The sequence below is a fragment of the Morchella importuna genome, assembly GCF_003444635.1.
Source record: "Morchella importuna strain M04M26 chromosome Unknown Morimp01GS012, whole genome shotgun sequence".
NCBI classification, from domain to species: domain Eukaryota; kingdom Fungi; phylum Ascomycota; class Pezizomycetes; order Pezizales; family Morchellaceae; genus Morchella; species Morchella importuna.
Window position 1 is genome coordinate 392,637 of NW_025763409.1, and position 280,513 is coordinate 673,149.

Sequence of the window (280,513 nt, forward strand, 5' to 3'; positions counted from 1 at the left end):
GCAGGGAGGCTCTCTACAATCCAAGCCGTAGGTGCGTGTGCGTGGATCTCGGCTTCATCAATTGGATTCCCAAACCGTGCCTGATATTCCAAAACCAGTATGGCCCCGATGCTGCGCACATTTTTGGACCTCATATCGTTGGGTACCCTGGTGGTTCATCGATGATATTGTGGTTGTTATACACCTGGTAGGGTATCTCCCTCGGACTCTGCTCCAATTGCTTACTGTAGCTACCTCAAATATGCTCAAACCAGTGCACACTCAAGTAAATATCCTGGTAACAACTGCCAAGCTCGAGGCACTTTTCAACATCACAATCAATGACTTCATCTCTGGACTTGTCGAGAACCTTAAAAGAAAAAATGAATCATGATCATATTTTATCAAAGATTCCGGTGCGGTGTGGAATGAAAGGCGTCGTGTATAGTTCCTGTCTGGTGGTTGATCATTGCCTCTTACGTCCCCTTGCCAAGACCAAGCAAGTACGGTAGCGCTACTGGTACTACCGTAGTTGGGATAAACATAAAGAAAGTCCTCCAAACAAAATCTTTCCCTAGAAAGATCAGATCGTGCCTGCACAAAATGAAATCTACGATCAAACACGTCCTGGTAATCCAGATGGTCGCCGGCCGTTGGACTAAATAGAAGGAAGGGAGAAAAAAAAAGACAACAGAGCGTCAGAGGTACCATCAAGGTGTCTACATGTACCCCGCCATACAATACTAGCTACCAAGGTACTCATGACGGTTGAAGAATTCTCGGACCAAACCAATTATCTCGCTAGAGAGAGCGATCCCTCAGATTATCATATCTTAGTCCTTAAGCGATAGGCGCCACACCCTCTGATCAATGTCCGGGCCAATTGGGTATTGCTAATTTAAAGCCCGTGGTACCATTATGCTGTCGTGCTGGTCTTGTACTCAGATCCGTCCCGGGGATCTTGGTTTTGGTATGATGGCGCTCAAGTAGATTGACAGCTTTCAGGTTATTGGGCTTACTCCTCACGGGAAGAGACTTAATGCATGGCAAACAAAGCACGACGACAGGTACCGTATCGTGGATCACAAAAGACACATAGCATCCGCGTCGACTATCGGGGCCTGAATTTCGGGCAACAGGCAGGTGTTGAATTCTCACCGATCGTCCCTTGCTTCCAAGTACAACCATCGAACTGCCGACTATCAAAGATTTCGAAAAAGTTGAATTATAGAGCTAGAATGAGGCACTTGGCACCACAAACGGACAGACAGGCCCTTGTATAACCCGCATGACCTAGGTACTCGTATTTTCGTGACGTTTATAAAAGGAACCGCTATTGCATACCATATTAAATTGTAGACTTGGCGCGTATTTGTATAGTATGCACTACTATGCAATAGTGATTCCTTTTACAAACGTCACGAAAGTACGAGTACAGATTCTGTCACCCATCCAGGATTCGGACGTCAAACTTAATGTATGTTCACCGCGTCGAATCGATTATCTCCAAACTGTCGCTATCTCCACACTAGCGTGCTTTTTTCCCTTAAACTTGGGTAGTCAAAGGCTTTCTATCGGAGTTGAAGGTCGACGTACCTACCGCAGTATCTGCAAAATCCTGAAACCTCCCCCCATCTTCAAGCCGGCCTAAATGAATTGAAAGGGGGCATGCAGATTTCAATCCCAGAAGCCCTTCCTTTATAAGGCTGCTTCTCCCCCTCGTCCAGTTCATCATCATTTCACTCACCTTCACTCACCCTCACATCCCTCACCAGCACAACAATTACACATTCTACCCACAAAATCCCAACTTCTACTATCATTTACAATGCCATCTATTGAATCCCATGATCTCTTCCCCGCGGGTATGCAAGCTGGGAACAGGTTCTACCAACCCCCTACTCCCCCTCTTGGCCCTCTTGAAGAGGACATTGTAGAAAAGTACATCAGTATCATCCTAAGTCTCTACGCCGAGCTGGCTAGTTTCAGAGATCTCGACCCCGCTCCTCAGGTCAATGCTGCTTTTGGAAAGTTGGTTGGACTGTGCGCCGAGATGCTAAAAGAGGAGGTCGCGGAAAAGGTATGGTATACCCGTTCACCCCCGGCTAGCCTTTCAGAATCAGTAATCGGAGACTAACTAGAATTGTGTTAATAACTAGATTGTCAATGATCACCGTATCGTTAAGATAACTGCCCACCTACGAGAAATCTGTTCTCAGGGAGAATGTAAACTCGAGGCATACTGGGCCACAAAGCTTAGTTCTGAGAAAGATGGTTTGAATAAACCCCCCTTCCCTCTCCCCCATGCGCAGCGTTTGCATGAAAGCAGAAAACTAACATCACGGAAACCTGCAGTGAATGCTGAGCTCCTCAAATTCCCTTACTACACCAACTATGTGGACCTCACCCGCATGGAGATTTACGCAATGATTTCCATGCTCCCCACTATGCCACGAAAGTTCGCCTTCATTGGCTCCGGACCCTTGCCCCTCACCTCACTCTGTCTCGCAGATATCCTCGAGAAGGAACTACACAGTGACTCAAAAGTCCCTCTTCTGGTCCACAACATCGATCGCGACGCCAGCGCAATTGAGCTCTCCTCATCCCTATGCCAAAAACTCGGAAAGCGCGCTCGATCAATGACCTTCCAGTGCACAGAGGCGATGGAGGACCAGAAAAAGCAGGACCTGACCCAATTCGACGTTGTCTACCTCGCCGCTCTCGTCGGCGCTAACAAGTCGCAGAAAACAGAAATCATTGCGGATGTGGCTGGAAGAATGAGGGCGGGCGCGCTGTTGGTTATGAGGAGTGCACACTCGCTCAGAAGCTTGTTGTATCCGGTATGGCTCCCTACTTTTTCCCTTCCCTGCTTTTCTTTTTTCCCGTTAGGGAGGGGGGAAAAAATAGAGTGGCTTTTACTAACGATATTCGACTTAGGTGGTTGATCCGGGTACCGACCTCGAGAAGGGCCTCCTCGAGACTTTGCTGGTATCACATCCGTACAACCATATCGTCAATTCCCTTGTCATCTCGCGTGTCAAGGCACCTATTGATGGAACGATCTGATTGAATACCATACAATACGGACGGGTTTTCTTTTTATTTCGAGCGGTTTCCCTTTTATTGGTTTTTATGACGATTTTTTGTGGTTCTGCTTGCGGTTTTGATGTTTTTTTGTTTTTGTTTTTTAATTTTTGTTATTCAAAAAAGGAGTTTTTTTTCTTTGAAGTGCAGTTGGTAGTTATGCTTGGCGAGTCCCTAGTTTTGAAAACGAATAAAAAGACTTTGATCGTACTACCGCCATAACTCGAAAAATTGGCTAGATTAGAATTACTTGTATGGGATACTTCTGATGTAGATCGATGCCATCCAACCAATTATTCAAGCGGTAGTCCCTGGACGGAGATAGCCAATTTTTCGAGTTTTGGCGGTACATACTTGCTACACCTGGTAACTATTATTTCGGATATAACCCTAGCCCTGGGAAATGTTCAGCCCCGATGCAGTGTCAACTTTTGAGGATCATCCAATACAACAGATTTTATGGGAGTTGTTAAACATCTTCACCACCGATTACTTTTGAGCTTAACGCAGGGAAATTGTCCACTGCGATAGGAAACGAGAAATCAGCTCAGGAACTACGTAGGAAGTATAAGAAGAGAGCCGACATAATACTATCCTACTCACATAATTCCTTCTTCAACCCAAGTCGGTGACGTTCAAGTCCAAGGCTCCAAGTTTGTCTTCTCCATAAGTAAAAGCTCGAGTCCTTTCGCAATAGTATTCGGCGCCGAAGTTCTCCATATCCCTTTTATTGGTGGTCCGCCCCTGGTAAGATGAACATTTCGGTAGACAGCGTCTAGAAATATGCGGCGTTGAGCGTACAATATACCTTGCTCGGTGTCGTTGCAAGGTGATCCAAGAAGATTGTTGACCTGGGGTCCGCTAGCTCGGAGCTCCTCAAGGTTAGAGGGTTAGGATTGGGAGGCTTAGTCCAGTACTCACGCCCGCGGTAAGATAAGCTGATAAGCAAACCAAAGAACTGATAAATCAAGCATTGGGTTGGATGTCCTAGCGGTATTTGGCCGAGCTAATGTCTGAATATCTACTGTGTCTTAAATATGCGTGCTCGATCAACACATGCTGCCCCCACCACACCTGCAGGTGGTTTCAACGAAAATGAATAGCTCTCACCGGCCCTGGCTACAAGAGATTGATGGGAGACGCACCTCCTACCTACAAACTTAAAACGGCACTTTATATCACTTCCCGGCCGAGTTTAGTAAGTACGAGTGTTTACTAATAGTCACACAACACAAATTTATCAAACGAGCTGGTCAGAAATAACCAGTCATATTTCAATCCACTAACTGGCTTGTCGGAACGTTTATGGGTTTCTTGTTTCGGCGGCTCGAGTACGATGATTGGAGGCTTGGGGATGGTGATGTGTACGAGAATGCCGAAATAAATCCGCGTATCTACAACCGGCTCGTGTCTTGTTGGTGTAGAAAACAGTATCAATACATCACTCGTGCAACTCAGCAATATACTGTTTAATGCGTACCGTTACAACAACTTCGTCATATGCAGATACCCTTTTCTTATATATATCCGCAGGCGCCATCGGACCAGTGCTTGAGGCTCCCATACTCTACTTGTGCTCTTTCAATCTCAGCGACCTATATATGGTCCAGACCAGAGTGTTTTTCAAATAGCTATAGCTAAACAAGAATCTCTCTGTTTCTATGTGTACGATATTGTAAGTGCTTCGGGATTTCATGGACTCCTTTCGAGCTAATATACTCAGCATACTCTCCAGATAAAACCAGATTAATGCCAAAAGACATTTGAAATATGTAAGTTTTCGAGACGTTTATTGGTCGCGGGCTTGTCCGCCGAACCGCCATACTCCCCACGCATCACTAATTCGAGTGATATTCTATGATTACGTTGCTCTTAAACAACCACTAGCCAACCACTATTAAAATATTAAAAACCCAACTACTATACTATTATGCCGGGTTAAATCATAAGTAGTAAAATATGAGATATTAAAAGGTTGCATTGATAGTTCGCCGCCATATCTACAACCCCCACTCCTAGGTTGAACTATAGACCTTCGATAGGTACAACTTGGCACAATTAACCCCTCGGTGTATCCGGAAGGCGAGCGTTAACCGGTTGGCCACTCGCCCATGTGTGTTATGGGTAGGAAGTGATATTTGAACGCAACGGCTGATTGCAGGTAACTAATACTATTCCTATTAGGTGAGCTGTGATGCCGGCCATTGGGTTTAGACCTTTTCTCTACGGGTTGGAAAATGGCAAGACGATATCAGCTATCCTTAATCCGCGCGCGCCATTCATGGGCACAGTCAATGCTAGTGGGATGTAATATCACTTACAATTTACCTAGACAAAGACAACCTATGAGGGTTAATAACAAATATATCTTAACACTACTCTAGTTCTATATATTCCAGCTTTTAGCAACCGAGCGCCTTTCTTTGCCCTTTATCGTACGATGTACGAAGCGAACCAAGAGAATTAGAAATGGGGTAGGCAAAGCGGCGGGAAGGATAGACAACAAATTGCACATGGAAAGGATGGGAGGGGCCGGAGGAAGGAATCGGCTGTTACAAATTTCTTTGTAATTTCATTGTTATTATTGTTATTTGTTTTGTTTTATTTTTATTTTGAAATTTCTGTCAGTTATCATCATAACTTCTGGGTCAGAGGGTTGCATACAATTAAATGAAGTAATCAATAAATCAATTTGCCCTTTATCGCACTTGGACTCGAGCAGTAGCGGGGCACGTGTCTAGGGTTAGGGTTATAAGTTATAGACTGCATTCTTCAATTCTTCCATAGCAAAGATGGCTATTTCCTGATGTTTTGAAAACCTTTTTTTTTTGCCTCGGTAGGCTTGGGTGGCTGGATAGTTCAAGAAGCGGTCCAGACAGGCCGTTAAATAGTTCACCGCGTCGATATAGGCTTTTCCTTTTTTTACTAGTGCGAGGAAATATGAAAGATCATTTTCCGACTGAGAACTATTTCGGGAGAAACGGGATGGGGGAATTTAATGTATATCTAAGGTTTTCGGAATGGCCATTACTATCAATTGGCTTTGGGATTTGAATAATACAGGTACTAGGTTTGAGAAAGTTTTCTTCCTATATATGGTGTCCCCAATCATCCAGAGCCCGATAGCATTCAGGCAAACTAACCCGCAGAGGGACGGCAGCCACAGTCAGATCTCTGTCACCTGCCTAATAGATACTACCATTGGGTCTCCGAAATGGTCTATGGACGTAATGAAGGAAAATAAAGGGAAATAAAGAAATGAGTGCACATCTAGGCGGGCAATTATAGGAAAGGTGCTACGCCTAAAGGCCTTGAAATAGCGAGTGATAACCCTATATGTATACACCATGAAATTCCGCCGTCCAGTACGCCAGTACCTCATTGTCATCAATGCAGTACTCACAAGGTCATGTGAAACCTCAGTAGAAACTTGGCAAGATCTGAGTCGTTGTAATCACCAATACTCGATTCATGACGCTGAAGTCTTGTCAGAGCGACCTTTTTCCCACGAGTCAAATCCTCTCAAAAGGTACATGTTACTGAGGGGAACGGATCCTGTGAAGAACCAGTCTCCCCCAAACGCACATTTTCCCAACTTACTAGATGATGCTTTGCGCACCAAATATTTGCAGACGAAATACCGTTCTATTTCTTTGCGTTATTGGGGAAGAACTTGTGGTGCATGTATGTACTTAGCCTGACATAACCGCCTTCGGGAGCGCGGTGGGGTCCGGGAGACTCGAGGTCCTGAGCTTTATGCCATAGACCGAAGTTTGAAACAGAAATTTTGATATGTTTTATAGAGTCGGAAGATCTTTATGGGGTATCGTAGCCCTGTAATTGTGCTGCAGGCGTCGGCCGGTGGTATATTTTGGGTGTAGAATGTATGTCCAGCAGAGCGAGAAGGGTTATAGAACCGTCTCTCGATCTCCACAGTGTAAGCAAAAGATGGATTTATTAAAGAGAAGTGACCTGTTGTCGATTTTGCTGTCACACGAGTCAGACTATTCTTGCTGTGGGCGATGGGACCGAGAGCATAGAGGAAGGGAGTTCTTAATTACCTATATAGCAGACTCTATATCCCTATATCATTTTGATCCTTCCAGACTCGAACGGAATGAATGAACGTCTTCGCACGCAATTAATGAATTAAACAAAAAAAAAAAAAAAAAAAAAAAGAAATGAACGTCTTCGCCCAGATATCCGAGTGATACCTTATGATTAAATTACGGTTAACAGGCTTAATTGGAGTACTACAGCGGTTAAGGGATTTTCCGGCCTCACGAGAGAAACTTCCTGGTGTTCGTGGCCACTTGTTGGCGGTGGTCGTTGCAGTGGTGATTTTGGTGTGTTCGTCTATTGGTGTGTTGGTGACGTTGTGGTGCTGGCAGGTTTGCTCTCATAGCGTTATTCTACCTCTCTCGTTACCAGAACTAACTGGGAGTAAACCACGCCAAGGCACCTGTACACCCGCCTATTACTTCAGCTTCAACATCATCCTCATTTTCATCCCCTCACACGCCATCATCGTCCATTATCTTCATCAGATACGCTTTCATTACATTTCTGTCCCCTGGTACGCGCCCATTGATACATACCTCTCCCCCAGAAAACTATAGCTAATGTTTTTGTGCAGGTGTTCAGTTATCAACAAAGTTAAAGCGGGCTGCAGGAGGAATAGTCATTTAAGCCATCAGATGGCAAGAGCTTCTACCCGGGAGCCTTACAAGCATCCTAGGAACGTAAGTCTAAAATCCTTCCGTTCCTCTACCCCCTGTTCACCGTTGTTGTAAGAAAAGACCGCACAGTAAAATATTCATTTGACCGCGCGCTTCTCTAACTACCGCGGTGACATGGTCGATTCCGCTGTAAAACATTTAAGGGTTAGCAGCTTGATCTTATGCATCTTATGCTAACAATTGATGTAGAATTTGTATCACGCTCCTCCCCTCTACTCCACATGGGATGATTCCTGCAAGGTAGAAGAAGACATGTCCACTCGTTTTCGTCCTGCATCCAGTCAGGTTGAACCGGTCCCGTTGCTGGAAACAATGTCTCAATCTACCTCGAACCCACCAGCCCACCCTCCAATTCCCACTCAAAATCCAACACAAACATCGGACGCACGCCCAATACCGCCTCATCTTCGTGTTCTAGCTGTAAAGTCTGCGAGTATTGTGAGCAAAGAAGAAATTGCGAGAAAAGAAGAAATTGTGAGGACGAAAGACACCTCTTCAGAAAAGCCAGGCGATAAAGCCCAGATCGAGCAGACACCTGCTAAAGAGGAGGAACAAATATTGGAAAATCGGCCAGCAATTTACATTCATCCACATCTACGGCCTATTATTCCACAAGCTGCCAACGAGACTGAAAATAAACCTAAAACGTGGGTCCCTCCCCATTTACGAAAACCGGAGGTAGCAAAGACTGTTGAACCTCATTCAAAAGGCTCCAACTCTATAGGGCCATTAGCACGACCGATTAATGTACCTTTCGTTGCCTCGCTAAGAAATGACCCTGTGGTCTTGAAGCCCACACACCAAACATCTGGCCAAGGTCATCATGGTGGGGTTGATTTTGAGGGGCCGGACAAACAGTCAATCAAGCCTGTATCACAACAGGCTGGAGCCGTGCGAGAAGAAAGTGAAAATCAGATCGAAATACGATCAACGGAGGTTGGGTCTCAAAGACCATTCCTGCCAGTCAGCCCCGAGGAGGATAGGTCTGTGTCGCCGACACCTAAAACCGGTCCTGCTAACGAACGGTCCCCGCCAAACTCCCTTCCTCCATTTCCTCTATCACAAATTCCGAAGTATAGTTGTCAAGGGGGGATTAAGTTCACGGATCAAACGAATAATCACCCACACGGTCAACCTCGAACTCAATCGTATAGCCGGCCCCGAACCCTGGTACACGGTCAACCTCGAACCCCACCTTGTGGTCAGCCTCGAACCCTATCACATGGCCAACTACAGAGTCCACAAAATTCTCGCCGTGACGAGATTTCTACCTTCAATTGCTCAGATAGCTCCCAAAAAAACAGTCGACCACTTATGAGCCACGAGTCGGGACAATTCATGCTGAACCACCAAGAGATTCGTAAGAGGAAATCTTACACAAAGTACCTGACGAAATCTAGACATACGCCCCCAAAACCTCATTTGCCATTTGTGCCTGTCCACAGATTTTATCAGGGCGATACTGAAATATATGGGAAATTTTCTTCCATAAAATCCGTTGAGCTCGATGAAGATTACAAAAATGTAGCAGCACTAATGGCTATTGGGGATCTTGAACGTAAACGCACTGTGTTCGCGATACCGTCCCATGAAGAGATCCAGAGGCATATGGAGCTAGTAACTCTTCAGTCTCGCCAGGATCGATCAAATAGCGATGAAGGAAGTGAGGAGGGTCATGAGGAACATGAAAAATATGAAGAGGAAGAGGCACGGCATAAACAAGATCTGAACGAGAAAGAGGATGCCCCAAAATCGAACATCACGCCCGTGAAATCCGTAGAGCAGCCCTTGGAGATAGTTGCCGATGAGTCAGAACAGAATCTAAGAAGCATTTTCTTAATCGGTCTCCCTCACAACATGACTTTGAAACAAATTTCCAAAATCTGCTCAGGTTCGGGAGTTATTGAAAGCATTCAGATATGCAGAGAGAATGGGATAGCGTTAGTAAATTTTGTTGTGGCTCTTGTAGCCAAACAATTCTATGAAGTCACCAAAGCCAAAGGCGTCACACTCGTTTTCCTCGATGAAAATAAAAATACGGTCAAGAAACAAATTATTGTGAAGATGGATATCCAGGGCACGCTTGTGCCGCAGGAAGTTCTTGATGCTATTGAAACACTCAACGCCAGTCGCGTCCTAGATATTCTGGGCTGGGACCGGAAGAGCCTTGAGAATTCGGTAGGATTGAATCGAGAACGCGAGGCAGACCTTACAGATTTACTCTTAAGACTTACATCACAATATGTCTCGCGTTATCTTGACACTCATCATGGTGAGCCAAAAGTGCAAGATGTGTCATGGGAGGTAAATAAGTATGGGTATCTACAGGCCACTTTGATATTCGCGGGAATCCAGGATGCGATGATTGTACGTCGTTATATGGAAGAAGATCATAGACTGGACGGATGCTTTATAAGCTTTGGGAAAGATCCGTGAGTCGATTGTCCACTTTTACCAATAGTTTTTCATCGAATGCTGACAGATATCTAGTTGCGCTTCTTGAAATAGACTTTTCAAATCTGCTATGATATAGACGGCTGTATATCAAATTCGGCGGACTTCCTTGTGTGCTATAAGAGTCGATTCATGAAGTACTAGTTTCCTATAGTCTTCTTGTGATCATTTGTAGACTATTATCTAAATCCTTGATATTCTAATACTCTTCAAATACAACAAATAAAAATTTCCAAATCATGCAATCTTTCCTATGGGAAAGAATACTGTTCCCATAAACGATAAGCGCCAGCCGAAGTTCTGGTAAAATAACCGCGACATTGCTTCGGATCAAGCATCTTCTGTCACCGCTATGTGCTCCACAAAACCCTCAAAAACCAGTATATCCTCTATCAAACCATATTTCTCCAATCATCCCGGACATCCGATTCTGTGCCTTAATTGATTACTATCACACCCATGACCACATCAATACATACGCACATTTCAGCCTACCAAAACAGTGCTACAGTACGTGCCACTCGTTAGAGTTAAAAATCCCCCACCCTTCTTCCGCCCCCAAGCTCTTCAAACTGCTTGGCATTCCACGTGCCTCCTCTGAGCCTCCTCCAGTGAGCCTCCTAATTCTTGTTTCTGCTGGCGAAATTCCCCGATTTCAATGCTCACACCCCCACCCCCACTCCCCACTCCCCACTAGCGGAATAGCCGTTGGGATACATGCGTATACTGCTCCGGGATGTTTCCCGAATATTCCACCCCCCCCTATTTCTGTTTTTGTTTTCTTTGTTAGCACGTTATATGGGCTTGTGATGGTGGCGTTTTGAGAGATGGCTGGCATCGGCAACATCATCGTGCTACACAAAATGTGGAGATGCGATGAGCCTGAAGATAATTTTGAGGTATTTGTTTTTGTTATTTTGGGGGGGGATGCCACGGTGGGGCGTGGGGAGAGGATTGCTAGTGTCAAGGGAAATTTCGAGTAGGTCCGGGATGGAGTCTCACGTATTTACATGGTGGTGTTCGACTCAATATGATCATTGGATTCTAGGAGATAACGTGACTGTATGTACATGTGGGTAGCTACTGACTGCTTCAGATCCAAAACATACGACAATGGCCCTACATGAAAGTGAAGACGATCAGGGAAAAAAATACACACCTCACCTCGCTTCGCTTCTACTCAGCTATGTAGAGTACCAATTCCTGCAAAGCTCAAGAAGTGCCTACATTACTACATACTTCATGTCCCTTACTCTACCTCCTCGACTACGGAGTGCATGTATCATGAGTTATTAGACAAGACACGTCGTTACTACGGATAAACTGCCCATTAAATGAAATCGAGATCCTATCCTAGCTTCCTGACTCATCCCTAAATCATCCCCCATCACATCGCATCCCGCCTAATAGCTCTGGGTAGGTACTCTATGTACATAGTTATAGTACTTTGGTTTACCGTTCCCCTGGATCGACTCGTCGGAACTCTCGCCGTTATGGGGATTGTGGGCCGTTGGGACATGGGGATTGTGGGCCGTTGGGACGCGGGGGCCGTTTGGGAATTTCCCATGAACCTGAGTTCGCAGCCCAGAAAAGTGTGCTTTTGGTTTTACAGCTGTGTATGTGTTTATGTGGTCCTTAAAGTTAGTACTCTACATCGCTACATGATCGCTCATAGTTAGAGTGATAGAATACCAGTAGCATTCACATCTAGAAAAACCTTAATTGTAGTTGCCTAGAGTACCATACCTATAAGATACCTCCTACTGGGATACGGGTTCAATTCAAAATTCTCAGATGATGCGAATTAGGGTACATACAGGACTCCATCCCCCTTTCCCGTATTGTACGATTGTATGTATTTTGCTACTTTATTCGCCTGCCCCCATGCCGGAGATGGAGGAACGACCAATGAATTTCTTGATATTATCTCGCTTAAGATGGGGCTCTTATTAACGTTGCGGAGGTCGGGCCTTATCATCCTCCGCCTTTTTCGTTCATATTGTTTATTTTAGCTGTCACTTTCTTTGCCTAAGGCTATTTATTATCTTTGTTTGTTATTGTTGTTGTGTGCTATGATTGATCCATACCAAGAGACCGGATGAACATGTAGACCAAGCTTTTGACAAGGGTGTCAACTTCAAGCAAGATTCCTCAGAAACCTTCAGGAAGCATCGGCCGACGTGGCCGATGAGGATCTACGGGGCTACATTCAAATAGTCTCCAATGAGAAGAGGGTGAATGCGCTATGGCCTGCGGAAGATGCCGAGTGATTAACCGTGTTTCCGTGTGAGGTTCGGAGTATGGCCGCTACTTAGGTTTCCTTCTTGGTCATAGTACCTAGGGCAACTACCTGAGGAATTAAGTCCTTACTATCTTTGTGGATGTTGGCATGTGCAGTCAAAATACTCGGGTTGAAAATCTCCCCAAGTTAAGAAAGTGGTACGACACAAACCACATCACTGAGTTCCCCTTCCATCCTATCCTGCCCCCCCTTCTGTGTTGGTTCTTTGGGCCATTCCTTTTTCCGGCCGACTCCTGCTTGTGTAAAGACACCGAATTTCAAAGTTTCGGGCGAACCTCTCCACCGGTATATTGCATTATGTAGCCATGCCACAACACCAAAGACTGCAATAACCAGCACTGAGGTAGCTGGGCCGTTCCGAGATCCGCTCTCCGGTTGACTCCAAGATCCCAACCCCATGCCCGGGCCGGGTTATCACGCCAGTCTTCCTCGCTTCATTGTGTAACGAACAAGCTCCCACTTCTGGATTAAAGGGTTTAGATTCTTACGTAGCCCTACGGTTTATGAGTTTATGTGTAGAGTAGAAAATCTTGCAGTAGTAAAATTCCCAACGTTTCGAATTAATAGAAACATACAAGTAGAGGAAGCGCATGTACCGAATAAGACGAACCATGGATATCCCGTCCTTTGGAGTATGCTGGCTGGCAATTCTAATCTATTATTCGGACCCTGCCTGGGGACAGTCTGACGCCTCACATTGCATGGGCGGGTATCGCTCCTCCTTCCTCTCGCCAAATCCTGCAGAGCTCTCTCCGGATGATTACGTAACAGCGACCACGACCCCACCATACTTCGTGCCAAGCTAGTCTATCAATAATAAATAGAGTTAGCGCGGATGTAGCCGCCTACGCGCCGAAGGACTCCGCACTTGTGCAAAAAAGAACGCAAGTCGGTTAAACGCAATCCTCGATACCTCGCGCACGAGGCATAAGAAAGGGTGGCTTATACATGAAATGGAAAGAAAGAAAGAAAGAAATGGGACGGCCTTCGAACCCAGCAGAACCCGCAGTATCAGAATCAATCGCGCGGATGGATATGAACCAACCTCCGTCTCCAACATGGGACTGACATCATGTCCTGCAGCTAGCTACCCTGCCTCGTTGCCTCAATTCATGCGTTAAATGCCCGTTGACGCCCCCACTCCCGCTTTCCCCCCACAAGCATTCGGGTTGGCCGATTCGGATGCCCTAGATCGCTACTTTCGTTGGAAAGAATTCTCCGGGAATGTATGGAAGGCCTAACGAAGGGAATTCGCCGTTGAGGCTGAGATCGATATAGATGAGATATGCCCTGTCATTTCAGCCTCATCGTAGGTAAGTAGGCAGAGCTTTCAAGTTCATGCGAGATGGCTTGGTTTAGTTTAGTTCACGGATGTTTAATCAGAGTACGCAAAGTGCATGTACTTAGCTGTGCCTTTGCAATCAACTGCAGTAAACTACATCCAGTCTCCCTATAGATGCTACTGCCAAATTATTCCACTATTCCATTGGATTAGGAGCAGGATTGAATCATTGAGTTTCCTATAACGTCAGTCTGCGTTCAGTACGTTACAGTGCGGTGTTTTTGCTCCCATTATCAATGGTTGGGATGGTGATTGCCGTTGTGTAGTTGTGGTAAAACAATTGGCTACACATCTGGGCGTAGAAACACCGTAAATATGATAGAGACAGTCATCTGTCTGTTTCAGAGACCACGAGACAAAATCTGGAATATTCACTGATGCCTTCGATTCATTTGCCCCCTATCCCCTCAGCTCAAATTTAGGAATATACCGAAAGGTAGGAACCAGTGTTACCTGGATGCTCTACTGACACGAGTGAGAACACATGAATGTCTACATCTATCCATCCATGCAGGGGCAATATCAAGCCCCCTTCGGCCGTTTCAACTTCACGTGGCGGGGTAAGTCCGAAGATTCTAATATGAATCCCGTGAGAGAGAGTGCCTTGCGTAGGGCCGCCCGCTAAGCATCGAAGGTTATCCCTGGTTTCTAGAACAGAGCTATCGAGGGGCTGAGTACCGCCGGTAGCTGAGTGTGAATGAGGGAGGTAAGGCGGGGGACGAGTAGGTTCCGCGGGCGCTTAATTTAGAGAATTTGTCAATTCCGATATCTGCTGTCCCTTGGTCATTGCATATTTTAGGGATTGGCTGATAGCTTGGTTAGTGACCTGTAAGCACCTGTTATGATTAGCTAGCTAGATTACCAAATTTTCTTAGTGCAATTCGCTTGCTTTGATGAGACTTGCCTTACGCCTCCCGGCGGTGATCACCGAGAAACGATGAGTTTGAGAATGACTGAGATGAAGCCTTGATTTCGAGAGCCCGGGAATTGGAGCCTTGGGCTTGAGGGATTTGTTCTAATCCCCCGGCCTTTCAACAACGCCCCTAGCTTGTGATTGAGGACCAATCTCCCCATTGGGGAGGTAGTCTGTAATCAATTGATGGTCAAGCTTTCGTGTGAATTGTGTAAATTGTGGGAAACGTTTCTAAAGAGTCTTGGATGCCTTGGGAGCTTGGCATGTTTAATTGCTTGAATGAAACCAGCCGTATACCAGGCCGGTGGTACTTTGAATGCTTGAGCTATCATATCGTGTTCTCTGAAAAACATCGTTGCGCTGTAGTAGGGGTGTTCTAATCTTGTGCAGTTGAAATTGGCGTTCAAAGGCCGCCTCTTGTTGAAGTAAGACCTGTCGAGGCGTAATAAACTTTGAGTATATGTGTCGATATTTCAGTATTTGTGGAGTGATATACCGCCAAAACTCGAAAAATTGGCTATCTCCGGCCAGGGATTATCACTCGAGTGATTGGTTGAATGGCATCGATCTGCATCAGAAGTTTCCCATACAAATAATTTTGATCTCTGGAAGCTAGCCAATTTTTCGAGTTATGGCGGTATATGCCAAGACTTAAAGGACAAAGTTACTGGAAGAGGCGTCACAAAGAAAGTTTGTGATGCGGCCTGGACAACGGAGGACACAGTCTCGATAACGTGTGACCCATCTATAAATTAGAATTATTCACGACTTTTAAAAAATAATTAATTCAGACTTAACCCAATCTGTGATGATTATTCGTTACCAGGGTTAGGGGCGATCTTGGTTTCCTTCTTGCACAAGACAACCAAATCGAATTAGGTAATTATTGACGAGCTCTTAAAGAGGTGTTCCCCACCAAATTCCACCCCACTCAATCTCAAAGAAAGAAAGGAAGCACTAAAGGACTGCTTGAACTCGGTTTCGTCAACCAATCACCACCTCCTGAAGTGAGTGGGTGGATGGAGGATCCTCAGCTCAAAACCAATGGCTTGTTCTAACTCTGGATACATTACACGCGGGTACTCAATGCTACGCATGATGGTTTGTCATGTGAGATTGTCAGCATATTGAACCCTTAATGCATGGTGCTACGTATTTGATATACTGCGGGCGTATCACATAACCCAATATTCCCCGCAGAGGAAAATATTCCTCTCGGTTCCCTTTCTGAAGAAAAGAAATATGGAGACCAATAAAGAGATCAGGGCTAGGGTAAGTAATCAGGTGTGCACCACACAACAGAAATCCCATGTCCCTCCAACCGGCATCAAAACAAAAGCAAAAACAGGCAAACACGACCGGCGACCGTCAAGAGAGGACTAGAACTGAAAGGAGTAAATATGTCTGCAAAGCCTGGTTGAACAATGTGTGATCTGACTCTGCGTCAGTGCCTTTCCCGTACGTACTCGCAAAAGTCAAACCACAGGTAGTAGTACAACTTTTCCTGTTGATAAGAAGATAGGCGGTACCTTTCTTAATTATGCATCATCAGCACCATCATCACTTTCCTCTTTATTAAGCGGGCCACGTACTTGATGGTAATACATCTATGGATCGACAGCCATTATTGCTTTTTTGTTCTTTGGATCTAGCTGACTAGAGGGTACTCTACATATTCCGCCGCGTTTAATACTGTCGACAGTCAATCAAAATATAAGCGCAAGCAGGGCCAAGTAGCTGATGCTGGGGAATAGGGCAGACGCCATGATCGGGATGTGGCACTAGTTCGAGCATTTAGTTGTAGTGTGTATCTATCTCTTGATGCTATGCGAAATATCATATTTGAGAAGAGTTTCGGAGCTAGCCCCTGTCCTCGTATTTACTCACGGTTCCATAGCTCAAGGGCAAGCCATTGGTAGCGACCTTCGGATACCTCGGGCCAGGAAAGTCTCCCGTAGATGATTGGAAGAAAAATGGGATACTGGATGAACACCGAATCAGTGCGTAGGCCGGGTTCCTCTATATTGCTCCACTGTCTGAGCACATAGACCCCAATCGAGGGAGCTAGGCCTACACAGTTAGACATCGCCTACAAAGATTCCCCGCATGGCTGTGTAGGTATTTAAGTCATTCAATAACATGTGGTTCCATGGCTATGAGATTATAATAAGGTCACAATGTCTGAGATAACCTTAGCCTGAGGTAAGGGGGTTGGTGTATGATATCGAGGGAAATCCCTTTATGCAGAAAAAGGCGTTTGTGCAGAGCTAGCTTCAATTGTTAGGATGATCTTGATGATCGTCAAAAATAGAAGACGTGGGACACCTGTCAACGAATGAATCTCGGGGGGAACACACAGTTTGCAATATCTGGTTTGAACGTCTGTGCAGTTGGAAGGGTGGAGTGGGGTTACATACATACTCTAGGTATGTGAATTTGATTTACCACAACACCACCCCACCACACCTATATCACGATCACGATTCCTTGACCTATGTACATGCATCAACATGCATGCGTGCTAGAAGAGCCGAGGAAACGGTTTCTTTGGTGAAGCGAGAATTGGTAAACCCTGGGAATACCCTGAAATGAAGGCGGGCGAAGATGAAGATGAGTAGACTTTTTTGATTGGGATACAATACAGGAAGATTATGCAGTATGCGGTTGGACGGCGAAGGCGCAACCAAGAGTCGAAAGCTCGTTCAGGAAAGAGCCGACGGGGCCCCTGTCTGGCAGAAGCGCGGAAGCGCCCCAGTCTCTCGGTCAGTGTTCTACTGCTGACTGGCCCGGTATGGTGAGTTCTTTGTCTCGACGAAGTTGAATTTCTTCTAATAATGAGAATAATCTCATGTGCACAAAGAGAGAACAGTGTGCTTGCACACCACCAAGAATCTCTACCGCCAAGTGCGTAAATAGCTAAATATTATAAGCCGCGGTTTAATCGCTTTGATTTTTCGAGATCCATACCCAATTGAAGAATCGCAGTGGACGTCAGACAAGTCGGTCCTCGATTGTCAATTCGAGCGCTCGCAGCTACCTAAAACGTATCTAGACAAATGGCAGCCTATTTACCGATTTCACTTTATTAGTGCTCTTTCTTTGCAGTGAGGAGATTCATGTCGCCAGGACTAATTGATGGTCATGATCATGGAGGTGGAAACTATGTTCAGCTGGCTGAAACCACTTCTTTGCATTTACTCTACTGCCCCCTGCCGCGCCGTTGCGTGGGCCGGCTATCACAAATGGTCAAGTACCCCGATATTAGTGGCATCACCGCGGTCAGCCCTTCCCGCAAGGTTAAATATCTTTTTTTTCCGGGGGTGGTGGAGGAGGAGGAGAAGACTTCATTTCTCAGGCAGGTACAAGGTAGAAGTCATAATAGGAACAAACATTCTCTGACTGTCATTGCGCATTGCGCGAGGAGGCGATGCAACGGAGAAGAAGCGGAAAAGAACTTGCAATGCGGACGGGGGTAATCAACTGGCGTCAATCTTTCCAATGGCGATGTGCGGCACTGGGGGTTCGGAATACACGAGATCAACCGCATTTGCCCCAAATTAGCCGCGTCGAGGTGGATGTACGGTGTTCTTTGAACTCTTTCCCACCGAACAGAACAAAGCAGCACCCCCGATATTTTCAGCACTCGAAAACTCGAGTGCTTGGATAGTTCCTGAAATATTGGGACTTGAAAAAAATCACAATTATATGGATATATATATTTCTACAAAAGGTGATAAGTCAGTGAACTTCATACTCAATCAAAATCTCCAAATACCTAGTCAGTCCACATTTCCTCGAGCTCCATACAGAAGTGTATCTACATAGAATTTCTCTATCAATTATCCGGTCGACAGGACTTAAGGTTGACACAGAGATTGTTGACTGAAGCTTCCCCGGACCCTAACTCGAGTTCATCGCCCATCACACAAGTGGCAGTGGTGGCCAGACGCGCGCTACCGCCGCAGATTATTGAGAGCACCCCTACCTACCAGCAAAATCAATTTTTTGTTCCCCCCGGTCCACCATCCCATCCATCACTTTAAGACTAGGCCCTACCGCAGCTGGGCTGTCACGACAGACAACTTGAGCCAAGGGATAAATAGCTACCTATCCCCATCGCGTCGAACACAGCTGCTCACTTGATCTGAAGCCCATTACTACTAGCCGGTAGGTCACCATACCACATTCGTTCGTTCAACCTTTGGTTTTATTCATCTTGAATACCCACAACATCATCCACAATCCACCTTCACCTCCCACAGTCTTCCACCACCTCCGAAACAGACAACACACACACAAAAAAAGACTATAAGACAAAGACTTCATTCCACCCTTCATGCTCTCCATAAATGGTATGCTGGGTCCTTCATCCCCAACATCTCAATCAAGACGGGAGGACCGCAACTTCAGTACTACTTCTTCAGCAACTGTCAGAATGTCCCAGCAGCAGGACCGCACAGGACTGCAATCCCTGTTAAACACACCATCTTCCCCAGAGCCAATTTCGCCAGAGGGCTCTTATTCACAAGGAAGATCTTTCAGCGAAGAGGTATGTATGCCCTACTCTTCAGCTTCGAAGGTAGCTGCCATCCTGACTTCAGCTCCCCTGCAGATCACATCAATACCTCCACATAAACGAAAACACTCACACGATGACCATAACCACTCACCCTCTCCCCATAATTCTAGCCCCAAAAAGAAGCGGGCGCCCCGTCCCCAGTACACCAAGGAGCAAGAAGACTTTATCTGGTTCTGCCGAGATGACTTGGCAATGTCCTGGCGTAAGGTAGTTCAGCTCTACAACAACCACTGGCACCCATTTGAATCTGAACCACACATCCGTTCCGAGAGTGGCCTCCAATCACGCTACTACAGAATTCTCGACTTTCCCGTCAAGATTCGCAAGAAGAAGGAGCCTTCAAGACCCGATTTGGGACTTATTCCATCAACGAATCGACGCTATGAGTGGATGGGTGTCATCAAAGCCAGCATCGAGGAGAAGAAAAATTCCGAGAGAAATAAACGCTACGCTACTAATGTTTCTCCTCAACTAAGGCAAGAGGATGACGACGAGAGGGAGGATGGATCAGAGAGCGATATTGGGGGATTCGACTCTAGGGAAAGAGGAAGGGCACGGGGAAGATGGGCCAACAGCAGGCACAATACAACAACTTCACCAGAGCTTCGAGCAAACAGCGGTGCAAGAATGAGTTTGCACGTAGAGGGCGGAGAACACGAGTGGGAGAGCTCAAGGCGGTCACCTGTTGGTACTGGCGGCCTGTGCTACGACCGGGGCGACTCAAAGGTACCTTGACTTTGACCAAATCCCTACATTAGGCGGAAATGTAGATGAAACAAATTGGATCAAGCTGTGCTAACGACGGTCCATGATACTTCAGTCTGTGATTAGTAGCAGTAGCTGCGATTCCTCTAGCCCTACTCTAGATCCAATCAAAACACGATTTCAGGATTTTGGATTTACTGCTACGAGCATTAGCGAAGGACCAATTCACTTACCACCCCTAAGAAGCTTCCCACAGAGCGGGATTCATTATCCGGATGAATTCAGGAAGCAGACGTATGAGATGGCAGCGTCAAATCACATCTCGAAAATATCAGTCTTCAACCTCTGCATCTAGCTGATTCTTACTCTTTCCTTATCTGTTTCTGATGCTTTTTTCTGTCTTTGATACAATTAATCTTTCTGCCAGATATTACTGGAATAACGACTGGGAGACCTAGCTATAGAAATATTGTATATTTTCTTTTTTACCATTTTTTTCTTTCAACAAATCCCTCCAGTACAATCTTTTCTTCATACCAACCCTTTTCTTATTATTTTCTCTATGTAAATTCACGACCCCCCATGTTTTCTCGCTTCCTTTTTCCCCCTTTTGTGTATCGAGCGTTCCGGAGTTTTGTACTTTTATTTCTTTTGTGTGTGCTGGTGGCGTCCTACTAGAAGTTGTGTCAACATGAGTGATTTCTCCTTGGTTAGATGTGGTATGAGTTTATGGCATTATTATTGTTTTCTGTGGACTTTGGACTAAGACAGTTCAGAGTAGGGTATCGGCCTATGTGGGCCGGTTTACTTAAGCTTGCATTTAGGTAGTTTTAGTTAGGAATCGATATCTAATACATGCTGATTCAAATCCAAATCAACCTTTAAATCACGGAATCAAAAAGCAAATAAAAATGTGTTTTTTTACTCCTTACACTTCGTTCCTGAAACAGACCACTTTCGGGTCCAGAATGGATGGATGCCTGACCAGATCAATCACATTCAAGCAAGGGCAATAGCTTTTACGCGCGTCCCCGATCCCCATACTTCTAAATAATCATCCCTCCCATCGTGCAAATCAAATCGTACAAGCGATTGCACACGATCGTGCTTCCCACCTTTCTTTCTCCACCGCTATTTAGCGTCGCGTTTTTGCGTGTATCTTCGTCTACCGCCCGTATGGACATCGCTTAATCCTCCTATTCTTCCTCCCTACCCTAAGATCTCCTCCTACGCGCGTGAAAGTAATTTTAGTACACATGATCAAGTGTCGAATATTATGCGGAGAAAATGCAGGAGAGAGGCGAGGATTCGATGTATGTGTGTGATATATTATTAGGTATAGCGGCTGGCCGTGAAGAATTTATTCCGTTTGGTGCGGCTTACGGGCAGAACAGGAACTGACAGTGTCCGTACACGCCTTAACGCCTGACCTATTAATTCGCGCTTCTAGACTGGTGGTACGGATATGACCGACCCTAGAATTTTTTTAGCAAAAAAAAGGGTCATAAAACCTCAAAGTTCAAACCCAACCTGCCTGGCCTGTGAAATTCTTTTTAGATGATTGTGGTGGGTCCCAAAGAAGCAAGGTCCCATAGCAACCGAGCATGATCATGAGCAAGCACTCGGTTTTCCGCCCGCAAACGCATGTATGCTTTGCAGTTGCATTTACCGCAAGTGCCAACATTTAATCCAAATTTTTCCCTAGGAAGAAATTATTTGACTTACAAAAGGATTATGGGATTCGCGTTGTGATTACCTGTTGACTAAACGTAAGATTATGATGCCTGCTTTCCTCGGTTGCATATTATACTGTGGTGCATAGAATTCAAAGAGATCCTTCCTTCAGTGTGGCCGCGATCGGTCAGCGCATTTTTTCAATTATGCGACTTTGGTTTAGCCGTGCGAAAAAGCACAAGATGTTCGCCAAGGTAATTGGAATGGCGGTTCTATTCTGCCAGTCAGCCAATAATACATGCAGAACAATTTAAAACGCAATTCGTACTGCACCACTAATCATATGTGTGTGCGAGTAAAGAGTAAGCACTCTAGCCTGCTCTACTGGTTACCAAAGACTCGGGTTAATACAGTAAAGTGGACTCTGATTACATACTCTTCTTTAGAGTTGGGTTGGGCACGGAGCTTCACTTCCGAATCGTAAAAAATCCTCCGTCTTACTGCTTGCCAGTCAAGCCGATCAGCCCCCAAATCTCAAACTCAGATTCTAATCCAAATCTCCAGCTCAAAGGGCACCTTTACCTGTCTTCTTTGCCAACGCACACCGCACACCAAGTGCTCTTCTATCATTACCCACTACAACCTTTTTTGACAAGATGCCGCATATCAAACAGATCACTTGACTTGTGTCAAGTATAAAAGGACGGGACAAATTACTTTATCAGTCTATGAAGGAGAATATAGGCATAGACAGCCTCAAGCGTATTGAAATCTAACCTGATCGATGGCTTTAAGGTCCTACCGAGGCTATATGATTGGTACATTGAAAGGTGTAATTCTAACCTTTGCCTCCTCCGGTGGTGCCGCCCTTGGGCTTTGGGCAGGTAGGGATTGGTATACTCATGCCAGCGGGGTGTCCAGAGCGCTCTCGCCGGTGGATTGATTGAAGTTTGCTACTTCCTGATCCCGCGTTACCGGGCGCAAGTAATAGAAATAAGTATTTTTGAAAGCAGAATTCTGCTTCTATAACACAATATTAAGGATTCTAGCTCATTCAGGGGGTTAAGGAAGTACCTATTAGCATCGCACATTATTATTATTAGGTTTTGTCGCCACCCTGTATGACTATGGCTCCACTTAGATGTGGATGTATGTACGGCGGCGGCGGTGGTGGTGGTGGTGGTGGTTATTGAACGCGGCAAAGAGATCCGGCGAGACGGGTAAACTGGGAATATATATGTTCAAACCTATAAGTATAGTTAGCTACTGTTAACTTTAAACGCGTGTACACTATGGCACAGGCTGCGCTTCCAACCTGGATAGTTGAATTGATTGTATTTAATCATTAGTGGTCTGACTGTCCCAGCGGGACGTTTCGCTAAACATGAGTTCCGCTCGCTTGTGCCGGTAAGACAGGTAAAGTACCGGGGGTTATGGGTTAGTCTTTTTTGGCGTATGATTGGTTGAAGCTGCAGAAAATGATACTTGGCACCAGAAAAAGTACTTGAATAGGCTGCCCCCATCTTTTGCACTGCTGTTTGCACCCAGCTTCATCAGAAAATACTCCCCACAAGGGCTTATGAGCTCAAAATACTATCTAGGGGAAGCTGGGAGCCAGCGCTATTCTGCAGTTTTTTTTTTTTTTTGTATTTTTAGCAAAATATTTTGATTTTTGAGTGAAGATATATGAAAGTTCTTCAGACTTTTTTCCCCTATACAAATTTAGTGCGCTAAGACTAGACCTGGCCGGTGTGATCGATGATAATTGGTTGCGAATTTGTGGCTCCTATATAAAACCCCTGCATTTTCAACCAATGAAGTAGAGTTCTTCAGACTAAGGGTGAACACCCGGTATATGGGTGAAGGATGTAGGTACTTAGACATAGTAAATCGCCAGAGAGGGAAGTCAGGGTCGGACACAAGGCCAGTGGGTGCGCAGAATCAAATAAATACCCCGCCAAGGCCTTTATACGGAGAGTTGACACTCTTTTCTGTGTCGTCAACGAAACTGTTTGAATGCAATCTATTGACTAGTCAGAAGTGCGGAAATCAATGGAGGTAAAACGCCTGGATTACAACCACTTCCCCTTGATCATGACCAGCAAATGCCCGTTCGTTATCGAACCTCTTTCATCAACAACCCAGAAATGATTTAGTTATTAATGATTCAATTCATCGCTAGAGAAATTAGTCATTCTGTTAATCTATTGGAATACCATCCGACCTATCACATTGCATACCGAGTAACAGTCTGGACTACAACCGTTAAGTGATTCCAAATATTCAGACAGGGTGGTTTGGGCCAATAAAAAGAGCCTGGCTTGTCCTTTCCATAAAGATACCCCTGTCTAATCGCCAACAACAGGGTATGTAATTATTCTAGCCAGTTGTCGGCAGAACCTACATCAAGAAGAAAGCTGATGGATGATCTATTTGAAGAACGACCTTAAGCTGAACGGAATGATATAGAAGGATGAGAAACAAAGTAAGAAGATGAAGAAAGTTAGGCTTCTTGTCGTACAAAGATCAAGATTAGTTGGCTTCGGTAGACCATTTTCATAAGCCAACCCCGCGAAATAGAGAGGGACCTGGGGAAAGATAATTTGAGACACTATCAATATGTAACTAGCAAATAAGAAGGCTTTATATGGCGGCTCTGTAGTTTCTGTGATATTACCCTGGCGGGAGGGCAAGTGCAGTACGGCATGTTGTTTGGGTTTCAGCTACGCGCATGTAGCCTTCGTTCCTTTGTCCTCAAACGTTTGGAAGTTAGGTTGATTTGGTAAGAGTAACAAATCTTCTTCTCTGACGTTCTTGAAACGGGCCTGGTCTGCCATACAACGATTTCTTGGCGAAACAACATAAGTGATTTTCTGTTGGTCCATACGAAGAATGAGATACTAGAGTACAGTCGCAACTCGATATGCTGGATCTCAATACACCGGATCCCTTGCTATCCCGTATGAAATCCTCTGGGATTTTAATTTTCTTACTGCAAAATTAATTTGCTATCCCAGATTTTTTGCTATCCCGTACGAAATCCGAATCTTGGCAATCCGGCATATCGAGTTGCAACTGTCTCTATCGATCGTGCGCTGAATGAAGAGAGTAAAAATGCTTGTGCCTGCCTGATTTCCTTGGCGCCAAGTTTCGTATACCTCATGCATCTTCTTTATCGAGTTCCTACCAATCAGAGGAAGGCTGGGCAAGTGACATGGATGCGGACCAACAAGTTATCATCCACCGATTGGGTACTCCATGGCCAACCAACAACAATCACAACCAAAACCTAACCCAAAATGAGATACCAATATTCACAGAACCAAATTATGATACTGCATCCTCAGTTTTTGGTCCATCCACATAACGACACCTCATTGTGATGAAGTATAAATCAGCATCGCTCCAGTGATGTGGTACTTTGAGTGTGAGCCAAAAGCCACTGATTGCCGGTCTAGAGACATTTTGCTATCAGGGTCAATGGAAATAACGGACATGACCTTGATATGGGTACAACTAGCATACATATTCCGGAATGAGAAGGCAATACCATTCATTCATGCGATCCCCCCCCCCCCCCCCAATTTTTTGGATTGGGACTGGGCCACGGCTTCTACAACTATCAAGGTCAATACTACCATGCTTTCCTGAAAACTGGATTGCAATCCTCCAAGACAAGTTTGTTTGGGGGGGGGGGGTGTCGTGTCAGGTTCCAGGCGAAATCGTCGGTTGGACAATATGCAGATCGCGTTTAAGTCTTAACGCGCTGCTGCGCTTAACACCACCCCAGAACCTCTGTCATTCGACCATCGCCGGCTCTGATTCGTCGGCTCTGATTCGTCTCGCCTGAGGCGGGTTTCCCGGCCGCCTAAATTTCAATGCATATAGTTGAGGGGTTAAACGAGACAGAAAGGAAAATACGTACGATGGGCTCGCAGAGAGGGGAGATGCTTGGTAAGTACTTGCTAGCACGGAATTTCCACCAGTGAGTGCCTTGTTTATAAGATGCATGAGAATCCGGGGTCCTAGGAATTGAGGCTAAACGCTGTATGGAAAAATATCCCATTCCCCAGGTTGCTATCGATATCGTGTTAGAGGCACAAGTAATCAATCGATCCAGGATACCCAGCGCAAGAAATCAAAATTCGCCTGCAGGTGTCCAATCAATTTCTTCTGCCATTCTCACCAATCATCAAATATGGAACACTGTAGGCGGCATGAACTAGCTTACCAAGGCGCTGGAACTGGGCGCCCTCAATACAATTGCTTCGAAAAGCATGATTTCCTCCGCAGGTATTTTTAAGCTGAATTCTTCTCAATAGTTGCGGGGTCAGCTGAGAACAGTGAAGTATGCACATTACAGCCACTGCATCTCGAGCTTGGGCGAAGGAAGAAATTTTCTTATTGGTACTGCGTACACATGACTTTTATGCTGGCGCATGGTCAGTGCTCCTCTTGACTATAATATACGAGCCATGAAATTCTACGGTGGTCCAGTTATTGCTGCTATTAGCTATTGATATTCGAATATTCGGGGCCTATTTCTTTCTCTATGAAACAGGAGGCTGCGAAGCAAGGAGTATATCGAACTGGAGTTATGAATCATACCTGAAGATAGTACTACTGAGTACATAAATTTCTCAGATTTCTTTTGTCCTGAGAAATTACTTCCACGCCGAAAACGCCAAACTCCAGCTCATGTAACCAGTACCAGAGGCGCGTGCATGTGGGGGTACACCGAAGATCAAAAAAATCTAGTAAATAGAATAAGTATGATTCGGACCAGAATCGCCACGACGCGACCTTAACATGCATACACGATCCAGCATCGTGTATGTGGGCATGCCAAATCAAACCTGTATCCCCCCAAAAGACCCACAGTCTAACGGCGCGTTGCCAAATACTCGGGCCCGGTAGGCAAGAACCTGGATATGCAAGTAACAAGAAAGAACTTAATTCGCAGTATTTATTAAGTGCAAAATCAGAGGCCTTCTGTTATCAATAAAAATGTTATGTCACAAAAGACTTGCGGGTTAGAGTACCATTGTTTTCCCCCGCGGGTCCCTTCGTACATGCATTCGCCTCATTAATTTCCGGGAGAGGATACCGGTCGCTATGCGGATGCAAGTAAAGTTATTTTGTTAGCAATATTATGCGAGCGGTGAAAAGAAGCGGGGGATACTACATGTATCCCCCCAGCCCTATCTATCCTATCTGCCCGTTCCAATCGCCAACCTGTGCATGTGGCGGGGAAGGTATGACGAATACCACATCCAAGTCGTCCAATCTCTTCATTGAAGTACTCCAGAGCTGGTGAGCATAACCATAAGGTAAGCAAGCACTGCATGTAGAAAGCAAGACATGCTTTGGTGGTAGGTATGGTGATGCTGTGTACATAATGTAGGTATCTTATCGATAAGCTCACTCGCTTGGTCGCTTGCTCGCTTGCTCGCTGGCCCGATCTGATCTGATCTCGGCTGAGTTGCTGGCCTGATTTGTATTTTTTTTAGGTACATGTATTTACATGTTGGTATGTAAGTACATGAATTCTTCTCTATTGATTAGAAGTGGTATCATACTTACATGTGCTCAAAGGATCCCATCTACAATTAACTTGCGAGTGCTCTCTGTCTAAAGTACATACTCATGCGTTCATTAAATGGTCGGAATTCTTAGTAGGGATTTGGTTGCAACGATATCCGACCATTTAATGAACGCCCGAGTACATGTAGTAGGATTGAGTTTGTGATACCAGCAATCCTGTTGGTACAACCTTCCCTACCAGTCTAATTCCTGTACTACCAAACATACCAGTACAACCTACCAGTGCAATGCTCCAGTCGTAATAACCATAATATCATCGCTCTATATCGAAACTCATATCAGTATCACCGCCAGCTAAAGAATCACCTAGAAACCCCCCCTTTTCACAACTTTATTCATTGGCGTTTAGAGTTAATATCCTGCTACACGCTCGCCTTCACCAATGGTTGCACATGCAAGCCCAGCGTCTCCATACCCCTGTCCCCCTGTCTCGATCCTATTTATAGTGACACGCCTGCTTGCAAAAGCACCACACAGGGCGATTCTGCAACCGCCGTGGATGCAAATTGTCCTATTTTGGGGTGTTAAGTGGATTTGACGAGGGTCACTTTATCCAGGAGTGGTATAATTGGTGTTTCCAAATCGAAACCTCGTTAGAGCAGGGGAATTGGATAAGGTTGGAGGGGAAATAAAGTTGTCGTAATTCCCAGGTCCTTGGAGGAGAGATCGACTTCTGATAATCATTCACATTCCTTTCTGTGTGCCTAGTTCAGTTCATTTCAGTCCAGGTGGCCGAATCCAGTTATTGCAACTGATATCTTCATTTTTAATACGCTCTTTCATCCAAACTTTGGCCTCAGGCTTCTATTAAATTTACTATTACGACTTTTAATCACTTATTATTCGCCATGTTTTCATCAAAACTGCATTTGATCATCACTGTATACGTACTGGCACTCGTTGCTCCCAACTTCGTCGATTCTCTTGCCATTTCAAGCAACCCTACTATAATTCCAGCAACTCTTCCCCTCACCAGCCCAGTCCATGCTCTGGCACCACGTACAACAACCTGCGGAACCGGTTACTGCCCACAGGGCTCGACTTGTTGCAGCAACAACACCTGTTGTCCCTCCACTACGCTATGTACTCGTACTCCCTCCAATGTAGTCGGCTGCTGTCCCGTCGGCACCGTCTGTGACGGCACCCCAGCGGGCTATGGCGAAGCAGTAGATGGGGGGAGCATGTTAAGCAGCGACCAACCGGAAAGTCAGGATGAGGGCAATGTTACCTCACCGGGGGACGAGAACGGGAATACAAACCAGACAACGGCCAGTAACACTGTTGACAATGTGAACTCTGATGCAGCGGACAATGGTAATGGCACAACTATCAGCGAGGCCAGCATCAACGCTGCTGATAGCACTGCCACCGCTGTTGCTACCGAGACTGCTGCTACCGCTGCTGCCGAACCGGATGTAGGGGCAACCACGATAATTGGCGCTGTCGCTGGCGGGATTGTGGGGTGGATGGCGCTGTGCGCGGGGCTGTTTTGGCTTCATAAGAGATATAGGGCTAGTCACCCAAAGACCGAAAAGAGAGCATTGCCACCACCTCCGGCGGCGGGGGTGGGAAGAATGGCGTTCCCCCAAGGATTTGTTAGGATTGAGGATGCTGCTAGCGAAGTCGGAGTAGGCGGGAAAGCGCCGAGGCCATACACAACGGTTTATGGACCGGGGGCTAGGGTCTAGTAAGGGGATGGGTGGGGAGGCATGAATGAGGAATATTAATGGGGCAAGCCCAATGTGGTCGATGAGATATGGAAGTCTAGCAATTGATTTCGTGTCAGCTGAACGCTTTTTCTTATGTTTAGAGGTATTCGTAGGTAGTAAAAAGCAAATTGATATCCTCATTTTAATGTTAAGTTGTTAAGTAGTACTAGTATTATCAGTAGAGTTCGTGTATTCTCTGAGCCGTTCGATGAGGAGTATTGTACCACTTTTAGTCATGTATTATAATAATTTAAGGTAGAGGGAGGGATTGGAATTTACCAGGCATGGGATATAATAGATCTAGAGGCTCTGGTATACCGTATGTGTATCAGGCGTTACTCCAATGCAATTAATGAATTAAACAAAAACAAAAAAAGGCGTTACTCCATGTACACTAGAAGTTCTCATCTGATTTATTTTGTGAGATCTTGACTGCCAGTCATTAGAGAGTTCCTTAGCGGGCTCGCGGTTGGGATAATACTTAGGTGGTGTTGATGGTGCAAGTAATACATGTACATGTGATTTTGCCAAGTAATGAATTATGTAAACTTCCATGGGGTGGTCTTGAGCGAAGGGTTTGAATACTCTACCTACTCGCTCTACGTTGAGATTGATGGCTGCACCCCGCTCATCATAACAGGGCCGAATAAGTGGTCAGATGCACGTCCAGCAGCAAAGGTCAAATTTCCTCGGAATGCAGTTCATGGTGTAAATTCTCTTTGATGTGTACTTGTATCTTCCAGCACATAGTACTGGCGGTAAAACTCAGTATTGCCGCCATTACAATAATCACTGGCCAATCCCAGAGACAACCACAACTGGAACAGATGCATATATCGGAGAAGGGGTCAGAGTGTGGAAGTGGTAAACAGGCTCATCCCAGAAGCGATTATTCCGCCGGTACCGAGTTTCTTATCGACCTCAGTTCGTCGCAAGCTAATACATGTGTCACACATATGCACAGAATTGAAGTGCTGTATGTAAAGCAATCACCACCGAGTACCGAACGTCTCCATAGGCAGCCAACGCAAGGAGGATCGTCAAGGGCCTAACCATGTGAATAACAACCACGGCCCAGTTTAATCTTTCTACCGGCAAATCTCGCAATTGCACTTCGTGAAAATCACTGATATTGGTGCTGATAGTTGATAGATTTGTCTTATTTCTCGATTCTATAAGGCTCCCATATAGGTACTACATGTAGGTATGTACATGCAGTAGAGACAGACACTGTGGCAAATTACTACATGTTACGCGCAGTGGATTCTTGACTTGCAGCTGCGTTGTTGCTGATAAGACTAGGACGTATGGAAAACCTGGAATAAGATTTCGGTTGCAAAAATCGCACGTAGTTCCTTCCATATAAGCACTAGCTACTGGAGTTTGACCTAAAGACAGCAAGTTAGGATAAAAATAGTTCCAACAGCATACATGCCAAAAGTGCAGGCATCTACTTTGGTTAGTGTAAGGCCTCGACACCTCTTCGCAGTTATGCTCATGAATAAGATTTCGAAAAGCAAATCTTCGGGTTGTGGTCGGGCCTGCCTGATCCAGGTTAAAGATTTAACCGCACCTGAAGATAGCACCCCCGCATAACTGAGATTTGGTGATATGTGGATATGTTGTCCCTTCGGGGAAGAACGAAAAGGCCAGGACAGGAGACGTTTAAGCAAAGTCATTTTCAAAGAGGACGTACGTTGATAGCTAACTTGAGTATTAGTACTGCTTCGGGTGGGTGCGTCGGGATAGAACCTATTCCAAACGCTATCAAGAATTAATTCTGAGCTTAGAGTCTATCGGTTAACCGGAAGGTAGTAACCCAGGGGTTTGCTTTTGCTGCCCCGCATGGTATCTATGACTTTCGAATTTGAAATCCTTTACACAGTGCGGGTTTTTACTCACACCTACGGTATAAATGCAAAAGAATGTTGTCTAGCAGTACCTGCGAGCGTTTAATTAAACGCAAGTAAGATGTAGAGGGACATGGTGTGTTGCATGAGATATCGGCGGTGGTTCCGTCGTGCACAGATAAAAAGCGATATTTGGGTCAGGGCGTAGGAGAGTGTAATGTTGATATTTACTGCCTTAAAAAAAAGGATTGAGAAAGAGGAGATAGGCGGCCATGAAGTGCACAACTAAAGCCCGAGAGGGTCCTCTGGGTGTGGATATATGAGAATGTACCGGACCGGAAGACAGGTAAAGCTTTTAATCGCCGAGGTTTCGAATTCTTCCTAACCATTTTTTTCGACCGGCCTCGTTTCACATGCGGCAGATAATATCTAGTATATGAGATATTAACTAATGGAGAAATAGAAATGCAGTACTGGAGTCATCCAGTGAGAGGAGTAGAGCAGCTCAGCCCCGGGTAGTCGGATATTTCCCTGAGCCCGGCCAACAAACTCTCCGGGTTCTGGGTTCTGATCCATTCCTGGTTTCAATGTTATACCTGCTCTATTCAACCATGTCTCGTGTTAACTTGCCCTCGAGACCGCCTTATTAGGCCTTTTCTCTCTACTGAGATCGGATTGCATCTCAGGCTGATCGTACGGAAAAATTCCCAGTGCCCAAGTCTTGGCTGCATCCATTTTTTACATACGGCTTGACTCCAAAGATATGTATACCCCCTGTCATATTCATATAATATATAAATAACACCTTTCAGGATAAGACATCCATTAGATATTTCGTAATGGTTATCTCTCCAAAAACGCTTATTCATCGATTCTGCAGCCCATTTTCCTTTCATGAACTGAAACGTTCATAAATAGTAAAAAGGGAAATCGGCATTGCTAAGTTTTAGTCATTTAGGTTAGGTAGTTGTCTATTCCTGTGGCTTGAGTTTTTGGGGTATCCTCGAGGGGAAGGTATGAAAATTATTGCAGCCGAGCTCCTCGGAAACCAGGCACCCCCCCTCCGTTTTGTCTCCACCCATTCACTTCATAACTGAACACCTCTTTTGAAGTTGAATCTGAAGGTGGGAAAATGGCCCCGCCCATGAGATAAGATACAGCCAATTGGAGAACATAGCCAAACAGGGGCTAATAATGGTATCTGCGACAGCTTAAGCCTAATTTATGGATCTCTGGTTGGTTGAAAACTGCCTTTTGGTTATGCGATCCGTTTATATATCGGCTATTGACGGCCAGTCTTTCCTAGGTCGCTGGAACACGTGTTCAACCGGCTCCTGCAGGCAAGGGAATAGAATGGATATGATCTGCTCTCTCTTATGTTGGAATCGGGATCGCCGCCTGGAGTAGGTGAGGAGTCATACCCACGGGGTAACGGCGTTCAATTCATATCTGATAACGGACAGAGGTAATAGTCGAAGTAAAAGTGGTGTGTGGAGTAAGTAGATTTCAGAATGTGACCATGGGTCAACCTTGTTCCCAAACGTGTCAAGCCACAGCCTCGAGGGTATATGACAAGAACTTATAGGGCTTGCCTTAATTTCATATTTACATACGAATAGTTTTGATTGGAATTCTTATTTTTTGTAAAAAGTCTCTTGCAGTTTCTTCTATTTTTAACACAGCCTTGGGGACGAATGGTAGCTGTGAATCTGAGAGCAGCAAAATGGATACGCCACAATCCATTGGCGGAGGTAAGAGAAGCAAGGTTTTTCATGGCATGAGAAAGTAAGCTCTCCCGCTCCAAATTATTGGTTTATAAGTCCCACTATCAATGGTTTCATCTAGGATAGTCTTCCTGGATGAGAAAGACGGCTCGGAAAATCAATCACGAAAGATCACTCGAAAGATTGTAGAATCATAGAATATCACCCGGTGACGTCATTCCTAGTGAGACTTAGTTTCACACTCCGCGGTCCCAGAAGAGACTTACCCGAAGATTTATAGACTTAACAGTTAGATTAATATATCCAGCTCTACCATCCTTCAAACAGTATGTTTCTGTCACCTGTCGCTAGTATCCACGGTATTTGTTTGTTACTGTAAGGTTTGGGCTGGTCTCGCACAGTCAGTCGTTTTGGGGTAACGGGACTGAGACTCGAAACTAAGTTAAATCAAACCTAGTCCTGGGTCTCTTGGGATTATAAGTTTTTGTATTATTTATATTAGTCAGGGGGTTTCCCTAGTCCAGTTTGCCCCGGTTATCTCTAATAATAATGATCGTGAGAGAGTAAACCAAATTTTGAATATCTGAAGGAAGGAGCTGCCCCATTATGGCGTTTCCCCTATCCCTAAAGTCCACCCCGCTGTTTCTGATGGCTTCCCCCCCGTTTATTCGCTATTTATCGCACGTCTTCGTAATACTTTTATTGATTTCAATCCATGATGTGACGCTTCGGCTCTTCGGCTAAATTTACACGTCTATAGGCTACGGAATAATACGCTACCATATATTATGATAAATTAGCAGGTAACTCGGTGTTGGGCTTCGTCGATCGGGTTCCGGGGGCCTATACTTGGAAGTTATATAGTGTTTTACGTCTTTGTAAGTGTGCAACCGAGTGATGGTCCGTGATTGAGTCACGTTACTTGCCTATTTTTCTTGTTTTTTGTTTAATTCATTAATTGCATTATTTTTCTTGTCGAGATTTTAACAATAGATGCGGAACTCCATCCAGTGCCTCATTTAGCTAAAGCTCTAGTATGACTTGCCTCACTGTATTAACCTTCAAGCCGTTTCATCTTTTTTTCAGTTTTTAGGGCATGTTCACACACTTTCTGGTTTCTTGGATAGAGCCTCTCAACAGATTGAGAATCCGGGCGGTCGCCTACACAAGTTAAGTGTCATGCTTTTTTCTGTAGCTTCAAGTTTGCCTAAGATTGGGTTTCTAGGATGGCTTGGTAAGCTTGGTGGACAACGATATGCAGTTCGACAGTGGAACCACACCCAATGCAATCATAAAGCTAGATGCTCTCGTTAATAGCCAAGTATATGGATTTAAAGAGGTGTATAGATGAAAAAGACTCAACGGACCTAACTGGACGAAACGATATTTGAGAAAGAGTATTTATCTGTGATGAATTAAATATCAAAGGTGTTGGAAATTATTAACGATCGCTTTTGTAGGGTGTCTAGTTTGTCTACTAGGTAGTGTGGGTTGGACCCGCGTACATTAGAGAAACCTTCAACCCTTATATTTACTACTGCTATCATCTTAATATTTAGGTCAACGATGTGAGGACTTATCTCAATTTCTGTATTACTAGGTCATGGAGGGCGCGGGATCTAACTTACTTGGGCAGGGTATACCTCATGATTTCAACGTCTCCTCCCGTATCCGTATAGTTCTGCATACACAACCGTCTACAAATATACTCCGTATAGAACAATATTCGACAACTTTGGATCAATGCCATGATAAAATTGGGGGAGGGGGGAAAGAGTTGGGTGCAAATATTGTTCTGTAACTAATATTTGCTTCAAACCATTCAATCGTCAAACTTGAATAACCTTTCTATTAACTTGCCGTGCGAAGGAGATGCTGGATAGAGGGTGGCCTGACCTACTTACTCGTGATTAGATGCCTGAGTTACCAATTAGCTTAGGTTTGGAGTGATAGAAGTTTGTAGATGTGCAAACCTTGCTCCTATATGTGATTGGTTGAATTTTGGAATTTAATATTGATCATAATATGTTGAGGATTCAAATTATATATCAAGGATAAGCCAAAGTACCTGATCATGATGATAGGCCCAATGTTTGCAGCGAGAATTAGCCAATGAAAGCCCTTAGCTACATTTCTATGAAGAGGAAGAGGAGGATGAGTCATTGCTTTGAACCTTTGCTAACGAAATAGCAGTATTTTTTTTGATATTGTAGATAAACCAATGATATCTCCTTGTTACGGGGAATTGCATTGTTATATGTGATGCGGAAAGGATATAGTACTGCTCTGTGACTTATCGTTGGTACACATAATGGCCATGTTACTGTGCGCCTTCTTGTAAGTTCAAACCTTGCTGATAGAGCTATAGGCTCAATCGGTAAGACTGGTCCCGTCTCATGCCCAGTTGACATGAACTCACTCATAAAATATCCCTAAAGGTGGCACCTTTATCTCGATTTTATGCGGCAATATACCTTCCGGGTCAATGTTGCGCCAGAGCATGAAAGGTAGAATACTTTTGTATAAGGAAAGGGGTTTTGGGAGGGGGTGTAAAATAAATTGGTAGCAAGATTGATAAAGATTAAACTTGCACGAATCGTTGCTGTGATGACGACGGATCAAGATTAGATACGACGTTAACGGCCTGATTTGGGGAGTGGAGCAAGTCCTGAGAGGCGATAGGGGGGCACTAAAACGTTTGGGTGATCTCTCTTACATACACTTCCGTCAGTACCTCTCGCAACCGACTCCACCGTCATCTATTCTGCTAGGAACCCGTTATCTCAGGGAAATCTGCTGTATCCCCTGTTAATATTACTTCACACACACTTATTCTTCACTTCAACCCCACAACTTTCTTTAAGGATCTTGCATTTGTTACCTGTAATAGATCAGCGTCTATTACGATCTGAGGTGTTTGACCTTCCCCCATTCAGTACCCTGAAAAGAACACTTAAAACCACAGGAGGCAGACGATCTTGACTCGCTGTTGCTATCCTAATGGCCTATACGAGAACACCTTACTGTTATCAGCCAAACTATGCATCCAGTGCATACTCTGGCCCCTCAACCTCTCTACGTCCATCCTTCGAGACGAACGGAGAATCCAACCCTCCGTCTCATTGTGATACAAATGAATACTTCTCTAGATCCCAGTCTCGTTCCACCAATATCTCTTCCGTTTCGCTGCCCCACTTGACGGTCGAAGATACTACTAGCCCAACTAGGCCGGCCAATCTGGAGAGACTGATCAGAGAACATCTGAAAACAGATGAGGGAAGAAGTGATCTTCAGGCTTGGTTGGATGAAGGCCAGGAGGTGGCTAGCGAGTTTACTCCTGAACCGTATGTGATGACATTGATAGATGCATGCTATGAATACTGGCTGACATTGTATCTACAGACCCAAGAATGTCAATGACTACATTCAGTCTTTTATCACCAAAGCCACCACCGTAATCCATAACGGCTGTAAGAAGTCCAAAGATGGCGTCAGAAACCTCGGGATCCTCCGCAATAGATCTATGGTCAATCTTAATGACCATAACCTCAGAAATGATACTCGCAAGCAAGATGCAATCTACTTCTTTGCCCGCATCGACAAGAAGTTGTATGATGCTGCCAAATCGACCAAAAAGGCAGTTGTAAGGTCGGGAAACATGATTATGGGGAAGGAGAACAAGACGAAGAGTGAGCGTTGGCAAGACGAGTTGAATAAGAGCTATAGAGCTATGATGCACAAAGAGTCCCCTGCAAAATAAGGATTTACATTTCAGGTATCTCATGGTGATTGTTGTGAGTATCCCATGCTTAGTCTTTGTTCTTCAATCTCATTCAAAGTTGCTAACGTAGAATTGTGGTGTAGATGGGAAATTTCAAAACTTGAGGTGGAGATTTGCGTGGATTTACCCACAAAAGAGGTGGTTGAATCTCAACCTTTACGTTCGCGAAGAGAATATTCTAAAGTAAATTGCCTTGCTCGCTGGTCAAAACCTCAGCTAATTAAGTTTTTAAAGTAATATCATTCGCAAAGCTAGAATTTCATCGGTTTGCTACTATTATAAATGCATTGATTGGGAAGAATTGTTGATAAGAAGAAATACGTACACTCGCAATTTTTGTCTTGTAACCTCTTGTATCGTGTACAGCTGAGGCTTTCTGCATCATTTTGTGTAGCATTATACCGTGTACCTTTCAAAAAACACCAACTTAAATTAACACGCGGGGGATTTTTGATCACATTTTCTGCCGTGATATAAAACACAATAGCAAGAGTGTATTTGAATTTTAGTGTTAGCTTTCTCGGGTGGTATTAAGTAACGACAAACACTATAGGAGGGTTTCAGAACTAGAGCCCGTTGGAAAAGAATTCTGGAATTCTGTTTGCTCCTGTAACCATTGAATATAAATTTAAAAGGAAGCTGAGTAAAGTAGAAAGCTTAGTACCACATTGCTCGTGGTGTTCCGAAAATTAGTATCCAAATCCCGAAGCTTATATCAAAAATGAATACTATGGGGCTTTGTAAAACAGTTCATAAACGATGATGTTATATTCTATATACTACAAAACTACCATATGGAACGTGATACCTAGTATGAATAGTATTTTAAAAAGTGTCTTAGGTACAGCATATATATTCATGACCCTGCGTAACACTTGTGCGTCCACAGATTACATACTTCCCACCTCTTAGCCGATATTTCTTATACCCAGTTATTTCATCTCTCAAATTAATTAAATATCGGCCCATCGCTCGAGTTGTACATAAGCTCTTCAATCTCTTACAAGTTTATTCCTCAGCATATGTCCATATCAAACTCCCAAGCTCTTCCTAGGCCTATGCTCGGATATATCAATACCGAGCTTAACAACCCAAACAGACGTCCCACTCCTACGACCTTGAACCCCCGTGAGCTCCGAAATTCTCTTGAAACTTCAACTGATTACCTCCTGCGCTCCCAGAAACTCTTCCGGAAGATGAGCTCCCGATACCATACGGATCTCTGCCCTTTCTACCTTCGAGAGTCTCCCCAGCTACCAAGACACTGTAGAGGTATCACACGTCAGCACCATGAATTCCTGGCAGCAAGTGCGCAGTACCTGATGCGGTATTCAATATCGATGGCGGTTACCCTGTTGGTGGCGTTGGAGAGGAGGGCGACAGAAAAGGATATGAAGATGCGGGGGTTTCTGATCAAGGTTCTGGAGGATGAGAGTGTTGAAGATAGAATTGCGGCATTGGCGCTCACGGCGTACTGGATACTGCACCCATAAGGACGTGAGGTTAGTGGGAGAGCGCTTGGAATGAATGGTAGGTCTAGTTCTGATAAATTTCGAGAGCCATGTGGGAATGCTAATTACTTTGTTCGGTATATAGGACGGTTTTTCGTCGGACCTTTAGATTTTGGATGATATTATTGGATAAGATGTTTCCTAGTTGATGTACTCTGCAGTTTGTGGTTTTGAATAGACTTTTATATCCTTGGTTATATTATATCTCTGGCGTTATTTTCTTATAAACTGGGTGGAAAGGCTGTTCTATCTATAATGATAGGCGTTAGTCACGACTGTTGTCTTGTAGAAGCAGTCATATAAAGTAAATGTTTCCATGGCCAGTGACTTGAGTTGTAGGAGGACAAAAAATAAAAATAAAAACAGACCTAAAACTGACTCTACCATCCAAGTACTAGATTTAGGTCTTTAGTTTCGTTGATAGAATTATCTAAAGAGGAAGCATGCCTAACGCGCACGTGAAGAGAGGCGCAGAGATAGATATCCCAAGCTGAATAAACCATTATTCGCCTGCTGGACTAACTAGCTCTTCCAAAGCCCTTCACAGCGACTATTGCTATTATCTGCATGGCCCAGAGCCCCCGATACGCTGATGAGAGGAGAGGGCAAACGGGTCGTGATAATTAGACATTTGGTTTCTGTTCCGTTAATTTTTGGAGGACGAATGTAGTCCGGAGGGAATGTAAGATATTTATGTATCGAATCGTGTTGCCATGTTGCATGCTGGTCTGACTACATAAATAATGCAAGGAGGACGGTACCGGTAGGTTGAGTATAGGGTAATTCCCGGTTCCGAGACCACCTCCCCCCACCCTCGAATTGGCTATTCTTGGTATCTCAGATTTTTTTATCTCTACAGTTCAAGACTATATTTTCTACATAAATGTTCGATATCTGAGCAGTCCACAGTCTCATAAGACTTACACCTCCGGAAACACGGCTCAGCTTCGAAAAATCTAAGGTTCCTGAAGAATATGGCGAAAAGAATCAACTGATCGCTTTATAGCTGCCTCAAAGATTCTGATTGGTTTGAGTGCTTACTACGTACAGGAAGAAAAGGCCAGACACAGGATAAAGAATACGGGAGATAATAACCCTGTAAGCTCTCTCGAGTTATATTGTCGACCCATATTTGACAGGGATTCTCCACAGCCTCACTAATAGATACACAGCCAACTTCCCCCTCTAAATCTTTACAAGACGAGGAATCTATTGGGGTGGATTTAGAAGCGAAAATTCATCGCTCCTGCCATCCTCCCCGACCATCCTTTCCCACTCACCATACTGCGTTATATTCTTCGTGACTGGGCAGCTCGACTTCAATGACCATACGAAATCTACCATGGCAAAGTCTCCCATATTGGGTCTATTCACCTCCTCATCGAGGGAGAATCTGTTCTCAGCGGGTTTCGTGAAAGCCGGTTTTGTAGAAGAATCGCTGCCTCTCTTCCACAGGCCACTTACATTCCTCTTCTTAGGCTGCTCGGCGGACACTGAGCCCTTTCTTGACCTTGTCTTGGGCTTCTCGGCGGACATTGAGACCTTTCTCGACCTTGCAAACGTACCAAGGGTAGGAGAAGTGTCTTTGCCCTTCCCTTTGCCCTTCTCTGGAGCGACCGAGGAAGGAAGGTCTTTGAGGATAGAGGGGCGCTGACGAGCTAACTTTGAATTAAATGTCCAGCGGGAAATCGTTCCTTTACCAGTGTCCTCGGCACATATGCTCAGCTTTTTTATTTCATCAAACATGCCTTCCAAGTTCTTGAAGTGCGCCACCCCGTCAGGGTCAGTGTTCTCCTTCGACTCCTCCAAACTACTGTTATGGAGACGATGTTCTGCTTCTTGGATGGCGGCGGCAAAGGCGGTTGCGGCCTGTGGGAACTCGCGGGGGACTCGGGAGGGGGATTCTTGTAGCCCTTTCCGCAACTGTAAGCTGCTAGAGGAAGTAGTAGCGGAATTTTCAGGAGAGGAGTTTCTCGCAAAGGAAGCGCTGGGAGATGTGAGCTTATGATATTGATGTCTAGGAGATGATGGTTCCGGTGATGGGTGCCTGTGAGATGAGCGCCTCATTAATGGATCCTGGGGTGATGAGGTTTTTTGAGGTGCGTTCCACGGGGACTCCTGCTCTACGAATGAATTTTGAGGGGACGGGAGTTCCACTGGACTTGGAGAGGATGATAGCGTTGGCCATGGGTGTTCGTGAGATGAGGGCTCTGTAAATTGATAGCGTGGTGATGAAGGTCCTGCCAATAGGTGTCGAGGGGATGAAGGTACTGGGACTGAGCTGCCATAAACTTGATACTTCGGAGAAGACGGATGCCTTGGGTGAGGTGTGTACGAGGATATAGACGGATATTCGAACAAGGATTGGTTGCTGCCAGACGCTGTGTGTGTCCGCGATGACACTCTCGACGGTACGAACATAGGAACGCTGGCATTATCCAGAATTGTAGCGGAGATAGGATCGTCATCGGACGAGTCGTCAAATTCGGCATCAGCACTCGCTTGAGCAGCTGCAGTATCTATCGGCTGGCCATAAAACATTAAGCTTCTGTTCCATTCATATCGGCCACTAGCAAAGGGCCCGCTCGCATTTCGTCGTGAAGAAGGGGGCTGGGGAGGAACTACTCCAGTAGTAGCTCTGCGAGGCATGGCCCTCCTATCATGAGTTCTGTCGCCCCACATTGTCAGAATGAGTTCACGACCGCCGGCACGATAAGAAGAGGTACACATACCGCGATTGGGAATACTGCTGGCCAGCATGGACGGGCGGCGGCATCTGAGCGCCCGAGTCTCCACGCTGTGGCATAGGAGGATAGGGCGAGTCGAAAATCATGGTTCCGCGCAATACTGGATAGGTTTGTGGGCGTACAGAAGATGCGGAGGCGAAGATGGGTGGTTTATCGCTTCTGGTCATTGTATATGAATGCGCTATAGTAGCGGCGTTCTGCCCTTCTATGGGGTCGAATGCTTCTGGCTGTTATTGGGTAAGATAGAAGTTGTCGTCCTCGGGAGTGGGTGGCGGAGGATGGAGGGTAGAAGTGGTGGTTGAGTTGGTTACTGATGATAACGAGTAAGGAAGATATAGAGCCCCCATCTCTAGCTCTGAAGGTCTAAGGGGAGATATATCTGGGTCTGCTTTGGTATCCCTTTTTATACGTGCGTGCCTAATGTCACCTTTTCTCGATCGTAATTTCGGCTTAGACGACAGTAGGAACGCTCACTGGAGAATATTCATGTTCTCATGCTCACTTATGTTGGTATGGAGTAGGTTCTCAATGTGGGTGGGCTTGTTCTTGGCGCGAGTGATAACCCATGATGCATTCTCGATGTTGTTACCCGCTGAATCATCCGTGGCCACCACCCTATAACACAACTTTCTCTCCAAGACAACAAAATCACAAATCCTAAATCACTCTCCAATATTACTCCCTCTTTCCTCTCTCTATAACTCGGCAAATAAACCAAGTGAAACCGACGAGATGGCTGGGGAAAAAGAATATCTACGACTCACCTCACCTCACCTCACCTCGACCTCGTCCCGCAGCGCGTGCGCATGCGCATCCGAGCATATTTGGGTTGGTCGGCGATTCTGGCGCTGACGAGGTGTGCTGGCAGGAGTTGGGGGGGGCAGCGGTGGTGACTTACTGTCATCGCCCGATGCGTGCGGAAGTGTAGAAGCCGAACTTGGGCACTGAAAGCACGGACAATTGGATATCATGATAGTGGTTGAATGAACTGCCAGGACCAGCTTGAATAATTAGGACTTGGATACTATTTTCAACATAGAAGGCCGGTAAAGCAATAAAAACAGCGTACAACCTTCGTTGAGGGCGTGGGTGATGGTCTTCTTATCCATGTGCTCTGCTAATCTTTGTTTTAGGGATAGCTCAGTTACTCTGTGAGGGCGCGCTACTCGGTGGGTCATTGACACTGGACATACGAGTTTTCTCCCCAGAAAATAAAAGGTGCATGATCTTTGCGGATGAGTTTATGTCGTCGTCGGAGGGAAGTGTAGTGTGCCCCACGAGGCATTGACGCTCGAGGCCTCGCCTCGAGGAAGTTCAAGGAATGGGGTCAATGAGACGAGAATACTCGATGCAAACTCTCTTACTCACCTCGAGCTGCCCAAGGTTTAGGTAATCATGTATCAGTGGCATATGGTTTAGGGGGTTTGATGTTTCCGATAGGGACATTGGAAGTATTCCCTACATTTTTATACCAGTATTGCAATAAATATGACATTGACGAATTCAAATATAGCAATTATCTGCCTCGAGCTAGTTCGAATACCTCGAGGCATCACCTGTTTTGGACGGGCAAGCAAAGGCATGGACTACACGAGATAGAGATACCTCGAGGCACTTTTCTCTATTCGCCTCGGGTAGCCTCATGGACCACACTAGCCCGGAATTAAGTGGTGTAGCTTTGTGATCTCCTTCCTCCTTTTCTCTTTTTCCTATCTAGCGCAGAGGAGAGGCGCAAACGAAGAGGGTACTCTGGCAAAAGAAAGAATCATACGCGCCTGGACCATTGGCCCCGCTACCCCGCGAAACGAACAAAACAAATCAATAACCACGCCAGCACCGATCCTGCCGGCTATCTTCCTCGCCTGAATTGATACGAGATACCACTGGTGCATACACATACATATTATGCTCGCATTACCGGAACGCATAGCATCAAAATAGGCAGCGGGAGCTCTACTAACTATATCCTATGCTATCTCCTGTACACATTCTACTAGTTGGATGATGAGGTACGCGGTGGACAGTAAGTCCTGTGTCGGTGGAGGGCCTATGAGGTATAAGGAGAGGATGGGGAGGCTTCGTGGGGATATGAAGAGCCTCATACTCCCCTTCCTTCTACATACAGCAATGCAAACCCGGAATCAGAGCAAAGAGGGGAGCAATATCAAGACACAGACATCAACCTGCAGCCTTTTTCTCCACCGTCCCGCAAATAAAAATATTGAAATATTGAAGAGTACTACATGTGACTAAATGTAAATACTTTACCCATTGGTAACGAAGTAATGGGACTCAGGAGAAGCTCAGACAAGACGAAAATAAAATATTTTCTGTTGCCGGCCTGCTTGCATCTCGCCCTTCTCTGCCTGCGCCTTGGCTCATAGCGTGTCACTCGCGCCAAGTTTCATTGGGACTAGCGCCATGGACGACAACCACACTCGACAACATATCTCTCTCTCCCTCGAAAGAAAAAAAAAAGACAGAGAATTTCAATGACAACTCAATGAAAGAGCTTCAAAATAGTCAGGACGGCACAATCACGCTAACTACATCAAATGTCGTTTTATTACGGCATGACCTTATTCTCTTTATCCTCTCTAGGCGTAGGTACATGCATTATTCCTCCCCATGCCAGTCTATCTGTTTTAGTTTTCCTCATTTAAGCACTATATGTAGGCTTTCAATTCTGAATTAGCGCTGACACCTATTCCATGCCTCAGAACTTGCTATTTACCCCGCTACAGCCCGATCACCTGGAGAGCCATTCAAAATCCGTTCGCTTTTTACCGCTGATATTTGCGAATCCCAGGACTATACCAGCTCCAATAGCTTAGGATGCCGCTCCCCTCGGCTGCTTCCCCACTATACTCTTCCATGTGAGGTGCAACGTTCCGCGAACTCGGAGTGCTGTGTGTAGCCAGAACGCGGTTGGTACTTTGCAGATCGAGACTGGAACAGACTAAATATACTCAACCTCACCGCCGTGTCTTCCCCCAGAAAGCCACCCAGAGATACAGCAGCTCAAGACTCCATTCACGTGGCATATATCTCCGAATTATCATGGGATTGATCTAATACTTGAGGAGCTCATGAGTTCGGGTGTAGAAAGCAGGTAAGAACTACATACATAATATGAGAAAATGTTTGACAGCCGTCTACGTGTTACTTGAACTAGCTAGCTGATAATATGGGCCAGCTTCCGTGTATGGTTAAGAATGTACACTTCCCCAAGATATCTTTACTATCTACTGCTCACTTTTCGAGGCCGGCCTTCTCTGATTTGTAAAGACCTGCATCTACCCGCGATATCCCGGGGTCTCGAAGTAAAAATAGGGTGAGATTGTTAGCAAGTACACTTCAGATAGAGCCTTCCGTGAAACTAAAGAAGAGTGGGAAAGGGTATTCAGAAGTAACCATTTTTCCAAAAATCACTCTGGTATCACCCCCCCCCCCCCCCTGTGATGGGCACAAACCAAGCGGGCTGGAAAATTGAGCTCCACGTCTAGCTCTTAGGCCAACTCGAGCCCATATTTAAGTTGCTCGAGCCTGGTAAATTATCACTAATGATTGGAGATTGAACGTTATGGCTGGGCTATCTATCTACGTAAAAACGCTTAATCAATCACTCTGATGAATATATTCCATACCGACTTATTAGGTGAGAGGTAAATTTACGTAAAATCATGAGAGCTCCAGGACTCGAAAGGTCAAGCAGCCTCTACTCCCACAATCCGAGCAAGCTCGAGCTCCAAAATTGAGAGAGCCAACACGAACAAGAGAAAGCCAACGAGGATCAAGAAAAGAGCCAACAGGAACTAAAGAGCGATGCAACTCGAATGAAGATGAGTCAAAGAACCCCCGGTAAACACATAAGAGAACAAACAACAAGAAACCGAAACCCCCGCATCTCAGTATCCCCAAAAGCCAAAAGGCTAGAAAAACCAAAAAGAACCCAAATGTTTTCTTTCTCTTCTTTTTTTCACCATCGCCTCGCAGCCAGGCAGACAACAAAAAATTGAAGAACAAAACGAGAGGAAGCAAAAATCCCAAAATTCAAAGAAGAAAAAAAAACCCAAAACCCAAAAATCCAAAAAAAAAATCCAAAAAGCCGAGGGGGGAAGACAAAAAAAGAAAAGCCGAAGAAATCCCAAAAAGCCAAACTCCTAAAATCCCAAAAATCCCGAAATGCCAAAATGCCAAAATGCCAAAAATCAAAAATCAAAAAAAAAAACCAAAAGCCAAAAAAGAACCCCAAAGAAACCCAAATTATTTTTTTCATCATTTCCTCGCAGCAGCCAGGAAGACAATGAAAAAAAGAAAGTGCAAGCACTTCTGAAAAAAAGTCCCGGTAAACCGGCTTTTATTTCAAGAGCACACGCCTATTTCAAGACCTTTTTTTGGCACCGACTAGAGGAGAACCCCCACACCTCCTGAAGGCGGGATGAGGCCACACTCCTCCCGAAGGAGAAATGAAGCCCCACCCCTCCCGAAGGAGAGATGGGAGCCCTCAACTAGCAAGGCTAGGCAGGGTGGTTAGGTGTGCTGAAGAAGAAAGAAAGGGAGGTGAGGGGAGACGAAGCCTTATAAAGGAATCTCTTTTGGCCGCCGCTAAGATGGGCTAAGAATTGAGAGAAGGAGAGGGAGAGGGCTTAGGGTATGGACGTAGGCGTACGCATACGTCCATCTCTGCTGCAGTATGTAGCGTAGAGGGAGATACATTTATGCATGTTATACCCATTTCATATTTGTATTCAATGCTCCTGTCCCTCCTCATTCTATGTGCAATTTGGGACTACCATTACATGGGGGTTGCAATGTCCTGTAGTTTCGTTCCCAAGCCCAACCCGGTAGCTTTCTGGTAGTGGCGGTGGTTTTTCTTTTCTTTTCTTTTTTTAAATCATGAAAAAAAAAGAAGAAAAAAAGAAAAAAAGAAATCAAAACATGACGATCCGATAGACAACTACGGAGAAGAACACCCTAGGCAGATGACTGCCCCCTCCTCTGTTGACCCGCCGTGTTTCCTTATACTGACAGCGAACCACTGCATAAGATCTCATACGCACCCTGAGAGGTATTCTCCATATCCTTACCTATCTACCACAAAACCAACTACCGTGACGGAACGACATGAAGTATCAGAGGAAGGCGTTGATCGTATCATCCCTCCCCCCCTCTCATCTCTGGCTCCCAACTCTTGTATGCCCGAATTCTGTGGGCTTGGGATAACCGCGTAGTCATGGTTTGATGCGCTGTTGGGCGACAATTTTTCGTCGATGACGAGGTTTTATTGAGGTTGACGGGTGTTAGGCACGAAACCAGTGGTCTCGAGTAAGTCCCAAGACTGCCGAAATCTCTGGTAACACAATACGACCTTGAGTCTGACGAGAGGAGACGAGGCAAGACTTATGAAGTCTTTAATATCATGCCCATCACCACATGCAGTTGGTATTTATCGGAATGCAGTAACTGGTCCGCGGTTGAGATATGGAGACGCGATTGAGACTAGAATTAAAGTAACTGGATATAGAGATAGAAGCTTTTATCTCCTTGCGTTGAAGATGCTGTCCCTGCTTGCTACGTTGTGCGTTTTGGTGTACAATGAAGCTTCGGAGTTAGTGCACCTCATTCTGTCACGCCGAAACCCCCCGACCCACCGAAAAATACACAAATTACTACTCTTCTTGCTAGATACTACATGTACTTGATAATTAATTTGATACATACTCATAAGAATGATTATTGATTAATTGACAGGAGGTAATTAGACAGGAGGTTTAGTAATTAGAAACGCATATGTGTTTGAATAAAAGATAAAGAAACTCAGACATGCAGTATGTACTCCCCAAACGAGATGTAGTATCACGCATAGCTCTATAGGCCAATGTCAGAAAGAAAGAGAAAACACCCCCCAAATCTATCAGATATGAAACAGATAAACGGAACCTTCCATATATCACAATTCCTCACTTCCTTAAAAAGAAAATCGAAAGACCCCCTCTTTTTATTCCACCTAAACGATAACAGTGCTCTCCCCCGCCTTGACATCCCCCCAAATCTCGAGCATGCGCTCCCCCCTCGGATCGATCCTACTAGTTCGATCTCCAACGATGTATGACATGCTGTCAGTGACCGACAGCTCTCTATTCATCCTTCCTCCTCTGCCGCTGCGACCATAGCGATCGACAGACTCATCCAAGAACTCTTTGTAGTTTCCCTGAAACCCTTCCTGGCGTACACTCTTTTTTTCTGAGAGGTTACCGACAGAACCTTCCTTCTCAGTTGGATGGATAGAGCCCTCAAACTCAACTCCGCTAATGGTAATATCAGGAGCGTCGTCACGGGTGGTATTAGAAGGCGTAGTACCAACCTTGCTCTCCGGTGTCGTCTTCGCATCCTCTACATGCTCGCCGCCAGAATGAATACTTGATACCCAGCTTAGAGTTCGAATATGAGCTTTTGTAGGGCCTTTCCCCTTCGAAATAAGGCTAATTGCAGAGCACTCGTGGGATGAGATAATGTGAAGATTTTTGCAGGCTGGTGAACGGATAAGGCGTTGGCCACTGCTCGGGGTAACCGGGAGCTCGACAGCTACCGATGGAGTAGCAAGATTTTTATTTCGCGCCCCATTACCCGTCGGAGTTGATGGACGAGAACTAGCAACAGTAGCAGCAGCAAGCAACAAATCACCGAACTCAGTTGAATCTAAGACCGGGAGAATTGGTGGGCGATCCGAGACCACACTGGCCGCTGGAGCGCGGGCCCAATTCAATGACTTCCATGTACCCAACGCCCCGGCACTACCGCCACCCCCAACAGACTCCTTCAAACTCTCAACCGAACGTCCGGCCGATTGTCTAACGTCGAGAAGACTCTGAGAGACACCTGTATTGAGGTTTGCCCTGCTCTTCTGGGGATTGAGGACGGAGGAAAGACGTCTTCGCCATGGCAGGGATGGAGGCATCGGCAAGGGTTTGTTAAGGTCAACCTTGTTACTGTTTATAGTAATCCCTGTCGTTGTGGTATTGGTGCGAACGCTATCCATACCTTGATCGGGAAGGTTTGCCAAGGTTTTCAGAACCCTTGACTGGGACGCACCCATGGATGTAGACGGGGCAGAAATTGAAGGAGAAACCATGGATGGAGCAGTAACAGACGGAGCGGCTATAGACCGGCCAGCTCTAACTGAGTTCCCGCCAACCGTTGTGAGGCCTGGACGAGTCCGCCCGGCCATTGTGATCTCAGACCTCCTTGTCAGGCTAGCGTTGGGGTCAAGGTGAGAGTTGTAAGAGTGATGACGATAGCTCATACTTTCGTCTTTGTCTCCCTTCTTGATTTCTTCTTCTCCTACCTCGCTACTTTCGTTTTCTCTTGTAGCGCGTTTATGGTCGGGGGTAAAAAAAGCGTCAAAGCCCTCAAAGCTTGATGCGAACGAGGGTTGCGCACGAAGGGGAAGGTGATAAGTGGGTAAAGTTGGTAGTGAATAACGGCGACTGTAGACTTGTGTAGAGTGCTCTTCGTGATAGTTCGCCTCAGGACTATGATTACGGAAATCGGGGATTGCAGAGTGACGTCGCGTGTCTGGTAGGATGATGCTTATGCTATTTTCGTCGATAATTGGTAGAGACCCGAGAGTTGGGATGCGTGCGTTTGCAGAGCGTTCAACTTCGGAGTCTGACTCTGGCTCAGTTATTTCTGTGACCGTAGTCAATGCAGAATTTAGGCCTGTCACACCACCTTGCGTTAGCCAAAACCCCACGCAATAATCGCGTGAAAAGAAAATTAAAAAAAAAAAAAAAAAAAAAAAAAGGAATTCATACGGAAGTTGATGGACTCTTCTGTGGGATCGGTTAATTTGCTCTTATGGCTGGCCCCTCCTGCAGAGTGGATTACTCCCGAAGGGGTCTTGGAAACTAGAGCGGTGACTCCTGAGTTGACGATGACAGCGCGGGTGTTGAGTGGGGGAGGTTTACTGTAGGTGTGGGTGAAGTCGTGTTCTTCGGTCTTTTTCAGCTTTTCCTTGCCTTTGGCTTTGCTACCACAGGAGAGGCACTTGCTGAAACCGGTATTCAGAGTAGAGTTGGGTCGGACTTTGGAAAGTTTGGTAGTGATACCCATCTTTTCAGTCACGGAAGATTATAGGGGTTCTAGAGGGATGAAAATGGTTTTGATGAGATGGAGTGATGCTTTGGTGGGATTAAAGGTTTGTTTTGATGAGGTTGTGGGAGCGGGTGAAAGTGTGGAGTGAAAGATTTCCTATTGGCGTCGAGTTGGGTAGGAAGAAAGTGGTCTGATTCAACAACAATAGATGCGGGATCTCCCACGCTGAGTATACCCAGGCCGTGAAAATTTATGGCTAGCGAGTAGCCTGTTGACATCTTCTGATGTATCCGGGTGGGTTTTATCCCCATTTTGACGGAAAAATGTATCTAAGGTTTTCGACGAAGGTGCTGAGGTGAATGGGGACGAAGGGATGAGCGAGAGTGATAGGTATATGAAGAGGATCTATTTCTTTTAATCAGTAAATGTGTTTTCCTCCACCTTTTCCATGCAGAATCCTGAAAGATCAACCTGCCACGCACACACCGTAGCTGTCCCGTACACCTACATGTATGTCTATCCGTCCATTAGGAATAGTCGCGGTCTTGTTTTAAGCGCATACTGGATATCCCGGCCCGTGGCACAACGTACACGACGCTCTCCTGGAGCGGATTTGTCTGATGCCAACACGAGTAATGGCTTCGTGCTTTTGTTTCAATCTAACCACCTCCGCTCTATAGCGAAAGGTTTCCATCAATAATTCATCTTTGGTACCATCTCAATCACTACATGTTAAATTTAAGTAGAGATCTACATCATAACCGGGGAAGAAACAGACTCAAGGACAATACGTTCTGCTGCAGGGAGTAGATCGGTGTATCCATAAATTCAGGTTCGGCTCACCTCCGTCCGACCTTGTCTGTACTTCTCCTTTGCTCCTTGCTTGTGCCTATATGCATGAACCCCGTGCTGACTGTTCAGACATCGACATGTGCGCTTAATTAGGAATTCATGACCCAAGGTCATCTTTTGCCTGGCCCACATAGCTCTAAATTTGGGTAATGGTTAGCTGGTAAGGATACAATTGTATAATCCCATCATCTCTTAACGAAGAAGTGCAATACTTACTCTAACTCATAGTCAGGACCCTTCTTATACACTGCTCTGTAGCCTCTTCTTCGACGTATTTAGCGAATAAATTGGCAGCCAATTGCCAGAGTGGCATTACCTACGCTTTTTGGTTAGTCCACGTTAATATCTATAGCATTCTGCGTTCTTTCTCGCTCAAATATATTATGGCTTCCTAATATTCACTGCTGTCATCAGTTTTGGCGGGCTTTTGTTTTCAAGGACCATCTCTCACTCACCAGAGACAAGTGGCCACAGGGACCTATTACTCATTCGCCTTGTACACTCTGTTACACTGCACAAAAGCCATCGTAATGGCTATATCTCGCTCGGAGCCTCTGTCTCATTGAGTTCTCACTATAGTGTCCATTAGAAAGTATTGGACATGGGTTGTTATCTCTGAATTGAAACGAACTAGATTCTCCTTATCTACTTATTGGTAGAGGAGTAGCCGTGCGGCTGCCTGCTTCATCATCTCTGCTCATCTTCACAAAAAAACGGGATACAGATATTGAGATTGGAGTACTCACACGACATAAAACTCTATACACTGGATTCGATTCATTGATATCCGGTGATCTCTTCATTGACGATGGTAGTCCTTACTGCTTTTCTACTTGCTATCGAGTCCCTCTCTTTATATAAACAAAAGGCATGTTCTTCTGTGCGATGGGTGTTCTCGTTGGTACGGTCTGATATCAAGGAGTGGGTAGGGAAATTGCGAAAGTGAGTAACCAGTGTGGCCTAGAGGTCTTGAATAAAATCTGACTGCATAGCCATAACGTTAGGTCAGCTCAATCAATTTTCATCATTTTTCTTCGGGAAAAAGACCATGTCTCACTACCACTCGATTTCTCGAATCGTCTATGAAGGGACAGAAATGGAAATACCAACTTACGTTAACATGCTTGTGACGCTATATTAGATGACGGCGACTACACATCCAAGAGACCTTTTATTCAAGAAATAGGTTACTTCCCGGGAGATCAGGATAGAATGAATGCCATGGAGCAGGGCGACGTAAAAAAGAACCCACTTTCTCTCCATGAGGGGTACGGGCAGAGCTGTGCAGCTGGCGGTTACCTCAGGTTGATAGTGCTCCTCTGGTTAGGATCAGATACTTTGGGGGAGGCACGCAGAATAAATGTGGCAGACATCTTGAAAAATTGCAAATACTGCTCGGGAAAAAGAGGAAGTAAAGAAAGAAAAATAAAGATAAAAGAGCAAGCAATCTTTTAAGTAGTCTTATTACAAAAAGAAACTCTTCTCCATCGAAACAAACGAGTAGGGAGCAGAAATTATGCGGATCCACCGGAGAGAAATAAAAAGAATACTACCTCCTTCCTCATCCGAAAGAAAAGAATATATTACTTCAAGTTGGGTACCTGGGGGACTAAATGGAAGAAGGGTAATAGGATACAGCAAGAAAAGGGCCGGAGGTCACGAGGTATAGAAACATAAACGTGTGAAGAAAAAATATGAAAAAATATGAAAATTTCCGTATGAAGAATAAGAAGAAAGAGGAATAAGCAGAATAAGAGAACGAAGCACCTCCGGACTCCCCATAATAAACATGAGGTCATTCCAGAATAGGACGAAATATGGAAATAGAAAGGAAATAGAGAAAATCAAGTAGGAGAACCATTGGTACAAACAGCACAAAAAAAGAAAGAAACACCCCTCAAGCGGGACCATTTCCAGATGACAACCGAACAACAAAAATAGGGGACAAGGTCCTCTCTAGGTGATTCCTTGTGGAAAACATCCTCACATAAAAGCCCCCAGAGTCGCACATAGAAGCCCTCAAAACCCACACCTAAAAAGTCACAAACGGAGGCACGCTCAGAGTGTAGTTTTCTGTTAAAATTGGCCACACATCCCACCACTACGCCCCCTCTACCACTACAGTTTCGGGGGCGTGTCTGTGTGTGTATAAGGGATCGGCTTCGCTACATACTCATCACCGCGTGCCGGTTAGCAGACTTTAAAAAAGTTTAAAAAATAAAAACACAGCCCAAAAATCAGGAGGGGGTAAACTTCTCTGACCCACACATTCTTGTGTGACTGTTGATGGCCACGACGGTTGCGGAAATCGTCGTTTTGGCGGGTTTATTCTGGCCTTGCATCGCGCTGTTGATGGGTGAGTAGGAGTTTTAAAAAGGGTTGTGTGGAGGGCCTTTTGAATATAAAGAAGGGGAAAACGGAGCACATACAATTTTCCCGCGGTGCGGGGGCTGGCCGTTTCTTTCTATGGTGGCGGTGATGGGTTTGTGCGGGCGTCGGTGATTGTCGCTGGGGTTGCAGAATGAAGGAAGAGTGAAGACGAAAGAAAGGAAGGAAGGATAAAAAAAGGGATCGAGCGAGAGAGCCCTGGATAGCGGCAGCACGTCCCTTTACAAGTTCTTATTTTCCCATCTAATTTCATACTTCTTGCTCCTTACCCCAGTAACCCCATTCTATGACTAACCCCTGTTATGATAGTAGGCTCTTATACTTAACTTAGCTGTAGCTGTTAGTGTCTCCCGCAATCCCATGCATCTGCACCGTGGGCATTCATTCCAACATTACGGATAATACGTGAATCAGTGTAATTTTTACTATTTATATCTGAGGTGATAAGACCGTACATTATCGAGTGATGGCTCGTGATGCAATGATAATTTTACATCTTTTAGGATTCGAAGATGAAATTGCCTACTGGTAATAGATGGACTTCTATAGACGTGTATTATCTTCCGGAGAGTTGGTAGATGCTCATTGTGAAGCGTAGCCACCTGTAACTCCAAGTGCAAATTTGGATTCAGAGGCCCCTTAACCGTTAGGTACAAATGTGATTTTTTCTTTCTTACCTTTGTCTACACACAAGAACCAACCTGCACATTCCGCCTACATCCCGTACACTACACCACCTTCCACCATAATCTCTCTCCACAACAAACAACCAAAATGTCCGACTCCCGCCCTCCCAATCTCATGGTGCCCGCCTCCCTTGACGCTGCCTCGCCAGTGTCAACGCATGCTCATGGCTCTCCCAGCCGCCTTTCCAGCGATGCTGCAACCCGTCTGCACCAAACTGTAGAGGCCGACACCGACACACCCTCGCAGCCGCTGCGCCAGAAGACCTCCTCACTCCGTCTTGCGACTGCTGCTGCGCGGGGAATGGTCAAAGGACTGTTCAACATCGGCGGGAAGCTGTCTGCCGCAGGCTCAAGTGAACGTAAGTTCTTCTTCACCAGTAAATGAGAAGAAAGGGAAGCTGATAAGTAGACAAAGATGCATCGCCCCCAAAGTCGCCGTCAACGACAAGTTTGGTCAGTGCCAATCTCAGTGTAGCTGAGTCCGAGGAGGAGGAAGAGTATATCTACAACATCAATGATGCAACTGGCCCGCAGCAGCTACCACCGTTGGAGGGTGGCCGCGGACGCAGGTTTAGGCCGGTGTTGAAGAGGAAGGTTTTACCAGTGGAGTATACGGATTTCCCGCCGTTTGATCCCCCGGAAGGGAGTGAGAGGATGGTTGCGCCGGCAGACACAGAGACTCCATCGTCGAGTCGTAGCAGTAGTCGGGAGACTATCTTGAATGTGGGACCGTTGGAAAGAAAGGGGAGTTGGAGGGGGAAGTACAACTACCGCAGGGTCAGGCAGATGAGGAGCGACACGTCCGATTCAGGGAGGGACAATATAAATACTCCTGGTATGTCCAGTCCCTACCTTCAGTCCTAGAGCCGTACTGATGTTCTCTTTCTTTAGTAAAAGTAGAACCAAAAATAGACAAGCAGGAACAGAAACCACCAAAATCCCCCGCGTCACAAAAGCTCCCCCAGAAACTTCGCTCAAGAAACCTTAATACTACGGAGGTTGCCAGCTCCAGCCCCTCCCCAGGCCGTAAAAGGAATATCTCCAGTCGCACCCCATCAGCTCCCCGCGCAGTGGCGGACCCGCGCCAACGGCCCTCCTCCCCCGCTAGCATTCTCATGCACGCACCTCCACCCTCACGCTGTACCTCAACCTCTTCCCTCCCAACTCTCATCTACGAGTACGCCCCTTTAATGGATAACTCGTCATCCACATCCATAAATAGCAATGGGCAGATCACCTCCCTCTCCCCCGTGACCTATAAGCTCCCCGTCACCGATGGTTATGTTAGCTTCCCGCCCTTTATTTCAAGAAATTGTTTTTCCCGCGGCGCCTCGCGACTTGGAAGAATCTTGGGTGGAAACCGCAATGCGAGTACATCGAGTCTGCCTGAGACCTTAGAGGATAATCAGAGCGGCTTCAGGAGGACACTCAGGTACTTGGAGCCATTGAAGAGACGCTCTGGAAGTATTTCGACGTTTGGAACCAACTTTGAGAACGCGTCGATTGCGGAGTCGATTGATGGGGTGTCCGTTGCTGAGTTGAATGGGACATTGGCGTTGGGGCGGTAAAGATTGGGGTGGAGTGGTATTGTTTGATTGGCTCCTCATGGTTTTAGATAAGATGTGGGGAGCCGAATATGTCTAAATTTAAAGAGAAAAAATTCAAGTAACATTTGGAATACTTACATAGTTTAGGTACCACCTCTTGTAGTGAATATTAGTTTAGCCATTCAAAGAGTATCTACTGAGGCCGAGAGTGATCTGTTTCTTTAACACGTTAAAAGATGAGAGCCTGTCGATAGCTCAAGCAGTATATAAAACCTTGTGATGATGTGATAATGTAATGATGATAGAGAAAGGAGAGGGACAAGAAAGGAAATCCAAGTGTCGTGCCCGCAGTCGATACGTGTCCCTATTCACTTGCCTTAAGTTTCCTCGAGCCAGCTTGCTCCATACCAACATGTGCATTGTAGTCTACATAGCACTTGCGCATATCTGGTTATAAATGTACACGTCACACACCACGGGCCTGTAGGAATTCATATAATATGATTATATTACTCTCAAGTTCTCAGGAAGCTATCATGCGAAAGGTAATGGGAGTTATTTACCATGCCCACACTATGAGCAACATATGGCTCTTTATATTATCTCATTTCCACAGGTTTCACTATAACCGAAAGTACTAAGGACCTTCTTCGCCCCTTCAGCTTCGCGATAGAGCATAATCTCGACTGTATAATCTCCCGAGTAATAGTCCATGATTAAGCGAGTGATATATGATGATCAAGCTCTCGGTGAAGGCTCGAGAAGAGGCTCCAAACAAAAGCTCTGTTGTTCAACTATACTGATACACCGTGATATCATTGTGGTGGTAATGGTTTCGAACAAGATTCCACCCTGGGAGATGTCATGAAAACCACTTTTTTTATCTTTTAATTTTCAAGATCTCAAAACACATAATAACGGTGCTTCCGTCTATGAGCAACGCTTAGAAAGTCAATTTCAACACACCACAGAATACGACTACTGAGACTATGAGAGAGCCACTATCAACCTGATACTTGAAACTTTCTTCACTATAAGAAGAACCCCCATATCTTATACCAGTCCAAATACATCACCTACATCCACCCCCTCATACTCAATGGCAGACACCAACACCCCCGCAGAGGTCACAGACGAACTGATCTATCTTATTCAGTCCCTCCGGAACCTCCAAAGTTCCGAGCTATCCCTCTTTCAATACCTTCGCATCATTAAACCCGCCATACGTCTATTATCAGGACGCTGCTTCAGTGCACGCCGAAGGCATTGCAGAACGATGTGTTGATGGAGCTAATTATAGCATCACGGGCGAAACATGAGAAGGAGGTGGGAGTAACGACACGCCTATTGGAGAGGTGTAGAGAGGATATGGGAACTACATGTGGTATGATTCGAGAGTTGGATAATAAAAGGATCGCGTTATTGTTATAGCGCGATGTTAGGGTCAGTCTAGAGAGAGAAGCTGAAGAGTTAATGATAGACGTGTAGACTTTTTTCGTGGAGCCAGTGGAATATTTCTTTTTTTGGCTTACTGATACTGTTCCAATTATAACGCCGGTGTGCTTGGGATGGCAGCACATGTATAAAGGAGTTGGCTATCGAGTTTTAAATATAAGAGCTACCGTAGCCAATATGCATGTTCAGAAATCTAAATGAATGATCAATACATTAATTCTTAAACTAGAAGAAGGGTAGATCTAGCTATGAGTTAGGTTCATGAGCATTTCCCGTTAACGTCATAGTTAACAACTGACCCTACACCCAGGATTTGAGACTCAGATACAGTGCTCCATCAACTTAAGATTCTTCTCCCCATCTTTCTTTAATAGCAAAGGTACTGGTGCTACGTTAATTTCCAATTGACCAAGTCCTGGGGTCATCACAACATTTATTTGGTCTTTCTTATACCGTATTTAAAAGCCAACATAACGCCAGATCCTTTTTTTTAAACTAACTTCATGGCAACTCTGCTGATTACAGAGGATCCCCTAATATGGCTCACCCTAGTATACTCTGCTTCAGGGCTTGGGTTTCCGAAGTTGTAGGCTCCACAAAGAGACCAAAACCATCAACCAAAATATGCATTCATCGGGGGCCATTCCCATATCCGCCTCAATGGATGGTCCTGCACGAAGTACAGATATAGAACAAAGCCTACACATACGCTCACCAAATTAGCAACTACACTCTCAATATCCTTTTTCCTTCCTCTCATGAGAAGTCAATGGAACTCGCCATAGTAGTTCCACTATCTTTATCATGTCTCTGGAAAAGTACAGCCTGGTCCTCGCCACAGTGAGTGCAAAGCTTCTCCGTCCTAGGCATCTATCACATCTCTCATCAGCGCTCTTCGCTACGGTACTATAAAACATCTCCCGTGATAAATACGAACAGTAGGGTCCTCAACAATATCGGAATTGAACTCTGCCGCTATAGGCTTGTTGTAGGTCTGTCTAAAGATACAATTACCCTTCGCGGGCTCGCTGACATTACACGAGCGACACTTGTACTGAAGGGTAAGGGTGATTTTACACTGATAAGGTGTTAGTGAGGCAGGAGGGCGGTTGATAAAGGAAGGATGGAAATTGAGGTAAAAGATGCAGTGTAGAAGGCGAAGGATGATAAATACGTGATATGGATATTGTAAGTTGCTACTTTAAAGATATTAGCATACGTTTACTTTGGCGGGCAAATCTTCGTTCATGAAAGGACGTACCATTCTCTGCAGAAACTGAAGCTTATAGCAGGCTGCTTCTTTTGCACTACCTCTGCACGGCTAGACGGTGGGGGAGATGGGGACGGAGTCCAATTGAAGTTCATGGGGGAGCCCATAATGTTTGAGGCTATAGTGAGTGTGATTGGAATTGGGTGATCTTTCACAGTTTGAGAAGTGGCGAGGGATTGAGGTGTGGAGGGGTTGGAGGTGTTGATGAGATGTCGAGCTAAAGGTGGGGCGTTGGCGGTGTTTGTGAGCGGGTACTTACTCCCACTTGCATAATATATGATAAATTTTCGTCCTTTCAAAGAAAAAAAAGAAAAAACGGCATATAATACATTTTAGTTTATTATTTATTTACATGTACTTTACTAGAAGTTGTATTATGTCACTATTCCTCGCACAGAATCTCTCTCCTATTCACTAACTACTTGTATGTACCTACAATTGACTCCGTGATATCCTTCTCAGACTTTCATTGGTAGATAGTGAGATAAATCATGGAAAAGCAAACAACTCTCTTCAGCTATGAATATACAGGGAATATTTTCATGTGAACGTCTTTATCGCCCTGTACTTTATATTATACCAGGTCAACGGGACTTCATGATCTTAAGTTACAATGCTAAAAATAAGACGAAAATTCTTTTAAAAGATGTAATGGTTCATTTTTTAAAAAAAAGAAAAAGAAATTAGGCTATACAGGAGGGTCTAAATAGCATAGCAAAATCATAGTGAACTTTATACAAGGAGTTCATCCATTGAACGCAAACACGAATCAATAGACACCTCTACGCATTACCAACGTTTACAAGAATTGGGTGAAGCATTACCCAGCAACGCAAAACTCATAGCCATTTTCTTTCCTTCAAATTAACGTCTTAAACCGGGCAAAACTCATCCTCCTCGAAATCCATCCACCTCTCCATCTTGGCCTCGTAGGGGGTAGAATCAAGAAGCGCAAACTCCTGCTCGACCTTCGCCTTGATTCTCTCCCTCTTTTGTTCCTGTTCATCCTCATAATCCATGCGATTTCCATGCTGGTCGGCTTCTGAGTATGAGCTCTGTTCATTACCATCCACGCTATTTCTTCGATGAAAGAAGGGGAGGTGAGCTTGCAAAGTCCGGTAATCGGCGGTACGTTGCTGCTGACGCCTAGCCCGCGCCTTTCCACCGGACCCTGGCATGGGGGCTGGCGAAGCTGGAACACTGCCGTTGACGTTATTGCTCTGGGACTCATTTGTTTTGGTGGCCGAGTACTTCGAACGCTGTTGCTGTTTTTGACCACGAGGATCGATATTCTCGTTCGGCGGCTGAAATCAGGCGTTAGTTTAACTATTATAGATTATAGAGAAGTTGGGTGGGGAGCCAATCCAATCAACGATCAGATCCACAGAGGGGGCAAGGCGGAGAGCGTCATAGTGAGCATGAAGGCAGTACTTACTGTATTATAAACTGCCTGCGGATGCTGAAGATGATAACCACCCCCTCTGTTTACTATCTGGGCCTGGCCCATGACAGAACTTCGGGATGGGGTGTAGGGAACCTCGTAGCCATGAGCTGACGGATTCATCCTCGTGATGTAACTTCCAGGCAGTGGGTGGACAGCGGATGGGTGATTGACTTGTTGATGAGAGTAGGAGAATGGAGCAGCTCCATAGTAAGGTCTTTCCTGTCCATGAAGACTGAATTGTCTCCCAGCGGAAACCATTCCAGGTTGCTGATGGGGCCAGAGTGAGATACCAGCTTGGTTCACATTGGTGTGAGAAATATTTCCATGATGGACACCACCGTGAGGTATACCCCCATGAGCCAAACTTCCTTGAGGAATACCTCCATGAGGTATACCCCCATGGGCCATGCTACCATTAGAAATGCTTCCGTGAGACATACCGTGAACAATGCTTGTGTGAGACATTCCTCCGTAAGGTATACCCCCGTGATGGCTCTGATCAACTGGAAGCCATTGACCGCTCTGTACCGAATTCTCACCAGCTGATGGGTTTCCCTGAGCTTGCTGGGCGGACTGAACAGGCTGACCGGCGTATGGAGCACCGGGGTGGAATTCAAGGCTTGGTCTAAACTCCATCTTGTTTGGGTCGTAAAGGTCTTTGTTTCGAGTACGCTGGATTTTTTGCGAAGCTTGGTAATGAGGGGTGGATACCTGACAGAGAGGGTTATCAGTTCTGCTGGTTGCAAAATTAAGCAGAGGTGTTTGGAGAGATCTTGTGGTAGGTGATGTCGGAAGGTTCGGGGTGTATTTTAGCCTTTTTTCTTTTCTTTTTTTTGCATTTATTCTATACAGAACCAGGTACATTCGGCTTTTTTACTCTTAGCAGACTCTTGCTAAATAGATAGGTTCTCTTTATCAATACATAGCACTTTCGTTTACAATTTCCGTTTTTCCTAATCCGTTTAACTCTTTCGATAGAGATAGGGCTCTAACCATGGCCGAGGACGAAGGTTTGATATCCTCATTCGCGGCGGTTATCATTCTACCGAAGCCCTGATAACGCCATCCCCAGCGTCATTCCCCACCATAATATTTCGAGAATGTGTCACCGAGACGAGGGTTTACAGCGTAATTTATCCAAGAGATGGTATATACATGTTTACTCAGAACTTCGTAATAGAACCAATCATTAAGAAGGAAACCTTTTTGTTTCTCGCCGGCCTCTTGATTTATCCTTGTAGCTTCTCTAAACCTAAATTTCTATAAAGAAATGTTATGATTACTTGCATAAAAGTCACATACAGTATTGCATTTAGCAATGTGGTTCATGAAGTCAAGCCGGGCAAGAACCACTCACTCCACTCCTATCTGCCTTGCTTTTGTATGACTCTATGTCTACGAAGAGCAACTTAAGTCGAGAGTAACAAAATCTTTAGATTCTAGGCGAATGTTTCGTTTCTTGAAGTTGATGGGTTGAGTATTAGTAGTTTCATGTGGCTGTACTAGTTCGATTTCATCGTCAACGCCCTATTCGTCAAAAAAATAAAATATTTGAAGAGGACATCTGCTAATTTTAAACCGTATACATACAAAGATCTACGTAGGTAGCCTCACCGGGAAGTAACAGAACAGCTCAGAAAGTCTTCTCTAAACGACTGTACTTAGTGTACTAAGAACATACAAGTAACAAGATAGAGGACCGATGGTGATCCTATGAAGATCAAATGTGTAAGATACGATGTCACAAGAGCGTGAGAAAATCTTCAATAACGGCTTTTCTATTCCTTAAGGCATTTCCTACTGTCACAAGACTAAATGTGTGTTACTCTTATTTAGAGGAAACCTTCCATGCACCCCCATACCGCATACACACACCCTCGCTTCCATTCCAAAATCGACCATCTTATTCGACAAACTTGATAAACCCCAGCCATACTCTTACTCGTACTGTTGGTGAATTTCTTTGCCTAAATATTTAAGTGTCGACAGATTTAAGAGGCTTGGGCCACACGTGGGGGTTCGCATCTATCCAAAATAACAACATAATTAGCATTTAATTGACCTTATTTTTGGAATTAAAGAAACTCACGGATCAGCTCCGTACCAGATGGTACACTTCTTAAACTCGGCTTCAGATTTCAAAACGTCGACTGCATGAATCGCCACGAGGATATCGGTGTAAATGATCGTGATTTCCCAACAGCCACCAACATATCCAATTTGGACGCTTTCAATGTCCCCAACAACGTCAGTTCCCATGAGATACTTTGCGAAATCCCACATTTCCACTCTAATGTGACGCTTCTCATCCTCCGCAATATTAAGAAGTTTCTGTATTTCCTTGCCAATGGGCCCCCTGATAATAATACAACGAGTAGCGTCGTCCACCCTGATACATTCCAAGACCCGGGGCTCGAGATTTTCAATTGGCCAATTGTACTTCACATCGATGAGCGTAGACCTAGCACGCTTGTAGTTGCTATCGGCGACTGGGTAAGTGATTTGCGATTGGGCGAGTTCCATAAGACGGGCCGCCCCCTCCTCCTCGAGGAACCGAACCTTTGCGTAATTGTTGGTTTTGCAAATCTCGACCTTTTCCAGCTTTCCGGTATTCTTACAGACTCTAGAGAGTTCGGAAAAGGTTGGCTCGTGCTTAAGATCAATAATTACCGCACGCTTGGTCTTCATGCATTGGCGGTAAAGCCAGAGATTTGCTTCAACAGGAATCACTCGATTCCCATATATATCAAGATTTTCATAATCTTCCACCACAGCACGTTGATCGCCATCCCGCACGCGGTCATGGCCAGCGATATCACTCCCGAGCTCCACGACAGCGGGCACCACAACCCTAACGACGGATTTGGCTGGAGAAGTGTTTTTGGTCTTGGGGAAACCACGAGAGAAGATTGACTTGAGTCTCTCGGTCTTTGATATTTTGGTAACGGTTTCAGACTTTTTGGCGTCACATAAATCAGTATATGTGTAAATACATGCAGTTAGCTAGGAAGTACACACAAAAGGCACCTTAGAAGCGTCGAAAAAGCGGCCATCCGCGAGATCATGGTCTTCTGTCGGGTAATTGACATTGAGAGAGATATGTCTCGGTGCGTTGCTGGATGAGGCGTAGGCCGTTGTAGGAGCTACATATGGAGAGTTGTAGGGACCTGGAGGAAAGTAACCTTGTTCATCTTCATCGAAATCATTGGGCAAGCTCATTTTCCCTTGAGGTGAAACTAGATCCATGACGGTTTTCAGATGACGATGGAGAAAGGATGATGGCAGTGGTGGTGGTCGTTCGTGGTTGTCAGGTCTGGGTCTTTTTGCGTTGAGCTGTGAGTAACTACACAGTACCCCTCTTACGGGAATTTTGTTTCAAACGGACAATATTTTGGCTGACACTATTTACCAGTTGAGGGCCTATTTTTAGAAAACTATATGCCATTTACTATATATATGAGGTTCTTAAACACCTAATAAACATTTCAGTGAGTAATAAATTGTTTCGAGATTAATTTTGCTATCTGTATGTATGTACATGTAAAGAGCCCAAAGTTGGCCTTGAACCCCTTGGTGACATGACACTTACCACGCTCCATTTCTTTTCCTAGATGGTTAGAGGAAGCGATATGTGGAATCTATAGCTAAAATACATTATCAGCGCAATTTCCCTCCACTGCTTAAGGAAAAACGAACCAGTGGGAAGTCTATTCAAATCTCACTACTCTTAGCAGTATTTGTTTTAGCTGCATGTGCGAGAACTGCACCAACCCTCCACTTTTCCCAAAATCTTTTCTTTTTCTTTGGTGCCTCTTTCTTTTCCGGGAGCTCTCTTTGCGGCATGTTGTCTTCGCTTGAAGAGGAATTCCTTCTTCTCACGGGCCTTCTCCCATTGACAAGAAGAGAGCGGTAATGGGTGTAAGGTCTCGGCGGCAACCTCTCACCTTGTGGCTTTTTAACCTTTTTCCTACGACTCCCACCAAGAAACGAGTCTATTTCGCTCCCCGACTCGTGTTCACTCCAATCCAGTCCGTCTGAGGAGGACTCATACGGACCGTCATAAAGGATACCATCCTCTATGATATCACCGAAAGGATCTGGGCCCTCAAACCAAGGTCCGTGCTTCCCTTCGTGATCGGATGGATCACGGAACTGAGCATTGTCTGTCTGGGAACTATGGGAATTGGGGTGCATCTCTCCTCCATGTGGATCTTTCTCTGGTGGATTAAAACCTTCGTCAAACCGGTTACTTTCAGAGTGAAAACCACCCTCGGAGGGATAGGAATTGTTTCCTCCACTGTCTTTTGCCCCGCTAATCATTCTCTTCTCGAGTTCTCCCGAAGACCCATCGCGCGCGCCACCTGGCCCGGCGAGCCATGTTCCATGGTTGTTGTTCTCTGTAATGCAGAAACTCATTTCGGAGTCGTCACTGCTGTCGCCCTCCCCATCGTCTGAACCAACCAACATTTCTTTGCTCCCAATATCCCCCTCCTCATACATTGCTTCTTCTTTTCCCCTCATATTCTTGCTACAAACAATTAGTAGGGAATGATCGAGATGCAGGTTTTGAGGTGGCATGAGAGCAGGGACCACCAACACTTGGAGCTTAGCTTACTTTGATAGATCCGGATACATAAAGTTATACGTATATGGTTTTCTACTTTATTTTTTTTTTCTACTCGCTCACCTCTCCCAGATTATTTCTCTAATCTTTGTCAGCACACTCATGCATAGACCTAATTAAAGCTGGCAAAGAAAACCCACCTCGAGGTCTTCAAAAATTGGGAGTTATGACCTGGGGCTCTACGAGTCTCTAGTCTTCCGACCAACTTCCGTTTCTAAACGTAAAAGATGCCTCGAACCCCTGGGGATAATAATTATCACCGTTTGGAATGAAATCCCCTTCGAATCCTGGATAGTGAATTGGACTTCCTGGAGGGCCGCCGATGATAGTTGGTCTTTGAAAGTTGCCCCTTAGAGTCCGACGACTAGGAGGGATTGGGGATGGGCTCGGTGATTGTGGCGGACTGGGTGGAGGAGTCGGAGCTGGTGAATTAACGGGACTTGGAGTGCGAGCAATGATGAGAACCACACGAGCAGGACGACGCGAAGAAGACGGAACAGGGCCCGAACTAGAAGGGACAAGTCGAGGCAGAGAACGCCCAGGTGTCTGAGTACGGCTGAACGTCTGAGTAGGGCCAGACCCACGATCAGGGCTGGGTCTACGGGAAGGACTGGTCCCAGGCCTACCTGAAAAGCTAGTCGGAAGAGTAATTACGGTGGAGGTGAAGAGATCGAAGAGTCCAGCAGGAATGAACCAGCATAAGACACTTTTGATAAACTTGGGCCGGTTCAATAGCCTTGCTGGTGCTTTGAAGTACCACTGCAGGAAATCACGTTAGAATGAGTTAGGAGCAATTGAGATTATGAGCCGGGATCGCATCAACAGATATGAGCTAAATCATGAGAAAAGCGAAGAAGAGTATAAAAGTCAACTAGAAACATACCCAGATGCTTTTGAATACTGGTCTAAGATGCATCAACTGCTGAGCTGAATTTTCCACTTCGAATAGCACCCTTGACTATCAGAAGGAGATGCTATTCTATACTAATATCAGCATCGAAATCGGTACTACATGTACGGATGCGCACACACAAAACGCATGCGAGAACTCACATTCAAGTGAGAGCTCAACAAAGGTTACTTTCGGAAACGCTCAATCAGCGGTGATGATCAATTACCAAGACACTAGACTCGAAGACTTTCCGATGAGCTACCATAAGGTTAAATAATAAAAAAACTGTCAGACGCGAGCGAGAACTTACATTGTACAAACAAAACAAGTAACTCACAGAAACGAGTGAGTTCGACGATTGACCTAGGCTGTTTTGTTCTAATTGAAGGCTAGAGACTTTTCAAAATAGGATGATTAGATTTAACACGGCATCAAAAGAAGGGTTCAATAACTTACGATAACTAGTGCGATTTGTGAAAGCACGGGCGTATCTGTCTCCGACAAAATATATCTATCCATTTATTAAAATCATCCAAAACAATAAAGCTGAGGTTGTACGAGATCGTACGTATAAACAGCCAACGTCAAAATCCCCTCGATCGTATAAAACTCGATGAAACGCCTAAGAAAAGGGTGTAGAAAGAGAAGGTTATCCATGCGGTGGTGATAGCGATGGAGGAGCCTGGAGATGAAGAGATTTTGAGATAGAGAGATGTAGGATGTAGGGAGGGATGGTAGTAGGAGACGGATGGTGGTAGGAGAGGTAGGAGAGGAACGGTGGGAGGGAGGGGCTTAGTCGAAAAGAGGAAACAGACTTGATCAAGGTGAAAATTGTGTCGTCGAATTTACCTACTAAGAAATTCAAAACTCTGACCTGCTGGTACCATCAAAATCTTTCCGTTGGGTTCCGCAGGTGTGGGCTCAGATTTCCGGATACAACGATCATTGCGATTTTCACGTGACCTGTCATCTTTGCCTCGAAGAGGACCATCACGAAGTTCACTTACTAACAACAACTAAATACAAAAGAAGTTAAATATATTCATGCAAGCTATTATTCGTGGTTTATTCGAATTCCCATAATTCTATCTCACGATCTTAATAGTTCCCGTGAGGGGCATTTCTCGAGCAGGCACTCCCATATATATTAATGGCCTTAAACAATTCAACGAAGGGGGTCATGGCTTTACAAACAATTCAGTCAAAATATAATCCACCCTTATTTACCTTTAAATTTTACATCCTTCCCCAGCGTGTCGTCATTTATCCAATAATCTCCATGAAATCCCCAATCAGGATCAGGAGTACGCAAATCTCAGCATGTTTGTATTGCCCTCCTAAGTTATAAGAATAATAACACAAATAGCTGTCGACATATTTCGACAATTCTACTATCGAAAACTTGAACTCTTTATCTTTTTACATAGATAAAACATAGGCCCATTCATTTGAATACATCGTATGATGTGAATGGAGCGACACAGATAGTTACTCGCCGCCCAGGGTGAGACCCACCCTAATGTTTTAACGCCTTAGACGACGGGACCGGGAAGCTGCACCGGGATCTCTCGGCCAATGGTGCAGCTGGCTTAATGGTGAAGCGGCATAATATTCTCCTATCTCCGGTGCCGTGTGCTTAGCCCTATTCGTGCAAATAGAGCCCTCGATATATACGTGAATCTTCAACGAAAAAGCATTATATGATCGGAGCTTGGTTTGAGGCTGCATAAAGCTTTGAAACTTCCATTTACAGATGAGATATAATTGAATCTACTCTCTTTGTATACAAGTTGCCCGACTTCGTACTGTACATACATGTATACACGTATGTATCCTTCGTTCTCGTGACGTCTGCCACAATAGGCAATACTTAGGGCTAGATCTGGCCCCACCCCCTCAACCTATAAGTACCAGAATCTCGTTCAAAGCTACATGTACCTTCCTTTTCTATCCTCCACCCTCAAATAGCGACGGACAAAAATTTAAAACTTACATCATAATGAAATCAAAGAGAATCAACCCTATGTTTGGAGCCGGAATCACCTGTGAGTCTCAAGAAATTCCAACTAATAAACACTATCAATGAGATACAGCTACACTAATGACTCATACCTAACTATTCAGTTAACGATGGACTTGCTCATTTACGCACAAGACTACAGGAAGATCAGGAACGCATTGCGTGAGTTTCTCTAAACTTGTCCCCTCTCACTCATGTGTATGTATACTAACATCCCTCTCATATTTACAGCGCGTTAGAAGTTATCCTGGCCCGTCTTACTGCCGATGTTCAAGCGGCGAAGAGGAAGAAGGAGGAGCTCGAGGAGGAGCTCGAGGAGGAGCTCAAGGAGGAGCCCAAGGAGGGTACTGCTAAGAAGATTTAAGCAACCCGAATTGTGAGGCTGGGTCCCCAGTTGAGCTGATAAAATGGGATGAGGCATGAGCATTAAGGAATGGCAGAGATCTTTTTTTTTTCTTTCTATCTATGGGTGAGCTGAACATCAAATTTGTGTTCACTCAACAAGCTATTTCTCATCGTGAATTAAAACCAGTGATCATGAACGTGAATACACCTGATTATGAAGTCTACATGTAGTTTCTTCCCTATTTTTGTGCTCATCGGCTATGAGCAGCTTTCTGGTGATTATAGAGCTTTTGCCCATTCCAAAACAAGTTCCCGCTTCAAATAAATTTCCATAACTCTTCCTATTACTTTCAAAATCCATCTACTTATAACTTCCATGATGTTTGTAATGCATCTCTTGAGCACCTATCACACGCAAGACCGAAGCTTTTTGAGAGTTCTCGCAGCGTGTTAAACTATCCCGGGATGTGGGCCTATAGGCAGCTCAAACATCACTCTCCATAACCTGTCCTCCACCGTCAACTCTTCTTTTAACCCCATCGCAATCTCTCACCGATATCATTCTCATGCTGAGTAACCACGATATTCTTGAAGTCTAAAATTAGTTAGCATGACAGGGGACTAGGCATTTCAACACATATCTCCTTCAATGCAGCAGGAAAAGAGAGCGTCAAACTCGAGCTATGCATTTCCGCGTCTTCCATACGTATACCATAAACTGCATAGCCGTATTGTCACTCAAAACTCACGTACATCTCATAGGCCAGATTTCAGTAAATAACCAAGTAGCAACTACGTACTACACATAAATGTACGGCTCAAGCTGACGACGGTATATATGCTTCTTCTTCACAACTCGACATAGCACCGGCATCACCATTCGCATACGTTCGTCATATTGAGATTAAACCTAGATGATTCCCATGATATTCTGACGGTAATCTCCTTATATGCTCATCATCCAGCCATCCAAACCTGACTGTTAACTGTTTTAGGTGTTGTTCAGAAGGCTCAATATCAGTTTGAACTTCCAAGGTGCAAGAACTCGGGGCCTTTTCAATGAAGAGCGAATACACCCTGCACGGGGCAGATATAAAGTCATCTGGTGGCGTTCAATCCAACCCTCACTGCCCAGGTAGAAATCTCTGTTGATGTCTCCCCAAGCACATATGTGTCGAGAGCGTTAAATCAGAAGATGAAGATCATATTATGTTTACCTTCCGACCGATTTATATAAAGGGGTATAAAAACATTAACAGATTGTATTTTTAATAGGAAGATTTGCCATTGTCCTAATAGGTAAAGTTAAGGTTCCATATCCTATCCAGCGCCGATTTACCAGTACTGCTAAATTTACATACATATCAGCAACAGCAAGGAGAGAAAGCGAGCATTACTTTCACGGGCCCATTAGCTATGCAAATTACACTAATGATGACTACGGCGGTCTCACCATAACCTCTAAATCAAGAAGTTGTGCTACCGAGGTTGATCGTTCCGACCGCCGGAATGATGCATGCGTCCAGGCCTAAGCAAGCAAGGCAGAATTGATGATATAATTGGATCCAGACGGGGTTCACAAGCTTTAGTAGGTGAAAATATACACATTAAATCCCAGATTCTTCTTCCATGCCCTTAACTCAAAAACGAGTTAAAGAGTTATGATAAAATTGAATTCAACTGGCCAGCATGTCTGAGTAACTGCCAAATGCTTATTTATCAGCTGCAGTCGATCTTTTCTCACTAATTCTTTTATTATTCTAAACCAATCCTTCATCAATATGTACAGTTTTGAGTTGTCATGTGACAATAAGGATTTGAGATGCAAAGGTTTCTGTTTTTGAGGTTTGAGCAAATTACACCTTTCAAGTGCCAATAAAAACGCATACTAACTGAGGCTAGGCGCTATATAGGAACTCATAACCTCATTATCATTGATAAAGAAATGTTTTAAGCTCAAGTACTACCTCCCCGCTATAAACTTCATAAATTTATGCAACCTCATAGCCACGCCTGATCTAAACCTCCAAAATATAAATGGATTTCCTAAACGCCACCTTATTCCTTCAGAAATTTATAATTTGTTTCTTCGACGGTGTGATGCATGATACTGCCACCATGTCCATAAATAAAATTAGTTACGACTTGAAGCTTCACCGGTAGTTAACTTATAGCTCCGACTTTACCACTGCTGTATTTTTACTTGCGCAGCTACTCTGCCTATGTAAGTAATCATAGTGTTATAGTAATGTAATTTCTTGGGGTCAAGGAACTTCTCTTGATACATGTAGTTTATCATTTAGTGCCTATACGGGACGGTAGTGCCTCGACATATTGCAGCCTCGGGCCTTGCCTCGATGGGTTTCAAGTATAACTCCATGTCAAAAATCCTGGGACAAGCCCCCGTAGCAACTCGCGGTTGCGTTGTCCCATGATTTTTGAACGAGAACTATACATACATGCATTCACAACAGTTCCTTGACTGAGTTTAATATCAAGACATGTGATCGGATAGAGGCTCTTTCAACTTCTGGCTACATGTACGGCTCGCGAAAAAAAAAAAAAAAAAGAAAATAGCTGTCAAGAACATGCCCCCCAAACTCCATCAACTACCGGGCAGAAGGTTCTGTATATAGTAGGTACATGTAGCCAATGGGCATAAGTTCCTAATAAAATTTATGATTCTTTCTTCATTTCAGTATGATTATTTTGCTTGTGCAAAAAAAGAACAAAAGGTACTGCAGATCTGGCATCTACTACCCCCACCCCTGGATCGAACCATGGACCTTCTATAGACGTTCAAAGGTCAGGCACAACCACTCGGTGTTCCGGAAGGCGAGTTAACCGTTAAGCCACTCGCCCATGTGTGTTTCTCGCCCTGAGTCCTACTTGAATGCCAAGATTCCTTAGCTACTAAGACTAACCTAACTAGGCGCGCTAGCCAGACGTACAAGTACCACACGCTGCAAACATTCCGGAAGTCAGAACGAAAAGCTGAGTACTGTGGGCTCCTTCCCCCTTGCAGAAATCCCTTTAAGGGCCAATGGGACTATCGGGTCACAGAAAACTCACTTACGCATTAATTCTACCAGAATGTGTAGCTATGTATTTCATCGTTACAAATATCCAGTCTTTCTACTTCAATAGAGCGTATTTGACAACCGTCAATTTCAACTATTGACACTTCAAACTTGACAATTTCGGGAGGCAAAATTAACAGTTCCTCTCAGTGGCCAAAATCGATCTGGTTAACGGTATGACAGAATAAACCCCGAAAATGAGGCAATTCATCACGCTACCTGTGAAATACGCTGTTGGAACTGAAAATTCATACCCATGATACTAGCTTCGGTCATAACAAAACTGGGTACTTGTGATCCTCCTGGTATATCTCACAGCATGCCGCCCCACCGGAATTCAAAGTTAACAGCCCCGGTTGCCATTTCGGAGCCCCACAATTTGTAAATTCTTGAAATTGACAGTTGGCAAATACGCTCTAATGAGCCTCGGACAAATATTATATATACATACACAGTTATCTTTCACAACTCTTGCGATTGCCATTCACAGTCAAGACCTCTAGTATACGTATGTACATGTTATGTATTTCTACTACATTTTATGTTCCAAGGGCATGCCAAAGTGTGTCCAACAGTGACTACAAACCCGAAAAAGCGCCTAGCCTCGTGCTAAAAATAACCATACTGATCATAATCCCCAGATTTAACTATTGATAACTAGGAATCCAGATTATTCTCAAGGCTAAATCTGATCTATGCTATAACGTCTCCAACCCCCCACAATCACCAAGATCTCGCAATCTAAGAATATAGCCGCAAGCCCAGCTAGATAAGAATTTAAGCTTTCCCTTTCTGCCGGCTACACTCATCTCATCGACGACAAGCCCCATTCCATTACCCGGTAACAGATTCAACTAACATAGCTCCATCTTCACAGTTTAGGTTGGGGCCTAATTCGAGTTTAACCGGATCATGAAACCTCACTCGCTCCGGTTAAATCCAGAAAGGGACGTTGCTCTCGGGTTTATACACAACGAGAGAGATGGGGGTTGGATAAACGAGCATCGTGAGAATGATGAGGTCTCGTGAACATTTTTGCTCCGCTTTGGCCTTTATCCAGACGAGACTTGGTGATGAAAGTGGAGAGCAGGGGAGGCAGAATCTCGATCGTGGAGCTCGTCGGTAGTTTTTCTGTCGGTCGGAATCACATGGCAAACGATATAGAGTAAATTGGTATTCTACTTATGCTAGGAACAGTGCAATAAAGTCACGGGTCATCACTCGCGTCTCATGTCTCATGTCGATGTGGTTTTGTGAAACCCACAGGTCTCACTCACAGTCGATCACTCGACCCCCGCTTAGCCTAGGTATTCGTTGACCAGATCCAACAGATCTGCCTTCCTAGCCCTCTCTTCAGTGCATAACATTACCTTTGGTAACCCCACGTTTTCCTCGTCCTCTCCGTTAATCATTCTCCCTACTGCCACCCCACTCAACCAAGCATTAACCATCCCCTCCCCGCAATACCCCGCAGACACCCATTCTTTGCCGCCTTCGGGCCTCTCCCGTCCTCCCGTCATAGACACCGGAACAGGCCCAACCCAAGCCATCAAATCCGGCGTAAAACCCATAACACCAGTCCAAGCACCCTCCGTCATTGTCGCCCCATGCTTCCCAGTGACAGTACCAACAATACCAGCGAGATGGGCAGACGCGAAGATGTTCATATCCTCATCTGTGGCCCCGACCTCGCCAAAGCCGAAATTTCCGGTCTGGAACAGAGCTCCTCCGATCAATACCATGGTGTCACCCTCTCCGTCAGGAGGCGGGACCTGTGTCGCGTAATCGAACCCCTCGTTGTAGGTAAAGCTGAAGGAGCGGTCTTTATGCTCACCAAATGCACAGCCGCCCTGGGTTGGACGCTGTGCCGTCATGTGCCCGCGAACGGGGAAGACGAGGCCTCGGAGACCGGGGAGTAGATGGGCTGCGTGGGCGTTTGTAGCGTGGACGACATGTTTGGCGAGGATGTTTCCGCGGGGAGTAGAGACGAGGTAGTGGGAAGGGTGAGATTCGGAGGTGGTAACGGAAAGGACCGGTGTAGAGGTATCAAGAGAAAAGTGGGGGTGGCTTTTAAGGAGACGGTTGAGGATAGAGGTTACGAAGCGGTAGGGCCAGAGGGCGCCGGCGGGGGAGGATATTGCACCACTGGCCGAAGGAAATGGATATAACTTATGAGGGTCAGCTAGTCCACCAGGCCTTAATTTCTTTCAGGATAAAAGGTTTTTTGAGACGATGATGCATGTATGGGCGGTATAAGAAGGTAATTAATTAACGCTTGATGACAACAAGAGAAATATAATAATATAGGATATAGTGTGGGTAAAGAATAATTCCTCCCTACCCCAATATAGAGAAGTCAACGGCATATAACCCAGCAAAGAAACAAAACTTTTGTAACTAGTTGGAAATGATAATTATGGTATCGCGTGTCGTGTTGAAATAAACCAGGGTTCGGAACGTGAAACAGAATTGGAGAATAGTACCTGACAGGGAAGATGTTCTAGAACGCACCTTTCTTGTTTCGTATTTCTCGTGCAGCAACCATAACCCTCGCTGATCTTCAAAATCCCGAAGAAACAACCTCAGCTGATACTTCATACCCTCCCAGGATTCCTCCTCAAAACATATATCTAGCGTATCACACTTCCTGATTTGACTATGTCTGAGCATTTCTTCGCCTTCTGCCTCAGCGACGGCGATCAATGCGTCTAGATGTGCAAGACGGAAACGGATGATCTCCATGGCCATTTTCTTTCCGTGCTTATTCTTCAAAGACTCGTATTCACTATATGCACTCTCCTTAATGTGGCCACCATTACGACCTGTCGCTCCAGAACAAGCCTCGCGAGCGTCCAACATTGCAACACTGAGAGGTTTTTCGGTTTTCTTCCCGTTGGGGGGTTCTAGCAGCGTCTTCGCGATAGCTGTACCTGTAATTCCTGATCCGATGATGACTACATCAACTTCAGACGGTAATTCATCAGACTGGTGCTGTGATACCACCGGATGTGGTTCCTGGAGCCAGAACGACTCTGTTGGATTTTCACATGGCTTTCCCGGGTCGGATTGGATTCGTTTCACAACAGGAGCAATGGCTGAGCGAAGGGACCAGGAGAAGGCGATGAGGAGTTTGATAGTTGATACGACGCCTCCCATACTGGCGATAGGAGCGGAACGGAGGAATCTCAGGGTTACTCACTCGTATTTCATTATCGAACGTAGCTGTTTCCTAGCTGTAGAGAGAGACTTGAAATTTAAGTCAAAGCTGTCCTGTCGTGTGCCGTACATACATGAGGTTCGTCATTGCCTTACTTTAACAGGCAGGATAAGCGGGACGTATCCGGGTAACAATCCAACAACTGACATAAACCGGACGGAAGCCCGGCGGTTGTTTAGACTCCGGCATGTTTACATACTCTAAAACGCACTTTAGCCGGTAAATGACTAGCCCGCAAGGGACCTCTTTGTCACTTATCCGCCCACAGCTGCAATGCCCCTCCTTTTCCCTTTAGATATCAAGATCGTCGGACACTAGGAAATCAATACGTACATCGTCACCACAGACAGGAACAGAATAGAGAAGAAGATATGAGTTTCAAGCTGCTAAACCGTTTTGGTCGCCCAAGCTTCAATTCCTGGGAAAATCAATCCCGAATTGCTCGCAGCGCTACTGGTAAATACCTCGCCGGCGGCCAGCTGGCCAGAAACCTATATCTACCTTCGAGGAGTCCCTCTTCTGCTCCTCTTCTCTCCTGTGCTCATCACCCGTACTCCATTAATCCATCTACCCAAAAATCTCACCAATTCTCTACCTCTTATCATTTACAATCAGCTACAATGGTTGAGAAATACGTTCCCAAGGATGGAGACGCAGTCCTCCCTCTCTTCTCTTTGAAGGGCAAAACAGCTATCGTTACCGGCGCTGGTGCTGGAATTGGATTGGCCGTTGCTGATGCTCTTGCGGAGGCTGGTGCCAACGTGGCTATTTGGTACAACAGCAACAAGAAGGCCATTGAGAGAGCGCAGCAGATTGCTGACAAGTGGGGAGTTACCTGTACGTGGACCATTATTTCCTCTTCCCTCCATTACCAGCATTTTGTTTTGTCCTATACCTCCATGCCTTTAATCCATTCTCCATCCATGGATCCAAGCAGCCAAAGCTCCGGCCTGGTGCGCTTTTATCTACCTCTCTTTCACTGCCATCACCCGTGGAAGCTTCTCTCCTCGCGATTGAGACTCCCCCACGACGGAACCCTACCGGAACATCATTCCGCATTCCCTGCTTCCCTATCCCCCACCCAGCTCTTCATTAGCGCTACCGCACAATCGTTTATCCGCTATCGCTCTACCCCGCCATTGCTCTAACCCCCATTTAGGTAAGGCCTACCAGGTGAACGTCACCGACCAAGCCGAAGTTGCGAAATACACCGACTTGATTGCTGAGGAGTTCAATGGCCGCCTTGATATCTTTGTTGCCAATGCCGGTATTCCATGGATCAAGGGTGCCATTCTCGATAACGGTGCGGAGGGGGTAAGTAGTATTCAGTGGATTTGAGACTAGCAATATACTTACGGAAGAATAGCACGAACACTACCACAAGGTCATTGCCACTGATCTTGACAGCGTCTACTATTCCGCTTGGGCAGCCGGAAAGTGGTTCAAGAAGCAGGGCTCAGGATCATTTATCGCTACTGCTTCCATGAGTGGACACATCGTCAACATTCCTCAACTGCAAACTACTTACAACGCAGCCAAGGCCGCGGTCATTCACTTTTGTAAGATTTCATAGTTCCCCTTGGATTGAGGAAGTAAAAAAAAAAAAAAAAAAAAAAACTAATTTCCAAAAGGCAAGGGTCTTGCTGTTGAATGGGCCGGCTTTGCCAGAGTCAACACAATCTCCCCCGGTTATATTGCGACTGAGATTTCCGATTTCGTCCCCCAAGAGACCAAGGAGATCTGGAAAGAGAAGATTCCATTCCAGTAAGCTTCACCCTGTTTTTATTTTTCGCGCCCTTGGACATGCGCTAACATAGCCTAGCCGTGAGGGTCTCGCCAATGAGCTCAAGGGAGCTTACTTGTATCTCGCCTCTGATGCTGCGACATATACTACTGGTACCGATATCATCGTAGATGGGTATGTTTACTCCGCATTCTCCTACACTTGCGTGAACTGGGCTAATATATTTGGTGATGTTAGTGGATACGTTCTCCCGTAAATTCATAAGCTGGACTTATATATGGATGTACTATTCAAACTTTATGTTATTAGAATTGAAAAGTCATAAGTAGAACTGAAATGGAATTACCCCGCTATCGGGGATTTTCACGTGCGTGTATGATTAATGCAAAATGGTGAAAAATGATGAGACTTGAAGAAGGCAGAAGGTATCCCTGAATGGTAGTTTGATACTAGGCATGCTCTCTTCTGAGAACCTTGTTGGCTCCCGGAAAAACTGTGTGTGGGGGGTCCCTGTAGTCGGGCGACAATCAAAGTGCAGATCGAGTATTTGTAAGAAAAGCCCCGTGGCCAACAGATCATCCCCTGCAGGCGCGGAGGTCAAGAAGTAAGACTTTCAGATGACGTGAGCGTTGGAACCGCGGCCTGTCGGTTCTCTTACATGCCAAGAATGGTGTCTTAATTTGCTTAGTGAGATATTTAACTTAGTACGAGTGATTGGATATGATTGAGGGTTTTTCTCTTGACAATACTGACTGCAACTGACGTGCTCCTCCTATTCCCTAGCTAGATCTCGCTAGATTCAATCGTATTCAACTCTTTTGCCATACTCTTGGAGAAGAATCCTCAAATCCTCCTAACACTCGAAGGAAAGCTTCCTTATATCCAAGAGCAACAACATCCGTGGGGGGTTGGTGGAGGGAAACGTAGGTGAGATATGGTTGTAGAGGAAAATTCTTTTGTGGAAAGTCGGGCCTGTATTGGGGAGACAGAAGCAGTCTAATTAATCTCGTGCCCGTCCTGTGGCGTGAAGTTTGCAGAACGAGGAACGAGTTGGCAAAAGTCTGGGCACGAGACACTAGCGGCTGCTGTACTCTATATCTTGGCATTTCCTCTATAGGCCCGCACCTCAGAATGTCAAGCAGTTTGTCACAAGCCAACAATTACATCACAACTATCTAGTTGGCAAGAATATATCGCAGTACTGCGCATCTACTGCATAAATCTTTATAAAATCACCACCCTTGCGAGAAAATTTTCTGTCCATGGTTTATTCGCACTCCGACTAGCTGCCAGAGGTGATCGCCAGATCTACAAAAAAAATGGACTTGCCAGACAAAATGATAGAATCAGAGGAAAGCTACAAAATCTCCTCTCGTTAATCCCAATGCTTATTTATACCAGCTTTAACCATACTATAGCCACAATTCGTTTCCTTCGATAATCTACACCCTTTGGTTAAGATTAAGCAATACACGGTTTCGGGAGAGCAGAAACTTACGGATCGATTCGCAATAACGAAGTCTAGCCGTCTTTTAACTTGCAACCCTCCTTTAAAGCCCTAGGTTCTCGTATCTTGACACACGAAGGGCTTTCCTGGTGTTCCTATCGTTGAAATGCCTGGGGTTGGCCGGTGAGCGTTCACGGTTTCGGGAGGCAGTTAATAGCCGTTCATGTCTACGTTCATGTCTATGCGAGGCAGATGACACGGCCCTCCATACGTTAGGAAGCTCTGAACGAGATCGCCTTTGATAGTCTCCATCCCGGCTTCCATGAGGAATTATATTTGTCTTTTGCTCGGGGGTCCAGAGAGTCGGTCTATCCATTCTTCTTTGGGATTCGTTGAGTTTTAATGCATCCTCATTCTTGGTGGACATTCCTTGCGCACCCACAGTTTTCTGTGCAGAAGGTACGCTGCCGTCTTCCATGTCAAAATCATGTGAACCCTCGGATACAATAACTCCTGGAAGAGAGTCCACCGGTTGGTTTGATTTTCCATCCTTATCATCCAAATGCCCTAACATAAAGCGGTGACGATTCATTTCAACGTGGCCGAAGAGGTCGCGATCGTTATCATTGGCGTACCTTATATCATCGCTGTCGTTTGCAGAATTGTTCATAACCACATCACCATCGGTCCCGTCACATTCCATTTCATCTGTGAGACAGATTGGGTTTTCCTGTGCTCCCTCTCGATTAATATCCGGTTCAGCCTTTTTTAAATACTCCTCGATAGCTTCCTCTGGATTTCTCTCGCCCGCAATCCTCCGAATGGTGTTCTTGTCGGCGTTTGAGAACCCGGAACTTGACAGAATCACCTCGATATCTACCATCATCTGAGGGAAATTCCCCGCGCTTTGCCCGATGCCGATGATTATTGGTTGCGGTGGTGTGGGGTGTAAATTGCTACTTCTGCGGACGTCGTCCCGGGTTTGTTGCATTCTCTTCAAGATAACTTTGGTACCTTTTCTTTTCCGGCCTCTTGATTGAGTATGATGGTGTTGGAACTCCCCTCCTTCCCCTCCCTCCCCTCCCTCTAATGTTTATACTTGGCCCGGTTTGCGGGGAGGCTAGCACCTTCAACAACGGTCTGAGGAGTTGAAGTGTGGTTGTCTTGCTCAAAGAACTGATTCCTATCACTAACCAACCTACCATAATCTAGGTCGGTGATCGTAGCGGAACTGCCACCGTCACGGAGTAATAAACCTTGTTGCGATGGCGTGAAAGGAAACTTCTCGGCTATTAGTATTCTGAAGAGTTAGGATATATCGATAATAACTCACCCATACTTTAGGATCCCGGCTCAACGGCACAACATTCTGAGGGTTTTGGTCCATGCGCTAGGAGTGCGTTAGTTGACTACATACTTTCCATGCATGGCTAGTCACCTCATGAAGGCCTTATCGAACAAACATCACGAGGCGAAAAGAAATGCAGTAGCTCAGAAGGATAAGTACACACCCTAGAGTGGATGGATTCGACGCATTCCGGCGCATTCAGCATGACGTCTTCTCTCTCTTTAGTTGGTACATTTTGGGTCACCTCCTTGCTTCTCCGGCCACGACGACTACGACGTTTACCGTCTCTTGTCATCTTCACATTTTGATACGAAATGGAAGCTGAGGTATAGAAAGTGATCTCTCTATTTCGGGGGGATGTGATTGTTGTTGGCAGAGATGTGTGGGTCGACAGCGCCACGAGGATGGAAGTTTTCTTTAAATTACCCCTCCATCGAGGCTCCGCTGGTAATGAGCTTTGAAAACTTTCGAAATTCACTCCACAGCTTGTCACTCGGGATTTCGGATTAACCTTTTTCCGGTTACACTGGGGAGTTTTGTTGCTATGTATTATGCGGGCTTTTTTTTTATCTGGTCTATTCAGAATTTAGGGTACTACGATGGAATGTATAACATGGGAATGTTTTTAGTGTTTGATATTTTTTTGTCTTTTTCGTTGGCCGGGTGCGTGCGTTTCGATGTCGGAGGCAGCATGGCACTCGAGACCGGCTACCGCTTGATGCATGGCGTCACGGTGCATGTGTGTTAAACGCGAGGGAGGGGTTGTGTAGACAGGTCGAGGGCAAACTTTGGATAGTGGCAATGGCTCCTATGTGTAAGATAATTCTTCTTTTTCCATCTCGGTCTGTTTTCCCAACCCCTTCCTCTATCAACAATGACGCTTAAGTGTGACCATTTCCAAAGCTATACATTCTGTACAACATTACGGAAGCACTATGCGGAGGAGATAGTGTACTCTGTTGTTGTTTGTGCTGTCCACTCGATGACCTTACTACGATCCCTCTTCCTCGAAAAGCATGCGGGGTGTAATCCAGTATGTTCCTAGTTCGTTCATCCATTTCAAACTAACACTAACACCACGGTGGTGATATTCTTTATGTCCTTATCTAGAGGGTAGGATCACTATATGTATCCCGAGATATCCTGTGGGCTCGTGAAGGTAAATAGCTATATTAGTGCTGCAGCGGGCTGAGTTGATTGGTGGAATCGCGCGGTGCTAATCCCTTCCTATACATACGGGAACTTTGATGTCTATCTTACTCGCTCGTTACTCTATATTCGCCGTCTCCTCCACTCACTTTATAGCTTTCCTCTCGCTATCTTCTCAACCCACCATCCCGTTCTCCCCGCCCATCCACTATACATTCCACTTACATCTCTCCGCTCATTCTCCTTGATTATTAGCTCATTGATCTTTCTTTGCAGTTTGTTCACTTACGGATTCAGGCCCTCTCTAGGCCCATTCTTATACTTCGGTATTAGTAATAAGCACGATACCTGCTATCTTGAGACTTGGAGCATGATCTGGATAAACAAGGCGAGACAATTCATGGCCATATCTAATGATGATGAAGCAAGTCTTGAGAGTTCTAGTGTATCGAAAACCCCCACTGATCCCTTGGCTAAACGAAGATGTGTTTTAACTACAGATTTCCTCATCACTTCTCCGCATTAGAGTCTATGCCGCGCCCTCATTAACATTAATGGCAGTCTCGAAGTCTTGACAAACCAGTTCTTGGCCCCTAGTTTTCAATTTTCTGATCGAATTCGCAAGACCAGATAAGATTTACTCAGACCTCATCCCTATTCATAAACACCGAGAAACCGAAATACCGCCTTCGTTTCTTTTTAGCCGTCTGCGAGGGGTAATTGATCTGTCTTTGGCTTTCAACGCTTCATTGTCCGTTCACACTCAGATCTCGCTACAACCTTCTCTCCCTCTCTTAGAACACGCAAAATTTCTTCGCGCCTCATAAATGAGCTTTCCTTATGTATATACTAGATCTACTTGGCTTCTAAGTGTCTACACCAGCATGCATAACAAGGTTAGTTATTCCCAAGCCCGAAGTAAGATTCTAATCTTATTCATCGTTGGAAGATCTTCCTTGGCTACAGACTCGGCGCACAACTCGGGAATAGTTCCAATCCAGCTTGGTTAATAACGAGCTCACAGACCAGCTTGAGAATCGTATTAACTAATAGATTACTAAACTACATAATAACCTGGCGAGTGATACCATATGACTAGATTAACAGAGTAAATGCATTAACTACGCTTTCAATACTCTTATCAAAAACAGACCTTACACTCCTCCACAACCGCCAACGGCGTTGTACCCAAGCCCATCAAGCCAGTTCCTATTCCGTGCGTTTACTATCTTTTTCCTTTGTGCCTCTACCAACAGCATTATTGAAGCCACAGCTAACTCTCTTGCGCCCTTTCCGCCCGCGCCCAGCACCTCAAATGTTGGCTCATGCACGTCCAATTTTGCCGTATGTCCATCTTTATATTTCGGTGCAGTTGTGCTATACGTATACACCGCGTTATCACTCGGCTGGAGCTCCCTGTACGTCGCAATCTTGGTGGTGGTAGCCGTTTTAGCATCGTATGCCGTCAACTCCCACGTCTTTGTATCACGCAGTGAGAGGTACTTGGGATGTGCTGGCTTCACGGACTTGCGCTTCATCTTCGAGAAGAAGCCCGTGGACTTTGACTTGTCTTCTTCCTCTTCTTCCGGAGGTGGGGTGGGGGGGCGCTCTCCGAGACCGGTCTCATTCCACTCAAAGTCATAGCCAAAAGAAGTGAATGTGTACTTCTTCCCGTCATTCTTTTCCTTCAGGGTGACACTGGGGATCTCCTTAGATGCCGATGAGGAGGATTCACCGGGTTGGCTAGTACTAACTCGTGGGAAAAATCGTAGCTCACCGAGCGATTTCTTAAGAGGGGAGGTGTGAAGAATGCCGGTTGCGACTACAGGGCCAGAGTCACCTTCGCCGATATAGATAGTAAAGTCGGGCTGGCTACCAAGAAGGGCCTCGATGGGTGAGGGCTGGCCGTGGCTTTTTAAGGTATAGATGGGCGCCGGCGCCGCAGTATAGGTGGGAGGCGAGACGGCATCGAAGACTGGTTGAGGCGGTGGAACAGCGACAGCGTCGGCGGAGAGGACGTAACGGCGGCGGTAGGTGAACCCGCTGACATCAGAGTCTTGTATCCAGACACTCTGGGGTGCGGGCTTGGTATCGGTTGGTGGGGGAAGGAAGGGGGAGTCGACGTAGGCGGGCAGGCTTTGGGTATTTTCTGAGTATGCAGGGCTTTCCATGCTTACAGATGCTGCTATTAGAGACAACAGACGAAAATAACGTTTATACCCAGTCAAAGGAAACAGTCGGTCTTTATATCTATCTAAAAGAGGCGCAGCAGATTACCACATCTCCCCGCATTTAATTTGACGAGGCAGATTCCCATAGTGTTACGGAGGATTTCCCGCCAATCTTTATCGCGAGACATGTTTGTGTATGACCACAAGCATTTCGCCTATCTAAATGCTTGACGAGAACGAACGCATCCACCAGCATAATCTGCTGCGTGCCACAACGTTGTTGATAAGCATCGTGTGATGGTGGTGTTGTGTAACACTGTGCTGCACACATACGTTGTGAGACAGACAATCATGCACCGGTCGGGTAGAATCCGGCGAACATCGAAAACCACCAGCGTTTGGAACATTCGAAGGAGGCTTTGGTGGTCATGGGTAATCACTCGGGTGTAGCCTCGACGCAGACTACGATAAAGCGTCGTATACCCAATAGCCCACCACATATACGTGTGATTTATGGTCGATTCTCGCAGTCACATATATTTCTGTGTATGTGGACGGAGACCCCCCGCTGGTGGCAGGACAGGCTTGCCTTGTCTACAGATGAAAGGTCAGAATAATTTGCCGGCAGCAGGGAAAGGCTCATTGCCAAGCCGAGCCTCTTAGTACAACCGAAATAGGTCCATGTATATATATATTTATTTACTGTGGAGAGACTTTAGTGGTCCTGAAGCCAGTACATCGAAGGAGCACGACGAACAACAATGGGATATTGTAGGCTGTTTTCCCACGTTTCGTCTTGGAGTTATGTGCGTGCCGTAGGGTGGTGAAACCATACCACGTGGGTGTGGCGGAGCAAGGAGGTATATTGGCTTGGTCGCAATCGAGTGACAGAGAATGATCGATATGATCTTTGCCCAGCTCTGGAAACGGGGAGGTGATGAAGCCGGATAAATAACCACTGTTGTTGGATCTGGATATATGTAATGATATGTATCTGACATGCTTATCCGTTTTCTGGCTTCATATACACAGCCACGCTCGGTCTTGGCCACGAGGGCTTCGAAGTTCGTGTTGTGAAGCCGAACGGGGAATGAAGAGCATATTGCATGTATGTTCAACATAAAGAAATCGAAGTAAGGACTTAAGAAAAAGATGCATACGGGGGAGTACATACCTACCATGGGTCTAGGTCTTCCCAGAACCATCTGTCTAACCTTATATCAGTCATCGATACCCCTTTCTTGGTAGGTCTAGCGGTCTGGTATCCGGTGAAATGATTATCAATAATTTATCTACTCGACGAAAACCCACCCGCCTTAGATTGTGGGGACTGCTAAAGCTGCTCAATGTTGGGGATAATATAGGAGATATGGTATTAACAGTGTAGCTGTCTAGTCTCCGGGTTATCTTACACTCGCAACATCTTGGCCAGTGAAACCTGACTTGTGCCAATCTTTGAATGTTACCGCGTGGCTCTAAGTTCGGTATCAGACTCTCTGGGGTTTCGCAGGTATGGAAAAATCTACGGTGATGGGACTATTCTGGGAGGTATTCAGGTAGTGACTTGAGGATTGAGGTGTAGGTACAGTATGGGGTGGTGCGATACGTTTTTGCTAGGTGCGGTGAGTTGCGGCCCGTTACGGTTCTTCGGGTTGGATCATGGTGTGTCACTCGATTATTGGGATTCACTCGTGTCCGACACCCGGCTTCCCAGATGATGTCGAACTCGGAGGGGATAAGATCTCTGAGTCCACACCGATGAAGTTCCTGAATCTGTCATGCTGATACTTTTCACTAAATTTGACGTCGATACCTGTCACTGTCATTTTAATAGCTGTCATTATCATGTCGACACTTGTCCGATTCATGACTACCATATCAGGGTACGTAGGAACCGAATTTGGTACCCTTATAAGGAGAATACCTTTATAACCCCGACCCTTATAAGGAAATTATACTATATATATATAGCTAGTCAGACTCTTTTCCGAGACAGGAATCAAGTCACTTATCTTCCTATAACCTCCGAGTTGAATATACTTAATGAATCAATCAATTAATCAACCAATCAACCAACCAACCAACCAACCAACCAGTGGCCAATCGCATCCTACTATTTCACCAATGAATAGAAAGCCATATCACTGCGACTCTACCTCTGAAGAACTGGCTGGCACGGAAGAGTTGGGTCTTTGAGGCACGGCAACGCAGAGGGTGCGGGGACAGCTGCAAAGCGTATTTGTGGTATGTGCTGTTTATTAGGTACCGCTACTCTATTTCTGCCGACTAAACCCGTGGGCTTGAGGCAAAGTAATGATAGAAAAGAGTTTGTGGATTGGAGAAGTATATTACATATACCACCATTTTTCTTTGGACCTTCCTCCGGATGGGCTTGATGTTCGCTGGAAATAACGGTGTATTTGAATTGTTGATGGCGGCACAGGCTTGGGTTCGGGTTCCGGTTCGGACTCGGGCTGAAGGGCTTAAAGGTTTACCCGCTCTGATACCGACCGGACTTATGGGGGATTTACGCTAGCGGATTGGTCGGTTGGTTGTTCATGGGGTTCCTTCAACACGATGGGCTGAATAGGCGTTTTCAGCTTTGGTGCGGTCCAACCACAAAATGAGCACATAAAACACTAGAGGTTTTTTTACAGCGGGGGACGTTTATGAAATAAAACCAACCCCCGACTCATGATCGAAGTCAAAGCTGCTGCTTCATCTTTCCATTTGTGTGCTAGGTATGTAGGGAGGGATCACTTAATCACTGACAAGTTCCAGAGTCATCACGAAATCTCACTCGCCCACAGTTAAACGCCGCGCGCCGGGGGTGTGTTGCTGAACCGATTAATATTCGCTCACTCACTCACTCTCGCTCGCTGGAGCTGAACTCCGAGTAATTAACCAACCAGTCAGTCCAAAACCCCCCAACCAAATCCTAGCCCGACCCAAACCCCCCAACCGTATGTATCGGGTGTCTGCTATTAACCTCTGTACACCCCCCCCCCCCCTCTCTGGTCTGATCCCGACAGCTTCTCGACGGCGGGTGCTTTTAAAGACCCTGCCCGGCCCGTCATCTCCTCTGCGCTCCCCTCTCCCCCCCCCCCCCCCCCAAACCCTCCTTTCCTCAATGCACCAAACACCATACACTACCGTCAATCACTACATACGAACCAAAAAGTAAAAAATAAAGACGCGCCCTAACAGAAAAAACAACAACCAGATACAGACAAAACCAACAACCAAGCCCAGCTCCAGTGGAAAAAAAGAGAAAAGAAAAAAGAAAATTGAAAAAAAAGAAAAAGAAAGGATGATGGAAAGAAAACGAAAAAAAAAAAAAAAAAAAAAAATGCAAACCTAACAAAAAACCCTCCAAGGGTCCCTCTCACTCTCTTTTTCCTCCCCGCCTTTTCCAATTTTTCAATAAGTATAGCTAAAGGGTGTAAGAATGTGACAAGAAATAAACAAAAAAACACAAAAAACTCCTTTCGCCCCCTTCCCCTTTCCCCTCTCTCTTTCCCTTTCCCGCTCTACCTCCCACTATCCTGCATCCTAACATCCCCATCGCCCTCATTCTCCTCCCTCACCGCCCGGCGCTCCTCCAGCCCCTCGAATCTCTCCTTCCAGCTGACGGACCGCTTCTGCTCCTCGCTCGGCTGCTCCTCCACATCCTCCTTCTTCCGCTTCCCTAGCCGCTCGCACCACTCCTCGGCGCGCGTGATGGTCCCCTCGACTACCTCGCTCACCTGCTGCATCATGTCCAACCCCTCCTTGGCAAGCACCATGACGCGGTTCGCGGTCGAGCGCGGCGAGTTGTGGTCCTCTTCGGCGGGCGCGGCGCCGGGGACGAGCTGGTTGGAGTTGGAGGCGGGGGCGCTGGCGCTGGCGGCGGCGAAGCGTTGTGGGAGGGAGAAAATGTGGCCTGGTAAGGGTCGTTTGGTTAGTTCAAAGAGAATTGAGGTGGAAGGGTGGGGGACAAACGTTTGATGAGGTCGCGAGCGTTCTCGGGGAGCGCGCTGCCGGTGTAGTTGCTGACCACCTCGACGACCTTCTTCATGGTGTTGACGACCTCCGCCTTGAGGCCCTCGACCTTTGCGGTGAGCGCTGCGCGCTGGCCCTCATAGATGGGTGGGAGGAGCGGCGGGCCCGTGGTGGATGCGGGGGCGGCGACGCCATTGGCGCTGCTGCTGGTGGCGGTGCTGGGCCGGTGGTTGTCGAGCTCCTCGACGACGCTGCGCAGCGCCGTGACGAGCTTGTTGAGGTGCACGTTGAGGAAGCGCAGCCACTGCAGACAGTACTTGAGGTTCTTGAGCGACTCCTCGTTGAGCGCCACGCTGAGCCCCGATGCGCCGAGCACGATGCGCTTCTGCCATGTCTGCGACTCGGGCGATTGGTGCTGCTGCACGAGCGCGCCGTTTGTGTCGTCGGTGGTGGGCGTGGAGTCCTCGTGCGGGTCGTTGCGCGTCTTGCGCTTCTTGTTTGTGTCGCTGCGCGGGCTGGGGGAGGAGGGGGCGGGGGTGGGGGTGGTGCTGCTGCTGCTGCGTTGGAGGCCGCGACGCAGGACGCCGTCGAGGCCGGTGCGCCGCCCGACGGCGGAGACGACGTTGGAGACGGGGAGGCCGACACGGTTCTCGACGGACTCGGCGGCGTAGCGGAAGGAGGCGGAGTAGGACTTGCTGGCGGCGTAGGTGTTGATGGAGGTTGTGATGGCGGAGGAGAGAAGCGGGTGTGCGCGGTGTGTTATGAGGTCGATTAGGGGCTCGTTTTCGGGCGCCTGGGCGAGGGGCGGGGAGGCTGGCGTGGGCGTGAAGTCTGTGTGGTGCGGGGGGGTGCGCTGGTTAGAGTTATCTTCTAGGGGTGTGGGGGGAAGATGGATAGACAGCATGCCGATACGGGCAGGGCAGGGCAGGTGAATGATAGGCAATAATAGCATAGGAAAACTGCGTGTACTCACCCCCTTTTAGCCCCCCGAGGGCCTCAACAACCTCCCGCACATCCGGGTCCTCGATGCTCACAGACGTGGGCACAAGACTGCCATGCCGGGTGCCACGAGCACTATCCCTATCCCCCGCGTCATCGCTCCCCTTCCTTTTGCGCGTGTGCTGCTCCTCAGCCGTGCCCGTACTTACACCCACTCCCCCTCCTGACGACCTCCCATACGACGGCGGCTCCACCGCCGGCGCAGATATCAAGCTCTGTATACTCAGGCTGCGCGACTTCTCTGGCGCCTTTGGCGCCGCCGCCGCCGCAGCAGCCACATAGCGCGGTGGAGGCGGGGCGACGTTGAGGTTGACGTTGACGGGCGGCAGCACGACAGGCACGGGCTCGCCGACGGGCGCCTGCGTGCGGTACGGCTCGGGCACGGCGTTGTGGTAGCTGAGGATGGGCAGGTCGGCGTGCTTCTTGGGCGGGTGGCGCGACCCGGAGCTGAAGCGCGGGTCGTAGTACTGCTGCTGCTGGTGCTGCGGCGGAGGAGGCGGCGGGGTGGGGCTGCTGGCGAAGTGGGGGTATTGCGCGTGGAAGTGGGAGGCGGAGAGCGCGTCGGTGGGGTCGTGGAGGTGCGTGCTTTTGGGGGTGTGCGGGTGTGAGGGGACGGGGGAGGGCGACTTGAAGCGGGTGCGGGTGGCCATATTTGAGGCCTGCTACTGCTGCTGCTGTTGTGCTGCGGTGCTGCGGTGCTGCTTGTGCGAGTGCGCGGGTGGGTGGGTGTGGGTGAGGTGGGTGTGTGTGAGTGTGTGTGTGTGTGTGTGTGTGGTGAGGATGGATGTATTTACGGGGCCTGCTGCAGTGCAGTGAGTGAGGCGAGTGAGTGCAGTGAGTGAGTGGGTGTCAAGCAAGGATGGCGCGTGTTTTTTTTATTGGGTGGTTTTGTTTTATGTGTTTGTTTTTTTTAGAAGGAGAAGTAGATGTAGAGAAGAACTTAAGAAAAAGAACAGGAGAAAGAAAAGAAAAAAGGTTGGTGGGGGAAAATGTTTTTGGTTTTGTAGTCAGGAAATAATTTAATACGGAAAAAGGCGAAGCGGAGGAATTAAGTTTCTTTTAGAGAGGAGAGTTAGAGGCGTCCGCTAACTAGCTGGCTGGTTGGCTGGTTAGTGAGTTAGTTATGATGGGTTGGCGTCACAGGAAAAAGGGTGAGAGGAGCAGTGGGTACCTAGTTAGTTGGTAGTGGATAGGTAAAGTAGGGGAGGTATCTAGAAATGGAATGAAATGAAATGAGGAAGGAAATATAGATAGATGGTGGGTAAGAACTGAAGATGGTGGGTAAGAACTGAAGATGGAGACGAAGAAGAAGAGAAGAAGAACAAGAACAAGAACAAGAAGGGAGTTATGGGGGGTGCTGCAGGCAGATGGGTATGGTATGGTATGGGGTAAGAAAGAAGAAGAAGCTGAAGAATATGATGAAGATGTTGAAGAAGTGTAAGAGAGCAAGAGAGTAAGCCGAAGGAGAAGAAGAAGAAGAGTAAGAGTAAGAATAGAGAGAATGTGAGCGAGCGAGTGAGAGAGAGGAGTGAGCGAGTGAGTGAGTGAGTGAGTGAGTGAGTGAGTGAGCGAGAGTGAGTCGAGTGTGTGGGAATATCTGATGATTCCCGGGATACGCAAATTACTCCTACTCCTCCTCCTCCTCCTGCTCATTCATGCTCATACTACTTCTCCTCCTCCTCAGGGTTCATCAAAAAAGGCTTCCTTTCCCCAACCCAACCCCCAACACTCCGAATTGATGAGATCGGAGGGCGATTGATGCTTCTTCAAGCAGCATCGTCATCCAGGGTTCCGTCTTACCCCACCACGCACGCATTGAACACATGCTGTCTGGCTGCAGTTCAGGCAGGATACCTAGAGTAGATGGATGGATTGATGGATGGATGGATTGATGTAGGTACTCTATCTAACCGTATGCACCGTCTTTTCTGGTAGGCATCTAGAGTAACTCTACTTTGGTAACAACTGCTCTACGATCGAGTCTGCAATCAATGGTTCAACTATTCACATCTCACCTGCTTGCCTACCTGCCTGCCTGCCTACCTGCCTGCCTGCCTGCCTGCCTGCTGCTCGATCCTGCGTAAGTAGAGTACCCTACCTACACCTACCTACTCTACTCTACCCCATCCCCATAAATTACACCCCCTCCTCCCCGGAATATGTCATTATGCACTCCTGCCTTTCCTTTCACCCCCAGAATCAATCAATGGCTGTTCTGTTTTTGCATGTGCAGAAAACACCCCCCTCCCCCCCCCTTCTACCCCCAGTCAGGCGCTGTGACATGTGATCGCTCGACACGTGCGAATCGGTTAATCCGCCCTGTTATGGGCGCTTTTAACCGCGGCCTGTGGCAATGCGCCGATTGGCTCGTGGGTGGGGGGAGTGCACTAGATGTGGAAACACGTTGAGGGGAGCAATTGTGAGTTATCTTTTTTTTTTTTTTCTGGAGGGAGAGAGAGAGAGAGGTAGAGAGGTAGAGAGGTAGAGATGTAACCGAGACTCAGTACTCAGGGTTGGTGTTTTGTGTTTGCACTTGTTCGTTACTGTGTATGTAGTGTAGGAATCCATCACATGCTTTGCTTGGTGGTTGTCGTTGTTACGAGTGATCGGCAGGTGCCTCAACTCAACAATTTAAACTTCTCTTTTGTTTTTGGGGTACTTACGGCTACGGGCTACGGCTACTAGCTGCGAGCGCCGAGCATCCATGGCATCATGGTGGTTTGGTTGCTGTGCTGTATGTGAGGCGGTGCAGACATTGGTCCGATCTTGGGGCGTGTCATAAACGCCTTTATTTTCCCCCTTCGCTTGCGCTTTGCGAGTAGAGAGTAAACTGTTTGATTGTTATTTTCATTGGGATCGTGGGAGTTGTGGTAGTTGGAGAGAGTAGGTAGGTAGTCAGCGTCGTGGTGGTGGTGGTAGTCGTTATCCACCCCTTCTCCGTGGCATAACGTCTACCTAGCTAGGAACTCGATCGCGTGTGTGCAAGCAGGCAGGCAAGCGAACGTTATGTAGGAGCCAGAAGAAGCATGTGGGTTTGGAATTAAGGTATCCAGTTGGCCCGTGCAGCACCCAGAACTTCCAGAACTTCCAGAAAGAAAGAAATCCTTTTTATTTTATTTTATATTTCTTTCTTCTCTTCTGCGGGCTCTGCAGATGGTTGGGATTGACGTCAGCGCGCTTGGTAGCCGCGGAGGAAGAACTCTAATTCTGGGTCGTGGCTGGATTGAGGGACAGAAAGGAGGTCGGCGGTCGGCGGTCGGGGGTTGACGGTTGATGGTTAGTTAGGGGTAAAGTAAATTTGTGGTAGGGCATGGTCGGGACATCGGTGGGTTGCGGTGTGCGCCGGGTCGGGCGGGAGGGAAGGGAAGGGGATCGACTGAGCTGATCTGAGCTGACTGACTGGGCTGATCAAGGAAGAGGAGAGGAAGAGTCATGGAGAGTCACTCGTGGGGTGGGTTTGGGTTTGGGTTTGGGTTTGGGTTTGGGTTTGTGGGCGGGGCTCTGTGGTTCTTGCTATTGGTAACTGTGGGTGCAGAAGGAGGCACGTGCAGTGGTGGTCCTCTGTTTTTTTTACTCTGTTCCCGGGGTATACATAAGTATCCATAGCATAGCACTGGCAGCCTGAGTGTTAAGTAAGTCCTTGATACAGACATACTCTTGGAAGTGTGGATATGTACTTCAAGCGATTTGGTAACGTCACTACATACTGCGCTACCACGACCGGTCGTGGTCGTTGTTATTGAAAAGAGGGTTATATAAAAGGTGAGAACCCAAGCCTGCGCGGGTGTCTGTGGATTTATGAACGTTAATGTTTCTTTAATTGTAGCTTCTAGACTTTGATTCGAAACAGACCACCAGGATAGCTCCGAGGGAAACGTCGACGGCCGCAGAATCGACGCCTGCTAGCTAGCTAGCCAGCCATGAGTACACAAGGACAGATGGGATAATGGCAGTTCTTCTGGCCAGAATGCCACTGCCTGAGTCGAGATTGCAGACTGCCACGGTGCCTATCTGTTTCATCAAGCATTGTATGTATGTATACAGACCGAGCTTTGGAGCTACAGATATGACAGAAAGTGAACCAGCAATGTGTATATCCATACATGTATCTCGTCAACTCTGTCCACAACCACATCGCCTCAACCAAACTTCAACATGTCCACTCCCTACCTGTTATCTTTATCCGCCTTTAAAACGGCCTTCAAACGCCTCTCCTCCGCCAATCAACATGCCACTCGTTTATCGCCCTGTCTGAGTATCACACACACATTCTTACTCCCATCAATCAATCACCGGCAGCAGCAGGTAACACCCCATCTGTGGTCCACACATTCACGAGCATTGTCAATAACTAACACACATATCCGTGATCACGTCTACCAGATAGCAAACCAACGAGATGGCCGATCCCCCAAGGAAACCACCGAGGCCCAATTCTCCGGAAAAGGTAATCACAAAGAAAGCTCCGGCTCCTCTTCCTGTGAGGCGGACTCAACTAGGAAATGTTATCATAGACCCAAACAGATGGTATGGCCCTCCAGAGTCCGAGATCTTGGAGCCTGCTGGAACAATTACCCCTCCACTACTTGACCCTGATAGGCCCGATCGACCTCTAGTGTCTAGTCCACGCCCTCCGGGACAGAGCTCTCGGCCTCGTGAGCACCCGGGGTTTTCTCTTACTGCTCTAGATCCGGACGTGAGCGAGAGACAGACTGATCTAGCTCCGAACGCGAGCGAGGGACGGACTGATCTAGATACGAACGTGAGCGAGGGACGGAGCAACTCTACAAGCTCTATTTCTCCAATATTTCCTCTGAGGCCCAATCCTCTGGGGCCATCTCCTCTGGGAGATGCTAGCACACATACGGGACAAAGCGCTGTGAGCGGCACAACACTAGCAGGATCCTCACAAAGCCCTAGAAACGGCGGCACTCTAGCCTCAAACATTGGGAGCGGGACCTCAACGCCCGGGCCGAGCTTTCACAGTTCCCAAACAGCTCGACAGAGCTCTACAAGTGGTAACCCACTGACTCAACCGAATGTATCGAATGCATCAAATATACACCGAACTAGGTCGCAACTAGTCCGACATTATATATCCCTGGGCAGGCCAATTCCGCAGGAGGTGTTGGATATGCCTGAGACAGAACCACGCGTACGACGTAGGGACTGGCTTCCCAGGAAGTTTAAGGACTTCAAAAAGTGGTGCAGGAGGATTGCTCGAAGGGATTGATATATACGTACCAGAGTTCCTGGCTGAGTTGAAGCAGTGTATCTCTATATTGGAAAAAATGATGGTTGATTCGTTTTAAGATAATACATGCTAGTCAATCGATTCTGTTGTCGTCTCTAAGAGACGTTAGCTAAACTCAAATAAGGCTATTCTGCAAGTATACAAAAGTGACATTATCTAACTCTTTGTGCCTTATCATGAACCACCCATCTTGGCACGCGCTTTCACTCTAGAGCTGAAATCCTCATATGTCCTTTTATATAACGGCATTGAGATTTGCAATATTTGGTATGTTGAATCAATGATATACTACTATTCGTTATAGCACGCTTGCCAAGATCTGTTCGCTAATCTTTGGAGCAGAAATCCGGTCATGTTCAATTTGGTAATGAAGCAGAGATTTCTATGAGGACCGACTCAGCATTAGTGCCTAGCTACTTGCCAATAGTGTGGTCCATGAGGCATTAATGCTCGAGGCGAGCATGCTCGAAGTAAATCTTCTTGCTCGCCTCGAGGTTTAGGTAATCAGGTATGAGTGGCATATAATTCAGTGGATTTGATTTTTCCGATGGGGACACTGGAAGTATTCCCTACATTTTTCATACCAGTATTGCAATAAAATATGACTTTGACGAATCTAAATATAGTAATTATCTACTCGAGTTAGCTCGAGCACCTCAAGGCATCACCTATTTTCACGAGCAAGCAAAGGTATGGACCACACGAGGTAGAGGAACCTCAAGACACCTGTCTCTGCTCGCCTCGAGCAGCCTCTAGACCACACTACTTGCCAAGCTTAGTGCTCTACCAGCTTTATTTCAGGCTATTCTAAGACTAGGCGGCCGGAGCAACTCCCGAACCCGTGTGTAGAGAGGCCTAAAGACACAGACCGATTCACTTATCCCAGGGCCTGGGAAAGTAGGAGTACAAAGGTCTCGAACAAGCGGAATTAACAATCTACTGGAGTGTTTACCAATGGCGAACAGTACCTAATGCAACGAAATAATCATATTTGAACTTTTATATAAGAATATATAGGGCGAGCTCGGGTCCTGAATCCCCCCTCCTCAAAATCTTCGCCCTCTCTAGGTGCCCACCTGCCAGCTTTATAGCTTACCTGATAGCATACTATTAACCTAAAATTTCCACCTGCAGTCCTCAACTTATCACTTTATGGTTTATTTCTTTCTTCTTTCTCTATTTGCCATTCTGGAATAACGATGTATCGCACAAACCTATTCTCTTTTTAATCTGATTCCTACTACTACTACTATCGTCACTTGAACTTAGATTATCGAGATAGACGCCACTACCGGAAATTTATTTTTAATCGTTCCTTAATTCCGCTATTATGACTGCTCGTTCCGCTATTCCGGAAGGTTGCCTTACTCGCATCAGCCGACGATATCAGATGCGGAGAGATGACCCGATATCCATCTCTACGGTAGCACCATCATAATAACCATGCATGTGGAATACTTTAAAATATCCTCCGGTGCTGGTCGGAAAGATATTCGACATATGGATCGACGGGTAGACGTGCGAAATATCGGCGATATTAATCAAGGTGATGAGACTACAGACCGATAACCGTCAATCCCAGACCTTATGACACCTCCAAGGTTCACATCACACGTGGGGTTGAACGTGTTGCAGAAATTCATTTTTTTTTAAAAAGGGCCCTCGAAAGTCTAGATGGGTGTTGTTCTTCTGGAATAAGGCAGTTGCCTATCTCAATTGCAGGCTTAGGCATATAACATAACAGGTCACTATTTAATTGCGGAAATAAGTTGCCGTAATGATCATGTTACCACGCAATATGCTATCCTTCATGGTATTTTATAAATTGATCATGTTAATTGATGTCAGATTCGAAAACCTGTCTATCTAATCGGACTTCAGGGCCGAATCGAAGCCTTTTCGCAGTCCATTAATTATTGCGGGGAATCAAACAACCTTGAATTTAGGGGGCCGGGAAACCGAGTACTACACCTGTACGACCGACTCCAAGTCTTATGATATTGTAATAAGGATCGCGATATTTCATGCAAGGTAGGCAAAGAAATCGGCCCGTACTCTAGTTAAATTTCTGGCAAGTGTCATCACTAACATCATGTATGTATTACGGAGAAAATAAAAAGCTTAATTTGTTTTATTGTTGGTTCCCCAGACAACGTTGTCTCAAATTCTCCGGGGCGTGGGGACACGATTAGATAATGAGACACATCCAACATCGGTATGGTTACGAATTCGGTCATTTAAGCTCATTCTTTATTACGAGACCTCCCGATTTGGATCTATCTATCAATAGATTATATAACCGACGGAAAATTGTACCTACAGTGTCTCATGACTTGTTACTCGATGGTCCATACTCTAGAGATAAGCCAAGAACAAGTGGCCGGGTTAGACCAAAAAATTTCCCCAGGCGTGCAGTAAACCGACTCAATCGTGCTTAGAATTTTGGAATATCTATCTATCGGCCTGGGATGTGTGGATGGATGGTCGCGTACTCTAAGGTCCGGTAAAGGTATCCGCGTCCTCTTGATGATCTCGATGCAAAAAGAAGACAGCACTCCAAAAGAAGAAGAAGCTGAACAAGGGTCAGATACTTCTTCAACACTCCAAGTTTACATTTTGGGGACATGAGGTTTCGGTGATTGGTGTTTACTCGGCGCCACCAACCAAGGTGGGCATAGCAAGTTCCACTTTGGTGGGATCCAGGAACACGAACGACTATGACACGTAAGGGACGGGCGGTTCCTGATCGCCAGCCCGGCCATCGACAAGGCCTGTTAGGGCTCTATCAAGAGCTGAAGGCTGCACTTATCTGTCTCAATGCAGTCGACAGAGAAGACATTTCGACACCATCTTGGGACATATTCCATGCGTTGGGCTTTTCCCACGATTTTTCTTTCTTTTTTTTTTTGACGCAATAGAGTATGAGCCCTATCGAGCTGCAACAAGTACGTACACTCAGGAGGATTGCGATAACACCCACAGCACAGGACCGGCATTGAAATCGCTTCCGGGATATCGCACATGCACTGATGCTATGGACCTTCGCGTCTGCAGAGTTTCGGCTCGGCTGTCAAGAATCGTTTTGTTGTCATTCTCTGAGTGGCCCAGAAGCACGGGGGAGGAGGGGTGGTGGGAGGGATGGAGGGGGAGGGAGAGGAACAGTCGATGGCCTGGTTATGTGTATACGTCAAGCTAGCAAACGCGGTTTGACAAGCTTCTCCGCACAGCACGTTTTTGTACCTGAAGTAACCGGTTTCTCGATCGAATCGTGCATCCAGCCGCAAAATCCCAAGTCGTGGAATTTTCCACGGAATACATCTGATGGGAAGAGAAGTTGCAATGAGAGAGGAAGAGGGCCATCCTTCGGGTTTTGCGCCGTCGCTCCGCTGTCCCGCCAGGGAATATTCTTGGGCGATATCAAACGAAGCATTCCGCAACAAGCGGGACAATCACGAGCCTTAGATAGCACTCTATTGCCGGCTGACGAAAAAAACACTTGGTCAATTAATTCGGCAAAGAGTCGAACCTATCAATTCTAGGCTGCATGCACCATCATGAATGATGAGCGAACAATGGTGGGCCCCGTGCAGCCGAAACGCAGTCAATGGGCTACTCTCTGTCATTGATTCCTTGCGGTTTCAACGCTTGCTATGTCTATCTCTATCGAATTTGACTGGAAAGGTTGTATTTTTAGGTAAGTAATCGAATATCCTCTAGTGACCTGCAAAGCTAACAAATACAGATGAGACAGGGGGGTACTTTTCATGGGTTTTTGGCTCCAGTATCCAAATTGACGTCTTTCAAGACAATATCAGCCCTCTTTCGAAGGTCACATCCTCTTAGCAGCGGGCTAGAACTCCGCGCAATCCGTGGCTCTTCCCGAACCTATAGTTTTATCTGTAGAGAGTCGACGAGCTGAAGTGCATGGGGATAACTTGTAACTTTATAAGGATCGTTATCTCGCTCAATTATTCATACTTCCATAACCACGGCCGGACCAGAATTCCCTCTTTTGATTTTTTTCATTATGGCCGGTTACGACCCCAAGGCTTCTGCGCGGGCTTTGGCCCAGAACAGACGGGCTTCTTGGTTATATGCTTGTGCCTTTGGCGGGTTGATCCTTATTTTCGTTTTAGCAAACTTTGGGAGATCTCTATTTCAACTTCAGACTAGACGAGGTACACTGGCAAAAAGCCTTGCTGCTCCGTTCAGGTAGGTACCACAATTTTTTTAATTCTGTTTGAATGATGGAAATTCTAATTTAGCATCTATCTATAGGGCTTTCCGGCAGGTATTCCTCCGGAAACTTCCTAAAGTTTCCTCCGGAGGACATCTCCTTCTGATCTTGGTTTACTGCGGGCTTAATGCCGCAATCACATTTTACGACGTGGGTTTTGAGGGGCCAAGTCCTTATTCACTCTTTGCAAAGAGGTGTGGCTGGTAAGTTTGTTTCCTACGTATGCATCCGCAAAGATTATATTATATATATACTGACTGATTGTTTCTGACAGGTTGGCCGTATGCAATGCTGCCCTTGCATTCCTCCTGTCAATGAAGAATACGCCCCTTGCATATATGACTGGGTATTCTCATGAGCGCTTGAACGTACTTCATAGATGGGTTGGCCGGACCATCTGGTTTTATTCTTGTTTGCACGTCTAGTAAGATATGCCCCATCAGGCAAATACTTTTCATTCGCTGATGTCGTTGTTGTGCAGTATCTACACCGCCACTCTCACTATGAGCCATAACCTCAAAAAATTGAGGCAAGACCAGATGATTTATGGTTGGGTCGCTTTTGCGGCTTTCAACATAATCTATGCGAGTTCCCTTCAGATTATTCGCCGTCGGTTCTACGAGGCATTCTACCTGATTCACGTTGTCATGTTTGTCGTGTCTGTGGTTTTCCTCGGACTTCACAAGCCACAAAAGTTTGGGCAAGCGATGGTTGGTGTCGGCATTTTCTGGTGCTTTGATAGGCTCATTCGCACCGCACGTCTCGTCTACTACAGCTTCAACAACAAAGCTACCCTGGTACCTCTTGCAGGTTTGGCAACCAAAGTTATCTTTGAAAAGCCTATCAACTGCCAACCGGGCTCTCACGCTTTCATCTCAATTCCTAGCATTCGGAAGCTTCAGTCGCATCCGTTTACGATATCCTCGTCCGACAGGATTGAGTTTGTCATTCGTGCTCAGAAGGGGTTCACTCTGGACCTCCACAAGCATGCATTGAAGAATCCATACAAGCAGATCAAAGCCTACATCGATGGGCCTTATGGTGCTGTGCCCGACTTCAAGAGAATGAACAAAGTAGTTCTTTTTGCCGGTGGCAGTGGTGGCGCGTTCTCGTTCCCTATCGCGATCGATATCATTCGGAATATCGATCGTATCGCGGTTACACACATGGAGTTTGTGTGGGTGATACGTGATGAACGTAAGTATCTACACGCCTGCAACTACCCTTCCACCAACCGGTACTAACATGCTTTTCATAGGTCACTTGACGTGGTACGAAGAAGAGATCAGAGAACTCACACAGTGCCCGATAGTCAACCTTAGCATCTACGTCAGTTCCAAGACGGACCCCATCGTCACAAGCCAGCCAGTCGAAGAAGCGACAGCGGTCGAGAACGATGTCCGACGCTCCCTCTATCTTGACCTTGACGGTGACGACACCGAGCCGGGTACCCCCGACGAGGACGCCATCGAAACCAGCTCCGACCCGACTGCCGAAGCCCTCGAGAAGGAGCTGGGATTCGGGAGGGACCACATTCAAGCGCTGCAGAAGGAGCTTGGAATCGGAACGCTGGGAACACAGGAAGAGCTGGTCCGTGACAGGCGCATCTCCAAACGGCTGTCCCAGCGCTACTCTGCCAATCTCGAGGCGCAGATTGACCAGCGGCCAATGTCGTACATTGAGACTATGAGCGGCAGGCCCGACCTGACGGCGCTGATCAAGGGGATTGTGAAGAATGCTGAGCAACGTGACACTGTTGCTGTTGGAGGTAACACCGCCCCTCTCCTCTCCTCCTTATGTTTAATTCTTAATTTTTCGGTAACTGAATAAATACTGACGCGGTGTGACAAAACAAACAGCTTGTGGACCGACGGAACTTATGCGTGTTGCGAGAAATGCCGTTGCTGATAGCATCACCCTTACTGGTCCCAGTGTTACTCTTCACTGCGAGCAGTTTGGTTGGGGTTAGACGGCTGTTTTCGTTTTTCTTTTCGTGGTTTCTCTTTTGCGGTTTTCTTTTTTTTCTTCTTTTTGGTACGGCTGGGAAAATAAATTTGGTGCAATGATCGATTTTGGGCATTATTCTTTTTTTTGCCTGTACTCTCTCTACTTTACATGTTTTTTTTTTTCCTTTTGTCTAATGATGTATACGGATATAAATGAGATTTATTGTTTTTATTGGGAGTAGAGTGGTTACATGTAGATTTACCCATCGTGTTGTGTTGCGTTGGATGGAAAATAGCTCTTGCTTCAATGGGTGTGATCTGTGGTATATACAGAGTCCTATCAGTTCAGCCCGCCGAAAAACCTAATTGCTGGAGGAACGAATATTATGCATAGCTACTAGTGTCTCGCTAGAACAAGAAACGGGCACATCAGCACCCCGATTACGCTAGTACTATAAGAAGAAAAAGATAGTAACAATCTCCAGTCTTGGCTGCCTATCCCGGTCGTGCACTCTAGATACTACCAACTACCAAATGTGTAGTTAGTTAGGTTTCAAGCTACGCTACGGTTGCAGACAGATTCAGCGAGCTTTTACTCGGGTTCAGGGTCCAAGGTCCCTATCCAGGACATCCGAAAAGGCACAAAGGCAAAAAGCAAAAGTGAAATCAAAAGCAAAATTAGAGTACTTCCGTCCATGGCCATCAATACCCCAAATTGCCTCAAAAACCTAATGCCAACCCACAACTTCCCCACGCGAGGTCAATGATTGGATAGCCAAACGTACACACTCTACTCTATCAACAGAACACAAGTGTCACTGTCACCCTCACTCACTCGATCCACTCTAGGCCAAGAAGGTTAAATTTAGAGGGCCGGGGCGTTCTGAAACATGTTAAGCTTCGCGGGACCCCGGGACGGGACGTTTTGTTTGGCCAATCGCAAACAGGGGAGGGCCTCGCGAGAATTTAGAGTTACGTGCCGAGGTTGTGGAGGTGGAGATGGTGGTCTGAGGTTGCTTAGCCTGTAGGGTAGAGTACCGTTTGGTCAGTAGGTAAAGTACTGGTGGGTGGAATGGAATGTCAAGGGAAAGGGTGGGTGTATGCATGTTACCGTGACTTGGGCCAATGGTTTAAGCCTGTGGGCTTATTCGCTGGGGGGTGACGGTAGTTGGGCAGCAACATCTAGCTAACGGCTGGATAGGTATGTAATCGAGATATGTAGGTGAATCGCGGATAGGCCTCACGTGGCGCTGTTGCGGTGATGAGATAGACCCCTACTCTACTTTAGGAGTCTAGGTATTGCACTGTAGCTGGGCAATTTGTTTATGGACTGGAGGTGCGTTTAGGCGTGCACTGGCCTGGACATACTCAATTCGTTATCAATAATGCTGGTTTAAAACGGGAAGTATCGATGGCTTACGGGATTTGCCAGAAGTACATACATATATTAATTCCATGTATTCTACATTCTTGATGTATGCAATTGCCAGAACAGCTGTTTCTGTTAGAGTACATGTACCTACCTACATACCTACCTAGGTAGAGTAGAGACTGTGTAGGTATCGTATGTAGCTTTAGTAGGTATCTACATGTGTTGTGACACGTATGTCCACTGCTGACATGACCTTTAGAGGAATGCTCATCATTACCGGTACGGGCCCACCGACGTAACATGGCGATAAGCGAATCCAGCCGTGCACGTACCTGAGGTCGATGTATTTATGTATATGCAGGTAGATGGATGTATGAGCGTAGCAACCAATACCGTGGTCGATTGAAGTGTGGAGACCCAGGCGCGAGAGTTGATAGGCTGCAACTGACCACGGATTACCAAACAGGCCAGGCAACGTTTCGAGAATTCGACTTCCGGATACGGTCGATGCTCATGATCTTTTGAGGGTTCCAACGGGCTCTTAATATGGTCGATCGAGTGATATGTTATGTAAGAAACAAACCCAACAACGCCAGCTCGCGCTCCCTCCTCCCTTCCCACGATCCCCCAGATGTTGGTTTTCCAGGAATAGTTAGCCAATTGAAAATAGCCCCAAAGGGTCCAATGTTCAAAGCAGGTACCGTCGCCCTAATTATAGCTACTGTCGTTCACGGGGTGCCTATTGACGGACACTGGGTGTTGGCGGATAAACTAAACAAGACAGCTATACTCAGTTTGCCTTCAACTATTGGTCAAAAGGCCCCCCTGTCCGTGAATACCTTAATGAAGTAATCAATCAATCAAGTCCGTCAATACCCCGTGAACGACAGGGCACTAAACAAAATTAAAAAAAAAAAAACATCCGCACAGAGCTGCTCAATCCAGCATCACCTTCCACCATCCAAATATTAGCAGACCCCAACCCAACCCCTACCCCTCTGCCGTACCCACCCACAGCCCCCCCGTCCTATGAAAAATACTGCCCTTACAGGGAGCACCCCTGCAGCCAGCCAGGAACTGCACTTACGAGCTCCAATAGAGGCCGCGAGAGCTTAAACTACTACTGCTATATAATCGCAGCAGGCATTCTTGTTGGTTGCGTTGGTTGTAGATGTGTAATGATTGTCTTGCTGCTGGATTCAACTAATTGGTAGTCTTGCTGAATTTGGGGGCGAGTGATAGGTTGTGATGTACTTCATGGGCCGCACTCGGGTTGTGTGATTGGTGGGCGGAAATGACCTTCGATATCGAGTGGGGAAGAAGTGTAGGATGATAATATGAAGAAGCAAGGGGAGGAGTTATTTTTCAATCCCGATAATACATGGCTACATCTGTGCATTTTCTATGACCAAGCCATTACAGCGAGTTCCTGAAATGGACACACAAAGCAGATTGCTCTCGGAATATTCCAACATATTCTCACATAAAAAATGCAGTACATTATCAGTAGTTCATGCTAATTGTTGTATACGGTCTCGATGAATATATTATGTAATCGATTGACGTAGGAATAAGTTGTAAATTTCATGTGTCACTCGGTTACTTTCTGATCATTGACATGTTTCGTAACCCCAGTCGGCAGGGTAATTACATGTAATCAATAAAAACTTGTGGGGTGATCATTACCCCATCATTACCCCATCATTGCCACTGCTCCTGGTTTGATGCTAGTGGCAAGGGCTCCTTTGAGCATAAGAAGTATGGCGAGAGGAATTTATGTGGGTCACGAAGCATATAGGAGCGCAATCGTACCAAGAGACCACTTATAAGTATTTCAAGCAACGTAAATATTTTTATTTGTTTTAGCTGGGCTGTGCCCAGGCCGCCATACCCCACGGCCATTTAACTATCAAGTGAGTTTCCCAGCATACAAGTCCAGGTAAAAATAAGTAAATAAAGCAAAAGTTTCCTCCAACACACTATCCGTTGATAGAATTCACTGTTTCGTGTAGCTGCCACATATAAGATGTGGAATATTGTACAAAACTATCTATCACAAGTGCAGCCAACAAATATCCGCACCAAAAGATAGACCCTAGGAAAAGAAGTTTAGCAAACGATACGACCCAATACGCCCCCAAACTCTCATGCAACCTCTCATGTGGCAAATTGCCTGTCTTCGATATGAGCCAGATATGGATTTCTATCTCATCCGCATCGCCCTCGTCTTTTTTCTACGTTTTCGTTTAAAACAATTCGTGAACCGTCTGTCAAGATGCAGTCACACCTATCTCCGCTCTGTTCGGTATTCCCTCGGTCGGTTGTTGGCTCGGCACACCCTGCTGATGAGTAGCAGAAATGCTATCCCTAGCACGGCGACCTCCAGAATTCTTCCAATTCTTCTTCCTTCCCGAGCCCTGCTGGCCAAGAGGCTCGTTATTAGGGAAAGTTGGATAAAACTGCTGCTGTGAGTTTCCATTATTTGAGTACGGGATACGGGTGCCAGTTTTTGTATACCCTTGTGGTGGAGGATTTCCATTTGCGTGCCTAGGCACTGGGAGTCTAGACCCCGCATTACCGCCATGATTATTGTTATTCCGGTGAATATCACGACTATTGGCGTTCCCGTTTTTGTGGTTTTGTGTCTGGCTTTGGTTCTGGACCTGAGCAGAGTTTCCATGTTCCACGGAGAGCTCGCCCGTCAAATCGCCTGAAAATTGTTGGTTCGATTTTTCGGACTGTGAAATACATTAATTAGCATTGAGACATTTTAACTGGAGGTATGACTTTTACGGGGGCATTCTTCTGGGAAATTCTTAATACCTTTGGTTGTTCCGTAGCACTTGGCTGACTCGTAGGTTCCTGAGTTGACACGGGTGGGTTATCAAATCTGCCAAATTCAGGACTACGGACAATACATGGCGCCTTGTAAGACGAGCCAGATGATGGCCCAGGGTCGACACGTTGAATCACAGTTCGGGAGATTTCCTCGTCTTCGACAACTTCGGCAACTAGATAATCATATGTTAGACCTGCTAGTATATAAAATCTTACAACAATGCAACTTACTCCCAGTCAACTGAGTTCCACGCCATCTATTTGTGACGGCGATCTCCTGTTCTGCAACGACAAGAGGAACGTCATTCCCGGAAGTTTTTTCGGTATTCTTCCCAGCAGCCCCAGGCTCTCTCACGTCTTCTTTCGATTGGCTCGGTGGGATTTTGGTACTGGTATCCACAGACTCCCCGGTAATCTCGCTCTGGTTTTGTTTCTCGGATTGAGTAGGCGTTAAACTTTCGTCTTCCAGGCGAGCTTTTTCGGTCTTATCAGCAGTGTTTTCCTTTTCATTCGCCCCTCCGTTCCCGTTGAAGAGATCTTTCAATCTCTTCGTACGGACCTCCTTTGTCTCGGCCCAAGTCACAAAAACTCTTCTGCTTCCAACGATGCTTCTGTCCAACTTGGCCTTTGCTGTGCTGGCATCTTCTGGCTTAAGGAATGCTACAAATCCGTAGCCACGTGAGATTGACGTGTTCGGGTAAGTTGCGAGAACGAAAGATGATACGGTTCCAAAAGGTTCAAACAACTTTTTAAGGTCTTCTCCAGTAGAGATGACTGAGGGGTCCAAGTTCTTAATGTAAAGATTTGCAGGATCCGCAGGCTCCGTTGTCTCCGGGATAATTGGGGCAGAAAGAGCGACAAACGCGGTAGGACGGGACGAAGACCTTGTGGGTGTTTCGGGTTCTAATGTTGGATCGGGAAGAGTGCGAAGCACAACGGGAGAAGGTGTAGAGTCCTTGTCTGATTCTGAAGTATTTCCATCGAAGCTGTTTCGTGAAGGAGTTTCGCACGAACTAGTAAACGATCCGCCTATCACAGGAGGAGGGCTACGATACGATTCGCTGGCAATAGTTGAGCCCATAAACGATCCATTTACTGTGACTGTTCCATCAAATCGTGGCCTGTCGTAGCAGTGAGATGCAAGCGTAGTTGAAGATGAATTGGATGTAGACCTGTGGTGCTCAGTATTGCTGAAGTTAGCAGGAAGCCTATTGTTCATCCGACCACCCCGTCCGTTATAACGACGATTATGATAATGCCGCCCAAGAATGGCTCTCGGCGGGATCTGTCCCTGCCAGCCTGTAATAGGGTCTTGGAAGCTCTGGAAAGGCGGGGAGCCTGGTGGTGAAATTCCACCGATGTGTTGAATCTCAAATCCTTGCGGGGAAATCGGAGACATGATATTGAAGGTGCTATATTGAGCCATGTTTTGAAGTGGAGGGAATTGGTGAGCGAATGGGATCATATTTGCAGAGGCGACCATGTTAGGATTTGAAGGTCCATAGTTTTGAGGAAGCCATGCCATTTGTTGACCCTGGGGCCCAAACGGTCCAGGATGGTACATGGGTGGCCCAAAGTTCACAGGTTGCTGAAACTGTTGCGGGAAAGATGGTGGGAAAGGCTGCGGTAGAGGCGGCGGATAGGCTGGGTTGAACTGCATAGGGGGGGGACTGTTAAGATTGACATCTGGTCCTGGATGTGTTTTGTAGCTAACCGCTAGAACGCAGCCACGGATAACAGTGCCATCGAAAGCCTCACAAGCCTATATTCAAATCAGCAATCGTGTGAAATACCCAGGGAAAGTGATCTGGGTTACCTTCTGTGCGCAATAGAAGGAAGACATGACAATATCACCAAACCTGCGATTTGCAGAATCGGCATAAGGGAAAATGTAACAGCCCTCAACGAGTCCGACCTCCGAGAAAAGTGTAAAAAGCTCCTTCGGGGACATATCAATCGGTAAGTTCGCAACATACAGAGCTTTGCTCATAAGAACAGGGGAATTATTATTATTAGCACTGGTCCTGGGGCCAGAAGGGCCGCTGAATCCACCATACAAGGTGGCGGGGTCCATGTTATCGTTTTTTAATTGGGCAAGAACGGAATTGTCGTGCGTTTGCATTTGTTGCTGCTCATGAGGTGGACTTTGATTCTTTTGCCCGTATATGGCGTTGTTTTGCTGGATGGGATGTCCAGCACGATTTTTGTTCAGCAATTGAAGAATTTGCTCTCTGCTTTCTGGAATAGGCCTATCCTTGAAGCCCTTATAAGAATGATGGTGGTGATAACCATGGGAGATGCTCTTGTGATAGCTCACCCCGGGTTTATCACGGGGTTTGATAGTCCTAAAATACATAGCATTAGTCTTATGGCATGACAGGAATTATAAATGCAAGTATGTAGAAAGAATTCTGGGTACAATTTACGATCTCCCAAAGTTATTTCACCCTTCTGGATTGCATCTTGAGCATCCTGGGGATTACTGAACCCAATAAAGGCGTATTGGGTCATAGAGTCATTCGACCTGGCATCGTAGTTTACTGAACGCCTCACAAGGCTTACGATAGAGCCTGGAGTATATTAGATAAAATTGGTAAATTGTTTAGTAGGATTCCTTACCAAATTGACGAAAGGTATCGAATAAGACGCGATCATCAGTCATATTTGTGAGGCCGTTGACATAAACAACGCAGGAATTATCGATCTCCTCGACGCGCACCATCAGTAAAGTTCACAAGCTGTTGGAAGGAAAAATAGATGCCCTACCTCAATAGCACCGTTCTGACCCTTACCACCGGTATCTGGGTAGGTGGTGTAAGAGATAGTGGGAAACCGCCCTTGATCACCACGATAATAGGTATTGTTGCTCATGGGGCTTCCAGACATACGGCGAGCTTTGGGGGTGACAGGGCCACTATCAACTATATGTGTTTGGTCCATGGTTCAAGGAAATCAAATTGTCAGGATAGGATGGTTTAAGCTTGACACGTAGTGATAGTTGATGTCGAAAAAGATGAGCACTTGCGAGATGGATGAAGTGGAGAGGGATTCCAAGCGAAATTAGATAATGGGAAGAAGATTTATAGTGTGAGGGTAGATGGATGACAAAGTCGATTCGAAGCTCTATATTTTTTTTTTCGTGTGTACAAGTCTATTTAAAGACCCGGAGAAACAAGAGATGATGTCAGAGATGAAGAAGATGGGAAGAGGGGAAGAGGGGAAGACGACCAGAGACCAGAGACCAGAGACCAGAGGAGTGAAGAAGACAGCGTTAGAGAACGAGATGGTGATGGTAACGACGGGAAACAGCACTCCTTCAAGAGCGTGTTGTTTCCCAATATACCACTTAGTTTGGCTTGATTAGAAGTGTGTTGTTCAGGATGGGGATTTCTAGAAATTCCAAACTCAAGCGAGTGACGAGCTGTGGATACATAGAAAAGTTGTATTCTGGTGGCTGGTAAAATATTGCAGCCACGTGTGGCTGAGAAGAACATCTAATAATCTTCGTTAAACCACAATTTACTCGACAGCATATGATATAGGAGGAAGGGATTAGATTTTTGTAGATGGTTAGTTACACGTAGATAGTGCTAAATCATCCCGGAATCCTCAGCCCCATTTCTAGCTTTCCAAGGCCCCAATGGTAATAAAAGCGGATATTGATATTCGTTACTCAATTATTTAAAACTCCAAACTGGGAGTAGATTAATTCGCCACGATACTAAGTACATACTCAAAAACACTAGTGATGTTTGTAGTAACAATATACTCACTTCCTTCCGGATTCTGCTTTAATCTAGCATCCTCTACTAATTTCGTACTGTTCAGTTGTACCACATATCATACCAAATGTGCTCATAGAGAATGAAAAAAAAAGAAAAGAAAAGAAAAGAATATAGTTGTTCAGGATTCAAGGAGGCTAGTAATTTTCAATAGAAAACTACATGTACAGTACGAAAAGAGGGGTGAAATCGGTACTGTAGGACTGCGGAATTCAGTGAATAATACGGAATTAGGTAAACCGGCGTTATAAAAAGAATACCATAATATTGCCCTATTCTTGGAGTGGGATAACGAATATATACCCTTTTTTGGTATTATACCCGTAAAACGAATGTCAAGCTAGGGAAATGGGTTTCCACCAGCAATATAACGGGAATGGTGAGAGGTTTATAAGAATGTCTCCCCCGAAATCTACAACAACCGCATAATCAAGGAATGATAGCCTATTTCTAATAATTCTAGAAATGGTAGCTACACCAGCAACCGCCGAAGTATTTAGTCGGGGTCAAGGTCACTAGATTAGCACCCCTTCTGTCAGTCACAAATAAGCGATATGTCCGAAAAAAATAAGCGACGAAGCCGTTGTCGCCGCTTTTTAGCCGTGACATCATCCCGCATTTGACGAACGTTTCGACCCCCACCCATCTCCTTTCTGTGAGGAGAGGACGTTTCGCCCAATCCGTTCAGCAGCTGCACGAGACTTCCCCACATTTTTGCTTTTCAAAACAAGCTGAACTTCATAGAGATGAACCAACCCACCAGATGAAAATACGGAATCCGCGTTGCTGTGATGGCTGGGAGACAAGACTCACGCTGAGTGGTTGTTGGTTTACCAGTCATAGCTTACCCCTCTTAACACCAATCCCTCGAGCACATTCTCGCCTATGCTCTTTCCCCACGTGGGTTTAGGGATTCCTTTGTGCCGTGCCGACTGGTCCCCCGAACCTCTCCTTCACCAATTCTGGCATCGTGTAGAGAACACTCTTTGTTTTGCGAGTTTGTAACAAGTCGTAGTCAGCAATCTTTCTGAGCACGAGCACATACCTGAATAAACCCGGCGAGTCTCTCAAGTCTCTTTCCTGTGTCCTCTACCTGGAAAGGTCAAATACCCCACTCTGCAACTCTACTGTATCGTGCATATGGTATCTAGGACAGATTATCATAAACCAGATGGTAAGTTATCAGTGCCAGAAGAGGAAAGGGTATAGTACGATTACAAAGACTGGAATGGTTCCCCCCACGTTCCTCATAAGGTTTCCAATATGGCAAGGCCGTTTACTCTTACCGGGGAGAGTTGAAAGAACCAACAGACACTGATATTTCGGGAACACGTGCGAGAAAGCCCGATCGATATGAACAAGCCTAAGAACGTTTCTTTTTCCCCTCCTTAAGGGGTTGATTTTTTTTTTTTTTTTTTTTTTTTCGACAGCCCTCGATCTTTGGGACGGTTCTGTCTCGCGCTGCGTCGGTAGAAACAAGAAAAAAAAAGCCTGTGATCTGCAGGAGTGCACAGTACGTACGAGTACCGCTGTACATGTAAAAAAGAACGAGTTGTATGTCTGTAATCGCCTGAGTAGGAAGCAGAGGGTCCGTCCGAGAAGCAAGCAAAATGTTTGCGGCAGATGACTTTCAAATCGAACTTCCAATCGTTGCCCGTTGCATGGTCTATTCTTCCGCTTCCATATGATTATTTCACTCTATCTCTCTGCTTCTCACTTTCTCTCTCACCGCTCGAGCTCCAATACGCTATCACCAGCGCAGCTATTCATGAAAAAATGCCCGAGAACGAAGACGGACGGGGGAGCATCGGAGGGAGAGAAAAAAAAAATCTAAAATTAAGGCATCGCGTCAGCAATCCCCGTCATTCCGCATTGCGAGACGACCCGCGGCCGTTCCGAGCATCGACTGAATCGCGGCGGACCGGAATCCACGGAGCAGAGGATCGTCAGTCTTTTTGACGGCCCTGTAAGCAGGTACATCTAGCGACCACCTTAATCGCGTACCACGAGCCTGAGGATTGGGTGGTTATAGGGCACATACAGGTACTTATTTGGGGTAGTAGGGGTACTTTACTATCCTGTAAAGCGTAAGAACGTCTGAGAAGGGTCTTTTCATACTAGGCAGACCTGTGCCTAAGTCGTCAACTCTGAGCTGCTTCTGCTGCGTGCCGAACCATTTATTGCCTACAGACGGCGTGGGGGGACAAGATTGAGCCCGATTTTTTTTTCTCTCTCGCTTCGTTGACCGGTACCATCTAAGGGTACCGTTAAACAGGCCTAGTACCGGGGGAGGAATGGCGGGTGGTACATTGAATCGCTGCGATAAGTCCATGTGTGGTACATGTACAGTCAGTGCAGCCGGGATAATAATAACCTTTCTGCGCAAGTAAATGCGATTTTATTGCTGCTGATTATGATTATGATTATGTTGATTATGATGCTTACTCTATGATGATATTGGGTTGAAGAGTTGGTTCCAGTAACTGTTGCTGTCCGTCCGTCTATCCATAAGGGGATTACTATTTTTTTTTTTTTAATAAATTTTTTTTGATATCAATTCTGCTATATCTAGAGTAGAGTATGTGCAGGGGGAGAGGAGAGAGAGCATCAGGCAGCGGCACGACATCGTGAAGTTTCGAGACAACAGAACCAAATATGAAATTATCCCAAAAAAGCAAAGGTCGTGTCTCACAGTGTCCACTGAGTGGCGTTGCACTTTTTGTGGGAACCAGTATGAAACGGTACATCGAATCGCCATTGATAGGCGGGCAGTAATTTGGGGACAGAGGGGACAGAGGGGACAATTTGGAACGGTCTCTCTCTCCGGGTATATCCCACGCAGTTTGGAAGTTGCAGCCACGCTGCTCTCGCCTGAACGAGAAATCCCCGCTGCCGTTACAGAACTGACAGAAGCAGGTAGGTGTAGGTAGAGTACTTTGAGGAGTAGAGCACATAGAGTACATGGTGTATGATAGGTAGGGTGCGTAAGTTAGGTGGGTGGGTGAGCGTAGTTGACAATAGACTGAGATCTGCCCAGAGCCCAGAGATCACAGCGCTCGTCTATCCTGCATGGTGGCATCCCCGGCGGGACCGCCCACAGCCCACAACCACACCCCCCCCCCCCCTTCTCCCAAAAAAGGGAAAGGGAAAAAAAAAAACTAAGAATCCTAGCTAGAAGCAGTCGATACTCTACTCAATAAGGTACTCTACTGTGTAAGTCTAATCGCTGTCAAGCAGTAGTAGTAGATGTAGTTACCCCTCCACATCGTCCTCCTACATACAATACGACAGCAAGACCGCTTTCAACGCACATCACATCCACATCCAACAGCCTTTTCTCCCACCAACATTACTCTAACCCAACCCACCACTTCTCTGCGATCCCAAACTGTCGGCTCTTCTCGTGTACTACCCTGGACAACCAGCAGCTGGGTTTGAAAGGTGAACTGTACCCGCTCTCGTCCTTTCGGAAGTGTATACCATACTCTACATACCTCAGCGGTACCTACAACAGGATAAGCTACATCCCATCCCACCCCACCCAATCCTACCTTACCTAGGATATTCTGGTATTCATACTACACCTACATACATAAGGGCCCGTCCCGTCGCCTCTTCAAAAGGAGTTGATCTTAGAAATAATAATTCAGTTGGTTAGTCTCCTTTAAGATTATTTATTGTTTCTACCTACCCTCTCTACCCAGTTACCTGCACCATTGCCCTATTTCAACTGTTCTGCAATTTAGAAATCTTGTTTTCCTAAGAATTTGTTTTGTTCTCTTTCGTCATACTACATCTTCTTCACGAACCCCAAGCTAAACATTGTTCTGTTCTTTTTCTACTGCCCCATTTAGCCTCCCCCCCTCCCCAGAGATCACATCTAAATCTCATCTCAGAAAGAAAAATAAGCAATCACAAAAGCACAAGAGAGAAAGAGGGACTATAAAGTTGGCGGATAAAGCTTCATGACCTACATGAGTGCTCAAATCCAATTTCTTGTTAGTAACCCACATTCAATCCCCACTCCCAAATCTATATCTTCTTCCACTTCCTCCGCTTCTTCAATTTCCTCCTCCTCCTCTTTCTCCTCTACCACTTCAATATCTTCAGCAACTTCAACCATCGGCGGTATTTCAATGGCAGGATCAAGTCGGTCATACGCATCAAGCTCTGCCTCTGATGGCACTGCATCACCTTCAGGCTCAACGAGGTCTCGAAGTACCTCTTCAATCTCTGCCTACTCCTCCGCCGAGTCCCTCGATATACCCATTGGCGCCTACTGTCGTGATGGGAAGATTAACAGTGAACCGTATGGCGGCGGTGTCTACACAAGCTTACACACAACCGTGAAAATACTGCAGGAGTGCCGACTATGTCTCATTCACATACCGCTTCCCCTCTACCCCCACTTCGTTCAAGCGATCCTATCATTGATCCTACCGCTATCACCAGTATCACCGGATGGTGAAGGGAAGGACGGCAATGACTCGGAGCCCGAGGATGACGACGACGACGAGAGCGTGGTGCCCGACTATCCTTCACCCAACAGACCTTCGTCCTCAATAAAAGACTTTGTCAACATCTCAGTCACCCCTGTCGAGTGCTCTGTCGTGTGTTCCCGGGAAAGCGTTGAGAAATGGTTCGCGCCTATCATCAAGACTCTCGAGACTAGCCATAGAGGCGACGTTATGATTGCCTCAGAGGAGTTCATGGCAATTCAGGTGGACGGAGAGGGACTGGATGCGGGGCAGCGGGTTCTCGATTTGACGAGCCCGCTTGCATTGGCTGGAGTGTAAGTTCTACACTCCTTATACATTTTACAGATTCACAGTGCAGCGCACGGTTGTCGGAGAGTGGGCGTGTTCAGGGATTGAATGACTCATACTACACACACATCAGACGAACTCAATTCTGACATGATATTATATACAGATCAATCTTCTTCATTACAACCTACTTCAGCGACTACATCCTTGTGCCCTCCACTGCGCGCAGCCATGTCACGAAAGCGCTCCAGCGCCGTGGCTTCGTCTTCGAAAAGCACACTGAAGCTTTCGTTACACCCCACCACAGAAGCAGCTCAACCTCCTCCAACCTGACAATTCAACCACCCTCACCTCCACCCACTACCACCCTCTCTGACCTTCAAACCCGTACCTTTGATGCCCTCCAAAAACAGAACGTCACACCTATAGTCAACAAAAGCACAAGGCTCATTCTCTGCGCCGCACGTCGCTCATTTAGTAAAGGCCGCGGAGGAGGTGACGACAGAGGGCTATATCTTGGTCTCGTAAAGTGTTTGATCAGCCGGCCGCAATTCCTCTCCGTGACGTTGACAGATGCAGAGCCGGCATCGCTGCTATTGCAGAAGGAGATGTTAAGCATGTTTGGGAATGATGATGTCTTGCTAGGGTCGAAGGAGGATGTGTTGATCCCAATTGTGCTTGATTTGAGAGGGCTTCCGGTGGATTCAACCGGTATCGTGTGTGGTGTAGCTGGAAAGCTGGTCGGTGGGACATCAGGAACCTACTTCGATAAGAGCGAGGCCGTTGAAATGAGTTACCTGAGTACCGCAAGAGCGGGTACTGTCATTGTTGCTGAAGATGACCTTTCGAGAGCTGTTGAGGCATTGGGGTTGTCGCTATCGTGATCTAATCCACCTAATCATATACTGGTATCACAGACAGCATATACTCAACAAAAAAAAAGTTTCATTTTGTCATTCGTTCTGGACTACAAAAGAGCTGCATTCCGGGGGCGGTGGGGTCGTTTTTTTATATTATACCTTTTTTCTCCTTTCTACTAGTGTTGCTTTTTTTATTGTGTCCTATTTACTTGATGGGAATGGCGAATCTAGAAAAATTGGGTGGGCGGCTAGCTTTGTTTTTTATCGCAGGTGTCTTTTTTTTATTTTTTTATTTTACTCTATTTTATTGCGGAAAAGTGGGTTTTTTTCTTCTTCTCTATTCTACGTTTTAACTTAAGGCAATGAAGGAGGGTTGGTTGGGTTGGTAGGGGAAGGACGACATGGCAGGAAAGGACACGATGGGTGGGATGGGACAGATGGATGGCTGGGGGCTGGAGGACACCAGATTTTTTTTTTTTTCTTCACGATCGAGTGGGTTTCCTTTGTTCAATGAGAGGACTCTTTGGAGCACATGACACGGTGTTTTTTGGTTACATGACCTTTTTTTTCTCTCGTTATAGTTTCAGTTTCATAGTAGCTAGGATAATGTTGGGATAGGAGGCCCTTCCTTTGCATTTCCTTGTTTGACGCTTTCTTATTTTTTTCTCTCTCCTCTCTTGAGATCTGAAGGGGGAGGGGAAGGGGGGGGGGGGGCGGCGGTGTGATACTGCAGCCTTTTGAAGGCCGAAGAGGGTGCTAGAAAGGGGGGGGGGGGGGGGTTGCGGAGATAATGCAATCATCTATTCTGTTTTAGCAATTGCAATTGCCTGCATTCTCCTGCCTGCTGCCTTCGAAAGCAAGAATACTTTTTTTTTCTCTCTCTCTCGCAATTCTCACGAGCAAAGGCGGAACCACGGTGCGGAAATGACGAGCGAAGCACGTACGTTACATTAAGGATGGTATTATTTGTGCCTGCCTGCCTGCCCGCCCTGGTTTACTTACACGAGGCAGGTAGGCAGGTAAGCAAGTAGGCAAAGATAGGACAGACAGCTTACAGCTTACAGTGCCGTACAGCAGGGCCAGGCTGGCTCGAGCACCCTATCTATCTACATACTCTATTTTTTTTATTTTTATTTTTCCACGATCACGAGCATGGCATGACAGTGAGCAGAGGCAGAGGCTAAGGGCTAGAGTAGAGGAGGCCACCGCATAACAGGCACATGATTTTTATGCTCTGGAGTAACAGCTACTCCTCCACTCTACATACTCAGTTCCCTTTCCTTTCCTTTCCTTTGCGCGCGCGCACCACACGGCAACAATTAACTCTGGGTAGAGCTGGAGAGCAGCAGTTGGAAGCGCGTACCGGATTGTATGTATTGTACCTACCTACCCGCTCTACTTACCTAGCTCTCTAGCTCTGGGGAAACTCTAGAGTAGAGTAGGTTAGGTGGGCTTTACGTACATACAAAGCCCTAGTTTCTCTGAACTGTTGCGCCTGCCTGCGCGCCGCTGCTGCTGTCTGCTGTAGGTACGTATTTACGTACGTGTGCCTAGAATAGAGCAGAACACATGCCAGAGTAGTTTGCATGCCCTAATCTATGAAACCACTCTGCTGTTATGCCTCTAGCTCTGAAGCACTCAAGCACTGCACGCAAGCAAGCAAGCAATGTGCTGTTAATTCCTTTTTCCGTGCAGACCTGCAGAACCGGGGCGGCGGCGGTGGTGGTGCTGGTGCTGGTGCTGGTGCTGGTGGGCGGGGAGGAAGGAAGGAAGGAAGGAAGGGGAAGGAAGGGTACTTTGGCTATGTAGCTAGCTCACTAGCTAGCTAGCAAGCACTCTAGAGGGATGGCTGATGATGCTGATGATGAAGCAGCATAGCATCAGCATAACAGAAGAACAGCAGAACATAGCAGAAGCCAGCGGAGGTAGAGTGAGCATCATGTAGAGTATGTAGTTTCCTGGCCAGTTTTGTCACGATGATGGGGCCAGCCAGCCAAAGGTCAGGTCAGGAAGTTGTCTCGATGGAAGATTAAATGCACAGGATCGGAGCGTTGAATCGGTTTCTTGGGGATCTCCAGCTGTCGGCGGAGACGAAGAGAGCAGCCGTATGCGTGGGGATGTTAATAGTTGCGACCCCTGGTTATAGCGGAGCGAAGCTCATTCGACAATTGCCCGGTGGGAAGAGAGGGAGATAGGTAGTCTACTTTTTACCTACACACGATGGGTGGGAAAAAGCAAAGGGGGTGGAGGGGACGGGAGTGGATGGATGGATGGATGCGTATTTCTTAGAGGGAAAGGGTCCATTTCAGGATGCTTGGTATCGTGATTGGATGGAGGGAGGGCAGCATCATCAGGGTCAGGGTCTGCGCTCGGAGAGCCCCGGTATCGAGTGCGGGAAACACAACCACGGGGCATGAAAGAACGGTTGCGAGCCAGAGAGAGAGAGAGGTGTTACTGAAGAATGGCTTGGCATGCTTGTGCAATCACTAGATCATTACCTTCTGTGAGCGTCATCGAGAAGTGAAGTGTAAGAAGGAGGGATTAATAAGACCTACTCTTACGTACATACATGATACCTACATCGACAGACAGGAATACGTCAAACCACGAGCAGCAGCAGCAGCAGCAGCAGCAGCCTTATGGAAATAGAGTAGTAGTGGGGACTCGAGTGCCTATGAAAGTTGCTGAACAGAATTAAAGAACAGATCACACTGGTATCAAAGCGTATATCGCCCTATCAATCAGTCAATCAATCAATCAGACCTCAACATCAACGACAGACAATCCATACATCCACATCCATCCATCACCAGAACTCACTCACCACAGAAACAGGTCCAGTTACGAGTAATCAATCTCTCACTCGCGCTCTCTCTCTGTCTCTCTCCTCTCACTCTCACTAGGTAACCCCTACATACTATACTTCATACCATACCTCTTTCTGAGGCATACTCTACTCCTACTAGGCTCTCTACATACCAGACAAGACTTTTCTCTTCATCGCCTCCCCCCAGGTCACGTCACGTCGCCTCATCAGGTAGCCAACAAATCTCAACAACCCACACCAATACATACATTGACCACCACCCCCAAAAAAATCAGTATCCACCCAACAACGTTGGACCAAGAAATTTCATAATCATCACACAGATCCCATCCACGTCGACTTGCTTGTCCTCCTTTGTCACGACCCCTCACCAAAAAAAAAATAACCACCCCCGACCCCTCAGGGACCTCAATCTCGGCCCTCCCCCACACTCTCTCGACCCCTCTCTCTTTCCTGAGATGGCTACTACCGCTGTCGCTGTCTCAATCGCCCGCGCTTCTTTCCGCGGTGGTCTCCTTCGTCCAGACCCCACAGCCGTGCCTCTAGATGAGATCACCCTCTTCCACACCCTGCTAAACAAGGCTCTCACCATCTGCTCCCCATCAAACATCCAGGTTGATACACACAAGCACCTACTACCCTAACCCCCCTCTCTTCGCTTCGGGGTGGTTTTTTTTTTACTGTCATATCAAGACTAACCGGGTCATCACTCTTCCTCAAGAACTGTAAACGATGGATTCTACGCTACGTGACGTCGCGAGCTAGGGTCGTCCTGCTCGGAAAGTACTTGGTCGCCCTCTCACCATCACTCACCAAGCCTCCTTCAGGACCGAGTCCGAGCCCGAGGAGACAGAGGCTGCATATGCTGTACCTTGTCAACGATATACTACATCATACGACTCGCAATGAGCCGTCCCCAACATTTCCGGAGGAGATTAAAACTTTTCTCAAAGACCTCTTCACCGCAGCGATCGCCCCTGGAGCCGTCAAGCAACTTGCCAAGGTGGAGCGACTCCTCAACCTATGGAAAACCCAGTCGTACTACCCCGCGCCATTCACGGCCGAGCTTCTCACTGCCGTTCGCGACGCAGCAGCAGGGAACAAGTCCTCTTCCTCTCCACGTGTGAAGCCAGCGACAGAGCGCCCACTGCTCCTTCCGCCGTTCCATGGAGACCCGTCGCTTCCCTTTTACGATCTTCCGGCAGCTAACATCCTCCCGCACCTCAAACCTAATGCGCCAACCCCCATAAACCCGCGCATGGTCAAGCCGATCCAGTTTTCGACCCTCACCCCAAGTGAGCCCCTTGCGACAGCGGTCAAGGGCTTCCTTGCCTCTGTCGAAGGGATATTTTCCGGCGCAGACATTGGCGCTGGCGATCCAGATGCAGTGGGCGGGTTATTTGGCAGCGCCGGGGAGGGTGAAGGCTACTATGGATGGAGTCGCAGCTTCTGCGAAAACATGAGAATGAAGAAGCGCGCGGCAGCGGAGGGCAAGAGTAGCCGGTCAGAGGGCAGGGCTAGCAGGAGTCGCAGACGAGGGAGCTACTCTGATAGCGAGCGCAGCGGTTCATACTCGCGATCTCGCTCTCGATCGCGATCGCGATCAGGTGGCCGAAGGAGGTATCGCGAGTCGAGAAGTAGATCTCCCTCATGGCGCTCCCGCAGCCGGTCCCCGGCGCGTCCCTCATTTGGGCAATCGCAGCCGCCCCTACAGGGCATCCCGCCCCCTCCACCACAGCCGCATCTTAATTACCCACCCGAGCTCGCCCAGCAGCAACAACAACAACATTACCCCCCTCCGCAGGGCTACCCCCCTCCTCCCCCTCCCCCTCCTATGCCGCAAATGCCGTACGGATACCCCCAGGGACAGTTTTGGCCGCCCCCGCCTCCTCCGCCGCCACCACCGGGTTTCCAGCAGATGATGCACCAGCAATTTCAGCAGGGGTACGGATATCCGTGGCCCCAGCAACCGCAGCAGCAGCAGCAGCAAGGGTTCCCGCCGTTCCCTCCTCCTCCTCAACCACCGGTACCGCAGCAGCAGCAGCACGTCCAGACTGATGGGGAGCAACAGCAGCAGCAGAAAAGCGGACAGGGGGGTTATGAGGATTATAGGAGTGCTAAGGGAAGGGAGATGGGGACGCGGAGAGGGTGGAAAACTTGATGTGCACAGGCGCACCACGTGCAGCGCGGGAGTGTGAGTGTGTGGAGAGCAGCAGCAGCAGCAGCAGCAGCAGCAGCAGGTACGGGTATGGGAGTTGGGGCTGGTTGGGAACTTGCCGCCGAATTGTCTGTCTGTCTTGTCTGCCCGGTCGTGGACGGGAATTTCCACCCCCATCGCAAACCGGCAGACGAGACAGTGGGGTAAAAGTGGGAGTATAAAATTAAAAAAAAGAAATAAGAGAAACGGGAGCAGACATTGATGCGCTCGGCAATTACTTAGTTATCATACTTTTTTTTTCTGTCTGTCGCTATCTCTTTCGGTATATCTCTCTCTGTGTGTGGGTTGTGCGTTTTTTTTTTTTTTTTTTGATATGTTTATGTTTGTATGCACCATTCCATTTAATTCTTCTTCTCCTCCTCTCTCTTTTTATCAATCAGTGTACTCTATCTACTCTATCTACTGCAGGTTAAAAAAAAAAAAAAAAAATTTGTCGGATTATTTTTTGTTTTCTATCCTTGTTTGCTACCTCTCTCTACATATCTACATACAGCACCCTACCTACAGGGATCATCAGAAATTCAAGGCCATTGTTTTGACGACCACCTGCGCACAGCTTGCTTGCTTGCCTTGTCTGTCTCCTCACTCGCTCGGTTGCAGACAGCATTTCGTTTCGTTTCTTTTTCCCTCCCCCCGTCACTTTTGTGGTAGAGAAGAGTAGATATGTACAGATAGGGATCTGTCTATCATCTATCTATCTATCTATTCGCCCTACCCTATTCCGGGGGGGCGGGGTAAATAGCAAAAAACGAAAAATAAAAAACGAAAAATAAAAATAAAAAAGTGTTGCCATCATCTACAAATCTACAAAGGGCGTAAAGTGCAAACCCAAAACACCACGGAATATCATCGTGATCATCCCGCTACCCTAGCTAGCTAGAGTACATTGCTGGCGGTGAAGACTCACGCACGAAGTGGTTCACATATATCCTGAAACTCTCACCCGCCCGCCGTATATGTACGTTGGCAATGATATCATACCTACCACGCTTTGATTTTTTTGATTTTTTTTTTTGCTGATTTTACCCGTGACTGACTGGCCGTTTAAGGGGCTGGGATCGCAGGGTGGAAAAGTGAAGTGTGGATATTAAGGGCCGCCGCCGGTACTCTGGAGCTACATAGAGAGTACCTACTCTAGGGTCTAGGAGTACAGCTTACCCTCAAAAGAACCAGAAAATGCAAGTAACGGAAACAGGGATTATTTGTATGAGAGAACGACGCCACTCCATACAAATTATCCTTGCCCTGAGCAACTGCATTTTCTGGTTCTTACGCTGGTAAGCGTGTACTCTAGAGTAGGGCGGTGGCGAAATCTTTTTTGCTTTTGCATTTGCTTTTAGGGAGGCTCATCTAATCTTAAATTTTTTATTTTTTTCTTTCTTTCCGATGTGTATTAGTTTTTTTTTTTTTTTTTTTTTGAATGTGTGCTCCTGAAAATGATGGGGTATGATATCATTGCACATTATGGGCAGACCCCGTAGCTAGAGAGATGTTCGTCGTCGTCGTGCCAGTTGTGGTCGTGGTCGTCGTCGTCGGCGCGCGCGGATATATCACATCCATCTGGAAGGGTAAAACCGAAAAAAAAGAAAAAAAGACTAGGAGGCAGAAGCAGAAGCAGAATGAAGAAGGGCAAAAAAGAAAAAAAAAAGTAATTCTTTCAGCTGCCTGCACTGTCACTGACTGTCACTGCGCGTGTCTGTCGGAAAAATGCAAAGAGAAAAAGGGGTGGTTGTGGTTCGAGCTAGCTAGTAGGCAAATTAGTAGAAGTCATGTCAGTAGACAGTCAGTAGGTAGTAGTACAAGTTACCGGGAGATACTTCTACCGCGAGGCAACGCGGGTAAGGTGGTGAGTACAGGTAAGACAGACAGATAGACAGGGCGGGACAGGCAGGGCAAGACAGGGCATGAAGAAGGCAGAAAAGAGAAGGAGAGGCACGGTAAATTAAAATTCGCAATGCGGAGTACATCTCTCATGATATCATAGGTAGTGTAGCAGCGCCTATTCTCACCTCACTTACTCTACTACCTCCAACTATTGTACCCATGTAGGTACTACATTTGTAGCTACAAAGGGCCGGTACCTAACCCGGGTATATCAAGACGACGAGCCGGGAATAACGGTAGTTCTCCTCTCCTCCTCATATATCAGCAGGGCAGAGCAGCACCCGAAACGAGAAATGTTACCAAGTAAATAAATCAGTCAGTCATGTACGGTGTACCAGGATGGGATCCGCGTCGAGAGTATAGAGTATGTGATATCGTGCCCTCCCCACGCGGCCCCGACAAATAACGGGCGCCGGGCGTGAAAAGAAGAGATGGAAGAGGAAGAGGAGTAAAGGAAGGCTGTGAATGTAATGACGTCTACATATTTCCTTCCCCCCCGGTCCAATGTGACATTTGGAATATATCTTCACTTTCTGTTTGTCACCCCCCGGGCCCGGGACCCCTCTCTCTTCAAACACTACCCATGACCATAAGGCTACGGCAGTCCCCGGTACTCTACGTAGAGCCACATGAGGATGCAAAAAAAAGTGATACCTTAGACGTATATAGGCGACATATCGGTACTGTAGGTAGAGTAGTAGATTAGATAGTATGATACCTCGCAGTTAGTACTGTAGTCACGTAGCAGACCCGATTTCGCATACGGCGAGGAACGGGCAAAGAACGAGGAAGGAAGCCACCCGCGGAACCTCTCCATCAAATCATCACCTCTCCCACTCACTCCCCTTCCCCGTTCCCACGTGTCCAAACAAAAACAGCTCTCCTCTTTGTTTACTTTTATGATATAAACTTCCCATGGCCCTTGTTACATACTCAGATGAGACCATTCGTCTATCGTCCCGTTATATATACCACAGTACTCACAAAAGCAGCGTTGTGACCGACCGTCTTCTTCCGAGATGCTGTGCTGTGTATGTACAGTCGCTCACCTACTGACGGCGGATCCTGTCTGATGGTTCTGTTTGCAGTAATTTGCCCTTGGCGTCCAAAACCTAACTCTTCTATTGGCCTCAAATCCCTGACCGCCATTAGACAGGATCCGCCTTCACCCCGTGAGTGACTGTATGCTGTGTATGATTGATGATGCTGCAGTGCAACCCTGGACTCGCTCGCTGTAGGAAATTTAAGCTTTTTCGTGCCCCCCCTCCCGCCCCATCAAAGGTGGGGTTTCGCTGTTGTACTATCTCTCGAGCGTGAGTGGAGAGCTGGGCTGTGGGGGGGGGGGGGGGGGGCTGCGATCCGATTCGCAAGACATATGGTACAATACAATACATATGTCGAGTACCTATTGTTTATTTTATTTTTTTTGAATGTATTTTGTTTTCTGCGATAAGGCAACCCTGTATCGCCAAGCAAAAATGCACCACGGGAGTGCGGGAAGGTGAAGAGGGGATCTTTCCTTCCTTCCCTCTCTAGAGTACACTTCTTCCTACATAACTCCTCGGGTGGTGCAAAAAAACATCGAGATTCTTTCTAACGATCGGATTTGTGTCGTAGATTCATCAGCAGAAGGCTGTTGTTGTGTGTTGTGCTGTTGTTCTAGGCGGGTAATGATAATGCGATTTCGCGCGTGGTGATTTGGCCCCGGGTGCATGTACCTACGTGCGGGGAGGAAAAGAAAAGGGGAGCTCGAGATAGCGTGTGAGATCTATTAAAATTCCCGATGAACAGATGACGAACACGATTTTGATGGGTTGGGTTTCGTGATGGTAGACGGATAGATAGGAATTCTGGGAAGGAATACTTAGCTTCCGGTGTAATTCTTAATCATGGGGTATCACTCGCTAGCTGCAATCGTAGGTTGGGTTGGGTTGGGGTGAGTGATTTGTCGTCTGTACGTTGGTTGACCTACAGGGCCTGAGCCCACTTGTCAGAATATTGATCATATGTGATTGGCTTGGGAGTAACTAACCACAGAAGCATAAGTAATTAACTGTAACTTACCTTTAATGAGCTAAATACCTTGTACTCCCTAATTGCCACTTATCCTTATTCACTTATATAACTATCCCCATCGTGAGGCGGGTACATATGTACGCCCTCACGTAATTGCAGAAAAGTACCAGCGATCGAGATGGGGCGTAAGTAAACCGATGTGATTTAACTCGATATTCGTTAATCTAATCTAATAACTAGGTAGCTTTTTTTCTAATAATGCCTCAATAGCCAGCAACACAAACAGAACGCAAAAGCAACGCAAAAGCACGCAACATAGGGAAATATCAAACGAGTGTGATAGGTAAGCATAAAACAGAAACAGAAACAGAAACAACATATTCAAACAGCGCAAACACAAGCAAAAACACGTATGACATAGGAAACAAACCAGCAAAATGAATGTGGGGGTAATGATCAAAACAGCACTTACGAAACCACAAAAGACAACATCCAAGATCACCATCGATCTCCCTCCCTACAAATCCGGTAATAGTCAAGACTTCGTTGACCTACACGTCCGGGTCCGAACTATACCATGAAGGCTTAACACCCGCCAGCCGGAGCCGGCGCTCTCTCTGGCGCTTCTCCTTCTGCTCCTGTCGGGATAATTCGTCCTCTTCCTCCACGTACGCCTGGTGAGTTGTCGCTGGGGATTCCGCCACTTTCTTTACTTCCTGTGCTAGTAGGGCCTTGCCCTTCTTGGCCGGCACCTTTGGCTTTACCGGAGATCTCGGCTTCCTCACAGCTTTCGGCTTCTCCGGAGACTCCACTTCTGCTGTAACTTTCCCTTTCCCTTTAGTCAGGGCCTTCGGCTTCACTGGGGATCTCGGTTTCTTGGGCATTACTTTCTTCTTCGGAGATTCTTCCTTCTCCTCCTCCTTCTCCTCCTCCACCACTTCGTCATCGTCATACTCTTCGGGAGCTTTCTCCACCACCTTTAGCTTCCTGGTAGGTTTAGACTTCTTAGACGACGACTCCTTCTTGGCAACTTTACGCTTAGCCGGCGATTTCGGTGCCTTAGGAGGCTTCACTCCCTTCTCAGGCTCCTCCCAAACGGACAACATCATCTCCCTGCGAACACCCTCCTTCTCGTCCAGTCCCCACACTATCACATAAGCCCCCATGAGCCCCGCCCTCGCACACGGCATCAAACTGTAGCTCTGCTCCTCCTCGGTTCCCATATTCGCCGACAGCTCATACACCCTCCCCATCTCGTCTTCCATATCTCTCTTTGAGGGAGAGGAGGGCCTCCGGGTTGACATCCATGGGTCTGTGTAGCGGTCGATTGGAACGGGGGGCCTGGAGGACCTCCGGACCGGGCTAGAAGGGGCGACAGCTTTGGTGATTTTGCGGGGGGGCTTTGTTGCGAGGGTGCGGCGGCCGCGGGGAACAGGGGAGTCGGGGACAGGCTGGGTGGTGCTTGGTGAGGCTGGGGTTTTGCGGGTAGGGGTTGCTTTGCGGGTAGGGGTAGCTCTTATAGGGCTTTTCCTGGTCGGAGTGCCTGGGTCGGCAGCGACGGTATCGGCCAGGGTGGTCTTTCCACGAGGTGACTTAGTGGGATCGCGGGAGCCTGTGGCTGCTTCGGTCTCTCTATGAGATCTTGTGTTATTAGACATCTTGATCTTGTTTGCAAGTTGAGTTTGTATTGTGAGAGCTAGAGAAGTTACGGTTGTTTAAGCGTTGAGTATTGAGTATTGAGTATCGAGTATTGAGTATTGAGTATTGAGTGTTGAGTGTTGAGTGTTGAGCTTGTATGCTTTGCAATGTTCGAACGATGATGTAGTAAAAATTTCTGAGCAACGGGGCAGAAATGGCCTTTATACGAACAGGTCATGAAAGCTATATTTCAAGGTGTAAGGAGATGGAACCATAAAAAAGCGCTTGAAAATACCACGATGGTAGTTGAAAGCGGCCTTAAGAAAGGATGTAGTCAGTCATGAAATCCGGTGTACGTTCTCGTAGGTACGAGATGATGTTGAGAATGACAGGGACTAGTTACATGTATCTAGGCAGCGCCGGGATAGACTGTGTTCGGTTGCCGTTTAAAAGGCCAAGACGCCCCAACACGAGTGATGGGCTGAGACCGAGTGATATTCTGAGATTCAAATTCGCCAAACGTATGACATGGCTCGCAGCCTAATGATCAGGGAAGCCCAAATCATTTCGAACCGCTATATTCCTGCCATTACCTTGAAGATACACGCAGCTTCGTGTTTATGCAGTCCTAGGGTCAGTCTTTCTGGTCGCGACGTTAGTTACATAGGTATTTCACTTATTACGGACGAGCCTATCTCACCCACTAAGAGTTGGTAACCATGGCCAAGAGAACACAATGTTTATATTAGTTTTACCCCGACAAATGTTTATAGAGAATCTCTCGAGTTAGTGCCTAATTTCATAAACCTCATACATCCTTGAATCATGTACCCAGCCGCAAACATATATTGTTAGGTGACGGCCGCGTATGAGTGATTTCCCATTTTTAGTGTTCTCGCACTCGCCGCAGGATATTGTAATTGGTCTGTAAATTTGTAATTCTCCTTAAAAGGCAAAATTTGTAGAAATTCCGTGCTTAGTCATATACTCTCACTCGTAATTTGCTCAAATAGAACTGATTGATTGATTGATTGATAATTTATTAATTACTTAGCTCTAACAGAGCCTGTCAACCGGGGAGGGGAAACGAGGCAATTCTATGCCCAGAACTCGTCCTGAACTTTGAACAAGCTTATGAGACCTATTTCCATGCTCTCCTTTTGAATTCCAGGAAACGAGATATTGACTGAATCTGTCGGCATGAGCCGATGGCAACTGAACAGGCGGTGCCTTTCCCCTTGAGTTGTCCGTCGTAGTGTTCTAATAGCTGGGGAGGGGTTAAATGATAACCTTCTGCCGGATCATGCGCCGTGTTCGCTCATGTATCCAGTTGTTCTTATCGGGAGGAGAGAGACGATGTATGTAAGAACTGATAAGTTGACATGAAGTAAGAGAGGAGAAGGTCCGCCTTATAATTACGATTTATCATTAGAGGACAGCTTGCTCTAAAGACAAAAGCACGTATGCAGATACGTAAAGAAACGCTGGCAACAAGCTCAATCAGTAAGCGGATGTGCATAAAATTACCCAGCTAGTAGGCGCTTTGGCTGTTACAAGGTGCAATGAATATGCTCAGAGTACAAAAAAATCCGAATGCTTATATACAAGGCGAGTCGTCTGCAGCTGTGTACATGTAGGTTTGACGCCTATTTCGCTTATCTACCGCGGAACCGCGGGCGCGGTGAGTGTCAATGATCAAACTACCACCCCCAACCCCAGCTTCCAGCTCGCCCACCCAAAACCTATCAGGCCCCTCAACAAGAAAAATCCATATCCCGCGGGCCTATACCTCCAGATCAGGCAAGTAACGTCTGTTGTGCTTCCCCCCGAAAGCGGTTAGCCCACCCGCCGATCAGGGCCAGGGTGTGTAGACTGGTTGCTGGTGACGTCACACGATTCGTATTCCTTTATAACACTTGAATTCCGCACCCACGACAGCTCATCCTCTGCAAGTCCAGTCAAGTCAAATTTCACAGCTTCATCCGCCCACTAACCACCAATATAAACAAACAAACCACACCAAACAAACCAACTCAACCCAATCATCCAACATGGGATTCGTCTCCGCCTTCCTCCTCATCGTCATGACAGTCATCGTACGTCTCCTCCCCCCATCTCCCCTTCCCCCAATCCAACCCTTTCCAATCACAACAACCTTACCAATCAAATCCCCCCCAAAACTAACAAATACTCCAGTTCCCCCCGCTCGGTGTCTTTGCAGTCGCCGGCTGCGGCATGGACCTCCTCATCAACATCGTGCTCACAATCCTCGGCTACCTGCCGGGCCACCTGCACGCCTTTTACCTCGAGTGGGTGTACTACGAGCGCAAGGAGCAGTCCATGGCCGGCCGGCTCATGGAGCGGCCCGCGCCGTTTGTCTTTTCGGAGCGGGTCCAGGGGACGAGTTATGGTACTATTCGCGGCGATCCGGTTTAAGCTGTGGGTTGAGAGTTAAGGAAGGGGGAAAGAAAGAGAGCTACTGTAGTAGCTGGTTAGTTTCTGGGGGGTAATGAAGGTATATTTAGCAGGGCGCATGGGACTGGGACTGGTTTTGCGTGGGTTGCTTATGTGTTTTTTCTATTCTTTTTTTTGTTTGCAGTTGGGCTTGGGTTTCTGCTTTCTTGGGTGCGTGTAGCTGGGTATTTGTAACACTGCAAATCAATCAATGCTTTAATGTCTTTGTTAAACGCGTAAATGATGTCTCTTTTATTTACTTGTTAGTAATCAACTAGCGGTCCAGTTCTGTTCTTTTTACTTGTTGAGAACATAGCTAGGAGCTCTTCATAGATACATGTATCCAGTGCGAAGATTAGCCACCGATTAAACTTCTGTGGTGAATAAAACAACCATGGTACCAGTTTTTCAAACTCCAAAAATGATTGGCCCAGAACCTCCCATTGCCCGCTTTGACGCGCGTTGTCCATTGCTCTCCACCCTACCTACCCATACCCACCCATACCCCTCAAAAAACCCTAACCCACTCAGTACCAACACCCCGTACCTACCCCTCCAACTCCACCTTTCCACCCCCATCTATCCATCTCTACCTCTCTACCCCCTCTCCCAGAACGAACAGTATTCTACAGACCCAAAAAGCCCCATTGAAAAACCGCCATCCAGAGCTCCAAAACCACGATATGGCAAACTCTTAAGCCCAGTTTGAAATCCACCGGTCCGGATTGGAATCTGGACCAGAGTATTCGAAACTGGGCTGGATTGGAGATCCTTCAGGTCTACCGAGAGCTAGAGGTCTTCAATACTCTAGTCGATATCTGCTATGTAGTATGTAGGAAGAACCGCAATTATTAAGGCCCATCACCTACATGTACCTTACCCCCCTGGCCCTGGCCCCGGCCAGCCAGCTAGCTAGCTAGGCGCTAGATGGTCAATGCACTAACGATCAATCAAATCAATCAATCGATTAATCGAGATTTCCCAATTAAAATTATTAATTACCTACAACCAGATCAAGCATGCCCTTCCTTCCCTAACTCCCTCGATCCTGCATATCCATACTAATAGCTATCTATATAACCTGCATTGTATCTATATAATAATCCCATACCGCGCGACTAGACTCTAGTAGCTAGCAGGAGTATTCAGAGTAGATGTAAGGGGCACCACCAAATTCTCCGCACTCCAATTCGTTAATTTCGGCAGTACGTGCCGATCACTCTCACTCTCACAATACGTGGTATGATTCTCACCATCAGAACATCTACTCTATTTCATATGTGTGTTTGAGGACTGTATTGAAATTCAGGATATTCGAGAGTGATGATGTGGAGCATCGAGTGATAAGTTTCACAACAGCATACACTAGCCCCTTTCCATCCTTCCCCTACATACACCACCACCACTACCACCGGCACCACAGCTCCACACCGCAACTCCAGGCAGCACCCCCTGCTGCGGGAGGCAGAAAGTGCGACACACACGACAAGCGAGATGTGGGGTGCATGCATGTATCAAAGAAGCCACTGATTCGATTGTCAACGGTTTTGCATTGGTTATGGGAGTGTCTAGATCTTTATGTAGGTACAGCACAGTAAATGCGAGTGAATTAAGGAAAGAATGAGTGATTGCTACATACATGTAGCTAGAGAGGAGGAGGATTAAGGGTGTGAGTGAGCCCGGTAGATAAGTTAATTATTCCACAGCACGAAAAAAAAGAGAGAAAAATACTCGAAAGAGAGACCAACACAAACACAACAGAATAGTTAAGCAGTAAGCAGTAAAGGTTACATCGAAACCCAGTAAGTAGTAGTAGTAGTAAGTAAGCGCAACAGCAGTAGCAGTAGCAGTAGTAATAGTCCAACAGAACAAACGCGATGCAAAAAACAAAAAAAGGACGCCGTCATGGCATTCGTGCAAGAGCGATATGATGATGAGAAAGCAGAGCAAAAAAAAGTCTAGACAAAACAAAAAACTCCAGTAATTTTACCCCCCCACTCCAAGAAAGAAAGGAAATCCTAGAAATACAACCTTAGCCTAGAGTAAAAAGAGCACAAAAGGCCCCCCCCGCCCGACCGCCGCCGCAGCCCCGCCCGCCAACCCACATTGCCGGTTCCCCCGCCTACCCTTGCCCGCACATGACTATTCCCGCATTCCGACATATATCCCAGCTGCCCCGTAAACTACAAGAACCTTCCATGCATAGTAAAAAAAGAGAAAAAAAAAGGAAAATCAAATAATGCACCAGGGTAGAGTACTTAGTAAAAAGAGAAATAATAAAGGAAAGAGTCTTTAGATGTCCAAGTTAAAATAAAATAAAAATCGGGAAAAAAAATCGCTATTAGTGATATAGCCCGTTATGTCTCCGAGACATGCCCCAAACTATCAACCCTCTGCACCACCCGAATTGGGAACCTAATGCCTGGCCCTGAGCGCTTCGATACCTTCCTCTGCATGCCCATCTCATTAACACTGATCGGCCTGATCGGCGGCGGACTCCTCAATTCCCGTAGACCACTCGGAGATCCCTGAATGCTGTCCCTCCTACTCGCGCTCCTAAAGTCCCGCAGCCCCGGCGACCCTTGCGCACTATCCCTCCTACTTAACCCCGTCTTCAGATCCCGGAGGCCAGGAGAGCCCTGGACGCTCTCCCGCCGACTTAGGGTCGAGTCACTCCTTAGCAGCTGTTTCAAACCCAGCACCGTGCCACGCCCCGCTGCGCCGCCCTCGCGGTACTTCTGCACATACTCCTCCACCAGGTCGAGCGCTGTGGAACCGTTCTCATCCCTGAGTGTTGTGTCGGCCCCATTCTCGATCAGTATCCGGGCCATGTCCTCGTAACCATTTACGGCTGCGAGGTGGAGGGCTGTTTGTTTCCGTTTTCCTTGGTGGTTGACGTTTGCGCCGTTTTCGAGGAGCATCTTGAGGATGTCGTTTTTGATGCCCTCCATCGCGAGTGACGCTGCCCGGATGTCTTGGACCGGTTCCGTGTTGCTTCGACGGGGCGGGAGACGCTCGAAGGACCGGTGGCGTGATAACCTGCTGGAGTTGGCTCTCTTGACCTCGACTGGGTCTGAGCCGGCTGCCACGCAGAGGAGCGGAGTGTTGTTATCTGCATCCCGGAAATTAATGACTGTTGCGGCGCCCAGCCGGAGCATTCTAAAGACCGCTTCTGTGTTATTACTCTTTGCCGCAATGTGTAGTGGTGTCTCTCCCCGCTGGTTTGGTATTGTGAAGTCCGCACCCTTCTCCAGCAGATACTTCATCATCTCGGGGGGACATTTGTCCGAGCTGGCGAGGTGGAGAGCTGTATCTCCGGCTCTATTCTGCATCTTGTGGTTCGCTCCGTGGTCAAGCAGGAGCACCAGTATAGACTCGTCTTCGTTCTGGATAGCCAGGTGTACTGCGTAGTTGCCCGTTTCGTTGTCTCTCTGTATGTTGACGTTAGCCCCTTTGTCGATAAGGAGCTTCACGATCATTTCCTTCTCACCCTCCACCGCAAAATGTAGTGCCGTCGACCTCGACTGAGCCTTCGTATCCAGCTTCGCCCCTTTTTCCAGCAACACCCTCACCGCCGCCTCCTGCCCCTCCAGTGCCGCACAATGAAGTGCGGTCTCTCGATCTCCCCAGTAGCTCTTCGCCTCAATATTAGCCCCCTTCGCCAGTAGCTTGCGTATTATTCCATCATGCCCATTTGCCGCAGCGTGCAGCAGCGGCGTCCACCCGTTGCAGTCGAGAGCTCCAACATAACTTCCATTCTCCAGCAACGCCCCGGCAAGCCGCTCATAACCCTTCTCCGCCGCCAAGTGGAGCACCCTTTTCCGCCGGCCGAGGTCCACGGGGACAGCCTTCTTGTCGAGGAGCGGTTGGACCAGCTCGGCGAGCCGTCGGTTTGTCCGCAGTAACGCGTTAAGGTGAGAGCATTCGGGTAGAAGGCTCAGTTGTTCGCCGATGTGGATGAGCAGCTCGTTAGGGAGTTGAAGGAGAGACATATTTGTGTTTCTGTTTATTTCTGTACTTTCTTCTGTTTCTGTTTACATGGAGGCGTCGTTGGGAGGTTTTGTTTGTTTGTTGACGGCCGGCGTTCACAAAGACATGGAGTCGGGAGTGAGAGTAAAAAAAAAAAAAAAAGAGATCAAGGAGAGAGAGCAAAGCAATAAAAAAAAAAGACCCTAGCAAATTCCCTAGCTAGTAAGTATGGGCTTTTTTGGGGAATCTGAAGGTCGAGTACTGCGTCCCTCCCCCCGGGCTGACATGCTTAAATGAAATTCACGTTCCCTCTCGTCCGTGCTAGACGGCACATGAAACACCTGAACTTACCGTATTGGGGCTTCCAAAATTATGAAACCAAATGGGGAATGTATGGGGGAAGGGGAGGGAAGGGAAGGGGGCGTTTGTGACATTGTAAAAAAGAGTATGGCAGGCAACGGTCCGTGACCGCAATGACATAAGGATCAGCGACTATCATGCAGAGAGAAGGGAGCTTTTGCAAGAACATCAGCCAGCTGCGGGTACGAGAATAGATTATGACATACATATGCACTGCAGTCGCAAATTGATTTGTTGTGGCTTTGAGAAAAAGACAGCCTCGAAACGCGCGGTAGGTAGAGTAGCTGAACAAACACATTTCACCTATCTGTCAGTCTGCTGTCTCTTCTGTCTGTCAGTCTGTCTGGATACTCACACATCGGGCGAAGAATCCAGAAGAGGGTGAGATCTCTTCGCAGCTGAACTGAAAATAGGTCGAGTAACTAGCCACATCAATGCAAGTTGAGCTCGGTGACAGGGCAGGGGTGAAAACTACACAGCTCAGCTGCGCCAAGGCCGAGTGATATTCTCCGATAGAAAAGACGGCAATGCATGGTACTCTATCATCCAGCTCCATCCATCCATAACTTCCTCCTGAGGTGGCAAGCAAGCATGCAAGCACACACAACTCTGGAGCCGAGAAAGCCATAAAGCTGGGCCAAACAAACAGAAACCCAGGAAACATCCCCTCCAGCGGCCGTATGTTATTGATTGGGAATAGCGAGGAGAATTAGGAGGCTTTGCTTTTTTCCCCACCCAACCAACCCCAAAGGCCGGAAAAGGGGGGAGAGGAGGGAGCAGATGGTAAAATTGTTTTGTTTGTGCGCATCCGAAAAAGTACCCTACATAACATCAAGACACCCAACATAAGGTTCCCAGTTCAGTGTGCTTTAACGAATTGTAACACCACTGCGTGTATTGGTGGAAACAACCACTTGACACCATGGTACTAAAGAGCATTATCAATCTCGTGCGCAGCTATAATTGTACGGTGTTGGTAGCAGTACACCTACTTGAGCAGGTCAAAGCCAAGAGACATCATCTTCGTGTATCGCCGTCATCTGTCTGCCCAAGAAACGATAATGCAGGATCGATGTCCGGCACGTACGGGATCATCCGGGCCCAAGGGAAATAAGGATATCCCTAGCAGGATCCTTCGGCCTCTCCATGAACGTTTTTCCGAGAAACTTTACTCCTTCTCGTAGGGCTCTGGGAACCAGGGAGTAGTGAGCAACTGAGCTACAGGCCTTTGCTTCGGGGCTTCCAACTGAACAGAGAAGGTCATGGGCTTTTTTGGGTAGGGCAGACTTACTAGCAGAGTGCTCAGATACACACGTCCCCAGTAGCCAATATTTACCTAGGCAATCAAGGCACGCCCAGACAGTAGTTGTTAGTATGGCTGTATTATGTAACCACGGAGAGGCAGAAGAAGAGACGCTTGATGTATGGTAGATGACTCGATTGATGATAGGGGAAGAGTCTGCTAACCGAGAAGATATACCAGTTAGTCTGGTATATCTGTTCTAACTTTAACATGTACCTACAGTGCCGAGTGTTCTCTCTGGCTATGGATACAGTATTGCTAAGTATCAACTAACCCTTATCGGTAGTCTCGTAATATATCCTTACATTCGGCTGCATAGCAGCCTGCTACTATAGAACTCAGAGAGAAGCCACGCGGGATTACTACACCAGCCAAAGGTCCTGTCCCGTCTCCCAACAAGGCCTCCCAACACTCAATCAATACGAAAGAAACAAAAAATAAAAACCCCACCATACAATCCCGACTCTCCCCTATTAAATAACCAACCGGCACCCCCCATATTACAGCGTCCTTATTCCTTTCCACCGCCCTGGTTCCGTCTCATGATCCCAGTCCTGTGCAACACAACCGCCGAACCCCGATCTCGCAACGGACGCATTCCACACCTTATTTCAACTCTCTTGGCCCACGGTACGATACAAAACAAAACTGTCCCTGGGAGTTGGGTGACCGGAGATTCTAGCTGGCTAGCTGTGTGTATGTTGAAAACCCAAGAGGATACATTCCTTCACGGCCTCGGTCTTTATTGAGTTGCCCGGTGAACCAATGGAATGCTCCCAGGAATGTTTCTTGATCACAACGACATCTTAGAATGTCTCAGGCCAGCATGGCAAGACGTTTGTTGTGTTGTGGTGGATATGTTCAAGAATGCGGATCGGGGATGCTGCCGGTATTCATAGACAGAAGTCAACCTCGGCCGCCGTGGCCTAGTGCAGTTGTCTCTATGTAGTGGACATTAAAGACAGTCTTATATCTCCGACGGGTTGAACCTAATCCTCGATCCACGTTAGGTGAATTTGTTGTGCATTAATAATTTCTTTTTTCCTTTTCATAACGACACTCGATCGTGGCAAGTGAGGAAGTCAAGGGTGTCATCTCTACTCGAACTATTGTTTGATGTGCCCACAACTTCGGTTGGTAGGTAATCTTAATTGTTGGGTCCTTCTACATACTTTGTGTTCAATTCATGCATTTGACCCATCAACATGCCATCGCGTAGTAACTTCTGAGCTCTGATTTACTATGTAATATGAGATTTACAAAATTACTTTTATGGGTACCTATGGCGCCAATTGATACCATATATGAATTGAAGGTGTGGAATCCAGAACATGCAAAACACGGAATCAACCGGACCCGACCTTACCAATGGTTGTTATTTCTTAGCCCAGCCTCGAATTCAAAAGAGAATGACCTATAAAGATAAAAACCGGCCTTTGAGCCTTCAATTGTATGAAAAATACATACACAACCTCAACAGCAAGATAACTGAAACAACTAAACTTGATTCCCACCCCCTCGAATTAACAATTGCTTATCACGCATTCTGCGCCCCCGGACTGAAACAATTCGAAACAATACATACAACCATGTGAATCATAGTCAGAAGGTCCGGAAAATCAAAGGAAAGGCATGGGTAGAATAAAATGACAACTTCTGCAAGGAAATCCCACCAGTGTCTCATAGGTATCGTGATCTATCGGTATCTTCTTCCACTAATTCTGTGCTTTCGGGGTATTATTTTCATCTGTATTCAAGCTTAATCTTGCAATGCCCTTCTTGTCATTTTCAAGAAGCAATGACAGGTTGTCCCAAGTAGCTTCGTGCTTGGCTAATTCAGCAAAGCAAGCGTCCTCAAGGCTCATTGCAGCGGTGCTTATTGAGAGCATTCCAGCGATAATTCCAGTACTGCCGTCGATTAATGCTTTCGAAATCGAATGTGTCCACACGATTGTTCCTTGGCTTTTCAGTTTTGAAAAATTAAACCTGTACTCTTCGACATCATGATATTCGGGATTCATGATTTTCGTAACATCACTGAGAGACGCAGCTTTATCAATCAAGTCAATTTGTTCGATTGTTGTAAACCCCTGTGAATATGGGTTGTGCCGACTGGACCCAAAATCGGGAGACATAGGTTGCTCACTCTCGTCACGCATTATCTTAGTGTAATCAAAGAGATCCCCAAAAATTATTATTGCCTTTGCAATACACTTTACTTCCTGGAGATTATATCCTCCTTTCTTTCCAATATGTACCGATATCGTGATGACATCCTCGATATCATCATGGAATGCTCGCAAAGATCTCAAAATTTTGGGGCAATGTGAGTTTTCTCCACTGAATGCATCGTTGCTTCTCGATACCCAGTCCTAGATAGCCGTGGCCTTCGAAGTTCTCATTCTCGAGCATCCTGTCCTTCATTTCTGCATCTGCTGAAAATATAGCTGAACCAAATGAGCTAGGCTTATTTGTCACTATCGACTGTACCTTCACACTTGGTAGCTCATTGAAAATGGCGGAGATATCTTCGTAGAATTCATAACCAGAACGACCTACCCCTCTTGTTAATATCAGTTCAACCTCCAAACCGAGGGTGAGGTTATCTCCTTCCTAGATAGATATTATATTAATCTCACAAACTTTTAAGCTTCCTCGCACAAACGGTCTGACCTACGTATTGAATCTGTTCCAAGTTGTTTTCCAAGGACTCTTCGTCTTTCTCAACTGAATCGTCGCTCTCGCTCAAATCGCTTCCAGACTTTTCGGACATGACCTCCCAATTACTTATAGATCTCCACTCCACCCCTCCCTCAGGTTCAATGCGAAAAACGATGCTCAACCATTGCTCGGGGTCCCAGCGTAACGAAAGAATACCTTCGCTTTCATGTTTAATCTTTCGCTGTTTAAACATAGGACTAGTACCACCGTAACCACCACTAATCATCGGGCATATCGGTTTGTGATCAGTATGAGAGGCCCCATTTTCTGATGGTACTGATGTCTCCTCATCCTGCGCTCTATATACAGTCAATTTCAGCGGCGGGTGACTGGAGCTTTGCAAAAATTTGTATGCTTTATGTTGAACGATTTGATCCAACGTAGAATTTTTCTCATATTCGCCCGTAGATAATAAGGAGTCATCCAGCCTTGATACTTTTTCTGATTTGGTGGGGGTTGTTCTCGGAGCTTTATAGGCAGGAACGTATACACGTAAAGTAATAAAGGATTTTAAGATTGTTTCGAATCTTACCCCCACTGGAAGAGTCTCTGAAGTTCTTGCGTAGATATCGCAGCGGACATCCACGTGAGTACGTTCAGGGAAGTTTGATGCAAGTTTGATCGCTCCGGTAAAGCTCTCTGTATTCTCGTCCCACTCAAGATATGTAGGATAGAGGCCCCAGGTGGTCTTATTTCTCAGGGAATAATAGCTCTGATGTGGATCCCAGAGCAAAGGTTTTATTACAACCTTTTCCCCAGAGACGATACCAACCGTCTGTTCAATCGGGACCACGATTTGACGCATGAAACGGCAAAATCTATACGCTTCCCAGCCTCCACAATTCTCAAAGTCAAACTTGTAGCAGCGTTCCGGAAGAAATTCATCCGATCTTTCGATGGTCGTTTGCATCGAGCGAAGAGAGGTACAAGTATTCAAAAATTGCTCCTCAAATCCTGTCCAAATCGGCTCAATGTTTAAAGAAAGGCCTCGGTGGTGTAAATCCAAAAGTAATTTTTTCTTTCCACAGGTGTATGGACGAACGTTAGAGTATTCTCTAGCTTCGCCGACAAGTATTTGTTCCGCAGCCTTGTACAATTTCCAAATATCCTCGGCCTTAGCGTCGGTAAGTCCCTTCCAAACAGACTCATATCGCACAGGATAAGCGGCCGATCCATTGGTAAAAAAGGCTTTCTCAATTGAGGTTTCTCCTTTCAAAGGATAATAGAAAACCTTAAAAATATCAATAAGTAGAACATGGTAAACCAGTGATAAACAAAGGAACATACCAAGGGTCTTGATAGATCACTGGGGGCCTCGATGATCGCATGTACCCCAGGGGGGCCGATAATACTCTTAAGCTTAATTGGTCTCACCGGAGGCTTTGGGGCCCAATGATTAAACCCGTCAACTAGCTTCATCAACTTGGATCTCAGGCTTTCGCCCCCTCTATCGTAATGAATGCTGTCGATGTCTTCAACGAAGGTACAGAGCTCCTCGACTAGTAGTTTGTGTTTGATGGACCTATGAAGTGAGTTACAATGAATGAGAAAAAAACATATAAATTAACACACCCGCATTCTGAAAACGGCAACGCATCGATAGAGCTGATCAATGTCTTCATGATACTCTCCGGGGCGAATGTCGGGGGAGAAAGTGCCGAACTAAAGGTAAACACAGGTTCTGGATAAGACTGTCCACAATATGATGTTTTTGAACCATTGAAGCGAACTCCTGTAGTAGGTTTGTGAACATAGTCATCCTTAATTGGCATTTATGCGACGATGGCTTGTTAGGATTATGTAGTTGAAGAAGTTAACTAAAATAGAAACCTAAAGTTTTGGCGTAGAAATTTAACGGACGTGAAGGAAGGATCGGTCATAAAACGAAAGTGAGGTATAAAAGCCAGATCTTGACGCTTGTTGGCTTCCGTTGAGACTGCATGTGTTTTTGACTTGGTGTAAAAGAACAACATGCGCAGTAGAGAAAGTTGTGGAAGGCAGAAGTGACTACTAAGTGCAGATTTCTGCAAGTCTCAACCCAACCGTCCCGGCCGGGCATGCGCAGAATATATGAGCCAGTAACAAAACCAACCTTCCTGAGCATTACATCTCACTCGACTTTGCCTTCACCAATAATCACTCGACAACCCACCAACCCACACATACCATATTCTAACTCCATCCCTAACAAATCATAACAAACCTCTCCGACATAATACATCCAATCTGTCGCATGAATTATAAACACCAAACATGTCTGTGTGTGCCTCGCGGGCGGCTGCCTTCACTTTGGGCCAGGTTCGTCTCGCCGCTGTGTGTCGGTTCCTGCCTGCATTCAATTGCAAGTGCATGAATCAAGGAGAAAATTAACTACATGTATATGAGTGTCGAGTATCCGAAATCTCGGCAACTTGTCACACACCCAAAGTCTCTGTCACCGTCACTCGAGTATTGTAACTGTGAAACTATTACTTGACTGTCTCAAAGTGCGTTGTGTGCCCTCCCTGCTTGGCAGTTTCTTGGAAGAAACTGCAGCCGCGAGGCATCTACTCTACTATTGCATACACCCAAAATCATGAGCTTGGCGTATTTTTGTATGGCATGCAATATCAGTCGCGTCCACAAACGTCAGAGAAATACGAGTAGTGATGAGTACCGAGATCAGTCTAAGATAAAGATAACGATCTCGCATATAATAGAAAAAAGCAAACTTTAATAATTTCAAAAAAGCGCCAGTTAATACAAAAAAAGAAATCCGCCTTTGTACAGTACACTCGGCGGGCTACTAATCCCATCCTCCCTCTATGATCCCGACCACAGAGAAGTGAAAAAATAAAAGTGCCCAAGCCATTAATCATTAAATAACTCAGCCTAACCCAAGCCTATCAATACCCGCTTAGTCGCGATTTGTACACAGTGCTCCAATCCAGCAAACATTTTTTTTTCCTTTTTCAAGTTTTCTTTAAGTGTCTCTAGCCCACTGACTACAGAATATGCCCCAACATCACGACTCCCAACGCAATCGCAAACGCGCCCATTGAGCCTCCAACCTTCCCAAGCTCACCGGCACCATTTCCATTGCCAGCCAACTCACTGGTAGCAGTCGTACTCGCGGATGCCGACGCCGCAGTAGTGCTCGGTCCAACAACAACCACCGTTGTCGCAGTAGTGGAGAGGTTTCCAGAACCGGTGGCAGATGCACTGTGGACGCTCGTGATGAAGGAAGTTACGACGGTTGTGTTGCGGCCAGCAGTAGTATTGGCCGCTGCTGTGGTGGTCTCGGGGAGAGCGGTGGTGGGGGAGGTGGATGTAGTGGTATTGTACCAGGTAGTAGTTGCATTTTGAGCCTGGGCTGCAGAGAGGGTGGCCACGAGGGTCAGAATGAGGGGGAGGAACTGCATCTCGGAGATTGATGGTTTGTTTATTCGATGAATTGTTTGAGTGGAGTGTTTGAGAAACCGACTCGAGGGATGGATGATGTCTTTATTGTTGTATATGTGGTGGTATGTGGACGTAGAATGATACTGCAACGTTGTCTACTATGTCTACGTATGTAATCGCAAGTGATGGATGTCTAGCTGGGCTAATAGAAAGAGAGAGCAGGCAATCCCGATTGATCAGCAAGCAAAAAAAAAAAAACGTAAGAAGAGAAACAAAAAAATCCGACTGAAAACCCTTGGGGGCCAGCTTATGTAGATATAGAGAGTCCACATCTCAGGCGGGCAGGGAGGGCGCACACAAACATGCCCCCTCAAGGCAGGGGACATCCCTTGCCTGGATCGCTTGCCACAGGGAACACCGCGCGTTCAACGCAACTTCCTATTTACCGTTTCTGAAACACCATCGAAGGGGGTGAGTGGGCAGGTATGACCATAGTATGTACTCTTTCGTAGAGGTACTTATCCGGGGAGGGGAGGGGAGGGGGGGTTAAGGCAACAGAGGGACCTAATCTACAGCCCACCTAGGTATCTTTTCCGGATCCCCGCCTTTAACTCGTATCGTAGCCGCTGAGAACAGCCAGAATATGTGCTACAATCAAGCTGCGAATAAACCAGATCGAGAAGCACGATCCCGAGAATTAACAGAGAAAGTAAAACCCGAAAATAAAAGGAAAGCAGGATCGCAGGGTCCGACATTCTGAACATACATGTTGCCTGTCAGCTACAAGTATGTACCTAGGTCTCCCATCAACACCCTGCTCGCACCCCCCTCCTAGCTACATGTACTTGGCTGGTACATGGTCACTCATGTTGTTGCAAGTTTCACGATCATTGATTGCCTCAATCCCATCCCCCGACATCCCTGTCTGCTAGTCGTCATCCGTTTATGTAGGTACGTAGAGTACATCATGTGAGTTGCATGCAATTAATGAATTAAACAAAAAAAAAAAAAAAAAAAGAGTACATCATGTAGGGCACTCTACTCTGCTCTAGTACAGGACCCTGCATATGCGTCCTACTAACTGTCGACCAATACTTCTCCTCCGTGGGAGGGCGACCGTCACAAACGCACTCACTGTCAAAGATCAGCCTCGTAAAAGAAGGTTTCAAGAACATGCAGTGGTGTTTCGCTACCACCATTCGTTCACAGCCCCCGCGCAGTCATCTCATCTCAGCTTTCGGAATCTGAAGCTCTGCATTGCTAGTCTATCCAGAGAACGGAGCAGAGTACCTACATGTATGCAGGGCATAGTACTTACAGGTACTTTCATAAGCAAGCAAAGAATTAATCCCTGCACATTATTACTTCAGCCAGGATCCTGGTCGCAAAATTATCAATTGCCGTATTACGCGGCTAAGTCAACGAGTCGAGTGATGTGGTGTGAAGGTTCTCAATGCACGTACAAATGTAGCCATAGAGCTGGGCAACTACAAATATCTTTTTCATTTAATCTGGATATAATGCCTATATGAATTTCGCGCCCTTAATACGCCCAAAATTATTGCTATTAATTAGGTAGTTACACCATATTAATTAGGAACAACATTTGGCCGCATTAGAGGCTCGTCTTCGCTATATAGGTACATCTAAGCTACTGCGGTTCTCCAACTGGAACTGGCATTGTACTCCTGTTCCCCGCATTTCCTCTATCGCCTCTATCACCTCTTCCTCTGCCCCTCCCTCCTCTCCCCCTTCCTCTGGGCCCTCCTCCTCCTCCCCCTCCGCGGGCGTTCAATGCGGCCGGTGGTGGAACATTATTATAGGTTCCTCTACCAGCCTGAGGTTGCCCGTCCTGCTCATCTTTTCCGCCTTGCTGACCACGATGTTGGAAGCCTGGTTGTCCATTAGACCCATTTGGCTGAGGCTGATTATGTTGTTGCGGCCTTTGCATGATAACCGGGGGACCGCCCCGCATAGTCATGTTTGTTGGCCCCCTCGGAGATCCTCCGTGGCCGCCTCTACCACTGACTCCATCGGGGGTGTGGTTACCACTACGGTTTCCACGCCCCCCGCGGCCTCCGCGGCTGTTTCCACCTCCTTGAACAGCACTACTGAAGGAGCCCATCAATTGTCCTGGAGCCTGTGCCGGTTTGAGACCTTCTGTGGGGAGAATACGGCCATTGGAGTTGGATGCCAGTGCAGAGATAGGCTCGGGTACAGGAGTGGGGTTCTTTTCAGCGCTGGCTTTTGAAAAGGCGATAAGTTGACGGTTTGTTAAGTTCAGCACGGATGAAGTGGGTACTGTCATCCCGCGGAAGGGGGAGCACCGTTCACTCAGAGTGGTGCCGGACATAAAAGTAGCATCAAAAACAACATCAAGTAGCATGGCTCTGGAAGTGCGTGTCAATCCAACAACGGTACCACGAGTTGCAATCGGGACCTTTCCAGAGTCTTGAACATAGACTACGCGGTCGCCAATGGCGAACCATTGGTTTTGAAGCATGTGTTCTGCATCGCTAGGCTTAAGAAGAGCCCTTCTGGGAACATTATAAATGCGTTTGAAATCACCTTCCTGGTTGGCGGCGAGGTATGCATCAGCTGCTTGTTCAATCTCCTTAACAACCTCCGGCTCTAGCTGTTGCGCTTCTAGTGGAACCTTCTCAAAAGATCTTGTTTGGATAGTTTTCAACCAATCAATAATCTCCTTGACTCTTGCCTTGCTCTCAGAGGGGTCAAAGAAGTCGGTATCAGTGTATATATCCCCATGGGGATTTCTCATCACTCCTTTGAAGAAAGCTGGAAATTTCGCCATATATTCTCGGAGAAGGTCAATGGCCTTCTCCGAGAATTCCCATCCTGAATCTCCGCGGCGGGAGTATCCAAGTACTTTAAGCTTTTTGGCTTCAAATTTGAGGTTGAGGCCAAGGTTGCAGCGTTGATCATCGACTGTAACAGAGAACGATGACGTGATTTTACTCAGAACAAGGGGGTTGAGACCAAGCTGGCGGGCAACGGTGTATGAAGGAAGGTAGCGAGTTGTTTGTTCCGCCTTGAGCGCGATTTGTTGGCCGAAATCGGGCTCTTTCCCTTTCTGGTGTACGTTAATAACTATTATCTTATCATAGGGAGCTTTTTTGATCCTTACCATAATATAAATCCAGATGTCAACTTTGTTCTCTGGATGATGTCTAAAAACCTCTAACGGCCTTCCAAAATTGAATTCTCCCAAGAAGAAGGCCCTTGAACCCTCCGGGAACTCTTCAGTAATCGGAAGGGGTTCTTTTTCTATGAACCTTGTATCTTCATTCACAACCTCGTCCACAACCGCCTGCGCAGCGTAATCTGTCTCGATCCCGGGGATCACTGCATACTCCTTGACCATAGCACCATCCTCGGTTCTCTTCAACCCCTTGAGGATGCTCGTATGAACAACTACTTCAACTGGGCCAATGACAATACCCATTCGCTTGCTATAGGCGTTCTCCATTCTCTCCGCCTTTTTCTTCCATGCCTCGATTTCATACGGGCCATGAGGAATAGGCATGATTTGGCCATCCGAGAGTTGGTACTTGAACAACTCATCTGAAATTGCAGTGACCTTGGCCTCCTGCAAAAATGGATATCCTGAAATACCATTAATACGATTCATCAAAGATTGCAAGATAGTACATACCAACAAACACTTTCTTGCCCAGCTTTTTCTTCGCAGCCTCCAACTTCCCACCCTCATACGCGTTCTCCAACCTTAAAACCATACTCTCATTCCTGCTATCTTGTTGGAAAACATTGACTCCGTGAAACTCCAAACTCGCCGTATGTTTTAAAACCTTCAAACTTGGGAACCCAGCAAGTGATTCCAGTCCGACGCCGGCGCCCTCGCATAATCCCACAATAATATCCAAACCATCGAGCGTAGGTAGCTCAAACACATTGAGCACGCAGCGACAATGCGGGATATCTGGAAATATTCCGGGCATGCTACTTGGGTACAACTCATCAACGCTTGGAGAATAGGAGAACTTCAGTGTGATACCGAAGCTGTTACGCTCCTTCTCGCGTTCGGTTAGTCTATGCTCTACACTTCGCATAGCGGGAATGAGACGGGTTTCGTCAATGAAAGGGATCTTGACGACAGCCTCCCATTCCATTTTTTTGCCGTTCATATCGAGCTCAAAATCACGAGGGTAGAAATCGATGATGGGCGATTTCTCATCGGTCATCAATGACTAGAGAGCGAACTATGTTAGTTCAATTTACTGAGGACAATGGAATATCTCTTACATGATATGCCTCTGGTACAATCGATTTTGATCTATCGGGAAGAACCCCCATCAATTGTTCATAGGGTTTGAACGGTTTTCCGAGCGTAAAATTCAGGTTTGCGCCAAGTCCTCTATGAATATCGGAAATCTTTGGAGAATAGTGATAGCGGTAGAACCATGGCCAAGATGCTACACCTCTGTAATAGTAGTAGAGCACCCATTGCAGACCTTCGATGTAATTCTCTGTCAAATCTCTCATCTCTTTTTTATCTTCAAGACCAAAGCCAAGTTTTTCCTAAATCCAATTTTAGTTACTTCGGGGATAGCGGGGAAACTACATGTACTCACCTTGTAATAATCATCCTTCCACTTATAAAACAAAGCGTCATATTTCTTTTGCATCACTTCCTTCGCGTCATCTGACGATACATCTACTACCGATGCCTTGTCATATGTCTTAAACACTCTTAAAAGAGCAATTTGACCTTCCTCCTCTTCGTCATCAGATCCTTCTTCCTCGTTGGGGTAGTGGCTTAACTGCAGGTGTAATTCCTGCTGCTCGTTTTCGACTCTTTCACACTTCAACCTTAATGATGCAGCAAGTTCCTCCACAAACCTCCTATCAGCTGCAGAATAGCTTGCAGGGACATTAAACAGCTTCGTGCCCTTCCCCTTCCGCTTATTTTCGAGCCATTTCTTGATCTTTTTATACATATCCTTTTGCTCAGTCGTAATAACAAGCTTGCCTTTTTTCTGTTTCTTGGACTGTTCAAGTGCTTCCAGGTGACCTCTTTGTTTACCCTTTAGCCAGTTCGCATCAGAAACCTCCGCTTCAAAAAAATCCTTCTCGTACACCGAAAGCTCCTGCAACAGCAGCGACAACCGCTCCAAATTAATGACGCCGTGCTCGTTGATGTATCCAGTGCTCTTTTTTAAGATTTCTTTGTAAACCTTGAATTGAAGGGCTAGTGCGCCTTCGTTGATGTGTAGATTAGGTAAGTTGGGCAAAAAATCGTTGCCAACGAAAAATGCTAGTAGAATGAAATCATCTATGACCCGCTCCATATCAAACGGGAAACTCAAAACGCCTGGTTCTTTTAACTCCTGGAATTCGTGTTCTAGATATTCGCGAACAACGCTGAGATGCATTAGGAAGAAATTCTGATGCTCGAGTTCCTTCGACTTTGCCTTGGCCTTGCCGAAGGTTACTTCTTCTCTGAGAAGACAGAAATGAGGATCATGGGACAAGAGCCCCAACATGATGAGATCCGCATCGAGCCCGTACAAACAATGACGAACGTTTGGATTATAGTCAGGTTGCGCCTTTGCCAGGCGGATGTACTCCATAATCTTATGTTCTCCTTCTCCGGGAACCTCATGACCAGAGAGGATTACATCCACACATTGCCAGTCGATATCTTCCGATACCTTTTTGCTAATAAAATATTTAAGTTGTGTAGTCAGCCGGGCCATAAACTCGGTACCTATGACATCGTTAGCCGCGGAGCTCGAAGAGCCTTATGATTATTAACCCCGCCACTAACCTGGAGTAATGCAGTTGCTATCAAAGGCAGCTTCCTTGGGCATCTCTATTCCTTCTTTAATTGCCTTAAGCCTCGCATTTTCTGCGTCTAGAGCTGTTCTGAACCGTCGGGCGCGTTGCTGATTCATCTTTGCACGAGGGGCAACCCCATCAATGGCCATGAAGAATACCTTCTTGGGCTTAATTTTTCCGAACAAATGCTCGATATAATTGAAGATAGCGATGAACATCTTCTCCTCTGTCATACGGAATGTCGGACTATCGGAGTCACTGTGAGTACAGTTGTGGATAATGCCGTTCATATCCAACTATTGCCACCAAGCGCAAATTAGCATTAAGCTCGACCATTTCGCAAAGCAAAGAGAGCTTATTTCATACGTAAAGACAGTCAAACTCAGGAATACGATTCTCAGCAATAAGCTGGGATATCGTAGGATAGCGCTCAGACATCCATCTGAAGAACTTTGGAACACCCATCGTGAGAATATAGATGGTGCGAAAAGGCAATAGCAGCTAAAACAAAGCAGGTGTGAAGTGGCGGATGGGTGGTGAACTATAATCCCTCCTTCCCTAGAAAAGATAACAAAAGAAACAGAGCAAATTCAAGAAAAAAGCAGTAGCGAACTCAGATCCCAAAGAGTTATGGTACACCGTCGGAAGGGTGTTATTTTGAGTCACACTGAGTGTATGTATGTAGGTATTCGTGACGTTGCGTTTCTTCAGAGGAGCAATCAGTCTGCCGCACACTGCCACCTGATCTATCAAAAAGGTGAGCTACTTGAAATCAGGCATAAATGTATCGGATATACTTTAATATAAATCTTGCGTATTTTTATTTTTATTCAAAAGCTATCTATTCAATAAACGAGATAATCCATGTATTTCCTAGTAAATTGCCATTTCAGGCGATGTCGGGTGATTCTTCGTGCAACCAACTGAGAGACGCGACGTGAATTCCAAAACTTACATGCCTTCCTGGCTCTCGCGCTCAACCTCACCATCATCGCATTAACAACGCAAGACGATTACTCGAATTTCGAGCCACGACCAGTAACGAAGATACGACTACTATATACCCATTTCCAAAATGTCGGCAAACATGGATGAAGATATCGACAGTACGCTCACCTGTCCTCAAAGCTCAACATTTAGCAATTTGGCTAACGTTTATGGACACTAGTGGACCCTTCACTCCGTGATAGAGAGGAACAGATTGTGGTAGACAAGATCATCAACGAGGGTAGGCTCCTACATTTGCGGTACATTATACTGCAGGGACTGACCTTACATGCGCACGATAGAGTACAAGATCTGGAAGAAGAATGCCCCATTTCTCTACGACCTGATCCTGAGGTTTGTTCGAACCCAAACACGAATACCGAGCACAGCTATTAACCTACTGTAGTTCAGCGCTTGAATGGCCAACACTGACCACACAATGGTTCCCCGATAAACAGACGTAAACCCCCCCCCCCCCCCCGGGGCCCAATTAACAAAAATAGATCTGACAGCTCTTTATAGACACCCGGGCAAGAACTACTCTACTCATCGTCTCCTGATCGGTACCCATACATCTGGCAATGATATAAACTACCTCCAAATCGCCGAAGTCCAACTTCCCAACCCAGTTCCAGCTCCAGGTCAAGACCCAAGTCGGTACGATGAGGATAAAGAAGAAATCGGTGGTTACGGTGGTGGCGCCGAATGTCGCCTCCACATCCAGCAAAAAATGGTTCACGAGGGTGAAGTTAACAAAGCTCGATACATGCCCCAAAAGCCCGACCTTATTGCAACTATGTGCGCCGACGGAAAGGTGTTGATATTTGACAAGACAAAGCACCCATTGATGCCTGCAAATACCCGGACATGTCTCCCACAGATGACACTCATTGGGCATGAGAAAGAAGGTTACGGTCTGAACTGGAATCCCCACAAAGAGGGGCATCTTATCACTGGTTCAGAAGACGCAACAGTGAGACTATGGGATACTACCAGCTATACCAAAACTAACACCCAACTCTCCCCCGTCCGCGTATACACACATCACTCTGCGATTGTAAATGACGTTTCCTATCACCCTTGCCATGATGCTCTCTTTGGTTCAGTATCGGACGACCACACACTCCAAATTGTTGATGTCCGCTCGTCAGATACCACTTCCGCGGCCCACAAAGTTGTTGCACATACGGATGCTGTTAACTGTATCGCTTTCAACCCAGCATCAGACTATGTTGTCGCTACTGCATCTGCCGACAAGACTGTTGCGCTGTGGGACCTGCGGAGCTTGAAGCTCAAGCTCCACAGTTTGGCGGGACATAACGCGGAAGTGAACGGATTGAGCTGGCATCCACATGAGGAACCTATTCTGGCGTCTAGCAGTGCTGATCGGCGCATCTGTTTCTGGGACTTGGCGAGAATTGGGGAAGAGCAAAGTGCTGAAGACGCCGAGGATGGTCCCCCAGAATTGTATGTTCAATCGCCTACCAAGAGTCTTTGTTGATATTCTAACAAACTGTTTCTATTCAGGTTATTTATGCACGGAGGTCACACCAACCGTGTTTCGGACTTTGCTTGGAACCCCAACGACCCATGGGTAATGGTCTCGGCGGCTGAGGATAATCTCATTCAATGCTGGAAGGTGTCAAATGCGATTGTTGGCAAGGATCAAGACGATATTCCTGCAGATGAGCTAGAGGCGTAGATTTAAAAAGGCGCTTCGACCGTGTTAGAACTAATTCTGAGAACGCAGGGAGGATATGGGTTCTCCTTTTCTCTTTAGCTTCTGTATTTTATGACATTAAATTTTGCGATGGTGGGTACAAAATACGGGGGATTGCTGTTTCTGTAGGCCATAATGAATACCCGGAAAAAAGAGTAAAACAGTAACTTCAGAAATTATGTTCATGAGATCTCACTCAAGCTTGGTCTGGTGTGTTGGGCCCCCACGGATGAAGCTGTCCCCCCCCACAGATACCCTTAATGTGGTCTTGAACGTGCAACACCTACCACATGTAGCTATGGTGCACGTATGTAGTTCAACTTGAGTGTCGTTGCTTTAGAGCCCATAACTTCACGTCAGGATCACTCGCATGGGGGTCTCAAGCAATATAAATGACATTAATACAACAGCGCTCCCGAAAGTGTAGGCAAAGCAATATATCTAAATTAAAGCCTCCCCGCGCTGCGCAGTGGTACATACTCGTGGTGCGTGGCCTTGCTTCGGCGTCCATGGCCATAGCAATTGCAAGGCTCGGGATTAATTCCCACGGGGGATGCAAGTGCTATGTAGCTGTAGAGGACGTACGTATTCTTCGCAATCAAACAAACCGGCGGCCGGATATTTGTGCAGAGCCTCGTTTCAGAAGTCTCTAAACAAGGCTCAATATTCTAAAGAAGCAAATAATTATTGTGTAAGTATTATTTTGTTTTTTTTGGCGGGGTGGTGGAAGGTATGCTACCTACTCGGGACGATATCCTCAGTTGAGTGAGGTTCGGTAAAAGCCGATTTGTGGAGTCGGTAGTCTGCAGAACCCAGTTTGGTTACATCTATGTAGTCCACCACACCCACACAGGTGTCCGCCACGGCGTCCTCAAGCACTGCACAGGATCATAAGAATGCACTCGCTGCCTCAATTATCATTCCACTTTTTCTCGCCTACAAAGTCATATATGCAACCCCCACAATCGTTGAGGTAGAGCACATAAATTGTACCAGCATACATGTATGTACAATAATACATACACATCATCCATCTTCAGGGTTCAGCATTTGGGGAACCTTAAGCTTGTATTTTCATTATTTGTGCTGTTGATTTCGCTACCGAGTGAAACGACGTGGAGTGATTCACGGGGATCATCCGACGAACCCCTATCCACGTTTGTTCTCCGCCCTTTTTGGCTCAGGTACCGCCAAAGCATGCCAGGGCAGGGTAGTGTATTCACCTAACCCACACCTACCTACTCGATGTAGTACCGCAGTACTTTACAGATGCATCCTAAGGTGAGATTTGATTCCCTTGTTTACTCCCTCGGTGGGTTCATGTATCTTATCTACTGGCTGGCTATATACACAGTTAATGCTGGCTGGCTGAGTCCATTTCGCCGCGTTGGTTGCTTGTATTTACATAACATCCCTCCTCCATGGATTCTTCCGGAAGAAAGCCCCAAATGTCAGCTCACCACCCGCACCATTTCGGATGTTGTTCGCGTGCTCCCTCCTCACGCTAGGTGTCGACTCACACAGGCTGTAACCCCCTAAGTACCCCAGAATACGCCGCGCATGAGGATTGGAACGCCGAAAATCACTTTGAAATCCCTAGCCTGTGATTCGCTAGTGTTGCGAAGATCCCTTTTCTATAATCTGATCTTTAGATATGAAGACGAGCTCGCTGTGAGCTTAGCAGCTGTGGGAACACTTAAAGGCAACACAGCTCCTAAACTCCTTCATCCTTCTCCACCTCCCCCACAAAAACCAAACAGATCTCATCGATTTACTCGTCAATTGCCCTTACTGCAGCTTTTACGGCCTCCGAATAAATACATTCCTAGTAACCCTCTCTCTACCAAATAATAAAGAAATGTCGCTTCCATTCCAGACTGTGCGCATGTTCTCCAAGCGCGCTTCCACTTCCCCAACTTCTCCCAAGGCCTTTGTCATGTATGGCTATATCATCGTAAGTTTCCATTTTAATTCCTGCTCCTTTATCTCCTTTTATCTCTGCTGCTGCTCCCTGTAGCTTCGTGCTCTTTATTCAATGCTTGCCCGAGCTCTATCTGAGCTTTACCGCTGCGGTTGCTGCTTCCCTTCACTCTGTCCATCCTTACTAACAATCTCTCTCATCTCCAGGCTGGCCTCACCCTGCCATTCGCCATTCCCGCCTCCAGGAGGAATAGTCTCGATGGGTTAGTTCTCGCTGTATTTAAACAGCTACTCATCCTCCGAGATTCTTACTGACATCTCCACTGTAGTGCCCATACCGACAAAAAGGAGCTTAGTCTCCACCACTGTTGCCGTTAAGCTTCCTCTGCCACTGCCATACCCACATATTTCCAAACATCTATTAGAATATGGGTCCCGACACTGCATCATCTCGTCGGTGCCATCTTTTCCTATTTGTTTCGTTGATACTTAATCCTGGGATGTCTTATTTGCTGGTTCGGTTGCTTGGGTACGGAGTATTTTGTGGATTCGTTGCTTGCTTTCTGTTGATCGTGGGGCGCTCTTATCAGGCCATGGCGTTTATTCCATTTTCTTTACTGGATGACTTCTGTCTCCCGTGATCTCCTATTTTTTTTTTTTTTGTTCTTTTTCGATGGGTAGATGCTGTAACTGTTAACTGTTGTGTTGTTCCGAAGCTTTAACCAAGCTCAGGAGAGTTGTATCCTTATTTTTCTTTTCTTTTTTTGTATGATCCGCAGATCTTGAACAGGAGGGGAGAGCTCGGTTGTATTTTTTCTTTACCCCTCCATTATTTCTAGATCTTATTTACCCCTGTAAAGTGTCAGAAATAATCTGGATAAGATAGTGGTAGTCGCTTGACTCGATAGATAGATAGATGAAGTAATACCTTTTTTTCTTGCTGAACCCATCTCTCCGGGTCATCGTCATGCACACACATAGGTTGTAATAAAGTTAGGCAGACGTGGTAGGGCGAGTACCTACATGTAGGTATGCGTAAATAAGTTGACCAGATCGACACGACTCAAGCCTCCCTCCCCAAAACTTGGGGCAACAAGCTCCTATATCTGGTTGAGCTCGCTCTACACACCCCACCGTTCGGCACATCCACGAGCCGCCTCGCATGTCGGATAGACGGGACAACTTTCATCCGCCGTCGCGGGCGGGGGGTGCGGGGGGGAAGGGAAGGGTGGTGAGACGGGAGACGGGTGGTGGGCCCAGACCGTAGCGTGGCCTCGTTACATTACACCCCTGGTTTGTAAGAAGCTTGGTATCAAAACGAGGTCTGGAGCTAGTGTTTTCGCTGAGGCTGACATTTCGAAGCTCTCGTTGTGGGGAAATCATGAGGATGCTACGATCTTCAACATCTTATAATGGTGAGTCAACATTCCAAAGAGAGAAGGAGGACCAATATCTCGTACGGTATGGTTAGTCAACATTCCGAAGCAATGGAGCTCATCAAGCTTTTCTGTACGCTCAAAGACTACCTAGTATACAGATCATCGTCGTCCTCGTCGTCGTACGATTATTCAAGATATATTTCTTGCCGTATAGCCATCTCTATAGTGGATTTGGATATTCCGGAGTCCAGGTTTTTTTCTTCTCATGTTTCAATACGTATGTTGTTTCAAAGCCTGAGGATTCTATTTGCCAGAGTGGTTTACAGATGCTACAAGGGTGCCGGGGAAAGATGGCGGATGTCGGAGGTTGATCACATATCATTTATTTGGGCTTGGGGCGATCTGTGGAGCGCGAACTCTGGTTTATATGGTTTGCAAATCAGAGAAACGGTAGCGTATATTCTGTTTCTAAAGAGCCGACTCGAGTATCGCCTTAATCGTGTGATCCGAACTTGTTGCCCTTTTATAGGACAGTGTCCAATACCATTGCGTCCACAATAAAGTGTACATGTAGGTAGTATTATCGCGGCTGACAGCTTTCTCAAAAGCAAATAAATATATAAACGGCAATTATAGGACAACCGGCAACAAGAATATGAATTGATAGACGCTTTGCCAGAGGATGTCCAAAGAATCTAGTACGGGTTCATGGGGGTGTCGTGTAATACTGTCGATCACACATTGTCACTCGGTCAAGTTATTACAAACCTTCAAGCTCTAGAAGGGTACTACTCGGCCGAAGCTCGGTTTTACCAATATAAGTCCAATATACTGCTAGACCCCAAATCGTACGTCTACTATTATAGTGAAGTCATCGGAGGGGACGCTCGTATTCAGAGTACCATCCCAGTATACAGTTGCATCTCGCTATGGCGGAACTCAATATGCCGGATCCTTTGCTGTCCTGTATAAAATTCCTTGAGAATTAAATTTTTCTACCGTAAAATCAATTTGCTATCCCGGATTTCTTGGGAATATTTGCTATCCCGTACAGGATTTGGTGAATCTTGGCCGCCCGGCATAGCGAGGTGCGACTGTATCGGACGAAATACTTATGATCATCGTGGAAAAACGTGATGATCACGGGGAAAAACCAAATCTTCGGCCGATAGAAAAAAAAAAAGAATCTCAGGAAAAAACAAAAGAAACCGCTGATCAGTGACATTCGCATTGACCTTAACTGTGCAGGTTTCAAGACACCTTCTGTGTCACTCGCAATTATATCTCAGCCGCAATATGATCTTTCTAAGGCGGGGAAAATAAAAATAGTTATACCCTTTTTGAAAATTCAGCATGTCTAAATTGTAAAGGACGTAGGTATGAAAGCGAGTATAAGTATCCGCAGCTTCCGCCTAACTTTTGGAAGAGCATACACATCCAACACCAGAACAACCAACAAACACAACCACTCCAAATCATTCACAATGGCACCAATGACTGCGGTCCAGAATAGACTTAAGTCTGCGGATCTTTCGATAGCTCCAGGGAAGGGAGGCTTGATGTCTTTCCCAGGAATCACCGCTGAGAGCTCTCGTAAACTCAGTGAACTCATGCAGAAGAACCAAGACGAACACCATGGATTCTTCCGTGGCAGTATGTTTTATTACCATTTACGCGGACCTGCTGTACAATACTGACGTTAGCTAGGATTTCATGTTTGTCCCCTTGTTGAAGCGTTTGACATTGGAGATATCGGTTACTAACACCACCAGAATCACATGTCTGACGACCTCCTGGCCACTTACGACTTTGGGGCCAGTCCAGCTGATTTGGAAACTATATACAATCGTGTAAAGGAGGTGCAGCATGTACTCCCTGAGCTCCACCCGGAGATCGTCGTGGACCTATCGGACGAAAGCCAATGGCATAAGTATCTTGGCGCCAGGGAGTATTGGTCTGATTTTCTTACCTTTTTCCAGAAGGAGATGGAGGAGATTGGCATGCCAGCTATGTTGAACAAGAGACTCTTTGCGGGGACGGAGGCTTCGGATGACCTTCTGACCCGTTGTTTTGGCGGTGAGTGCACATTGCGGGGTATTTGACGAGCATTGGTAATGACTGTGGGGCATAGGTATATATCATCCAATCATCCGTATTGGGTACGGGCTGGAATTCGATATTCCCGCGCTAGTTCCGGCAGGGCTTGCTACTGCGGCGTGCAATGGTGACTGGCCAGCAGATTTCTTCAAAGGCCTTTCAGCAGATGCCAAAGATGTTAACGACAAGGTACGGTATCCTGGTATCACTCCAAATCTTGAGGCATTGTGACTTATTTCTTGAAGGAGTTCGACAAGCCATATTTAGATATCCTCAACGAGGTCCAAAATGACCCGATTTTCCGTAATCCAGGCACCGATAGGAAGATGTTCGATTATTATTCAACCATTCTCCACAATTCAATGGACCCAATTCTTTTATATGCCAAACAGTACCGAGTACCTGTTGACAAGATCGACGAGAAAACTATCGAATCATACAACATAGCGGGTAAGCTTCCGGTTGAGCCCCGTTAGTTGCATATATCGAGCTAATTTTAATGCCCCCAAGCTCTTATGCTTGGCGGTGCTATGCGGAAGGACAAGGAGATCAGAATGGATTTCTTCTTGATTCACTGTGTGACGACGGCCATCTTCATATCGGTCTTTAATGCCCAGGATTGGATAACTTCAGAGAGCAAGGCTCGTCTCCTAGAGTGGAAGACTCGTTTTGACATACTCACCTATGTTGCAGTCGGTGCGCCGGTACTCCACGCGGACGAGATTAAAAATTATGAACCAAAGGTCTCACAGGACGGTGTTGGAAACCCATGGCTTGATATTATTGGACGTGCAATCCACGTAGAAGACGATGGCCACACCATCAAAACTATCAGGTCCCTGGTATATGGCGAGAGGCTCGATGCAAAATATGGCGAGAAGTTGAATTTGCCCGTCGTGGGTAACATGTGGAGGAAGATTGCTGCTATGAGTTAGTTTGTTCCATCAAAGATATTAATTAGAATTTGCTGACACATATACAGGTCTCGATAGCGCTGAAGGGCTAGGTGACTGCAATGGGGGTCCTCGTGCATGGGTAAGAGGTGCTGGATTTGATCAAGCATGGGAGCCTTTTGGGCCTAGGGAGCCCCGCTCAAAGAGTAAGAATTGAGAATATGTGTATGCAGCTCTTGGGGGATTATCTTACCAGCCTCTGCTCATTTACGGCTATGTATTTTTTGATATTGGGGTGACGACAGCCAAGTTATCCTGTCTATATATATATTTACTCCTCCGCTTCCACATCGCATGAACCGTGTATCCTATATTAGTATGCGACGCATAAGATACGGAATGATTTGGAGGGAAGAGCTAAATCTACATAAGTTCTAAGAGTGTGAGTACCGAGGAGCACGATAGCCGACGCGGGGAATTTATAAATGAATCAAAATGTCTCAGAGGGGGCAAAGTCCGAAATCGAGACAGGGTACTGAAGAACGTGTCTTTATTTTTTCTAGACATAGGATTGGTGTCGGGAAGCAGGCCAAATAAATATATAAAATGCCGGTCGGGAATGAAGGCTGAAGCACCACAGAGTATGTACGTGTATGTTGTGTATGTAGGATTTGTTCCTTTGTATGGTTCGCTTAATTAACATGATTTTTGTGGATTTCATTTTCATCTTGCGCGGCTCGGATAAAATCCACGACAAACATTAATTGGTTTCAAAGGGTTGTACTCGAATGGGCGTGCATGATTAATAGTTCGGGGGCGAAGAGTGAGGTTGAAATAAGAGGTTGGAGAGGTGAAGTCGGGATGGCGACCTGACGTCGGTCATATCTTGTTTGCGTCCAACCTCCTTGCTTCTGCTGCTTGCTGCTCGTCAGCGCTGATGGGTGGGTAGGTTAGGTGTGTGTGGATGGATGTCTCAGATCGCCGGCGCCCTGCACAGGATCCCATGGTGACCGAAACGGGCGAGGACTTTTTGGGAGCCAAGCGGAGAGTAATTGGGACAGTGGGTCAGTTCCTCGACGGCGGACGGCCGACGTCTCGAAATACCACATCCTAAAGGTACAAGTATCCTGGGGGGGGGAGGGGGGAGGGGGGAGGGGAGAATGCGGCCGCGGGGGGGGGGGGGGGGGCGTGTGGTTGTGGTTAATTGTGCTGGTTATGAAAATCTGGTCTGGTTCAAAATCTAGAATTTTAGAGCAAGATCGCTTGCGGCGGTCAGAAAGCGGAATAGTGCTAGCTGAATCTGGGAGTCCAGCAACGTCCACCGACCGAATATGGGATGGCCATTGGTTCATTGACGCATGTGGAATTCACTGCTGGGACTTTGCTCTTGTTCGTTCGCCAGCTGTTTAACAAACATGTATGTAATGTACCTACAGCGCTGTACAGTACCAGTGTGAATTGTTTTTTCCAATTGCTTTCCTCTCCGCAGTCTACTCTACTTTTTTTTAGATCGGTATTAATCACTGGTAGTGATTACATGTATATGGATGGGGCTCTTCACACTAAACCTTAGCGGCGGGTATACATTTAAGTACTCTCGACAAGCCGAATCATCTGTAAAAGTACAGTGGCCATACATCATCCCCCCCCAAAAAAAATTTACAAAATCGTGAAGTTGTTGATCTTTATTCACTCTGGGAATACATCACTGCAGAGTGTTAGTTACATGTATACATGTTGTAAAGAATGTCTGTATCATGTGCGTGTGTATCGGTACATGTCATGTATGGTGATGGATGGATGATGGATGATGGTATGATACATGAATGCGTGCCTTGGGTGCTACCAATCTTTTTTCTTTCGCGCGTGTTGCAGCTGTGGTGTTTCTCCCTCTCCTCTCCTCGACTGCCCTATCTACATCTTCCTTTTGTTCTGCGCGCTTTCTCCTAGTTACTCACTTTCGTTTCAAGATACATGATAGTACCTGTCTTTATCACTTAATAAATCAATAGGAAGTGGACGCGGTTAGCGCAAGACGCCCGCGCAGTACTCCCTCTCTATCATAACCCATTACACTCACTTACATACATCCAATTCCTCACAGACATACATAATCATATCCCACCCCCCGCTGTTGCTAGTGAGTGCTAGGTACTGCCTCTGTCCCCCCATTGCCCCCAAGGGTGGTTTTATAAGGGATCTCGCCGCGCATCCGCTTTCTACTTGCTGTTGCTACTGCTGTTGCCTCAGTTTCTACCGTACCCACTTGTACCTACATAATTCTCTCTCCACCCTTTCTTTCTCTCTCTCTCTACCCTACATACATCATTTTTTTTTGTTTCGTCGAACCATCAAACCATCCTCCCCCGGGCGGCTGTCAGCAAGGAAAAGCCATATCTTCTACGAACGGCCCACCCCTCCACCCACCCACCTCATAACCACACACATACATACATAACAGCCACACACATGATCCCTGACGGACGAAGGCTATTGTAGTATTTCCTCAGTCTGATCTCTTCCCCGATTTTGTCCCCGTTCCCTTTCTTTCTTTCTTTTCCTCTGCCCCGTCGTTCCCTCCCACCCCCCCCCCCCCCCAACTCGCCATCAACTCCCACTTTCCCGACCGTCTCTACGGTCAGGTAGCTCTTTCACTTGCTAGAGTGCATGAGGAACAAAAATATCCCACCCCACAATTTATCTACGATATTAGACGGTATATTGTAGCTGTTCCGTTTCCCCGTTGTGTGTTCATACATATGCTTGGCTTGGATGAACATCGGCAGTCCTGCAATAATACGCTTGCAACTAGCATACATACCTGTTGTAGCTCCCTCCAGACCCCAATCCATATAAGAAACCGACACACCCCACATCTACATCCGCCTCCGCCCCCATCGAACCCAACACTTATCTACCTTAAAGCCATTCCCACCACGGAATAAACAAACCAACATCTTGCGTAATGCCGGCTGCTGCTACGTCGTCGTCGTCTTCAGCGGCGGCCTCGTCGGCACGTCCGTCACCTCGCGCACCCTCGACCAGAATGAAAGCTGGCGGTCCTGGAGGTGGAGGAACTATCCCGACCACTCACCCTGGACCCGGCGGCTATCAATCCGCTCCACTGAGCTCTCGAAAGGCACAGGCCTTGGATATGTCTACGGTGGAGAGGAGGGGTTCTGCAACTAAAGAAGGACCAAAGAAATTTCGACCTCATGGCCTCTTGGAGGCACCGACTTACAGACCAACACTTGAGCAATGGAAGGACCCAATCGAATACATCAAAAGCATCTCGGAAGAAGGGAAAAAATATGGGATTTGCAAAATTATTCCACCGGAAAGTTGGAACCCAGACTTCGCCGTGGACACGGAGGTTTGTAGCACATTCTCTTGTTTTGCGTCTGTCGTCGCTTATTCAGCTCAACGACTTTATTTTATAAACATTTGAATCATTAGATTTGTTTCGCTGGATAGAAATTGGATGGACTTTGCTAACATTGTGTGTGTGTGACTAGCGATTTCATTTTCGCACTAGAAGACAGGAGCTCAACTCCGTAGAAGGAGGTAATCATAGTCCACAATTTCTAAAAAAAGATTCTCCATGAATCAGATCCAACAACCAATTTTTTTTTTCTTTTTCATTCAACTGACATCATATCCCTCTGGATTTCCGCGTACTGTAGGCACTAGAGCAAACCTAAATTATCTTGATCAGCTGTCCAAGTATCATAAGCAGCATGGCACAAATTTGAACAGGTTTCCATCTGTCGATAAGCGGCCCCTCGACTTGTATCGCTTGAAAAAGGCGGTGGAAATCAGAGGAGGTTTTAACCAGGTGTGCAAGCATAAAAAATGGGCCGAGATTGGAAGAGATTTGGGATATTCGGGAAAGATTATGTCTAGCTTGTCAACATCGCTGAAAAATTCATATCAACGTTATCTCCATCCTTACGAAGAATGGGTCAAATCAGCAAAGCCAGGAGTGCAGCAGCAAATTGAGGCCGAGCTGAGGGGCGCAATAACCCCTTCGCCAGCTGGATCACCGATCAAAAAATTCCCATTGGATAAGTCAATAAATTCTCCGATGGGTAGTATGCCACCAGAGTCGCCCGCAGTCAGGGCTTCGAATACCCTTGCTGGATCGTTGAGAGGCACTCCTGATAAATCTGATACCGACATGACAGATGCAACGCCAGTTCGCGGCTCAACTCCCGCAATGAATGGCGGTTTTACTCCTGTCAATACCGTCAATACCGGGGGTGGATTCACACCTGTTAACGTCGGATCTTCCAATTTCACGCCACTAACCATGGTTAACGGAAACAGAAGAGAAGGGGACTCAGGCTTGACGCCGACTAGCAATTCTAGAAGGATTGAGAATGGCGCCACACCTAGCAAAAGAAACACGCCCGAGGGATCAGCTATAGGATCTGTTCTCAAGCGTGGTCTTAGCCAGGAAAATGGTGTCATTGACAGCAAGGACTCGGCCAAAGGCATGGATTGTGACGATAATTCAGAGAACGGCGAACGACGAAGTAAACGGTTGAAGAAAGGTAAGAAGAATCCCTGGGTTTCTGCGAAGTTGGTTGTTGTAGCACTTAACCGAGATCGATTGCTGATCTTCCGCCAGAACCGGCTCCGATGGTAGCTGGATCACACATGACACTGCACAGACCCTCATCAACGCCCAGAACCTTGAACGGTGATCGTAACAATAGTAATCCAGGCGAGGTAATATTTTATTCCATTTCTACACTTTTTATCGCTGTACCTAATACTTGTATAGAAGTGCGAAAAGTGTGGACGTGGTGATGACATGGTCAATCTGCTCCTTTGCGACAGCTGCGATCATGGCTATCATACCTACTGCTTAGACCCTGTGCTTAAAAGCGTTCCCGACCGGGACTGGTATTGCAACCGCTGCTTGGTTGGGACCGGGGATTATGGTTTTGCTGATGGCGAAATTTATTCCTTGCGACAATTCCAAGAAAAAGCGAACAACTTTAAAACTCATTACTTCCAATCAAGAATGCCGTTCGATCCCGTCCTCAACAAACCACGAATGGTTACCGAGGATGATGTAGAACGAGAGTTTTGGAGACTGGTGGAAAGTGTGCATGAGACGGTAGAGGTTGAATATGGCGCAGACATACATTCAACCACGCATGGAAGTGGATTTCCGACCATTGAAAAACAGCCGATCAATCCATACTCCACCGATCCATGGAATCTTAACAATCTACCACTTCATCCCGAATCCTTATTTAGACATATTAAATCTGATGTTTCTGGGATGACCGTGCCTTGGCTATATGTTGGTATGTGCTTCTCAACGTTCTGTTGGCATAATGAAGACCACTACACATATTCCTCGAACTATCAACATTTCGGAGCTACCAAGACATGGTACGGAATTCCGGGCGCGGACGCGGAAAAATTCGAAAACGCCATGAGAGAGGCTGTACCCGAGCTGTTCGAGCAGCAACCGGACCTTTTGTTTCAATTGGTTACTCTGCTAACTCCGAAACAGTTGATGAAGGCTGGAGTGACTGTTTATGCGTTGGATCAAAGGGCAGGACAATTTGTCGTGACATTCCCGCAAGCATATCATGCAGGCTTTAATCACGGTGTAAGCTATCCTCCTCTCAGTAATCGGCGTTTGATTTGCTGACTTTCTGCAGTTTAACTTCAACGAGGCAGTTAATTTTGCGCCTTCGGACTGGGAACCATTTGGTCAAGAGGGTGTTAATAGATACCGAGAGTTTCGGAAAGCACCTGTTTTTTCACACGATGAATTACTACTTACTGCTGCTGCAAGAGACACTAGCATCCGAACATCGCTCTGGTTTGCAGCCCTTTTTGATATCTTAAAACGAAAGGAAAAACTGTTTGCTAATAATTTGTTACTAATTAGGCTCTCACCTGCTCTTGAACGGGTAAAGATTAGAGAGTTTGATGAACGTCGTGGCTTGCTTGAACAAGTTCCTGACATCAAACAATCTATTCTACCCGAGGATGAGGAGTTAAGCGAAGATCAATACCAATGTGGGGTATGTAAAGTTTATTGTTACCTTTCACAGGTCACGTGCTCGTGCACTACCAATGTCACTTGTCCGTCTCACTACCGAGATATTTGCGATTGCGAGGTATCGAACCTCACTTTACGACTTAAAATGACGAATGAAACCCTTGAGGAACTCGTACAAAAAGTCCACGACAAGGCGAATATGCCAACCGCCTGGGCTGCCAAGTTGCAGAAGACGATGCTGGAAACACCACGACCTGCGCTGAAGGGTTTGAAGTCACTCTTGTCTGAGGGTGAGCGGATTCCATGCTACATTCCGGAATTGGCTCCCTTGAAGACCTTTGTGGAACGTGCACAGGAATGGGTCGATGAAGCGACTCCATATATCTCACGCAAGCAACAGAACCGCAGAAAAAATGAGAAAGCATGGAGGAAGGGGAGTTCTAAGCAGGCTGAAATGGAAGAAAAAGAGCGCGAACATAGGAAGTTGGAAAGCATTTTGAAACTTTTGGAAAATGCTGAGACTATAGGCTTTGAATGCCCTGAAATTGATCAGCTCCGCGAAAGAGCTGATGCGATTCGGGAGTTTCAGTTAAACGCTAGGAACGCTTTGGCTACTCCTGGGGCTCTATCGACAGCTGACTATGAAGGACTAGTCGAGACTGGGAAAAGTTTCAATGTTGACTTGGCTGAGACAGATTTGTTGGAAAAGATCGTTCGGCAATTGAAATGGGTGGATTTAGCAAGGGAATCCCGTGGAAGATTTATGGACCTCAATGAAACAGCGGACATGATCAAACAGGGACTTGACCTGGGGATTCCAGACAATAACGAACAGATGATGTTTCTAAAAAGCCAGAAAGAGGGTGGAGATATGTGGGAGGCCAAGGCCAAGGAGCTGATGAGAGCTGATGTCGTGCATTTTCAGCAACTAGAGGCTCTTTCGAGTCAAGCTTCAACATTACCAGTTTCTAGGGAAACATTAGCACAAGTCGACCAAATTCTCAATAAACAACGGGAGGCTCATAGGCAGATTATTTCGCTATATGATCAGAGCAAAGAGCCAGACCTATCAAAAAGACCACATTATAAAGATGTTAGAGAGGTATTGGATTCTTTATTGGAGCTCCACAGCAAGCCTGTCGGAACAATTGATTTAGAAAAAGAGCAAAAACGCCATGAAGACTGGATGAGAAGAGGGAAAAAGCTATTCGGGAAAGCAAATGCACCACTGCATATTCTGGGTCAGCACATGTCTTATGTGGAAGGGCGTAATGAGCATTGTTTCGCGCTGGACGACCGACCAAGAACTCCGGTGGAACCATCTAGTAGAGAACCTAGCCCAGAACCAAAAAGCGGTGGCCCTTTTGAGAATTCTAGGGGTGGACGGCCCAGGGAGGTCTTTTGTATCTGCAGGCAGCCTGAAGCCGGAATGATGATTGAGTGTGAAGTTTGTCATGAGTGGTATGTCAATCATGTTTTCTGTGATGTCTAATGAACACCAGCCATCTAACATTGGAAAAGGTATCACGGGAAATGTCTGAAGATAGCCAGAGGCAAGGTCAAGGAAGACGATAAATATACTTGTCCTATCTGTGACTATCGTGTGAAGATACCTCGGGATGCAGCTCGACCTAAGCTCGAAGACCTCATCGAGTGGCACAGCGAAATTCCGGGCCTTCCGTTCATCCCCGATGAGCTAGAATGCCTCAACAATATCATCAAAGCAGCATCCGATTTCCGAGAGTATGTGCGTCCATATACGACATCAGCACTCGGACTTACTTCTGCTGAGGTACCGACTATGCGATTTTATCTGAGGAAGATTGAAGGTGCAGAGATTCTCTTGGCACATGAAACGAATTTCTTCCGGACCGAATTGCATAGATGGATGCCAATTGCGCCTGAACCTCCCCCAAACATCGAAGTTTCTATGTCCACTCGCAAGCCTCGTCCAACGAAGCAGCAGAAGTTGATGGCTCAGATGGGTATCACAAACCCTGACGATCTCCCGCCTCAACTTAGGACAAAGTCTCATTCGTTTTCTAAAAAGAAGTCCATTGACGGCAACTCAAAACCGCCCCCAATAATAAAACCTGCTCCGTCAAAATCGGCAACTATGCCGTCTTCACCGGATACCCCTACCACGATCAATCCGGGCCAGACCCATTCGGGCCATGGATCCCAGAGATCTCCTGGAGAGCCCCATTTCGATTATGGGAACTCAAGGTTTGGATCGACGTCGCAGAGTTCGCCGACTTTTAGTCAGCCTGGATATCATCAGACTCCCGGAAGACTCGGGTCTCCTGTTTTAATGAGCAACCCTGGTCGTGGCCCCACTTTGGATCCGGCCCTCTTCAACCTCAACCCTAGTTACCATCGATCGAGAAATGAGTCTAGTAGCAGTCCTCACAATAATGCTCCTTCTAACCGGGATATGAACAACATGTTTGAGGCCCTGACGAATCAAGATGCTACCGAATTATATGTCAAGGAGCCTGCACCTACATCATCAGTAAGCTATGAGGCTCTTGCCGCTGAAGCTTTGAACACCGCAGGTGATAGCATGGAGTCAAGTCTTGATCAGTTCCTTACACAGTGAAGCGAGGATGCTTCCCTGTACAATGTGTATTGTTAACTTGCCTACTGTGCAGTCATTTTCAAATGAAGAATCTGTAACAAATATTTCTCAAGTGTATGTTACTATTTCTCCACTTCATTTTTTCTATTCTTGTACTTTACAATTGGTTCGCTCTTAAACTTTCCTTACTTTCTTATATCTCCTTACTTTCCTTTCCTTTTCTCCTTTTCTAATGAGGTGTTAACTAAGTATGTCGGGTTGCATGTATTCTCCCTTACGTTTTTTTTGTCTTTTTTTCAGTTGTAACTTTGGGAAGGGGTTTTCATCTCTTGTCTCAACTTTTGTTGCTTTCAATTCGCGTTATTTTCAAAAGAGAACCAAAAATTCGGGTCTGGGTTTTCTCTTTCCATTTCCTATTTTCCTCTATTTCTTGGTATTATGGGTTTACGGATTTGGATTTGGATTTGGGCGCCCCGTTTATTGATTGCAGATAGGTGGGATCCGGGGTTGAGATTTTGTCAATTTTTTTCAAGAATTTTTATATTTCTGATATGTTCGAGAAAACAGTTAGAAAACTCGCGGATCTGAAGCCCTCAACATAATGTGACTGTCAATGGTTTGATTTATTTTTATTATCATTTCTTCCTTTGGAATCTTGATTAACGGGTCTTTTTTTGCCTTGTACTGTCTCGTTATGTTTCTTGGATGCGATTTGGGAAGGGATGGGGTGGGCTGGGGCTGGGAAGACAAAGCCAGGGTCGACCGGTAGGGAGTTATCTTTTTTTCTCTAAAATTGTCAACTCTTTCTTTTGTTTTTGCAGTTTCAGTTGATCGGCTGTGGAATGGGTTATAGGGAAGTAGTATGGTAAAGAATAAATGTGCTTTCGAATAAGTTCTTGTTGTGATGATGATGGCATAGAGGTATTCAGGGTGTGGTTTAGGATGAGGGGGAAGGGGAGGGAGGTTCATGTGGATAAGTTGGAATGATTCATGATCAAAGTGTAAAGGATCGGGCTCTGGCTGCTGTGTATGTAAATAACGAAGCTACACTAATGTCTGAGAATATCAGTATAAAGGCACCGGCCAAATCTCAAAGCAGACAGGAATGGGGGGTCTTGATCCATTAACTACGTTCCGAGGAGGAGGTAATACGGGTGGGTACCGGGTTCTATACAACAGTACCGCGGGATTTAGCGTGAGACGTCTAAACAAGCCTCTTAGAGGAGGTGGGGCATTCCCTACATGAGCTTATCTTTGACATGGTTTTGTAACTGATCGATTCCCGCTTTTCGTAGAGTGCCGGTCTGAAAGTACTGGTCAGATCGAGGAGGGGTGGGGGAGGGCGAGTGAAATTTCGTGACTGACAAATAAAACTAGGGAAAGACCGATTGAAAAGTAGAGGGACGAAACATGGTCTGATGGAAACGTGAGGGAGGAAGAAAGAAAGAAAGGGAGAAAGAAGAAAGGAGCTCTTGATTCTATATCTATCCCAGTTACAATAGGACAGAAGATCCGACATGGGGAATGGATAGGCTCCACGTAGTTGCATCATGATCACCCAAGAGGGTCGCGTCATTATCAGCTTCGCAATAGATCTTCATTCCTTGCATTCGTATATAGCCCCGACGACAGACCTGTGGCCTTTTATTAGTCATTTGGATATCGCTGATTTCTAACCCAAGTGAATCATTACTGCAGTGGCTACATACGTGCGTTTCTGCTGATAATCATGAACATTCGAGGACTTGGAGGCTTTGTTTTTGTTTTATGCAATGTGTATAATTATGATATCGTGTAGACGGGGCCACTAAAGCCTGCGATTCACTATCCTGTGTCTTTAGTATTCTGGCCGGTGCCGATTTTCATTTTCTGTCATATATGCACTGAAAACTGAGAGTTTTGTATGGCGGATTAGGAATTCGAACGACCAAAACACTATCATTACCTAAATAGAATGCCACTTTTCAGTGTAATTAGTGATAGAACTGGACTCAGGTGAATGATTGCCAATTGCTTCGCGGGAAATCGTCCCGTGGTATGCTCTTATAATAGCTAGACGCGCATCCTCAGTTATCTGAAATCCAGCCTAGGTTTGTCGTTTACTTAGTGAAAATTTGCGCAAGCGCGTCTACATAGGCTATTTCAAACATGGCATATATGCGCATCATATTCATGACATTCCCATGCTGATTACGCAATTCTAAAGTATCTATCAGTATGTGTAAAGCTACCATACGCCAGAGACCTCAAGGCTAGCCAAGTAGGATTTCAAACTTCACTCAGTGAGCGAATATGAAGCTGTGGTTTCCATTTTATTTAGCGCGGCATTTTTTCTTTCTTGAAGTCCTCAGGTAGAGAAAGGGTAAAAAAAAAAAAAAAGAAGGGACCTGGCGGGCATAGAGTTATGCAATCCGAAAAGTCAAATATCACAATTGTGCGTTATGCCACTACTCTATATTCAGTTTCTTGATATTTCTTCCCCAATCGAGTGCACGTGGTGGGGCAATTAAGCTAGCGCTAGCACAACCACCATCATATACGATCACTCGAATATCCGTATCAACCAACGGAATTACATTCCCTGCAAGTCTAATTCAAAACTGAATGGGCAGACGCATACCTGAGAGTCGAATTATTGGACAGAATGTGATTGCCTGGGTTAGGGCAAGAGTGGACTCCATACGATGGCATCCCATCTTTCGAAATGAGCATCGTGATTCAACTTGCGACGCCTGTGGAAAATATTATGAGGGGTAAGGGGGTCTTGGCCACGTGGAAAACCAACCAAAGAGAGATGTCTAAACACGTCAACCTATTCGGATACAGTCTTTGGCTTAGTAGTGTCTACCATTGGACCGCCAAGCACGCCATTAAGAGTCCCTCATAAATTACAGATCAGTTCGTGATGAGGGACTGAGTGAGCTAAGGACGGGCAACGAACGGCAATTGGTAATATATATAATGCAGTCGATGTACGGCACGATAGCAGTACCAGAGAACAGATAACCTCGGCTCGTAGTAGAAGCCGGTGTGGGGAGAGATCGAGTAAACCATCATGTAGATAGGCGGGACGAAATTCCCAAGTCTAAGTTGACCATATGGGGTTGGAGCAAGTCTAGCGCTGCCAATTATCTGATTTCATTCCATTATCTCGTCTCATTGAGAAATTGTGCTCGCTATCCTATAGATGAACTTAGAACATCGGGGAAAAATGAATAAGTGATATATCGCCATAGTGTCTTAGAGAATGAATAAGTAAAACTATGTATTTAGAAACGCTCGAGTGCGATACGGTGTAGCAGAGGACACTTGTCACGGCCAAGAAAGTTACATAAGGCAAACAACTGAAAGCCCAGCTTAATACATGTATGTAGATAAAGAATAACTAACTAGAAGAAGGAAAAGTATACGTCGATCATTATTATCAATGTATCGTGACCAACGCGCCAACAACCAAGGACAGAAGCTTCGCCCGGGGACCGGCGAACACAAGAGCAAAACCTGTTTTGTTTAACATGGTAAACGATGACAAAAGGGTGAATTGCCATAAGTGCGTGGTCCACAGGGCATTAATGCTCGAAACCTCGCCTCGAGGCAGCTCAAGACACGGGGTAGATTCTACAAGAGTCACGAGAATGCTCAAGGTAAGCCTTCCTCTCGCCTCTAGCTGCACGAAAGTCATTGTGCCATACTATATTTAGCAAACTTATACTTGGCACATGTAGTTCTCATCTAGGTACTGTCTGTTACTGTTAAAATACACGCAGCTGATGACCTATAAGAATATCCATATGAGATATTTATGATTACATAAAGTTAGTTTATATTACTAGCAGTTTCTAGGGAAAGATATCATTGCAATCTTGTCCTGTAATGTTTCGTATCTGGCTCGAATGCTTCGAACACCTCGAGGCATACATAGCTATCAAGGCAGAGAGGAATTTGCCTCTGCTCGCCTCGAGTGGACCACACTAGTTGTATACACACGTCAAAATTCATGATGTGGACAGACTCGACTTTTTCAGTAGCCAGTACAGTATGATAGTCCTAACTTCGACAGAATGCCTCAGGATCACTTGACCGTCAGAAGCAAAAGATCGAGGCAAAAATCAATATTGGAGCTGAAAGTGCAACTAAAAAAGAAAATAAAAGGGTCAAGGTAAGCCTAAGTATGATTACTCCGCATTAGAAACCGAAATTTGCGCGATTCCCGCTATACCAATCACTAGTATCACGACATTTTTGCAACGAGTGACCCTCTATGAGCAAAAAAGAAAACCCACCAATGTCACCGTAACGCAGCGCTCTTACTGGAGATGTGTAGTTTTTCCAACTAGTAGGTTCCATTATCTCCAAAATCGCCTTCAAAAACAAGAGTTTAGTTAAATCAAGTGCACCAATTATGGTACGCATTATGCATGTGAGTTCGCGGTACCAGCATAGCTACCAAAAAGGAATCATGCAGCTTCGGTTCCGTTTCATCTAGCCGAACCCCGGCCACACAAATCGGAATCAGGTCCCAATATGCTCATGCGGCAAGCTCACATGGGGTACGACCTTCAGCCGTGATGATCTAACGTGCCATAGCCCACAATGCACAAAACGGCGCGCACACATGTGGAGGGGAGGGGATTTCACACCCACGTTTCTCCCTCGGCCCACTGCATGATGTGAGGGGAAGTCTGGACCAACTGTTTCACTTGAGGTGGAGGGGGGAATATTGCAGATTGGGCCTCAGGGTGTTTATGGCGATTTTCTTTTTGTAACCACAGCCAAAATATTGATATGGGCAATGTTGACTCATCGCAATTTGCAGCTTGTTTAATTTATCCAGACAGGCTGTTATTAATCGTATACGAGCCAGTATTTGTCAGTATGAGCCAGTATTTGTCAGTATGAGCCGATATCGAAAAGTTTAAATAGAGGGCATTATCCCCCGAGCTTCCAAAGGACAATCAATTACGATTGCGATCACTTTGAGGTTGGGTCCGATACACTGACATTTGAGTAGTTAGTGCGGCGTTGGAGTTTGTATTATCAATCTGAACGGACAAGGTAGGTTTTGGCCTTGTATTCTGATACGATCTCTTTCTCACTGGCACTTCCACCTTTGGCACAAATCAATATAACGCTGTTCCATTCATCTTGTAGGCCTGTTGGATCTCATGAGTTCAGGGATAGGCTGTCAAGTATTCTCATTTCCGGAGTTTATATTGTGACCTAAAAGCCACTGGACTATCCCTCAAGTCATGGGATTCTATAGACCTACAAGATGAATGGACGGTGTTTCACTGAATTGTGGTTGGGATGGCAGTGGTGGCACGAAGAGAGTCGAATTAGGTACCTAGTTGAACCCTGTCTTAGTAGTTGATTGGTATAACTCTGTCGTACTAGCTGCTCATTTGTCAGTATTAAGGCTCGATCTCAACATGATTTCGATTGGTTTAATACGATCTTTGTAGTACAAGAGAAATCTGTGTATCATTATTTGATCAATATCTCTATAATTTTGTTCCAAAGACCTGTGGCAAAGAATTCGTGTCTACATTTCCAATACTTAGTTTGAATTGTTAGAATTTGTTGTAAGCTTGGTTCCAAAACGGGCATAGCCGAATGTTTCAAATGCTTTACATATGACGTAACCAGACATGATTTCGTAATTTAAAGTAGAAAAAAGAAAAAACCCAATCCTGAAACAAAATGAAAATAGCGTATTTACATGTAACCAATTTATTTCTTAGAGATATCCTTGCCGGTGTAGTTTTTGTACTGGGATCGGATGACTATAATTTGAGAGAGTTATTAGAAAGGGCTGAAACTGGGAAAGCTCATGTACGGGTATTCTCACAGTTGCCAATCTGCTCATCCTTAGCTTGTTCGAAAGCGCTCTCATTGTTTTGAGGGCCCTGCTTGAGGATATGCTCCTGGAAAAGATCGACAGCTAAAGCGATGAGTTTGTTAGTAACTACTTTCTCGAGATATTGGAATAAAGCGCATACCCTTATCAACGGTGTCTTCCTTCTTTTCTGACTCTGGGCCACCACCAATCATGCCGTGGAGCTTGTCGCCCCAACCGCCAGAGCTTTGTTGCTGCTGCTGCTGCTGAGGCTTGCTACCACCCATCAATCCACCAATCATGCCACCCAAACCAGAGCCAGATCCAGAGCCGGACGAAGAGTGTCCTTGCTGCTGGCCGTAAGACGATTGCTGCTGCTGCTGGGGCTTGGCGCTACCGCCCATCAGTCCTCCGATCATGCCGCCGAGGCCTGAACCAGAGCCAGAACCCGAGGAGGAATGACCTTGCTGCTGGCCGTATGACTGCTGGCCCTGTTGGCCGTATGACCCGCCTTGCTGGCCGTATGATCCGCCTTGTTGGCCGTATGATCCCCCCTGTTGGCCGTACGACTGATCTTGGTGGCCGTACGACGGAGGTTGATGCTGCTGCGACTGCTTTGGGCTGCCACCACCCATCAATCCGCCGATCATACCACCGAGACCGGAGCCGGAGCCTGAGCCAGATGAAGAGTGGCCCTGCTGCTGCTGACCGTATGGCTGTTGTTGCTGGCCATATTGCTGCTGCTGGCCATATTGCTGTTGCTGGCCATGTGACTGCTGGCCATATGGTTGCTGGCCGCGTTGATCATTGTTGTCGGCACCACCAGCGAGATTCTTAAGGAGATCCATTTCTCTGAGAGAGCTTTGGGGCTATTAAAAGTAGGATGTGTTGATAAAGTAGGGTGGATATAAGGGTCTGGAGCTTTAGATTGATAGATGCGGGGAAGATGATGAGGGGAAGTCGGGAAAACACATGCATTTATAAACACACCGGATGATGGATGTAGGCTTGGAAGCTGTGCCGTGTGCATCCACAAACAACTCCCGATTAACCACATCCGCGTATCGTGCCCATCACAGTGGGTGGCAACTTGTTTCAATTGAAGGACTTGTAGGATGCACCGTGACAAATATCCAATAAGGAAGCTACTATTTAGAACTTGACAGACATACCCAGCAAGTCTAGCCCCAGATCATGCATTCCTTGTAAGATTGCATCACGCTTTCGTGGGTTTATAAACCTAACCCTGCAGCATATCAAGATCTTGGGATGGCGCTACTGCGTTACTTGGATACAAATTCCTGCAGGGTGACGAGTTAGTTCAGCCCCACGTGTTCAACCAATCAACCTCAGGGGCGGCTGTACAGTACAGCCTCAACGCCAAATTCCCATGATATTTAGAAGTAGACCATACTAACAGAAGAAACAAACGATTGACAGGGGATAGGTGCACGTTGTAGTACTAGACTTGTGGCAAATTTTGAGAAGAATTTGTTGAGATGAGCACGATGTCTAATTAGGACTGTGAGTGATAAATCATGATGTTGTTTTGGCATGTAGTTGCAGCCACCGCGGTCGGCAACGCAATGTGGCCAATCTAGTTGGAACTACCGATTATTAGAGATCGATTGATTTTTATGTAGGTATTTGCACTTCCGGGAAGATGTCTAAGAGGGAAGTATTTCGATCGATGAGAGCCTGCGGCAGACCCGGTGTTGAATTTGCTTTCTAAATACATTAATTATTCTGTTAAATCTGAGTTGAAATTATAAAAATATATATTTGATGGGAGGAGTGGATTAATCAAATGCGCAAGAATGATTAATTTCCTTAGAAAATTCATTTTACTAGCCCTGTTATATCCGTATCGTATCATCGCGAACAGTATTTCGCTCCCCATCTTAGCTGCAAGATATATTATAGCTTCTTAAGTGTGACATCGGCACTCGGCACTCTTTAACCATTCTCAGGATAGTAACAATTACATATAACACCGTGACAGAAACAAATTATTATGTACCATTGCAATAACCCTAACCCTGCGGCTCTTACAAACAGATCTTCAGGGATGCAAAGAACGCGGGGTTGGCTGGTTGAGTCACTAGGGCTCTATGATTTTTGTTTCACCTTGTTTGTGACGTCCGCAATGAAGTTGCCCCTCCATTACCCCTCACAGCTCCACAAACTTCTCTACCGTACGACGGCAACAAAAATTGCATCGAGATTCTACTCGAGATCTACAATAACACCAATTAGAGCATTTTCCACATCCCAATTTCTTTCGCGGAATCAGGATTTAAATATGGCGCCGAAGGAAAAAGCCGTGAAGGAGAAAGGCAAGGGAATGCTGAATCTGAAGGTCCCGAAGGGTACCAAGGATTGGGAGGGCAAGGATATGATTATTCGTGATAAGATCTTTGGAACTATCACGGATGTGTTCAAACGCCATGGAGCGGTCACTATAGATACCCCGTAGGCTTCGTTCCTCCTTCCGAACCGTTCCATGTGGGGAATAACAAGCGGTAAAAGCTGACATGACCGACAACGCAGTGTCTTTGAGCTCCGTGAAGTCCTCACAGGAAAATACGGTGAAGATTCAAAGCTCATATATGACCTTGCCGACCAAGGTGGTGAAATTTGCTCTCTCCGCTACGATCTTACAGTTCCATTCGCGAGATGGCTTGCTATGAACCCGTCAATCCAGTCAATTAAGAGATACCACATCGCAAAGGTTTACCGCCGTGACCAGCCTGCGATGACAAAGGGCCGTATGAGAGAGTTCTACCAGTGCGATTTTGACATTGCTGGTGTATACGACCCTATGCTTCCCGACGCGGAGATCTTAAGAATCACTACCGAGATTTTGGATGGGCTCAACTTGGGAACGTATACTATCAAAATAAACCATAGACAGATCCTTGACGGGCTGTTCCAAATCTGTGGTGTACCTACAGATAAGATCAGGACAATCTCGAGTGCCGTCGATAAGCTCGATAAGGTATGTTATCATGAGTGATGACTCATGTCTCGGGATGGCATCTAGCTGACAAGATTTTAATAGTCTCCATGGGAAGAGGTACGAAAAGAGATGGTCGATGAGAAGGGTCTTGACCCCGCTGTCGCCGACAAGATTGGAGAATACGTTCTTAAGAAGGGTGGGCGCAACCTCCTCGTTGAGCTCCTCAAGGACGAAACTCTCACTTCAAATGAGTCATTTGCTGCTGGTCTGAAGGATATGGGCCTGCTTTTCGACTACCTTGAGATCTTCAACGTCATGCCTAAGCTCTCCTTTGACCTCTCTCTTGCCCGTGGTCTTGACTACTACACCGGTATCATCTATGAAGTTGTCACCGAGGCCTCTGCACCCCCCGCCAAGGGCCACAAATCCAAGAAGCCTGTTAAGGCCGTTGATCCTAACGACCCAGATGCCGACCGTTCTAACGATGATTCGATCGGTGTCGGATCGATTGCTGCAGGTGGGAGATACGATGAGTTGGTTGGCATGTTCGCCAACTCTGCTAAGGGACGGGTGCCATGCGTTGGTATCTCGTTTGGTGTAGACAGAATATTCTCAATTACCAAGGCGAAGATGTTGGCGGAAGTGAGAGCAAACGAGGTGGACGTATTTGTGATGGCTTTCGGAGGAAAGGGCTTTACGGGACTGGTGAAGGAGAGAATGGAGGTTTGCAGAATGCTTTGGGATGCAGGAGTGAAGGTATTTTTTTATAGATTGACCTCTTAGAAGATATATCACTAACTTAAGTAGGCCGAGTTTTCTTACAAAGTCAAGCCAAAGCTTCCCCAACAATTCGCTGCCGCAGATAAGAACGGCGTCCCATTCGCAATTGTACTGGGTGAGGATGAAATGAAGGAAGGGAAGGTCAAGATCAAGGAGATGGGTCTCCCCGAAGGCCACCCTGACAAGAACGGAGTTGATGTCGAGTTAGTCAACTTAGTGCACGAGATAAAGAAGAGAATTGCTACAAAGAAGGAGCTGGAGAGTGACAAAGTTAGCGTGTTGGCGGACGATGTAGCAAAGGTTGTGCTGGATGGAGAAAAGCCTACTGCAGTATAATCTAGATATATCCTTCCGAAGCTCGCGTTTCTCTTCTACTCTTATTTTTGTAAATAGATATCTTTTCATACACCTCCTTTCCAGGTTACAGTTTTCTTTTCCGGGCCAGCTGGCCTCAAATCAATTTCACTGCGCTTAGTATTGTAGTGAATAGATTTCTGGGGTGCTGTTTGCGACCCTTTAATGCCATGATTGTGGTACCTGTGGTACATCCTCAGTCAAGTTATCCTCCGTTCATCTAAGAATTTAAACTTAACCCTTAGACACCACCTGCTGACTTCTATTATGTCAAATTAGTGATCCCGAGATGGTTATTCGTCCTGGTAAGCCAGACAGCAGAAGGTAGGTACCGGAGAGCAAAGCCTCCATCCAAATTCAAATTCATGCGACACCTTTTCTTGGACCTGCCATTTGCTTTAGTTGTATCATGATAAATCACTCGGTATGTCAAAATGATTGAGGATGATGAATTATAATGTTCATTCATCAACCCCCATAGATATATTTATATACGTACCGGTATGAAGAGCACAAGATAGGGGCGGTCTTTAACTGGGTCTTCCTGGACGCTTAGGGGGCCCAAATTATTGATTCGTTATATATAGACCAGGATCTTTCTTATAAATACTACATGTAATATCATTAAATCTGTTTATAATTATCGTCCGTTACTACATGTAGTACGTATGTACATGCGATTATGAGCACCAATTCAGGTTTTGGTCCTTAAGCTTAATCAGTATCACATCCAACTTGAGGGATCGATTTTTTTAACCGACCCATGCCTCATTATATAATTATGCTGGCAAATATTCTTTGGAATATTGTACACATATATGGAGTATTTTGCAATTGTAGAGGCATTGGATTCTGGAAGAGTCACTGCAATGGCAGGAGAAACAATCACGAGAGAGTTTAGCTTTCCTCGACTTCAAGTGCGATCATTCCAAGATCAACCGGGTGTATGAGTAAGAGCGACGCTTAAACCGGAAGGCAAGGCGCCTCGCAACAAGCACACCTCATAAAAAGATAATCGATGTTAGTTGACCTATTGAAAATCTCCATCTCCGGCTCACCTGTCAGCTGAGCGGCGCTTACATATTAGCTTTAGAGGCTTCCTCAAGTACATGTAGTAGTCTAGCTAGCTAGCCAATTTTCCAGTTTGGCGGTAGTTAAGCCTTAATTCCCATGCATCCAGCAAGCCCAAGTAGGTAATCACCCAGAATATCCTGAGGCTCTCACGCGACTAGATATTGGATGGAGAATATTCTTGCGCAAGGTCTACAGCCGGATATCTTCCGAAGCTCAAAGCATGGCTGTTCTACTAAGAAGCGGAAAAACTCCGTGCCCCACAGTCTATCCTGCAGATTTGGTTCCCTATTTGGGTCATTACCGTAACAACCGGACTTGCCAAGGCGATAGATAGCGAATCGTTCATGCTCTAACTATTCTCAGGAGCCGGACCCTGTGCTAGGGCAATACTAGAGTAGCGCACTTGTTGCTGTAAGCTGGAGTGCTACATGTACCTACTGAAGGACTTGTTGGTCCTTTTTTCTTTTGCAGCCCTCCTCACCTCTTCATCTACATACCCCCCTCTCTCTCTGCTCTCCTTTCCTCACTGTCAAGATGGAGAACTGGAACCAAAAAATGGAGTCCGAAAAACCACTAATGCCTTCTACCAGCCGCGATATCCCAGTACAGCCATCTAGTCGCAAACTCAGACTACTCGAGAAAACGCGTCGCCTTGTTCTATTTTCTGGAATAGCAGCGTTCGGTACATGGGCTGTTGTAGGGTATTCTACAAGCTGGACAGGACCAGCTCCTCACAGAAATTGTCACTTTGAGGCAGAAAAGGGCAAAGATTTCAAATGGGAAGATGTTAGTCGCTTCTTCTCCTTTTTTTTAGTTTGTTTCTTGCTAATATGTCTGCCGGCATAGGTTACTCCAACTTCACACCTAGAATACCACCCGTGTTGGGACGGTTTCGAGTGCGCAAGACTCGAAGTTCCGCTCGACTGGGAGAACCCCGATAATGGGTTGAAGGCAGCAGTTGCGATCGTAAAAGTGCCTGCAAAGGTGGATGAAAGAAGCGAGGAGTGGGGAGGTCCAGTGTTGATTAATCCTGGTGAGTAAATGTGATTGGTAATGTGCATCAGATGAATGGCGGAGATATTATGGCCTTGTGTTACAATGTACTGGGATGTGTAGGCTAGGTGTGGAGCGCATTCAAGATATGGAAAAAACTAACAATGAATATCTAGGCGGTCCTGGTGGCTCTGGCACAAACTTTGCAATTAGCCGTGGAAAGGAGCTCCAGACTATCCTTGGTCCTCAATTTTCTATTGTTGGCTTTGACCCTCGCGGAATCAACAACACTACTCCGTCTATGTCCTGCTTCAACACCCATATGGAGCAGTCAATCTGGGGGATCAAGTCCGGTGGAAGAATCCTTGGGTCCACCGACTCGGGTGAGGAGGTCGGTGAGGCATACGCACGAAGCATGACAATTGGAGCCATGTGTAACATTACCATGGGGGGAGAGGGGCTTGCAGGTGTAGGGAAATATGTGGGGACGCCGGTGGTAGCAAGGGACATGTTGGAGATTACTGAGGGGGAGTGGGATAGAGTTGGAAAAGATGGAAGTAAGAAAGGACTCAGGTATTGGGGCTTCAGCTATGGAAGTGTTCTAGGGACTACTTTCGCTAGTATGTTTCCGGACAGGATTGAGAGGTTGGCTGTTGATGGTAGGATCCACGCATTCATTTTGGACACATTAAAACCTCATAAACCAGTGTAACAGGTCGGACACAAAAGCTGGATGTAACATGGACCCCATCACTACTTAGAAAACAGCCAAACATACGAGAATCACATAGTCCTGTGGGCCTCTGATTGCTCTGTGGTCTGTAAGTTTTGGATGGGAGTTCGAGTTTTTATGTTCATCCTGTTGCACTGATTTCATAAGGTTTCACCGGTTGCCTAAGTAACCGCCATTTTTAAATGCCCAGCTTACGAAAATCCTCGGGATTAGGTATCTGCGATGTAGAAGACTACTACAAATCCGGGTGGATGACCAACTTGCAAGACGCAGAAAAGGTTGTCTCATCCTTCTACAACTATTGCTCCCTTGCTGGCCCACTTCGCTGTAGCTTCCACACCGGCACCACTGCCGATGATGTGTCCACCCGTCTCTCCACGCTCATGGCCCGACTTCGGCGTCAGCCTCTCCCAGTCCCCGATGCTCCCACAGGCGCCGAGGTTGTCACATACTCTGATGTCAAAACGATGTTCTTCACCGCTCTCTATAAGCCCCTCACTAGCTTCCCAAAAATCGCCAAAATCCTAGTCGATATCGAGGCAGGTGATGGGAAGAGCTTCATCGAGTACCAAAAGAAGCAATTCTCATGCAACTGTGGCGGTGGTGGACCTGAGCGTCCACCAGGGCCAGATTTCGATGCGATTTGGGCGATTGCGTGCAGCGATGGCGAACAAGTTGAGGATTCGCTGGATGAGATGTATGAGTACCTGCACATGCTGCAGGAACAGAGTCCGACATCAGGTGGCAGTTGGGCTGTCGTTAGGATGGGATGTGCAGGGTGGAAAATAAGGCCACAGGGATTGGTTTACAACGGCCCGATCAGTGGAAACACTAGCTGGCCGTTGCTATTTTTGGGCAACTCTGCGGATCCGGTGACACCAGTGCGGAATGCACACAAAATGGCGAAGGGGTTTGAAGGATCTGTTGTATTGGAGCAGAACTCAGAAGGGGTTCGTTTTCCTTACTATCTTTGTTCACTTCCAGTTACTAACCGTGGTGCAGCATTGCTCAATTTCAACGCCCTCCGTCTGTAGTATGAAATATATCCGTGACTACTTTGTTGATGGAAAGCTTCCACCAAAAGATACGGTCTGCGAGGCTGATGTCAGGCCCTTCTTTGACGGTGAAAAGGCTATTAGGGCCATGTCGGAGGAGGATCGCATTCTTTTCGACGCAGTCTCTGAGCTTGGGAAGGGATTGGTTACCCCCAATTTCATGATTTAATTGTTTCTTTGATTGTTGAGCCATGATACCTACCGTTTGTGTTTTTTTAGTGATGGACGCATATTATTAATTTAATTGATAAAGTTATTATCCATTTAAAGCAAGGAGACTGGCAAGCATATTTGCGTGAACCTGGAGTGCGTGATATTCTGTGAAGCAACTCAGCGAAGTCGCACGTGACAGGGATCCGTTTTGGGAGATGGGCATGCACATGTACAGCACTGACCTCACCTCATTGGAAAAAAAAAAAAAAAGAAACCCCACCCTCGGGGGAAATAAAAAGCCGCATACGCATATTTATAACAACGCATAGATCATACCCTACCTACGCATAATAACACAAATAAACACTTGTCTCTCCGGATACCTCTATCTCCATCTCTCAAAGTGCGTGAAGTGAGCGAGTGAGCGTCAGTCATACTTGGCCTTATATCATCATCATCAACACCAACCATCCCGCTCACCCAAAAACTACAAACGCACTCCTACAGCAGTCCAAATGTCCGGCCCAAACCCTCTTCGCCCCTACTACATCCCCCCGCCACCCGTGGGCTTCGATACCAGCCCGCTTCCCCCGCCGTCGCTCCCACCGTCTGTCCACAATGCCTCCTCGTCATTCAACCTATTGACAGACCTGCAGGACTACACAGACTATCTTGATAGTCCGAGTCCTAACGAGGTCCTGAAGAACTTCTTTACGCAGGCGGCCGCCCAGTATGGTCTGAATCTTGTTGCGCAGCCCTTCGAGAATAGCAAGATGCTGCTGCAATGTAGGGTTGTGCCGAGGCGTGAGGGTGGGGTGGTGGGTGCGAAGGGAAAGGGCAGGAAGAAGGAGAGTACATGGAGAAAGGGACGGGCATATGACAGTGCGGATGAGGACAATGGGAGTGATGATGACGATGTATGTTCTACGATCTATAATTGCAGCTTTAATCTACAACCTGCAGTCGGTCTAGATGCACACCACTATATGCAGTGCTGATTGAAACGGCGCACAGGCAGATTCTACAGACTCCGAGCCTAACTACTTTGCGTCCGATGATATTACGCCGACGCCCAAGAAGCTCCGCCGCTCCCCGTCCCGTGGCCGTAAGATGACCGACCGCGCTGGATATGTTGTTGAGACCACAACCGACCCCGATACAGCGCACCCATGGCAGATTGAACTCCCACACCCCGACAGCAGTATCAGCGACATGCTCAAAGCGCTGTGGGCTAAAGAGGGCGCATGGGGTATATGGAAGGGGCAAAACAGCTCTTTCCTGTATGGGATTCTCGAGCGCACGATCGAATCATGGGCCGGCAGCTTTTTGAGCGCCGTATTGAGCCTGCCCGATCCAGGCCTGACAGAGATCGCTGATAGTGCGTATCCTCTGGCTAGTCTGGGTGTTGCCGTTGCGGCGGCGGCAATTTCAGCGGTGGTGCTGGCGCCGTTGGATATCGTGAGGACGAGGTGGGTTTATGGCTCCAGAGTAATTTAGTGAGATGTAATGTGCTAATATGGGGTTGGATGGGATTATAGATTGGTGATAACGCCCTCCACCGAGCAGCCCCGCAATATCTTGCCATGCCTGCGTCTCCTCCCCTCCTACTTCATCCCTCCGTCCCTTATCCTCCCAGCTACACTCCACGCAACCATCCCATCCTTTATCTCCCTCGGCACGCCGTACTTTCTGCGCACACGCTTCGGCTGCGACCCGATCCTGACGCCGACGCTATTCAGCATCCTGACGTTCTTCAGCAGCACCGCGGAGCTTGCAGTACGGTTGCCTCTGGAGACAGTATTGAGGCGGGGACAGGTCGCAGCAGTGAAGCCGCAGAGAACCATTGTGCCATTGGGCAGGTATGCGGGTGTGTTTGGGACGATGTGGTGCGTGGTGAAGGAAGAAGAGGGCGGAGAGGCATTGTGGAGAGGGTGGAGGTTGGGCCTCTGGACTAATGTCGGCGTACTGGGGTTGGGATTGGTCGGCGTTGGTGTCGCAGGCAGGGAAGATAGCGAGTTTTAATGTGGTACGGTGTGATGAGTGGCGTCTTGTGGTTTGGGGGAGGGGGGGTGGGCGTAAAAGCGTGAGTGATGGCCCATGATGTGGGCAAAAGGGCGTTTTTCATGACGTTATGCTTGGGGTGGAGTTGTTTCTTGTCTTTTTTTCCCATTGGACTCCTTGTATATAGCTTTCTTCTTCTTCCTTCTTTTCTTGTTTTCTTGGGAACTACAAATGTAGTTTTGCATAGGCACATTCCCCTCACTCCTCTTTCTTGAGTTCCTTTTTGTTCTGTTTTGATATGTGTGGGTACGTGGGCGGGTACAATGTTCTTATTCTAGTAGATACGGTATAGTACAGGTAGTTGTATAGGTATAAAGACTGTAGGCAGCGGGGACAAAATTCAGAGGTTGGTTCTAGAGTGGTTTTGGGGCGGCGGTGTGACGGCATGGCCTACAAGCATTACTATATCTGTCACATTTCTGGTGAGAGTGCTGGCACAACCCTATTTTCTCACAATTACACACTCCGCATACATCGTGGTTGTTAGGAAGATAATAGTGTTGGTAAAGATATTTTGGTTTTATTGATCAGAAGGTAAGAAAGTGAAAGAGAGAAAGAGAAAGTAGATACAGTAACACGCCCGCCAGGGTGAGTCCCCTTTGCCCCTTTGGAATGGATCAATTTGTGGATTGTGGGGATGCACTTCGATTGATATCTTATGAAATGGTGGACGATGTAGAATGGGCGAAAGCTCTCCTACTTTCGCTTTACGAATAATTCATAGAAGATGGTTTGATCTCGAAATGGCGGGGTTGGATATCTGGGTAGATCTTTGTCTCTCCGACGGATGAATTGGATATATATATAGAGTAGTCTATGTGCATGTAGAGTAGGTACAATGGTGGATCAGATCAAGGCAGGGTTCCATCCAATCCACAACAAAAAATTCCCTGCATGATAGGGTTGGTTGGATGGATAAAAACGTCATCCCGCAGGCAGGTTTGAAATTTTTTTTTTCTTCACCTAGGCAGGACCCTAGTTTGCACTTTGCTTTTCACGAATATCAGCGAACGCCCCAGCAACTGTAGAAGCGGTCAAAATCGAGGCAGCGGAGGAGGGGGATTGATCAGTCTGTGCCTTTTGAGCGTCATGTCCAACTCGTCTCTTCGTGTAGCCGGCAGTCAGAGACCGCCGGTGTGAGCGGTTGGGTCAGTTTACCAGAGCTCGTTGTGTATCTTCATCTCAAGTTTGTAATGTAGTGGGGCAGGTTTGTTCGGAAGGAGTGAAAGTGTAATTCAATTGAAGGCTACATACAAGAATCATTTGGATAGCGGAAATGAGGAATGTCCATCTCTTCAGGTCATCACCAGGTCATGGAAGCACTGCAAACCCGAAGGCGAGCGCATCTCGTCGCGATGGTTTTTAAGGAGGGTCGAGAATTGCAGACTTGCTGCTCACGATATCATCTCGACCACACACATTGTTTATTAAATCGGAAATCGACAGTCGAGTGGGGGTAGTTTTCGGACTATCGATTCTATTCTGATTGAAGGTGGTGGTCTGGTTGTAAAAGAGAAGAAGAGGAGAAGCCCGAAGCAAACAGAAGGGTTTTAAAGAGGCGGTAGTCTTGGCTGAATGCAGGGGTTGTGATGACTAATACAAGCGGTGGGTGTGGGTTTGATGTCAGCCAGTCCAAGTCAGGCATGCAACGAAAGAAAGAAAGAAAGAATCCCGCATTCCCCGTTCACGAGAAAACAGAAAATCTTCGTACTTTAAAGTGCGTAAATCTTGTGTAATCAAACCAACCCTACCTTCAAATCCTCCACGACAATCCTGCTGTCAAATTTAATCTATAGATCTGCTGGAATTCTTCCCCTCATCCTCTTCCTCCTTCTTCTCCTCCTCTGCTGCCCCCTTCCTCTTTAACTTTACTACCTTTCCATACATACATACCACGCCGCAACTACATTAACATATCATCTGCTCTGTTCTGCTCCACTGACCGAGTTCTCGTCTCCCTCTCGCCAGTTGAACCAATCTCTGCTTGTCTTTCGCCTATTTAACAAGTTTTCTCCCTGCCACCCCCTGACCTGGTACGATCTGATCTGATCTGTTCCCTGGTTTCTGCTGTTGCGGCTTTGTGTTGTTGCTACTGCTGCTGCTTCTTCACCCCATCTTCTCCACTCATCTCGTCAGTTTGTCGTCCCACGTACATCCAATATCCGTAACAACATTTCACAAGATTCTCCTCCATAAACAACGAAAAGTCTTTCCTGGTTGATAAAATTCCATTTTGAGGATCCATAAACCGTACACATTTTCCGACCGCTGATCCCCCACTTTTTCAGCGCCCCCCAACGTCACTATACATCCCTCTCTGAAATACGAGAGGCGCTTCTCCGAAAACTACTTTGAACGTCTTATTTCTCTTCGGGCCTATTTGTAAAATACCCTTTTGATACTCCCATTTAATTTCTTTAAGCACAGGCTGGTTGCTTGCCACTCGTTTCTTCGCATCCTCCTCCTACTGGACATTAGAAGAGATTTTTTTCCCTCCTCCGATTTCCAAGTGCAGTACATAATTCACCAAGACCCAGCTACCAATGGACTCGAACTCACTATGGACTCGACGCTCGAAGTAAGAAATTGCACCCTCCTCTCTCCCCGCCTCTTCCCCACCCCCGCCCCCGCAACTGGAACTCTGGCTGACGCAAAAAAATCTTCACAGTAGTTCCGGTAAACTCTCCTTGTCCATGTCCACCACGGTACCTTCCGCCGCAAGCAATACCGGTGAACCACCATCGTCAAAGATTTTTGGTCCACCTTCAGCCAAGGCCAGAGGACCTAACTACAAGAATCCGTTCAACGACTTGCAAAGCATAAACACTGCCAGTCCAGCCCTCCCCTCCCCGACTGCAACAAAGTCCGCATCAGCTGCATCTGCATTCAATATTGGTATTGGCGGCGCCTTTGGTTCCTTTGGTGTTAAAACTCCGAAAACCCCAGGCACCGCCGGAGGAGGTGATGGCTTGAATGCGGCGGGGGCTATCAACTCTTCGAACAATCCGATCTCTCCGCCGAAGGGCGGGTTAACGGCATCCGAGGTTGTCGCGGGAGGTAGGAAAGCCGTAGCTCCCGCACCCCAACAACCCCCACAGCAGGACTCCCACCCATTGAAGAATACGTGGATTGTCTGGTATAGGGCCCCGGGCAACAAGTTTCAGGATTACGAGAAATCGACCTTGAAAATTGCCTACTTTGGCACGGTGGAGGAGTTTTGGAGCGTGTACACTCACCTGCGGCGACCGAGTGCTCTGCCGCACGTGAGTGACTATCATCTATTTAAAAAGGGGATTAGGCCTGTATGGGAGGACAAGGAGAATAGAAAAGGTGGAAAGTGGAACATCCGCTTGAAGAAGGGTGTTAGCACAAGGTACTGGGAGGACCTAGTTTTGGCGATCGTTGGAGACCAATTCGGTGAAGCTGGCGAGGACCTGTGTGGTGCGGTTCTGAGCATCCGGGGTAATGAGGACGTATTAAGCGTTTGGACGAGGGTGGATGGATCGAGCTGCCTGAAGATAAAGTATGCTTCCTTTTCTATCCTTATCCAATGTGTAAGTGAAATCGATAGCTAACGACTTGTGCTTGAAGGGAAACTATCAAACGCAAGCTGAATCTCCCCCAGGGAACTAGGATTGACTGGAAATCCCACGCCTCATCCCTCGAAGCTGTCATCAACAAGACAGGTCCAGCCACCGGCGGGGTCACAAACGGGGGAGGTTCCGGTGCTGGAACAGGTGCCCCTACGTCACAATAGAGCCGAGCCCTTTAATTCATCCGGATATCATAGGGTGAGTTTTGGGCTCCGGGGTGTCTAGCAGTAGGGAAGGTGTTCTTGATTCTTTTTGTGTCTGGCGATGGGTCTCTTTTTTCTTCTCTTTTCTTTTCATATTTTCTTTGGGGTTTATTTCATCTGCGGGGAAAATCATTTTGTCGTTTTCTTCTCCCTTCCCGCCTGGATAAAGAGAGTTAAAATCCTGAAACCTAAACATGAAAATCTGGAATACTTGAAAAAGTCATTGCCATCAACAGCACAGCGGTAACATCATCATACACCACCTACTACTACTACCTAATTGTTGGTTATGTAGTTGGACCTTTATTTTTTTCTTTTTTTTCTTTCTTTTTTTTTTTTTTTTTAAGTGGGGAGAGATTAGCTAGTAACTATACTCTATCTACCAAAACCTTTCACGCATAGCAAAGGAAAACTACCTACGGTAATTAATCGTATTTTGTGTGGCCTCGAGCGGAATTAAAGGACAGTTTTGTGTCTGGAACTTGGGGTGCCTTTGGTGTGGTCAGAATATTATGCTTTGCTTTGGATAGGTCCAAATTGGTGTTTGCTTTTTAGGCGTTATTTTTCTCCTTTATTTTCTGTCCTATCGAACCCAAGAACGACCACGGCCAGCGCGAATGAATTGCCGGATTTGTTCGCTATAAATCTTCAATTGTTCAAATACGGAAAATCGGATTAAAGAGGATTTGAACCTATCTTTGCTGAGTAGTCAGGCGCCGAAGTTTGCATCTCACGTCATCCTTATCGCCTTATCCTCCATCTTGTTCTTGCACTTTGCACTTTGACCCCTGTTTCAAACCGGCGATATCGGGAGCTGCCGTAAATGTGGGGAAGAGCAGGGGAGATTAGGTTGCGCAATTGCAGGGCTAGGGCTGGCTGAGCGGGCCGAGTGAGAATTTGTGATCGATATCTGTGCCATATTTATCGTAAGACTAGAGGGGGGGAACCATCTATAAACTTTATCCCTCATTAATAGCAAGCCCGGAGCTGATGAATATCTGGAATAACTCCGTTAGAACCCTGTGGTGGGGGCGTTTTGGGGGGTCTGGTGTAAGATTTGCCGTGCTAGTTTGTTATCGGAATGTATTCAAGCTACTGGCTACGATCGAATTGTCTCGAATTTTTGAGGGGTGAGGATTATTTAACCCTTTGTCCGTCTTGTGATTTAGGGGCGAGGGGCAACGACTCACACGTAGCTAGGCGATTTGGTCGCGAAGCCACCAGGCGAAGGAAATCAAAAGTAGATAATCCATCATCAATGCAGTATTAAGGAAACATGTAACACCGTGCTCAAAACATGAGTACCTATCCTATGTCAACATTGGCCGGTATTCTGCCGCTGTCTTGACTTTAGCGTATGATTGCCTCTGCCGAGCTGTTGGATGTTCTGTGGTTCGCGGTCGGTGGGTATTCATCTGTTTTAGAGACCTCCATACGTATAACGGAGTGAGTTAGCTTAGGTGATGGAAGAGTTAGAATGCAAGAGATTGAAGATGACAGTGAATGAATTAAGGGGCTTCAGGCGGAACGTGGGGGAAGGTGGGGTAGGTTATATGCAATGGGGTAGATGTTGGATCGATCTTTCATCTAGCCTAGACCCTCTTATTTGTACCAATACATGTACATACAGGCCACACGGATACGGTCAGGGAGTTATACTAGTGTAAACCTTTTTTGCAGTGGACATAAGGTTAGTGAGCTGACAACGGGTAAGAGAGGTCGGTAAGTTTAATCATAAAATATCACTCGACAAGCACAAACCGGCGTTTGTTGTTCATGTTTCGGGATTTTTTTTTTTTTGTTTAATTCATTTTCATGTTTCGGGAAAGAGTGTGTATATGCGACATTTACGTATTTATTCAGTATATTCTTGATAAAGAAGATATAAATATAGGATTTGAGAATATATAATACCTACATAGTCATGAAACGATAATATTCTTATGGGTACATGTTTCTAGACGTATTAGTAGATCTTGTCTCACCACCGTCCACAGGAATGAAGATAGTTCACATGTATGAAGTATAGTTAGCTAAAGACTAACATACATATTCTGAAAGAGAATGACATGAAGTATTGACGCGATGTGGCCTTTGCAAATTTGTAACCCTGGCGTTTCCCGCGCTTTGGTACCACCCATAATCCATACTACATAGAAATACATGTATGTAAATACCTATAGCTACTTGTACTCATGTCTTCAGTCTTTACCTACATTTAGGAATAGGAAGATGGTAATCTTGTGGTGAAGGTCTTGGTTTCTTCCCTCTTTAAATTCGGACACTTATTTACGCACATATATGTATACGGTATACATACGTTACGTACACTAGACCTGAATTCAGCGTAATATTGCTTTCTCCCTTATTTTCTTACTGTATTGATGACTTAAAATACCCTCGTTCTTATCTTAATCTACCTCATTTGTACACTTCCCGCATATATATTAAGTACATGTATCTTCATCTTCATGAATTCCGTATTATTTGTCATGCAAACCGGGATTTAGTCGTTGTCCTCTATATGGCCACAACTAACTCACTTCATCTAGCCTGTTTTCAATTTTCTCGAAGTCTGTTGGTTTTGTCAAGGTTCTACAATTGTCTTTATTCATATTTTTAGCTACTACTACGTATTATAATCTCGTCTAACTAACTAAAGAGATTCTTTTATTTTTATTTTACACGGCCTACCGCATGTGCTTGCCACTGTGCTATATACATAGGTTCATCCCTTTCCCGGTAGGACCTAACATATTTTGGAGTGCTGTCATTTATCTAGAATGCAATTACCTCTTCTATATGCGATCGACAAGCCTCCTTTGCCCGAGTCCCGCTCGCACATCTTGACAAAATGTGTTTTTATAAAAGATCCACCCACAACCCTAACCCCCACTTACACCATACCATACCGAGTAGTCCGAAAAAATGCCCAGCTTTCGCACAGCTGCAGGAACTGTTTCTGTTTGTTACCCCTGAATAAAATGGCTGAGACATGACATGACGCTATGTTTACCACAAGGATATCGAAGATCGTGGTCCCTGCACGGCACTTTCCTTTCCTTTGTGTTACCCACTCACTCCATGGAGCCTCAGTAGCTAAAGGCTGAATGGCTTGCGACTTAGTGAATGCAAAGAAAAACTGTTCTAGAAGCCAAAGCCGGATGGTCAGCACTAAGGATATGTTGTTGGTTACAGTACCGGTACTGTAATTAGTGATCGACTTAAAGAATCTCACACGTTTTCTCCGCTTAACCGATGGCTCTATTTAGGGACTGGAAGATATAGAGTACATGCGAGTAGCCTTGCTACTGGTATCCTTATTTTGAGGCGGAGATTTGCCGAAGGCTATTGGTTTCCAGAGGAATGTCATTTTACATCTTGGTGTGATCCCACGCGCAATATATCATTAGAGATGTGACCTAGTGTGGCACACTGTATTGATGTGAGAACTGCGGCCGCGGAGCTAGAAGCCTTCTTAGTTAGCTACCAAATCTCACCGGAATACCCATTCAAAGGTTCATGACGGATCCAGCGCTAGGGCACCTCCGATATAACCTAATAAAATTGGTTGAATATGGTAATGATCGAAATCACATAAAAGCTGATGGCAGGTATCTAGTTTTAAAGTTGGTGTGGTTGTAATAGAGTCAACATATTACAAGTATAATAGGTAAGGTGGTGGCATATAGTATTAATATAGCCTGCTGTAGGATATATGGAGATTCTTCAGATATATGCCGAATTTTCCATAGATCGGATCGAATAACTTTAGAGACGGATAGTAGTAGTGTTCGGCTTGTAGTGTTTTCGGAAGACTGCATAGCATCATTGCGAAAGGGAATAACGATCCATCATAGGCCCCCAATGAATAACGGGATTCTTTATTTACCCCATGCATAAGTGCTCTCTTATGATCAACAGAATTATGTCCCCTTTCTTCACGAAAATTTAATTTCCTGTTTTTTTAGTAATTCCCGAGGAAAATCGCATCTTTTTACGCCAATAGTTAATCTGGGTCCACAGAGGGGCCAGATATAGGACCGTGTATGGATCAGATCAGAGTTCTAATTTATTTGCTATGCATTTGATTAATTCGCTCGTACTTAAGTGTGCTCACTAAGTTTGTTATTGGGCCTTTCCCTTGCGAATAGTGTATGCCTAGTTTCGCTGATATCCATCTAAAGTGCCTGGAGAATCGCCTTAGGAAACATAATACCCAGAGGCACAGCTTATGAGGCTCAATAACAAGGATATACGAATGTAGGTACATTAGCTGCAATTCACAGCTCTGGGGTAGAGTAAGAACCTTATCTTCCCCACTCCATATGAAGTACCACCGTATCGCTACTAAATCGGGGTAAAGACATGACGCTGGACGTCTTGTGATTCATTAATTTTCGGACTTTCAAAGGAATTTACCGAGACATATCTCGGAACTCGGCCGGCACTGGCTCGGGACGTACATGATCCCACTGTCCACTGTTACGAAGCATCGTGTCCTCTGAAGTCGACGACGTACTTCGCCAAGAACCCCATATAGGCCTAGCTTCCTGTCGCAACTTCTGAAACTTGTTAGCACCCATGGCGCTTCTAGAGTACTGAAATGAAAATTGCATAGTCATTAGTAGGATAGAGTAGATGCATACCTTTAAATCAGAGTAACAGCGTTACTCTACTCATTTATGCCTGGACGCGCATCCTACTGTCTTACTCTACAAGTAATCCCTAGTCGAGTAGGGAGGGCCCGTAATTGGGCTAGATTATGTAGGAATAACTGGTCAGAATGCTTGTTGGTATTGGTATTGACAATCATTGTTCAAAGCTCACTGGCCGCCAGGGTCGGACTCCTCGCCTTGAAGTGTTTAGCTGCGGCAAAGGTAGAATTGATAGAAAGATGCCTTTAAAAGTAGAAGAAATTAAAGGACCTGCAGCAGAGTGCTCTATCTCGGCGTAAAGCATCCATGCGGCATATAGCTACTAGAGTTTTTTTCCGGGAGTTTAACCATAGATCGAAGAAGGAAGAAAAATAAAAGTCCCAACCGAGACGCCGGCCGCGGCCCGCTTTGTGTATGTACGCAGCTTCCTTTCTCATAATGATTTTCATAGGGCAGGCGGGCGGTTGAGCTCTCCTCCATGTCGTACCATGTACTCTGTCTTCCTTGTATGTACAGGCTGCTGTGATGACTAGGTTGTATATCGGCCAGGCGGTATATAAATGAAAGATAAATAAACTGGTTTAAAACCATGTTTGGAGACGAGAGGAGGGCCATTCAATGTAGAAAAATCCCTCCAGTAGTATGTAGATCCATCCCGCAGGAACCTGGGAGCTCTAATGATAAAGATATATTGCTCTCTGCTACGATGGTGACCTCGGAACAGTATTTAGTGCCGAAAACAGCTGCAAGGCACCTTTTTGGGTTCGCATAGGCGACCGGGCCTTTAATCCTTCGTCTTAAGCCCAGGCTAGAAACCCTTGCTGCTCGTTGGTACTGTACCCGGAATTCTGGATCGGGGCCGGCCGTTTTTGGTAACCAAACAAAAACACGGACCACTTGGGAACATTTATTACTATTACTATTGTGCAACAGCTGAAAATCTTTATCCTTGCCTTAACTTGCGTGTTACGTCGTATGATTTGTGCCGGAAATTTGCTTTGATATCGTGGTTAGTTAGGTCGACACTTGTAAATGATTGATAGAAAGTTCGGGGGAGTGATTTCAGCTAACGTTTTCGTAAACTGGTTTGATATTTGTCCCAGCTCATACATCGGCGCCGGGTCAGTACAGATACGTCTGCTGTCTGGTATCTCCGTGTGCCTTGGCAGGTTTGTTTCGACTCAGCTATCATCATTCAACCAATGACGATCAACAGCTTAGTCACAAGATATGCATGCCACGATCGCAGAGAAATTTTAGGTTGATGGGGTACTTCAGCCCATATCGATGATTTTATTTCTGCTGGATGGTTGGGATAAGATTGATTGTGGCGGGGCCAAGGTGAGTCGTAGTTCACCACACGAAGCCACGCATCTGAGAGTTCTGGTAGAATATAACGCAAGATGTAGGAGCTAAAGGTTTATTCCTGCCGAATTTGTTGAATGCATGTTTCCAGTCGACCATAGCCTATCTAGACCACAGCTTGAATACGCACTTCTTTTCGTAACCTCCACACCAACGAAGTCTATTTCTCCCTTCAAAAAACTCTGTTGAATCCACTGATAGAGACCTGAGCTGTTGCCTATAAGGGAAACTATATTTTAATGTGGCCAACAAGGTTATGATGTCCGCTATTTTTCATGTGCGCCATCAAGGTTCAGTTATACAACTCCGATTACTCATTCCTTCCTTGCCAAGGACATCTCAGCTGAAAGATAAAACAAAGTCCACTTTTGCCCATCTTCACGGTAACATTGGGCGGAGGGGATTGCGATGATGGTGGTATAGTCGATTGTTGTGGTCTGAACCGTCCAAAATGCAGGGAGGGTAATCACAGTATTCCCCGAATGGCAGAAGATGTCTCTCTTAAGTCCCGTTACCGTCTTGCGGGATGTGGGGAGGAAACCTTAAGGTTCATCCGATAATTCGGGAGCAATGGGGTCTAGCTAGCACGTGAGACACTAAGCTTTGACGGGACTGGGATAATATGTGTCAGATATTTGAGAACAATTCTCTCGGCGTGCGAAAGGCCCCTCGTGCACTGGCCGGACTCAAGTCTCGCATCTGCGAGGAGAAAATATGAGACGGGCTGATAGTTAATACACTTAATGTCCAACAAACGATAAGCTAGCTGACGATACCTACTTCTTGACCAGCGAAAAGTGACCTCTTAGCTGTAGGTAGCTGTCTCTTAAGAGGGGGCATTATTATCTGTGTGAGGCATGTACAATGTATGTAGGTACTGTAATATGTATACTCGTATTTCACTGACGTTTGTGGACGCGACTGATATTGCATGCCATACAAAAATACACCAAGCTCATGATTTTGGGTGTATGCAATAATGGCCCAGTTCAAAAACGTCACTGAAATACGAGTACAGCGATTCACAGTCATTTGGCGAATACACCCATTTGGCGAACAGGGATTAAGGCCAATAAGAATCAAGATATCTTAGTCAAACTCGAGGTTTTACTAGTTGCTAGCTGGTTGCTACATACAAATTCGCCAAATGGGTGTATTCGCCAAATGCCTGTGAATCGCTGTAGAGTAGAGTAGACTTATGATGTACGCATCCCGATGAAATTTTCCGTGCATCTGGCGATAGATGCGTGCTAGAGTAGGTAATCAGGCATACCTATCTGCCCCCGTGCAACGCAACTACATGTATGTACGTGACGTGACGGGTGAACCAGCTATGTAGTACTCTACAGGCTCTGCCAAAGAACATCTCTGGCCAGTACCGTACCCCGCGATTGGTAACAAGGATAACCGCAATTTTGTTCCCCCACAATTCATCGTAAACCTCATCTCCAAAAAGGTTACTCCGAGACTTCCCCAGACTAAACGGTCCGTTTTACCCATCCCCGCACAGATTATGCGTAGACGTTGGGTTGATGGAATCTAGAAAGAACTTTCTCTAGTACGCCACAAGCGTTTTACTACCCAGGGTTTATCCTCCGTCTCCCGCTATACTATCCGAGATCAACTTTGGCCTTGGGAAAACCCCCTCTCCTCAAGCACTGCCAGCTCATAGGGCCATGTGATTTTCGAAAAATGAAAAAAACGCATGGCGTTAATGTAATATAGTGGGGGGCACGACTGTATGTGTGTCTGTAGATGGGAAGATGTGAGTTTGTACCGGTACTGGTATCAGTATTGCGTGCATGATATCATACTCCAAGTGGAGTAGATGTGCAGGATGCGTGATATAATTGGAAAGTCATTGAAAGGATCTCTGTAGGGAAACAACCATCTGGATACAGACATCAATACGCAATATTTCGGTAGATGAAGCACTCTTGCGCCGGCCGGCGTAGTAGCTGAGGGGAGAAAAGCAACACATCTCTAGTACCAAATCCGGTTTGTCGTTTGTTGAGGGATTATGGGATAAGTTGTCAGGGGAGAGGTAACTATCCTTACATTCTTGGTATTTTTTTTTGGAGCTGTTGGGCCAAAATGGACGATAGAATAGCAGTCGAGGAGAAGGGACCAAATAAGAACAAAGGCCGGTCCATGTCTTTGAGATAGAAACCTTAGATCGAACAAAGAAAAACCGAGATATCAGTAGAAACAACCGATCACCCGAATAGCACGCCGTACAGAACTCGAAAACTTTAGGCAGATCTCTGCAAGAAAAAAAAAGATGCGGCCGTCATGATTTGCAAAACGGCACTTATTCCGGGGGAAAACGAAGGTAAAGGTTTCCAGTTTGATACCCACCACCTACGAGGCGTCGAATTAGAATAAAGGAACAACCTCGTTGGACACACGACGATCCTTCTTTTCTCAAATACTTCTCTACCTGCTGTCTGCCATCTATCACGATATCATTTTCCATCTCATTTGCCTCGTCAGAGATGCAGCAGACCTTCACAAATTTGTGGTCTCTGATGCGAGGTTTCTAGCAAATGAGCATCTAGAGGCTTCCATACATCTCCAACTATCATATATCGTGCCATGTATCCGACAAACAATTCAAAAAAGTAGGTCTGTAGCAAAAAACTTTCCACTGCGATGATCAGACATAAGGCACAATCATAATTTCGGTTATTACATCTCTTCTCTGCGCTTACGTGCAGAGAGGGGAACGTTTTGGTCAAGATTCTAAACACTCATGCTCTGATCATGGAACGGTTACAAGATCGAGGGTCCAAGGATAGGGTTGACATGGATGACTACTGGTGGTAAGTGCCCTCTGTAACTGGGGGGAGGGGGGGGAGCGCAATAAATAATAGGGAAAAATCATCGGAAAGGGACCAAAAACACCCCAAAAAATAAAATACCAAAATAAAAACCCCGCAGAGGTTGTGAATTTGAGCGCATAGACGGAAAAGCCCAAGACAAGAGTGGCTAGGTCAGGAACTGGGACTGTTACATGCCTGCCTCTTCCACGACAGCACCCGCCCAGGCCACAGAGGCACCCAGGATTCAATACCCATGAGCGAGTAGGTACAGTACCGTAGTAACCAAGCAGAAGAGCAGAAATTACATATGTAGTCTTTGTCCACAAGAGAGAAGGCAAATTATTCTCCACTTGCTGCACAGGACGAGATGATTGCCATTACTTCTTGTTCAAGGGGCAATTATACGCGTGGTGCAGGTTGCGATGGATGGTTGGGGGTGCGGTTCGGATTCGTTATTCTGATAGAGTTTTTTTTTTCTGGACAGCAAAAGAATTTTTTCCATGCCTGGGTTCTTCGTGCGGTAGTGACTTTGCTTTTTAACCCACCCCCCTCCCCTTCATTCCCCCCCCCCCCCCTCTTCTGAGAGAAAAAAAACCCACCATACCTGACGCGAACCCCACTTCTCCCCGAAGATTCAAAAGACGGGACTTCCTCTCCCCTCTGGCTCCTCATCTTGTCGCATCAATTCCCACTACAAAACTCCCACCCAACAAAATTAATTAGAGATTCCCCCGAACACAAGCAAAATTTCGATTTCTTAAAAGAGAGATCACCAAAGGAGCCGCAAAGCTGTCTCACAACGACAACCTCAACGTTCCCCCCCAAATAAACCCACACAAACGGCAGTCACGTCTGTTCGTCGACAATTCTGGCGAGCATACTGGACTCCGTTTCTAGGCTGCACATAGCCAAAAACTAAAACTTACCGAGCAAGATCTTTTCATTCTTATGAGCCGAAAGGACCTGCTCCGTTTCTTGTCTCTACGAAAGAAGTAGGTTTCCCATACCAATTCCGATTCAACGCAACCCATCCACATTAGAATCACCCGAACGCCTAGAAAGACCACCCATTCGATTGAAGAAAAAAAACACACTGCCCAATGAAAATATCCAATAGAATTCCTTAAATGTTCCTATAATCTAGCCCGGATGATTCTTCACCCAAATTCAATTCCGTAAAGAATGACATCAGTACTGACGTCGTTTTCACTACTACTAGGCCCAGATAACACGACTCCCGCAAAACCGCAAAAATTTACTCGCCTCAGCCGCATTTAGCTTCAACCCCAAATTTCTACATCAGTACTCTAACCCCTCGTCTGCTCGACCGGTACCTCGAAAGAGCATCGGCATCTTGACGGCGGGGCGGAAGTAGCTTTCTGTCCAATTGAAAGACTACAAAGGATTAAAGTGAAAGAGAAAAAAAGACAGATCCCCACAACACAGCATCTCCATCCATTCAATCTTCCCCACACCTTTGAGCACCCATCACCCAACCTCTATTTAAGAAAGACATCGCATCCATCGTCTTTGCCAAGAATTAGTATAATCATACACCAACCAATAATCATCCAAATAATTCACAATGGTCAGTTCTTCAACCTCCAAGGCAACTGCTCTGTCGATCAACTATGAAGCAACTGCCGACCTTGATTCAACCAATGCTTTCGAAGGTAATTGTCCGATTTCCTAATTGCAGACTACATCAACTAACCCGTGAATTCTTTTAGGCCCAGAGAAGCTTCTCGAAGTCTGGTTCACACCTTCCCCGGAGTTGCTCCCACCCACTACCCACCAAAATGGTCTCAAATACATCACAAAAGAGAGATGGGAGCAGATGTTGGACATCGTCAAGTGCAAGGTCCTCTCGGTTGTCAAGAACGACAACGTGGACGCATACCTTTTGAGTGAAAGTAGCATGTTTGTCTTTCCCCATAAAGTTATTCTCAAGACCTGTGGAACAACCACCCTTCTCAATGGTCTTCCGGAGATGCTTCGCATTGCTGCTGAAGCTGGTTTCAACAATGGCGGGGCCCACGTTGCTACCCCATACCGTGTTTTCTACTCTAGGAAGTCTTTCATGTTCCCCGATAAGCAGATGCACCCCCACAAGAGTTGGAGGGATGAGGTTGAATATCTTGATGAGTGGTTCCTCAACGGGAGCGCCTATATGGTTGGAAAGATGAACGGCGAGCACTGGTACCTCTACTTGACCAACCCAGGAACCATGCTTTCCCCACCTCTGACACCCACAAACGAGCTTGCCGAGCCGTTTGACATACCCACGGAGACAAAAATACTAACTTTCCCGGAGGCCAACGACATTGTGTACAAGAATATCGGCGGTGGACGAGATGGGGGCAGTGGAAATGGGATTTTCGATGAGACCCTTGAGGTCTTGATGACTGATTTGGATGAAACTAAGGCCAAGCAATTTTACCTTGCTAATGCTAGTGCCTTGGCTGCGAGTCAATTCAGGCGCCAACAGCATGAGGATTCTGGGGAGGCCTCATCTGACGAGGATGATGAGCTTCCAGAGGAGCTTACCAGCGAGGGTCATGCTCTCGGTTCTATCGTCTCGAAGGCTTGTGGACTCGATGACACATACCCGCGATCCAAGTACCCTGATGCCTGCGTCGACTCCTACATCTTTAGCCCTTGCGGATTCTCGGCCAATGCCGTCATCCCGTCCCCTGACCCGAACGTCCCCACCACCCATTATTTCACCGTGCACGTCACGCCGGAACCCCACTGCTCTTACGCTTCGTTTGAGACCAATGTGCCAGGACGCCAATCTGGGCGTGAGACTGCTGAAATCCTGGAGCACGTTGTTGGAATTTTCCGTCCGGGAAGATTCTCGGTCACCTTGTTTGAGGCCCAGCCGAACAGCTTGGAGCGTGCCCAGGGAGGGGGTGTCTACGATACCACGGCAGCAAAGAGAAACGCGAGGATGGATGCCATCAAGGGCTACAGGCGCGTTGACAAGATTCGCCATGATCTCGACGGTTACGATCTTGTTTTCCGCTACTACGAGCGTGATGACTGGAAGGGTGGTGTTAAGCCCGTTTTGCGTGATTTCTGATTTTCTTCTCATATAGCGTAGCGTTTATTCTGTAATTTCCCTTAAGATGAAAGGAACTCCTTTCCTTCTTTCTTGACCTTTCTTTTTCCCTTTCTTTTTCCCTTTTCTTTTTTTTTACATCTAGGCTTGCTTCACTGAGTGAGATTGGGAGGGATTACAATTTGTCCCCAAAGTTATACAAAGAATTGAAATGGTGCTTTGGACTTAATTTCTTGCTGCTCTTTCTTCACTCACTCGCTCACTTGTTACGGTGCCTTATCCTGTGTAACACTTCAAATTACCCATCGAATGCTCCCGCTACTTGTAGCTATGCAAATTACATTAAAGTAGACTGTATTTTTAAGAAATTCAGAGGAGAAGAGAACCCCACACTTCATCGGATAAAGAGCCAATTTAAATCCTCATCGGCACATACCCCGGATGTTCATTCTAAATTTCTGTATGTACCTACTGTACATACATCTACCCAATAGTTGGCGCTTATCCACTTTGTTAGAGTATGTACATCGCTTGAACAATTATCCGAGGTTTTAACTCTAACTAGCGCCTCCTGCTCTGCTGGTAAAACAGATTTGTGGGCCCTTTTCCTATTTGGAAAGCAGTCCTGCTAGTTGTGGTTGTGGTTGGAATTTCTTTTTCCTTTGCGGCGAATGGGGCGCGCGGGTGAGATAAGCGAGGATGACGTTTTCTCGCTTTTTACGTGGGGGGTGGTTGTTGTTGTTGTTGCTGTGGGGAGGTCAACAGTACAGCGCCTCTAACTGGTCTGGTCTGGCCTGGGGGGAGTGGGGAGTGGGGAGTGGGGAGTACTTTGGGGTACTTTTAAACAGGGGGGTCAGCTCGATCTTAAGATGTTGACGGGCGCATTTCGAATAGCTTGTACTCTAATCGCCTATGGGCAGAAGAGAGGGATATTTTGAATTTTTGAATCTGTGGTATATACGTAAGGATGCCATCGCGCGATCGTGGGGTTGGTGGGTCATTGGGTCATTGGTGGTTCATTGGTTGTCACTCGGTTTTTGTTTTGATTTGCCTTTTGCCTTTTGCCTTTTCAACCGCGGTAGGGGTGGAGGGGAGGGAGGAGAATGTGATGTGGGTGCGGCGGGAGATGGGATGATGGGATGGGATGTGGTAAAGGAGGGGTGGAGGAGTGGAAGGAAGGGTCCAAGGTCCCGGGGGGGGGGGGGTGGTACTTGTGGTGGGGGGACCGATGGGATGGGATCGATGGGATGCGGAGAGGAGGGTAGATGTAGATTTAGATGTAGATGTAACGCTAGATTAGATTAGAGTCACGCTGGAGTTGTCACGGTTGCAGATGGGTGGCGATGTTGGTCCTGTAGTACCAGCACCCTAATCAACCTCTACTGGCAGTATTCAAATGTCTAGAACGGCACACTGTAACGAGAGTGACCAATTGTTGGACCATCGGATTTTTCTCTTTACATGCGGTAAGCCTCTCTCTGGGAGGGCTACTCATCCATCTATCTGTTCATATAAAGCCGCTCACAACCCTCGGTCAGATTTTGTTCTTGTTTTGAGCTGTGGACTTCGCCGACGCCTCATCAGTACTCCTCCAGGACTGTTCGCCAGACTCAAATCCCATACCGGAGGACTAGTGTCCATGAGCTCGATCGAGCAGTGAACTCCAATTCCCAACCAAAAAAATCGCAAGAGTGCCCATTCAAGATGAGTAGAACAGTCAGGCTCTCTTCCGCCATACTATGAGTTATTTCTACTGGTAGATAACACAAGGACCAGTGCATGACCAGGTCAAGCTCCCTTCGCGAGTGATATTATGTGATCGATGGACCGAAAGGAGCGAAGTATTTAGCATTAGCTCTTCTCCTATGCTGTTAGGTCCGCTTTGAAACTTTGCCCCGGATTTTCAAAGTCTCCACCGGGTCTGCGAGGCACATAAGTTGGCAGGTGTATAAATACCAGCGCACCTAAACCGGTTAGACGCCTCCGACCGGCCTTGGCGTCGACGTCCAAATATTAATTCTAGCCAAGAACATCCATGGTGGGTTGGCACGAAGTGGCTCTGGCCTTTGGCCGGTGCCGAAGTTCCAGGGCTCAGCCCAGAGTGGGATAGACTTAAGGAGGGGTAGTTCCTATACCTTTTGTTCTTTTTTTGAGCCGAGCAAGAGAAGAGATATTAACGTGAAGCACCATGAATAATTAGGGATCGACGTGCGCATATTCGATTCAGAGATCGGCGCTCACTACTATACTTGTGTAACTTCTCGATGGTCTTATAAGGTGTAGCCTCTTTTCAAAAACAGAAGGACTTATATATGCGAGCCTTCCTGGAGACTCTATTTGGAACACGCCCATCCAGGGCACTCGGCGTCTGTAAGGATATATACACAACGGCGTTAGGGTCATTATATATTCGATACCCTGAAAACTAAAGTCAGATAACAGCATCAATATAGCATCGACCAATTATAGTAAGATGATATAGATGAGAATTCAAGCAAGGAAACCACCTTTCGCCTTGACGCCAGATAGGCCCTCTAATTCTTGAGATGTATGTATTTATATCTTACCATTAATGCATAATTTAAGCAGACGCTTTCCATGGGGTGGCGTGACCTGAATATCTGAGTTCTATGGACTTTGTGGAGTGGTGACCGGCGGCGAGTTCGAGGCAATAGTACTTCTGTTGCGCGGTATCTAGGGTGGAGACTACATGTACCCACTCATCATTACCTTCCCTCGATTCTATATGGTAAGCGAGGGAGGTACTCCATCGGAGTCCAGGGTGGTTTGAATCAATTTCACTTATCCTGGGCTGACTACCACATCACATGATGGGGGTGATCGTCTCTTAGTCAATCAGATCCGCTCCCTCTGGAAAAGTGTGACTCGTGCTAACAAAAGAGTAGTTGTAATAACACCTAAATTAAATCTCGATCCTCGAGGGGCGGCATTGTGCATGCAGGAGAGCATACAACGCTTAAATATTCTTGAAATGTTATGATGCGCTTAATTATATGAGAGAATTTTTAAGCTGTAGCTTAATCTGCTGGAGGAAACCATATTACGATTTGAAAAAACCACCAACACTCGAAATGCCCTAGCAGATATAAAGCCTCCTCCAGGTCGTATTTATATCTACGCTAGATTCAATAAATTGGTCTGTCAATAGAGACCCTAGAGTTAGGGATATCCGGTGATGTCTAGTATGCTATTTGGCCAAGATCGTAAAATATCCAGTTAGTTATTCGTGGGGTGCTAAGAGTGTCTGCTGGTTATTTTGTGGTAATTCTTGCTTAGATCGTACCTTAATGGGCTCAATTGGTGTTAATCAACTCTACTAGATGCGCTTTTCTTGTATACCTTTTTTTTTTTTTCGGAACCTCTCGCATAACTCGAGATGTTACCCCTATAAAACGGAATCTTTTCTGATCACAATACCTTGGTTTGGGAGGCAAATATTTTATGTCTGGCCGGCCGCGGTGCCGTTGAAGGTTCTATCCTTATTAAGTCTTTGAATCATTGGTTGCTATTATGGAATAATGAACCAGCCAATCGAACTTCTTTAGTGTGGTCACGGAATTTTTCTCCCTGCTATCGAGTGATATCTCATGATCGTCGCGTCAACCACCAGATCAAAGAGAGGGGGGGGGGGGGGGGAAAGCCCTAGTATTATCGAATATCGAGAAATTCAGGGAGGGATGTGATATTTCAAGTCTAGCGACCCTTTGATACTCAGGTACCTAGAAATTTCTAATCGGCCACCGTGCACTTTCAAAACATGCACCAGCACTCGAATCTAGAAATCACTTTTAAGAGGTCGGGTTCCACGTGGCTCCATCAGGTGTCGGCAAATTATGTGCAGGGTTCTGATTCTTTCGGTAATGCTTACATGTGGCCGGGGAAGCTTGGTAGCGGTATGTATTAACAGAGGGGGAAGGCCCATATCTAAGGGATATGCGTTCGATCACAACGAAAAACCGGAGCAGGAAGCTGTTTAGTGGCCCCTCGATATGGTCGTGCCGATTAGCCACTAACTGGTTGGTATCGCGCACTGTCTGAAGGTTCGACTCAATAGGAATCTAGATCTTTCTACTCCTTACGGAGTGGTGTTGGGGGGCCGAATCCTCCGGGGGGGAATGGAAGTAATTAAATAAAGGGGGGCGTTTCGGGGAAACGTTATTTTGGTGGGGTTTTTGGTAGATGTTTGTTAATTGATAAAATTGTTAAGAATATAAGCTGAGGTCTGTCATCCTATGTATCCGTCTGGGGTGTGGATTTTGTTCCGGGTTGGTGGAATATGGGGGGGGAGTGATAGTTCATGATCCGGTGTTTATCGTTAACGCATTACTTGGTGGTTGGGGATTTGCGGAAGGTATAGTTTGGGGTGTGGATGGAAGGTGGTATTTGCTTTGGGGAGAGAGGCTGAGATGAGGTAGATACCTTTTTTCGTCAATGGGATTGAAGACTTGTAATAGAATTCTCATCCCGTATTCAACTTTGATACAACATTTCACTTCCTCACACGACCTGCTTGAAAACTGGTATTCGTTGTACACTTTTTATATACAGACTCTAGGTATTCTACAAGAAAGGAATTACAAAATGCCACAAGATATTTACTATAAACTTACATTTCACAACACCTGCTCACTCACGCACCTCCCCCCCCGTGCCCCACCAAGCCCTTCAAAACCTCACGAGTCTCCGGATCCACCTCCCCACCCTGTCGCACCCACCTCTTCGTGATCCTCGGCCAAATCTTCAGCACAAGCTCCTTGCTATTATACACCCTCGCCGTACTCATCAGTATCCACTTCGCCAAGCTCTTCTCCATCACGATGCCCCTCCGCGCATCAAACGCCCACGCCACCACCTCCTCCAGCCTCTCGGGCGTCCACGGCGTCTGGCTCATGCCCCCATACCAATAAAACCCCTTCAACAGCGCCACCAAAATCGTCTCATCCACGCGCACCCCCAGCACCCCCATCTCCCGAAACAGCGCCATCGCCCGCTCATAATCCCCCGTCTTTGCGCTCTGCAGCACAACCATGTTGAACGTGTACACGTCCGGCGCAAGCGACGCATTAAACTCCTTCATATACCCGCCGATGATTCGTCGCCGCCGCTCCGCTACGGCTTTCAGCACCTTTGCCCACCGCCGCTTCCCAACCCAGTCTCTGTCCGCCGGCCCCCGCGCCGGCGGCGGGTGCCCCGGGTCCAGAGCGGCCCGCTTCATGTTCTCGTAGATGTACTCGGCGCTCTGCGGCTGCCCGGCGCGCAGGAAGGCGGCCATCACGGCGTTGAGGACCACTGTGTCGACGATCTCGCCGGCGTCGACGAGCGCGCGGTATGCCATCCGCACGCCCTCGCCGTCGCCGCGGAGACCGTGGTACGTGATGAGCGTTGTGTGTGTGAAGCGGTCTGGCGCCATTCCGCGCGAGGAGAGCTCGCGCAGCAGCCATTCGACGAGGAGCGGCGTGTCGGATTTGGACGCCATGTCGAGGAGGATGTTGAATGTTGTGATGTCGCTGGGTACGCCGGCGGCGGCGGCGGCGGTGGTGGTGGTGGTGGGGGACTCGGACTGCTGCCAGAGGTGGATGGCGGCTTTTGCGTCGGAGGGGGTGACGGCGTCGAAGGAGCGGGCGACGAAGGAGATGGCGGCGTTGTATTCGGGGCGGGTGATGGGGAGGGAGGCGGCGCGGAGGTCGTCGAGGACTGCGAGGTAGCGGAGCATGGCGGGCTCGGTGCGCTGGGGGACGGTCATCATGCGCGCGGTGAAGGCGTTGATGTGGTGGAGTTGCAGGTGTAGGATCTGCGGGGTGGGCAGGGCGCGGTAGCTCCGGTAGAGGGTTTCGTGGGGGGTGTGCGGGTCAGCGAGGTGCCGCTTGAAGCGCCGCAGCGCGGATTGGGACTCGGGCGTGGTGCAGGCGTGCCATGGGAGCGGGGGCCGAACAGTTGCCTTGGGGTCGTTGGGGAATGGCTTGGGCGGCGGGGCATCGTCGTCGTCGAGGTCGTCGGGTGTGGCGGGGTGGGCGGGGGAGTCGTCGTCGTAGGACCCGTCGTAGTAGGGGTCGGAGAAGGATTTGAGCTCGGACTTGACGGCGGGGGAGAAGGGCGGGCGCGGGGTGAGGTCGATGATGGGGAAGTCGTGGTGCGGGCTGGAGGGCACGCGGCGGATGGTGCAGATTGCGCGGGTGCGGGCGGGCGTGGGGAGGGTCGAGGAGTGGTGTTTGCAGAGACTCGCCCGCACGAGGGCGTCGATGAAGAAATTGTCCATGGAGGTCCGCACTGATGATGGCCACTTTGTGGTGGTGGTGGTGGTGGTGGTGGTGAGAGTAGCAGCAGCAGTAGTAGCAGCAGGAGGGGCACCACCACGTAATTGCTGGATTGTGCTAGGCCGTCGAGAGCAGAGGCCGCCGAGGCCAATGGGAGGAGCAGAGGAGGGGGAGGAAGAGGGGGGTGAAGAAGAAGAGTAGCGCCGACGGTGGTGGTCCTCAATTGGAATTGATGGTACTATAAATTGCAGACGACACCTGGAGAATCTCAAAGCCACGGAGGAATATGTCCTGGTCGTCGACACGTCCACTAGACACAATGTGAACATGGAGGTCCGGGGAAGAAACTCATTGTGCGGTTCTCCCGGGCTCAGTGATAGTAGTAGTAGTGGTGGTAGTAGAAGTGGTAGTAGTGGTGGTAGTATTATAGTGAGTGAGAGACAACAATAAAGAAAAAAGGATTGGAAAGGGAGATTCGAATATTTATGGAGTAATTCGTTAATGCAAGAACTATGGTTTCCTGTATGCCAATTACGAATTGAAGCTGAACGTGCCCGGGAGGATTGCAATGGAGGGAGTGTTCTTCTCGGCGGGAGGACGGGGGGGGGGGGGAGGGGGAACGGGAGAGGGAGGGAGGGAGGGATGCGGGGCGGGGTGGGGGCGGCGGGGGGAGATTCACGGCGGGGGTGGTTTATATGCGTGGTTGTTGTGAACAAGTTTATTTTCTTGAGGGTCTGAGAGATACGCGGGGGTTGTAGGCGGGAGGACGGTGTTGAGCCCCACCAAGAGCGCGGGGTGGTGGTGGGTTAATCGCTGGTGACTAATGACAGGGCCCTGATTGAGATGGGAGGCTCTTGGACGGTGGAGAGAACAGGTCAAGTACATGTAGTATTGAAGTGATTTAGGGCTGGGAGCTGGGTGTTTGGATACTTGTATTGTCGCCTAGAGTAAGTATACCCATCTGAACAATTGCTTCTGCGCCAAACACTGCGGTTCTGGCGTTGTCACTCGGCTTCGGCATGCCGGTATTCTCTACTCTAGTCGACTCGGAGGCGAGAGCTTCCCCGTGCGCGCGATATTAGAGCGCATGCATACCTGTAATTACCATCACGTTTTTCGTTGTTCACAAGATTCAATCTGCACGTGTGTGCACATCTCCATCCCCTACCAGACAATGTACTGATCAGCACATTACCTGATCCCAAGTAACGTATATAAGCTTCGTTCTCTCCGGTGTCCTTTCTGAAAATAGACCATTATTGGCGGGTGCACTCCTCAATTATTGACGGACTCCCTCGCCTGCATCTATATGAAGAGCGCGCCCCGGATAGAGAGAGGCCGTTTGGCATTGATGACTACGCGTTTGTTACAAAGTATGCATCTGTGGTACGAGCACAGCCAGCTGGGCCCATGATTGGCCAACCAACACTCTACTACTACATGTAGAGATTAATGAAGCGAACGAACCAAACACTGGGCCCGTTCCATAGATGTGTAGGATGCGAGGATAAACTTTGATCGACCCGACAGCTATCTATAAACAACCACCACTCCCTCCCTGCCTCGCGAGGGTGAATTCTGTAAATCCATCCAGTGATCTATCTATATCGGTATCCTGGACTCGCTGGCTGACTGACTGGCTGGCTGGCCGTGGTGGTGGTGGTGGTGGTAGTGGTGCCTCTAGAGTAGCTGGCTCTCCACTCTGGCGGGTCTGTGTATCCTCAACCTAAATATCCATCATCCATCTGCTCTACTGTGTTCATTACAGTACCTTGGTCTGGGTCCGTGTTTGTTTTAATCCAATTGTGCACGGTCTGGAAAAACCTAACCCTGGCTTACGGGTTAGTTGGCTGGCTGGAGAGGAAGGAAGCGAGAGTGGATGTCGCAGGCTCTTGACGTCATTGATTCAAGACCAATTGGCACCAATACATTGCACTTGTATTAATAGATATCAATGTTGGTATTTTACATGCAGTCGTCAATTGGAAATACCATACTGCTTTGTCTGTATACAGGACGGGGTTATGTACTCTACCCCTAGCTACCTACCCATAGCCTAGAGTACATGTATGTAGGTACATAACTGTGCTTCAACCTTCGGGGAAGAGGTATCTTTACCCGGGGGGAAGGGAGAGACGTTCCTGTGCCTGTCTGTTCCTGTGCCTGTCTGTTCCTGTGTTTTGGGGAAGAGGAGGAGGGGGTGGGGGTGGTGATATTCAAGGTGCCAGACCAGACCTCCCTCCGCGGTACCTTCTCCGGGCTCTGTTCTCTGGTGGAGTGGAGTGGTTTCTGTATTATATAAGCTTAGCTTACTACCCTTGACATGTCAACAGGGAGCTTTCTTTGATGCCCCGGTCAACGTTGCCCTGAATAGAGCAGAGCAGACAGAATACCCTCCTAGCTACAGTAGATACCGGAGGGAGTGGAGGGGGGGAGAGGGACCTGGGAGAGGGGGGCCGGGGGCCGGGGGAGCTTCTAGCAAGCAAGCACTACACAAGAGTTCACGAGAGAGGGGAGGTGCAAAAAAACAAAAACAAAAAAACCAACAAAAAAAATAAAGAAAAAAAAACCAACAAAAAAACTTGAACCCACTGCGCTTCCCATTCGAACGAAGCAGGCTGACCAAAACAAGTAACCCCATCCATCCATCCACCTTGCTCTTCTATCCTTAAAGCCCAGCCCAGCCAGCAGCACCCTTCCCCCCCCCCCCAATCCTCCCCCTCCCCGTGATCTCGAGCAAGCAAGCAACATGACCGACCGCCCCGCCACCTCTCCCGCCCGCTCATTCACAACCATGGCCACGCCCACACCCACGCCGCCGCCCATACCACCACCGCTCGATAAGGCGTCGTGCATCACGCTCGTGACGCATACCCTCGCCGACGCGCGCGCCCGCGGAGATCCGGTCACGATCGACTTGTCGCATCAGCGCATTGCGGCTATTCCGGTGGAGGTGCTGGAGCTGGTAAAGTGCGAGATTGAGAGGTTAGTAGGATGTGGAGTCGCAGGGGGAGTAGGAATAGGAATAGGGATAGGGGGAGGAGGTGGAGGTGGAGAGGAGCAGGAGGTGGAGGTGCAGGAGGGGGGGGGGGGGGGGGAAGAGGAAGAGGAAGAGGAAGAGGAAGAGGAAGAGGAAGAGGAAGAGGAAGAGGAAGAGGAAGCTAGAGGAAGACGGAAGAGAGAGAGGGCTGACATGTGAGGAACGAGCATAGGCTAGCACTTGCGCATAACCAGCTCACGGGCTTCTCGGACGAGTTTGCGGCCTTGCCGAGGCTGCGGTACCTTAACCTGCGGTCAAACTTTCTGCGCGAGTTCCCTGCTGCGGTTAGTTTCCCTCCCTCGTCTCTTCTGTGTCTGTTTGTTTGTTGTGGGTGAATGGTGGAATGGTGATTCTGGGAAGAAGAGGAACATGAAGAAGAAGAAGCTGAGCTTGGGCATGTGGTGGGGGATGGACAGCTTACACGACTGCCGTCACTCGAGATTCTTGACGTATCACGAAATCGACTGCGTGCACTACCTGCCGACTTTGGCACGCTCGTTAACCTTAAGGTTCTCTTCTCTCCCTCCCTCTCTCTCTCTCCCTCTCTCTCCTCCCCCTAGCTGCTTCCCTCCCCGACTCTAACTAACCAGCCTATATCCAGGTACTCTCCATGTCGAAAAACAAAATCACAACGCTCCCCGCCTACATTGGCGACATGCACGACCTCAAGATCCTGAAGCTGGACCACAACCCGCTGTCGTTCCCGCCGGCGGCGGTGCTGGACCTGGACGGCGAAGAGACGGACCGCGACGCGTGGCTGGACAACTTGAAGCGGTTTCTGAGGAATGGGTCGAGGTGAGCTTTTCCGGGGGGAGGGAGAGGGGAAGTAATAGGTAGTACGGGTATATGGGGCAGCTGCTAACGTGCATGCCATGCAGTGGCAGCGAAAACGACTTTTTGAGCACTGCAGCGACATTGGTGGCACGACCGAGCACGGAAACACTGTTCTCGGACGCCGGAAATGGAAATGGTGACACCATCAAGCCACTGAAAGGAGGCGGAGTAGGGGGAGGAGGAGGGGGAGGAATGATTGGAGGGGAAATGATCGGCGGGGGAGGAGGAGGACTTGAGCCCACAATCACCCCTTCCGTGACACCCCTGGCATGGCTGCCAAAAAGGCGTCGATGGGCACCGGGCGGCGGCCCCCCAAACAACTCTTGCAAAGCCTCCCGATGGCCCTCCTCCCAGCCGCCCTCAAGTCCCCCGGGCCACTGCAGCCCCTCCCGCAGACGCCCACTGAGCGCTCACGCAGCAACTCAGAGTCCACGATCCTCAACACCCGGCGCATGGGCATGGTGGGCACGCGGGGCAAGCACGCCGAGCAGCAACACCTTCGCACCGTCGATGAGCAGCACCTACAACTCCAGAAAGCAAAACACCAGCGCGGCTACTCCCACGACTCTGCCGTCGTCCGCGGCGGCGGTGGCAGCGGTAATGGTAATGGTAGTGGTGGCAGCCCACCAGACCGGCCCCTCCCCTCTTCCGCCGCCTCTCCAGCCTCCCCGAGCACAAACGCTCCTCGCAGTCCGTCTCCTCCGCGCGCATCGGCGAGGCCGCACGCGGAATCCTGTACGCAATGTCGACGCTGCAGGGCCCCATCGAGGAGTTTGTACAGTCGCTCACCCCCGCCCCCGCGGGCGACACAAGCACCATCGACACGGCGCTCTACACCGCCAACATCCACATCGGCACGCTTGTCAGCGCGCTCGAGGCATTCGAGGAGACTGACGAAGAGGCGCAGGTCATTGACGCATGCTACGCGTGCGTCGCGGCGTTTAAGCGCGTGCTGGCACTCATACGCGAGACGGGCGGCGCGGGCTGCCAGGAGAAGAGATACGTGAGGACGCTGCTGCTCATGGTGTATGGATCGTATATCGAGATTCAGCACAGCTATGAGACGCTGCGGCCGCTGCTGCCCGGCGCGGGAGAGGAGCCCCCCGTGACGGCGAGGTTGTATGCGCCGCCGCCGCCGCCGCTGAGACTGAAGAATAGTAGCTCGGTGGTGAGTCTGCCGTCGACGCCGCGGCAGGACGTGTTTATGCTGCAGCCGCCGCCGACGCCGGGGTTGGCGGTGGCGGGGGCCGTGGACGGCGGGTTTGATAGCGATGAGCCGCTGTATGGGAAGTTTGTGGCGGCGACGACGGCCGCGACGACGACGCTGCCGGTGATTGAGCGCGAGATTAAGGCGGCGGCGGGGTCGGTGCCGAATCCGGCGGTGGCGTTGAAGCTGAGGGAGGTGGCGGCGCTGTGTGTGGCCGGGACGGAGGCCGCGAGGAGACTGGGGATGGTGAAGTGGGAGGCGGTGAGGGAGGGGGATGTGGCGGAGCGGAGGAGGTTCTGGGAGGAGACGAATAAGTTTACTAATGTAACTTTCCCCCCCTTTTTCTTCCCACTGGGAGTTTTGTCCGAGCTTTGGAAGTTAATTGCTAACGATGGGATGGATAGTTGGTGATCAATATCGCGGAACTCATCAAGTCAATAACACAGGAGCACCCGTTTCCAAAACCGACGCTCATCGCGGTGGGGACCGTCGTGCGCCCGACGAAGGACCTGTACATCCTCATGAACGGGTCGGCGTTCAGACACCAGCAGCAGCAGTATGCGGCCACGCCGCTGTCGGCCGCGTTGGGGGTCGCCATGCAGGCGACGATACCGCAGATGGCGGGGGCGTATAGTGCGGGGAGAAGCGGGACGATGGTGAGCTTGGGGCCGCAGATGGGGATGGGGATGGGGGAGGTGGGGATGGGGGCGGGGGCGTTTGGGAAGGGGGTGAGGTTGACATGAGATGGCTTTTGGGGCGGGGGGGTGGGCGAGTGATATATTGTGACGTGGTGGCCTTTTTTTTTATTTTTATTTTATTTTTTACTTTGGTTTCTGGGTTGGGGGGTTGGGGGGGTTGGTTATCTAGTTGGGTTTTTGGGCTTTTGGGTGGTTTGGGTGGTTTGGGTGCGGGCCTACTTCTTACTGCAAACAATGGTTTTTTTTGTCTGTTTACTTCTGCATTCATGCGTGCATGCATGCGTGTGTGTGTGGGTGGTCTTGTATCTATCTATCGAGCTATGTATTCTTGGTGTATAATGGGCTGGTTCAATTGCTCTCTTTTCGGCCGCTCTCCTCTTTTCTTCTCTTCTCTTTTCTTCTCTTCTCTTTTCTCACGCTTTCGTTTTTAGCATGGGACCTGCATTGTGGGCACCAGTACTGGCTAGGCGGTGTATCTACATACATTATCTCGAGGGATGCGGTTAATGTACGTATATACCTATAGCACGTCCCAAGAAATAAGCTCTTCACGCATATGCACGCGCCGGTTCGTGTACTCGGGGTGGTAGGGGTTAACGAGGCTGGGGGCGGCGGCGGTGCATGCATGTAGGGTAGGATCTCTGGTGTCTGGGAGCCATGGTGGTGATGGTGGGGAGCTGGGGAGCTTGGGGAATTGGAGAGTTGGTAATCGGGAGCGTGGACCTATATCTATGGAGCTATCTGTAGAGTTGCGTCTTGCACTATCTCGTTACAAATATTGTAACACCTCCGGCTCCGGGCCAGGTCATGAGCTCTCGAAGGTTCGTCCTGTTGAGTATAGTGGAGCGCAGCACCGAACAGTGCTGTGGTGTGCTGTGGGGTGGCCGCGCTGGAATGAATACTCTCGAAATACCGTTATAATTACCGTCATGTAGCGGTGGCTTGTTGGTAGGGGCTGGTGGGTTCGTATATAGTAATCTAGCGCCCATAGGTTCTGTTTATATGAGCTCGAGGGGAGTAGGAGGCTAGGGAGAGCCTGGCTTTGCTCGTGGTGGTAGATAGTTGATTTGGTGATCACGTGAAAGCTGACTCCACTAGCTGCGTAGACACCGGGTGTTGGCCCGGGGGGTTCTTTATCGGGTTTGATCAGGGGTGGGGGGTAGTGATTAGAGCGCATGATCGATCTATGCACCTCATGATGTTACATGTGCAGTACTTTTCTGATCCTTTTTGTGATCCTTGTGGTAATTTTAAGTGCGTCATGGGCGGTCACTCGTCTCCATTTCAAGGGTGTGACACGTTTTCGGTGGCACGTTCTGACTGGGAATGTGTAGCTGGACGGGAGGAGGTGGAGGAGTGGGTAATACTAGTACTGGAGTTGAATCCCAGCGCAAGAGTACGTAGACTTACGAGGTGGTGCTTTTCTGGGATCGGTTATATATGGTCCGTTACGTCGGTCTAGGCCTTGGCTATACTAGATACCCTTCCCCTTTGACAGATATTGAGAGAGAGGTAATTATAGATTATTTAATTCTCCACCTTATCAGACGCAGATGGTCTCGGGCCGGGCAAGGCGTTTTAGGGCGTGATGTAGGTTTTGCAGGGCCGGTGCATGGTGGTAGACTGGAAATATGGATCCCACTGAGCACGGTATACATAAGGAAGGAATAAACGAGAGTTGAAATAACCGAGTTTCCCTCTATGTGTTAGATAGTATAAACTGGTTGTTTCTTTGGTCTGGTTGGTGGTGAAATCATGGGATATCACTCGGTGCGACATGGGTGGTAGTCCACTTTTATGGAAAAGAGGTTGGGTAGGGGTATTATGTTATTGGGCTTTCTTACTCTGCAATCAACACTACCAGTTCCGGAATATGTTTCATACCTTGAGCTCTAAGAATCAGGTATCCGCGGTAATGTAATTGGGATAATTGACTATGGGGCGGATATTTGGTAGTAGAATGGGGAATTAATTAGTGCAATGGATCGTTGATTATTCGATGTCTGTTTGAGGAATACCTTTTCCAGGGGGCAACCCGGTATTTCTTTTTGACAATACTCGGGCGTTCAGTGAAAGCAACGGGGCGAACACCAAAGTTGAAGCAACACGAACTCACGAACCCATCCAAATGTAGCAATGGCAACAAGAATCTTTAGTGAAATAGCAAATAGATACATGATAAATTAACCTTGAAATAGATTTCCTCCCTTCTGTTGAAACATTGATTTAGTTGGACCGCGTCACGTCAACTTTGGTGTTCGCCCCGTTGCTTCCTTGTTTTCACGACCTTTTACTGAACGCCCGAGTACAAATTGCTCAAAGGCCCGGTATGGTCTGTAGAAATGTATCCTAACAAACACTAAGACTGGGATATAATCTGATCGCTGTTACGGTTATGTTGGGCTATGTGCCTGACAACTCTTGAAACGCAGCTAGCCTACTGATGTATAATAAATGCTGCATATATGCATTGATTGATTGGTAAACCTGTCGAAAACAACTCTGTAATATGGTCAAGCCGTGAATTTGTTTTGGACCTTTTTGAAAATTCTACTGATGAGATTTTATTTGAAAACATTTATTGATGTATCAACTCGCACAGACGAGTTTACCTGCGATTTTGCCAACGATATTCCGTATGAACTCCTTGATCTATTGCTATAGTTCTTAATTCTAGTATATTAACTAATAGGCTACACGGCCCGCCACTGTTTTAATTTCATTTTCTGATATATTTCCTATTTGAACTTTGGTGAAATGAGATTGTGATGCATTTATTGATGCATTATACACACTTCATAGTTCTTTGGTACACGATGCATTTTATGGAAGCATTTGCTGATGCATTTCTTTCGGTAGTAGGGTCTGGTCTCCTGGTGTTTCTTTTGGTTCCACGTGCATCCATCTCGATCTCTTTATATACTGAATTTGCACCCTCCCGGCCGCCGCCCACTCTCCACATACACCTTGCATCCAATGAAGCTCCTCCCCGCACCCCCGACTACCTCGCATCCAAACATTCAATATACGCAATAACCGCTGTTACAGTTCTCCACAGCTGTTCCCTCTTCCACAGCCCCGACACTGGCATCCCCATCAGCCTAGACCTCACGCTGTTCTCCCACAGCTCCACACACCTCTTCGCCACGAAGTCCAAATTCCCGCCCTCTCCGTTTTTCACGCGGCGGGCCCAGTTCAGCGCACCCACATCCACATCTTTCCCAATCACCGGCATCCCGCCCTCCTCGGGCCGCGGCCCCGATGGGCTTATCCACACTCGCGGGGCTATGTTAAGCCCCGCGTACTCGAACGCGTCCAACGTGCTGCACTCAAATCCTTCGCTGAGGTACTCGCCGTGCGACACCGGCGTTGTATTCTCCGTTGTGCGCTTTAAAAGGAGGCTGCGCAGGCGGTTCCAGAGCGTCTCGCGCAGGTGGGCCGGCATCTCTCTAATCTCCGTGGTTGTGCAGAGGCCCAGCAGCATTACACCCGGAGAGGACCTCATATCCATAAAGCGGGCGAACTGATTGGTATACTGCTCTCTCAGCCACGAACGATCGTGGATGTAGCCTGTAGTTGTTGAAGGGCTGACAGTGGGGCCTCCATAGTTTTCTGTGGACCCGCCGAAGTCTCTTCTGTCTCTGTCGCTGTCGCGCTTTTCAGACCCAACGTCTGCGCTCTTTCTCTGCGTCTCAGCTACCATCTCTTTGGGTGGTTGTGGGGGCGCTCCCAACTTCATATTCTCCGGGCGAGAGACCAGGCTGGCTGGCGGCGGCGGCGCCCCCGCTCCTTCCAATAAGGCCGTGTTTGGCTCAGGGCGAAAACTAGGTCTAGATCTGGGCTCCTCCAGCGGTGGCATTGTTGCCGTCCGCTGCATGAGCACGGGCATATGCATCATCATCAAGCTGCGCTCCGCCGCTCACAAGGCCGCCGGCCCTCTCCTCGGAGTCTTGGGTACTGCCTATGACCGGCGCGGGCGCGGGAGCGACCTGTTTCAATGGCGGCACCATGTGCAGAAATCGTGGCAGCACAGGGACGTAGAAGTCTATGCCCGGGATATTTGGCGCTCTACCGAACCTTTTCAACGGCGGTGGCTCTTTCCTGTTCAGATTTCTGAACCAATACTCGAGATGCTGTATGTCGTCACTGTCGTATGTTTTCTTTGCGAGTGTGGTGCGGGAGCGCAGGCGGCGGACCTCATCGTTGAGGCGGCGGCATTCCCGTTGTAGGTAACTGATCTCTGTTAGGAGTCTTTCGACCGTGGTTTTGTGTTCTATGTTGTCTGCCCTGGCCGGCATATTGTTATGAATATCAGCCATGGTTTAATTATTGTAGTTGTGGGTGGGGTTTGGTGGGGTTTGGGCGAGCTGTGTGGAATATATATATATTCGATCAATTCAAGATCGGGTATATGGATGACGGGCCTAGTAGTAGCTGGCTGGAGCCATATTGTCTGTATAGGTGCAGATATAGGCATTTAATAACTAACGTCTTGCAAACGCCCGGTGAGAAGAAATGCTGGTAGGAAGAAAGAAGCAGAGGAAGAGAGGGCTGGCTAGCTAGGGGGACGGCTTAACAAGCGTCTAGAGATCAGCCTTTGGCTAATAATATTTTACTCTATGTGTAGGAAGTGGATCCATTCGTTGTAGGTACACCGAATGTTGGCCGATACATATGTGATGTGCGCACTACACACGCCGATGCAGTACATGTGTAATACCTTCAATCCTTATTGGGGCCAGCACATACACAGTCCACCTAGGCCCGTAGAGTAGAGTATAGAGTAGAGACTAGGCATGCACATCTATGCCAGTGGGCATCTGGGAAACAGTATTTAGCATTCTAGATAAATATTGTGTGCGCACATACGTAAGGTAGAGTAGTGCTCTACGTCGAATCTGAAGCCCATGAGCAGCACTTTTACAGACCTCTGAATTATCACTGTCATCCTGGCCCCCCCTCCCCCCCAATATATATATATATATGTATAAACGCTATTTAAGCAACTAGACCTCTAATCCGTATTATATCAACGTCTCTCAACGCTCCTCACCTACAAAACATTAATATCAGCTTGAAAAAAGGAGGGCACTGAATCCTTGGTGCATCTTGTGTTTTATCCTGCTCTTATTACCCACCCCGCCCCCTCGTATGATGTCAGGTAAGGTTTAAAGTTATCAGTTCCCTAGGCCTCCACCATATTTATTGTCCACAGTCGAGCTAACGCCCACCCCCCCACCCCCCAGGATCCCTAGTGACTGATCCCACCTCGCACTTGCGCGCCCAAAACGAACGCCTTGAGGAACAAGTAGAACGCATGGCCCAGGAAGCAGACCGCAACGCCGAAGACGCCCGCTGGATGATGGCCGACCTCGCCCACGTCAAGCTCCAGCTCGCAAAAGCCCATGAACAGCTCACCTCCCTCCGCGCCGAGGTTGAGCAGCTCCGCCTCCTCCGACCACCCGGGACGCCAACGGCAGGTACAATTAAGGAGGTGCCTAATAAGAGCAAGCAGACTCGGACCCGCATTGGCATTTATACCCCCGCGGAGCTCACCGTACTCGGCGAGGCGGCGCTGACCAAGCTGGATCAGCACGTGCTCGAGCTCTCTGTGCAGGTCCACAACGACGACGCATTCGAGAGCGCCTTCCGCGAAGCGGGGGCTGCGCGGGTGCGACCGCACTACTATGAGATGAGTGAGGCCGAGGCCGGCGTTCTATTCAACGACACAGGGCTGAGTGCGGGTGAGCGGTGCTATTGGGGAATGGTACAGGCGGCGAATAGTGTCGTAGAGATGGGGTGGTACTATGGGAACTGTATGAATAGGGTGATGTATAGCATTACGATGATGGACTATTTGGACTGGAGGGGCATTGCGGGGGAGACTGGGGGAGGGCAGTGAGGAGGCGGAGGTGTGTGTGTAACTATTCTGAGATATATGTGAGCATTGCATTGGTAGACGCATATATCAATATCGGTATATGAAAATACCAAGAAATGTATTCCCAAAGCCCCTGGCAAGAAATGACTTACTTGGATGCCTTTGCCAGTCGTTTTGTAATCGATCCATGGAATACTGCTTCGACCAATTGTGAATCGAACACAACAGAAATAACCACTGAGGCGTTGAGGACGTAAGAGGAGACTTTCATCGCTCATCCTAGGCACGAGATTACAACACTGGCTCTCGGTCCCAGCCCAGCATGAGATGTCATTCGCACCAACTTTTGATGATCTTTCTGGATTTATTGCACTCGAGCTGGGAATAATGTCCCTCTAGTGAGGCTGAGGTATGTTTTGTTATAAGAGGTATAGCCACAAATGTTAATATTGAAATTCTACGTGATCTGGCTTGATTCTTTTCTACGAACTGTGGACTGACGCCCTCTATATATACCCGATTTCTTCGTCCTATACTCCTATACCATTTGCCTGCCCGTGATGCCGCCCCAAAGCCGTCGGGTCATGCCCCCACGACTGGCACTGCATGCAAGCTGCCGAAATCAACAAATACATATGTGGTCATATATTATCCTGCCTCGCGGAGGCTAAGAGGGCTGGGTATTGGGTACGGGTACTTGGAAACTGTTGCGTAACTCTACATCAAACGTCAATTATTTAAGTATTCTTGAACTACTACCTGCATGCTCTCAATCGAAAAACATCTCGGAAATATGATAGCGAACGCAGTCCCCACTCCTGAGGGCGGTCCAGTTTTTTTAAGACCTGAGGCGGATAGGAAAGAAAGAGAAAATCTTCACTACTTCTTTTACTCTAACCCAGTTGAAACTATTTACATACATGGCATATTATTCTCAGTGTGGCATTCGTGGCATTCTGGCCTAATACAAGACGAGACGAGACCTCACCAGATTGTCTCGAGACCTTGCGTATTGAACTTAACATGATCTGCCAGGTTTTGCCTCATGCCCATTGCTGAGATTCTGATTAATGCACATCACGAAGTGGACCACCGGGTTTTGCCAAGACCCTGGCTTAGGTGAGAAATGACCGAATGAGCTCTGAGCAGACTGCACCCAACGTATCACACCCCCACTTCTCAGCTGCGTCTTGGGGACCCCGCACCAAGTCAAGCAGTCGCTCCGGTAGCTTATACTGCAATCAACACCTTTACGGTTCCCCTTAATCATACATGTCCCTATAATTTTTGAAGCTCACGCATCGTGAATCCCAGTTAACGTTATGTCCCGGGACACTGTCTTCCGTGTACTGGGAGTCCCTGCGTTGGTCACCATAACACAGCTGAAAATTACATTCTCAAAGGAATTTGGTGAGGACTCGGCAATCGACCTCAAGAAATCAACATTATGTCCCTCCTGTTTCGGCGACGATACTCAGGTTGCGCTCATTCAATTCATCGCAGAGCCACCGAGGACGCTTAGTACCCTCCAAGCCGGTCATCCCTATGAAATGGAGCTCGAAGGAGATGATATCACTGTTGACAAGGACTTTTATGGCCTGACACAACTGTATCCCACCAGCGGGGCCGTTGTGGCGGAGTAAAACACACCTATCAAGCAAATGCTGATTATGAATATATGAAATTTACTAACTAGAATATAGTGTAGTTGCGGTATGCGGACTCAATGGCCATGCTTACGGATCCTGGCGGGGGAGGGGCAACCTGCGTCGAATGTGGCTACGTCATTTCTTCTCACAGGATATTCCAAATTACAGGACCATGACTTATGGATACAATTCGTGTCTCACGGCCCGTGCTGTTCATACAACTCAGGACTATTCGAAAGGGCTTTTAGAGGAGTTGATAAAGGCGAGGAATACCGATCAGGTAACGCCCCTCAGTATCCTTCATTGTTCATATAGTGCTCTGATTAAATGGATTATATAGGAGAAGAAAAGACCTTTAGTATTTATTGGGCACAGTTTTGGTGGTGTAATCATTGTCCAGGTATGTTCCTTGCCGATGAGCATCTAGATTCTCATTATCATCAAGATTCACACTTACACTTCTATTACCACACAGTCACTCGTACGAGCCAGAGAAAGCGACTTAGGCACCGAACAGAACCGGATCTTTTCCGCAACTCATTTGACGATATTCTTCGGCACGCCTCACCGTGGCTTCGTGGTCGATGATATCCGCGCCTCACTTGAGGAAGGATCGTCCCGCCATAGCCTACTTGATTCTATCGAAAAAGGCGCATCCATTCTTGCGTCCGAACTTTCCCGTTTCATCGACTATTCTGACAATATCAAGATTGTCAATTTCTTTGAGACTCACCAGACCCGAAAGCTTGCACGGGTATGTATATAGTGGATGTCGCGAATATTTAATTAGTTCGAGGTGCCCTGGCTGAATATTATATAGGGTGCTGACGGCAAATTATCTAGATCTGGAGACTTTTTCACCGCCGTGGAGAGGGAATCTTCCGTGTTGCAGCTCCCACGGAAACTTACGGAGTCATTACCAGTTGATGCTGACAACTCAGAAATGGTCAAGTTCGCAAGCAAGAAATCTTCACAGTCGTATACCAGTATTCTAAAGCACATAAGAGAGTTCGTGGCGCACTACGACTTGACGACGACCGGAGGTACATAGTCCCCAATAACGTCTCCCCCTTCTTTTTTTTTTATTTTTTTTTTATATCATGTAGTTTTATTGATTCTAGGTACAAAACTCTGCATGCAGTCATAGACTATGGCATAAACGTCTCCCCCTTCGTGTCTTGGCGATGTATATAGATAGCTAACAGAATTCTGGAATAAAACAGCAAGCGATCGTTTTCACACGGCATACGCTGCTGTTCTTGGGAAGGATGTAGAAGCGTTGAGGCGTCTTCTTAGGTCTCGACCTGAGGCAGTGAACGACAAAAAGAGAGGCACAACGCTTCTTCATCTCGCTATTGAAGACGGCGGAGATTTAGAGGTGATCACCACGTTGCTAGAGCATCAAGCTTCTCTCGATTCCGTTGACTGCAAAGGGATTACTCCACTTTACCTGGCGGCCAGTAAAGGCTATACGGAGATAGTGGAGATTCTAGCTAAAAACGGTGCTGATATCAATGCCATCTGTGAAAGAAAGGTGGCACTTCATGTTGCCACGCTCGGCAGTCATAAGGACGTAGTTTCGAAATTGTGCTCTTACAAAGCAGATACTGCAGCAGTTGTAGATGACCAATATGGATTTACGGCCTTGCATCTTGCAGCTCGTACCGGAAACACCGAAATAGTGAGTATGCTACTGCTCGGGGGAGCGAAAATAGACGCAAGAGGAAAAGACGAAGACACACCACTTCACTGCGCGGCCTGGAATGGCCATGTGAAAGTCATAGAGTTGCTCATCAATCACTCGGCGGATGTTACAGCAAGAGGGATAAAGGGTGACACTGCTCTTCATTTTGCGGTGTTTCAAGGGCACGTGGCGGCAGTTGGGGTACTTATAGATTATGGGCTGGACATCCATGCAAAAAATAACGATGGCCATACGGTGCTCCATATCGCTGCCGATGCAGGTCTAGTTGAAGCCGCTCGGTGCCTTCTGCTTCTAGGGGCCAACCCAAGAGCGGTTGACAATAATCAGAATATCCCGTTACACTTTGCCGCGCAAAATGGTCACGACCAGGTTGTCAGGCTCCTCCTTGAGGGGGATGGTTTTGATACCACTAGTTCGAGGGATATCAACGGCTACACCGCTTTACACACAGCAGCATGGGGTGATCATTCGCGCGTAGTGCAGATTTTACTTGAATATGGTGCAGATGTGGAGGCGGTAGAGTGGGTCAGCGGGTATACGCCGTATACTCTTGCAACTCTGGGCAAGCATCGAGAGGTACAGGTGCTCTTGTCACGACGAACACCCGGACCCTCAACATCCCGAGGAGAATGAGATGTAAGCCCTGTGCGCACGGAAGGGCCCAGTGGAGCCGGTAGACCCTATTGGCTAAGCCCTAGTAATGCTAAGACGATAACTACGTTTATAAGAGAGATATCTATGCAATCGGCCCAAAAGTCCGGACAAAGGCGTGATTGGCTTCGAGGAGGTTGATCGTTGGGGTCAACTCACGTACCATTATGGTGTCCTAATGTTATAGAACGCGTCACCATCACAGGATCATAATACAATATAACTTATATCCACTCTTCAATCAAGAGGCCTACCTCATTTTGGTCGTCATGAATTAATAATATATTAATTGTCGAACAGTTTAAGCGAAAAGCGGAACGGAGGGATAGCCAAGGTTGCTAAAAGAGGACATATAGGTACACACGTAGGCACTATCGGCGGTTCTCTGCAGGTCTCTGTAGCTACCAAAAACACAACCATCTTGTATAAACACCGGATAAATGCAGAACCAACACCGCGCTCTCTTTTGCGCCATAACCTTTTTGAGTACCGCTTTATTTAGGTATTTGGTGGGGTAGGAACTCCAATGTTGAATGATGATGGTAATTAATAGGATACTCACTCTACCACACGTGTTAATTCATTCACTTACAGATTTCCCATGGCCATACAAAACCGAGCAGGAAAAAGGCAGAAATGGTCCATTAACTCGGGAAGTTATTCATAAATACATCACCTGATGGAGTATTTGATGTATTATTACCTTAGGGTATTACTGGGAAATTTTCTTGAAACAATTGGTGTACAACCTATGAGTCCCCATTCCACACTTTTAGATCATATTACGACTCCGGTATTCATTTTATAACATCAATTAACGACATTGGAATGTATTTTCCATTCATGGATTGAATACCTCCAGTATACTAATAAAAACCCCTATTTTAACCCTGATTTGATTGAGTCTCATATAATTCTTATTTTTCTTCACCCCAAAAACCTGCAAAGTATCGAGTACATGTGCTAAAAGTAAACACACAAAAACGTTTGCCTTCGTCTTTGCGGGCCGTCTCATGCTGCTGCTGCTGGTATGTAAGGAATCACTCGATCAGAACGCGCACGTTCGCCGGTCCGCAATGGGTGTTGGGAGACCCTATTATATTACTTACTCATTGATCTTGAAGTGTTACTAAGAAGGCATTCAGTAGAGATACTTTACTCGCGCTCCCCCACGTACTCCCACTGCGACCCGTAGTCTGCTGTTCTGGCCGCAGTCATCTATAGACGACCTGGCCTCCTGCTACCGCAATGAACCCCCAGTATCCAATATTACTACCGCTCATAATTCGATGCGCAACCGTCGCTACAAAATGCTTCCGCAAAGAACACGCATACGCGGTCATTACCCCCATTCTAAGGGTAAGGGTTGCATCACAGACTCTCACTCGCCTCACCCCCGACCACCAGGGCACACCTTTTGCGAGTCTACTAAGAACCGAAGGAGAAAACACGAAGTGGAGTGTGTTTCTTTGTGGTGCCAACCCTTGTTTGAAATCGAACTTTGCCTCACGGTGTTCAGCTGCGCGACGGGGTCGGGCCGCTCATGCCGAGACTTCTCCGCTCGATCGAGGTGGAGGTGAGGGGCTTCGTTCCTCCCCGCGGGATTGGTGCTCGCGCTTGTTTGGCGGGAGAGGATAATAGGGTCAACCCCTCTCTCTCTATCGGTCCCTAGCTGGGCTCTTAGTCGTGGAAAGTACACCTGCCTAAGGGCCGAGTGATGCCCCATGATGGAAGCCCTACAGCACCGAAATGCTCGCAACGTCGCTCCATGGGCAGAGCTATCGACAGTTTAATGGCGGATGCCAGATGCCACTACTTTGATTTGCCACTTGGCGTTAGTGGGGTTATACATATATAGTACATTGATCGCGGGGTGTGCAGTTCGTTACACTAGGCGGAATTACTACTACTAGCTAAGTATATAGGGGGTATGCAATTAAGCGGCAGAGCGTGTCCCATCAATGCAATTGGCGGTGAGGGGAGGGTTTTTTACCCTTGGAGATGGGCTTCTGTACTGTGCGGAGTGTTGCGAACACATCACGCGCGTGTGTAGAGCTAGAGCAGCAATCCGCTGCGCCGCGCATATATATATGCAAGCCATTATATTACTTACACTGTCCTGCCAGCATTATCTCTGCAACCACCATACTCCCCCTGCATCGCGCACATCCCGCATCTTCAACCTCCCCACCGGAAAACCGCCGCTCGATCCCCCACACTCACCCACCAACCAAGAACCCCCACCCCACCCCACCCACCAAGCCATGAAAACATATCTTCCCCCCCAATATATAACATAGCCCCCCCTCCCCCCAAAACCGGCTAGCCCTTCAGACACCCATAGCACAAACATCCAATCACAGGATATCACTCGACCGCCAAGACCCCGCACACGCGCACCAGAAAACGGGCGTCCAGATGCCTCCCTGCGGCAGGATGCGTGTATTTAACTCACGGTGCGTAACCGTCTTTTTGATCTGGGCTTGCGCGTGGACCGTACCGTGCATGTACCTCCCCCCCCCGCGATGATGATGAAGTGCACGCGGCCGCACATAGTGCTGGGCTGGGAAAAACACAGACCGGCGGTTACACATCAGAATACGCAACTGGGCCACAGCAGCTACTTCTCAGTTTTTTTGGGGGTCCCTGCTCTGCCGCGGCCGAGTGAGACGCCATGACTCACTCGATGCAGCAGAGGAGGAGGAGGAGGAGGCGTACGAACACCATGGCATAACTATCACATCCCACCCCGGCCACCCGCCAATTAGCACGCCGAGAGGTCATAAGTACACTGCGGCGCCAGGTCAGAGTCGCGGAGGTGTTTTGGATTCTTATGCGGCTGCGTCATGGTTTAGCACTCGCGCCAAGCCATGCCATGCCTGCTTTGGGCTGCTGCGCTGGGAGAGACTGGATTATGCGGTGGCGTGTGGTGCATGGTGCAGACGGCTGGCTAGTCGGTCATTGGAGAGTGGCAGAGTCTTCAAAACTTGGAACTGGAGCTGGAACTGGGGCTGGGGCTGGGGCTGGAACTGGAACTGGAACGTGCACGTACGTGTTGCTTTTTTGATATGGATGTATATATGCGACTTATATAGACCCTCCCGCCCTGTAGCCGGCCAGGCCACAGCCAGTGGTGGTGGCCACCCAAATTGGTGCTGTTGTTTGGTGCTGTTAATTGAGTTGGATGCGAGAGTACAGTTAGTTATCTTGCAATACTCGCGGGCCGTCTTCGAGACACCGCGATCAAGAGCCGTGCGAGACGAGACAACTGTTGGTCTTGTCTTGTCTTTTCTTGTCTCGTGACCATCACTACAGCCAGCCAGCCAGCCAGCCAGCCAGCCGCGCGGTTGTGCCGGTACTATACAGTTGCAAATATCTGGCCAGAGACATGGGCGTGGGAAGAAGAGTAAGCATGTAGCTTATGGTGTACGTGTATATATACGCATGCATAGCAGTCCGGCTTGTTGTGGATCATGGGAGACATCCTCGTCTCTTTGGTGCGATGTAAGGGTATGTAGGTGGAATATATACATGGCCGGGGGTGCCCCCCCCCCCCCCCCCCGATAGCGAGCTGGTGGGTTTGCTCGAGGGGGGAGTCGGGGTTTGTGAGGCTGTACTGTCTGCAGATCTGGGGAGAGAGATCTAGAGAGAGGACGTGACTGTGCAGATGGTTTTTTTTGAATTTGTCTTCTCGCTGTGCGTCGGTCTGTTTATACAATAGAGGACAGGACAGCTACAGTGTTGACTCTACTATACTACTTGCACAGTTCCACTCATGTACTATATATACATACAAACAAAAGGAAAAGAGAAATAACCAAACACCCCCACCCCCTACCACCCATCCCCGCCCACCCACTGCCCCTGCCCCTCCTCCCCCCCCACCGCCGGCACCCACTCCGCCGGCACCTGCTCAAACTCGTCCTCATCATCCCCCAGCCCAATCCCGCCATGCTCCTTCCTCATATGCACATAGACGCCCGCCCTTGAGAACAGCCCCCCACACACCCAGCACATATGCACAAAGCACCGCTGGCACTGCACATGGTTGCACCCATCGACCTTCTCGATCACCGCGCCGCACCCCACCCCCGTGCACCGCTTCACGTCCCGCCCCGCCGCCCACTCGCCAAACAGCCGCTCGGCCTCGAACTCGCTGGCGAGCCGCCACTCTGCGCACTCGAGCCCGTCGTGGCTGGGCACGCCGCAGCGCGTGCACTGCTCGACCAGGCACTCGCCGCAGAGCGCGATGTCGCCCTCCTCGTCGGCCGTTGCGGGGAGCACGCCGGTGCAGTCGGCCGTCGAGCAGAAGTGAGCTCTGCTGGGTGCGTCAGGACGTGGTTGCTCCATGCGGCGGTGTGCAGCGTCGCGGGGATCACGGAGAGCGGGAGGGGAGAGCGGCAGGTGATGCAGGTGATGGGGAAGGAGCGCGTGCTCGGCGTGGAGGCAAGGAAGGCGGAGAGACAGTCGGCGCAGTAGGCGTGGCCGCATGTCGGTATTATCACGGCGTCTGTCGGCTCCGTTAGACACACCGGACACTCCCCTTCGCCCGCCTCTTCCGCCGGCGCTGGTGGCGGTGGCGGCGGTAGTGCGCCGAGATGCGCGAGGAGACGCTCTCGTGCCGCGATCCGCGCAGCGGGCGTGCCGTATGCCGCCAGCTGCCGCTTGTGCACATCGTAGTGGACATAGGCGCCCGTCTCAGTCTGTATTCCCCGCAGCACCCGGACACCCTCGGCGGTGAGCAGCCTGTCACTCCACAGCGGCACCCCGCCCGCGCCCGGGCTCGCCACAACCTCACCCGCCATGATCCCCGCGATGCGGCGCTTCGCATCACACACCGCTGCCCGGTCACACCCGCCCACCGTAACCGCCACATGCCCTCGGTCGCCCTCGCCGCCCTCCTGGAAGATCCCCACGCGCACAAACCTCCCCCACACCTCCCTCTTGAGCCTTTCCACCTCCCCCCCGACTGCCCCCCACACCCCGCGCGACGTCCGCAGCCGCGACTGGTACATAACCTTCACGCCCAGCTTCAAGCCCCCGCCAAGCGGGCTCTCGCTGTAACCAAACTCGAACGCCCGCCCATGCAGCTGCTCCGCCGCCTCGCGCGCCATCGTGCCGCTCCCCATGCGCACCACCACCCGCACGGTCGCGTCGGCCTCTGCCTGCCCGCTCACAACCTCGCTGCTGAGAACAACGCGGTGGTTGGTGCCCAGCAGCTTCCGCACGTGGCTGCCAATCTGGTTGGCGTCCTCTTTGTAGGACAATGGGCCGACCAGCACTTTGCTGCCTGCGGGCAGCTTGAGCCCGCGCATCACGTCGTGTGGGCTCGCGGAGGGGGGAGGCCGCTGACGTGGACGCCCCCGCAGTGGTAGCGGGTGCGGACGCGGCGCCCGCAGACGGTGCCTTCCTGTCTGGGGCGGGGGGCGCCGTGCGGGAGGGTGACGACGGCGCGGCGGCAGGGGGAGGGGTAGGTTACCAGGAGGGTGTCGGCGCGGTTTGAGGCGGTGCCGGGGGTGGGCGCTGCGACGGCGGTCATGCGGCCGTTGGCGTGGCGGGAGGCGTGGAGGGCTTGGAGGGCGGCGGGGAGGTGGTGCTGTGGGATGTGGGCGGAGGCGTGGGTGGGGGTGAGTTTGATGTTTTCGGGGGAGTAGGGGAGAGGAGGATGGAGAGGGCGGTGGGGGTGGTGGTGGTGGGGGTGAGGCCGTGGATGTGGAGGGTGGCGGGAAGGGTGGGGGTGGTGGAGAGGATGGAGAGGCCGGGGCCGAAGGTGATGGTGTGGTTTGCGAGGGTTGTGGTGAGGGTTGTTGGTGGTGGGGGGGGCGGGGAGAGCGGCGGTGTGGGAGGGTGTTTGTAGGGGCAGCGGGGGCGGCTGCAGTAGCCTGCGGCGGCGAAGCGGCAGGGGGGGATGAAGGGGGTGGCCGTGGGGCAGAGGGTGGAGGCGGAGGCGGAGGCAGAGGCGGGGGTGTGCAGGTAGGAGCAGGTGCTGCCGCGGTAGCAGCTGGAGCGGAGGTAGTATTTGCACGGTGTTTGCGACTTGGGAGACATTGTGGTGGATAACCGGTGGGGATTTACATCGACTATAGGTTTCGAGATGGAAAGATATGAGATATCGCAGGTAAGTAGATTTCGTATATGGTAGAGATAGCTCCTGTAGGTATGTCTGTATGTCCGTAGCTTGTAGTCTGTATCCTATAATCTATAGCTCATCGGTAGGTATGTAGCCTATATCTTGCAGTTCAGTATTTCAGTAGGACCGTCCGTAGATAGCTTGTAGCTTGTAGCTTGTAGCTCATAGATCCGCAGATTTCTGTCTTGTGTGCGCGTGGTGTTGAGTCGACGTTGACCACCCGTCGCTGCGTGGGATGCCTGAAACCGGCCAGATCACCCCACACATCCCACCACACATCCCACATCCACAAGTCCCGCATACATATGCACACACGCCATCAATGCAGCCGCCATGCTGGCTGCCTAAAACTTACGACTGGCCTGATCGGGCCGGGTGCATATGCACGATCGCCACGCCCCAACGGTTGTTGTTGTTGTTGTTGTGGCCGTGGTGCGGCTGTGGTGTGGCTGTGGTGTGGCTGTGGCTTGGCGGGTGAGTGATAGCTGGTGATGTGACCTGGACGGTCGGGTTGTGACAGGGTGTGACAGGGTTATGATAGGCGAGTGATGGGTTGTGATGGAGCCCTTACCCTGGATGTAGCAGTGATCGACGGGTAATGATTGATTGGTACTATTGGGGGCTAGGCAGAATAAATGTAGTGTAGGTGGTGGTAGCGGGGGTGGGATACGTTCATTGGCTTCTGCACGTCGGTTGTTGGGGTGCCGAGCTATTTGATGGGTGAGTGATGGGCCATGGTCGGCAGTGAGTGGTTACTTGATCGTGTATGTTCTATCGTAGGATGGCCGGCGCGAGGCTCTCACCTAGCTGATCCAAGCGCTCAAGGACCATACTATACTAGCTACATGTATGCATAGATACGCTGGGTCCTCATATATCTGAATGTTTGTAATTCAATCCCACCTAAACTCCTGTCACCGCACCCCCTTCCGCCACGCGAGGCTAGTGGGAATGTAACACATCTTTTAATTTCAGGCGCGTTGTGGGTCCTGGCTTCGGTCTTGGCGGACGAGTGATATCGTGTGATTACTCTGTGGGTTAGTCAAAGCGGACTTTATGGCTTACGGGCTAGCTACACCGGGCGTCAGAGGTTGGTTTGTGATTGTGGTGGACCTGCGTGCGGTTGTAATAGTTAAGTCATTGCTTGGTGGCGGTGGGGGCGGGGATGGAGGTGGTATAAATATAAAGGCCATCGTTGTCATCGCTTGATATCGGTCTGATCCCGGCACTTGCCTCTTCTAGAATCTAGATTCATGGGCCTAGTACTGTCTGCTACCTCTGTGGTCTTGATAAACGCTACTAGGGGGAAGAGGGCGTCTTATACTAATATATTCTCGGGCCCGGAGGTGGAATACGAAGGTGGCTGATACCATGCCGGTAGGATTGATAGATGATATCTATATCATACCAATGAAGTGCTGCATGCAGCGAGGAATGCGGTTGCTATATGGCTTCTATGGTTTCTATCGAACAGCCCCCCCCCCCCCCCAACTCCCCTCTCCCCAAACGCACATAAGGCATAACTGAAGCTGATCAGGCTGGTAACTGAAAGTGACGGCCCCCAACTATGTACACAAAGAGCCCGAGGGTAGCAACTACCCTCGACTACCACTGGCAGCCCGGAGGCTGTCGCCGCTGGCCTTGTGTTCGTGTATGTTCGCAGAAGAAATTGTCAGCAATAGTATATACGCGGGCTACATTGCGCGACAGAAGATGTTCCTTGATAAAGAAGGTAGTGTCAGGCTACTTATGGTACAATATCGCCCGTCGCTGTGTTCCGGGGGTCTTGCGACTATACTCGCTCCGAGGCCATCCGGCGATAAAACCGCTGGTACCACCACGAGGGGAGAAGACTATACCCTCTCAGACTCGTCCCACCCCACGTCCCTCCCCAGTCTTACCGGTACCGCGCCAGGCACAGTACGCAGCGGAGCACCGAGAAAGGCACACCGCAAGAGCCCGGGAACACCACACTTCTGGTACACGGAGTTATACATTGTCTTTCTGCTACCGGGGGTCCTCCTCAACAGCTTGATTCATAGGACTTAGCTAGTCGGCATAGGTGCCTATATATGCCAAGCTGTTAATTGTAGACTTCCGGGCCCGAAGTTATAAATGAGTTGTCTATGTGATCATTGTAGAGGGCTTATAATGTAAGCTACATGTATTACAAGGCTTCGATAGCCATGGGTACATTATATACTACAAGCCATGGCATGAGTTTAAACTAAAAAAAGGAAAAAAAGGACGTGGCTTCACAGCCGAGTGATAATTCATGACGAAGGCGACAATGAATTAATCTTCTTGCGAATATATCGCTAGTTACGGGCAACGGGGTTGATAGTTTACACATATAGAAACGAGGCGTTACAAAGTCCAGTTATCTCGGGTGTCTGAAATCAGAGAGTTTGGCAGGGGCCGGAGTTGGTACGGGAATAGTTTGTTGCTACATTGAGGTAGGTGAAAACTGATCATTCTTCTGCTACTCCCAGTATTTTTGGTCTATGTACTAACGATATAAAAGCAAGCGGTACTTACAAGTATCTCCGGCCGTGCGGTATCACCCAAATGAGGATGGAGTGGGCGGGCAAAAGGACAGGGGATCCATGAGAAACCTAACAATCATATTGTTGGGCATAGCACGCGGATATCAGAACTGTCTCTTTATCCTATTCGGCGTCTACTATACTCTAATATCACCATTGAATTCGAACGGCACTGTAGCCTCGGCTTCTCAACCTTAGCTTCATATTGCGCCTAATTGCTTATGGAATAAGCTCCACAACTATATACTGGAGCTGCGCTGCGCTTAGCAACGCCCTGAAGCTCAGGTATTAATTGTCATGCTTCTCTTGCTCTAGAATTCAAGGGTTCGAAGTCGGGCTCTCCTTTCAAATTAAGTAGAAGCCGGCATTCATAGTGCTTTACTGAACTTTGACCTAGAATTAAATGATGAAGTTAAGATAGCAGGATTCCTCACATACTTAACCTAGAATTTAGAAACTAAGAACAATTTACTGAAAGCAAACGGATAGCTGCTTGACGGTCCACATTCATACCTTGCTGCTGAGCACGATGATGATTCAGTGATGAGTGAGCAAATGCTGAGCGACTATGCCTGCTTAACCCTGAAGTAAACTTCAGGGCATATGATATATTACTGAGGATTGCGAAGACTTCATACACAAATACATGTACCTATCCCTTGGCCATGTTTGGTGGTGGCGTGACCTCGTAGCCGTCTAGTATTTTGTAGCTGCACCAAGCCCCGCCCGGAAGATGAGGAATAAACACAGGGCCAGGTTTAGATATCTGGGCAAATAATTTAGGGCAAGAAAAAAGGTTATATAAATAAAAATCCTCACGTCTGGATTCTATTCAATCCATTCAGTAATAGCAGAGGTTTAGCCGAGGTCTTTATTGGCCAACAAGGTTGGAATGGATTGAATTCGCTCCAGGAGCCGAATGCTCCCTGGGACTCGTTCGCATTCAAAAAAGGCTTAGGTTGAAGCCGTTGACATGGTTTTTTTTTTTGCAACCATCGACAAACTCTGCTATGACTAGACCGAATCTGTGAATTAAATCCACAATTCTCTTTTCGAAACCCTCACGTCTTGATAAATAATCTAATTGCGGATTGGTTAAATACGGAATGCTGGAATAGGCGAATGCAACACCAAAACCAAACATGAGTACTTACCTTTATTATCAACTTACATACCAACCCTAATCCTCGATCAGAGCACATACAGGTATGCATATCCCAGCCGGGCAATCGGATCCTAGTCGATGCAGGGCCTTAGAGGCGCATATGCGGGTAGACATTCGAGGATTTCGCCGCGTGGAAGAAACGACATAGGCCTATAGGGGCGATTGTAATAGGCTACTCATAATCGAGGTAGGAAGTACATGCCAGGCAGAGAGAACACCCATCCCCGAGGCCTCGTTAGGGACAGTTATCAACCCTAATATTAGTACAGTGGCTTCCCACAGTGATCTCCGAACACACCCAGCGATCGGACGAAACACCAGTAAGTTCAATCAGCAACTGCTCTGAGGGAAACCTCAACCCTAAAAGTACTATCCTTGCGGGGGTGCAGATAAAAGTCGGCCGGAGCTGCAAGAAAGCAGCGAAAGCTAACCAGAAGACTATGTTGCACTGCTGTACTTGGGAAAAAGATATATGTATGTACAACAAGACGTATGATATGGTATGATACGGTTCAAACTCCAGAAGACAAGAGTCATGAAATCAATTGTGTGAGGCTATCGTGATGGATTAAGGGTCTAGAAATCCATTATCTTACTCGGTGTGACTAGTCGCTTGGACTTCAATCTTGGTTTACAGACCTTATAAAACCATTTTGATCATTAGTACTTGAAACGATTCCGAAAACCACAAAGATGTTAAATTGTGTTGATGATGATGCACAATTGTACTGAATAATAGTAATAAGAAGAAACGAAAAAGAAGGAGAAGGAGAAGGACAAGCGGAGCGAACTGAGGTGTAAAGCGAAAGACAGGACAAGAGGCCCCATTTTTGGCTCCATCATGTGGAACCGAGCTCTTGACGAGTAGAAGCCCCCCTTCCTCCTGTTTGACATCCAGAATAATACAACGACAACAAATGAAATAATAAGGAAGAGAAAATTTGTTCTCCCAAGAGCATGCTATGGCTAAATACTGATACTTGACTCCATAAACCCCAAGGAGAAACATTACTCATGCTCAGATCTAATCTCAGAGCGCTCACCAAGTACAGCCAGGTATTGAACCGTCAGCGAACCATGGTAGATCATACCGCGTTGCTGATAGCGGCCAGAAGGGACAAGGCTGAGTCCATGTTGGAGGTTGCCGTGGCCCTAAATAACAAAAGAACAATTGTTAATCCCACTTCTCCCTGATACACAAGGGATAAAAACCCACAGCTCTGCTCCTCCTAGCCCTGCGACAATACTTCCACACTTTCCACGTCTTGAAAAGAGTCAAGATGGCAACTAGGACGGCTAGAGCCGCAAGAATTGTGTTGGACAGGGAGAGACGGTCGGCATTCTCAGAGATGGGGCTTTGGTACGGTGATGAGGATTCTGCTGGCCTTTTCTGGATGGAGTGCTGGCGTGGATTGACATGACAAGACGAAAAGAGAAGACGAAAAAGGGCCGTGTGTGTCGTAGAGTGTTAACTAGTTATATTGTTCGTGTGAGCCTCTGGGGGGTTGATATCTTAAACCTGCTGAACTATTGTTTGGGCAGGGAACAGTCTATTGATGTAGGAAGTTCGTCGAGATGAGAAATTGAGGGTTTGTTTAAGCTGTTCGTATATATAGACCAGGCCCACCGTGAAAAAGGTAGCAAGACTATATAAGATCACAAGGAAATATTTCGCAAATGTGAGCTTAGAGTTGATAGTTAATGGGGGAAGTGGCAATTATATAGGCAGTCTAGCTCCTCCAGCAGTTCGGATAATGCGATCGGGCCAATCGGAGATACGCCCACACATATTCACCAGATATCACTCGCATACCCCGGTACGGGGGGTCTAAGGGTGCTTAATTGAGGGGTGCAATTGATCTATACGCCCGCTGTGCATATACTATAAGAGGCTCTTTGGCGATGGATGATTCGTCTGATAACCGGGCTCCCTTTCGCTACTGGTAAGTTCCTCATTCCGGGAATCGTCTTACACCCAGCATGATCCAATGCGCATCGAACGAATGACTCGCGTATTAGTCCGCAGGTATGCACCCGGTACACTACCATTTGTTTTAAGGCAAACTTGAAAGCTTTGGTCTGATTGGCCAACGTGTGTATGCAGTCGCGTTCGTAGCCCTGGCAGGGGCCACCGTTGCACAAGGCTGCAGAGAGGGGAATTCAATTCGTAACTAGGATTTGAAAGCTCGTTCAGGGTCAGGGTTCAAAAGTCACCAAAGGTCTCTGTCTCGTGCCCAGCTAAACCCCTTGGCGCCAAGGTTCGTATCTCATGATGGAAGTACTCACCCGATTATTGACCAATCAGACAGAGATCTGTAGGCAAATTTATCACTAAAACCAAGGAAACTCCTATTTTTTCCACAGGGCCGGTCCGTAAAATCAGTGGTAGGAATATGATCGATCTGTAGTTAGTTGTAAAGAAGTCGCGGGGGCTGTGTAACCCAGCTCTGTGACGTTTCCCACTTAAAGTACAACCGACTGCGATGTACCCGGGGCAGGCATGAAGAACCTGAACATTGTTTTTCTGGTAGCAACCACTTTGACCCCTGCTAGTGCGTTTTTATGTACAGGTTCTTGTTACCTGCCCCGAGTACTCGCACGGCCGGATTGAAGCCGCTCAGACAAAAAAGGTAAATGATCGCCACGCTTGTTTTTGCATAGCAACGGCGCAACACCTCACGCCCATGACCTCGAGACCAGACAATAAATACAATTAACGTTCAAAGTTATTATCTCCCCCGTGAAGAATGACTTGTTCCAGCTTCTGATGAAAGGTTCTACATCTGCTATCAATAAACTCCTGAGACAACCCGTTCCAAACATTTACTAGTGTTCTTTTTGCCTCTTCAACCGTTGCATGACTTGCACCAACAAATAGATATGTAGAAATCTCATCCTTCTCAAAGTCCCATACCCGTTCAATTTGGTTAAGGTCGGGTGATCTAGAGGGCCATTTGAGACTGATAATGCCGAGATTTTTCCGAATTTCTGTATCAATTTTGCGGGCTCAGGCTGTTTGATATGCGGGTGCATTATCCTCAACAAGATATGTTAGAGGCATACCAGTCCTGGTCTGTAGCTCATTTATGAATGGATAGAGCTTGGGTTGAAGGATGCGATCACGGTAAGAGACCCAATTAATTCCTCCGCTACTCTAGAGCTGCAGTGCTTCCTCTTTAAATATCTGATCTGACATTCTTTTTCTTCTTTTGTTTCTGCCAACCCGACCTTCTTCAACATTCTGTCTCTCTATATTTGTATTGACTTCTTGCAGTGCTCGGTGCTGCCATCTGCAAGAGCTATTAGCTTGTTGTTGATTTTCTCTTTGTCTTATACGTCTGTTGGCGTTCTCTCTTACTACAATTTCATCATACCGATTCCTATCTTCAACGGAATCTTGCTCCCAAACATGAAAAAGCCCTTTAATTCCAGTGGCAATAGCCCCCAAAAACATAACTCTTATCGGATTGCAATCTTTGTTTTTATTGTGAAGAGCCCACTGATATAAATTCTCACCTCTGACCCTTGAAACATTCTGCCAGTGCTGGCGTGGTTTGGGGTTAAACTCCACCCACATCTCATCGGTAAAGACAATTGTATTCATCGCGATATTAAGAGCCATGTGAGCAAAGGCTAGGCAAGCTTCTATGTGTTCGGCAGTAAGACCGGGTTTGTGGCAAGGTTTTCGGCGGAAAATATTATGCTGTTCATGGAAAACATGCTCTAGTGTTGATCTAACAGCTCGAATTCCCAACTCTTTCACAATTTCTGGGAATGGCATCTACCAATGCTGTTCGTCCTGCTGAGAACAGGCTTGTAATGCTTCAGATTCAACTGAACCTTCCGGAAATTTTTGCTCTCTGCCACCTTTGTGCATGTCCTCTAGACATGCCAATACATTATCAAATTTTTCGGAATTAGAGGCTCTTTCCTATTTCTAATAAGCAAAAGTAAAAGCTTATTGACACCGGAAACAAATGCCTTTGCTTTCCTAACTATATCGCTGGCAGTCCTACTTTTTACACCTATTTTCTCCTCTATGGTGTAAAAAGACATATCGACAGCATACCAGTGAAGCGCCAAAATCACTGCTCTCGTTAGAACAGGGACTCTAGGAGCGGTCCTAGTTCCTCCTGTATGTGTTGACGGCATATTGGGTGGTTGATAATAGGCCTGAAGTCGGATCGTGATGGTTGAGCATGCATAAGGTGTTGCATCGTTGCTATGCAGGGACAAGCGTGGCGATCATTTACCTTTTTTTTCTGAGCGGCTTCAATCAGGCCGCGCGAGTAAGTTAGGGTTGCTTGGTCCCAACCACCTTGACGTTCCTCCATACGAAAGTCAAGTCTTGGCATAGCAACCACAGGTACTTTGAATTCGCTTGCTCTGGTTATAAGTGAGGTGGTCATGTTAAGAGTAAAAATCTTGCTGGTGAAGATCGATTTCGATTATTATATTCCACAACAAATGAAACCTGGCTTGACAAGCTAAAGCTCTTAACAAAAGAAAACGTGAACGAAGGTATATATAAACCGGTATAGGAAATAATCAATGAAGAAACCCGATCGACAGAACCATATCTGCAACACCTTTAATTACGCCCTCTGTCTAGCATCGTGGACAATGATGTGGACTGCCGTGCTATCGGGCGAATTGTAGATCTCGACGCTTCTCCCTCCTGAAAAGTGGTGATGAGTCCCAGGAAGGAATTCATGTTCTCCTTTTATTGTCTGTAGGTAGTTTGATAATTATTAGCCTTAAGGGAAAATTCCTAATTGAGATGGGCTTTTCTTACCAATCTCTTTCTGCGCCTTAAACATCTGAATAAGTTTAACATGCTGAAGAGGGTTAAGACGGCAACTATGACACCGACTGCTGTGAGGACCGTGCTGGATATTGCGACGCCGTCGACGTTTTTATCCGCCATTTTGTGACACTCAGGTAGTGAGCTTTAACGGTGCTCTGGCTGAGTGGTATAGTCGTGGCCGGCGTATCCTCGCTATTGATCGAAATAATAAAGGTCTTTTGCGTTGGTAGGTAGTGCTAACGGGGATAGTTGACTGTAATTTAATTTTTTTTATCTGCAAAAGGTGTAGACCGGTAAAGGTATTTATACGGGAACGCCCCCTCAATGCGAAATATGGAGCTGTCAGAAGTTACCATTGAAGATTAGGAGTGTAGGGTTAAAGTGCAAGGGTCTATGTGTAGCAACCAGCCCCCGTCCACGACCCAAATCCCTAGAACTTCAATGTACGTTATGTGTCCCGACACCCTAACAATCCTATTGGAGTAGAGGTCAACTTGCAGCTGCATATTCGGATACTCTACTTCAGGCATGTCTTCCTCGAGTTGAGGCGCAGTGCCTCTCGGCGCGACTGTTTAGGGTTATCTCACGGTCAGAGCTAAAAACCACAATCTAAAGTTCGGTCTCAAACTAAACTTACGCGCAGATCAAAATTCATTCTCTTCTACAGGACTGTGAATAAATTAAGGTTTATCCATATTTAGTGCCGACCATTGTAACCGAACACCTAACCCTGATGTCTCATATCATATATAGGTACAGTCGACTCTCGCTATATATAAGGGTACCTTCTATAAGAATACTCGCCCTATAAGGATAAGACTTCTCGGTCCTTATTGGTGTTTTTGAGTACAAACCGACTCTTGCTATACGGATACACACCCTATAAGAGTCCCGGTTTCCGGCCTAGAGCGTACCCTTATATCGAGAGTCGACTGTAGCTACATACTGAAGTATGGGAAGAGTGTTATTTGCCGAGTCAGCCACTTAAACCTTGTTTTTATACCCCTGTTTCTACAACAATTCTATCGCTCGCTGTAAATTCCCGGTTCTCGGGTCGATAAGCGGGTTATTAACGCGCACAGTTTATGCTCTAATCCATCATAGGGTGGGCTGGATTCGCTAAACATCAAATGGGCATACTATGGGTGGGTGGGCATACCATGGGTGGGTGGGCATACCATGGGTGGGTGGGCGTATGGAAGTAGAGATCAATCCACAGCTGCAGTGGGGTCTAGCTAACGTGCTTAACTATGTAATTGGGTTGTTAGAGACTACCGAGCTTACTGAGATATATCGCAACTGATGTATACGTAGCCAAAGGCGGGGTGTGGAGGGCTACATGGCTATCGAGCCTGGGTTGAGTGGTATAACGTACCTTGAACTATATGCATATGCTCCGAGTTAGTTATACGTCCTGCTAGGAGAATCTGGCCAGGAACCTTCCGCAAGGTTTGTGTACAGCTAAATAGAGCACCTCGTCCGCTTAAATTCCTTCATGCATTAGATAATCTAGATATTGCTGCCCAAAGAGCTTACTGTTATTAGTCGCGGTCGGGAGGCGTTAGTCGCTGGTATCTTTCTTATGTAGCTCGAACTCAAGGGTCAGTCCCCGCGACAAAGGACGCGTTGGAGATATTTCGAGAAGAAGCTGCAATTGTAACATCTGCAGTTCTTGTCTGTTTCTCATAATGAGATTTACACCTATGGAGGTCTGCGTCTGATCTTGCAATGGTAAACCAACCTATAAACACCAATCGATCGGAATTAACTCTTGGCAACCGTCTGAATAAACTGGACTGCAAGTGGGGGTGGGAGGGTGGGTCCACATATTTATGGACCAGGAAGTCGGGTCTCGTTAGGGCTGATCGATTACCCACATTCTCTTGTGGGGAAATAACCATTTGTTACTAATTCATGATTGCCCAGAAATCTTAGTTGGAAGGCTCCACAGAAGTGAGAATCTTGATCCTGAAACATTGGGTTACGTCAGCCCGTCGACTTTAATGTCCGGTGTGACCCTACAGATACTTATGTAGGGCTTAATGCGAGAAACGTAAATATAGAACTCGAGGACTAGTGACATAGTGACACCTTGCACAGGATCGTGTTCCATAGACGTTGCGATAAGCTTCGTGGTTGCTCTAGCGCAACCAGAGACCCGAACCCTGATAAACCAAATGATTGAAATCCCAGAAATAGTTAAAGTTGGATACGAACAATAGATTCCAAGACCTATTCGCCCCACCAAAAGCGAGGTGGGGGGTAAGTGTACCTACCTACATCTGGGTATGTACGTTTGCGAACCATTGTTTTGGGTGAGATATGATAACCGTGTCTGCCCATGCGTTGGTGGTTGATTTCCGAGTTATGAGTGATTAGTAACAGGAGTTCTACGAGCGTGTAGAGTACGGAGGCGGTTTGTATGTACCTACATGTTGTTACATTAGTTATATCGTGCTCTGGATAATCTGGTTTATGGGTAGTTTCGGATCTACGCTTACCCTAGTGTATTCTTTGTCATTACACGAGTAGAAGATAGTATATTTATTCTAGTTATAGGGCCAGTGCATCTATTATGATACTGAGTTATTCGGGGGGTTACGAAGGCTGCGGCTGCTGTGCTACCCGCATAAGACACGGGGAATTTTACACGCGGGCGGCAAAATTGGGGTAACTTTAACAGCATACGGGATCCGGGATACTACGCTTAGCCTCGATCATACTACAGAGTGTTCCACTCTTACTGATCATGACCTACTCCGATTAGTCGCATCAAAGCGGCTTTTCCGTAAAGCCTTGCAATGGCAACCTTACGAATAACGCCCATGACCTCCCCCAGCCACTCGAGCACCCCTCAATCGAACAATTAATAATATTTGCAAAATAACTGCAAAGAAGGAATGTTGAGGGGGTGTTCAAGGGTTGAGAAAGTGATCAGAGTTGATTACTAAGAATAAAGCGTGTACCAAGAAGGAGCACTCTTGGGGCAAGAGTTATTGGTATAGTTCTAGGCCATAAATCATGGGAAGGCGCGGCGTAGCAACCTCCCGGGCCACCACGACTACCCACCCAGCAACCACAATTGATCCTTTGGAGAGCTGTTTTTTTGTATAGTTGTTCAATAGTAGCTAAATAAAGATAATTGGACATTTAATATCTTGTATACCAGCCCCTTGCCTTTATAACAGCTCTATTCTCCTAGGCATGCTCTCAACTAGCTATCAAATCAATCATCAGGTAACAGTTCCCAGCAATGAATTAAACCTTCCTCCACGAGGGGCTTTAATACTTAAAGTGATCTAACACCATATGCCAAATGAGGGTACTGTTGATGGTAAAGCTTCTTGATGTGTATCCAAACATGTTCAATGGGATGGAATAGGCAGGCCAGTCCTCCAGAACATCTACCCTATTCTCCTCCAACCAGAGCTGTAAGACTCCGGTTTTTTGCCACAGCAAGGAGGCTGGTCATTCCCTCCTAGCTGTCTGGCGGGGTACATGGTCTCTGGGTGCCATCGGTGGTGGTGAAAGATTTTGTGTTCAGGCGTTGCGACCTCGCGCCTTCCCATGACTTATGGCATGGCGCTGTACAATAGGATCGGCAAGACTGTCCATAATACAGATAACTACATACACCCTCTATCTTTAGTAGACCACTTAATAGTTACTATTTTACCGGAAGATGATGGCCTAGCGCGTCAAGGCGAGAATTCTGAACGTAGAATCATTAGAAGTGATCAAGCGAGACAAGATCACAGGAATGTGGGGAGTAACCCGAAGTAAAAACGAAAAACAGAGGGGTAAAACATAATATAAGATAAATGGGATATATGTAAGGAAAACAAAGCAGTCTACTGTTATGAAACCGACATTTACTCTCGCTCTACGTATACATACTAGTATAATGATGATTGGCATCTAAAACAAAGAAAGACATCGATCGCGCGATGATTTAAAAGCGACGTAAGTTAAAAACAAAAAGAGCGAAATAAATATAAATGGGAAGAAGACATGGAGGGGGAGAATTAAGCAATCTCGAAACCGAAAGCTCCCTCAACCCAAAAATCATAATGCAAATCCTACTACGTGCGAAACTCTGGAGTCTTGACTCTTGACCTCGGCCAAGATTATTGACAAGGAGAAGAAAAAGATTCTTATACACCACACGGAGTGTGGCTAGAACTCTGTACGATGAAATCAATATGAACCGTGGTGCTTTGACGAAAGCTGTAAATCCTCAAGTTCTATCTATCGGGGTATTTGTACTGTCTTTCCGAGCCCATGATCCAAGGACGAGTTGTTTCGCGGCTCTAATTTTATAATGCTGTTGTTAGTGTTAATAGAGGTTACGTAGGTCCGGGTTTGAATCTACTTGTAAAGTTCTACTTGCTCTCTTTCGCCGTCTTCTTAGGAATTTTACAAGCCCCAGGGTACTCAAGAGAGTTAGGATAGCAACCAAAACACCAACAGCTGTAAAAATTGTGTTGGATAAGGTAAAGCCATCCGCGTGCTCGTTCTTCATGGTTGTGGTGATGATGGGTGGGTGGTGGAATGCTCGGTTTTCGGGGGGGATGAGGGCAACTTGAGATTCAAGAAATTGTTGCTATAGGCATAGCTATATACATAGCTGATGGAAATCCGAAACCTCACGATTGGCCATATGTAGCTAAACTCTTGGCCTAGTCAGGAACGTTGCAATTGGCCATATATAACTATCGGGAGGAGCTGTATTACCGTCACAACAGCCCCGGTAGACTTATTGGGAAACAGGGATTGTCGATCCAGAAGCCACGAGTCCAATCACAAACAATTATTAAATCCATGCACGTGGCTGCATGCAAGGAAGCTTAAGGCCCATACTCTACTCTACACACATAGTTTCTAACAGCGAGTGCGGTCTCCCCCCCGATCGCGCCTGAATTCCCGATCCCGAGTTTTCTCGGGAAAAAAATATGGTTTTTAACAGCGGGTACGGGTATCCCCCTCCGATCGCGCCGGAACCCCCGATCCCGAGTTTTCTCAGGATGTACGTGGTTTTGAACAGCGGGGTCGACTCTCCCGGTCGCGCCTGAATCCCCGATCCCGAGTTTCTCGGCTACAGATTCCGGTTTTTTTTTTTTTTTTGTTTAATTCATTAATTGCATGCAACCTTACAGTTATGGCAATGGCCCCTGAACTGCCCGTTCTCTTCCACCTCCTCTCACATAACTTTAACATAGGAAAACAAACACTAATAAATCAAATTTTTTATCCTATTCCTCGTTTCCAGCGTCTTTCAGCGTTCCCCATCCGTACCCTAGTTACAGATTCCGGTAAAATTATCGCGACGGAGAAGGAAAACAACCTCCGAGATTTTGGTGACCGTTACATAAATACTATCATGCCATATATGCATCAGAAGCCGGAAACATCGTAGACCAATCACCTTAAAGATAGAGTAGGTTGGGTTTAGGTGGGCTGGTATCGATAGGTGGGCTGGTCTTCTTCCCGTGAGCGCCATTCGCTCTTGACCTTACGTGCGCGGACTAGTGGAGTCTCCACTGGAGTTGGCTGAATACTGGACTGCTATTAAGTGGCTAGCTGATACTAAGTTGAATTGACCGAAAGTATACCGACAAGGGAATGATTTGTGCTCTCATTCACAAGGATAAATTTGATAACATGGAAATCGATGACTAGGCGCCAGGTTCAGTTGGGTCCCCCGGAGGCCGGGATACGTCTTTCTTGTGAACTGGAAGGCCTCGTATTAGCTGTGAGCGGAACAAAAAGATCAAGAAAGCTATAAATAAAAAAATAAAAAGTGATACGGTAACGGGAGGTTCCCCATAGCACCCGGGACCCAAGGGCACAGCACCCACCCTACCCCATCATGACGGTCGAGTCATGGACATGGCAGTCAACAAATTGACTCCTCCACTTGGCGGTGGGCCGTACTTCGAATTCTTTAAGTGAGTTAGACAGAAAGCTGTTAAATCACATTAAATCTAAGCTTACGAAGGGGAGTTCGCAGAAGTTGATGAAACAACCACTCATCTGCGGGAGAAAGCTCTCTGTTCCACCTAAACCACTCCCGCCCTCAGCCACCGAACCCGTCCTCATTAGTTAAGTACTTTGTGCCCCCCGGCATCAAGCTTCCCTCTCCTACGAAGCTCTGTGTTCTCCTAGGTTACACGCGACACTATCCTCAACGCTGGAAGACAGTTCGGAGTCGCTCAGGACGAGATTCTTAACGGCGTGCCACCCCACCCACAAGAAGAGCGATAAAACCTCTACAATTGATCTCAAAGTACTGTAGAGAAGCCTCCAGGAGCGTGTAAGTTGCTGGAAAATGTTCGCTACTAATAGCGCATAATTATTCTTTGACCCAGTGCGCTCTTCGGGCTCTTCACGATCCCGAAGCTCGAAGTGTAGTAGGGCGGAATTCGCTATATATAGAGTCAAAGGGCAGATAGGCTAGAAAAGAGCTATAATATACAAGTGACGCTATTAATATGACAACGCGTTACTACCAAACTACCAGATGCCTATGTGCCACGTTAGCTAGGATACTAGCGAAATTTAAGTCCGGCTGGAAGCAAAGCTAAGAACATCGCGACACTTGTGATATATCACGGGTGCAGTGACTCTCACAGGACAATTGGAAAGGCGACATACACGTGTGAAAGGTTTTTGGAGTAGTTAATGTGATTCGGAAATCGTCGGCGGAATTCCCTGCCTTTGTCCTTGAGACAGAGCCATTCGCAGTCATAAATTATCACTCGGCACGCCATTTCTGCTAAAATCACTTTAAGGTTAATCACTAGAGCAGAAGCTGGCTTCAAAGGTGAGATGTTCTGTTCAACCCCATATAGTATATCCATTGACGTATTCATCTTCTCGCGCGCTCGTTGTGGTTGATCGGTCGTGGTCGACATGGTCGGGCGAAGCGAAGATACGAGTGATAGCTAGTGATTATATTTTATTTCGTCGAGCTGACGCGAAGGTGTGGGGATCTCGCGACCACGAATCTCGTAGACATTGCACACCATGGCACGGAGTGATTATTAAAGCGGGATTATACACGTTGTCATGCGAGCAATAATCCTGCAGTAAGGGCCAGCCAGGAGCAGAGGAGAGTGGTGAGTGTACTTGCCGGATTTTAAAGAGTGTGACAGAAGTACGGGTAGGGGTGGGTGCAACCGTGAGATTCTGACTTGGACTCGCAACCTCAACACGAACGATGGGCACCGGACTCGATAGAACGCCTCGACGCCGAGCAAGTATCATAACCATGCGTTTTGCTGGAGCAAAATATCCATATATTAGTAAAGCCTTAAACCTTAATCCACATACTTGCTCCAGTATCTATCGTCATGCGGAGAAAAATATTCCAAAAGACCAAAAGCCTACCCTACCCCGCTTACTTGACCCCATCTCGCTTAACCCTTCACACAAGTCCGGAAGGCCAGCAATCCTCAGTGAACACGATAAACGCCACCTAGTGGAAACTATTAAAAGAGACTCTAGGACGCGACGAATGGACATCCCCCAGCTTAGAGAGGAGGCAGGGCTCGGGCGGGCGTCGAAGTCAACTGTTGCGAAAGCCATTCACGAGAAGGGCTTACGTGCATATAGAGAGAACAACAAGACACATCTGGAAGACCATCACAAAATTGAGCGGTATGAATTTTGCAGAGAACGCGCGCACTGGAAAGCTGATAACAATGCGGAATGGGGGGGGGTGGGCATTTACAGATGAAATGGCAATAAAAGTTGGAGAACGGCACGGGAGAACAACAATCTGGAGGGGAAAAGGGTACGATGAAGAATGGGATGAGACATGCGCCGGGGATAAAATGATACAAACCGCATCAATTATGTGTTTGGGTATGATTATGTACGGATATAAAGGGCCCTTGCACATTTGGAAAAGGGAAACTGAGGGTGAGAGAAAAGAAGCACAAATTATGATTTCCCATCTCAACTCTCTCCTGGAAGCCGAAGCTCACACCAAAGAGATTGAATGGAAAGCCTCTACCGAATTTAACCAACTCAAAACTCGGGAATTAATTGCTGCAAGAGATAAGAGAAAACAATCTAAGGTATTTCACAATTATATAATTTTATTTACCATTACTAATAATTTACAGATTGATGGCATTCAAAAGATACATTGCCGACAGAGTTGGAGAGACAAGAAATTTCAAATTTCAAAAATAGAACACAAGAAAGGAAGCGGAGTAGATGCATGGAGATATGTCAAACACGTTGCACGCCCCATCTTGTGGCCTGAGTGCGAGAGGTTGATACTAGAAAACCCGAATTTTATATTAATGGAGGATGGGGCACCCTCCCATACTGCTACCTTCACAAATGTAGAAAGACTGAAGAAAGGTATACCTAAAGCTATTTGGCCCTCTCTATCTCCGGATTTTAATCCTATAGAAAGAATTTGGGATTGGTTGAGGAGGGAGGTCGCTAAGAAAAAGGTTACTAAATCTGAAGATTTGGCCACAGCGATGCAAGAGGCCTGGGACAACCTCCCTATAAGGATAATTAATAGGGAGATTGAGAAACTACCTAATATCATGTCTAAATGTATGGAGGTACAGGGTAACAATAATTATCAAGCCTAATAAATTGGATTTGTTGGATCGGGCTTCGTTGAGTACGTTGCACGGTTGCGCGCGCCGGCGCTGAGCTCGTTGTATTTCCGTCACACTCTTTAAAATCCGGCAAGTATGAAATGATATGATGACTGAAAAACATAGAAGGTAAAACAAACATGACTATCATATGAGTGTTACCTACCTTAAGGCTGGGACAGTAGGTGTGGCTCTATTCGTGGGTCCCTTTACCGCGCTTATCGCGTAGATCTCCCGTTGTCTCTCTACTATAGGGTCGGGAGATCTGGCGAAGGGTGCAGAAGACTGGCCTCGATCGAGAACAACGTTATCCTGTAACGTCTGCCTGCACTTAAAGCGATAATAGGTCGTTCACGTTCACGTGGCTATTATTATGGGTGCGGAAGTCTAGATTATAACCCCAAGGTAACGCGTGCATGCTTCCCCTGCAGGACGTCGGAGGAGCTCTATATACATCCGATCTAGCAACATCCTCCTTCCTGCACTCTGCCCTTCCCACTATAAAAGCATTAACTCCCCCCAGCCCGTTGGCTCGGTATCCGTCCTATCGCGACCACATGGATCCTCGACAATCGGGCTCCGTATCCCTGTTGTTCGTTGGTCCTTGTAGCCCTACGAGGGTAGCATACCATACCTACCAAGATCTGTTGCCAGGTGGCAACTGGATCGGCAATCTGCTCGATCAGCCAAGCGTGTTGTCTCGCAGTGTCAAGTGCGGAGACAGACTCCTGGCGCCACAGAGCGATCAGCCACAGTTCACCACGTCGATACCGGGGTCGTCGCGGTTCGCAGCCAGCGACCGTCTCTTGACGAATACTGCCACTTGACGAACAGGGGCCCCAATTATTGCAAGAAATAGTCAAATAACAGCCAAGCAAGGAGATCTATAGTTCTTTTAATTCCCATTCTATATTCGCCCCAAGTGCCCTCCTCGTCAACTGGCAGTATCCGTCGATGGTGAACGACCTTGGGAGGTTGTAAGATGTGGGGATGGTACGGTGGGTCCGTTTTTCTTGGGGACTCAAGCGGGATCGCGGTCCACACCGTTTGTGGAGATTCGACGTTGAGTTAAGCTTTTCGTGAATGCGCGCTATCGATGAACGTATCCTGGTTGTTGGGGTGATGGGGGCAGGAGTGCCAAGAAGGGATGATTGTGATTAGTGATCTACAATCGTTACCATCTGGATCCGGGGTTTTCCCTAGAGGGCAATTTAGCCGAGTACGGTTCTATTTACTTTGTAAATTTGTGAATATAGGGTAAGGGTTCAACCATAAAGCTGAGAGCGAATGAGGCTGGTAGCTCAACTGTACTACATGTATGTATGTGTATGTATGTATACATGTATCATCTAGCTTAGATCCTAGGCAAACATCAGTTATACATGTATGTATGATGGACCTGAGAATATACGGTACACTCCAAATTTGGGCTGTACAATCACCTAGAGTAGACACGTACAGTATCCTTCGGTTCTGCCTACCCCAGGAGCACGAGGTACCACATCATGCCGTTGGACAGGGTACCTCACAAATAGAGAAAATCACTGCATGACGATAGGTAGTGTATAGCTATGTTAGATATAAGGCTCAAGAGCACCGGGATGCATGTATCGCTCAGGAATCACTAAGCGCCAGCTGATCACTGCCGGTGCACAAGGGCTGCACATCGAGATGAACGGACCAATCCTGCAACGCCGCCAACCGGGGATGAGGTGCCAAGAGGACTTGGGATGTGCTACCTCGATAGGCGGTATCTGTTCCTTTCGAATTCGTGTATTTAGTACGGCACAGCCACGAAGTATACAACAGCACTACCGGGATCGGCCGTGGGTACGTTAGTGGGTATGATACTGTACTCGTATCTTCCTGGCGCTTTTGAACTGGGTCACTATATATATTGCATATACCAAAAACCATGAGCTTGGCTTTTTGTATGGTATGCAATATTAGTCGCGTCCACAAAGGTCAAGAAAATACGAGTAGGTGCTCTATGTTGGGAGGGTACTGCTTGCTGACCCAACTTGCAGTTTGAGCACTAGACAACTTGTACGTTCATGGGTTAGGTATGTACTTTCGTCTGCAGCGGTTGCTATGCAGGGCATCAAAGCAAGGCTGGCAAAAAGGAAAAAAAAAGACTACGTTTTCTCTCAACATATGGTGCGCACACTCATAAAGGTGATGGGGTGGCGTACAGAAGATACAGAAGTGGAACAATTGTGGCTGCAATATGGCCTCATGGGCCAATAAGAGAGGGCCTTCTGCTGCATCACTGCCATGGCCTGATCGGGTTTGCTTCTTTAAGGGTATAAATGGGTATAATACTGTTCCACTTTGCTCAGTCTTGGCGCTTTTTACATACTAAAATACCGAATTTCAAGCTTGAATAACTTTTTAATCAGGACAGATATCAAAAATCGGGTTGGTAAAATTATTCTTCATTACTAGTACTTCAAATTTACCAACCCGATTTTTGATATCTGTCCTGGTTAAAAAGTTATTCAACCTCAACCTTGCCCTAATTTTTGACTACATTTATGACTGGGCGCACCATACTTGGACCCAGACAACAAGCGTTCTCCGCGGCCGGTAGCCTACTTTCGGATGCTGGTATTTCTTTGTTTTTGTTTTTGTTTTTACCCCGTAATGATCCGATTTTACGATCCTATTCGTGGGTACATTGCCCGACGAGCAGGCTTAGCTAGTAAGGGATATGAAATTCGGATATATCAGCCAATACCAGCATATAAAGACGAGAAGGCCAATAGAGGGAAGTGTGGGGGTCATTACTATATTGACAAGCTTTCCTGTAGATGGTTTTCAATATCCCTCTGTTGTCCGGCCGTGGCTTATGAGTAAATGAGGCTAGATATCCTTTATGTCGGGCTGCCCTGTTGGCTGCAGCTCGAGCGATATGCATTTACTCCGCCATCGGGGTAATGATCATGCAATTGCATTTTGAATAGGATGTAGCGTGCTGGAAGATTGGAGTACCGTGTCTAAGTAGAGTACAGGAGAAGCCGCGATCCAGGAAGATGGGACATCTGCACCCATGAAGATAGAGAATTCTGGGGTCGTCGCGAATCATCGACATATGCTTTTCAAAATTTTCCCCAGAGCCGGGTATGCCTGCCTATATCTCCCTCTTGGCAAGTATCACGATCTGACACTTCAACTTGGCGCTATGGCGCTAATATCGCTTCAACGTCACGATCTTCGTAATCATTGGAACAAAACAAGGCCTGTTCCTGATGACTCCTGACAGATCTGCTCCTTCCCCATTCGGTTGGTGAGTTGTTCTTGGTTTGTTGGGGGTCGGCACTTTGACTTAAGACTTACCCCATGCTCAAGTTATCATTGATTGTAGGCGTATCCCACACCCGTGACCCCGGGGGGTATGGCTCGCGATAAAAAAAGAAACTCTACCGCCTCCTGGAACGAGCGGATATCGATCATGGCGCGCATTGGAAGTCTTAATTCTGTGTACTATAACGCCTGTGGGCGTACAGCGGGGCAAATATTGATCCACACCGACAGCATAAGTAGCGGAAGTGCAATTTGAGGACTCGCCATAATGAGGTTAAAACGTCCACGTATGAGTGCGGAGAGTCGACCGCTGGTCTGGAGCACTGGGCTGTAAGAAAGTATGGCGGTTCATCGTCAGCCAGACGTTGGTTCGATTTCTATATGCCACATTGGGGGTTGCGGGCTTTTTTTGTAAAAGGCCTGACAGAAACCTTGGTACAAAGATCCAACGATTCCCTTAATTCTAGATTTTGATCATCTACGAGGCAAAATAGACATCTCGCATCGCCTACAAAGAAGCTGTGTAGGATCGATTAAAGAAGCATGGGACTCACCGCCTTACGTGATTGCCTCTAGAGCGATTTACGTGCTGTAAGCAGTTTTCATATATAAACTCATCCCTACACTCTTTTTGTTTTTGTGAAAAACACCAACCACATTATCTATCACCTCCTACCTGAATTCTCCCACAATACCATGCCAGTCTTACCATATGTCCAAAATCTCGTGCCGCGAGAGGTGTCCTTCACAACTCAAACAAACGTCTCTGTAGACTCAAACCCCACAACGACCAGCACTAGCTGCAATCCTCCTACCGCAGCAGTGATACTATTCTTTGGGATCGCTATGACTATCCTGGGCATTATAATCGCCATCCTCAACCTCTGGGTCAATGTGCAGAGCCTTCTCCTGTGCCGAAGGCAGCACAGTGAGGCGATCGTGAGTCCTTTTTTTTTTTTTGCCGGCTTCTTTGTTTGTTTGTCTATCTGTAAGGTAATGTTATAACATCCCGTTTCTACAAAGGCTTTGGAACCCCCGAGCCGGCCGGAACAAAGTGCGGCGGAACTGATTAATGGAGTGCCGCTGAGTGCGAGTACTGCCTCATTCTCGAGTACGACGAGTACAACAGCAGCATCGGTGGAGACCACGGATATGGCGGTGTTGGCGACTGTGGCTGCGGTAGATAGGGCGGACTCGACAGATCCGGAGGAGGTACATGATCCGCAATAACGAATTCAAAAGCTGGAGTGTAAGACAAGGTCCGGCAACGAATAAGGTAGATTAGCATATGTAGAGTGGTATTTTCTTGATCACCCAGCGGTTATTATTGAAAGAGGTTTCGTTTCGACCCCTGTACGTTCCTTTGTCTTGGTATTTTGCTTTTTTTGTGCCTGTATCTCACGGCTGGGGTATCTTCTTGTGTTTGTAACGAATCGAAAATAAATGAAACTATTGGTCGCGCTCACTCAAGGCAAAATTTCCACAATCCGAGAACTGAGTGCTCAGCCCAATTTGTGCTCAGCCCAATTTGTGCTCAGCCCAATTTGTGCCCCTAGGAAGTGCAAGGGAAAATCATTTCCTCAAGAGCTTGGCGTCGAGTGATGCTACATGACGCATCGGCATTCATCTGAAGGTTGACCTGACCGTGTAGGAACATACTGTGTCTGGGTATGAGATTCTCTTGAAGCCAGAGCAGTTCCTCTTTGATATCTGAGATTCACAACGGACCCATACAATTCAATTTCATCAAGCATCACTCGGCGTTTGGAATAGTAATGATCGACATGCCAAGCTCTGGCTCGACTACATACTCCAGTTTAACGGGCTGAGCGCACAAAAGTTAGCATGAGAATAACCTGGCTGCCTAATGCAGTCTCGTGCGGTGAAGTGTGTTTTTGAGTTATTTCTTATTGGGTGGAGATAGCGAGGTCTGTCAGCTGTTACTGTACTACCACACTACATTGAACGCGTGCCCGTACTCGATTGAAATCATAGACTAGCACAATCAATAAGTACGGAGAGAAATCACTCTTAGGACGTAGCTAAAAGTGTACAGCAACCATGTACTCAACCACCCTCATCATTCCAGGCACGAACCTACCTTACCTAGGTATTGCACCGAGTCTCGACCATCGCCATCGCCAACATTTTCACGACTACCCTTTCAACAATATAGTTCTTCCAGGTCGGTCTTGAAGAAATGGGGATTGGGGCAACGAAAACAAGCTATGGTAGCATGAGGAGCATTTTGGGAGAGTTTAGGGTTAACAATAATTTCGGTGTCTTAAATTGGTGGTGCTGAATGGCAATGATATGCTTGTTGGTATCAGAGTGATGTCGGAAGAGGAGGGAGGCAGTGTCTGCTACGCTGATTGTCTAAGGGTGCTACTGTGGACTGGGAGGGGTAGCCAGCAAGTATTTTTACAGGTCAGGTTTCGATGTGGGGCAGAGGGTCGTTTATGAGGGAGTTATAGGTGGATTCTATCATAAGCGAGATGAAGCAGATTTGGGCATGGTTATCTCTATAGGATTCATTGGAATAATAAGAGTTATGATGTTTAAATGTCGCTCTGGGTTCTATCAGCCTATTATGGGGGTGGTGTGGGAGGGGAGAGTTATTAGGAGGCACTCAGGCAACTAATGAGGAAATCTTTTTGATTTCATAAACATCCACTACAGCCTCTTCTGGTCGTTTCTGCAGAATGCTGCCCACAAGTGGACGAGAGATATGCTTCCTCAGTTCAGAGGACCCTGCGTTCAAAGGTTGTCAAACGTAGAATTTCGTTGCCATAAACTCGCGCGTTAATTGAAAGATCGAGATCTTGTGTGGGGATTTGGTTGCAATGACCTCCGACCTTTTAATTAACCCGCTAGTAGATCATAGGGGGACAATAAACATCATGAACATCATCTCTCTGTAGTATCTAGAGTAGATAGATACTTGGAAAACGCGGGGGATCAGAGAGGGGAAGAGGAACGAGAAAGAAACGGAAGGAAAAAGAAAAACTGGGCAGGTGAATATTGAGTTTTCAAAGAAAATGGGAGAGGGATCCGGATATATGAGGGGGTTGGTATAGCAAAAGATTAGGAAAAGAGAGTCTAAGAAAAGGGAATAAGAAAGAAGGAGGGGGTGGATATGTACAAGAAAAGGAAAAGCGAAATCGAGAAATTAGAACATTATGAACCTAGATTATCCCCATTTTCATTCATTCCAAGAGAGTAATAAACTGTAGTCCTATTTTCCCTACGGTACAATTATTCGGATGTGGACAGGTAAATTATCTGCTCCCACCAGTTAACCAGGGGTGAAACATGGTAATATAGACCTCTTTGAAGGTTTCCTGTTTACCCATCCACAGAGGAAGGTAAAGCTGATACCGCCGGCTCAAGCTTCCAAATCAGGTTAGATACAGAGGTAACATTTCCACTCCCACTAGATAGCTCTTCTAATAGCAGTTACATCTCGGATTATAGTGTAGTGGATAGGACCTGTATAAGCGCATATATGCATGCAGGTTCAATCCATACTGCGTGCTTATTTTTTATTCTTCAACACATTAGATATTACCTCTATCAGAGGGTAACATATTACTTGTGGTAATTCATCCCTCCTGGCACACTATTCTTTTGTATCCATCTCTTATAGAGGATGAAAAGTGCTCGATATCGGGAGAGCCCAATCCCTGGCTCTACCAACTATTAAAATGAATCAAAAAATGAATCTTATACCCACGTAAAACTTTGGTGTGAAATGAATCATCGGAAATGTGTTTATTAAGTGAACTGTCTTTACCAAGGAAATGAATCTTTTTACTATGGGGAAATGAATCCGGAAATGAATTTTAAGTCTCATATGTTACTTTAATAAACACATTACCACTAATCCAAGACTTATATATACATTATATAAAAGATACAAATAAAAAAATAAAAAAGATTTATCCAGGGATTGAACCTAGAGAACAGCGAATACACAGTCCATATCTTATCACCTACGCCATTGATTGATATATTAAGCTCTATACGTTCCCCATAAACCGTGTCCATTGTAGAAAGGTCACAGGAAAAGGCATAGGAAAAGGCATTCTGGGTCCCGGTGCAGCCCAGGAAAAGGCATCAGAAAAGGCATCAGAAAAGGCATCAAAAAGGGAATAAGAAAAGGCATCAAGAAACTTAAAACACATTTTGGGATGACGATGCATCCTTGTCCAGAATAGGTAGTACATAAGCGGAGTTGGATCAAGAAAAGAGATTTTCGGCTTTGGAAATGAATCTTTTATGCCTTTTCCACAAGCGTCCCCGGGAAATGAATCAAGTGATTCGTTTCCCAAAATTCGCTTGGTGGGAAACGAATCAAATGATTCATTTCCATGGCTGGTAGAGTGGGCGTTACCTCCTAAGACGGTAAACTATCTTGCGCAAATTGTACTGTAGGGTTTTGTTGTTTTTCGGTGACGCGACCCGCAAGACCTGTTGCCTAGCAGGCTGCGAGCCGGCTTTATTCCAGTAGCCTGCAGTTGTCGTTCATTTGGGCGTGATGAATGAGATATAATAATCACGATACTGTGAGTAAGAGAATGGAAAGAAGGGGAATAGGCAGCAGCTGGTCTAAATAAAGAGGTAGGTCAACGTAAAATGTAGGACAGAGATACGGCAGAAAGATAGCAAAGCGAGAGAGAGAATGGCAAGGAAAGACCATAAACACTCTTTCAAAGCCCACCCTAATGATTAGCCATCAACGATCTTAATAATTAGGTCACTCGAATAGGATGTGTCAGCGCCCAGATGTATTGGTTTGGGGGGGGATTTTGGTAAGCGTGTTCGTGGAGTAGTGTGACTAGCGAGGTATTGAAGCTTGAGGTTTCTGCTTTGAGATGGTTCATGTTATGGAGGTTCATGTTACGGAGGTCCATGAGGTCAGGCAAGTCCTTTCACTTGTCTCTAGGTTCTGCCACGGCCATCGATAGAAATATTCGAAGTATTTGAGGTTCTGGTATGCATGGGTTTGTCAATGGTTATACTAAACATATATATATATATAGATACAAGTAGTTTCCGGCCTTCGGTCGGTACTAAATGTGTATCAATCAGTCCAATAGAAAGGCAAGCCGCTTTGCGGCTTATTTTCTCTATTTGCTTGGCAGGCAAAGTCCATCACTATATCTTGATCTGCTCTAGTCGATATTTACCTTTTCTGACATCCCCCATATATCAGCGTATAGATTAGAAAATTTCTGTAGTTCAAGCTGCAAGTATATCCCTTTAACAGCCACCAAGTCGCTAAAATCGAACTATTAATCGATTCCCAGAACCAGTAGAAAACCTGTTAACAATCTAACACCACTCAGCACAACTAATACCCTGTGTTAATACTTATCCAACACAACATGTTTCAAGTGAAACAAAACCTCTCTCAGTGAGCCAATCAGAAGACTATAAAAGTACATTGCATATATGCAGGTTATAATTATATACTTGTTAGATATATTGGCCGTGTTTCATGTATTGCACAGTATTGGGTGTCCCCTTGATTAATGCAAAACTAATCGGTTCAAATATCATATTATACTTGTACTAATTTTCTTAGAGCTAGCACGAGCACTCAAGGCATTAGATCAATGCGCGCGAACAAGCACAGATATTGCCATATGGGCCATACAAGGCAGAGATAGTTCGACTGGTCACTTGCATCCTTCCGTTTTGAGCAGCCTGGTGGCCGGGCTACGCTACCATTGACTTGAAGTTAACAGCAATACTATGAGTTGTACACTGCTATTACTCTAACCCAGGTAATTACAGCCCTTATCCGGCATCTCAACGGAGGGTATGGTAGAAATGATATATGCTCTGGGCTTCCTGTGGTTTATACGGTATATTCGAGGGTGGACTATGTAGCCCATCCGAATGAACTGATCTTTGAGCTGTTCTTGACTGGCTATCCCAGCGATGAGCGGACCAGGAAAGGATGTGAAAAGTTATTATATATACCCTCCAGAGACCACTTAATATTTGAGGGTTTTTTCTTCTTCTTTTCTCTTGTCTTTTTTTTTGTTTAACCCATTAATTGTTTAACGTTTGAGGGTTGGATTGGAAGGATATTTGATAGGTCCTTTACCACCCCCCGAACCCGATAAATCGACCATTCCACACAAAATAAGCGATCGAAGAAGGTGTGGGCGTAGTTCCTATTAGACCCTATAAAACATCTTATCCCTAGGCCTGACCCATAGAAGTCTATGACGGCCACCAACAAACTTATCTACCGCACCAAATACCTTCCCTTTGACCACCAACCCCACCAAAACCCACCACCCAGATCAGATTCCCACCAATAACTACAGCCGCTTCTTAGCCCAGACAAGTAGCATGTCAAACACTGTCTCACCCTCACTCGGCTCACGTGTCCACACCATTGTCGGCAAAATCACCGGAAGCAATGAGGACACTAGCCGGCCTGCCGATTGTGATACTGACCGCATCATAGCACAGCTTTGCATACTCGAAGCAACAAACAATCAGCTTCACGCACGCTATATCGAACTTGGAAACACACACCTCAAGTCAACCCACGCAGTATCTGATGAGCTACGTGCAAGAGCACAGGGTTGCAAGACACAGCTTAAAAGCCTGCTGAAGGGTAGTGGGATCGATATCATTCTCAGAGTGGAGGTTAACAAAGCGCTGGAAAAATTAAAGAATATGGAAAAGGGATACGTTCAGGCACGCAGATGGGCGTCTGTTCAAGTTTAATGTGGATGGTTATGTAACCTGGACATACATAGGGTGGTTAAGGAAGCAGGGTTATCATTGGTCGGAATAGTTGGATCCATCTACCGTAAGGGTATGCTACATTGTGAGGCTTTTATTTGGAGGTTGGCATACGAATATCGATAATTCTCAGATTCAAGTTATAACAATCAAGTTTAGACAAGTCAATTCTCAAATATTTCTACTCCCTGGTATATATGCCTGTCTCGGATCAGGAGCGGGTTCTATCAGAATTATTATGGAATTATCATGCACGATCAGGCGGATGTCGAAGCTATGTTATAATAACCATAACTCAACCACCGATCATGCTCCATAAACTCGACTTGAGGTCTCGCCGAGAATCTCTGGCTCTGTTACCAACCTCCGGGAAGCTCTTTAATACATAAAAGTGTGATCCTCCGATAAATCGCGGCATCTAAATTTGGGACTACTGATGCTTTATCTGGCCTGACACCAACAGCTGCTAGTTCGGATGGTTAAGAAGCATTGCATGGGTCTACCATCCCGTGGATCCCCTTACTTCGTATATCTACATACCAGAAAGGCTTAAAAAGTAGTACCTGCCATGGGCATAGTATTATCTGCCGGCCATTATTAGCTCAAAACGTGCTAGAGGGAGATATGATGGTTCGAGGGGCACTATATGACCCGTGCTTTTGACAGTTCGGGCGGGATAACTCATCAGGTATGAGTGTATCGTTACCGGAGGGCATAATATCAAGAAAAAGAAAAGAAAGTCTCTAATTTTTGTTTATCTGGCAGACGTTATGCAACCAATATAGATGAAGACATTCTTATGGTCCATGTACATGTTGTTCTTCTTGTGATCGAGAATATCTGAGTGTGAATACATAGCCATGGCGACACCTATGCCATGAAAAAGACATAAAGCCAATTACAACATCAAATACAGTTACTCTTCGGGTGATATAGGATGATCAACATTCTCCCCTTTAAGGTTTTTAAGGTTGGCCGGCGAACAACAACATATATATACAATCGCAACTCACGGCGTCACATAGTATCTCGAACCAGGGAGCGGCAGTCACAAGCTCAACCTCCTATGTTACGGATCCTCTTGATTCTTCTAGCTCGTAGTAAAAATACTTGTTAAATAACTGATCACAATCGTATTAAATGAATGAACAAATGAACAAGGGTAGTTAAAAGCACTCTGTGATCTCGCTAATACATCCATTTGCGCATACATACATCCTTCACACACCCCAGATTAGCGATACATTCACAACACGGTGTGCCCCTCAGAGAAAACCCACAGTCTCCAACCTCAACACCAAATCGTGGTCATTTGCATCCTTAAACCTATGTCTCTGTACATCAATCCTCGCCCTCAGCCCGCTGCCAACCATCTCCTTCCTCAGCATCTTCGCAATTCTATCCTTGCTCTTCCCACCCCTCTTCAACAGGTCTAAGCGTAGATCCAGCTCTGCGGTAAGGTCGGGCACCGTAGTGTGGTGAGGCCGGTTGTAGAGGTCCGTGACAATATGCGTAAAAACCACAAGCTCAGCTTCGACGAGCTCGGTGATGGTAGGGGGGTCAGTAAAGGGGTTGACGGGATCAGCGAAGGGGTTTTCTTCTTCGTCAACGCCGTTGTCGGAGGCGTGGAAGCTGCCGCCGGACAGGCGCTTGATGAAGGTCTGGACGCGCCTGCGGATGGGCGAGGGTCGACGGGGCATTGCGGTTTGGCTTGTATTTAGATTTGTACTTGTGGTGTGTAGTAGGGTAGTGAGTATGGGCGTGGTTTACGTATAATGGATCAAGCAGGGCTCTTGAAAGCTGCATTTAAAGCCCGGTTTTGAGCGGGGTAGAACCATTGAATTGGAGGGTATGCTGTGCGGTATTATTTTATCATTGCATAGAAATATTCTATGCAAGGGAATGCCCACAAAGGATATGGTATTAGATTTGATTTATCGTCTATAATCGAGTCTCCTGGGATCGATCAATATATCTATGACTACATGTAGTCCTGTAACCCATCTGCCTTCACGAACCAACGTAGGATTTTAGTCCATATATCGAACGAGGAGCACACCAGACGCTAATAAACTTCCAAAAATGTATCTTGAGGTGTATTTGACAATCGGTGCAAGAAATCAATTACACATCGGTCTGAGATGTACTGTGCAGTTGGTCATAATATATCACTCGCCCATAAACTATCACTCGATAATGGCTGGCGGAATAGTACGCTCCGAGGCCTTTTCTTTTTTTTTTTTTTTTTTTTGTTTGACTAAACGCTCCGAGGCCATTGCCTAAATTTCGGTGCAAGGGTTAGGAGGGTCCTCGGAAGGCTTATGTTGGGTCACCTTGATCATTGTGGATGTGCAATAGAAGCTGTACCATCTAGGCCATGGGGGACGATACCAGCACCAGCTCTGTGTTCTATCAGTATATCATGTAGGGTAGTGGCAGGGAAAGGGTAGTTCACCCTGTCCCCTCGATAACCCACTCAAGGCCATCCGGACACTTTGACAAGAAAATTAGTTAAGTCCCAAAACAGCAGGCTGAACCTTATTTACCCCCTAGTAGGGAAAGAGCTAGAACACCCTCTACATCCTATATTTCCGTTAAACTACCACCAAAGAGCGAAAAGACACGCCCTACACCTCACATATCCGGTAAACTACCGCAAAATAGCAAGAGAGTACGACATTACCCCAACGGTCCGATTATCATCCCTTCTACGAGGATGAAATGACCCCTCTACACCAAAAGAATTGTACCGTAGGGTTGACTGCTTGGCATGGCTGGTGCTAGTCCGTATGGTTAACCGGCCGTAGAAGCTGACAAAGAATGAGAGGCCTGATCAGCTGAATGGACGACTCGCTTTCACGATTCCTCCGAAGCCACATGGCAGCAGTACACTTGCGATTTTCCATGCTGGTTTAAAACCTGGGCGGCGCTAGTACTAGCGCTAGCGGTAGTGCCGCCAGTGGGATGAGGGATCCAGCGCTAGAGTAGGCCGGTATGTATGCCGCGTTCGGACGTGCATGGATACAAGTATGTACCGGCCGCGGATCAAACGCACTCAAAATAAACTTTCCAGTGTTATCAGATAATGTAAGTTGCTAACAGCTCACATACATATAATTAAGTACATTACAGGCTGCAAGTACAGCCACTCTTCAAAAATGTTCGTGATTCCGATTTCGGAGTGAGATATTCCTTCATATAAACCGAAATTGCGGATACTATTGCTGAGTGGCTGTACATGTATGTTTAGCTTTCTATGATCCCAATTCTCCTAGGTTGTAAAATACTTTAAGTGAATCGATCGTTGCAATTGAAGCCCTTCTATTATTACTACGTCAGGACCAACTCGGTAATTAACTATTATGTTGGTGCTATAGCTGGGTTAGTGACATAAAGGTTATGACATATATTTTGATTGTATGATAAAATTAGATAAACGAAAATCGCATCCAACATAAGTACTAGGTGTTTTGATAGCAGCTTATATATAAGCTTGATCCTCAGCTTTGTAGGTCTAAGGCAAGAATAAACACTCACAACTCATCACTAATAAAATACTTTCTATTCTGTCTTTACTAAGTCTAATAAACTCTCACTAGCATATAGTCTGAGATGACCTTCTTCCAGTAAAGGAGGTTAACCGGGCTAAACTAGGCCCTCGCATTTCCCACTAGACTGATTACAAGAACCGACAAGTCCATACCTGCCGTTCTCAGTATTCCTACAGCAGCATTGATCCAATCCTCCCCGCTCTTATATCACGTACAACCTGCGCGACAGACGCAGTATCAAATTACTTATTTTACTGACTTATATTAGGCTTTTATCTCGCCCTCCTCGGGCTCGGTGGTTTATTCGAGGTGGCCAGCCACCATTCATAATCATCCTTAACCCAACGACTCACCTCCGCAAACTGCTCTTTCTGAACTCCGACCTGCTCCCTCAGCTGCGGGCGCACGGTACCAGCAGCCATCAGCCTTGCAATCTTCTCTTCGCTGTTTTTCCCCTTAGCTACTGACTCATTCCGCCACTTATACGTGTGAGCACTTTTGCACTTGCTGTATTCATCGACTACTGGATGGATGACGCTGTCTCTGTTAAGGAAAATGGCTAGTGCTAAGCGATAATTCTGTAGCGTTTAAACTGATGATATTGTAAAACCGGATTCCCTTGACTTGATGGTTGATGATACCCTCAAGTCTTCGCAGAATCAAGCCCTATTTATACATGTTGGAACCTATGCCAAGGCCCGCTTTCTAATACTAACTGATACAACGATAATAGAATAAGATAACGCTCCCGAAGATAACCCAGATAGAAAAGCGCCCCCGCATAGTCCCGTCCTCCATTCTAATTCCGACACGTAACCATGAACCTTGCAATTGCCAGTCATCGGGTTGTACCATACTATTATCCTAGACCTACTTCCCTAAGTAGAACAACCTACAGCCGTAAGCCCCGCTTCCTATTCTATTCCGGGTGAGACACCCAATAGTAAACGTGCCGTCATAATAGTATAACACTAGTGTGGTAACATCGCGTGCTCCCACACTACCCGATACCTTTCTATGCTTGTCCTTTCGTTACCCGACCGTCCTCGCATCACAACCCGTCACTCGTATCCCTCATTGTCCTAAGCCTCTAGAACAGTGTTCCGTAGTTCCTGTAACACTACTCCCCCTTCCTAGACGTCGCCCTCGACCGTTAAAACCCTTCTATAATAAAAACCCTGTGGGAAAAGTCATAGAGTAGGGAAAGGTATCGAGCTTAGTCCCGCCTGTTCCGTTGTCGCTTATGAGCCCGGTCATTATCGATCGCTGGGCCTCGACTTCGCGTATGGGGTCGTGTGTTCGAGGTTGGCTGGAAATTCTCGTCTGCCAATGCCTCCTGTGGCTCGGGTGTTGCCAGTCGCTTTCGTGTATTTTGTTTTCTGGTGGGATCCGGGTCCTCGCGATAGGGTCGCAGCAGCATCTCGTGAAAGACGTCGTGAACCTTCCATTCTACCGGAAGTTCGAGACGGTAAGCCCGATTGCCCACCACTGCTGAAACTGTAAATGGCCCTGTGAACTTGTCTGACCACTTGGAGTATCCTCCTAGGTTCCGAGTGTCCAGCAAGACTTTCTGACCGATAGTGAACCGCTGTACTGCCGGTCCTGGCTTTGACGCCATCCTGTCGAAGGTCTTCTGTAGCGTGTCTCTCGCTAACTCATGAGCCGTGATGATCTCATCCAAGTAGTTGTTCCCGTTGGCGTCCAATCGTTCGATCTCTGCATCCGTAGGCCAATCCGTTCGAGGGTGGAAGCCATAATTGCAGTAGAACGGCGATTGCCCCGTCGACGTATGCTTCGCATTGTTGTAGGCGTATTCACAGATGGGTAACAGGTCCTTCCATTTCTTGCCTGTTCCTGCCGTATATGCCCGAATATAACCTTCCATGTGTTGGTTGGTCCGCTCTGTTTGGCCGTCGGTTTGGGGGTGGAATGAGGTGGAGAGTCTTCTACGAATCCCCAGTCTGTCCGTAATTGCCGCCCAGAATGCTGACACGAACTGCGTTCCTCTGTCTGAGACGATGCTCCTAGGAAGTCCGTGGAAACGCCAGATGTCTTTGACGAATGCGTTGGCGGTTTGTTCCGCGTTGATTCCCGTCATTGGAATGAAGTGAGCCATCTTCGTAAAACGGTCCACGACTACCAATACGTTGCGGAATCCTGATTTCTCCTTAGGCATTTCTACTACGAAATCCATCGAGATATCAGTCCAAGGTGTGGTGGCTAACTCTAGGGGTTGAGGGAGTGACAAGTGTCTCCGACGTTGCTTGGCTCTCTGGCATACATCGCAAGTCTTGACGAAGTTGGCTACATCCGTGGACATTCCTGGCCACCAGTAGTTCCTATCAATCAACTCGAGGGTTTTATCCCTTCCTAGATGCCCCGCTACGGGTCGATCATGATGTTCCTCAATGACCTGCTTGACCGCGTAGCCCGGTACTACCCATCGACCATCGTGGGTGGGGTCATTCGAATCGGGACTCCATTCAGCGGCAGGCTCTAACTTTACGATAGCAGCCTCCGGTGGTCCAAAGATCTCCAGGTTTGAGTCAGGGAGGTGTTCATCCGGAACCGTCCTCCGAACCCAGCGTCTTTCCTGTTCATACCAACCCTGTAGTGACTGAGGCAGTTCTACGCTTGGTATGTCGTACCACTGATCCAACTGATTCCATTCCTCTTCGGGGTTGCCAACCACTTCGGACCCAGTTTCTACGCTGGTCCGTGATTTTCTGACAAACTGTTCTGCGCTGAGTAGCTGTTTTACGGGCTGCTCACGCATTACTCCCCCTTCCATTGCGAACTCCGGACGCCTTGTAAGTGCATCTGGCTTGCCGTTCTTTTCGCCTGGTCGGTAATGGATCTTGAAGCGAAAAGGTGCTATCTTCTCGGCCCATCTGGCTTGTCTTCTCGACAACTTCTTGGTCGTTGTGAAATACTGCAGGTTTTGGTGATCCGAATGTATCTGGATAGGGATGTCCGTCCCTTCCAGCCAATGTCTCCAAGTCAAGAGGGCAGAAACTATTGCGAGCATCTCCTTGTCGTAGATCTCATAGTTAACCTCTGCCTCGTTGAACTTGCGAGAGTGGTAAGCTACCGGATGTAGAATACCGTCCTCGAACACCTGAGAGAGTACTGCGGCCTCAGCCCAGTCACTCGCATCAGTTTCCACGATTGCTTCGCGGTGTTCGTCATAGTGTCGGAGTATTGGAGCAGACGTAAATCTCCTTTTGAGCTCGTCGAACGCATCTTGCTGTTCCCTGCCCCATTTCCATACGGAACCTTTCTTCAGGAGGTCGGTCATAGGTCTGCAAACCTCGGAGTATCGGTGGATGAACCGTCTTAGGAAATTGGCGAAGCCGAGAAAGCATTGAAGTTCCTTGACCTTGGTTGGGGCTAGCCAACCTTCGATCGCCTGGACTTTCTTTGGTGATACTCGGTTCCCTTTTCCTGATAGTATAAATCCCAGGAATTCTACCTCCTGTTGATACCATTCCGTTTTCTCGAGGTTTCCGTATAGATGGTGTCGTCGCAGTCGCTCCAAAACTTCTCGTACAAGAGTCGTATGCTCTTCTCTAGTCTTTGAATACATTAAGATGTCATCCAGGTAGACTACTACGCCTTGATCTAGAAGATCCTTGAATATGGTATTGACCATGACCTGAAACGACGCAGGAGCATTGGTCAAGCCGAAAGGCATTACCCTATATTCGAAAAGGCCGTATTTCGTTCGGAAAGCGGTTTTCCATTCTTCGCCCTTAGCAATTCTAATCAGATTATAGCCATTTTTCAGGTCTATCTTCGTGAAGTAGAGTGCTCCTTTCGTTGCGTCGGCCAGCTCGTTCATGAGTGGCAGTGGATAACGGTTCTTGATTGTGATTCCATTCAAACCACGAAAGTCGACACATAACCGAAGCTTACCATTAGCTTTCGGAACGAACAGGACGGGTGCCGCTGCTGGGCTAGTGGAGGGGACGACTTTGCCGGAGGGCAAGTTCTCGTCCAAATACTCCCGGAGTGCCTTATCTTCAGGTGGGGAGAGCGAATAGATCGGTCCCCACGGAGGCTGCTTTCCCTCCATAAGAGGAATGGTATGATCCCATTCAGAGTGGTCAGGTAGTCGAGCGGCTCCTTCCTTGGAGAACACGTCGGCGTATTCCTGAAACTCGACCGGTATAGCACTAACGAGAGCCTCGTTTACCGATGCTCTTGCCCAGAAGGGGTGTTGCTCGATCGTCGTCTGCTTCTTGGGTGACGCCCTCAACAGCCTGATGACCAGCTCTTCTGGGTCTTGATCGTATATGTCCTCGACTGATACGAAACATCCATTGACTATACAGTTGTTGCTATGGAAGCTGACACTGTTGCGTCCCCAATGGATGGTTGGTTGATGCTCCTTGAGCCATCGATGTGGTATGACGAGGTCTTCTCCTGCAAACGAGCCAACCTCACAGGTGATAGCCCTGTCTAGATGGTTGCCGATGCGGAGGGTCAGGGGTTGAGTGATGTGGGTGCCGGAATTGGGCATAGGGGTGCCATCGGCCTGTCTGATGATGAGAGGCTTCGGTCGAGGTTGGGTGGGTATTTTCGCGCGGTGGATACAGTCCCAAGACATGATCCAGTCTTCTGTGCCACTGTCCAAGAGTGCGTCGACTGTTGCGACACGTTTGGTACTAGTTGCGGGGTGATCCCAAGAGATCTCGATCTCGAGGCGGGTTTCTTGTGTGTTGGAAGACATGTTTGTATGTTGGTTTGATAAAGGTTTTGTATTGATTCTGGGTGTGGTTTTCGATGATTTTTTCTTCGTTGAGCGCGGGGTGAGGGGGTTTATATAGAGAGTTCGAGTGTTTGATGAAGATCATGGTACAACACTTACGCACCAGGCGTTTCGGGGTGTAACCCCATCCTCAGAGTGTGTGTAAAGAGAATTGAATTTCCGCGCGTGTAGCAAAACAAATATAGAAGAATCCCGTAGCCAACCGATAAGAATAACCGTAATACATAAAAAACCTTGTTCCAAATAACCAAAAGAAAGAAACCGTAACGCAGTATAAAACACCGAAAAATAGAAATACCCAATCAATTTTGATCCTCCAAAGTTGTAATCCTTGCCCTAAAAGCCTCATTCTGGGGGCCCAATTTCCGCTTCTTTTGACCCTCCCTTTCGTGGTCCTTTCCTCCGGAAGGATACCGTTTCCTCTTCAGGTCGGTTAACCTGACCTTACTCGTCGCCACGCAATCTTTCGCGAAGTGGTTATCTCTACCACAACGGAAACATTTTCCTTCCTTTTGCCACTTCTCCTTCTCGTCCTTGGTGACACCTAAGTCATCCGAGGCCTTGGAGTTGTGCGCTGTTGCGGAGGAAGTTTTCCGAGGTGCGGGGTTGCGCGATTTTCGTCGTTCCGACTTCTCCTCGCGAGGTTTCACGACATCCTTGCCACGTAGGATTTCTTTCCGGGCCTTCACCTCGTGATCCTTACGTCCGACCTTTCTAACCCAGGCTAGCCATTCCGCGAAATCTTCTGGTTCCTCGATCGCGTTCGAGAGGCGTTGTTCCAGCGAGGAGTTTATTCCTGTTAGGATCATGGATTTCATTACGATGGGTCCGACCTTCGCGTCCCATTCCAGATTCTGCATTTCATTGATGTAGTCATCGATCATGCCAGTTTGACGGAGCTTATCCATCTTCTGCTTGGCTTGTTCTTGACTTGTCCGATTGCCATATTGAATTCGTAATTCGTTTTTGAAATTCTCCCATGTCCCGATACTGGGGTCAACCGATAGTCGCTCCACGAAGTTTCGCCAGAATTTTGCCGCGCTTCCGGTAAGTTCCAGGGATGCCCACAGGATCTTGGTCTGGTCGTCCCACCTGACCTTCCTCTGAAGTTCAATTAAGACTTCCATTTGGTCGATCCAGTGTCGTACGTCTTCGTCGGCTTTCCCGGAGAAGGGGATCTTTGCCTGTTTTGGCGTATCACCCAGGGTGGTGCGAGGGGGGTGCATGAGCTCTACCTCTTGTTGCCTATTACGGCGCCTCCGCTCCTCCCGTCTTCTCTGTCTTCGTTCGCGTGCTCGACGATCGTCCTCTGAATCGGAGGAGCTGGATGAGTCTGAGGGGGATGGGTCTCGTGGTCTTGCGCGGTTTCCGCCGTTGCCGTTATTGCCATTGCCTCCCCTGCCTCCTTGTTCACTTTGCTGGCTTCTTGCCTCGGAGCGAGGGGGTACGGGGGGTTGTTTCCCTGATCCTTCCGGTCTCTCTCCGGAATTGCTAGGGGGGTTCTGAGGGGGTTGGGGGGGTACTACGCCTCCGCCTCCTGAGCCTTCGGGGGCTGCTGCCGTTCTGTTGGCTGCTACCCGCATCTGCTCAATGATCTCCTCCAGGTTCTTCTTCGTACCTGCGAACTGGTCTTCCATCGCAGCTTGTCTGTCCCGTTCCATCCTCTCGAGGGCAGCCATAACCTCCGCGGGTATCTGCACAGGGCCATCTTTCGGGAGTTGTTGAACGAAGTTGGTCAGCGCATTTATGTGCTGATCCTGTCGCTCCTGCCTTTCCTGATGCGCCCTAGTAGCTTCCACGATCTGTCCAAGGACTTGGCCGAGGTTGCTGGTAGCGGCGGTGGATTCCGCTCGTAGCTGAGCCATGACCTGGTTGAGCTGACTGTCGCGTTCGGCTCTGTCCCCACCGAACTTGGCGTGGAGGTCCTCGACGATCTTGTTGGTATACTCCTGCTGCTGCCGGGTGAGTTCCCTGAGTATGGGGATATCCCGCACGTGCATGCTGAGTTCTTCGATCCCGCGGCTGAGCTGTTGTACCACGGGGGCCCCTTGTCGCTGGACTTCTTGCCCAATAAGGTCGCCGAAAGGGTTCTCCACCCGCCGTTCCTCTACGTCCATGTTCGTATCCTCGTCGTCGTCCATTACCCGAGGCACCGAGGGCCTCTGAGTAAAGGATCTCTCTCTGATTGGGGTGACGTATGGGGAGAACTCCCGGTGGTCTACCTGCCGCCTCCTCGCCTGCCCATAGGATTCTTCCTGCCTCGTCGATGCGAAGAGGGAGCCTATCGGCACATCTCTCTCTTTCCTGTGGCGCCTCTTCGCCTGGGTTTCTAATATACCTCGATCTCTCAAGGCGATTGAACTCTCCATGTTGTAGTCTTCCTCCGACCGTTGCTGATGAGCCCTTGACATTGCTAAGTTGCTCGAGTTTGAGCTGTGGATGCCTTCTGCACCAGGGTTGGGCAATGAACCAGGGGGCTGGATGAGCAAGTCCGAAAGATCGTTGGGAGAGAGTGATCTTGATCGGGAAGAGTTCTGGGTAGTTGAGGATTTCGGGGTCGTGTTCCTCGAAAGTAGCGGTAGTTCCTGCTTCTGCGAAAAAACCTGTGTAGTGAAGATATCCGCAGTATAGATGTTCGGCGCTTCCTCTTCGAACGATGAAGGATGTAGCGCAAAGGTAGTTATCGATGGCTACTGTTGCCACTCGGGGGTGCATATAGTACCTTGGTCTTTTCTAATAGACTAAGCGCTTATTCTTCTACTGAGAGCACGGTGACTATCCGCCACTAAGCAAAATACTCAGAGTATTGGTTTAAGCGAGTAGTTGTCTTATCGAGACTTTTGGTAGTGTATGCGATATAGTAAAAAGAGTAAAAGTTAGGGATAAGGTACAATATAGTGTTAAGGAAAATGGCTAGTGCTAAGCGATAATTCTGTAGCGTTTAAACTGATGATATTGTAAAACCGGATTCCCTTGACTTGATGGTTGATGATACCCTCAAGTCTTCGCAGAATCAAGCCCTATTTATACATGTTGGAACCTATGCCAAGGCCCGCTTTCTAATACTAACTGATACAACGATAATAGAATAAGATAACGCTCCCGAAGATAACCCAGATAGAAAAGCGCCCCCGCATAGTCCCGTCCTCCATTCTAATTCCGACACGTAACCATGAACCTTGCAATTGCCAGTCATCGGGTTGTACGATACTATTATCCTAGACCTACTTCCCTAAGTAGAACAACCTACAGCCGTAAGCCCCGCTTCCTATTCTATTCCGGGTGAGACACCCAATAGTAAACGTGCCGTCATAATAGTATAACACTAGTGTGGTAACATCGCGTGCTCCCACACTACCCGATACCTTTCTATGCTTGTCCTTTCGTTACCCGACCGTCCTCGCATCACAACCCGTCACTCGTATCCCTCATTGTCCTAAGCCTCTAGAACAGTGTTCCGTAGTTCCTGTAACAGTCTCGGAGACTCTCGACGGTTTCTGTAAACACCGCAAGCTCTTTTTTGATTGCGACGAAGTCGGCCCGGCCCTCGGGGGTTCGTCATCGAGCTCGTAGTAGTTGTGGCCGACGGTCCCGGAGATCTTGTGGAAGAAGTTCTGCACGCGCTGTTGACCACTCGATGATTTTTCGGGCATTTCTTTTGCTGTTGTGTGGATGTTAAGTTGGTAGAAGAGATGTTTTGTGTCCGCCGGAATAGCGCGCTTCAAGATCGAGCTTGATGGTATTCTGATGGTTGCTGTGGTTGGGTTTAGTTTTGGGGGGATGAGACATACAAACACGGCATATTAATACATGGCATATGGGCGAACATCAAAGAGAATGGTACGTCTATCAATGGTGCGCTCAGCATTGGATATTTATCGCAGCTTTCATTGGGTATATACTCCTTCTATGTGATTGTGGACGAGCCTGCACATGTAACTAGCCCTTCGCATCTAACGGTTGGCCTGGTCCATACTGTGTAACATGCCATTAGATAAGCGATCTTCGCCAATCACGCTTGCATGGGTCAGGTGCCAATCAAGACCCTGCATGCCGGGAGTTCCCGCTCTCGATCAGGAATAACGTCAATTCGTCATATTGTGCGCGTGATTAGGCTTAATCTGGTAGGCTGTGGCAGCTACTGGTTCGATTTCATCTCAAATCCGCTGACAGATATAGACGCCTGGTGTCGATCACACTAGGTAGTCCCTCCGAGTGGTTGGACGGGTGTTTCTATGCCTAATTCCCCGCGAATCATGTTATTGTCAATCCCGCAAGTTTCCTGGGCGTCAATCATAAAACACAAGGACTACTGGCAGTAACCCAACACGTGGAAGCTTGCCTTGCCAAAGTGCAGCACAGTTCGAGTACAGCAATGCTAGGAAAGGATATCCCTCCTAACTTCTCACGCACAAGAGATATGTAGCCCGTATCCATATAGGAGGAACTCAGTCGGTCATTGGAATTGATTGCCCGAATGCGAAATATTGTTTCTACTGGGCAACTTTACGGACAACAAATTCTTGGCACCCCCGTCGAAGCTGCAAACTGGAAGCAGATTAATTTCGTATCGGACCAGCAGCCTTACAGTCGAAAGAATAAACGGAGCAAAGTCTATTCATCATTGTATATCGGACGTGGGATAACTCTTACCGGGAAAGCTCAGCCCACTGTGGTGATGGTTAACGAAATGTGACATCTAATACCAACGACTAAAGAGACGGATTCAAAGGAAGTGGCGAGGCTTTATATCGATAATGTTTGGAAGCTGCATGTACGAACCAATACCATCGTATCCGATCGTGGAACTCAGTTGGTTGCGGAATTCTGGAGATCGTTTTGTGATCGGTTAAAAATATTATCGAAATTCTCTACTGCATTTCACCCCCAAACAGATGGACAGACGGAAAGAATTAATGCCGTAATGGAACAGTATCTTCGAAGCTATATATTTTATCAACAGGACGATTGGGCTCGATTGTTACCAATTGCTGAATTTGCAACAAATAACCACGCTTCGGAGACAACAAAGGTCTCCTCCTTTTGTTCCAATTCGAGGAGAAATCCAAGGATAACCTTTGGTCTTTTGGAACATGGTAAGACCACAGCGGAAGATCAAGTTAATCGCATCCCCCAAGTAATGAAAGATGTAGTGGATTTTCTAAGGGAAGATTGGTTTCGGGCGCAAAGGATACAAGAAGAGTCAGCCAACAGAAATCAAATTCCAGCCCCCTGTTATCATTTACGAGACAGGGTTTTCCTATCGATATGCCATATTTAACTAAACGGCCTTCCAAGAAACTCGACTGGAAACGTATTGGACCTTATAATATCAATGGGTAGTCAACCCCTATATTTATGAATTGGATCTCCGCCGGCTGATGAAACTATATCCAGTATTTCATGTCTCATTATTGTCACCTGAAGCAGGCAATCCCCTACCTGGGCAACAACAGTTGCCGCCCCCTCTAGTTGAAATCAAAGGGGAGGAAGAATAGGAAGTCGAAGATATTGGGACTCACATCAGCAAGCTCGCCTATTACCCAGGGCGCAGCCCCTACGTCCTGGCGAGCATTCTGCGCCACGAGCGCCCAGCGCGTCCGGCACCGCCAGAGTACAACCTTCGCGCCAGGCTCCGCCGCAGGACCGTCCCACTCTCTGGGACCGCCTGGAGATATGGCTCACGTCCGGAGGGCACTCGCCAATGCTCTGGTCGCCTGGGCCGCCATGAGATTCCCTCCCCCTCCGGAGACGCTAGGATGGAGTGACTCCGCCCACAGCACCTAGGAACCTTTGCTTCTTTTGATTACGTCAGTAGTACACGCGAGCACTTCCCAATGCTCTCACAGTTTTCTTGAATGCTCTCACGGCACGACGAATGCTCTCACAGCACGGCGAATGCTCTCACGGCACCGCGAATGCTCTCACGGCACCGCGAATGCTCCCGCGAATGCTCCCGTGAACGCTCCCGCGAACGCTCCCGCGAGGGCTTCCGCGAGTGCTCCCAGAGCACTCACCAGTGCTCACAGAGCTGAGGCATTCGTCATACCCACTCAAGGTGAGGCAACCCTCACTTGGGCTCCTTTGGATTGATACACCGTCCTCAAAGGATAGGAAAGGCCGCACCAGTCCCTCAAAAGATATCTAACGTGGGTATCCTCAACGCCGCTGTACGGTCAGTCGCGGGATACTGATACGAGCACTGTCCTGTATACTGGTGACGACTACCCAACCTTTGACGGACGTGTATGTTTCTGTCGATTCGTGAAAGGCATAATTAGCCTTGAGGTTGAGGCCATGGTACGGCTCGTCTGAAAAGCTCAATGTCCATGCATAAGCAGCAAACATGGACTGGCATTGACCTCCTGGAGCGAGCTTGCTGGATAGCCAGACTCAGATACTGAGCGGCCGAAACTTTACCTCCTTCTTCCAATCCGCATGCATAGCAGAACGACACGAATTTTGAATTAGAGAGTCCAATTGGGTCTAACGTTCCTAGAGCACTCAAGAATGCCCTCACGGCTTTACAAGTATTCAACTAAATTCATTCCACGTACGCAAGTCTATCCTAGTATTTACCAACCAATTACCAGTCTCCACCTCAAACAAATGAGCCATTCCCAATATACTCCGAATATTAACGACCCACATCCTCTTCCTCCTCCTCCTACAAACCTTCAGGAGCCCATGTGAGCTATCAGCGATACCACGATCCTTTGCCTCGAGTAGCTCCACTATACATAGTCTATGTGCTCGCCCCCCACTGTCCCGCAGCTTGAACAAAGCCTCGACACGTCCTGGTAAGCGTCCCCGAAACACTCCCCACTCCTCTGAGGACGCTACCGACACCCATACCCAATCCTTTCTTATTTTCCCTTTCCTAAAAGCCGCGTTTCCCGTACACCTGATATTGTGAACCTCGTACACCTCAGGTCTTTGGAAGATTGGTATCGGAACCTGCAAACATGTGAACATCTCCACCCGGCGCTCTAAAGTGCTCTCAGGGCTTCCGGCAAAGCTTTGAGAGCATCCCGAATCCTCTGCATACTCCTTTATCAGGCGATATAACGTGGTATGGCTTATTTGCAGTCCATCCGCAATATTGAAAAGTCTTTCCGATTTCGTGGAGGGGTTGCAAAGACGCCTTAGAGGCAGTCGGCCTTCTACTATGGATCGTTCATTTGGTGTTTTTTTCCGGTCTTCGATTTTAAAAATCTCAAGTAACTCCTTCAGGTTATCTCGATGGCTCCAAAGGATGTCGTCAGTGCTCTCAGGACCTCCAACAATGTCTTTCAGATTCAGCATTCGAATCTCTAACGCCAACCGCCGCCCCCCATAGTCCAGTATCTGCGTTGCAGCATCGACCTTGTTGGATGCTCCGTATGCCTCTTTTATCTGACGTACATGGGCGAGTTCGCTGATGTCGGTGGAGTACTGGGGAATGCTCCCAAAGCGCTCGACATGTTCCCGATAGTGCGTTAACACGTGCAATTTGATGAAGTTGAAGTGAGACCTTTCCCGTATCTCGCGAATCTCCTCCCAACCTTGCTGAGCGCTCTGGGAGCCCGAGGTCTTCACAGCTTTTGTCCGATCTCTCGCATCCTTAACCGTCCTCTTGTACGCCCGGAATTCTAAAAAGATATCCTTGTGCTTATGGAAATCCTCGAGATAGCTCTCCATATAATTCAGTGTGCTCGTCGTATGACTCCCATACTGCGCCATTAAGTGGAAGTCGATTAAGCCTCGTACACATTTCAATGCCTTTGCGAAGTCGCCCCTGACAGCCACCCCCGGGTTTCTCAAAGCAGCCGCGAGTGCTCCAAGAACGACCCGCCCCAGATTTCTCATCTCCTTCCCTTGCCATTGGGTTGTGGCACGATATGCCTTGTTCGGTACTGCCAGTCCAGGGTAAGGCGCAATCGAGGCCCAAGCCTTGTCAAATTCCTCCAATCGATTGTGCTTCTTCAAGAAAGCCTGAACCCACTCCATCATGTGCTTCAACATCCCTAGGTAGATATTGTGCAGAATGTCCGGTTTGTTGAGATCGTATGGATTAACCCTCGGCATACCCCAGAAAGCATTGAAGAGTGTCTTTACTGATCTCGCGACAAGGTATTCCACCGGTCCCAGGTTTCCCGGGTTCTCCCTGAATAGCTTTACCCTCTCCCGGTAATCCTCGTGATCGCGCGTAGGGCTCCGGCGAGTGCTCCCAAAACTGTGGAATTCCACCTCGCATCTTGGACAAGAGCTAGTACTAATATTTTGTAAGTTTGAATGCTCAGGTTGATCAGCGATCCAACCCAACAACACCGGAAAGCATAGATGTTCGTACCCGTCGGCGCATACGATTAGCTCGCCTTCCTGAGAGCACTCCCGAATGCTCTGAAAGATCTCCCCAAGGGCGCGATGCAGCGCCATTTGACTCTGACGTCGTAAAGCGGAATTAGCGAGTGAGTTCTTCCCGAGCTTAGGTGGGACTGGCAGTAGCCATAGGAGAATTAACGAATGCCCGGTGGGCTTGCTCCGGACCGATGACTTGATGTTCCCGATGGTAAGATAGATTGGCCAGGCTTTCTTGTCCCCACTAAAATTTGTCAAATGTGTGCCATCTGACGCGCATATAATTGGTACCACAGTCGACCCCTCCGGTAAGTTATTCTGTCCAGAAAGCATTAGCGACTGCCTCTAGAGCACTTGTGAGGCTTACCAGACCTGCGTCTCCCACCACCAATCTCCCGTATGCATTTCCCCGTACATTCTCTCGCCAGATTCATTATGCTCTACCACTGGCGCGTACACCAATGACTCCCGAAAGGCCCGTTGGCCTAGAAGATATCGCACAATTACCATTGGATCCCGGTAATAGTAAGGGATTTTCTCTCCCCCAATATCCACCTCCGAAGGATGCCAGCTCGCCTTTCCCAATATGTCATTCATTTCGTCCAACCTCTTTATAAAACCTCGCCCAGTCCTGTAGGAGCATTCGCCACTGCTTGACGGAGCGTGTAGAAAGAAACTGTCGATATTTCCTTGTGAGGCCTTCGACAGTATGAAATAACGTGCCATTCTAAACTCGTATGCTGAGTTGAATGGGTGCCACGGGTATCGGAGAAGGTTTTGTGAGCATTCGTCGTAGTCCTCCGAGCGGTAGAGACGCTCCCCAGCACCCTCGTAAATCGTTGTCGCTGCCTCATGCCTATTTGCATCTCCATCTGTCTCTTCCATCATAAAATATGATTCGGATTCCAGATCTGAATTATTATCGGGATCTTGGTCATGATAATTGATACTGTTGCTCTCCGAACTATCCGAGTCGTCATGGGCATCTGAATAGGAATCGTGAATGCCTTCCGGGCTGTCGTGAGTGTCATCGGGTGCCTCTTGATCGCGCTCCAGGAGTAAAAATTGGTTTCCCAGCCATTCATCTGCTTCAAATGGATGTGTAGTTCGAAGATGTTTATCGAAGTTCGCGGGGGAGCTGTACCGCTTGCTGCAAAAGGGGCAAGACGATTTCATTGAAGTCTCATGATGCTAGCAAAGCACTCCTGAGTGCTCTAAAAATTTGGTTTCTGCCAAGGCCGAGGAGGCTCTTTCCTGCAGGTGCTGCTGCAGAGTGCTCGAATGATTTGATTTGTCAGCCAATGAGGCTCCTCTCACCTGCACCCCGGTCGGCAAGGCTGATTTTCAATACGAGTCTGATGTCATACATCACCAACCTAATACAAACATCAACACCAACACGAAGAATCACCCACCACCCCAATCAGGCGGCCAGTTATGCTAGATTCTATCGCCCTGAGCATCTGCACTCTCTCCCTGAGCACTCGCGGAGTCTCTTCAGATCGAGACAGTGTTCTCAGCGCCAAATTCAACACTAATATCGACTACGAGCTCAAAGAATACATTCTCTCCGAATCAGCTTCCTAGAGGACAGAGTACCAACACCAACAAGAACACAAGCATCAACCCCAACACCAGAATGTTATCGACGTCACCATTGGTACCGTCAGAGCATCCCCGAGTGCGCCTGGAGCATTTAGATCAACGTCATATATTGAAGCAAACATTGAGTACGAGCACCCTCGAGTGCTTCTAGAGCATTCGTGGGTGCTCTCGGAAGCGTGATAAGCTCAAGAAAAAAGCTGATCGTACTCGGTATAAGAGCACCCCTCCCTTCCTTCAAGTTCGTGAGAAGTTCCTAACCACCTTCAAGTTCTCCTCTACCTATCACTTCAAGTTTTCCATTGCTTTCAACATTACCTGTTGAAATCTCATCCTTCAAGTTCCTCCGTTTTCAAGCGATTTAACCTTTGCAATCTTTATAAATAAGATGGTATTTCTCTCTCCTAATCCAATTAATTTTAGAACCATACTCACCACAGTGATACATTAACATTATCAGACTCCAAACACCGCTCAGAGCACTCCCGGTAGCTCACAGAACACAAATCAACTTCCCAATAAGAAGCGCTTGCATGACATAGACGAAGACGATAACGAAAAGACCCACCGAAAAACCAAGAAACACAAATCGTCCCGAAAACATAAGAAACACCGAACTTCCTCAGGTCGCAAATCGTCCCGCAAAACTGTCAAGCCTATCCTGGAGGAGATACCAGAAACACCCCCTAAGCAGTCGCCAGTGCTTTCCGGGTTCACCCCGATCAACAAGAGCCGAAAACAAAACCCTGTACCTCCACCAATCCGGACTGAAACCCGGACTCCGCCAAATACTAACCTAGCTCCATCGGACACTGAAGGGATCTTCCTGAGTAACTGGGGAGCAACCCTAACTGATTCCGACTCCTTTCCCGACTTTAGTTCCGAACCCTCTGAACCATACATAAGTGACGATCAAGACCCAGCAACAGGTCCAGCAACAGGCCCACTAGCAGCAGTCTCCACTGCTTCCTCAGCACGCAGCAGTGCTTCACCAGAGGCCCTTGTACGGACGACCGTACTTAGGGTTAGTGCTACCCCACCAGCACCCGCTAGTGCTCCACAAAAGAACGTTGCCCGGGAGACCATAGTCCCAAGTCAAGTTCTCACTCGGTCCAAGTCTAGTGCAGTCCGCTCAACAGGCCCAGCAACAGGCCGCTCAACAGGCCCAGCAGGCTCTACTACTCCCTCACCAGCACCCGTCAGTGCTCCACCGAAGGTTCTTACACCGGAGACCCCTACATTCAAGCCCCGACGCCCCTCTCGGTTATTTTCTAGTGCAAGCCCGTCCGAACTAATAGACCACCCCTCACCAGTACGACAGAGACGAATTAGACCCGAGCCATCGCCGATTGTCCAAGAGACATCCCCGAGTGTTCAAGAGACATCCCCGAGTATTCAAGAGACATCCCCGAGCTCGACCGCATTCAAGATGACTCAAGCAAGCAAAGCGAAGATGACTTTAGGTCTACTCAACCTACCTAAAGTGTACACCAGCATCCGCAACAGCCTAAAGGCGGAAATGCAAAATGTGGGTTGGGTCAATAAAAGCACGTCCGGTATGGCTGCGTTCAATGCCCTATGCCTTTACTTGATGAACTTGCCCTCCCTCAACGGTTTTCTGCCAATTTGGACTGGGGGTGACTCCGATGCCCGTAGAGCACTGGCGAGTGCTCTACAGTGGCTCATCGCAGATGTTGGTATGAAGGATAGGTTATCAAGGGGACAGGGAGACCGTCAGTTCAAAGAGGCTGCCGGTGATAGTGATGATGATGATGACGGCGGTGGTCAGGCAGCCGGAAGACGCTCTCGCAAAGGGAAAGAGCGTGCAGTACCTCCGGAACTCGTGCGACCTTCCATAATGGTTACCGTGGTGGACCCCGATGCTCTAGGGGCATTCTTTATGCTCGTCCCACCACCTACTTATGACTGGAATGATCCCCTGAACGAACCTTCGTTCATCGGAATTTTGACCAAGATAACTTTCCCCGAGCTATGCAACTTGATCCTGAAGCACACCGCACCCGGCAGAGCAGTCAGGACTATCTGGGGGGCAATTGAGAATGTCCCCCCGGCAGCTGTTCCTCCCGTTCGGCCGGTGGAGGTACAAATTACCGATTCAGAGGAGCTCGAAGGTTGGTTGAAGAACAGCAATGCCAGGCCTCGGAGGATATTGGCGGTCCTCCACAGAGCAGGCGCGGGTGCTAACCTGGGTGGTGCGGAATCCCCCCTGTTGAACCCGGCTTTCCCTCACGTTGAGGAAGATGATTATAGCATGATCGATATTCCTGCAGAGGATTCGGATTACGAGGAGGGAAAGCACCGGATAAATGCCAAAGGACTGAGGGTATATATGCCTAGAACTGATTCCAGTAATCAAAGGCTAATTCAGACTCTTGTTAGGCGTCGCGATAGACAGCAGGATGCTATCGACGATTTAGACCCCAAATACCTTAGGAAGTATCCTTTGGGTGTCGGGGTTGCTGACCCAAACTTCTTACAGGGGACGATCTGGACACCTGCCGGGATAGCAGCCAAGAGAGCTGCTGACGCACTCGCGGCTGCTGGTGCTGGAGGTGGTGGTGGAGGTGGTGGTGGTGGTGGTGGTGGTGGTGGAGGTGGTGGAGGTGGTGGTGGTGGTGGTGGTGGTGGTGGTGGTGGTGGTGGTGGTGGTGGTGGTGGTGGTGGTGGTGGTGGTGGTGGTCTAGGACCTCCACCGCCTCCGGGCGGACCTCCTCCTCCTCCGGGCGGCGGTGGTGGTGGAGGACCAGCTGGAGGCGGTGGTGATGGTGGTGGTGGGCCAGCTGGAGGCGGTGGTGATGGTGGTGGTAGTGATGGTGGTGATGGTGGTGGGCATCATTAGTTCCCTTTGGTATAATCTCTAACTTCCCTTCCTGCGGAATTGTCACTAACCTTTTAATAGTTGTTAGGATTACTCCCTGAGCACTCGCGATAGCTATTGAGGTGCGGTACGATTTGGTGTTTTGGATTTCCCTTTGTCTTGCGAGAGTATATCAATGGATGGGTTATATCGGATAGGATTAGATTAGATTAGATTAGATTATTCCAGGTAGTAATTGCATTGCTTTTATTTCAAAGTCGAATCAAACTCCTAGATTGCTCTCAGAGCACTCGGTACCGCTTCAGAAAGTGCAGTAAAACGAGTGATGATAAATGATGCGGTTGAGTGCAGAAATTGTGGTAACATAGGATGATCCCTGCCGTAAGAGGATTAGCGGTGCAAATTTTTCTTGATTAGCGGCGCAAATTTTCTCGCCAAGAATTGATTTCTAATCGAAGATATCGCGAGTGCTCCTAGAGCACTGCGGATATTCCTGCCAGTCATCAGAATGGCTCCCACCAAGCGCTCCTCCGGTTCAGCACCTCTTGCCCCAAAGCGCCCACGACTCCCAAAACGACCTGAAGAACATGAAGATTTACTGACTGACGAGTCTGAAATATCTTACCGAACATTGACTCCACTGCCAGCCCGCACTTGGAGTAGTCAATCGACCACCGCCGCTCAAATAACTCGGAAAGGTCTTCTCCGTTCCTCCGAAACCCTCACTGGGAGGAGCAGTCCTAGGAGGGTAGAATTTCATCTCCCCGAGGACCATACTGATAATTTTGAAGCGCAGGAGGAGCCTGAGGCAATTGAGGCGCCAGAGGTGGAAGAAACTGTTGATACTAGCCACTCAGACTATGATGATGCTCCGGAGAATGACCACGAGAGCTCTGAGGAGGATGAGGATGAACCGGAGGATGGACCTCAAGCCCTCCCCCCATCTTACACCCAGAAGTCTCAGACTGTCGGAAAGAGACCTCATACAGTTCAGGCGACTACTGCCAGAGCACTGGGCAATGCTCGGAGGAAACCAACTGGCGCGGTAGCGGAGGTCATTGCTTCTTCCAACGTGTCGGTGGACGTGGTACAGGTTCGACTCTATCTCGCTCATTGATACTTTTTAACATGTAAGTATTAGTGGCTAACGATTCAGAGGGGAACTCGACCGGGCGCGAAAGTAATACGTAAACAAGGTCAAGGGAGAGCAGCACCCACTTCAGCACCCAGCCAGAATGCATCCCAGAGAGCACTCCCGGCATCCCAGAGAGCACCCCCAACACCCTCACAGTCTAGGCCCTCTGCACCTGTTTATGCTCATGAGTATACCTCTTCTACGCGCCATATTGATTTTTCCTCGATGCGCTCTCGATACGGGGAGTCGTCCCCCACTTACCGGACATATCGTTCTTCACCGCCTAGTGAGGTAATTGGCGAGAACTCTGTGAGCAGTCGTCAGATTCCTTCAAGCCAACTTCACGGTCAAGGTAGATCGCGAAGAGTCTACGAAATCGAGTACCTTCCCTCATCTAGGGAGGAGGACGAGAGTACTCCGATGCCGGAAAGCGAGGGTATTTTGATTCCGGGAAGCGAGGTTAGTATTCCGGAAGACACTCACGACGTCTTTGAGAACACTGGCGACATTCCTTCGAGCCAATTGACTCAGAGGTCTGTGGTCCCTAACTCTAGGAGTGCAAATGTGCTGTCAGTGCAGGCTCAGAGGATTGAGAAGGAGTGTAGCGTGTTAATCGGGGAGCATACTCTTCTACATGAGCCCTTTCCACCTGCAGCAAGACTTTCGGTACTGGTAGTGAGCATGTGGGCAACTGCTAGTCGCCGAGTGGGGTGTAGAGTAGACCTTGATGAGGTCGTTATTAAACAGGTGAGTGCCCCCAAAAGGATTACGAGTGCTCTGGAAGCATAATTGAGAATGATAGGTCAGAAGTCTGCACTCCCGTGTCCGTTCCCACTTGATGCACGAGGTGAAAGGGCGCCTGGCGGACTCTACGATATACGGGCTTGGAGATTTTGTGGGGCCTGAGGCGAGGGCGGCTCAAGTGGAATACCTTTTGAAGAATGATCGTTTCTTGAGCCCCCAACAGCATTACGAGGTATGATGCCAGTGGATGCCCAGAGAGCACTCGGGATAGCCGGTAACAGATTCTAGACCTACCGACTGCGCTTCCTGGCTCCGGAAATTATCGATATATTGTATTTTAAATACTTCGATGGGGTAAGAATGCGAGGGGTTAGGGATCCCGAATTTCTAGAGCGGATAACCCCTACCCTTATTTGCCTGATATCGACGGCGATCTGGCACGGAATTCGGGCGTGGTCAACAGGGAGTTACGTGAAGCCTGATAATTTTCAGTCGCAGAATGAGAGTGTTGTGAGTAAGTATGGCCCGATGCCCTCATTGATATGGCGAGTGCCTTGGGAGCAATGACGGATGCTCCTAGGGCTATACGGGATTGCCAAGCTGACATCCAAACACGAGTAGAAACGTTCAACAGGATGAGCAACACTTGGAAGGGGAGAAGTAAACAGAACCAGGAGGCAACCTTGGAGGTAATCAAAGATAACCTTCGAGAAAAGGTATGATACTTCTAGATGCCGGTAATGCGAGTGGTATTCTAAATGCTAACCCTAATAGATACGAGATAAAAAAGGGGTAACGATTGAGATTATACCGGAGGAGGGTTTTAGCGAGGACGATGAAGCTCTGGCTGCGGATCTTGCCGCATTCCGAGATGCTCGGAGAACACCCACGAGTGCTCCAGGAGGTCGGGTTGATTCCGACAGCGCCCAGGACGAAGTGATTAATGCCCGACTTCGCGGCATTGACACCGAAGAGGAGGGGGAGGAGGAAGAAGAAGAGCCGGAATTACCTGTAGCGGGGGATTACGAAGGGGGGGGGGAGGAGGATGTGTAGAACAATCACGAGTGCTAAGGGAGATAGTGGGGGATTTCTTCTGATTCGTATATTGTATTAGGGTTAGTTAGGGTGTTAAATGGCGTATTGTATTTAGTATTAGGCGGAGGATCACGGTGTTGAATACACCAATTCTCAAAGTGCAGTCGCGAGTGCTCTGGAGACAGTAGAGATCGTCGTGCGAGTGATGTTTTTGTAATCTCATGGGGGAATTGTGAATACCAGAGGCCGGAACGGCGGAGAGGTGTATGCCTAGAGAGAACGGGGCGCCGACATGTAGGAATCGGTACGTCGGGCATGAGCCAGATTTCAAAGCACCCCATCCGGCAACGTCAGGGGGAGTCAGGGCAATCATTCTATCCCCAGAGCCCGCTGGAGCAGTGAAGAGTGCTCCAGGAGCAGTCAGGATATCCAACCGTGCAACTGGCGTTCTCTAGCGGGTAGAGTGACGTCCTAGTTACACCGGGCGCTATTATTTAGTGTCGGGGCCCGTTGTGCGGACTAGTGTGCGCTGGGGGGAATAATGTGCGCCAGACCTCGCCAGGAGCACTGGCGGTATCTCTGGAGAGGTAGTTTACCTACCGAGCGCCCTGAGCGCCCTGAGCGCCCCGGGCGTCTGGCGAAGGCTACAGGTTTGCTGATGCAAGGAAATGAAGGGGGAGATTCGAATATTTAGTACGACATACAGGATATGACGAGGCGTCCTAACAACCACTATTGGACCTCGAACACTCGCCTGGTATTTGTAATCGATTCCATGAGAGTTATCCACGGAAGCCTAAGCCTACCAGGAGGTAGGCTTTAGTGGAGGGCCTAACCTGTAACGGCAACTATGTAGTTCGGGTATGCAATATATTGGAAGAGGAAAAGGAGGTAACGCGAAGGGCAATTAGGATTTGTAATGGGGTTTTCTGTTACGCGAAGGGATCAGTCATTATCAGACAAGGGTTTTGGATATATAAAATGGTGTTGTCTCGTGCCATTTCTTGTTTGTTTCCTTTCCCTGTCCTTTCACGCAAACTCTGTACCTTACCGAGCCCGACCACTTGGGTTACGGGGGATCCCCCCCCGTTTCAACATCCTCATTCTCGAATTGCTTTAGGCCTTGAGCGAAATGCCACCCTATCTACCGTGTTGAAGCATCTTACCAGGACGCATCCTTCTTCCCACCCCTTCTTCAACCCCATCGGCGTCCCCGAACGCGACACCAAAATGACCAGCCCTTCAAAGCTACCCCTCACTATGTTGTATTGGCACTCTGTCAATAGTCTGGAGGTCAGCGCAGACCCTTTGCCGGAGCCTACGATAACGCATGGTGTTAGCGACCTTACGGTCACCAAATATTCACTTTTTACCTTATGTGAGGTCCCTTCGTTGAGCCTTCCCTGCTTTACGGTCCCAGCTAGGCAACCAATTTAACCGAGTCGGCCTCTCCGCTGACCCAACCCTATCGGTCCCGCATAAGCACCGAGGTCACCCCATCAATACTCAGTCAGCACTTACGATTGTGCCCACCCAATCCATTACGGAAATCGAGTTCGAAGGTCACCACTGTAAAGACCACCAACAGGTAGAGGCTTACGCTTACCTCATCTGCAAATGGGCTTTGTGTCATTCCTACCTTAACTCCTTGCTGCCTGATGAGCAGACGCCCAGGGACCCCATCGACACCCTCCTCCCTACGCTTTGGCACTTGATGCTTTGATGGTCTTTCGCCTCGCGTTCGTGCAGTACTTCCTTTTAAGAAAGGCGTTGGTAATGATCCTGGTTTATGGTGAACGAGTATATAGACGATTGACTTTATATTGTTTGACGGAGAAGATTTTGGGATTTCATTCTACTGTAGTGTTCTTACGTTGTTCATAGATTAGTTTCTGTTCATCTACGCCATGTCGCGCGGTATTTGTATTTACTTTTTCTTTGTCTTTTCCTTTTCATATCGTCCGTTCGTTCTTGTAAATCTTTGTGACCCCCCCGATAAGCTCTATGTTTCTAGTCGAGTAATAATTTATATATCTAACTGTACCTTATACTACGAATATAACTTTGTTCTACGTCACCTCCTAGGGTTTACCTTGATCCTCGATCAGGTTGAACCATCCCACAGTCCATTTCTCTGAATACATATACACTTTGTCCTTGTCTTGGTTGTATTCCTTGGCATCATCGCTCATCGCCCATAGCCCCATGATAGCTACTCAGCAAAATTAAAAACCTGCCTCACCCACCAGGAACCAAAGTCCGATCCATACAGCACTTAGTCATACAAGGCCTCCTCCCAAATATCCTTTGGGGATACAAGACGTGACGGACAGGAGCAGATCTTATCATACGCTCACTCTCCCCGCTATAAAACAAAGTCATCCAGACCAAAACTGGACTCCCAAGATGGAACAAAATAGAAAGGTTCCTCAAAGAAGCCGCATTCCCACCACTCGAACAGCTCGCTAATTATAAATCCAGAAAATATATCAGTAGAATCCTATGCTCCCCAGCCAACCACCGAGATAACGAATCACTTATAAACATCTTTCCATCCAAAACAGCAAACATCAAAGGAACAGGACTCCATGTAATCGCATCCCTCATGCTTCGCTTTTAGGAGCTGGGAAACAGAAGAGAACGGTTGATACAAAACAACCTCCTCACCAAACGAATGCTAAAGGAATGGAATATCAGGCCCACCTTCAACTGCCCCCAACCAGGAAACCTAAAACCCCACCCCAAGATCTCAAAACTCCCTTTATACAAAGCGAAAATCATCTACAGAATCCAATGTCAATCCATCAGGATACACAGACATGCAGAATATACTGAACCAGAACCTTGTCGATGTGGGATGGAAGAGTCGGCCTAATACACTCTCCTTGAATGCTCAAAGTGGACCCAAATCCGCAGACACATATTGAGAAAGCTCTAGGCACAGCCAAATGGGAAAACTGGATGTTTACAAACCTAAATATCGACCTAATACTCCAATCCGCAACAAAAACACAACTCCCCCACTGGTACGAACTGGATGATGAAGCGGGGGATTAGTTCTGTTACGACTTTCTTTGTGTCTCTTTTTCTCACCTCTCCTATTTAACCTTTTCTATCTGACACTTTATGTCTTTGCCTTGGCTCATGTTCTTTTTCTTTTGTTTGTGGCAGAGCCGGTGTGCGATAAGTCCTGTGCTTCAAAGCAATATAAAATATATCCAACTATCTTCCGTCCCTCGCCTGACTATCTGGGGCGGCCTGGCCCCTCCATTTCGACATCTTGTTTCTCAAATTCCTTCATGCACAGAACGAAACACCCTCCTACTGAGTTGAAGCCTCTTACGACGTTGTATCCTTCTTCTCACCCCTTTCTCGAAACTGTTGACATCACCGAATGCAATATATCAGCAAAAAATGGGTTTCGCCAGGATTAATCTGCGCGTCCAGATGTCCAAACACATCCTCCGCGCGCAAAACCTCGTCTATTGCTCACAAAACCTCGTCCCAGTGCTACCAAAATATGACACATCATCTTTTGATGCCTAGGAAGCATTCAAAATGTGTTATCTCGTCTTTTAACGCCTAGTAGGCATCCCAAATATGACATCTCGCCTCTCAATGCCCCACCGCCTCTCAAAACGCAACCCATGGTGGCCAATCTGCCTAAGTCCTGGTGCTAGCCCTGTCCTCACTAACAAATAATGTCAGATTTGACATCTCGAGCATCCCACCTGCTTACCTACCTGCCTGGCTGCCTACTTGCCCTCTTACTCCCTATCTGCCTACCTTCTTCTCGACACCTACTTCAACACCCACCTCGACATCTACCTCCCACCTGCATCGATGCCTACCTCCCAGCAGCAGTGAAGCCTATCCTTACCAGCAGCAGAGTCTACTACCTACTAGCAGTGAAGCCTACCTCCTACCAGCAGCGACGCCTACCTCCTACCTGCAGCGATGCCTGGATACGTATCTACCTACCTCTATTTTTGACGCCTGTACTGACACCGCTACAGACTGCTAAATAGCAGCAAATCGACCCCCAAATCGACAGCAGATTGCATCACATTCACAGCAAATTGACGCCCAAATTGACACCCAAAACGACACCAGAATGTCAACTAATTGCACCTAGTCGACCCCTAAATCAGCATCAAATATACGCTCAGATCGACGACTGACGATGCAAGAAATCAACATTAATTAAGCTCTTAATAGGTCGGTAGGGAAGCAAGTAGGTGCTGGGGTAGGCAGTCAGGTACGGGGGTCAGCAGGCGGTATGGGGGTAGGTAGGCAAGTGCGGAGTAGGCAGGCAGCGCGCGCGGAGGTAGATAGGGCGCTAGCAAATATCATGATGTACATAGAATTAGATAGATAGACAAATATATATGATAGTCACGGGGTAAACATGTCCTAGTCGGTGTACCTTTTGCCGAGTGATGTCATTCTGCCAGCAAAAACTGATACCGAAAGCCGTTAACTGGGCCAAAGATACTAGTGTGGAGACGCCAGTAGGTGACTTTGGGTCTAAGCCTGTCACGACGACATCACTTGACAAAGAGACACGGGGCACTCGTCGTGGGGCGCCCCAGTGTCGGTCTACAGGTAAGCAAAAGTCTTGGGGCATCTGGGGCATCTGGGGCATCTCGGGCGCCCAGGTAGCATAGACGACATATCGTTTTTTGCCAATGTACCAAACCCAACCAGCCCTTCGAGGCTACACCTCTCTACGTTGTATTAGCGCTCAGTCAATACTCAGGAAGTCAGTGTAGACCCATTGCCAAAGCCTACGATAACACACGATGTTAGCGACCTTACGGTCATGGAACATTTGTTCTGCTCACTAAGCGAGGTCTCTTCGTTGGGCTTTACCCCGCTTTACGGCCCGCACTAGGCAACCCATTTAACCGAGTGGGCTTCCCCACTTACCCCTCCCTACTCAGCCCGGTACTACAACTGGTGGCACTCCATCAAAACATAGTCGGCACTTACGATTGCGACCAACCTATTTATTACGGAAATTGAGTTCAAAGGTCACTACTACAAAGACCACCAATAGATTGCGGCTTGCGCTAACCTATCTATATTTGTCCTTCATCCCTCTCCTACCTTAACTCCCTACTGCCTGACGAGCAGACTTCCAGGGAACCCATCGACCCCCTGTTTCTGCGCTTTCGCACCTGAAGCTTCGGCGGTCTTTCACCTTGCCTTCATGCAGTTCTTCCTTTTAGGCATTGGTAATAATCCTGGTTTATGGTGAATGGATATAAAGGTAATTGGCTTTATATTGATTGACGGAGAAGCTTGTGGGATTTAATTTTACTGTAGTACTGTTACTTGTTTCGTCAATTAGTTCCCGTTCATCTACACCATGTCGCGCGATGTTTGTACATACTTTTCTTTTGTCTTTGAAGGTAGTGTAGGCGTGCGATAAGCGCTGTACTTCTATGCAATATATAAAATATCTATATATCTTCTGTATGTACGCTGTCTATTTCTTTACAAACAATACTATATCTTACTCACAAGGAGACCATCACGCTGACACTCCTCTGCTTCCACTAACATTCGTCTAGATGAGAGTCCCTCGGGCCTTACTAAAGACCCATTCGCCAGCTTCTACCACCACACTCCGTACCCTACGGAACCCTCGATACCTGCCCCCTTGAGAGGCAGTTAGAATCCTCAATAGAAAATCTGTTACCATTTATTATATGGTAGTGTACATGTATAAACTAATCGAATGATACCAAATTTCCACAGGTACCAGTGGAATACTACCATGATAAATTTAAAATCTATTATGAAATTTTAAATGCATTGAAGTTTAACATTTATGTTACATATGTTCCTAGTATTATCAAATCCTGTATGCATAGTTTACTGTAAACGTTGCTAATTTAAATAAGAAAAAAATCTCACGTATACTAATATACAGAGCCACATATTAAATAAGTTTATATTTTGCCGCTGTCTGTTCAGTTTATCTTAAACTCCCACTGTACTCTCAAAGTGTTGAATTGGTAGTAATGTTCCATTCGGTACAGACTGCGAGAGCAGAGGGTGTAGTGTAGGTAATAAGTAGGCCACTTATATCGCAGGATAGGGATGGACCAAGTCGGCGTTGGTAAAGTATTTAGGCAGTAACAGGCCCAAGTAATTCGGTGGTCACTTATCGAGAAGAAAACAATAATATTGTCGAGCAAAGACACAATAACTATCAGAGACATTTTGTTTAGAAGAAAGAAAGGAAAAGTACATGAAGTGAGGGCGAAGCCTCCTAATAGACTCAGAAATCCCAATAATGACAAATCCTCTGTAATTCATACCCTTGTAACTGATAGAAACCCATAGAAACCTGTAGAACCTTCCTGACTAATCCAACTACTCGTCGCCCAACGTACTAACCAATCAATCCATGAAATGTATGAACATAGATATGTTGATGTTAAACCGGTTCATTGTAAGCTTTAGCATGTTTGATTTAAAATAACCACTGCAGCTGAAATCTTAAACATACCTAGATTAGATATGGCTACTTAAAACCAGGCTATGCTTATCTTACATCCAACTCAAATAAGCATATCATCACTTTGTGGTAAGTGCGGATAGGTTAAAAAAAACTGGTATGTTTAAAATACTACCATTTTGATTAACTTGAGCAAGTGTCAGCTTTCGATTAAACTTTTCCATACAAACTTTATATCATAGGGCTTGGATCGACGAGTAATTGACGAAGAAACATCTCCATAGCGATATATTGAAGCAATACCCGCGCGTTCTTCTTGATCTACCTCTGTAGTATGATAAATTTCTTCACCCCCATGGCTCGCTGCTCAACCAGAAAGATCTCACAATAAACCTCTACTTCCGCATCATGGGGTATATTTTCCTTATTTCGAGAGACTTTAGTAGCTTTCAAATCTGCCTGCCCACTTAATGTAACCCTCTTTAGCAGCGCTCTCCTCACCCCCCGTACCGATATCTCCTTTTGTTTCCCCGTCAACTTTAGTTTGCGCTGCCATTCAATGCTCGAACATAGTTAGCCTTGTTAAACAACACAAGGAACTGAGACTGTACAAACAGATAATGTCGAAGTACAGCGACAGGTACTAAGTGACTGAACGCCCTGAGAGTAAAACACCAAATGTTGACACCGTTTTACAAAAGTGGTTACTACTGTGTTCCATCATTTATAACCCACCGCTGTACTATTCCACTGTGAGGTTGAGTAGATCATGTTTTCTAGTCATTCTGGGTATCAACGTGGAGTTGGGTCAGGTAATAGTCAGCACCCCGGTCACTGTCTTGTTCGCGCTTAATTCCCCAGCGAGTATCAAAACTTGTCCCTGCCATGAACATAGGGCACCAGGCCATCCCCAGTGGCCAACAACAGCCTGGGCGCCAACCGAATAGGAGCAGCGTCCTAGCCACCAGAGTTTACGACTGAAAGTCTCCAGTGGGCAATGAGGTGAAATGCTCCCCACAGACAGGAATCAAACGCTGCTCATGGTTAACTCACCCCATCGGCAGTACCGCAACCAATCCTTAGGGCTGACGTTTGACGCCCGGCTTGCTCTAGCCCATTCGTCACCATTCACCAATGGTCGAACCACCCATCATGTCTTGAACCGGGTGGGTCTCACTCCTCTACTATGTGACCTGCCCTAGATGGTCACTTTGTTTATCCGGGTGCCTTCATTTCTTCTATCACTATTTGCGTGTATACTTGGGAAGGCAACTCCGTTCGGTCTGATAACCACTATATTCTCGCTATGGGTACATGTCTCTGGCTTGCGCTACGTAAAGATCGATGTGTGCGTATTTTTCATTTTACCTGTTCATCATGTGGTGATGTACCAGATGTTTACTGATGGAATTGAGTTCGCCAAAGGCCTGTAGGAGATCGAACTAGGACCATGGCCTGGGCGTAAATGGCAATGTACTTGCACTCTGAGTCATAAGGGTCGTGCAGTAGTCGCAATCATGGCTCCTTTCTTTCAAGGTTTCTAAATGAGCATTATAGTTGCGTTTGGAGTAAAGAGGGAGTATTCCACCTCTGGACGAGCGCTCAGCCCTGTTCGAAAGATGGCAGGAGAACTCGATTTCAAGGGCGTCAATGGGCCAGCCCGGGCTAATAAATACGGTCAGCCTGGCCCAAGCTAAACAGCCCGGGCTTCCATAAATAGGGGTGTTCATCCATGCGAACTGGTTCACATTTTGCTTGATTTATTGTGTTCGTGGGCTGGACATAGATAAGCTCCAAATACTACAGTTTTCGCTGCCTCTGATGGTAAAAAATGTATAGATGTCTTTGAATCCTCCTTCGAACCGCTAATATTCTATGAACACCTTGAAGCCCGGGCCTACCTATTTAGCGCGGGCCAAATATTGACCTTTGCCCGGCCTGGCCCAACAAGTGAAACCTATGGCCAGGCCCGGTCCGTCAGCAAACAGCCCGTGGCGCCACGGCCCATTGACGCCCCTGAGGGGAACGTCCGCGAACCTGGTCATTGACATGTTCGGTAGATTTTATTGATTACAGCACCAAGCAATATGACTCCATCCAGTGAAGGCCATTGTTCCGTGACTCTTCCCGATATGGGTAAGTGATCACGTGGCTAACCCTACATACGGTGAACCGTCGTGCCGTAGCCTAGCCTAGTCTAGCGGCGGCGGCGGCGGCCCAGTGTTCCGAACGGTCCCGTCCGTCCGTCATGAAAGGTGGGACCTGACGGATGTTATAACAGTCCGTCTTGGAGGGAGCAAAATGACGGCCTATGGACTGCAATCCAATGACAGCGGACTGCAGATAGGACTGTAGTCGACGGTGTATGGATAGGGGATAAATATCTTTATGGCACAATATGTAATTCATTTAATCTTGAGCTAATCTAAGGCCTTGATCTATCCTCCATACCCGCTGCCACAGCTTGTGTCTCAAGGTCACGAAGCATTACATCCATTTGATAAAGATCTGATTCTGTATCTGAAAATATCAATCCCTCGCCCGCCCAAGATTTCAAACATTCAGAGGCCTCAATAATGTCATCCCCTAATCTGTTTCGCCTGTCTGATATAAGGAGCTTTGAACCTTTCAGGTCAGTATAATAAACCTGAGAGGGGAGGACTATAGGTGTTATTGAGCTCTTACCTACTAAATAATCTCTCTAGACTTGCTGATATGGCGGGAATGCTGTGTATCTCAATCCCCATTCTGGCTAGCTCTTTTTGACGTGGATCATGCCTTCTCTGCACCCAGTACTGTAGAGGACTGGCACTGATATCGTCGTCATCCCTGTGTTAAAATCTTTCAAACTCGTCCTGAGTGCAGCCCGCCAGCCTAGCCCTTTTCTTTCGTTTCCAACCAGGTATATTGTCATCAAATGCACCAGTGCCGACAACAGCAGCTACATCCGTTCGTGACTCCATCACCAACTCAGCTATTTCCAGTGGATTCTTCTACTCCTTCTCCCAAAGCCTACGAGAGCTAGACTTAGCGTTCTCGATCCATTCTAGCCGCTACTCCCACTCGCTCTCAAAGTAGTCAAGCTTCATTTCCAGATGTAGAGCAATCGCACTCATGTGTACGGGAGTGAGGTCTGTGAGGGAATAATACTTGGAGTTGATTGTCCCTGATATCCATTATATAGGTATTAAAAAAGTCTTCACCATCGCCAAAGAGAAAGGCTTTCACTACCAAGTTAATGACGTGACCAAAGCATCTCAGACGACAGCCAATATGATCGAAATGAATGTTGATCGATTGTAAGTAGGTTTTAATGAATACCATCGTCGTATCATTGTTGCTTGCGTTATCGAGAGTGAAGTATCCGATCTGTCTGATTATGTTATAATCGCAAACGATTCTGCAAAAGTGTGACGCCTGATTCTCTCCTGTGTGACGGCTCTTGAATCTTTGCATTCCAAGGACAGTTGATCTCAAAATCCCATCCAGACCCACCCAATGACCTACAACGCCGAAGAACGTCCGGTGATTTGGTGAGGTTCAAAGGTCAAAGGAAAAATGAACCGCTGTATCGATGGACTTAAATTGAGACTTCAAAGACTCTTTAACACCATTATAGGCGCTCAAAATTCAGGGCCTTATAGTGTCACTGCATTTTGGGAAGAGGCGAGAGATAGAGGTATATGACGCAGTCTGTACACCACGAAAAATGTGGAATGGCAACAGTTAGTAATTCCGCAGCCTCAAGACAGAGGGAAAGATAAGGGCTGCATACACAGGCAGAAAAATACGCCAATAGCTAACGAAATAATTCAGTTTCGACCTAACGAAAACTGATATTGTTTGTGATAATCCATTGTAACAATAGCTGCTTCAATATATCACTATTGAAACAAACCTTTGGTAGCCTATTCCCAAATGCAACTTTGATTCTGCTCTCGCCTCCTTCTGCCCGTACAGCAATAGGGGCCATTTTTGTCAAGCTCATAGACAATGCTCAAGTGGTCTAGCATGTTCTTTGTGGAAGAGTCGGCAAAAGTAACAGCCTTAATACCGCGTTGTGGACCTATGGGGCATACAAGTCAGTAACATGATTCACTGGCTGAAGTGATAGGTCTATCAAGAAAGAGGATAGAGAGTACCTACAGCGTGCACAACGCCAGTAGATTCGCCCACCTTGGGTGTACTCAGTGCCATGCTCAGGAAGAAAGACCCAACTCTTTCTTTTCTTGACTCTTTGTTGAAGTATAGGTGGAATGCGGCTGGATTGATGACCACTGGAGGACGGAAAGTCAATAACTGAATCACTCTGCTCGTCAGTGAATGCTATTTCCGCGCCTATACTG

At 47.2% G+C, this 280,513-nt stretch overlaps 58 protein-coding genes across 58 annotated transcripts in view; 31 read left to right on the forward strand and 27 right to left on the reverse strand.

Annotated features, from left to right (window-relative positions):
- LAJ45_04780 (uncharacterized protein) overlaps positions 1-134 on the reverse strand; it is a gene marked incomplete at both ends in the record, with an annotated part of 418 nt that extends 284 nt beyond the window's left edge. The window contains one exon of the mRNA XM_046114356.1: positions 1-134. This exon is cut by the window's left edge and continues 41 nt beyond it. Coding sequence (XP_045972382.1) covers positions 1-134 — 134 coding nt within the window.
- Positions 135-1,807: 1,673 nt separating this feature from the next.
- LAJ45_04781 (uncharacterized protein) lies at positions 1,808-3,045 on the forward strand (the record flags this gene model as incomplete). The annotated part of the gene is made up of 4 exons (XM_046114357.1): positions 1,808-2,059; positions 2,139-2,253; positions 2,335-2,819; positions 2,917-3,045. 4 exons carry the CDS (start codon positions 1,808-1,810, stop codon positions 3,043-3,045), a joined length of 981 nt encoding a protein of 326 aa, XP_045972383.1.
- Positions 3,046-3,532: 487 nt separating this feature from the next.
- LAJ45_04782 (uncharacterized protein) lies at positions 3,533-4,037 on the reverse strand (the record flags this gene model as incomplete). The annotated part of the gene is made up of 4 exons (XM_046114358.1): positions 3,533-3,585; positions 3,667-3,787; positions 3,872-3,935; positions 3,985-4,037. 4 exons carry the CDS (start codon positions 4,035-4,037, stop codon positions 3,533-3,535), a joined length of 291 nt encoding a protein of 96 aa, XP_045972384.1.
- A 4,077-nt stretch (positions 4,038-8,114) lies between these two features.
- LAJ45_04783 (uncharacterized protein) lies at positions 8,115-10,238 on the forward strand (the record flags this gene model as incomplete). The annotated part of the gene is made up of 1 exon (XM_046114359.1): positions 8,115-10,238. The coding sequence occupies one exon, from the start codon at positions 8,115-8,117 to the stop codon at positions 10,236-10,238; it is 2,124 nt and encodes a 707-aa protein (XP_045972385.1).
- An 8,911-nt stretch (positions 10,239-19,149) lies between these two features.
- On the forward strand, positions 19,150-20,452 carry LAJ45_04784 (uncharacterized protein; the record flags this gene model as incomplete). Its single annotated transcript, XM_046114360.1, has 3 exons — positions 19,150-19,362; positions 19,426-20,118; positions 20,213-20,452. 3 exons carry the CDS (start codon positions 19,150-19,152, stop codon positions 20,450-20,452), a joined length of 1,146 nt encoding a protein of 381 aa, XP_045972386.1.
- Positions 20,453-28,223: 7,771 nt separating this feature from the next.
- On the forward strand, positions 28,224-29,063 carry LAJ45_04785 (uncharacterized protein; the record flags this gene model as incomplete). The annotated part of the gene is made up of 1 exon (XM_046114361.1): positions 28,224-29,063. The coding sequence occupies one exon, from the start codon at positions 28,224-28,226 to the stop codon at positions 29,061-29,063; it is 840 nt and encodes a 279-aa protein (XP_045972387.1).
- Positions 29,064-35,658: 6,595 nt separating this feature from the next.
- LAJ45_04786 (uncharacterized protein) lies at positions 35,659-36,418 on the forward strand (the record flags this gene model as incomplete). The annotated part of the gene is made up of 2 exons (XM_046114362.1): positions 35,659-36,002; positions 36,061-36,418. The coding sequence occupies 2 exons, from the start codon at positions 35,659-35,661 to the stop codon at positions 36,416-36,418; spliced, it is 702 nt and encodes a 233-aa protein (XP_045972388.1).
- Positions 36,419-37,461: 1,043 nt separating this feature from the next.
- On the forward strand, positions 37,462-37,932 carry LAJ45_04787 (uncharacterized protein; the record flags this gene model as incomplete). The annotated part of the gene is made up of 1 exon (XM_046114363.1): positions 37,462-37,932. The coding sequence occupies one exon, from the start codon at positions 37,462-37,464 to the stop codon at positions 37,930-37,932; it is 471 nt and encodes a 156-aa protein (XP_045972389.1).
- Positions 37,933-39,159: 1,227 nt separating this feature from the next.
- LAJ45_04788 (uncharacterized protein) lies at positions 39,160-40,864 on the reverse strand (the record flags this gene model as incomplete). Its single annotated transcript, XM_046114364.1, has 2 exons — positions 39,160-40,618; positions 40,683-40,864. The coding sequence occupies 2 exons, from the start codon at positions 40,862-40,864 to the stop codon at positions 39,160-39,162; spliced, it is 1,641 nt and encodes a 546-aa protein (XP_045972390.1).
- A 5,843-nt stretch (positions 40,865-46,707) lies between these two features.
- LAJ45_04789 (uncharacterized protein) lies at positions 46,708-48,812 on the reverse strand (the record flags this gene model as incomplete). Its single annotated transcript, XM_046114365.1, has 2 exons — positions 46,708-48,419; positions 48,515-48,812. 2 exons carry the CDS (start codon positions 48,810-48,812, stop codon positions 46,708-46,710), a joined length of 2,010 nt encoding a protein of 669 aa, XP_045972391.1.
- Positions 48,813-52,808: 3,996 nt separating this feature from the next.
- On the forward strand, positions 52,809-54,288 carry LAJ45_04790 (uncharacterized protein; the record flags this gene model as incomplete). The annotated part of the gene is made up of 3 exons (XM_046114366.1): positions 52,809-53,079; positions 53,136-53,555; positions 53,612-54,288. 3 exons carry the CDS (start codon positions 52,809-52,811, stop codon positions 54,286-54,288), a joined length of 1,368 nt encoding a protein of 455 aa, XP_045972392.1.
- Positions 54,289-57,864: 3,576 nt separating this feature from the next.
- LAJ45_04791 (uncharacterized protein) lies at positions 57,865-59,072 on the reverse strand (the record flags this gene model as incomplete). Its single annotated transcript, XM_046114367.1, has 2 exons — positions 57,865-58,296; positions 58,428-59,072. The coding sequence occupies 2 exons, from the start codon at positions 59,070-59,072 to the stop codon at positions 57,865-57,867; spliced, it is 1,077 nt and encodes a 358-aa protein (XP_045972393.1).
- Positions 59,073-60,427: 1,355 nt separating this feature from the next.
- Positions 60,428-61,682, reverse strand: LAJ45_04792 (uncharacterized protein; the record flags this gene model as incomplete). The annotated part of the gene is made up of 3 exons (XM_046114368.1): positions 60,428-60,461; positions 60,526-61,391; positions 61,464-61,682. The coding sequence occupies 3 exons, from the start codon at positions 61,680-61,682 to the stop codon at positions 60,428-60,430; spliced, it is 1,119 nt and encodes a 372-aa protein (XP_045972394.1).
- A 465-nt stretch (positions 61,683-62,147) lies between these two features.
- Positions 62,148-62,936, reverse strand: LAJ45_04793 (uncharacterized protein; the record flags this gene model as incomplete). Its single annotated transcript, XM_046114369.1, has 1 exon — positions 62,148-62,936. The coding sequence occupies one exon, from the start codon at positions 62,934-62,936 to the stop codon at positions 62,148-62,150; it is 789 nt and encodes a 262-aa protein (XP_045972395.1).
- Positions 62,937-65,951: 3,015 nt separating this feature from the next.
- LAJ45_04794 (uncharacterized protein) lies at positions 65,952-66,336 on the forward strand (the record flags this gene model as incomplete). The annotated part of the gene is made up of 3 exons (XM_046114370.1): positions 65,952-65,997; positions 66,077-66,134; positions 66,204-66,336. The coding sequence occupies 3 exons, from the start codon at positions 65,952-65,954 to the stop codon at positions 66,334-66,336; spliced, it is 237 nt and encodes a 78-aa protein (XP_045972396.1).
- A 4,359-nt stretch (positions 66,337-70,695) lies between these two features.
- LAJ45_04795 (uncharacterized protein) lies at positions 70,696-72,553 on the reverse strand (the record flags this gene model as incomplete). Its single annotated transcript, XM_046114371.1, has 2 exons — positions 70,696-71,565; positions 71,909-72,553. The coding sequence occupies 2 exons, from the start codon at positions 72,551-72,553 to the stop codon at positions 70,696-70,698; spliced, it is 1,515 nt and encodes a 504-aa protein (XP_045972397.1).
- Positions 72,554-73,234: 681 nt separating this feature from the next.
- Positions 73,235-74,614, forward strand: LAJ45_04796 (uncharacterized protein; the record flags this gene model as incomplete). The annotated part of the gene is made up of 6 exons (XM_046114372.1): positions 73,235-73,451; positions 73,774-73,928; positions 73,981-74,173; positions 74,246-74,378; positions 74,437-74,532; positions 74,596-74,614. 6 exons carry the CDS (start codon positions 73,235-73,237, stop codon positions 74,612-74,614), a joined length of 813 nt encoding a protein of 270 aa, XP_045972398.1.
- A 1,294-nt stretch (positions 74,615-75,908) lies between these two features.
- Positions 75,909-76,796, reverse strand: LAJ45_04797 (uncharacterized protein; the record flags this gene model as incomplete). The annotated part of the gene is made up of 1 exon (XM_046114373.1): positions 75,909-76,796. The coding sequence occupies one exon, from the start codon at positions 76,794-76,796 to the stop codon at positions 75,909-75,911; it is 888 nt and encodes a 295-aa protein (XP_045972399.1).
- A 2,660-nt stretch (positions 76,797-79,456) lies between these two features.
- Positions 79,457-80,473, reverse strand: LAJ45_04798 (uncharacterized protein; the record flags this gene model as incomplete). Its single annotated transcript, XM_046114374.1, has 1 exon — positions 79,457-80,473. One exon carries the CDS (start codon positions 80,471-80,473, stop codon positions 79,457-79,459), a length of 1,017 nt encoding a protein of 338 aa, XP_045972400.1.
- A 3,530-nt stretch (positions 80,474-84,003) lies between these two features.
- Positions 84,004-86,103, reverse strand: LAJ45_04799 (uncharacterized protein; the record flags this gene model as incomplete). Its single annotated transcript, XM_046114375.1, has 3 exons — positions 84,004-84,395; positions 84,455-85,285; positions 85,428-86,103. The coding sequence occupies 3 exons, from the start codon at positions 86,101-86,103 to the stop codon at positions 84,004-84,006; spliced, it is 1,899 nt and encodes a 632-aa protein (XP_045972401.1).
- A 3,749-nt stretch (positions 86,104-89,852) lies between these two features.
- LAJ45_04800 (uncharacterized protein) lies at positions 89,853-90,686 on the forward strand (the record flags this gene model as incomplete). Its single annotated transcript, XM_046114376.1, has 1 exon — positions 89,853-90,686. One exon carries the CDS (start codon positions 89,853-89,855, stop codon positions 90,684-90,686), a length of 834 nt encoding a protein of 277 aa, XP_045972402.1.
- Positions 90,687-94,734: 4,048 nt separating this feature from the next.
- On the forward strand, positions 94,735-96,913 carry LAJ45_04801 (uncharacterized protein; the record flags this gene model as incomplete). The annotated part of the gene is made up of 6 exons (XM_046114377.1): positions 94,735-94,919; positions 94,986-95,147; positions 95,219-95,368; positions 95,426-96,141; positions 96,203-96,712; positions 96,804-96,913. The coding sequence occupies 6 exons, from the start codon at positions 94,735-94,737 to the stop codon at positions 96,911-96,913; spliced, it is 1,833 nt and encodes a 610-aa protein (XP_045972403.1).
- Positions 96,914-100,532: 3,619 nt separating this feature from the next.
- On the reverse strand, positions 100,533-104,040 carry LAJ45_04802 (uncharacterized protein; the record flags this gene model as incomplete). Its single annotated transcript, XM_046114378.1, has 7 exons — positions 100,533-101,000; positions 101,086-101,273; positions 101,332-102,862; positions 102,917-103,445; positions 103,520-103,670; positions 103,720-103,807; positions 103,867-104,040. 7 exons carry the CDS (start codon positions 104,038-104,040, stop codon positions 100,533-100,535), a joined length of 3,129 nt encoding a protein of 1,042 aa, XP_045972404.1.
- A 4,807-nt stretch (positions 104,041-108,847) lies between these two features.
- Positions 108,848-110,532, forward strand: LAJ45_04803 (uncharacterized protein; the record flags this gene model as incomplete). Its single annotated transcript, XM_046114379.1, has 3 exons — positions 108,848-108,880; positions 109,244-109,674; positions 109,815-110,532. 3 exons carry the CDS (start codon positions 108,848-108,850, stop codon positions 110,530-110,532), a joined length of 1,182 nt encoding a protein of 393 aa, XP_045972405.1.
- Positions 110,533-113,793: 3,261 nt separating this feature from the next.
- Positions 113,794-115,496, forward strand: LAJ45_04804 (uncharacterized protein; the record flags this gene model as incomplete). Its single annotated transcript, XM_046114380.1, has 2 exons — positions 113,794-113,949; positions 114,057-115,496. The coding sequence occupies 2 exons, from the start codon at positions 113,794-113,796 to the stop codon at positions 115,494-115,496; spliced, it is 1,596 nt and encodes a 531-aa protein (XP_045972406.1).
- A 4,508-nt stretch (positions 115,497-120,004) lies between these two features.
- LAJ45_04805 (uncharacterized protein) lies at positions 120,005-121,111 on the reverse strand (the record flags this gene model as incomplete). Its single annotated transcript, XM_046114381.1, has 1 exon — positions 120,005-121,111. The coding sequence occupies one exon, from the start codon at positions 121,109-121,111 to the stop codon at positions 120,005-120,007; it is 1,107 nt and encodes a 368-aa protein (XP_045972407.1).
- A 2,031-nt stretch (positions 121,112-123,142) lies between these two features.
- LAJ45_04806 (uncharacterized protein) lies at positions 123,143-123,527 on the forward strand (the record flags this gene model as incomplete). Its single annotated transcript, XM_046114382.1, has 2 exons — positions 123,143-123,187; positions 123,288-123,527. 2 exons carry the CDS (start codon positions 123,143-123,145, stop codon positions 123,525-123,527), a joined length of 285 nt encoding a protein of 94 aa, XP_045972408.1.
- A 2,375-nt stretch (positions 123,528-125,902) lies between these two features.
- On the reverse strand, positions 125,903-127,537 carry LAJ45_04807 (uncharacterized protein; the record flags this gene model as incomplete). The annotated part of the gene is made up of 1 exon (XM_046114383.1): positions 125,903-127,537. One exon carries the CDS (start codon positions 127,535-127,537, stop codon positions 125,903-125,905), a length of 1,635 nt encoding a protein of 544 aa, XP_045972409.1.
- Positions 127,538-130,892: 3,355 nt separating this feature from the next.
- On the reverse strand, positions 130,893-131,336 carry LAJ45_04808 (uncharacterized protein; the record flags this gene model as incomplete). Its single annotated transcript, XM_046114384.1, has 1 exon — positions 130,893-131,336. The coding sequence occupies one exon, from the start codon at positions 131,334-131,336 to the stop codon at positions 130,893-130,895; it is 444 nt and encodes a 147-aa protein (XP_045972410.1).
- A 127-nt stretch (positions 131,337-131,463) lies between these two features.
- On the reverse strand, positions 131,464-133,670 carry LAJ45_04809 (uncharacterized protein; the record flags this gene model as incomplete). The annotated part of the gene is made up of 4 exons (XM_046114385.1): positions 131,464-131,790; positions 131,855-133,129; positions 133,186-133,420; positions 133,471-133,670. 4 exons carry the CDS (start codon positions 133,668-133,670, stop codon positions 131,464-131,466), a joined length of 2,037 nt encoding a protein of 678 aa, XP_045972411.1.
- A 1,212-nt stretch (positions 133,671-134,882) lies between these two features.
- LAJ45_04810 (uncharacterized protein) lies at positions 134,883-135,299 on the reverse strand (the record flags this gene model as incomplete). Its single annotated transcript, XM_046114386.1, has 1 exon — positions 134,883-135,299. One exon carries the CDS (start codon positions 135,297-135,299, stop codon positions 134,883-134,885), a length of 417 nt encoding a protein of 138 aa, XP_045972412.1.
- Positions 135,300-136,930: 1,631 nt separating this feature from the next.
- Positions 136,931-141,561, reverse strand: LAJ45_04811 (uncharacterized protein; the record flags this gene model as incomplete). Its single annotated transcript, XM_046114387.1, has 7 exons — positions 136,931-138,370; positions 138,425-138,903; positions 138,953-139,505; positions 139,561-139,836; positions 139,890-141,025; positions 141,086-141,392; positions 141,463-141,561. 7 exons carry the CDS (start codon positions 141,559-141,561, stop codon positions 136,931-136,933), a joined length of 4,290 nt encoding a protein of 1,429 aa, XP_045972413.1.
- Positions 141,562-142,171: 610 nt separating this feature from the next.
- On the forward strand, positions 142,172-143,785 carry LAJ45_04812 (uncharacterized protein; the record flags this gene model as incomplete). Its single annotated transcript, XM_046114388.1, has 6 exons — positions 142,172-142,202; positions 142,265-142,324; positions 142,386-142,437; positions 142,490-142,543; positions 142,606-143,550; positions 143,611-143,785. 6 exons carry the CDS (start codon positions 142,172-142,174, stop codon positions 143,783-143,785), a joined length of 1,317 nt encoding a protein of 438 aa, XP_045972414.1.
- A 1,876-nt stretch (positions 143,786-145,661) lies between these two features.
- On the forward strand, positions 145,662-146,101 carry LAJ45_04813 (uncharacterized protein; the record flags this gene model as incomplete). The annotated part of the gene is made up of 3 exons (XM_046114389.1): positions 145,662-145,757; positions 145,931-145,986; positions 146,053-146,101. 3 exons carry the CDS (start codon positions 145,662-145,664, stop codon positions 146,099-146,101), a joined length of 201 nt encoding a protein of 66 aa, XP_045972415.1.
- Positions 146,102-146,885: 784 nt separating this feature from the next.
- Positions 146,886-147,473, forward strand: LAJ45_04814 (uncharacterized protein; the record flags this gene model as incomplete). The annotated part of the gene is made up of 5 exons (XM_046114390.1): positions 146,886-146,973; positions 147,026-147,032; positions 147,086-147,189; positions 147,317-147,379; positions 147,439-147,473. 5 exons carry the CDS (start codon positions 146,886-146,888, stop codon positions 147,471-147,473), a joined length of 297 nt encoding a protein of 98 aa, XP_045972416.1.
- A 1,113-nt stretch (positions 147,474-148,586) lies between these two features.
- On the forward strand, positions 148,587-150,309 carry LAJ45_04815 (uncharacterized protein; the record flags this gene model as incomplete). Its single annotated transcript, XM_046114391.1, has 7 exons — positions 148,587-148,755; positions 148,810-148,817; positions 148,875-149,178; positions 149,234-149,388; positions 149,445-149,649; positions 149,710-150,129; positions 150,182-150,309. The coding sequence occupies 7 exons, from the start codon at positions 148,587-148,589 to the stop codon at positions 150,307-150,309; spliced, it is 1,389 nt and encodes a 462-aa protein (XP_045972417.1).
- Positions 150,310-153,057: 2,748 nt separating this feature from the next.
- Positions 153,058-158,719, forward strand: LAJ45_04816 (uncharacterized protein; the record flags this gene model as incomplete). The annotated part of the gene is made up of 8 exons (XM_046114392.1): positions 153,058-153,465; positions 153,608-153,656; positions 153,776-154,645; positions 154,723-154,823; positions 154,879-155,721; positions 155,774-155,937; positions 156,007-157,581; positions 157,642-158,719. 8 exons carry the CDS (start codon positions 153,058-153,060, stop codon positions 158,717-158,719), a joined length of 5,088 nt encoding a protein of 1,695 aa, XP_045972418.1.
- A 5,709-nt stretch (positions 158,720-164,428) lies between these two features.
- On the reverse strand, positions 164,429-165,382 carry LAJ45_04817 (uncharacterized protein; the record flags this gene model as incomplete). The annotated part of the gene is made up of 3 exons (XM_046114393.1): positions 164,429-164,481; positions 164,547-164,639; positions 164,698-165,382. 3 exons carry the CDS (start codon positions 165,380-165,382, stop codon positions 164,429-164,431), a joined length of 831 nt encoding a protein of 276 aa, XP_045972419.1.
- A 1,298-nt stretch (positions 165,383-166,680) lies between these two features.
- On the forward strand, positions 166,681-168,609 carry LAJ45_04818 (uncharacterized protein; the record flags this gene model as incomplete). Its single annotated transcript, XM_046114394.1, has 4 exons — positions 166,681-167,006; positions 167,085-167,532; positions 167,596-168,249; positions 168,301-168,609. 4 exons carry the CDS (start codon positions 166,681-166,683, stop codon positions 168,607-168,609), a joined length of 1,737 nt encoding a protein of 578 aa, XP_045972420.1.
- Positions 168,610-170,235: 1,626 nt separating this feature from the next.
- Positions 170,236-172,651, forward strand: LAJ45_04819 (uncharacterized protein; the record flags this gene model as incomplete). The annotated part of the gene is made up of 5 exons (XM_046114395.1): positions 170,236-170,487; positions 170,548-170,734; positions 170,871-171,353; positions 171,641-172,377; positions 172,430-172,651. The coding sequence occupies 5 exons, from the start codon at positions 170,236-170,238 to the stop codon at positions 172,649-172,651; spliced, it is 1,881 nt and encodes a 626-aa protein (XP_045972421.1).
- A 499-nt stretch (positions 172,652-173,150) lies between these two features.
- LAJ45_04820 (uncharacterized protein) lies at positions 173,151-174,657 on the forward strand (the record flags this gene model as incomplete). Its single annotated transcript, XM_046114396.1, has 3 exons — positions 173,151-173,552; positions 173,650-174,104; positions 174,174-174,657. The coding sequence occupies 3 exons, from the start codon at positions 173,151-173,153 to the stop codon at positions 174,655-174,657; spliced, it is 1,341 nt and encodes a 446-aa protein (XP_045972422.1).
- A 2,582-nt stretch (positions 174,658-177,239) lies between these two features.
- Positions 177,240-178,453, forward strand: LAJ45_04821 (uncharacterized protein; the record flags this gene model as incomplete). Its single annotated transcript, XM_046114397.1, has 3 exons — positions 177,240-177,274; positions 177,368-178,219; positions 178,288-178,453. 3 exons carry the CDS (start codon positions 177,240-177,242, stop codon positions 178,451-178,453), a joined length of 1,053 nt encoding a protein of 350 aa, XP_045972423.1.
- Positions 178,454-188,922: 10,469 nt separating this feature from the next.
- On the forward strand, positions 188,923-190,419 carry LAJ45_04822 (uncharacterized protein; the record flags this gene model as incomplete). The annotated part of the gene is made up of 2 exons (XM_046114398.1): positions 188,923-189,010; positions 189,068-190,419. The coding sequence occupies 2 exons, from the start codon at positions 188,923-188,925 to the stop codon at positions 190,417-190,419; spliced, it is 1,440 nt and encodes a 479-aa protein (XP_045972424.1).
- A 4,630-nt stretch (positions 190,420-195,049) lies between these two features.
- Positions 195,050-197,002, reverse strand: LAJ45_04823 (uncharacterized protein; the record flags this gene model as incomplete). Its single annotated transcript, XM_046114399.1, has 1 exon — positions 195,050-197,002. One exon carries the CDS (start codon positions 197,000-197,002, stop codon positions 195,050-195,052), a length of 1,953 nt encoding a protein of 650 aa, XP_045972425.1.
- Positions 196,536-196,874, forward strand: LAJ45_04824 (uncharacterized protein; the record flags this gene model as incomplete). The annotated part of the gene is made up of 1 exon (XM_046114400.1): positions 196,536-196,874. One exon carries the CDS (start codon positions 196,536-196,538, stop codon positions 196,872-196,874), a length of 339 nt encoding a protein of 112 aa, XP_045972426.1.
- A 2,420-nt stretch (positions 197,003-199,422) lies between the features above and the next one.
- Positions 199,423-202,497, forward strand: LAJ45_04825 (uncharacterized protein; the record flags this gene model as incomplete). The annotated part of the gene is made up of 7 exons (XM_046114401.1): positions 199,423-199,658; positions 199,886-199,997; positions 200,130-200,222; positions 200,315-200,508; positions 200,592-201,150; positions 201,239-202,078; positions 202,159-202,497. 7 exons carry the CDS (start codon positions 199,423-199,425, stop codon positions 202,495-202,497), a joined length of 2,373 nt encoding a protein of 790 aa, XP_045972427.1.
- A 2,956-nt stretch (positions 202,498-205,453) lies between these two features.
- LAJ45_04826 (uncharacterized protein) lies at positions 205,454-206,191 on the reverse strand (the record flags this gene model as incomplete). Its single annotated transcript, XM_046114402.1, has 1 exon — positions 205,454-206,191. The coding sequence occupies one exon, from the start codon at positions 206,189-206,191 to the stop codon at positions 205,454-205,456; it is 738 nt and encodes a 245-aa protein (XP_045972428.1).
- A 91-nt stretch (positions 206,192-206,282) lies between these two features.
- LAJ45_04827 (uncharacterized protein) lies at positions 206,283-206,771 on the reverse strand (the record flags this gene model as incomplete). Its single annotated transcript, XM_046114403.1, has 1 exon — positions 206,283-206,771. One exon carries the CDS (start codon positions 206,769-206,771, stop codon positions 206,283-206,285), a length of 489 nt encoding a protein of 162 aa, XP_045972429.1.
- Positions 206,772-207,769: 998 nt separating this feature from the next.
- LAJ45_04828 (uncharacterized protein) lies at positions 207,770-208,354 on the forward strand (the record flags this gene model as incomplete). Its single annotated transcript, XM_046114404.1, has 1 exon — positions 207,770-208,354. The coding sequence occupies one exon, from the start codon at positions 207,770-207,772 to the stop codon at positions 208,352-208,354; it is 585 nt and encodes a 194-aa protein (XP_045972430.1).
- Positions 208,355-209,655: 1,301 nt separating this feature from the next.
- Positions 209,656-212,320, forward strand: LAJ45_04829 (uncharacterized protein; the record flags this gene model as incomplete). Its single annotated transcript, XM_046114405.1, has 6 exons — positions 209,656-209,972; positions 210,037-210,262; positions 210,323-210,382; positions 210,458-210,736; positions 210,803-211,025; positions 211,206-212,320. 6 exons carry the CDS (start codon positions 209,656-209,658, stop codon positions 212,318-212,320), a joined length of 2,220 nt encoding a protein of 739 aa, XP_045972431.1.
- A 3,852-nt stretch (positions 212,321-216,172) lies between these two features.
- LAJ45_04830 (uncharacterized protein) lies at positions 216,173-217,653 on the reverse strand (the record flags this gene model as incomplete). The annotated part of the gene is made up of 2 exons (XM_046114406.1): positions 216,173-216,510; positions 216,573-217,653. 2 exons carry the CDS (start codon positions 217,651-217,653, stop codon positions 216,173-216,175), a joined length of 1,419 nt encoding a protein of 472 aa, XP_045972432.1.
- Positions 217,654-217,873: 220 nt separating this feature from the next.
- LAJ45_04831 (uncharacterized protein) lies at positions 217,874-218,386 on the reverse strand (the record flags this gene model as incomplete). Its single annotated transcript, XM_046114407.1, has 1 exon — positions 217,874-218,386. One exon carries the CDS (start codon positions 218,384-218,386, stop codon positions 217,874-217,876), a length of 513 nt encoding a protein of 170 aa, XP_045972433.1.
- A 21,223-nt stretch (positions 218,387-239,609) lies between these two features.
- Positions 239,610-240,143, forward strand: LAJ45_04832 (uncharacterized protein; the record flags this gene model as incomplete). Its single annotated transcript, XM_046114408.1, has 2 exons — positions 239,610-239,852; positions 239,937-240,143. The coding sequence occupies 2 exons, from the start codon at positions 239,610-239,612 to the stop codon at positions 240,141-240,143; spliced, it is 450 nt and encodes a 149-aa protein (XP_045972434.1).
- A 5,136-nt stretch (positions 240,144-245,279) lies between these two features.
- Positions 245,280-245,663, forward strand: LAJ45_04833 (uncharacterized protein; the record flags this gene model as incomplete). The annotated part of the gene is made up of 1 exon (XM_046114409.1): positions 245,280-245,663. One exon carries the CDS (start codon positions 245,280-245,282, stop codon positions 245,661-245,663), a length of 384 nt encoding a protein of 127 aa, XP_045972435.1.
- A 1,283-nt stretch (positions 245,664-246,946) lies between these two features.
- LAJ45_04834 (uncharacterized protein) lies at positions 246,947-247,381 on the reverse strand (the record flags this gene model as incomplete). Its single annotated transcript, XM_046114410.1, has 1 exon — positions 246,947-247,381. One exon carries the CDS (start codon positions 247,379-247,381, stop codon positions 246,947-246,949), a length of 435 nt encoding a protein of 144 aa, XP_045972436.1.
- A 12,781-nt stretch (positions 247,382-260,162) lies between these two features.
- On the reverse strand, positions 260,163-263,519 carry LAJ45_04835 (uncharacterized protein; the record flags this gene model as incomplete). Its single annotated transcript, XM_046114411.1, has 3 exons — positions 260,163-260,382; positions 260,587-262,587; positions 262,711-263,519. 3 exons carry the CDS (start codon positions 263,517-263,519, stop codon positions 260,163-260,165), a joined length of 3,030 nt encoding a protein of 1,009 aa, XP_045972437.1.
- An 814-nt stretch (positions 263,520-264,333) lies between these two features.
- LAJ45_04836 (uncharacterized protein) lies at positions 264,334-266,805 on the forward strand (the record flags this gene model as incomplete). The annotated part of the gene is made up of 2 exons (XM_046114412.1): positions 264,334-264,336; positions 264,406-266,805. 2 exons carry the CDS (start codon positions 264,334-264,336, stop codon positions 266,803-266,805), a joined length of 2,403 nt encoding a protein of 800 aa, XP_045972438.1.
- A 13,008-nt stretch (positions 266,806-279,813) lies between these two features.
- Positions 279,814-280,513, reverse strand: part of LAJ45_04837 (uncharacterized protein) — a gene marked incomplete at both ends in the record, with an annotated part of 738 nt that continues 38 nt past the window's right edge. Inside the window, 4 exons of the mRNA XM_046114413.1 lie at positions 279,814-279,860; positions 279,943-279,966; positions 280,126-280,233; positions 280,314-280,513. The exon at positions 280,314-280,513 is cut by the window's right edge and continues 38 nt beyond it. Coding sequence (XP_045972439.1) covers positions 279,814-279,860; positions 279,943-279,966; positions 280,126-280,233; positions 280,314-280,513 — 379 coding nt within the window. The remainder of the gene's footprint in view (positions 279,861-279,942; positions 279,967-280,125; positions 280,234-280,313) is intronic.